This window comes from Leucopleurus acutus (genome assembly GCF_964270905.1).
Source record: "Leucopleurus acutus genome assembly, chromosome: Y".
Taxonomy (NCBI): Eukaryota; Metazoa; Chordata; class Mammalia; order Artiodactyla; family Delphinidae; genus Leucopleurus; species Leucopleurus acutus.
In genome coordinates this window covers 884,687-1,173,044 of record NC_139164.1, presented here as the reverse complement: position 1 = coordinate 1,173,044, position 288,358 = coordinate 884,687, and the positions used below count along the sequence as shown (strand labels likewise).

Below are 288,358 nucleotides of genomic sequence, written 5' to 3'. Positions count from 1 at the left end.
AAGGTAAAAGTAACCCTTAGAGCATCAGAAAGGTAACAAGCAGAATGGAGAAGAATAAATCCGCAACGAGGATGGGAGGGAGACTACAGATGGCCGTGAACGTGGTCAGAATCAGTCTGCCTGTGAAGGTGACTTTTGGCAAATTTGAAGGAGGTTAGAGGGGAAGCCATGGGGATGTCTAGGGGGAAAATTCCAGGAGGAGGGGACCACAAGGGTGTAGACCCTGAGGATGAACATACATGGTTAACTGGCAGAGCAGGAAGGACACTGGAATGGAGTGAGCCAGGGAGAGAGGGTGGGGCGGGGGGAGGAAGAGACCAGCCAGTGCACTGTCTATAGGTCAGGGAAGAATAGTGGCGTTTTTTGTTTCTTTTCCAGTATAGTTTATTACAGTATATCGAGTAGAGTTTTCTGTGCTGTACAGTAGGACCTTGTTGTGTGTGGATCCTATATAAACTAGTTTGCATCTGCTAATCCCACACTCCCAATTCTTCCCTCCCTCACCCCGCTCCCTCTAGGCTGATCTCTATGTCTGTGAGTCTGTTTCTGTTTTGTACATAAGTTCATTTGTATCTTTTTATTTTTGATTCCACATATAAGCGATATCATATGGTATTTGTCTTTCTCTGTCTTACTTCACTCAGTATGATCATCTCTGGGTCCACCCATGTTGCTGCCAGTGGCACGATTTCATTCTTTTTCATGGCTGAGTAATATTCCACTGTGTGTATAGGTACCACATCTTCTTTATCCGTTCCTCTGTCGATGGGCACTTAAGTTGCTTCCACGTCTCAGCTGTTGTAAACAGTCTGTAACGGGGTCTCCAGAAGGACTCCCTGGGAACATGGCATGGGGTAAAAGTCAAGTCAGCTCTCAGCCAGGCACAACCACACAGCTGGGGGCACTCAGGTGAGTCCACGATTTAAAACTAAAGCTGTGGAAGGTAGTTTTCAGGGCGGTGGGAGGGTCCTCTGCGGGTCCGGCTGTGCTACCCTCTCTACTTGGGACTCACAGGGGATTCCGTTTGGATGTCTGTCCTCACCTGTGGTTCAGTTGTACAGGTTTTCCTTTAGAAACTCTGCCTGCACATTCCAGATGTGGTGACGGGCATGCTGCTTCTCAGGCACCTGTGGAATGCGGACACTGCTGGCATCCCCCTCGGTCTGCCCCCCTGCCCTTCCCACAGGGGTGCCCCACTTGTCACGACCATCAGCTGTACCCCAGTGGCCGTGCTGAGCGTGGGGAGAGTGCTTACGGCTGGTGGGCAGGCCTCTGGTTTACATCACCCACCACCTGCCTCTGCTGGACGCCTGCCCGATGGGGGGAACACGTTGCTAGTGGTGCAATTCCATACTTTAACGCTTTCTTTTTTTCATTTTATCTAAGGGTCTTTTTAATAGGCAGTGAGGCCAAAACAGATGATGAAAGATAAAGGGTGTGTTTTTACCCATTTTTCGTGTACAGCAGTATCATCAGGAGCAGGGCCACAGGTAGGATGACAAAGGATCCCACCCCCAGATACCGTCTCAAAAGAAAGCATAAATGCAAACAAAATCCTCAAGGAAAGTTGTTCATTTGGACAGTGCCTTAAACACACTTTTTTTACATGAAAATTACAATTAAAAATATATATATTTTAGGGGCTTCCCTGGTGGCGCAGTGGTTGAGAGTCCGCCTGCTGATGCAGGGGACATGGGTTCGTGCCCCGGTCCGGGAAGATCCCACATGCTGCAGAGCGGCTGGGCCCGTGAGCCATGGCCGCTGAGCCTGCGCGTCCGGAGCCTGTGCTCCGCAACGGGAGAGGCCGCAACAGTGAGAGGCCTGCGTACTGCGAAAAAATATATATATATGTGTGTGTGTATATATATATATATTTTATACTGTAGTATAGTTGATTTACAGTGGTGTTATTTTCAGGTGTACAGCAAAGTGATTCAGTTATACATATTCATGTATCGCTTTTTTTTTTAAGATTTTATTTATTTTTGGCTGTGTTGGGTCCTTGTTGCTACGCACGAGCTTTCTCTAGTTGCCATGAGTGGGACTATTCATTGCAGTGCACGGGCTCTATGTGCGTGGGCTTCAGTAGTTGCAGCACGTGGGCTTCAGTAGTTGTGGCATGTGGGCTCAGTAGTTGTGGCTCGCAGGCTCTAGAGTGCAGGCTCAGTAGTTGTGGCGCACGGGCTTAGTTGCTCCGAGGCATGTGGGATCTTCCTGGACCAGGGCTCGAACCCGTGTCCCCTGCATTGGCAGGCAGATTCTTATCCACTGTGCCACCAGGGAAGTAAGTCCCTCATGTATCTATCCTTTTTCAAATTCTTTTCCCATATAGGTTGTTACAGAGTGCTGAGTAGAGTTCCCTGTGCTATACAGTAGGATCTTGTTGTTTATCTATTTTATGTATAGTACTGTGTATATGTCAATCCAAACTCCTAATTTATCCCTCCCCCCTTTCCCCTTTGGTAACCATAAGTGTGTTTTCTATGTCTGTGAGTCTGTTTCTGTTTTGTACCTAGATTCACTTGTATTATTTTTTAGATTCCACGTATAAGTGACATCACATGGTATTTGTCTTTCTCTGTCTGACTTCACTCAGTATGATCATCTCTAGGTCCATCCATGTTGCTGCCAATGGCACGATTTCATTCTTTTTCATGGCCGAGCCACATCTTCTTTATCCGTTCCCCTCTCGGTGGTGGTTTAGTTTGCTTCCACGTCTCGGCTGTTGTAAACAGCAACAGCACAGATTTTTTACGTGAAAGTGAAAGAATTGCTCGTGCGTATCTTCACCCATCTGACTTGCTGGACTTAGTGCTGCTCATGCAGGAAAGGAATGAAAACGATTAGGCTCCTTTGGTTTTCTATTCACGTTTACTGAGACGTAATTGTTTTCAGCAAAAGCAGCCCTTTCAGGTGGACAGGTGGGTGAGTGTTGAGCCCTGTGCACGGTTGTGGAATCAGCACCACCACTGAGTTGTGTACATTTCCACGCTCTCTCGTCATTTTGTTGCCGACATGGTTCCTCCATGGCCAGCCCCTGGCAACCATTGTTCTGCTTCCTGCTTTAATAGCCCTCTTTCTGAAAAACAAATTTTCCTTTTTCATTAGATGTTCCTATTTCTCTTCACACATCGCTAGCTTTCGAGTATTTATGTGAATTATTTGATTATTTATTGTCCTTTTCCTAAGCACACTGGGGAAAAGGAGAACAATTTATGCAGGAAATTGGAGTTCCCTGAAGATCTGGGTAACCCCATGGAAGTGTACCCCATTTGTGTTGGGGTGAGACAAAGGTGAGACCCACTTCCTCACCCACAGAAATCAATTCCCAACGTCTAGATTTCAGGTAGCTTAGCAGCTGTGGTGTTTGATGGGGGAGGGAACGTCGTTAGTGACAGGCCAAGTTCAGGAAGGAAGAGGTTTATAGTTATTACGAAATAGTGGCTCTGTTTGCTGTGCTGTACAATATATCCATGTAGCTTATTTTTTACCTAGTACTTTGTACTTCTTACTCTGCTTCCCCTATAATGCCCCCCTCCCCCTCCCCTCTCCCCACTAGGAACCACTCGTTTCTTCTCTAGATCTGGGAGTCTGTTTCTTTTTTGTTATATTCACTACTTGGTTATATTTTTTAGATTCCACATATAAGGGAGACCCTACAGTGTTTGTTTTTCTCCACCTGACATTTCACTTTGGAGGGAGGGATTGGAGCTTCCATAACGGTGAGAGATTGCTGATCAGGGAGAGAACGCCAGGGTCAGACCTCAGGGACCATCTTCATGCAGGGTCAGGGGAGGACGGGGGTCCAGAGGCAGGAGAAAGGAAGGAGCAGCTGATAGTTTCTTTTTTTTTGGCAGTATGCGGGCCTCACTGCTGCAGCCTGACCCGTTGCGGAGCACAGGCTCTGGACGTGCAGGCGCAGCGGCCATGGCTCACGGGCCCAGCCGCTCCACGGCATGTGGGATCTTCCTGGACTGGGGCACGAACCCACGTCTCCTGCATCGGCAGGCGGACTCCCAACCACTGCGCCACCAGGGAAGCCCGACTGATAGGCGAGTGAAGAGGTTCCTGTGGATACGGAAATCCAGGGCGAGGCTGGCGGTTGAAGGAGGAGCTCCGCTGTTGCAGAGGCTGGCATGGAGCAGCACAGGTGGGACTTGGGGGATGTCCTGCCTGGTGAGGTGACGGGCAGAGGTGACAGAGGGGAACCGGGTGGCACCCAGGGAGGGGTTCTGTGCCCAAAGCGGGGGCCACAGTGGGCAGCCTCGGGGACATGGAGGAGGTGGGGACTGCACTTCCCCAGGGAAGGGAGTCGGTGTGTGCATCCAGGCGCAACGGAAAGTTTAAAGACAATGGAAACAAGCTAGGTAGCCAACAACAGGGCGTCCGTTAAATTGTGTATAATATATATTGTACAGTTATTATACTGCTATATTATATATAACATACACATAATATAGATTATTAATATAGATTATGTACAATGAACACAATACACAATATAGATTATGTATAAGGTATACTGTAGTATAGTAATATATGCTAGTATATACTATATACTAGTATTAATATATACCAGTAATGGTAATATATACTACTATATAACAGTATATATTATATACTAATTTTATGTTACATATCGTATACAATTACGTCAGTCATTTGTTAGAATGTATATTATATATTCTGTTATATGTCTATACATTATATTCATATATACACATAATATATTAATATATACCAATATATAAAATACATGTTTATACATTATATATACACCTATTGTGTATTAAGATATACTCATATAATGTAAAATATATGCAATTACACCGATTATATTTATACTATGTATTACAACTTAAAAATTATACCTTGGGCTTCCCTGGTGGCGCAGTGGTTGAGAGTCCGCCTGCCGATGCAGGGGACACAGGTTCGTGCCCCAGTCCAGGAAGATTCCACATGCCGCGGAGTGGCTGGGCCCGTGAGCCATGGCTGCTGAGCCTGTGCTCTGCAACGGGAGAGGCCGCAAAGTACTCGTGTGCCTCAAAAAAAAAAAAAAAATGATACCTTAACTGTCGCGCTGTCAAATGTTATACGTTCTATATGCGTGCTGTATAAATCATATTGTATGTGTATCATAGATATTGCCATATTTATAATACTTACAATGTTTATATTTGTTAGATACACACACACATAATAAAGGGTAGTGCAGACGTGAATATTACTTTCTTCGAGGCTGCTTCCCTTCAGACTCAAGACGTTGAAGACCACGTATCACTTTCCTTAAGACTCCTCCTCGGGACCCTGTCCCTGGAGACCGTCCTGATGGACCGGCTGGACGCTCTGTGTCACAGTGAGTTAGATCACACCCACCTTCAAGGGGAGGGGGCCCAAGAATCAGACAACATCACAGCCTGATTTCAGATGCTCATCCACCCTAAGGATAGGAGGAAATGAGAAACGGGAGATGCTCAGTGGACAGTCTGTCACTCATGTCCATTCCCGGGGATCCGTCCACGCAGCTTTTCATGCTTCCTGAAGCCCTTCACTGATGACCCTATGCCTCCCTACAGTGCTTGGTGTGGTGGACATCCATCCTCGTGGACCCTGAGCCAGCCTGCAGGCCTGAACTCTCCACACCCGTGGATGAGCTGAGCCTCCTCGTGAAAAGGAGAAGAAAAGGAAGGGACAATTCTGGGCACCAACTTCCCCCAAATCCTGGAGCTCCAGGTCTGCAACCTCAGCAAGTACCCTCTGAACTACCCTGACTCCCATGGGCTGAATTGACACATGGCCCCAGGGAGGGAGGAGCCAGTTGCGAAGTAGACCATCCTGTGGGGACAGCGTCTGCGCTTCTGTTCATTCCAAATCCACCCTCCCTTGTTTGGTTGGACTGGTAGAGCCATCATAACCCCACTTAACTGTTTTCCCCTAGGGTCCATTTTTAGGTCATCCCCCTCCTGTGATCTCGATCAGTATTTTCTACAATCTCGGGTTCTCCAAGGAATGACTTGTAAGCAGCATCTTGGGAAACCCACCCCCAATCATGCCCTCCCAGGAACCGTTACCGTGGGTCCAAAGAGCTGGTTTCTCCTGGGGTCCATAGTTATGTCGGGATAACACAGGCATCTCCTCTGTTCTGCGGTTATGAGATGTTGTCAGGAAGGGTCGACCACGTACGCTGAGCTGTGACACACTGTTTCATTGGTGGTGGTGTTTCTTCTAGTTATGATTTCACGTCCCTAGTGACTCCACGTCCCTAGTGACGGCATCAGGATCCCATAAATCTCAGGCAATCAGAGAAGGAAAGGTTTGTGATGGACACTGCATCCTTGACTTATTAAGGGTGTCAGCGCTGCCCTGACGTCCTCGAGTGGCACTGCCTTACTGCGTTCGAGGCCCTTGGTTCTTTCAAGAAAATATCAGAGAATCCGTATCAGACAGTGTCATTGCTGGATCTTTCTACCCCCAAACAGCTGAGACCGTGATTATAGGCATTAGAATATAAGATGGGCACTTACCAGGTAGGTCATGACACGAATCCTCTAATTATTTTGCCTTATTAACTCATGTCCTTGATTATTAGCACCTGACCAGGCTGGGCTGAGTTGCCTTATAAGTGATGGCTGTTTTCAGTGATACCGGGAGACAGATGGTCTGTTCTAAGAAGGTAATGGCTTTACAGTCGCAGCATTTACTTAGCTGACTCAGATTCCCCTGGGAAGTGGTCTGCTCCTCCTCTCCTGGAGAGATACAGGAACCGGCAGATGCTCACCTTGTCCGTGACAGTTACGCAAATATGGAGGTGGAAAGCACCTTTCTCTTGGGCTGGAAAGGCTTGAGGGTGGGCTGCCTCTTCTGCAACCCGAGATCTGAAGGTTGGACGTGGCAATTGCATTCCTGTGATTCAGCCTCAGCCGCCTTGACCTCGGGGCAAGGCTCCTGGCCGTGCATTCTTTCTCAGGCGTTATTCGTGGAGAGCCTGGCTGGGTGGCTGAAGAAGACCCAGAAGTGATGAGAAGAGGCCGTTCAGGAGCCCACGCTGTGTCTACTGAGATGAAGTAAAACCACGTTGTCTACGCAGGTACACAAACCATTTGAGCTCGAGCATCTGCTTCGGAGGGAAGGGGTGCAGCGCTGGAGCCATCAGCATTAGACGGTAATTGATTAACTATCTCCTTACCGTGTCCCCGGAACGTAAGCCATGGTGCATTGCACCCCTGCACCGTGTTCCACATGCCAGATCTTGGCAACGAGAGGGGAACCCTGCAGAGGCGTGGGGTCGCACCTGACACGGCAACCCTCCTCCCTCTGCTTCTCAGGGATCGAGCTGGATGGGGCAGCAGGTAGAGATACTGCTCCCCTTTGGAAGGTGAGCCAGAGACACTTGAGCCCTTCTTTCCCGGAGTTTGCAGTCTCTTAGGGAGATGCTCAAACAGTCCTGAAAATCAATAGGTTGAAAACCAGATCTTTCTCTCTACGTTACTTCTCATCTGTCCTAGTCATCTAATCTTCATAAGTCGTTGTTTCCCTGCAAGTGTCAGCTATCCCCCTGCTTAACATCCTTGGATTCTGTCTGGGTTTCTTGTGGCTACTCTAAGAACCGAGGACTTGGTAGCTTAAAAGAACAAAATGTGCCGTCTTACCGTTTTAAAGCCCAAAGCTCTAAACTCAAGGGATCCCGCAGGCTGGTTTCTTCTGGAGGCTCCAGGGGAGAATCTGTTTCCTTCCTTTTCCACCTTCTGGAGGCGTCTGCCATCCTGAGCTTCTGGCCCCTTCCTTGATCATCAAAACGAGCAGCTCAGCATCTTGTAATCAAATACTCCTCTGACGTCCTCTTTACAGGGACCCATGTGATGACACTGGACCACCTGTAAAACCCAGGTCACCTGTGCATCTCAAGGTGCTTAGCGGGACCACGTCTGCCAACTCCCTTTTGCTACGTAAGTTCACATATTCACAACGTTCGGGTATTAGAACATGGACATCTTTGGGGACGTTACTCAGCTGACCACAGCAGGCGTCTCATGCCTTATGCTTCTGTGCTCTCAGCTCTGGACTTGTTGGTGGATTCCCCCAATCTTCCTCAGTTCTTATACTGTTTTAATGTATCTTTAAATAACAGAGGCCAGAAATAAACCCACACACCTATGGTCAATTAATATTTGACAAAGGACACAGGAATACACAATGGGAAAAAGTCTCTTCAGCAAGTGGTGCTGGGAAAGTTGGAGACATGCATGTAAATCAATGAAGTTAGAACACACGCGCTCACACCACACACAAAAATAAAACTCAAAATGGATTAAGACTTAAAACTCCCAGAAGAGAAAGAACATAGGCAAATCATACCAATACTTAAGTCAGTCTCCCAGGGCAATAGAAACATAAACAAACGGGACCTAATCAAACTTACAAGCTTTTGCACAGCAAAAGAAACCATGAACAGACTATAGAATGGGAGAAAATATTTGCAAGCAGTGATGAAGGCTTAACTTCCAAAATCTACAAATAAACAACCCAATCGAAAAATGGGCAGAGAGCTAAATAGACATTTCTTCAAAGACATACAGATGGCATACAGACACATGAAAGGGTGCTCAACATCTCTAATTATTAGAGAAATGCACATCAAAAGTACAGTGAGGTATCACCTCACACAGGTCAGAATGCCCATCATCAAAAAGTCTACAAATAATATATGCTGGGGAGGGGGTGAAGGAAAGGGAGCCTCCTGCACTGTGGGTGGGAATGTAAGAACAGGATGGAGGTTCCTCCAAAAAACTACAAATAGAGCTACCGTACGACCCAGCAATCCCATTACTGGGCATATACCGAGAAAACCATATTCAAAAAGACACATGCACGCCAGTGTTTATAGCAGCACTGTTTACAATAGCCAGGTCATGGTAGCAACCTAACTGTCCATCAGCAGATGAATGGATAAGATGTGGTACATACATTACTAATGCCATTGGCAGCAACATGGATGGACCTAGAGATTATCATACTAAAGGAAGTAAGTCAGACAAATACCACCTGATATCAGAAGCAGAAACAGACTCACAGACATAGAGAACAAATGCATGGTTACCAAAGGGGAAGGGTGGGGGAAGGATAAATTAGGAGTTTGGGATTAACATACACACACTACTATACATAAAATAGAGGAACACACTATATATAAAATAGAGGAAAACAAGGACCTACTGTGTAACACAGAGAACTCTACTCAGTATTTTGTAATAACCTAAATGGGAAAAGAATAATATGTACATGGATAACTGAATCACTATGCTGTATACCTGAAACTAACAATGTTGTAGATGAACTATACTCCAATAAAAATTTAAAAAGTAAAAGTGGATTGCAGAGTAACCTACATCAGCAGATGCTCATTTCTCTGATCAGGGAAGCAACAGATGATCCATTAAATGGGTGAGGAGAGGGGGAGAGTATGGTGGGTGTTCTGATCGCATGCACTCCATCCCTGTCCACCCCTGCTCCTTGCCCCACAGAGCTCACCATGGGTCTCCCTGTTGGATGGGGGCAGAAGAGAAGTGAGGGGCACAGGTCAGCTGAGACCCTCCACCAAAACCCACTTCTCCCAGGGGACTTCCCTGCTGGTCCACTGGTTAAGACTTCACCTTTCAGCATAGGGGTGTGTGGGTTCAACACCTGGTCAGGGAGCTGAGATGCCACATGCCTCACAGCCAAAAAACCGAAACATAAATAGTTAATCAAATCCAGGAAGCACAGAGGTTCCCGTTCAGGATAGCTCCAAGGAGAAACACACCAGGACACATATTAATCAAACTATCAAAAATTAAATACAAAGAAAAAATATTAAAAGCAAGGGGAAAACAACAAAGGGAATCCCTATAAGGTTAACAGCTGGTTTCTCAGTAGAAACTCTACAAGTCAGAAGGGAGTGGCATGATATATTTAAAATGATGAAAGGGAAATTGCTCTACCCAGCAAGGATCTCCTTCAGATTGGATGTTAAGAAAATGGTAATAGGAACATACATATATGGATTAAATGCTCCAACCAAAAGACACAGGCTCACTGAATGGACCCAAAACCAAAACCCATATACATGCTGTCTACAAGAGACCCACTTCAGACCTAGGGACACATACAGACTGAAAGTGAGGGGATGGAAAAAGATATCCCATGCAAATGGAAACCCAAAGAAAGCTGGAGTAGCAATTCTCAGAGCACCTCAATACATAACACACCTGCTAACAGCTATAAAAGAGGAAATGGACAGTAACACAATAATAGTGGGGGACTTAACACCTCACTTACACCAATGGACAGATCTATTGGGGGACTTAACACCTCACACCAATGGACACATCATCCAAACAGAAAATAAGGAAACAAAAGCTTTAAATGACACAATAGAGCAGATAGATGTAACTGGTATTTATAGGACATTCCATCCAAAGACAGCAGATTACACTTTCTTCTCAAGTGCACATGGAACATTCTCCAGGACAGATCACATCTTGGGTCACAAATCAAGCCTCAGAAAATTTAAGCAAATTGAAATCATATCAAACATCTTTTCTGACCACAACACTCTAAAAATACATAGAAACAACTGACAATGAAAACACGATGATCCAGATGATGCAGAAAAAGCAGTTCTAAGAGGGAAATTTATACCAGATGATGCAGAAAAAGCAGTTCTAAGAGGGAAATTTATACCTATACAAGCCTACCTCAAGAAACAAGAAACATCTCAAATAAACAATCTAACCTCACACCTAAAGGAACCAGAGAAAGAAGAACAAACAAAACCCAAAGTTAGTAGAAGGAAAGAAATCATAAAGATCAGAGCAGAAATAAATGAAAAGGAAATGAAGGACACATTAGCAAAGATCAATAAAACTAAAACCTGGTTCTTGGAGAAGATAAACAAAATTGATAAACCATTAGCCAGACTCATCAAGAAAAAGAGGGAGAGGACTCAAATCAATAGAATTAGACTCCACAGAAATACAAAGCATCCTGAGACTACTACAGGCAACTCTATGCCACTAAAATGGACAACCTGGAAGAAACGGACAAATTCTTAAAAGGTATATAACCTTCCAAGACTGGACCAGGAAGAAACAGAAAATATGAACAGATCAATCACAAGTACTGAAATTGAAACTGTGATTAAAAATCTTCCAACAAACAAAAGTCCAGGACCACATGGCTTCACAGGTGAGTTCTATCAAACATTTAGAGAAGAGATAACACCCATCCTTCTCAAACTCTTCCAAAACTCTTCCGAGAAAGGAAGACTCCCAAAATCGTTCTATGAGGCCACCATCACCTTGTTACCAAAACCAGACAAAAATACTAAAAAAAAAGGAAATTATAGACCAATATCACTGATGGATATAGATGAAAAAATCTTCAACAAAATACTAGCAAACAGAATCCAACAACACATTAAAAGGATCATACACCATGATCACAGTGGGATTTATCCCAGGGGTGCAAATATTCAATATACACAAATCTATCAGTGTGATACACCATATTAACAAATTGAAGAATAAAAACCATGATCTTCTCAATAGATGCAGAAAAAGCTTTTGACAAAATTTAACACCCATTTATGATAAAAAAAACTCTCCAGAAAGTGGGCACAGACGGAACCTACCTCAACATAATAAAGGCCATATATGACAAACCCACAGCAAACATCATTCTCAATGGAGAAAAACTGAAAGCATTTCCTCTTAGATCGGGAACAAGACAAGGATGTCCACTCTTGCCACTATTATTCACCATAGTTTTGGAAGTCCTAGCCATGGCAATCGGAGAAGAAAAAGAAAAGGAACACAAATTGGAAAAGAAGTAAAACTGTCACTGTCACTGTCACTGTCTGCAGATGACATTGGAAAAGAAGTAAAACTGTCACTGTCACTGTCTGCAGATGACATGATACTATACATAGAAAATCCTAAAGATGCCACCAGAAAACTACTAGAGCTAATCAATGAATTTGGTAAAGTTGCAGGATATAAAATTAATGCACAGAAATCTCCTGCATTCCTATACACTAAGGAAGAAAAATCTGAAAGAGAAATTAAGGAAACACTCCCATTTAACACTGCAACAAAAAGAATAAACTACCTAGGAATAAACCTACCTAGGGAGACAAAAGACCTGTATGCAGAAAACTATAAGACACTGATGAAAGGAATTAAAGATGATACCAACAGATGGAGAGATATACCATGTTTTGGACTCGAAGAATCAATACTGTGAACATGACTATACTACCCAAAGCAATCTACAGATCCAATGCAATCCCTATCAAATTACCAATGGCATTTTTTACAGAACTAGAACAAAAAATCTTAAAATTTGTATGGAGACACAAAAGACCCCGAATAGCCAAAGCAGTCTTGAGGGAAAAAAACGGAGCTGGAGGAATCAGACTCCCTGACTTCAGACTATACTACAAAGCTACAGTCATCAAGACAATACAGTACTGGCACAGAAACAGAAATATAGATCAGTGGAACAGGATAGAAAGCCCAGAGATAAACGCACACACCTATGGTCACCTTATCTTTGATAAGGAGGCAAGAACATACAAAGGAGAAAAGACAGCCTCTTCAATAAGTGTTGCTGGGAAAACTGGACAGCTACATGTAAAAGAATGAAATTAGAACACTCCCTAAAACCATACACAAAAATAAACTCAATATGGATTAGAGACCTAAATGTAAGACAGGACACTATAAAACTCTTACGGGAAAACATAGGAAGAACACACTGACATAAGTCACAGCAAGATCTTTTTTTGATCCACCTCCTAGAGTAATGGAAATAAAAACAAAAATAAACAAATGGGACCTAATGAAACTTAAAAACTTTTGCAAAGCAAAGGAAAAGACAACCCTCAGAATGGGAGAACGTATTTGCAAATGAATCAACAAAGGATTAATCTCCAAAATATATAAACAGCTCATGCAGCTCAATATCAAAGAAACAAACAACCCAATCCAAAAATGGACGACCTAAATAGACATTTCTTCAAAGAAGACATACAGACGGCCAAGAGGCACACGAAAAGCTGCTCAACATCACTAATTATTAGAGAAATGCAAATCAAAACTACAATGAGGCATCACCTCACACCGGTTAGAATGGGCATCATCAGAAAATCTACAAACAACAAATGCTGGAGAGGGTGTGGAGAAAAGGGAACCCTGCTGCACTGTTGGTGGGAATGTAAACTGATACAGCCACTATGGAGAACAGTATTGGATGTTCCTTTAAAAACTAAAAATAGAATTACCCTATGACCCAGCAATCCCACTACTGGGCATATACCCTGAGCAAACCATAATTCAGAAAGAGTCATGCACCACAATGTTCATTGCAGCTCTATTTACAATAGCCAGGAGATGGAAGCAACCTAAGTGTCCATCATTGGATGAATGGATAAAGAAGATGTGGCACTTTATACAATGGAATATTACTTAGTCATAAAAAGAAACGAAACTGTGCTTCCCTGGTGGCGCAGTGGTTGAGAGTCTGCCTGCCGATGCAGGGGACACGGGTTCGTGCCCCAGTCCAGGAGAATCCCACGTGCCGCAGAGCAGCTGGGCCCGTGAGCCATGGCTGCTGAGCCTGCACGTCCAGAGCCTGTGCTCCGCAATGGGAGAGGCCACAGCAGTGAGAGGCCCACGTACCGCAAAAAAAAAAAACAAAACGAAATTGAGTTATTTGTAGTGAGGTGGATGGACCTAGAGTCTGTCACACAGACTGAAGTAAGTCAGAGAAAAACAAACACCATGTGCTAACACATATATATGGAATCTAAAAAAAAAAAAGGTCATGCAGAACCTAGGGGCAAGATGGGAATAAAGACACAGAACTACTAGAGAATGGACTTGAGGACACGGGTAGGGGGAAGGGTAAGCTGGGACAAAGTGAGACAGTGGCATGGACATATATACACTACCAAATGTAAAACCGATAGCTAGTGGGAAGCAGCCGCATAGCACAGGGAGATCAGCTGGGTGCTTTGTGACCAACTAGAGGGGTGGGATAGGGAGGGTGATGCAAGAGGGAAGAGCTATGGGAACATATGTGTATGTATAACTGATTCACTTTGTTATTAAGCAGAAACTAACACACCATTGTAAAGCAATTATACTCCAATAAAGATGTTAAAAAAAAACAAACCTAAAAATAGAATTACCATACGACCCAGCAATCCCACTCCTGGGCATGTACCCAGAGAAAACCATAATTCAAAAAGACACATGCACCCCAATGTTCATTGCAGCACTATTTACAATAGCCAGGTCATGGAAGCACCCTAAATGCCCACTGACAGACGAATGGATAAAGAATATGTGGTACATATATACAATGGAATATTACCTAAAAAAGGAACAAAATTGGGTCATTTGTAGAGACATGGATGGATCTAGAGACTGTCATAGAGTGAGGTAAGTCAGAAAGAGAAAAACAAATATCGTATATTAACGCAATATGTGGAACCTAGAATAACGGTACAGATGAACCGTTTGCAGGGCAGAAATAGACACAGATGTAGAGAACAAACGTATGGACATCGAGGGGGGAAAGCAGGGGTGGGGGGTGGTGGTGGGATGAATTGGCAGATTGGGAGTGACATATCTACACTAGTACGTATAAAATAGGTAACTAATAAGAACCTGCTCTATAAAAAAATACACAGAATTCAAAAATTCAAAAAAAAAAATAAAGCTGACTTTTCTCATAGGTGTTGAATGGATGGCGTTTGATGTACCAAAGGTGTTTGCTTTTTTTTCTCCTCTTGGGTAACTATCCAGGGTGGGTTTTATTTTTCCAGGATCTCTGCTGATTGTCGTGGCTGGGGTCCCACAGCATGCAGACTTGGGAGTATCTGGGGTGAGGGAAAGGGATGGGGGACCAGGGCTGTGAACCAGGCCAGGCAGCACTGTGGGGCATTTGGACTTAGTTGCTCTGGAAGCCCCAGTGCCCTGGACAGCACCTGTGAGCGAGCTGCCCGAGGGGGCTGGGGGATTCCTATTCCACCTCCCCTTGGGGGTTGGAGGCTGTGTATTCCCTGCACTGAGCTGATTCCAGGGCGGCCAGTGGCCTTCTGGGACCAGAGGGAGACTCAGTCACTGAAGCCCAGATCTGGCGGCTGGGATGTGGGCAGGAATTCTGAGGGGCAGGGCTGAGGGACCCAGCAGGGGCACCCTGACCTCAGGGAACTGAAGGGCTCTACAAATGTGGGGAGCAGTGGGGGGTGATTGGGAAATGTTCCCATTCAGAAACGGAAGGAGGTAGGGAGCTGAGGTGCCCCCGCTGGGCTGTGACAAGCCTGCCTGCCTATCTCAAGCCATGTTGCTACCCCCAAAATTCGTATGTTGGAGCCCTAACCCCCCAGAGTAACTGTATTTGGGGTAAACAATGAATAAGGTGAAATGAGGTTATAATATGGTATGGGGTCTGTCTCTCCACCACACGAGGACATGCAGATAAGGTGGCATCTGTAAGCCAACAAGAGAGCCTCGCCGGGAACTGAGTCTGTCCACGCCGTGATCTCAAACTCCCAGCCTCCAGACGGTGAGAAAAAATTTCCATTGTTTAAGCTGCCCAGGCTGGGGTGTTCTGTTACAGCAGCCTCAGCTGACTAATACCCACATCTGCATGTTTCAAGATGATAAAGCCCGATGGTAAAATCAGCAGTACTCGGAGAGGAAGAATCATGCTGACTGACGAACGAACACAGAGTGGTATTAATACTGCAATCATACAGGATTTTTTTGTTTGGTTTTTTTTTTGGCCATGCTGCACCACAGAGTCTTAGCCCCTGAACCACCAGGGAAGTCCTATACTGAAGATATTCTATGAGTTGTATATATTTCTCTTAGAGCATCTATTAAATTCCCCCTGAGCACACCCCACCGAGTCCCATGATTTCTCTGCATCTGTCTCACTCTAGTCACACAATAAACCTCTTGCGTGTACACACACACACACCCATCTCATTACACTCCTGTAAAACTCTTTTACAACGATTGTGCTACGCCTTCTGGCATAGTTTCCAGGAGCATTTTACAAAATGCTCTTCCCTTAATCCAATTTTCTTTGGACTGGATTAAATCCTTGCTTTTTTGCAAGACTAATTTAAATTGTTGGCACGAAAGACCCAGATGTCTCTCTCTGGTAAATACTGAGCCGGCTTTGCTCACAGCACTGTTAGGAGGCAGCCCACGGCCAGCACTCCATGCTTTCCTGATGTGCCCTCCTGGCCACTGGAACGTCAAGGGCAGGATTACCTTCACGTATTTCCCAGATGTCCGTTGAATAGACATCCTACCACAGAGGCTGTTCTGTGCCCAATAACATCAGCACTCCCCTTTCTACCAATTTCCAGGGATGTGTTCCGGGCCCCCAAGCAGCCTGCAGCGCAGCTCTGTGGTGATCAAGAAGGACCCCTCCTGGGTGTGGAGGAAAGGGGACCCTCCTGCACTGTCGATGGGAATGTAAACTGATGCAGCCACTGGATGGAGGTTCCTCAGAAAACTAAATACAGAGCTCCCATAGGACCCAGCAATCCCACTCCTGGGCATATATCCAGAGAAAACTATAATTTGAAAAGATACATGCACCCCTACACGCACTATTTACAACAGCCAAGACTTGGAAGCAACCTACATGTGCGTCAACAGAGGAATGGACAAAGAAGTTGTGGTACATGTATACAATGGAGTACTACTCAGCCATGAAAAAGAAGGAAATCATGCCATTGGCAGCAACATGGATGGACCTAGAGATTATCATACTAAGTGAAGTACTGATAAGTCCGACAGAGAAAGACAAACATCACTTATATGTGGAATCTAAAAAAGAATGATACAAATGAACTTATTTACAAAACAGAAATACACTCACAGACACAGAAAACAAACTTATGGTTACAAAAGGAGAAAGGGAGGGCGAGGGATAAATTAGGAGGTTGGGATTAGCAGATACACACTATATATAAAATAGCTCATCAACAAGGACCTACTATATAACAGGGAACTATACTCAATATTCTGTAATAATAAGGAAAAGTAACCTGCAAAAAAACCAAAACTGACTCACTTTGCTGGACAGTTGAAACTAATGCATTATTGTACATCGACTAGAGTTCAATAAGAAAACAAGAACTTCCCCCTCTGACGTGAGCCGTCATCCAGCCTCAAGGCTCACTGCCTCTGATAACTGGCATCTCACTGTGTCGGAAAAATCCTCTGAGAGGCTGGACTTCTTCCTAGGATGTGTGGTCCATGCAGTCACAACAGGGCAAGGCTGAGACACAATGATGCCCTCGTGGGCACTGGGCCACCCACTCCCATGTCCAGCTGGATTCCAATGACGGCTTAACATTCCCTTTCCCAGGGGCCTTTACGGGCTGATGGGCTGGAAGCTTTGATCTCATTTACCGGTGATGATCAATTTGGGATGAGGAATAAAAGAAGCCACAAGCCAAAGCCTGTCTTTCTTTGCTGGCTGGACCTGAGCCAGAGATGGAAAATATGCACTTTAGAATAAACTGGATTTTTAAAATACTGCTTAATGGCTCTCCTAGACATCCCTCGCGATAAGCCAGCGCTTTCCAAACAAACACTTATCCGCAGCGTTTTTACCTGGTGCAGCTGCGTGGTTTTGGTCCAGGTCTGCCCTCGAAGGCCATTGCTTTTATCCTTTCCAACACAGATTAAAAGCAAATCAGATTATGGAAATGGCTGAGCCGCCTTCAGAGTAGTTAGGATGGGGGGTTTGGCATGTGCGTACGATATGGGAGGAGGGGGGTGGTTTGCAGGATCTGTGGAGCTTGAAGACTGCATCAGGATTAGGGCTGGCAGGAACAGAAACCCTAAAACAACAGGGCTCAAAAATGATGGAAACGTGATTCCCTCTCACGTAAAGGTGACCCTGAGGAATGGGGTCAGGGCTGGTGTCAGTCCTCCGAAAGCAGGGTCCTTGCATCTCCCCACTCCTCCACCCCTACTCACGGCCCCTGTCCTCACGGTGCAGGAGGCTGGCTCCCCATTTCAGGGGGCAAGTACGAAGGAGAGGAGAGGAGGAGAGGAAAGGGCAAGCCGTATCTGTCTGTGAAGGAAGGTTCCTGGCGTGTGGTAGGGGGAGTGGGCAGAGAGAGCTCTGCTTTGGCAAGGTCTGCGTATGAGTGATGGTGTCATTAGTTATTAGCTCTGTGACCTTGGGTGAGGCTCAACTTCTGTAACATGGGGATGACGGTGAGGATGGTGATGATGAAAATGATGAGGATGATGGTGGTGGTGATGATGGTGGTGATGATAGTGATACTGGTGATGGTGATGATGGTGGTGGTGATGATGTTGATAATTATGGAGATGGTGGTGGTGGTGATGATGACTATGGTGGTGATAAAGGTGCTAATTACGATAGTGGTGATGGTGATGATGGTGGTGGTGACGATGGTAGTGGTGATGATGGTAATTGTGATGGTGGTAATGATGATGGTGATGATAGTGATACTGTTGATGGTGGTGGTGATGCTGATAATTATGGAGATGATGGTGATGGTGGTGATGATGGTGATGGTGGTGGTGGTGGTGATGACAGTGGTGAAGATGATCTTGATGAAATGACATAGCCTCATCACAGATGAGGCTAAATGAGACAAATGAGCTAAATTATACAGTCCCTTGGAAATGCTAATGTGTTATACACATGACAGTTGTACAGGTGATCCATTTCTGACGAACATCTTTATTTTCTTGAAGGCTCACACTGCAAGACTACCTACTTCAGTTAATTAGAAGGCAACGATAATTTGTGTTTGTGTTTGTGTATCAAGAGATAATTATAAATATATACCCATTGCATTTTATATAAAGACAGACATTCAAAAACACTAGTCAGCATGCAACTCAATGAAGTTAGAACACACCCATACCCCATATACAAAAATCAACTCAAAATGCCTTAAAGACTTAAATATAAGACATGACACCATAAAACTCCTATAAGAGGGCTTCCCTGGTGGCGCAGTGATTAAGAACCTGCCTGCCAATGCAGGGGACACGGGTTCAAGCCCTTGTCTGGGAAGATCCCACATGCCACGGAGTAGCTAAGCCCATGTGCCACAACTCCTGAGCCTGTGCTCTAGAGCCCGCGAGCCACAACTACTGAAGCCCATGCGCCTAGAGCCTGTGCTCCACAACAAGAGAAGCCACTGCAATGAGAAGCCCATGCACTGCAACAAAGACCCAACACAGCCAAAAATAAATAAATAAAAGTAAATTTTAAAAAACTCCTAGAAGAGAGTGTACGCGAAACATTCTCTGACATTAGGTCCGTCTCCCAAGGCAATAGAAATAAAAGCAAAAATAAACAAATGGGACCTAATCTAACTTATAAGCTTTTACACAGCAAAGGAAACCATTAACAAAAGGAAAAGTCAACCTATGGACTGGGAGAAAATATTTGCAAACGATAGGACCGACAAGGGCTTAATTTCCAAAATATACAAACAGTGTATACAATTCAACAACAACAAAAAACAACACAATCGAAAAATGGGCAGAAGACTTAAATAGACATTTCTCCAAAGAAGACATCCAGGTGGCCAACAGGCACATGAAAAGATGCCCAATGTTGCTAATTATTAGAGAAATGCAAATCAAAACTACAATGAGGTATCACCTCACACCAGTCAGACTGGCCATCATCAAAAAGTCTACAAACAATAAATGCTGGAGAGGGTGTGGAGAAAAGGGAACCCTCCTACACTGTAAATTGATACAGCCACTATGGAGAACAGTATGGAGGTTCCTTAAAAACCTAAAAACAACTACCATGTGACCCAGCAATCCCACTCCTGGGCATATATCCAGAGAAAACTAATTCAAAAAGATACATGCACCCCTATGTTCACAGCAGCACTATTTACAATGTCCAAGACACGGAAACAATCCAATCAACAGATGAGTGGATTAAGAAGATGTGGTACATATATACAATGGAATATTACTCAGCCATAAAAAAGAATGAAATAATGCCATTTGCAGCAACATGGATGGACCTAGAGATGATCATACTGAGTGAAGTACGTCATAGAAAGGCAAATATCATATGATATCACTTATATGTGGAATCTAAAAAATGACACAAATGAACTTATTTATAAAACAGAAACAGACCCACAGACGTAGAAAACAAACTTATGGTTACCAATGGGGAAAGGGGAGGGAGGGATAAATTACGAGTTTGGGATTATCACATACATACTATTATATATAAATAGATAAGCAACAAGGACCTACTATATAGCACAGGGAACTATATTCAATATCTTGTAATAACCTATAATGGAAAAGAATCTGAAAAATGTATACATATGTATAACTGATTCACTTTGCTGTACACCTGAAACTAACACGATATTGTAAATCAACTCTACTCCAATTAAAAAAAACACTACTCAGGAAAGACAAGTTTTATTTGCCCAAACTTGTCTTCACATCAGACAGACGTGGTGCAGTTTTACACTGTATCCCGATGATTTGCTGCATCTGTTCATCACACCTTGGATGGGAAGTACGAATTTCTGTCTCCCTGGTACCTGGGTGGGTGTCTAACGCCTACACCATGCTCCACAAAAGCCTTGCGTTGAATTAAATTCTGCAGTACTGTTAATGATCAAGGTGGTGGGTATGGGGGAGGGCTGGAGAAGGCAAGGCGAGAGAGCGAGAAGGCACAGAACCGTCAAGAACAGGGCAGCCTCCGCAAGGAAGAGAGAAGCCCAGATCACCACGCAGATTCCCTGCATCTGTTTATGCCGTTCATCAGCAAGTCCCCAGTGAGTCTGCTTCTCATCACCCCCCCTCCATCTCCTGCCTGGTCCAAGGCGCTGGACATCTGTCCCTGGACAACTCCAACATCCAGGACCTGCCACCAATCCCTCCTGCATCACTGCTGTCCACACAGCAGTCAGACTGATCCTGTTGGTACCCAGGTCAGGTTTCGCAACTGACCTTCCCCCAGAAGCAGAGCCTGGGTTGAGGGTTGAACGCAGGGAGGGGCAGGGAGCTCCAGGAGTGGGATGGGGAGGTCACGCAAGGAAGAAAAGTAGCCAAGGAGGGGGGAATTATCAGGCCAGCCACACCCAGGTGACTGGAGCGTAATACCATGGTGATGCTCTGAGAAGCACCTTAAAGCACTTTCCTCGGGTGATCCGGGCTGAGAGGTGTGTGAGCTGCGGTATTTATACCCTGTGCTCAGTAGTTACCAGCGGGGCTATGTGCCTTTCGCAGATTTGCAGCTTGTCTCTCCCACGGGCCCCCTGTGTTCCAGCAAGCAGGGTAGGTATCCAACAAGAGTCAGGGCTTGCATTGGAAGAGAGGTCGCTGTTCATGGAAATGGCAAGGAATTCCCAGCAGTTGTGGGTCGACCACCACCACCATCGGCTCCATCCGAGAAAAGCTTCCAGTGGCTCCCATCTCACTCATGATAGACTCCAAAATCCAAGTAAGCTAACAAGACCTGCCCCGTCCCTCTGGCCTCAGCCTCCTGCACACACATCTGCTCGAGCTGCATCCCTCTGTGCCGGACCATCGCTGTTCTACTGTCCACACAGTCTGCTCCTGGCTGGGGCACAGCTGTCCTTTCCCTTCCTCACCTCAGCCAGGTCTCCAGACAAACGTCACCCCGCATAGAAGCCCTCTCCGGCCACAGTGCTGCAAGGGCTCCTCTGGTCAGTCTGTCCTCTCCCTGCTCAACCTCGGAACACTCAACGACCACGTAAAAAAGCACATCGTGCGTTTCATCTACTTGCATCTCCACTCACTGTCTGCTGCTTCCCCCCGGGATGGACATTAAGCAGGGACTTCACCTGGCTTGTTCACTGGAGCCAGAACGGTGGCCAGCACACAGAACCCCTTGACAGATAAATACGTGTTGAAATAATACATGAAAGAGGATGAACCATGGAAGGAGGAAGAGAAGGTCTGTGGGACCTCAGGACTCATGAGGTTGATTCTGCCATGCACCGTCTTTGATTTGGAGGCAGGTGGGTTTACACCCTTTGTTCCTGGAACCGTGGTCACCAGGTGAGCACAGAAGAGGATTTGGGGGTCTTCCAGGTAAACAGGAGAAGCTCTGCCTCTGATCAGTGGAGGGACCTTGATTACTTAATCTCTCTAAACCTAAGTTCCTTAACCTGTTAAATGGGAGATACCTCATCCCTTTGTCATCAGAGCACTGTGAGCATTTAATGGAGCCACTGGTACTCCGTGGGCGTGCAATCCACACTGCTTTTTCACTCTGTTATCGCCCTCCATTAGCTGCTCATCTCTGCGACTTAGGAGGGGCTGGGGGAGTAGTTTTCTCATGTTGCTTTTGCCAACTACAGATTGGCCCTTGCCGTCACCTCTACAAGGATTAAATCAAGAGCCGCTGCAGCTGCTGACCTTCCACACCCCCGGAAAGGAGCTCAGGGTGGAGACCAGGAATGAGGAACTCTGTGCTCTGGGGAAAACTGGCGGGACAGGTCTTCAGAGAGTTAGAGATTTTCAGGAGACGGTTTTATGAGCCCAAGGCTCGCACCTCCTCGTAACCACGAAAGCACTAAAATCCTTCCTGGTGACGTCTGTTCCGTGTGGCTAGCAGTAACCTGCAGGAGACTAGCAGAAACCTGCAAAAATATGTGCTTGACTGCATGCACTCCCCCTTCACCGAAATCCCGCATATACACTGACTGATTGCATGCACTCCCCCCTCACCGAAATCCCGCATATATACTGACTGATTGCATGCACTCCCCCTTCACCGAAATCCCGCATATACACTGACTGATTGCATGCACTCCCCCCCTCACCGAAATCCCGCATATATACTGACTGATTGCATGCACTCCCCCTTCACCGAAATCCCGCATATATACTGACTGATTGCATGCACTCCCCCCTCACCGAAATCCCGCATATATACTGACTGACTGCATGCACTCCCCCCTCACCGAAATCCCGCATATACACTGACCTCCCCCCTCCCCTGCTACCTCTGTGGAGCGGCTGCTCAGAGCTGTCTGAAATGCTGTCTCCCAGGCTGTAGTCCTCATTTTGCCCCCAATAAAACTTAGCTCGCAGCTCTCACGTTGTGCTTTTTTTTTCCCCAAGTCGACACTTTCTAAGAGGAATGTTGGCGATCGGGGGTGGAGCGCACAGACCAAGCAGGGTTTGTGCCCGCTGCAGGGGACGAGGGCTTCTTTCCTTGCTCTGTGCGCTGAATATCACACAGCCAACGTCTGGGCGTGGGTCCAGCCGGATCCAGGCAAGGACCCCTCCCTTCCCTTAGCTTCTTAGTGGTTAACACATAAGGCAGCTCTGGAGCCCTCGGAAATCACAGCACAGTTTCCCACCAACTGCGAGGTCCCGGCATGGCTTTCATGAGTGGCGGCTTGCAAACCACACAAGAAACTCTTCCAAAGCGAACCTGTCCGAACACACCCCGAAGCCTCCTGCTAGAAGTACTTCCCAGTAAACACGGAGAAATCTGTATCCTGACTTTTCTTCTATTTCTCATCACAAGCTTTTTTTTTTTTTTTTTTTTTTTTGCGGTACGCGGGCCCCTCACTGTCGTGGTCTCTCCCCTTGCGGAGCACAGGCTCCGGACGCGTAGGCTCAGCGGCCATGGCTCACGGGCCCAGCCGCTCCGCGGCATGTGGGATCTTCCTGGACCGGGGCATGAACCCGCGTCCCCTGCATCGGCAGGCGGACTCTCAACCACTGCGCCACCAGGGAGGCCGGACATACATTTTTTTTTTTTTTTTTTTTTTTTTGGTGGTACGCGGGCCTCTCACCATTGTGGCCTCTCCCGTTGTGGAGCACAGGCTCTGGACGCGCAGGCTCAGCGGCCATGGCTCACGGGCCCAGCCGCTCAGCGGCATGTGGGATCTCCCTGGACAGGGGCACGAACCCGTGTCCCCTGCATCGGCAGGTGGACTCTCAACCACTGTGCCACCAGGGAAGCCCTTTCCTTATTCTTAATGTCTGAGCTGTGGCACTTTTCCAGGGTTGGAAGACCCGTGAGGGATAATTTCGTGTTTCAGCTTGACTAGTCATGGGGCACCAGATATTTGGTTAAACATCCTTCTGGGTGTGTGATACCAAAAGGCGCATTTCTCCCATCCCAGGGGTCAGTGGGCAGGGCTCCAGGGTAAAGAAAAAGACATTACCTTGGAAATGGTTCCAAAGGCAAGAATCTGGCCCTTTTGGGGACATGTCATAATTATTCACCGTCCTCTTAATGTCCTGCTTTTGCTACATTGGAACGAAAAGGAATAAGCTTTCTGACCTCACCTGTCTGGGGAAAGTTGTGTATGATAAATATTTCAAAGTACACTGAGACAGGTTGTCCAATGAGTAGATGTAAAACATACTTTTACTAAACGTACTTTGTTATGCTTTTAATAACGTATAACAAAGTATATTAGTGCGTGTGTGTATGTCTGTATAAGTCTGTGTGTGGGTGGTGAAGGCACTGGATGTTTATATACGTATGTGTGTGTTATACACACAGAAACGCACCTACAACTAACGATTCCACACGTCATGTAAGTGCATAAATCCAAGCCCAATAGTCATTGAGATGTTCTTGGCATTAAACGGTCTCAGACACGGTCATGTTACCGACTATATCATGGAGCTGGTACGGACTTTTGTTTTTCCATCTGAAAATGGAGGTCCCCAAAGTCCCTTCACGATCAGACCACCTGTCATCCTGGTGGAAACCAGAGAGGGGATCTAAGTCATAAGCGACCTGTATCAGGAAGAGGCAAACTCCCTCAGGAGCCGGCCCTGCAGGACTCATAGCGCCGGGTAGAGCAAACGAGACGAGACCAGGCTCACCTTGTAGAGAGCACACAGGGGAGGGGGTGGGAGGTCTGCGAGCGGGCTGCTTGCAAACACCGGGTACTGAATTGTGATGCAGACGGGTCTCCCATGAGGTTAGAAAACGAGCTCAGCTCCCACGGATGCTGTAACATCCTCAGGCTGCAAAGCTGCTCTGAGCGCACATCTGGATGACAGCCCACCCCTAATGCGGAACGGCTTTCCCGTGGGCTCTCCCTGCCTCCCGAGGAGGAGGAATGCATCTGGTGGCATCGGTTTAACCAGTTTCTCAATGGTTTCTCACAATCCTTGGACTCAAACATCTCTTTCATAGCAAACAAAAACTGTAGACTTTTCTCCTGGACACGTGTGTGTCATCCGTAATCTTGAAGGTGCGCGTCTTTGGAGGTGATTTCTTGCCCCATTTCTCCCCGGGCGTGATGGCCCTCAGCGGTGGAGAATTCTTTGAAGACAGAAAGCATGCCTCCTTTTGTGTAGTTTTGGGTTTTTATTTTTATTTTTTAGAAAGTGTGTTTTAATTCCTTATCTCTCCTAAGCAGGGCCAAGCACAGAAGATGCAGGGGTGAGACTGTGCCTGGTACCAGCTGTGCGAGCTTGGGCAGGTCACTCCGCCTCTCAGAGGCCGGGACGGGTCACATAAAGGCACGGCGAGGGTCCACTGAGTTCAGCCGGTGAGAACTCCCACGGCTGCACCCGACCCCCAGCACAGCTTACACGTGGGACCGTTGTTAGTGATGACGGCGTGCAGACTACTGCAGGACCACAATGAGTACCGCGACTAGTGCTAGTGTAACTGCTACTCCAACTATCGCATTTACCACTACAACTGTAGCATTTATCACTACGACAACGACTACTACCATTACTGCTGCTACGATTGTGACTGCTGCTACGATGACTGCAGCCATTAGTACTGTAACTACTTCCACAACCATGAGGCTTACTACTACAGCCGTACTATTTACTGCTACAACTGCTACTGCTGCTGCTACAAGTTCCTACCACTATAATGACTACAGCAATGTGTACTACAACTGCTACTGTTATTATCCTTACAAGTACAGCAATTCCAGTGACTCCAACAACGACTGCCACTACTGTAGTAGCTACTACTGTCACGGCTACTATCATTTTTGCTACTGCTACACCCACCGCTATTACAATTAGTACTGCTACAACTCTTACGGTCACAACTCTTATTACTACAACTACAACAGTTGCTACCGCTATAAAAGGTAGCCCTCCTACAACCACCACTACAACTATTACATTTACTGCTGCAGTTACAACAATTACCACAACTACTATGATTACAAACACTACTATAATTATTACCAGTGCTATAACTATTACAGCAATCAGTACTGGTATAATTACTACTACAACTCTTAGGGTTACTCTCACAACTGTAACACTTACTACTACTACCACGACTGCTACCACTGCTGCTACGATTGTGACTACCGCCACAATGACTACAGCAATTAGTGCCACGACAACTGCTACTATTATTATTACAAGCACAGCAATTCTGACGACGACGACTAGTACCATTATTGCTGTGGCTACAGCTACTGCTGTGACAGCAAATGGTACTACTAGGACTACGACAGCTACTGCTGTTCCTATCACAACTACGACAATTATTGCTACAGCTACAATGACTGCTACAACTATTAGTATCACAACTCCTATTACTACCACAACTACAACAGTTGCTCGTGCTACAGAAACTACTATTATTACAACCACTGCTACAATTATTCCTACTGGTCCAACTACAGTGATTACACTTAGTGCTACTACAACCATCACTACAGCTATTATGGCTATGACTACAATTTTAACAATTACTACAATGCTACTATGACAAACACTACTGTAATTATTACTAGTGCTACAATGACAATTATTACAACAATGAGTGGTACTACAATGACTACTACAACGATTACATTTACTACTACAATTATAACAATTACCAGTACCACTGTTACTAGTGTTACAATTGTTCCTGTGGCTACAACTACAAATACTACAACATCTAGCTCTAGGACAATGATTACTACTGGACCTAGTGCTGTTACTACTGCTAAACTGCTTCTGTAATTATTTCTCCTCCTCTTCCTGCAACTATAGGTACTACTTCAAATACTACTACAACTATTTGCACAAGTATCGCAACTACAACTTCTGTAACAACTATCGATACTACTATAACTAGCATTGCTACTACAATGACTACAATTATTGCTACTACAACAATTATTGCCCCTATTGTTACTACGGCTACTACAATTTGCTACTACAACTATTGCCACTCTTGTTACTACTGCTAGGATAACAACTACTACAAGTATTGTTACTACTAATACAACAACTATTGCCACGATTGTTACTAATGCTACTATGACTGCTACTCCTACTCCAATCATTGCTACAACAACAACTACTACTGCTATTATTACTATTACTGTTAAAGAAAAGCCAGAGCAGGACAGAAAAAGTGGTAAACACAGACTTGATTCAGGACTATTGCAATAGAGCAAAGAGAGCTCAGTATAGAGCCAGACTCAACTGCAAAGGCAGCACGGGCAAGTGGGGATTTACAGCCACGGAGCAGGGGAGGGTCAGTGGATGGAAAACTACTAACAGGAAAATTAGGGGTGAGGGCATTCTGGCTAAACTAACCCCACAGGATTCCTGCTGAAGACAGGGAAGGGTGACTAGATGTCACCTGGGGGGTGGGGCGTGCAGGATGAAGAACCTAATCAGATATTGAGATGAGCAGATACGAAGTTGACCAGACATGGTGATGACCAGATATGAAGGGGGTGGGTTCTGGTTAAACCGACTAAGCATGGCTCTTGCTAAAATTGGACAATGCAGAAATGTACACAAAAGTCCAAAAATCAGACCTCACTGAAGAATTTAGGGGAGCCGGATAGAGTCTGGTTGAGGAGACAATTTTTGTCACTACGACGACTACTGACATAGCTTCTGCTATTAAGAGGAGCTCCTAACTGCTTCCCGGTGGAAGACCCTCAAGTCAGATACCAGGGAGGTGAGAACCTTGGCTGCTGCTACACGGCGTTCTGTGACCACTTCCCTGGGCACTTCCCAGCAGAACCCAGATGACTCTCCACCAGGGGGTCTGGGTATTTCTTCCCTAGAAGGAATTTCTGCCCTCCATCTCTCAAATGCTAGACCTTAGGGGTTTTCCAATAGATGGTGACCACGTTTGGAAATTAACCATCGGCCCCAACACTTAGATACAAGTCATTTCCTTTTCCTGCGCCTGATACTGTCTGAATTAGCATCCAGACTCTTCCACGTTTACAAACTGTGTGACCTTGACGCTGACTCAAGCGTGTGCCTCAACTTTCTCATTTATAAACATCGGCCAGAGGCTGTCTTCCTTCAAGGGCCGTAGTGAAGGTGCTGCAAGTCAAGACGTGCCCTGTGCCCTGAGCAGGGCTTAAATCCTAGATATCGTGGTCGAGTATTTGACTGCATTCTGTTCTCATTTCGTGCCTGACTCTCACATATAATTCATGTGCAGCAAAGACTCCACGGACTGGCTGAATTGCTCTTGACCCAGCTATGACTCAGACCCAAATGGGCCTCAGGGGGCCCTGCCATATGGTACCCCCCCTCCTGGTTCTGAGTCCCAGTTGGACCCAAGAAAGTATGTCACAGGGAAATTCTAAGTTGAATCTCTGTCTCGGAAGACCCACTGAAGAGGATGGTCACCAGGATTAATACGGCAGGGGATTACCTACCTCATCCCCTCAACACCTGTAGGTCAAGGTCAGGGTTAAGAATCATATTTTGCACTAAGACCGTTTGCTGACACGCACAAGGGCACTCACCAGGGACGGAGTCAACAATTCCACAGATGGCACGGGAGTGCGTCTCTGTGGATTTGGACCATCCCACTTCCATTTTCTGCGTATCCAATAGGGTCTTCCAGAAAGTCGAGCGACCCTCCTGAGTGTCTGAAATGATGAAAAGGAAAAAAACGTTTCAGCAGATTCATGGATGCCCGGTTCTTAGACTATCCCGTCTTAGATAGATCTCCTTCCCACACAATTTTAACTTTTTCTTTGGAGCACATACCAGTTGAGGATTTTAGCCAATACTTTAGTTCTTAGAAAGGTTTTCAATTCCACATTTTCATGTGGGAAGACGTGTCCCCCTCTTTAAGGAGCACCAATCTACAGAGGAAAGGATCAAACACATTACAGTCAACTCATGTTGATTTTGTCCCTCAGAGGAGACTATACAAATTATTTAGTCATCATCAGAAAATCCTATTAAAGATGTTTTATCCCTGTTCCACGGCTTGATAGATTGGAAGACAAGGATGACTTGGCTATGACCTGATTTTTGAAAAACTTTTGAAAATCCTCATCTGTTTTGCTTTCTGGTTTTTGATGTCTTTTTGAAGTGTGGATCAAGAATCATCCCCTCTTTACACTTTCTAACTGCTCTGGAGGCAAATAATTTGCATAACACAAAAAATGTTCGATTTAGGGGGTAAATCTATCTGGCTGCAGGATTCATTCATTTACTTAGAAAGTGGTTTCCTCTCCACCACCTGAGTCTGCAGCACTGCACGGTTACCGAGTAGAATATAGTTAATTGTATTAACGGTATTGAAAATTAACACTACTTTGGGAGCAATAGATAATTCTATAATGGTTTCACTGTGGAATTTTTTTTTTTTTTTTTTTTTTTTTTTTTTTTTTTTGCGGTACGTGGGCCTCTCACTGTTGTGGCCTCTCCCGCTGCGGAGCACAGGCTCCAGACGCAGGCTCAGCAGCCATGGCTCACGGGCCCAGCTGCTCCGCGGCATGTAGGATCTTCCCGGACCGGGGCACGAACCCGTGTCCCCTGCATCGGCAGGCGGACTCTCAACCACTGCACCACCAGGGAAGCCCTGGAATTTTTCATAATGACATTTTTCCCCTCATCAGTGCTTGAAGGTCCAATAACATTGTGTCATTTCTTGTGGCTGAGATGAAATGAAGCCAAACCAGTACTGGCTCTTCTGTTATTTTTATCTTTCCATGAGCACTTATAGAGTATTCTTTATCTTGTTTGACAATGCTACCAGAGCATGTCTAGAATTGGTTTTCTTTCAATTTTTCACTGAGAAGTCAGTATGTAGTCATTTTTCTATTTCTTGCGCTTAAGACATTTACCTTCTATCATTTCTATAACTAGTGCTTCTGGTCCGTCTATGCCATATTCCTTTGTAGGAAACCCTTTTTCACAGATTGGCTTTGGCGATTCTTCTTCATGTCTCAAAATTGATCTTTTTCCCTTGAGCATTTTAAACTTTCCTCTGCATGCTGGGAAGATTTTTTCCTCGCCAGTTTTCTACTTCGCCCACATTTGATTCCTCACAGTGCAAAGTGCCTGCATTAGTGCTTTAAACTCAGCAAATCATGTTTATCTATTGCATGCGCACCAGTTTACCTCAGTTTATTTCTTAGAATCAAATATGCCAGTTTCCTCTGAATCTCATAAATCTTTTGAATCTCATTTTTTTTTTGGGAACGCGGGCCTCTCACTGCTGCGGGCTCTCCCGTTGCGGAGCACAGGCTCCGGACGCGCAGGCTCAGCGGCCATGGCTCACGGGCCCAGCCGCTCCGCGGCATGTGGGATCTTCCCAGACCGGGGCACGAACCCGTGTCCCCTGCATCGGCAGGCGGACTCCCTGCGCCACCAGGGAAGCCCTAGCTCCTGTTTTTTTAGACATGACATTGATTTCTCCCTCTCTGAACCCCTATTAGTCATTTTAATTGGAGTTTGGACATGTAGGAGTAAGTCACAGTCTTGATAAGATTCTGCTCTGTGGGTCAGCCTTGGGGGATGGGCAGCTCCTCAGGGGAGGAGAAGGTGGAAGACATCCTGGGGGGAGGAGATTCTGCTTGTAGGGATGGGAGGCAGGTGAGAACGGTCATCCCCTCTCTCATCCACCTAACACATTTCGCTTCTTTGTGAGGCAGGTCCTGGGAGGTGTGGACAGTCTCCCATTGGAAATTCTCCCTGCTCCCAGGGAACATCCATTGTACTAGGAGGGATAAACGGTGACCAGAAAAAAGAAATGAAGAACTAAAGAATCTGATATGGGGACTTCCCTGGTGGCGCCATGGTTAAGAATCCACCTGCCAATGCAGGGGACACAGGTTCGAGCCCTGGTCCAAGAAGATCCCATACGCCACGGAGAAACTAAGCCCGTGTGTCACAACTACTGAGCCTGCGCTCTAGAGCCCATGAGCTACAACTACTGAGCCCACGTGCCACAACTACTGAAGCCCGCATGCCTAGAACCTGTGCTCCGCAACAAGAGAAACCACCGCAATGAGAAGCCCGCGCACCGCAACGAAGAAACGAAGAGTAGCCCCCTCTCGACACAACTAGAGAAAGCCCGTGCACCGCAACGAAGACCCAACGCAACCAAAATAAATAAATAAAATTAAATTTAAAAAATTAAAAAAAAAGAATCTGATATGTGTCTTGCGGAAGTATACAGATGGTGGGAGAGGTCCCTGTGAATGGAAAAATCAGAGCACGTCTCTCTGAGGGGGTGACATTCCTCTTGAAGCCCGAGAAGGAATGAACAGCCAGGAAAGTAGCACAGGAGACCACTGAGGACCCGTGGGTTAAAGAAGAGAAAGGAGCTTGGTGGGCCTGAAAGGAGGAGGGCAGGTGAGAGAGCGGGCTGGGATGGGGAGACTGACGCCCCAGAAGATCACCCTGGGTCTTGTAGGATACGGTGGGGAGATGGAGAGTTTAGAGTCTGTGGCTTGGAGGTAAGGCTGTGCAGGTGGAGGTGAGGCTGAGGAGCTGGAGACGCAGCTGCCTGGAGTGTGCGTGGGAGAACGGTGACCAAAGGTAGGATGCTTAGGAAACTAAGGCTGTGGTCCAGGTTCATGAATGTGTCTGGGTCTGGGCTGGTGGCTGCCATGATGGGGATACCTGGACATGTCTGTCATGGATAGAATGAGCAAAGCCTGAGAGTGGATGAAATATGGGGAAGGAGGAAGAACCAAGCTTCCCTTTTGGTTTGAGCAACGGAACGATGCTATGTACCAGGATGGGTTGTAGGGACTAAATTGTGTCCCTCACCCAAAATTCCTGTGTGGAAGCCCTGCCCCCAGCAGGATGGTGTTAGGAGGTGGTGTTTGGGAGGTGATTGGAGGTAGATGAGATCTTGAGGGTGGAGCCCCCGTGATGGGATTACTGACCTTGCAAGAAGAGAAAGAGACCAGATCTCTCTCTCTACCATGTGAGGACACAGCAAGAAGGATGCCATGTGTAAGCCAGGAAGAGAGCCTCACCAGGAACTGAATCTGCCCACACCACGACCTTGGACATCTAGCTTCCAGAACTGTGAGAACATCAATTACTTTTGTTTAAGCTACCCACCCTCTGGCATCTTGTTACGGCATCTTGAGCTAAGACACTGAGGTGTGGTGGGCTTTTGTGGGTTTTGCCTTATCCAAAGGCAGTGCCGCTGCCTTTCTTTTGGTGAGCGACCCTAGTTCTCTCTGTGAAGGGTTCTCCCACCATTAATGATATTAGTCATGGATGATTTATAGTTGATGACTCAAGTCTTCTGAGCATCTTTTGGTCAGAAAATGGGATTGGGACCATTCGTCCCACTTGAGTTTGTCTAAATCTATTAAAATAATCACACTGATGTGTTGGTGACCACTGATGTTTCTTTTATATCCAGAAAACAGGAAGGGACAAGGGCCAATCACAGACGTGATCGGACAGGGAGATGATCTGTCACCAGAAGACCCCACCAGATGGGAAGGTGGGAGACTTGTTGAAGGTGTCTATTTGCCATCTGGGTTCATCTTGGGAGCCACCTGCGTCTGAAGAATTGTCCTATTTGACTGTCAAAGAGTCAACTACCAGGATCCACCTGGGAGGTCATCATCCCTTACCCAAAAGAGTGATGCTTGCTTTGTGGACAGAATGTGTTGTAAAATTTCCCCAATATTCCTCTACTGTGAAATATTCCTGCCCCGAGACAGACTAATGATCTCAGTGGGGCTTAACCCTGAATCATTTTCTCCAGCCCTGTGAGATCGAGACACTATACTGTGCAGGTGAAATAATTATCCTTCCGCACTCACATGCCATCTTGTCATATCGACTACGCACACTCATACGTGCTGCGTGATTCAGAGAGATTCACATGATGAGCATATTAGATGTTTCACCTACTGGCTATTGGGTTGAAATCCCCCTGAGTGGAGTAGATCATACTTCATATTTTCACTGGTTGTTAAGGTCTGTATTTTCACTGGAAGGTAGAGCTGTTTTTACAACTTCGTTCTTGTGGGCAGAATTCGCCTTCTTTTTAGATGTGGTACATATATACAATGGAACATTACTCAGCCATAAAAAGAATGAAATAATGCCATTTCCAGCAACATGGATGGACCCAGAGATTATCATACTAAGCGAAGTAAGTCAAAGACAAAGACAAATATCATATGATATCACTTACATGTGGAATCTAATAAAAATGATACAAATGAACTTATTTAGAAAACAGAAACAGATTCACAGAACTCGAAATCAAACTTATGGTTACCAAAGGGAACTCGGGGAGCAGGGGAGTGATAAATTAGGAGTTTGGGACTGACGTATACACACTACTATTATGAAATAGATAACAAGGACCTACTGTATAGCACAGGGAACTCTCTCAATATTCTGTAATAACTTATATGGGAAAGAAATCTGAAAAAGAATGGATACATATATGTATAACTGATTCACTTTGCTGTACCCCTGAAACTAACACACCATTGTAAATCAACTTTACTCCAATATAAAATTAAAAAAAAAAAACAAACTCTGGATTGGTGGGAAAAAAGTGCCATTTCAGCCATTTAAAAACATATGGTTCAGTGGCATTAAGTACAGTCACACGGTTTTGCAACCATCACCATCACCCATCTCCAGAACTCATCCTTCTTGGAAAACGGAAGGTGTCGCCATTGAACACTCAAACCGCATCCCCCTCCCCCAGCCCCTACTTTCTGTCACTGTGAACTTGACTCCTCCAAGGACCTCATAGGAGTGGAATCAAACAGTATTTGTCCTTCTGTGTCTGGCTTATTTCACTCAGTATCATGTCCTCAAGGTTCACCCATGCTGTAGCCTGTGACAGAACGTCCTTCCTTTTTAAAGACTGAATCATATTCCCTTGCACGGAGGGACCACATTTTACTTATCCATTCACCCCTCCATGGACGCTGGGGTTGTTTGCACATTTTAGCTGCTGTGAATTCTGCTGCTATGAACATGGGTGTGCAAATCTCTCTTCATGACTCTACTTTCAATTCTTTCAGGTGTACACCCAGAATTAGAATTGCTGGATCCTATGGTAATTCTATTTTTAATTTTTGAGGCGCTGCCACACTGTTTCCCGCAGCAGCTGCACCATTTATATACCCACCGACAGTGCACAGGGACCCCCGCTTCCCTACATCCTCGCCAACACTTGCCATTTTCTATTTTTATAAACAGTGGCCATCTTAATGGCCATGCCCAGTTCCTCTTTACGCTCATCTTGGTTTTTTTGTGGTACGCGGGCCTCTCACTGCTGTGGCCTCTCCCGCTGCGGAGCACAGGCTCTGGACGCGCAGGCTCAGCGGCCATGGCTCACGGGCGCAGCCGCTCCACGGCACGTGGGATCTTCCCGGGCCGGGGCACGAACCTGTGTCCCCTGCATCGGCAGGCGGACTCTCAACCACTGCGCCACCAGGGAAGCCCAGAAGATTCATTCTCGCTCATGCTCTTCAGAAAGCAGAATAAATTAGAATGCATTTGAAAATCAAGGGGGTTGGTGCTCCTTGGAAGTTTCCATGTGGGTGGCAGTTGGTGGAATTCAAGTCCTGTCCCACTCCTGGTTTATGCTGATCTTTTCCCTGTATTTGTGGGTTTTTTTTTCTAATTCTACCTAAAAGTGAGTATCTTACAGGCATTAATATTGGGTTGGTGTAGATACAGCAGAGAACAGCGAGTGACCCAGGATGGGATGACCGGAAACTAGAAAACATGTCGACTGCTTCCTGCCGGATCCTCCACTATCCCACGACAGGATAATATACGTCAACCCACAGCTGAGATATCCTGAATGGACGCACATTTGGAATTATCACAGGAAAACACAGTTCATGACAGGTGGAGGTTTTCATACTGACTTATAAAAATATGGTTGGGGACTAACCACAAAAGATCTCATAAAACTAATCCTAGTTACATCCAATCTTTCATAAAATCTGCCTGCTTCCCATGCTGGAAACGGATTCTTTCATTTACCTTTGCTGATACTTTGAAAATCTATAAATTGACTAACTCTTACTCACATTTCCCTATTTGTCTTGGGCTACATTTTCCAAGTTCAAAACCAGAGTCAAAGAAAAAGGACAGTTGGAGGAAATTCTGACATCCTGACATCCATCTCTCTTACCCAAAGGCAGAAGCATTGCTAGCCTGATTTTCCATTTGCAAATCAGAAATTGGAATATTTCTAAGAAAACTGGAACAGATTAGCTTGGCTCCAGGGGTGACAATCATAAAATGTCCAAGCATTTATCAAAGCGGGAAGACCTAGTCATAATTTTCCAAGCATGCCTCCTGTGATTTAAAATGCAGAATTCTATTGCAGGGGGCGGGGTGAAGATGGCAGAGTAGGAGGATGTGGAGTTTGCGTCTCCTCGTAACCAGGGCACCTACTAGGCGCTGCTGGGGGACCTCAGACCCCTAAGGAGATGGGAGGAATCCCCGCATGACTGGGAAGGATGTGGAGGGGAAGGAGTGGGGGTATGAAACGTGGAGGCGGGATGGGACTGGTGTCCCTGAGGGATGGCTGGGAGAGGGGAGGGGTTCCCACCCTCAGAAAGGCCCACTCACGGTGAGGGGATCAGCGGGGACGGGGAGAGACCGTCAGGGGACTGGAGGATCAGAGGGGAACAAGGCCAGCATCTCCCCTGCCTGCTCGGCCCTGGCGAGCCAGCTGGGATCCCGGGCCTGAAGCCCTGCCCCCTGGAGCCCCTCTGGCCATGTGCGTCCTGGGTCCAAGCCCCCTCTCTCTCCCCCAGGGCCTCCTCCGGCCTTTTTGGTTTTTTTTCCGCTGTTGTGGTTCTGTTTTGCTTTGTTGTTGCTGTTTCATTTTCACTTTTACTTTTTCTAATATATTTTTTATGTTTCTAATTTTATTTTATTTCTTATTCTTTGTTATCGTTCTGCCCTTTTTCGTTTGTCCCTTTTTTTCTTTCTTTTGCCACGCCACGTGGCTTGCGGGATCTTGGTTCCCAGGCTGGGGGTAGGGCCTGAGCCCCTGTGGTGGGAGTGCCATGTACAAACTGCTGGACTAACAGAGAACCTCAAACCCCAGGGAATATTAAGCAAAGTGAGGTCTCCCGGAGGTCCTCATCTCGGCACCAAGACCCGGCTCCATCCAACTGCCTGCAAACTCCAGTGCTGGAGGCCTCAGGCCAAACAACCAATAAGAGAGGAATACAGCCTGACCCATCCAAAAAAATGAGACGACAAAAAAAATGTTATAGATGAAGGAGCAAGGTAAAAACCTACAAGACCAAATAGAGGAAGAAGAAATAGGCAACCTACCTGAAAAAGAATTCAGAGAAATGATAGTAAAGATGATGCAAAATCTCGGAAAGAGAATGGAGGCACGGATCGAGAAAATACAAGAAATATTTAACAAGGACCTAGAAGAACTAAAGAACAAACAAACAGAGATGAACAACACAATAACTTAAATGAAAAATACTCTAGAAGGAATCAAGAGGCAGAAGAACGGATAAGTGAGCTGGAAGATTAAAATGGTGGAAGTAACTGCCACAGAGCAGAATAAAAAAAGGATGAAAAGAACTGAGGACAGTCTCAGAGACCTCTGGGACAACACAAAACACACCAACATTCAAATGATAGGGGTCCCAGAAGAAGAAGGGGAAAAGAAAGGGTCTGAGAAAATATTTGAAGAGATTATAGTGGAAAACTTCCCTAGCATGGGAAAGGAAATAGTTAATCAAGTCCAGGAAGTGCAGAGAGTCCCATACAGGATAAACCCAAGGAGAAACACGCCAAGACACATATTAATCAAACTAACAAAAATTAAATTCAAAGAAAAAATATTAAAAGCAGCAAGGGAAAAGCAACAAATAACATACAAGGGAATCCCCATAAGGTTAACAGCTGATCTTTCAGCAGAAACTCTGCAAGCCAGAGGGAGTGGCAGGACATATTTAAAGTGATGGAAGGGAAGAACCTACAACCAATATTACTCTACCCGGCAAGGATCTCATTCAGATCCGATGGAGAAATCAAAGCTTTTCAGACAAGCAAAAGCGAAGAGAATTCAGCACCACCAAACCAGCTCTACAACAAATGCTAAAGGAACTTCTCTAGGCAGGAAACACAAGAGAAGCCCCACAAAAACAAGCCAAAAACAATTAAGAAAATGGTAATAGGAACATACATATCAATTAAGTACCTTGAATGTAAATGGGTTAAATGCTCCAACCAAAAGACCTAGACTGGCTGAATGGATACAAAAAAACAAGACCCGTATGTATATATGCTATCTATAAGAGACCCACTTCAGACCTAGGGACACATACAGACTGAAAGTGAGGGGATGGAAAAAGATATTCCATGCAAATAGAAATCAAAAGAAAGCTGGAGTAGCAATACTTTTATCCGATAAAATAGACGTTAAAATAAAAACTGTTACAAGAGGCAAGGAAGGACACTACATAATGATCAAGGGATCAATCCGAGAAGATATGACAATTGTAAATATTTATGCACCCAACATAGGAGCACCTCAATACATAAGACAAATGCTAACATCCATACAAGGGGAAATTGACAGTAACATAATAGTAGTAGGGGACTTTAACACCTCACTTACACCAATGGAAAGATTATCCAAACAGAAAATAAATAAGGAAACACAAGCTTTAAATGACACAATAGACCAGATAGATTCAATTCATATTTATAGGACATTCCACCTGAAAGAATGGAATTTCTTCTCAAGTGCACATGGAACATTCTCCAGGACAGATCACATCTTGGGTCACAAATCAAGCCTTGGAAAATTTAAGAAATTTGAAATCATATCAAGCATCTTTTCTGACCACAGTGCTATGACATTAGAAGTCAATTACAAGAAGAAAACTGTAAAAAACACAAACACAGGGAGACTAAACAATACACTAATAAATAACCAATAAATCACTGAAGAAATCAAAGAGGAAATTTAAAAATTCATAGAAACAAATGACAATGAAAACATGATGACCCAAAACCTATGGGATGCAGCAAAAGCAGCTCTAAGAGGGAAGTTTATAGCAATTCAACCTCACCTCAAGAAACAAGAAAAATCTCAAATAAACAATCTAACCCTACACCTAAAGCAACTAGAGAAAGAACAACAACAACAAAAAACCCCACAAATGACACAGAAATGAAGAAAATAACAGCAAAGGTCAATAAAATTGCTCCTTGAAGAAGATTATCAAAATCGAAAACCTTTAGCCAGACTCATCAAGAAAAAAAAGGGAGAAGATGCAAATCAATAAAATTAGAAATGAAAAAGGAGACATTATAACTGATACGACAGAAATACACAGGATCAGACGAGACTACTACAAGCAGCTCTATGCCAATAAAAATGGACAACCTGGAAGAAATGGACAAATTCTTAGAAAGGTAAAACCTTCAAAACTGAACCAGGAAGAAATAGAAAATATAAACAGACCTATCACAAGCAGTGAAATTAAAACTGTCATTAAAAATCTTCCAACAAGCAAAAGTCCAGGAGCAGATGGCTTCACAGGTGAATTCTATCAAACATTTCGAGACGAGCTAACACCCATCCTTCTCAAACTCCTCCAAAAAATTGCAGAAGGAACACTCACAAACTCATTCTACGAGGCCACCATCACCCTGATATCAAAACCAGACAGAAATACTACAAAAAAAGAAAATTACAGACCAATATAACTGATGAACATAGATGCAGAAATCCTCAACAAAATACTAGCAAACAGGATCTAACAAAACATTAAAAGGATCATACACCATGATCAAGTGGGATTTATCCCAGGGATGCAAACGATTCTTCAATATACACAAATCAATCAATGTGATACACCATATTAACAAATTAAGGAATAAAAACCATATGATCATCTCAATAGATGCAGAAAAAGCTTTTGACAAAATTCAACACCAATTTATGATTAAAACTCTCCAGAAAGTGGGCACAGAAGGAACTACCTCAACATAATAAAGCCCATGTATGACAAACCCACAGCTAACATCTTCCTCAAGAGAGAAAAGCTGAAAGCATTTCCTCTAAGATCAGGAACAAGACAAAGACGTCCACTCTTGTCACTATTATTCAAAATAGTTTTGGAAGTCCTAGCCACAGTAATCAGAGAAGAAAAAGAAATAAAAGGAATACAAATTGGAAAAGAAGAAAATTGTCACTGTTCGCAGATGACATGATACTATACATAAAAAATCCTAAATGTGCCACCAGAAAACGACCAGAACTAATCAATGAATTTGGTAAAGCTGCAGGATACAAAATTAATGCACACAAATCTCTTGCATTCCTATACTCTAACAAAACAAAAGATCAGAAAGAGAAATTAAAAAAACAATCCCATTTACCATTGCAACAAAAAGAACAAAATACCTAGGAATAAGCCTACCTACACAGGCAAAAGAACTGTACTCAGAAAACTATAAAACACTGATGGAAGAACTCACAGATGACACAAACAGATGGAGAGATATTCCATGTTCTTGGATTGGAAGAATCAATATTGTGAAAATGACTATACTACCCAAAGCAATCTACAGATTCAATGCAATTCCTATCAAATTATCAATGGCACTGTTCACAGAAGTAGAACAAAAAATGTTACAATTTGTATGGAAACACAAAAGACCCTGAATAGCCAATCTTGAGAAAGAAAAACAAAGTTGGAGGAATCAGGCTCCCTGACTTCAGACTATACTACAAAGCTACAGTAATCAAGACAGTATGGTACTGGCACAAACACAGAAATATAGATCAACGGAACAGGATAGAAAGCCCAGAGATAAACCCAGGCACATATGGTCACCTAATCTATGACAAAGAAGGCAAGAATATACAATGGAGAAAAGACAGTCTCTTCAATAAGTGGTGCTGGGAAAACTGGACAGCCACATGTAAAAGAATGAAATTAGAACAGTCCCTAAGACCATACACAAAAATAAACTCAAAATGGATTAAAGACCTAAATGTAAGACCAGACACTATAAAACTCTTAGAGGAAAATATAGGAAAAACACTCTGACATAAATCACAGCAAGATCTTTTTTGATCCACCTCCTGAAGTAATGAAAATAAAAATAAACAAATGGGACCTAATTAACTTAAAAGCTTCTGCACAGCAAAGGAAATAAACAAGATGTAAAGACAACCCTCAGAATAGGAGAAAATATTTGCAAATGAAGCAACTGACAAAGGATTAATCTCCAAAATGTACAAACAGCTCATGAAGCTCAATATTTAAAAAAAAAAAAAAAAAACAATCCATAAATGAGCAGAAGACCTAAATAGACATTTCTCCAAAGAAGACATAGAGATGGCGAAAAGGCACATGAAAAGACACTCAACATCACTAATTATTAGAGAAATGCAAATCGAAACTACAGTGAGGTATCCCCTCATGCCGGTCAGAACGGGCATCATCAGAAATCTACAACCAACAAATGCCGGGAAGGGTGTGGAGAAAAGGGAACCCTCCCACACTGTTGGTGGGAATGTAAGTTGGTGCAGCCAGTATGGAAAACAGTATGAAGGTTCCTCAAAACCTAAAAATAGAGCCACCATATGACCCAGCAATCCCACTCCTGGGCATATACCCAGAGAAAACCACAATTCAAAAAGACACATGCACCCCAATATTCACTGTAGCACTATTTACAATAGCCAGGTCATGGAAGCAACCTAAATGTCCATCAACAGTTGAATGGTTAAAGAAGATGTGGTACATATATACAATAGAATATTACTCAGCCATAAAAAGAATGAAATTGGGTCATTTATAGACATGTGGATGGACCTAGAGTCTGTCATACAGAGTGAAGAAAGAAAAAAATTATCATATATTAATGCATATATTTGGAATCTAGAAAAATGGTACAGATGAACCTATTGGCAGGGCAAGAATAGAGATGCAGATGTAGAGAATGAATGTGTTGACATGGGGGGAAAACAGGAGGGTGGGATGAATTGGGAGATTAGGATTGACATATATACACTACCATGTGTAAAACAGATAGCTAGTGGGCACCTGCAGTATAGCACAGGGAGCTCAGCTCAGGGCTCTGTGATGACCCAACTGGGTGGGATGGGATGTGGGAGGTCCAAGAGGGAGGGGATATAGGTGTACATATAGCTGATTCACTTCATTGTACAGCAGAAACTAACATAACATTGTAAAGCAACTATATTCCAACTTAAAAAATACATGTAATGTTTGATTAGAAAAGAAATAAAATGCAGAATTCTAGATCTTTACGCTAAAATTTTTGGTTTGAAAAGATACATGCACCCCAATGTTCATAGCAGCATTATTTATACAATAGCCAAGATGTGGAAGCAACCTAAGTGTCCATCAACAGATGAATGGATAAAGAAGATGTGGTGCATATATACAATGGAGTACTACTCAGCCATAAAAAAGAATGAAAATTTGCCATTTGCAGCAACATGAATGGACTTGGAGGACATTATGTTAGTGAAATAAGTCAGACAGAGAAAGACAAATACTATATGATATCACTTATATGGGGAATCTAAGAAAATACAACAAACTAGTGAATATAACTAAAAAGAAGCAGACTCACAGATATAGAGAACAAACCAGTGGTTCCCAGTGTGGAGAGGGAAGGGGGAGGGGCAAGATGGGGGAGGGGAGTAAGAGGTACAAACTACTATGTGTGAAATCAGTAAGCTACAAGAATATTTTCTACAGCACACACAGGGAATACAGCCAGTATTTTATAACTACAAATTGAGTATAACCTTTAAAAATTGTGAATCACTATATTATACACCTGTAACTTATATAATATGGTACAGCAACTATACTTCAACTAAAAAAATAAAAATTTTGAAAGAGTGACCTTTTCCTTTCTAAATAACTGAGAGAACATTTTGGGAGTATGCCTCCATACGCAACGTTGACAGGAAATGCCAGGGTGGATTGATTACAAATAACAACCAAAACAGAGTTTACAGCCTCAATTAGGTTTTGGAGTTTTCTGCACAGATTTAATTACCTGGAAAGGTGCCCACCTCCTTGTTTTTCTACTGTGCTCAGACTAATGTTGGCTCTCAGCAGGGACCGTCTTCTCTCTGTGAAAGCAGGAGGATGGGGGCTTCTGTCCATGACTCTCCAGTGCTGTGATGGGTGCCTGCAAACGCAGGGCCATAAGCTGCACAGCTCTGGGGAAATGAACCTGCTGTCTGCCAAACTCATTTACAAAAAAAACAACGCACCAAGTCGCCTATTAGAAGCTCCCTGAGTGTGACTTTGGTGCAGGCATAAGCCTGTTCAGAGAATTTTAAAGGAAAGTAGATGAAAGATGAAAAAACCCTTTAGAGCTCCAGACGGTTCTCCAAAACAGAATCTGATTTGCAAAACTTGGGCAGTGGCTCAGGGGAGCTGGGAGGTTTGCCTCAAGAGTGCTGAGTACCGTGTAGACAACAAAAAATATTTGAATTTTCCAGATAGGAGCACAGATGGGAAGGGTTCTCCAGAGAATAAACGAAATCCCACCAACCGTCTGAAAAATCAACCAATTTCCTAGAGCCGTAGTTACACCCCTAGGGGACTAGAAATCACATAATAATAAAGCTTGCATCTTTCAGTAAGAGGTAACATTGAGCTAATTTACTTGCATAATTAAGACAAATTGCTCGAGACGGAAAAACCAGCAATCCGGAACATCTGTTACAAGGCAGAACCTCCCAACCCACTTTGCAGTCACTGAAGCTTTTAAAGGGCATCTCGTCTGTCCAAACGCTCTATAGTATCAGATGTGCAGATTGCAAATATTGTCTCCCATTCTGCAGAGACACTGTCTCTTTGCTGTATGCTTTGTTTCCCTTGCTATGCAGAAGTGTTTTTAGTTTGTTGCAATCCCATTTGTCTATTTTTTGCTTTTGTTGCCTGTGCTTTTGGGGTCAGATCTATGAAATCACTGCTGCCAAGAAACTCTTCCTGTATGTTTTCTTTTAGGTGTTTTAGGCTTTTCAGATGGGACGCTGAAGTCTTACTACATTTTGAGTTAATTTTTGTGTATGGCATGCGATAAGGGTCCAGTTTCATTCTTTGGCATGCGGATATCCAGTTTTCCCAACACCGTTTGTTGACAAGACTGTCCTTTCCCCATTGTGTCCTTGGCCCCCTTGTGGAAGGTCACTTGATGGTCTATGCATGGAACCCAAGACTGAGTAATGGGTAGACCATTCTCCTGTGGCCAGACAACAAATAGGCAACGGGATGCCAGAAATTTCCACATAGTCCTTGAATCCATGTCTATAATTGAATTCACTAAGTCCCACCCCCAGATCCTCCCCAATCCCTCCATCCCTGTCTTTCCTGTCTGGCCCCAGGAATCCCAGGCTAACAGTTGAATGTGGCTTTTCTCCACCCCTTCAGCATCTACACTCACCCAGAGTCTTGGCTGTATCTCTCCAACTCCCTCTGTCCCTCCATCACCCAAATCCAGGTTTTCCCAAAGTTTATGCAGTTCTCCCCACTCTGTACTTGCCCCCAGGGGCAAATCCATTCTCTGTAGCCATACCAGAGTGGTTTTCCCATAATGCTCACCAGCTGCGCCTAAGAGAACCGGGTCCCCTCAAAAAACAAACAAACAACAACAAAAATAAAAACCCCATATTTTTTAAAAGAAAAGAACAGCTCCTAAAAACTGTCTACTTAATGCAACTTTTTAAAATGTTTTCACAACTGCATCCCCTATAGATTCTGAAAGAACCAGCTTTTACTTTTTATTTTTTAAAGAAAAATTTTAACATCTTTATTGGAGTATAACTGCTTTACAATGGTGTGTTCATTTCTGCTGTATAACAAAGTGAATCAGCTCTATGTATACATATATCCCCATATCCCCTCCCTCTTGCGTCTCCCTCCCACCCTCCCTATCCCACCCCTCTAGGTGGTCACAAAGCACCGAGCTGATCTCCCTGTGCTATGCGGCTGCTTCCCACCAGCTATCGGTTTTACGTTTGGTAGTGTATATATGTCCATGCCACTCTCTCACTTTGTCCCAGCTTACCCTTCCCCCTCCCCGTGTCCTCAAGTCCATTTTCTAGTAGGTCTGCATCTTTATTCCCATCCTGCCCCTAGGTTCTTCATGACCGTTTTTTCCTTTCGATTCCATATATATGTGTTAGCATACAGTATTTGTCTTTCTCTTTCTGACTTACTTCACTCTGTATGACAGACTCTAGGTCCATCCACCTCACTACAAATAACTCAATTGCATTTCTTTTTATGGCTGAGTAATATTCCATCGTATATATGTGCCACATCTTCTTTATCCATTCATCTTAGGTTGCTTCCATGTCCTAATTATTGTAAATAGAGCTGCTATGAACATTGTGGTACATGACTCTTCTTGAATTATGGTTTTCTCAGGGTATATATGCAGTAGTGGGATTGCTGGGTCATATGGTAGTTCTATTTGTAGTTTTTTAAGGAACCTCCATACTGTTCTCCATAGTGGTTTTATCAATTTACATTCCTACCAACAGTGCAAGAGGGTTCCCTTCTCTCCACACCCTCTCCAGTATTTATTGTTTGTAGATTTTTTGATGATGGCCATCCTGACTGGTGTGAGGTGATACCTCATTGTAGTTGTTTTTTTTTTTAAGAAGATGTTGGGGGTAGGAGGTTTTTTTTTTAATTAATTTTTTATTTTTGCTGTGTTGGGTCTTCGTTTCTGTGCGAGGGCTTTCTCTAGTTGTGGCGAGCGGGGGCCACTCTTCATCGCGGTGCGCGGGCCTCTCACTATCGTGGCCTCTCCTGTTGCGGAGCACAGGCTCCAGACACACAAGCTCAGTAGTTGTGGCTCACGGGCCCAGTTGCTCCGTGGCATGTGGGATCCGCCCAGACCAGGGCTCCAACCCATGTCCCCTGCATTAGCAGGCAGCTTCTCAACCACTGCGCCACTAAGAAAGCCCCCTCACTGTAGTTCTGATTTGCATTTCTCTAATGATTAGTGATGTTGAGCATCCTTTCATGTGTTTGTTGGCAGTCTGTATATCTTCTTTGGAGAAATGTCTATTTAGGTCTTCTGCCCATTTTTGGATTGGGTTGTTTTTTTGTTATTGAGCTGCATGAGCTGCTTGTAAATTTTGGAGATTAATCCTTTGTCAGTTGCTTCATTTGCAAATATTTTCTCCCATTCTGAGGGTTGTCTTTTCATCTTGTTTATGGTTTCCTTTCCTGTGCAAAAGCTTTGACGTTTCATTAGGTCCCATTTGTTTTTATTTCCATTTCTCTAGGAGGTGGGTCAAAAAGGATCTTGTGGTGATTTATGTCAGAGTGTTCTGCCTATGTTTTCCTCTAAGAGTTTGATAGTGTCTGGCCTTACATTTAAGTCTTTAATCCATTTTGAGTCTATTTTTGTGTATGGTGTTAGGGAGTGCTCTAATTTCATTCTTTTACATGTAGCTGTCCAGTTTTCCCAGAACCACTTATTGAAGAGGCTGTCTTTTCTCCATTGTATGCTCTTGCCTCCTTTATCAAAGATAAGGTGACCATATGCGTGTGGGTTTATCTCTGGGCTTTCTATCCTGTTTCATTGATCTATATAAGAACCAGCTTTTAAATGGTGCGGGAGGAGTGGTGGTTTTCCTTAAACCCTTTGTGAAATAAGATGGGGAGTCAGGAGAGAGAGAGAGAGAGAGAGAGAGAGAGGGAGAGAGAGGGAGAGAGAGGGAGAGAGAGGGAGAGAGAGGGAGAGAGAGGGAGAGAGAGGGAGAGAGAGGGAGAGAGGGAGAGAGAGAGGGAGAGAGAGAGAGAGAGAGGGAGAGAGAGGGAGAGAGGGAGAGAGAGAGGGAGAGAGAGAGAGAGAGAGGGAGAGAGAGGGAGAGAGGGAGAGAGGGAGAGAGGGAGAGAGGGAGAGAGGGAGAGAGGGAGAGAGAGAGGGAGAGAGAGAGAGAGGGAGAGAGAGGGAGAGAGGGAGAGAGAGAGAGAGGGAGAGAGAGGGAGAGAGGGAGAGAGGGAGAGAGGGAGAGAGGGAGAGAGGGAGAGAGAGAGAGAGAGAGAGAGAGAGGGAGAGAGAGGGAGAGAGAGGGAGAGAGAGGGAGAGAGAGGGAGGGAGGGAGGGAGGGAGACCCCACGTCAGAAGGTCAGACCCAGAAATCTAAATAATTCATCCCTGCACATTGCTGCTAACAAGAGAAAGGACCCAAACAGGCAGAGCTGCAAACACTGGAGAGCCTGTGACCAGGACAGCGAATGACATGGGTGCCAGAACCCGGCTGTGTTCACATCACCCGAAGTTTAACATCCTTGGAACAAACCCACGGGCTCAGACCTGAGCGAATACTTCTTTCTCATCCCCCCAAAACTCTTGGGGGTTTCCTTCCCCACCCGCTCAGTGTCTCCTCCATTAACCCTGCCCTTAAACCACCCCAGCTTTTAGGGGTCCTCCTCCCTGAATACCGGGCAGGCATCTGCGCTTGTGTCAGGGGACCATTATCTCCTGGATCGTGTCAGCCTGGGGCTCCTCCCCGGGATGTTCCCAAGGTCTATTTGGGAGCATCACACTCCTTTGCAGACGTGGAGAACCTGCAAGGACACCGGCACCAGGTCTGCAGCCCCGGACACCACCCGGGAGTCAGTCTCCCATGTATCCTGCATGCGCTCTTGCGGCTCCTGTCCGCGCGTGGAAGCCGTGACGGACGCTGTAGGCAAGCACAGCTACAGGAGGCGCATCCCCCGTGCACGAGGGTGGGCAAGGGGCGAACCCTGCCGCCCATGCAGACAAGATGCCCGGGATGCAGAATTTCACTCAGCTTGGGCTCCGATCGCAGGCTGGTGTGAAAAGGCTAATAAAATCAGCTCGGCTCTGGTGGCCTGAAGCCAGGGCACCCTCGCTGGGGGCATTTGTTTTGCACAGAAAAGTAGGAACTTAACCTGTGGGCTGCTGAACGCATCTGGGGGTGAAGCCTCTGCCCACTTCTTTGTTTCTCAATGTGTGTAATTAAGACAAAGAAAAGGCAGAGAGTTTAGCAGAGGTGATGCCCAAAGGGAATCTTGACAATGACCAGGTGCACTGATGAGGTGACAAATCCTCCAGGCTCCCGGCTCCCAGGCTTCCGCCTTTCATCAATAGCATATTGTTGACTGGGGAGAGGCAGTAATTAAGAAAACAGTGGGGGACCCTTCAGCAAGCCCCAGGCCACCGCCGGCTTCTCAATCAGCTGTTGTTTCTTGGGGCTGTCAGATTCTTCCTTGTAACTTACACTAATGCGTGAATCTTTGTCTCTGTTTCCTCTCTTTCTTCCTCTCTCTTCTCTCACTGACACACCCCCACAGACAGACAGATAGACACACACGCAGCGATGCACACGTATTTGTCGGAAACTGGGTTCCGTCAGTGGCCCCAACATTCTGCACCGAGGAGGACCCAGAGGTGGAGAACTCAGGGCAATCACTGTCATCTATGGCATCCACCCTCCCCTCCAGGGCTCTGGCGATCATTGTTTCTAACGTCTGCGACCCTGAGGTGAGGAAGCAATGAATTCTGTCCACCCGCCAAGACTGTGGAAGCCAGCTCCCACCGCTGGGTTCCTTTGTCCACGCCGTGGTGACTTTTTGGACGTGCCCAGCTACGTGGGCATTGGGGACCGGACAGGAGGGCTGAGAAGAGGACGTAGAGGCAGACGCTGACCTGCTGGTACCTGGGGCCATATGCACAGCTCCACAGGGGGCACTGCCTACGTGGGAAGATGTACACGGACAGCGGATGCATGTGGGGATGGGAAGCACGGCTCCAAGGAACGTGGGGCAGAGATTCAGGTGGACAAGCTGGCGGCCACCCCCAAGAGCACGTGGCCAGTGAGTGCCCCAAGGTTGCCGAGGGGGCACTCTGTCCCCTCGGAGAATGGGGGACGTTGATGGTTCCGGGGAAGGCGGGGCCGTGGACACCAGAATGAGCTCGGAGAGCTGGACGTGGCAATCACAGCAAGGGCTTGGGTGGCCGCAGGGGCAACAGGGCTGGCTTTCGGGCTCAGGCCCGCTAACGTGACCTCGGGACCGCGGCTCACCGGGGCGGGATCACCTCCACGTACGGAGCGGGGGGAGGGGCGCTGTGCGTTTTTTGGGTTCTTGGCTTCTTCTCTGTTCCTTTTGACTTGTTATCCGTATGGTTCTTTCTTTGCCAAATGAGCCTCTTGTTCTCTTTCTCGACGCCATTGTGGGATTCTTCCCAGTGGAATAAACCAGGCTTCTTAGGCGTGAGTGGAGGCGTGTTGTTCACGGCTGCTTGGCCATTTAGAGACCACCCATCACGTCAGGCGTGGCTTTCTTTGGTGGCCGGCGTGGTGGCGGAAGTGGTGACATTTCTCGTTCACTTTAAAACATGTTTTTACTGAAATATAGTTGATTTACAATACGGTGCTAGTTTCAGGTGTACAGCAAAGTGATTCAGTTATACGTATACATGTATATATTCGCTTTTAGATTCTTTTCCATTCAAGGTTATGACAAGCTTCTCCTTCACTTTTAAACTTGGTCCTTGGGGGTTCTAGTCCTATTTGGGGAGGGTCTCCTGTGAGCTTCCCAATCAAGCCTTGGGACTGGGGGTAATGGATGCCCACCGTGGTTTTCCAACACCCTCAGAGCAAAATGCAGAGACCACTGTCTCATGACCGAGCTGGGCTCTGCCTTTAGAATCCTCCCTGATTTCCTGCTAGCTCAGTGCTTTCAGAAGATGTCTTGACATAGCAAGACCCGGCCAAGGGTAGCCACGAGTAAGGGACCCTGCCCTCAGGACCGGAACGTTTCCGCACCAACATGACACACTTAAGTTAGCTGGTGAAGGATCCCACTTTTGCAGCGTGGCGATGGACCCCACTCCTAGGATTTATCCCAAAGAGCCGGAAATGTGCATCCACAGATGTTTACAGCCACCTTATTCACTGCGTCCAAACCCCCGTGCACAAAAAGCCCACCCACCCGTGGCTGGCTCCAGGTGCCAGGCTGGAATCAGACCCCCAGAAGTTATTCATCTTATAACCAAAGGTTTGTACCTTTTGACCACCGTCTCCCCACTTGTCCACCCCCAGCCCCTGGCAACCACCGTTCTACTCTCTGTTCTGCAAACTGGAGAATTTTCAGTCCCTCACATAAACGGTAGCCTGCAGTATTTGTCTTTCCGTGTCTGGCTTATTTCACTACGCAGAATGCCTTCCAGATCTATCCATGTTGTTGCAAACGGCAGGATTTCCTTCTTCTTTTTTTTAAAGGTTGAATGATATTCCATTATATGTACATACAGATCGGGGTGTTTTAAGGCACGCTCCAGAGCTGGGAAGCCCTCACAAGCCCAGTGGACGTCTGAGCTATGATCAAATGAGTATAAATCCTGTTTCTCCAGCACATTCTTTCTGCAAGTGTGTCTCATCCTCCACTTTATTTCAATTGTCTGCTCTCACCTGCCTCTTGCTTCCTGTTCAGAATTCAAACTACATACTTAATATGAGTGAAAGAATGCACAGATCTATAGTCAGGACATAATGGAAAAAAAAAAAACCTGTTGAAACTCTGTGCTCTGGACAAAGCTGCCACTTTCCCTGTCCTCCCGGGTGAAGAGAAAACAGCGGCATAAAATACAGCTGATTCGAATCCCACACAAAGCCAGGTGGCGGCCACTTCCACACCACGGCCTCAGCGTGGGATTCTGCATCCGAGGACCTGGAGAGACCTGGATGTGGCACCGGGTACACTGGCACTTGTGTCTGTCGGCAAATGACAGTGACATCTGGGTGAGATGGGGCGGGGCAGGAGAGGGAAGTGTTTAAACGTCAGTGGGTGTTTAAAAGGACATGTGTGTGCCAGGAGTGACGGTGGGCATCTCTTCCTGCGGGCCAGCAAATGCAGACGTGGATTGACTCAGTTATTATCGCAGGGGGAGGTGAGATCTGCTGGGGGAGTAGGAAAGGCCGGGGCGGGGCACAGCGGGGGCAGCGTCCATCACCATGAGAGCCCCTGCCGTTACGATGACAGGCTTGCCGTGCCAGCCAGGTCCTATTCCTGAAGTCAGCTGTCATTTCTCTAATATCGATCATTTCCGCTAAGTTGTGTATATTGTGTGGCTGTTTGGAGGAGTCATTAAAAACAAGCAGCAGCTTCTGCCCTTGACAAGTTGAAGGTTTTGGAAGATGTCAAAAGGAAGGGGAGATCGTGGAAATGTGTATTTTACTCCAAGGAATACAAAATTAAAAATTCAGAGCAAAGAGAACTACAAAGAGAGAGCTTTCGTCCGTATCCCAGATCCCTTTATAAAATTGAACTTTGCTGAATGAATGAATGAATGAATCTGGCTAGATAAAGCATACGTTTAAATTAAAAAATGGTTTGCTAACATCTGGGAAGAAAATGATAGAAGAGCTCTGCCATTGCCAAAACAGGATAAAGTTTAGCCACGGTGCCTGTGAGAGGTCAAAATGGAAACACAGATCAGAAATCTGTGTTCTAACCGTGGAAAAGAGAAAACACGCAGACAGTATTTTGAATGTTCATGTCAAAGTCGGGAGTAAAGCAGGGAGCGGAGTGGGTCCTGATGCCTGAAGATAAATTTTGTGTTGCTGTTTAAACTCAACCAGCACAAGTGCATCCACCCACAATGCTCTCTGTGCACTGCTTTGATATTCGGTGTCCCTTGGATCTATATAAACAGAAGGCTGGCCCCCGCTTGTAAACACTTCCTGAATGCCCGTCACATACTGTGTGCCATTCTAGGGTCTAGAGGCAGAAATATGATCCCAGGAGTCATCTCGCTGGGCAGGCCAAGGTGTAAACAGAGAATCAGAGTGCAGCTCAGACACAACCACACAAAATCTATGGGATGCAGCAAAAGCAGTTCTTAGAGGGATGTTCATAGCAATACAGGCCTTCCTCGAGAAACAAGAGAAATCTCAAATCAACAGCTTAACTTACCACCTAAAAGAATTAGAAAAAGACAGAATGCAGCTCAGTGTATGAAGTGATGGATGGAAGCATAGGCCACAGAAGTAATGAATGAATCTGATCTGGGGGTTCAGGGAAGACTTTGGGCAGGAGGTGACACCTCGGGCAGGTTTTAAAACATGAGGAGGACTTCTCCAGAAAGACACCTAGGAGGAGGCTCCTTGGGGTCCTTGCAAGTTTTGGGGTGTAGATTGGATGATAGGGAGGTAGGTTACGAATGAGTGTGGAGGTGTCGGGGAGGGACTGAATTCTGGAATGCCTCTCTTATCAGCATGGTGGTTTTCCATGCCTTCAAACTGTGTTTTTAGAAAGATACTGTTGAGTGGGTTCTACATTGGAGGCTTGGAGGAGATGGGAAGCCATTAAGGGAGGTACTGGAATGGTCCAAGACATAAGTGGTGTAGACGGCAAATGCAGACACGAACGTAGCCAGCCTGAGAGACTGGGATAAAAGTACATGGGATGCAGAATCAATCATTCTTGGAGGATGACTGGTTATGCAGATCAAGGAGACTTCCAAATCACTAAATGAGGTATTTAAGGGACAGAGAAAGAGGAATACTGGATGATATCACATATGTGTGGAATCTAAAAAATGCCACAAACTAGTGAATATAAGAAAAAGAAGCAGACTCCCAGATACAGAGAACAAACTAGTGGTGACCAGTGGGGAGAGGGAAGGAGGGTGGAGCAAGATGGGGGAGGGGAGTAAGGGGGGCAAACTATTACGTATAAAATAAGCTACAAGGATATACCGCACAACATGGGGAATACAGCCAATATTTTATAATAACTATTAACTGGAGTATAACCTTTAAAAATTGTGACTCACTATATTGTACCCCTAAAATTTATATAATATTGTACAGCAACTCTACCTCAAAAAATTTTAAAAAGAAAATCTGGACAGTTGACAACAGGAGGAAAGACGGTTCTGGGCCAGGAAACAGCAGGGAGCAAAGTCTGTGCCTTGTGCCGGGGAAGAGGCTCAGAAAAGGAGGTAAACGGAATGACACCAGCACCGGATGGTAGAGGCAGTGGGGTAGGAGGACGAAGCTTGTGCAGGACAGACAGCACTGGGCCAGTGGGATGCAGACCCTGGGCTGCCTTCCTGTTTCCTGGTGCATGAAGAGTCCCTCCCACGGGGTAGAAGCACAGTGTCCTCATGACTCCGTGGCTCACGTGGCTTTATTGTGGTTTTTAGCTGGCTTGCTTCACTGTCTCCGACCGTCTGGTAGTAATCGAAACACAGGAATGGAGTCATTATTAAAACTGTCGAGACCATTAACTGTGGCGTCATCTTTCAAGGTCTGAATGGTTTCTGGGTACGGGGCTCGGAAAAGTTCTAGCCAGCACTCCAGAAGCCTGGGGAACTGCGAAGTCATGCAGAGGGGGCAGGAAGCAAACAAAGGGAGAATAACGGACCAGGTAGCAAAGTGGAGGAGGCGAAGCTCACTTCTGTTTCTCCAAACCCTCCCCAAGGATGCGCGTGGTCTTCCTTCTTTCCCTTCCAGGTCCCCTAGATCTACGTCACAGGGAGAAGATCAAAACCCAATGGTGGCGCAGTGGTTAAGAATCCACCTGCCAATGCAGGGGACACGGGTTCAATTCCTGGTCCGGGAAGATCCCACATGCCACAGAGCAACTAAGCCCATGCGCCACAACTACTGAGCCTGTGCTGTAGAGCCCAAGAGCCACAACTACTGAAGCCCACCTGCCACAACTACTGAGCCTGCATTCTAGAGCCCGCAAGACACAACTACTGAGCTCAAACACCACAATTACTGAGCCTGGGCTGTAGAGCCCGTGAGCCACAACTACTGAGCCAGCGAGCCACATCTACTGAGCCTGCGTGCCACAACTGCTAAAGCCGGCAAGCCGAGAGCCCGTGCTTCGCAACAAGAGAAGCCACCGCAATGAGAAGCCTGTGCACTGCAATGAAGAGTAGCCCCCACTTGCTGCAACTAGAGAAAGCCCATGTGCAGCAACAAAGACACAACACAGCCAAAATAAGTAAATAAACAACAACCCAATGGATGGAATCTGGGGCAAATACCAACCTCTGTACTTTTTATAGTTTATTCATCTGGAGATTCTCATTTGCTGAGTTACACTGTAGCAGTTATCACCGAATGGAAATACACATACGTACTCACACCCACACACACGCACATATGCACATGTACATATGCACACGGAGTCTTTGTATTTTTGCAGGATGCTCCTGTTACATTTGTTCCTTTGTTAAATGCACTCCTAAGTTGTAGCCAGTTCGGAATGTCTACGGAAAGTCAGTGGTGTGGAAACCTGATGGTGTGCAACAACCGTGCCCCATGGGGCAAGACTCAAATGCCGATCTCTTTTCCTTCTTCATTTTCTTGTTTTCGTATTCTTATTTTTCAAACAAATAGTGGGAGTTACCCAAAACGTGCCCTCTGGCCACAGAACCTGTAGGTTTATTTTAATATCATAACAGATCTGGGGGAAAAATGGTTAAGTTTCAGTAACAGTTCTGAATACACTGAAAATGTTGGATCATGGGCGGTATTTACAGCGGGTTTCTAATCAAATCCATAAAATGTGTTTTGGCCATCGGTCAGCAAAGTACACGTGATGTTTCTTCAGCATGGGGTGGTGTTTTGAGGCTGTACCTGGGGATCTGTGTATTCCTCAAGGACGTGTGAATTTTACTTGATCACACGTCACACTCACCCCAGCTTAAAGGCAGCACTAGACCAGAATCCGCACACCGATCTCTGCTTGCCCAGCCAGGTAAACTGATAATCGATTTCCATGCTTTCATCTACCATTCTGTTATCCACAAAATGCAGAGACTGGGCACACCCATGTGTCTCGCTCTTCTCAGGTCTAACATTCTATTCTGCCTTCCCTTCCTCCTCTTACATTCCTCCTTTTTGCTCCTTTATTCCTGATAAACAACACTGCATTCCTACTAAGTAGGTGCTGTTTATCAGGACAACTCAACCATAACTATGCATATGCATGTCCTGGAGATATTGCAAAAAGGTGGATTCTGACGGAGTAATTCGGGGTGGGTGGATCCTCTGTTCTGCGGGAATGCTGTTAACCTGGGCTTCGTGCTTCCAGTAGCAAGGTGACGGATGACATGATGCTAGATTAACTTTTTCTTTGTGAATAAATATAACACGTAAAAATGAAAACACATTCGGGTGTCGGCAACTCTGAGTAGGGTAACAATGCAAGGATATTGCAATTGTGTAAAAGGAAATGCTGCTAACGTTACAGATTTTTTTCATTTAAAAAAATCCTAGGTAGTACAAATATTCTAGAAGATGAATAAAAGATGAATGGTGTCTCACCTCAACAAACTCCAAGCATGAGTCAGATTCTCTTTGTTATTATGAAATAGTCCAAGGTGGTTAAGACTCAGAATTCTTTGTGATAAATATTTTGTAGGGATGGCACGTGGTCTCCGCTAGAAATACCTTCCTTTTTACATCGGACTTTTACACAGAGATTAAAATTTGCCTATTCACTGGAATCCCCTGGGGAACCGAAAACTCTACTCTGCCTGGATTTCACCTCAAGAGATTGTTATTTAATGGCCAGGGAAGCAGATCTGGGCATCGGGATTTTTGCAAGTTCTCTCAGTGATTCTAAAGTGTACAGCCGGGACTTTCCTGGTGGCGTAGTGCTTAAGAATCCGCCTGCCAATGCAGGGAACATGGGTTCTATCCCTGGTCCGGGAAGATCCCACATGCCGCGGAGCAACTAATCCCGTGTGCCACAACTACTGAGCCTGCGCTCTAGAGCCCGCGAGCCACAACTACTGAAGCCCTCGGGCCACAACTACTGAGCCCGTCTGCCACAACTACTGAAGCCTGCATGCTCTAAGGCCCACATGCCGCCACTACTGAGCCCGGGAGCCACAACTACTGAAGCCCGCACACCTAGAGCCCGTGCTCTGCAACAAGTGAAGCCATTGCAATGAGAAGCCCATGCGCCGCAACGAAGAGTAGCCCCCGCTCGCCGCAACTAGAGAAAGCCTGTGTGCAGCAACAAAGACCCAGCACAGCCATAAACAAACAAACAAACAAATAAATAAAGTGTACAGGCAAGTTTCAGAACGACTGCTCCATGGGGTCAAGTGAAATCATGAAATTCTCCCTGGGGTCATCCCATAAAAACCAGAGCCCAGGGCTTCCCTGGTGGCGCGGTGGTTGAGAGTCCGCCTGCCGATGCAGGGGACGTGGGTTCGTGCCCCGGTCCGGGAAGATCCCACGTGCCGCGGAGCGGCTGGGCCCGTGAGCCATGGCCGCTGAGCCTGTGCGTCCGGAGCCTGTGCTCCGCAACGGGAGAGGCCACAGCAGTGAGAGGCCCGCGTACCACAAACAAAACAAAACAAAACAAAACAAAAAAACCAGAGCCCAGACTTCTTCCTCTCCAGAAGCAAGAATGAACATATTCAAACGGCTTTGTCCACAGTGAATGGCTACATGGAAGGAAGTGCATTCATTCAGCTGATTTTTTTTTTTTGGCGGTACCTCTCACCGTTGTGGCCTCTCCCGTTGTGGCGGAGCACAGGCTCCGGACGCGCAGGCTCAGCGGCCATGGCTCACGGGCCCAGCCGCTCCGCGGCATGTGGGATCTCCCTGGACCGGGGCACGAACCCGCGTCCCCTGCATCGGCAGGCGGACTCTCAACCACTGCGCCACCGGGGAAGCCCTATGTACAAGTTTTGAGAGTGCAGGGTTGAAAGTCACAGAGCTTGTTCTCAAGAAACTCACCTCTCAGGGAGGGATGGGGGATGGTAAGAAGACAGTCAACAAAGCCCACCCCTATGACCAAGTGCCAGGAGCTAGGGATTCAGAGCCATCGAGAGGAAAATTTATCAGAGTTGCATCAGGGTGTCCGGGCCTGGGAGTGGGCGGTGTTTCTCATGGGGAAGCAAAGAGTCTGCAAAGGGGCTACTTCTTAAAGGATGCTGAGCCGGTCCAGGCAGATGGAGTGAGGCTGAGAGGGGAGGGAAAGAAGACAGAAACCAGCCCACCGTGTTTGGCAGTGGTCCAAATGCACACAGAATGGGAGCATGCAGGACATCTCAACTATTTTGTTTTGGAAAAAGGGATGAGGATGGAGGAAACATGAGGCTAAAAGAAGACTTCAGCTCCTGGGGAGTCACAGGGAAACACAAGTATATGTTTAGGGACAGCAAACGTTCCAGTTCTATTTGAGTTCTCATAAATACAAGGTGCACTGCTACCAACATGACCTACCATTGATGAGGACCTTGATCACCTGGCTGAGGTCGCATGGGTCGGGTGTCTCTACTGTCAAGTGACTCTTCCCCCACTGCCCCTTCTAGTCTGTCCTCTTTGGAATGAAGTTCACTATGGACAGCCCATGCTTAGGGCATGGGAGTTTATGCTTCATATCCTTGAGGGCCAACTATCTACGTAAATCATCTACCTGTTCTTCTCCTGTAAGGGAGATTTATTTATTCTCCCCATTATATCCTTATTCAATCATTTATTTATGTCTGTAGAGATTAATGGATATTTAGTTTATACTTTGGGTTATAATCCAACCCTACTCTATTTATTTTGCTACTCAAAAAGTACACTATCAATTATATCTTGCAAAACCCGTAAGACCGTCTATATTTTTACAGGGCAGGAGTGTGATGGAAAAAAAAAAAGCCCACAGTTTGGCCTCTATTCAGTGCTCAGTATTTAAAATATGATGTGACATGTTCAGTCAATTATCCCACATTCAATAGAAGGAAAAAATAAAACATGATGTGACAAACGCAGTAGCTGGGAGCCCATCTGATAAAAATTATTACCATGGAAGGCTTCCAAGGCTCAAGGTTAAGATCAGACTCTAAGAATGTTGGTCATAAAACACAAGACTATAATCGAAACGTCTCCAAGACATTTAAAACGTAGCTATTGACATATCAGCCAACCAAGAGGGAAAATAAATGATTTTTTTTTTTAAATAAAAGGTTTTCTAAGCCTTCTGGGTAGACCACAAGTCAGTGTCCTGACCTTTCTCTGAGGATTGAATTTCCATTACTGTGGAAGGAGATGGTGGCCTCAGGAGGCCACCCAGCTGCAAATTTACCTCCTAGTGAGTTATTTTCTAAGTAATCTTTCAGCCAGCTGGGAAAAACAAATCAGTCTCAGAATAAGATAGGAATTTATCATTTATGCAAATAGGAATTTATGGGTTTGGGAGAACTTTTAAATATTTATTTTAATTGATGTATAGTTGATTTACAATGTGTGTCAATTTATGCTCTCCAGCAAAGTGACTCACTTCTACATATCTAGACATTCTTTTTCATATTCTTTTCCATGAGGGTTTAGCCCAGGAGACTGGATATAGTTCCCTGGGCTCTACAGTAGGGCCTTGCTGTTTATCCAGTCTATATGCAATAAAACTCTTTGGCTTAAAGAAAAACAAAGTCTCCTTTCTATAAAAGGGATTGAAAATGACTTTCACAGACAAAAGGTCGACTCCTGTTCGTTGTATTTTGTTATCTGTCAGAACACAGAGCTGCAAAGGGTGTACCCCAACATGGGGAGGGGGCAGCGTAGGAGGTGGCTATGCAGGGCTGCGGCAGTGGGTCGGCACGTTGACCGGGCACTAGGCACTTCTGTTCCTTATCTGGAACGCAGAGGGTTCTGGAAACGGTCTAAACAGCCTCTCCAGCTCTCGTGTTTCAGGTTTTTATGAGTTGATTCCTCTGCCGGAAGCCTGCAGTGTCCTCCTGGCCACCAGAGGGCTGAGTGTACTCCCCGTGTTCCTTGTAATTCTCTTCTTTGTAGTGTTTTGTTTTGCTTTGTTTTGTTTGGCTGTGCCACACACCTTGCGGGATCTTTGTTCCCCGACCAGGACCAGGATGGAACCTGAGCCCTCAGCAGTGGAAGTACAGAGTCCTAACCACTGGACCGCCAGGGAATTCCCGTAATTCTCTACTAGCCCAAATTCATCTTCATCTTTAAGCTTTCAATCACCAGTTCTGTGCTCCTGCAACACTTTGGACGTTTTTCTTTCTTCCTTCTTACCTTCTGCCCTCTAGGAAGCCCCTCCACTCTCAAAGACATCCACTTTCACGGGGTACAGTGTGTTCCCAAACATCTCCTGCACTGATTTCTCGTCTCTAATGGTTCTAGGATATTTCTGTGAGTGTCTTTTCTTTCTCAAAATGTCATCATTCCTCAAATCAGGGATGACGTCCGTATGAGTTTCCTGGGGTCGCCCTAAAAAATGACCGTAAACCATGAAGCTTGAAACACCACAAACTCATCCTCCCCCTGTCCTGGAGGCCAGAGGTCTGCCATCAAGGTGTCTCAGGCCCAAGCTCCCTCCAGAGGCTCCAGCGGAGGGTCCTTCCCGCCTCTTCCAGCTCCTGGGGACTCCAGGCGTCCCTGGGCTTGTGGCCGCCTCCCTCCTGTCTCTTCCTCCGTCTTCACGTGGCTTCTCCTGTGTGTCTGTGTCTCTCCTCTTCTGTGTCTCGGAAGGACATTTTCATTGGATGTAGGGCCACCCTCCTCCAGGAGGACCTCATCTCAGACCCTTCACTTCATCTCATCTGCAGAGACCCTGTTTCTAACTAAGGTCCCGTTCACAGCTTCCTGTCACTGGAGTTAGGGCCAGCCTCATCCAGATGTGGTCTCATCTCGAGACCCTTCACTTAATCACATCTTCAGAGTCCCTATCTCCAAATAAGGTCGCCTTCAGAGGTTCTGAGGATTAGAACATGGAACTATCTTCTGAGGGGCCACCACTCAACCCACTACAACATCCCACATATTTCGCCACCTCTTTGAATGGTACTGGGCACTCAGCATGGATTCCAGCCGTATTGTCAGAGATTTCCTGGTGGCCTCTTACCCTACCAGGGTTTCCTAGAGGGTCCAGGAAGCATGGTGGTGACACCTAACGGGGAAGTGGGCTTGGGGCCGTGACTCTCTCCCAACTGATAAAGAATGTGTTGCATATTTGAACAAACAGAAGAAAGGTACTGGAATCTTCCAGCTAAAGAATAGCCCTGCTAAAATTTCTTCTTTCTCCCCTAATCGAACCCCCTCCCCAGCTAACTGTGCTTTTAACGATGCAATTATTTTTTCAGCGTCTCTGGCAAAAGACTTCCAAGGTGGTCTCCTGGCTGTTCTGTTTCCATCTTTCCCTCCATCACAATTATCCTGTCCTCCTTTCTACCTGCTCACCTACCCTGGTCTTTGCTGCCTAATGTCAAAGCCCTGCCTCAGTTTCCCAACTGCCCTATGGGACTTGTAAGGCCGTCTTCTCTGAGGCTCTCATTCTACTTGACCAACTGGGTTTCCCACTGTTTTCTAAGATTTCTGTTTTTGTCAACTAAGTCGTTTTTGATACACATGCCTTGATAAATTGTAAGATGCCACTATCCCCTGTTTTCTACAGGATTCCAAGTCTTGGTCAATATACATACATATGAACATCATATGGGAAAAAAGAGAAGTTCTTTACATCTGGGTCTCAAAAGCCTGTGGTGATATTCTGTTCATCAAAGGCCACTGTGCTGATCAGCCCAGGGACGGCAGGTGAATTTATTTTCATTTTATGAGGCATCAAGACGAAAGCACTGTCTGAGAAGATAAAGGTCAATCACGCGAGCCAAAAATGTGCTTGGCCAGTGCCTCAGAGGTCACTGAAAACGTAACCAAAAAGCCAAAAACACCACCTGCGTTCTCTCTCTTCAGATATCCTGGTTCTATCGGGTCTAATTCTAAAATTTTAACATGGACCAAATGAGAAAACTATGTAGAAAGCTGGTATTTTTCAAACCCTTCATTTGAGTCACAGAATTAGAAGACAACACCAAGGTATATTCATCAACTTGGGGGACAAGTCGATTCTCTAACAAAGGTGTACTCATCCCCTGTCGCTTGACTGTTATTATGATACAAGGACAAGCAAGAAGTTCAATCCCTGGGTTGAAGTTCACGGTGTGGACAGGATCTTGTAGTTCATCCCTCAGTTTCCAATCAATGTGGTTTAGGTGATTTCAGATGGTTGGTTCCTAGACCTGTTTCTATTCCGAGGATTTTGTCAACTGTGAACGCTTACACTTTTGTTTCCTAGTATTGGCAGTGACTGAACACAAATATGAAGCAAATATCCTTAAGTGATTCGATTGTTTGGAAATGGAATACAATAATAATTAAAAATGGAGTGGGAATGTCAAATTGTGCAACCACTATGGAGAACAGTATGGAGGTTCCTTAAAAAACTACAACTAGAACTACCATATGACCCAGCAATCCCACTACTAGGCATATACCCTGAGAAAACTCTAATTTGGAAAGATACCTGCACCCCAAAGTTCACTGCAGTGCTGTTTACAGCCACGACATGGAAGCAACCTAAATGTCCATCAACAGAGGAATGGATAAACAAGATGTAGTACATATATACAATGGAATATTACTCGGCCATAAAAAAAGAATGAAATAATGCCATTTGCGGCAACACGGATGGACCTAGAGATTATCGTACTAAGTGAAGTAAGACAAAGACAAATATCACATGATATCACTCATATGTGGAATCTGAAAAAAATGATACAAATGAACTTATTTACAAAACAGAAACAGACTCACAGACATAGAAAACAAACTTATGGCTACCAAAGGGGAAAGGGAGGGGGGGATAAATTAGGAGCATGGGATTAACACACACACACTACTATATATAAGATAGATAACCAACAAGGACCTACTGTATAGCACAGGGAACTCTACTCGATACTCTATAATAACCTATATGAGAAAAGAATGTGAAAAAGAATGAATATATGTATAACTGAATCACTTTGGTGTACATCTGAAACTAACACAACCTTGTAAATCAACTATACTCCATCTCCAGTAAAATAAAGAAATTAATATAAAATTGGAGAGTGACCTGAGCTTTTTTTTTCCTGGTAATTACATATTTAGTGATGAGTGACATATTAAAGGGATAATGCAGCATCATGAGAAATATCCTATGTTATGCTGAAGATTCCATGATTGATAACATCCTCCACCCTGAAGAAGTAACACCACAAGCTCAGAATGGGGATTCCCTCTTTACTTCTCTTGGGAAGAGTATTTGTTTGATGGGCTGCGATCTCCAATCTTAACTATAGATGTTCTTTTCAGAATTCCTGGATGAAGGACTTCCAATACACAGGAGTCCATCCATGTTAGCCAATAGGCTTATTTTCCAGAGAAGGTTTCCTGTGGGGAGAGAGGATGAGTTGCCCTTCCACCTTTGTGTGTGTCCTTATTATTTAAAGTTCCTGATGCCCATATTCTCATTTGACGACGCACAGGAAGAAGAAAGAGCCACGTTAGCATGATGCTGTGTTATTCCCCACAAGCATCTCTGCTGTATCTCCTCTACGCATGTTCTCCTAAGGTTCTTTTCTCCCTAGAAAATACCCATGCATCTTTGTTCCCCAGAAGGGAATTCAGAAGCTGGCGTCACCAAAGGTCTTCTCTCTTTAAAAAAGTGAGACTCGGTTCCCATCGATCTTCACGGCATCTTCATTTCCATCCAAAGGAAGTGACGTGGAAAATGGTTTCCTGTCTGCACAGTTCACTGGACACACGTCAAGACCTGCAGCTGACAGTTCCAGCTTTACTCAAGTTTGTGAGGAAAGGAGGAAATGGACACAGAATTCTTTGCAAGGATGGCCAGCGATGAATTTGGGATCTGAAACCCTGAGACAGAGCCAGTGGGCGTTGGGTGACATCAGCAACATCTATCTTGAGCAAATCCAATCCTCCTCGGAAAAAAATCGCCAAGGAAACAGTAGCGACTAAAATAAGCAAAGTATTATCTTTAGGAGACAAACCACATTTTTACACGATCAACGCAGAGAAAGAGAGTTTGTAAAACTCGGGTTACCCTTCTTCAGAGACATGACTTGGGTACCACCTCTGGGAAATGAACATCACCGGCGACGGACATCACGACCCCTGCGTGCACATGTGTCGCCGGGGATGCAGGACAAGCTCACAACCAAATGTTTTGTCTTCTGTCTCCGAACTTGTGTGGAGGATAAGATTCAACTTGCAAATGCTTTTTCTCACTGTGGGGAGGCATCCACCGACAGCTAAAATGATAGGTTTCTGCAGCCCCGGTGTCGTGCTGTATTTTTGCTTCTGGGAAGCAAGGAATAGGCGTGCATACATTAACCCAAGGACACATCACGGCCGATAATTAGCCACGCGCGCACGGCGGAAGTACGGGCTTGGTGGCGCGTGTCACAGAATGTACGATTTTCTCTTGATCTGGCGCAGAAGATGCCTTGATTCAGACTGCTTCTCCATTACTGTGTCAGTTATACGATGAGAAGCAAAATCCACCGAAAAAGAAGAAACCCCAAAAGACGAGAGGAGCTGCGTATGGATTAGAAATCCACACGTGGACATGTTTGCAAGGCCACGTCTCCTTATTTGCGTGGCGCTGGGGATTGCGTTCCCCAGGTAAAGTGGTGACGGGGAGGTGGAACCTCTTACGTCCAACCTCTCTTTTAATACAAGAAACCTGAAAAGCATGTGTGAACGTGATTTCATCCGTGTAGGCTGAGCCGTTCTCGTACATGCCGATCAGCCTGATCAGGGGTTTCACTTGAGATTAAGAAAACGTGTCCATTACAAAAATTAGAGACGTGCAAAGCGGGAGAACGCGGATTCTACTTTTGAGATGTTTTAAGGAGACGCGATATCAAGATCACACGCACGCACCGCCAGTCGGGGACAAGAGTGAACCTGAGAAATGGTTCAGTGTGGCTGGGCTCTAGCCTGACTTTACAGGCCTAGGGCCTGTGGCTCTCCGCTGGCCACGGGCCCCGATGCCCACTTCCAAAGAAGGCGATGCCCTATCAGGGGACTCAAGGTGGGCTGGGAAGAGTCTCGTCAATGCCCCTGGTCCTTACACAGACAAGCCAGGTATGTAAGTCAGGATTCTCAAGGAAACAGGACCAATAGGCTACGGGTATGGATGGGTTGAGAGAGAGATTTATTTTAAGGGATGGGTTCAAGCAATTGTCGGGCTGACAAGTCTGAAATCTGCAAGGCAGGCTGGCGAACAGCATTTCTATGCTTCAGTCCTTAGGCAGAAGCCCCTCTGCAGGAATCCTCAGATTCTGCTCCTAACACCTTAAAGTGATTGGACGAGGCCCACCCACATTCCCAAGGGTGAGCTGCTTTGCCTAAAGTCTACGGACTGTAGATGTCAGTCATGTCGACATAGCTCCATGGCAACCCCTAGAGGAGTGTTTGATTGATGGACAGGGCACCACTGCGCATCCAAGTCGACACACTGAATTTAAGCATCACACGAGGCCTGTGGTGCTTCTGTCCATGTCGGAAGTGTAGGCCAGGAGGGGCCTCTGTGGAGGGGTCATTCTGCAGGGGTCAGCTGGGGACAGCAGAAGGGAATGGAAGTGGGAGGCCCACCCACCAAGATGGCAGGACATTGCCCATGGGTCCTGGTCCGCTTCCTGGGAATGTTCTCTAGAATCCACAGGCAAACCAGAGAAGGTGATGCCATGAGGCTGAGGGTCCCGCCCCAAGATGGGCATTAGAACCTCAGAACCAGGGATGACCTTGGAGGTCGCCCTGTCCAATCCTCCTCACTTTGAGGACATCATCCTGAAATGCAGAGACACCAAGATGCTACTTGAGGTCACCCCTCATGGTGGGCTTGGCCCCTCGGAAGGTGCTGGGACTATGTCTACCTAATTTAAAGAGGACCCCCAGTTTCCTGGGAAAGCATCATTTTTAAAAAGACTTTCAAGTTCGTTAATGTAAGGGTGCATTGCATGCGTCAACGTGATTGGGCCATGGGGTCCAGATATTTGGTGAAGCATTATTTCTGGGTGTGTCTGGGAGTGTGTTTCAGGATGAGATGAGCGTTTGCATCAGTGGACTGAAGAAAGCAGATTGCCCTCCCCAGGGTGGGTGGGCCTCATCTAATCAGGTGAAGGCCTGAACAGAACAAAAAGGTGGAGGAAGGGAGAATTCACTTTCTGCCTAGTTGCTGAGCTGGGACATCCATCTTTGCCTGCCCTCCACCCTCTGGCTCCCAGGCCTTCAAGCTACACCACCTGCTCCCTTGGGTGTTCAACTTACAGATGGCAGATGGTGAGACCTCTAGCCTCCATAATCTCATGAAACTTACAATAACATTTGAATAAGTATCAATCTATCTATCTACCTGCCTATCTATCTATATCTATCAACTATATCTATCTACCTATCTATCCATCTATCTGTATCTATCTAACTACCTGGCTATCTATCTATATCTATCATCTCTATCTATCTATCTGTCTATCATCTATGTCTATCTATATGTTTATCTATCTATACGTCTATCTATTTATCATCCCTCTCTATCTACCTGCCTATTTATCTATATGTAGCTATCATCTATGTCCATCTGTATGTCTGCCTATCTATCTAACCACCTATTGTCTATCTATCTATCCACCTATCTGTCATCTCCTCTCTCTCTCTCTCTCTCTCTGCCACCCCCCATCATTTCTGCTTCTCTGGAGAACTCTAATACAATTAGCATCGCGCTTTACAAGTTCAACCGGCTTTTAGGAAGTTTTCATTTAGCTTTTCAAGTTCACATGCCTTTTGGCTCACAATTTTACCCGGGTTAAACAGTTGTAAATACAACTCATGCCTGTAATAAAAAATGAAAAAATGTAGAAGAAGAGGGAGTGCATGGGGTGCAGCGCAAATAGAACCCCCCTACCCCCACCCCTGCCTCAACACCACTTTTCCTCCTGAAAAGTCATCACTGTTATGTAACCGTCTGTATCCGTCCAGAAGTTCCGATGCACAGACACGTACATTACAGTACATTCATATATGTAACTCAAAATGCAATTGAAATCATCTTTACAAACTAGCTTCAAACTCAACTGGTTTCACTTAGAATGCATTTTGGACACTTTACATTTGCAGACCTATGGGATCGATCGATCCCATTTGAGAAGATGTCAGGGTTTTTTCCTATCTCTATTTGGACATCCACTGACTTAAACATTTCCTATTGATAAACATTTAGGTTGTTTCCAATGTGCCGTAGCTTAAGCTCCGTCTTCCCACATGGAGCTTTGCACAGACATTCAATAAATCAGGTAGATCTTTAGGATAAATCCTCAGGGACGTGCACATTATAATTTGGTGGACATTGTCAACTGACCCTCCTAAAACGTTTCAATAATCTACAGTTCCTGGTTTCCCACACATGCATCAAGGCTGGAGAGCATCAGACATTTTCATTTTTGCCAAAATGATAACTATAAATGGCATTTCACTTTATATTCATTTGCCTTTAAAAAAAATAAATGAGCCTGTGAAGGTGATCACTGGGTATATCTTTCTTTCCTTCTCTGAACTGCCTCTTTGTATAGTTGGCCCAGTTTTTTTTAAAGCGTTTTTTCATTTGCTATGTTGATTATTATTAGGTCCATTATTTTATTTTATTTTTTAAAATTTATTTATTTATTCATTCATTCATTCATTCATGGCTGGGTTGGGTCTCCGTTGCTGTGCACGTGCTTTCTCTAGTTGTGATGAGCGGCGGCTACTCTTTTGTTGCGGTACGCAGGCTTCTCATTGCGGTGGCTTCTCTTATTGTGGAGCACAGGCTCTAGGTGCACGGGTTTTCAATAGTTGTGGCACGTGGGCTCAGTAGTTGTGGCTCACGGGCTCTACAGCGCAGGCTTGGTAGTTGTGGCGCATGGGCTTAGTTGCTCCGCGGCCTGTGGGATCTTCCTGGACCAGGGCTCAAACCCGTGTCCCCTGCACTGGCAGGGGGATTCTTAACCACTGCGCCATCAGGGAAGCCCTAGGTCCATCATTATAAATCTTTGAAGACGTATCCCCTACAAATACTTGCACACCCACTCCCAATAGCTGTACACCTTACAACAGCTCACTGAGGATCTTAGAAATGCTAAGACCTTAGGGCTCTTAACGTCACACTTCCTGAGACCCAAGGTCTGCACTTAATAAACGATGGGCAAGTTATTTGACCTCCTTCTGCATGTATTTTCTTGTCTGTGAAATGGGTTAATGACAGTACCTCCTTTCTCAATTCTGTCTGAGGTTTCAATGACGTCAGGAAGATAAAGTGCTTAGAACATGGACAGACCTAGAGATGATCATAATAAGTGAAGTCAGAAAGAGAAAGACAAATATCATATGATATCACTTACATGTGGAATCTAAAAAAATGACACAAATGAACTTATTTACAGAACAGAAACAGACCCACAGACTTAGAGAACAGACGTGTGGTTACCAAAGGCGATGGGGGGAAGAATAGGAGGTTTGGATTAACATACACACACTACTATATATAAAATAGATAATCAACAAAGACCTACTGGATAGCACAGGGAACTATATTCAATGTCTTGTAATAACCTATAATGGAAAAGAATATGAAAAAGAATAGATACATATATGTATCGCTGAATCACTTTGCTGTACACCTGGAACTAACACAACATGGTAAATCAACTCTACTTCCATAAAAAATTAGAAAAAAGAAATATAAAGGGCAGGCACGTATTAACTGGTCAACCTACGTCAGATGTCACGACAGCTGTTTTTCCTTTCTCTGTGTAGATACAAGGTACCTACAACACTATTGAAACACAAAGGTGACAGGATAAAACATGCTTGTCTTGTCTGTGGTTTTCACAGCTTGTTTTCTGGTGAATCCTCATTTAGCACACTACTGGTGTTTGCAAACATACACATATGTGTACGTAAATATACACCATGGGAACAACATGTTACCTTTCTTTTTTTTTAATTTATTTTTTTATTGAAGTATACTTGGTTCATTTCGGCTGTACAGCAAAGTGACTCAGGTACACACATATATACATTCTTTTTCATATTCTTTTCCATGATGGCTTATCCCGGGGTAGTGAATAGAGTTTCCTGTGCTCTACAGTAGGACCTTGTTGTGTATCCATCCTACAGATAATAGTTTACATCTGCTAATCCCAACCCCACAGTCCATCCCTCCCCCAGCCCCTCCCCCTTGGCTACCACAAGTCTGTTCTCTGTGGAACAACATTTTTCTACTCCTGTTTTGTTAAAGAGTTCTTCTCAGGAAGAAGGGTGCAATTTTATCAAATACCCGTTAGACCTGTATTAGTTGTTTCCTTTTATTTTGACCTATTTATAGGGTGCATTGCATGAATCATATCTTAATTAACCCATCCTTCAATTGCTAAAATTAACCTCACCTTGTCCTGGGTCTTATTCTTTTGATGTAGTGAATGACGCTATTTGCTGAATCAATTTTCATGTTATTTGCAATAATATTCCTATCACTTTGGAGTCTCTTTTTCTTAGGCTTTTTAAATCAAATTTTAGAATGATTCTGAGGAAGCTGTCCCAAATTATTTAGAAGCTTTCCTTCTTAACCCCATCTCTGAGTAATATAAATACCTTGAGAATTCCTGGCAGGTTTCAGAGAACTTAGTTAAGAATTCTATGACCTTGAACATTTTTATGCAGAGAGAGCTCTTACTCAATTTCTTTGTTAAAGCTGATTTACTGGTATTTGCTTTGTTTTTCTAAATTCTGGTCATGCATATTTTCCCCAGAAGCATCCCTTTTATTCTACTTTTCAAAAGTATTTACAGAAGCCACTGACAATCACACTGATGATTTTTGTGATGAATATACTGTCTTGGGGTCGATTGGGGGTAGGCACACTTTATCATTCTTTTCATATTGCTTTCTAGTGGTTTATCTGAACATTTTTTCAGAAGACTAGGTCTCTGCTTTATTGTATCCTCTTATTAAATATATTTACGAAGCATTCGTTTCAGACTCTGCAATATTCTAGAAGGTGGATATAAGGCTGTGAACACAACAGTTAAATCCCCTACTTCGTAGCGATTGCCATCTGGGCATTGAAAATTCTAGCAAGGAGAACCGACGGGGTAAAGGCCCTAAGGTGGGACTGCAATGCCAGAAAAGCAAGGAGGTCCATGTGTCATCAATGAAGGGAGAAAAATACATAGTGGTGGAATTGGAGATCACAGAGGTAGCTTGTCTCCGAATCATGTAGATCCCTGAAGGCTTTGGGAACAAGGGGGGATTTTATATTATGCATATTGACCTATGTTCTTACTTATTCAATTACTCCCCTATTAGCTGAAGAATTTCATTTTCCTGCTTTCTTGAGATTGATGTTTCTCTTTATCAACTTCTTAGTCTAACATTTGATTCGTTATTTAAAAAATAAACTCATTTAAAAAAAGTCAACCCCCTTTTCCCTACCACCCGAGAGTAATTTTAGCCATATCCCCGATGTTCTGAAAGTGATTGCTTTAACTTCCTTTCTTCTTCCCGAAAGACATTTAAAAGAGAGTTTTAAAATTCCAGTTGGAAACTGTAACTCAAAAAGACACATGCACCCCTAGCTGCAGCACTGTTTACAACAGCCAAGACATGGAAGCAACCTAAACGTCCATCAACAGAGGAATGGATAAAGAAGATGTGGTACATGTATGCAATGGAATATTACTCAGCCATAAAAAAGAATGAAATAATACCATTTGCAGCAACATGGATGGACCTAGAGATGATCATACTAAGTGAAATAAGTCAAACAGAGAAAGACAAGTATCATATGATATCACTTATATGTAGAATCTAAAATATGACACAAACGAACTTATCTACAAAACAGAAATAGACTCACAGACACAGAAAAGAGACTTATGGTTGCCAAGGGGCAGGGGGGCAGGGGGGAGGTAGAGGGATGGATTAGGAGTTTGGAATTAGTAGATGCGAACTATTACATATAGAGAATGGATAAACAACAAGGTCCTACTGTAGAGCACAGGGAACTATATCCAATCTCCTGGGATAAACCATAATGGAAAAGAATATAAAAAAGAATCTATATAGGTGCTTAACTGAGTCACTCTACAGAGACTGGCACAACGTGGTAAATCAACTCTACTTCAATAAAACACAAATTCCAGTTGGATGATAGCACTTGTGAATATTCTGTTATCAGATTTTAACATCACGACATTATGGCCCCAAATACGGTTGATCCTATTTATACGATTTGAAATTAATGTTTCTTTTTGAGCTAGTAGTTAACAGTGTCATTTATATTTTACGGGTACGGATTTTCTTATACATCCATTAAACTTTCCTTCTGTTATATAACTTAAATCCTTAATATTCCTATTTTCTTCTCATCATCTTAATCTGTCATGCTTAAGTCTTTTAATATGAGAGCTATTTCTGGTAACATGGAAGATTAGCTTATTTGAGCCAACATTCCAGCTGAAACAGAATGAAGAATGCTGGCTGACTATATTTGTAAAGCACCTTTTTTTTTTTTTTTTTTTCTGGCTGCACAGCTTGTGGGATCTTAGTTCCCTGACCAGGGATTGAAACCGGGCCCTCTGCAGTGAAAGCACGGAGCCCTAACCACCGGACTGCCAGGGAATTCCCATAAAGCATCTTATTAGAAGCATCTCAAGACAGATGGGATAACAGAACCGTCAGAATCTTGAGGGAGACAGACAGGCAGAGCCCTGAAGTCACCTCTTCCCAGAGAACAGTCACTGAACTGGTCCAACACAGACCACGTTTTTGATGTCCTCTCACGTCTCTACAAACAGAAGACAATGCTTTTTATGTCCTTGTCAAGGTCGGGAGTCTAATGAGACATTTTCCTCCACAAAGTTGTGACTCCAAAGTGCTACACGAGTTGTTCTCAAAGTGTGGTACAGGGAACCTTGGGGATGGGTACCCTGAGTCAAAACTCTTTTCCTAATGATACTGAGACCATATTTGTCTTTTTCACCCTCGCTCTCTTGTAAGAGTCCAGGGGACTTTTCTGGAGGCTATGTGATGGGTGATAACACAACGGATTGAATACAGAAGCAGATATGAGAATCTGGTTGTTTTCTAGAATGCCAGACATTAAAGTGATTTGCAAAAATGTAAAACAATGCCATTCTTATCACTCATATTCTCCCATTAGTGAGAATATATTACATATAACATATATATATAGTTTATAAGAAGAATATAATATACTCATAAGACTATATTCTTTATATAATAAGAATATAAGATATTCTTCATACAATAAGAATATATTATTTGTGTTAACATGTAATGGATTTATTATCATTATTTTTAAATGTGTCCATCAATAGATGTGTAACAATCTTCTTAGTTTTCGTTGCTAATATGGTAAATATCAATTTATATAAGTCACCCAGACAGAAGCTGTGTGGGGTCCTTAATCATTATTTAGAATGTAAAGAAGACGTGAATTTATGGGTTTGAGAACCAGCAATGACATTCTCAGTATAAGAGTCCACAAGATGCAAACACAGCTTCCACCCTCTAGAAGTCATGCATTGGCACTTAGTTAATAAGGCAAAGGGAATTTCTTGAAAATCTGTAACCAAGAACCTGCCCTCATGCAGATTAGCAGGATAAATTCACATCACGTAGGTGGTATTCCCTCCAGTAAAATTCTAAACTCTGAATTTGGTTTAAAATGGTCCTAATTGACAGTGTTTCTAGGCACTGTGATGACATCTGAAGTGTAACAGCAAGGATACAGCAAGGATTCCAACTATCAGAATGAACAGCATGATTACATCATACTTTTGGCCCACAGAGACCCCCAGCAGATGCAAACACACATCTCTGGAGGAATGCGCTCTCATTCAGGGACAAGGGAGAAGAGTGTCTGAAATGTAAAGATTACAAAGTCCATAGGACTTAAGTCTCCCTGAGCAATTCTCAACAGGCATGAGACACAGAACAAACAGAGCAACAAAGATTTCAGGTTTAGATGATCAGACACAGATGGCAGCGCAACCTACACAAAGAAATAACAGCGAGCTTGATTTGAAAAAGACCCAACAGAACTTCTAGAAATGCAAGATACAAACACTGAAATTTAAAACTCAGTGGATGGAGTTAAAAGTAGATAAGAAAGAACTGAAGAGAGAATCAGTGAATTGGAAGCCTACACTTTCCAGAAGCCAGCACAGAGAGACACAGAAATGAAAAATGTGAAAGAGATGTTAGAAAAATAGTGAAGACACAAGAAGAAGAGCTAACAAACGTTAAGAGTTCCAGAAAGACAGGGGACAGGAATACATGAAGAGATGATGATTGAAAATCAACCAGAAAGACAGTAACCCACACGTAGGGGAAATCAAAGTAATCCCAAAAAGAATAAAATTAAATACATGGACACACATACATCACAAGGCATTCCAGAGTATACCAAAGACAAAGAGATAAGCTTGAAGGCAGCCAGACGACAAAAGGTGGCATATTTTCAAAGGCTTGATGGTGGGACTTACACCTGACTCTTATCAAGCAGTGGAAGCCAGTCTACCAGGAGAGAGTGGAATAAAAGAATGAAAGCACTGAAAGGAAATAGACCCCAGAGAAAGTATCTTTCCAAAATGGGGCTGAAATAAATAGAGCTGCAAAAACAACAGCCTCTGAACATTTCCACGAGTAGACCGCCACTGAAGGAGATGTTAAAGCCTGTGCATTAAGGTGCACTCTCTCACCACTCCTATTCAACACAGTACTGGAAGTCCTGGCTAGAGCAACTAGGCAAGACAAAAAAATAAAAAGCATCCAAATTGACAAGGAAGAAGTAAACTGTTGTTATTTACAGATGATATAATCTGACATATAGAAAATCCTAAAGAGTCAATCATGAAACTGTTGGAATTAATGAATTCAGTACAGTTTCAATATATAAAATTACCATACAGAAATCATGTGTTTCTATACACTAACAATGAAAAATCTGAAAAGAAATTACAAAGCTCATCCCATTCACAACAGCATAGAAATAATAGAATACTTAGAAATATATTTACTTAAGGAATTAAAAATCTGTACAATGAAGAAAAATCTCTGATGAAAGAAACTGAGGAAGAAAGACAAATGTAAACATAGCATGTATTCATGGATCAAAAGAAATATTATTGTTAAAATGTCCATACTGGGCTTCCCTGGTGGCGCAGTGGTTGAGACTCCACCTGCCGATGCAGGGGACACGGGTTCGTGCCCCGGTCCAGGAACATCCCACATGTCACAGAGCGGCTGGGCCCGTGAGCCATGGACGCTGAGCCTGCACGTCCGGAGCCTGTGCTCCGCAACGGGAGAGGCCACAACAGTGAGAGGCCTGCGTACCGGGGGAAAAAAAAAAAAAAAGTCCATACTACCCAAAGCAATCTATAGATGCAAAGCCATCCTCATCAAAATCCCAAAGGCATTTTTCACATAAATAGAACAAGTAGTCCTAAAACTTGTATGGCATCACAAAAGACCCCTCATAGCCAAAGCAATCATGAGGAAGAAGAACAAAGCCAGAAGTATCACACTTCCTGATTTCAAACTATACTACAAAGCTATGATGATCAAAACAATATGGCAGTGGCATAAAAATAAACACAAAGACCAATGGAATGAAAACCGAGCCCAGAAATAACTCCCCACATTTATGGTCAACTAATATTTGACAAGGGACCCAATAACACTCAATGGGGAAAGGAGAGTCTCTTCAACAAATTGTGACGGGAAAATGGGATGACCACATATAGAAAAATGAAATTGGATCCCTATTTTACACCACCCTCAAAAATTAACTTGAAATGAATCAAAGACTTAAACGTAAGACCTAATACCATAAAACTCCTAAAGAAAACTTAGGAAAGAAGCTCCTTGGCATAGGTCTTGGCAATAATTTTTTTAAGATATAACATTAAAAGCAAACAACAAAAGCAAAAATAAACAAATTATACTATATCAAAGTAAAAAGCTTATACATAGCAAAAGAATCCAAAAAATGAAAAGGTAACCTATAGACTGGGAGAAAATGTTTGCAAACCATGTATGGAGCAAGGAATTAATATCCAAAAAATATAATAAACTTGTACCACTCAACACCCCCCCCCCCCAAATCCAATTAAAAATGGGAAGAGGAACTGAATAGACACATTTTCAAAGAAGACATCAAATGGCCAACAGGTACATGAAAAGGTGCTCAACATCAGTAATCATCAGGGAAATGCAAAATTTTTTTTTATTGAAAAGACATTTATTATTGAAAATAATATGATTATACACAAGCTATCAGTTTCTGACTTAGTTAACCAAAGATATAGAAGTTAAGAGAAAGGATATGTATATATTGAGAGCAGGAGTAGAGGCAGCATCTACTTCCAGATTTTTCTTTTCTTTTTTTTAAAGTAATTTTTATTGGAGTATGGTTGCTTTACAATGTTGTGTTAGCCTCCACTGCACAACCCAATGAATCAGCCATACACATACAGATATCCCCTCCCTTTTGGACTTCCCTCCCATTTAGGTTATCACATGCATTAGTTCCCTGTGCTATACAGTATGTTCCCATCAGCTGTCCATTTTATACATAGTATCAACAATGTATATATGTCAATCCCAATCTCCCAATTCCTCCCACCCCACCCCTTTCCCCCTTGGTATCCATACATCTGTTCTCTACGCCTGTGTCTCTATTTCTGCTTTGCAAATAAGATCATCTATACCATTTTCTAGATTCCACATATATGCGTTATTATATGATATTTACTAGGGAAATGCAAATTTAAACTACAATAATATAACACCTCACCCCTGTTAGAATGGCTATCATCAAGAAGACAAGAGATGACAAATGTTGGTGAAGATGTGGAGAAAAAGGAGCCCTGTGCACAGTTGGTAAGAGTGTAAACTTGTTCAGCCACTATGAAAAACAGTATGGAGGTTCTCCCCAAAATTAAAACTAGAATTACTGGAACTTCCCTGGTGGCACAGTGGTTAAGAATCCGCCTGCCAATGCAGGGGACATGGGTTCAAGCCCTAGTCCAGGAAGATCCCACATACCGCGGAGCCACTAAGCCCCTGTGCCACAACTACTGAGCCTGTGCTCTAGAGATCACGATCCACAACTACGGAGCCCATGCACCACAACTACTGAAGCCCATGTGCCTAGAGCCCGTGCTCCACAACAAGAGGAGCCACTGCCATGAGAAGCCCGCGCACCACAACAAAGAGTAGACCCCGCTGGCTGGTACTAGAGAAAGCCCGTGCGCAACAATGAAGACCCACTGCAGCCAAACATAAATAAATAAAATAAATAAATTTATTTTAAAAAATAGAACTACCATATGATCCACAAATTCCATTCCTTGGTATATTCCAAGGGAATAAAAATAGGATATCAAAGAGATAACTACACTCCCATGTTTACTGCAGAATTATTCACAATAGCCAAGATATTGAAAGAACCTAAATGTCTTCAACAGATAAATCAAAGTAACGGATAAAAATATCACTCGTGCACGCACGCGCGCACACACACACAGGAATATTATTCAGCCATGAGGAAGAAGGAAGTCCTACCATTTGCAACAACGTGGATGGACCTTGAGGACATTATGCTAAATGAGATGTCAGGTTACACAAAGACCAATACTGTATGGTATAGCTTATATGTGGAATCTAAAAACCTCAGACTTGTAAAAGCAGAGAGTGGAATGGTGGTGATCAGGGGCTTGGGAGTAGGGGATTGGGAGATGTTGTTTAAGGGTACAAGCTTGCAACCAGTAGATAAATAAGTCCTGGAGATTTAACGCACAGCACAGTGATTACAGACATCAATCTTGTAAACTACAAAGTTGCTAACAGATTAGATCTTAATTGTTCCCACAACAAAAAAGACATAATTATATGACAGAGGTGTTAGTACAGTGGCAGTCACATTGCAACACATCAATGTATCAAAGCCACATGTTGCATATCTTAAACTTATACAATGTTTTATGTCAATTGTATCTCAATAAAAGTTTTTTAAAATTAAAAAAGAAAGCCAGCACTAACCCATGTTGGAAGGTGCAAGAATGTCAAAAGAAATAAAGACATCAAAAAATGGTAAATGGGAAGGCAAATCTATACAAATATTGAATGTATAAAACGATATTACTCATGTTTTGTATAAGGTCTGGGATAACATGAGGAACCACATCTGAAATCAGTGCTTGCCAAGGGAAACTGACCACGGGAAAAAAGTAAAGGTAACTTTTTAAATGGATACATTTTATACAAGTAATGTCATATTTAATAATACGAACGTGTTAGGCGTTGATAAATTGATACTCTCACAGGTCAGATAAATGATGATTCTTTATGACCACATGGGTTCATCTTGGTGCAGGCTCTGCTGGGATGTTTGGGAATGAAATCTGGAGGATGTCTTAAGTGATATAGTGGACACTGCAAGTGAAATGCCAGCAGGAATCTGCAGCAGGTGGCATCCCCCAGAACCCTGCGCAGGCACCCCAGTCACCAGCCATCTGATGTATCTGGTGTGTGCGTGCATATATACACACACATGCGCGCGCACACGCACGCGCGAACTCCTGGAAACCGCGGGGGACATTTCCCACCCATCGTTGACTTAACGATTGACTTGTGAAACCCAGCACACTTTATTTCCTTTCAGATTGGCAGCAGGCTGCCAATCAATGCTAGAAGTCACTCAGTGGAAGGGTGACAAGGCACAATGGACACACCGCTGCCTATGATAAAGAGGAAATTGTGGTTGCAAAGGACGGGACCTCAAAAATGAATGCTGAGATTCTACTGTTCAGATCAGACAACTCTGCGTGATAGGTTCTCTCTCCACAGACTTTCTTCTTGTGATGAAATGTTCTCTTCGGAGTATTTCCTCTGCTGCCTCACTCTCAGGCTAGTTATTTAAAGGATGAAGAGCAATGAGAGATCAACATCACTGTTCTACTTTCATACGTGGCATGACCGTGGCTCAACTATTCTTATTATTTTAAAATCTACAATGCCTTTTTTTTTTTTTTAACTCAGGAGATACAATCTGAAGGTCCAACCTCCCTTCACAATGTGTGCTTTACACAGCTCACACTCCTATGCGTCCAGGGAACACAAGAGCCTCCACAGCAATGTTCAGACAAATGAACGCCCACCTGCGCGTCTCAACACCTGTCAGGGTGAAATTCATGAGAGCCATTTTGCACATTCCTCGAATCGCTTTTAATCACCCAGGGCAGTCATGACCGGGCAGGTGAAAAATGTCCAACTTCCTTCTTGGAAAACTTAATTTTAAAGGACATTCAACACCTCTGTTGAATAAATCATTTGTTAGCAGAAGTATCTTCTTAGGTGGGGAGGAATTTCTGTTCCTACAGTGATTTTCACATCAATTTACCTGATCATGTAGACTGACATCTTCCCAGTTAAAGCTTTGGAAAATAACAGGAAGTGATGGCGAAAATGGGTAAAAGTGGATGAGTCTGGAGTTTCATTTCCCGTCTTCTTTGGAAAAGATTGTGTTGGCCAAAAGCTCGTATGTTTTTTTCTGTAAGACGTTCAAATGAACTTTTTGGCCAACCCAATAATTGTAAAGTTGTCACTGCTTTACTAATTCAACTGATATTTACAGGACGCTAAGGCCATGTTAAGAAAGAAGGTACAGACTGAGCAAAGTGGAGAGGCAAGTGATTCCTGGTCCTTTTTCTGAAGGAGCTTACAGTCTACAGACAAAAATAAGATTTCTATGGCAATAGTGCCGCCCTTCAAGGGTTTCAGTGAGACAAGAAACGTGCGGGTTGGGTTTATGGTCTGAGATAGGGATCTTTCATTGTATTTCTCATCTCTGGTGGATCTGCAGCAAGACTGAGCAAAATTAAGGCAAGCAAGCACCCAGGATGCAACACTGGAGGATGTGCTCTCTGTCAGACTCCCGCAAATGCAGAGTCTGCACCTGACAGTGTCTTCCTTAAATATGCCCGGAAACCTTGCTTCCACTGTCCTAGTCTGGGGGTGATTAGCAGAACCTACCATAGAAAACTAGGTTTGCGCTACACGAACCTAGTGGTTAGACCACAAATACCTAACACAGTGCTCAACAAACCTATATACTTCTTTTTTGAAGCTAAGCAATCTTGGTTGGTTCTTTCCTACCTTGATACCCGCCCACACTCAATAAATGTTGCCCAGTTATTGGTCTATGGTTCTCCAATGGTTTCCAGTGGTGCTCAAAAAATGTTAGCACTTGAGACACAATTTCACTCACTTCAGTGGTCTCATCAGAAGTCAGATTGTAAAATATTGAAAATAAGGAGTATTCTGACTCTAAAGGCTTCATCAATCTGGCTCTAAGTCCTAGACAAATGTTTCAAACAGGGTTGCTGGCTTTAGCAAATCAACACACAGGACACATAGTTAAATTTGAGTTTCAGATAAACAACAAATATCTGTTCTTTAGTATAAGTGTGTCCCAACTACAGCATGGGACATACAAATACTAAATAAAAGATTTGTCTAAAATATTGTATGGGACATACTTGTACTAAATAAACTACTTGTCTCAAATACTGCATGGGATATACATATACTAAACTACTATGTATTGTTTATCGTGCAATATTTGGTATATATTTACACTGAAAAATGTTATTTATAAAAAAGTCAAGTTTAACTGGTGTCTTGTAATTTGATCGGGCAACACCACTTCCAAAGGCTGATTCTTAGGGGCAGAAAAGAAAGAGACAAAGAGAGTTGGGTATCAAAAACATGCAAAACGTCCATACAGTGTGACCAAGAAGTCCTGTTAATCAGGGTTTATTCTAAGTAAATAATACAAATGTGGGGAGGAGGGAAGCACAAAGATGGTTACCTCAGAACCATTTTATAAAAGGTCAGATAAAGTGCACTTTTTCATTTGATAAAACACCGGGCTGCCATCAAAACTAATGGGGAAAGCAATACATAAAATTTTCATGAATGAATATTAAATTAAATATTAGAACACTGTAATTACAAACACATTTGCACATCAACATTGTGAAAATGACTCTACTACCCAAATAAATCTACAGATTCAATGCAATCCCTATCAAACTACCAATGGCATTTTTCACAGAACTAGAACAAAAAATTTCACAATTTGTATGGAAACACAAAAGACCCCGAATAGCCAAAGCAATCTTGAGAAAGAAAAACGGAGCTGGAGAAATCAGGCTCCCTGACTTCAGACTATACTACAAAGCTACAGTCATCAAGACAGCATGGTACTGGCACAAAAACAGAAATATAGATCATTGGAACAGGATAGAAAGCCCAGAGATAAACCCACGCACATATGGTCATCTTATCTTTGATAAAGGAGGCAAGAATATACAGTGGAGAAAAGACAGCCTCTTCAATAAGTGGTGCTGGGAAAACTGGACAGCTACATGTAAAAGAATGAAATTAGAACAGTCGTTAAGACCATACACAAAAATAAACTCAAAATGGATTAAAGACATAAATGTAAGGCAGACACTATCAAACTCTTAGAGGAAAACATAGGCAGCACACTCTATGACATAAATCACAACAAGATCCTTTTTGACCCACCTCCTAGAGTAAGGGAAATAAAAACAAAAATAAACAAATGGAACCTAATGAAACTTAAAAGCTTTTGCACAGCAAAGGAAACCATAAACAAGATGAAAAGACAACCCTCAGAATGGGAGAAAATATTTGCTAATGAAGAAACTGACAAAGGAAAAATCTCCAAAATATACAAACAGCTCATGCATGCAGCTCAATAACAAAAAAACAAACAACCCAATCCAAAAACGGGCAGAAGACCTAAATAGACATTTCTCCAAAGAAGATATACAGACTGCCAACAAACACATGAAAGAATGCTCAACATCATTAATCATTAGAGAAATGCAAATCAAAACTACAATGAGATATCATCTCACACCAGTCAGAATGGCCATTATCAAAAAATCTAGAAACAATAAATGCTGGAGAGGGTGTGGAGAAAAGGGAACCCTCTTGCACTGTTTGTGGGAATGTAAATTGATACAGCCACTATGGAGAACAGTATGGAGGTTCCTTAAAAAACTAAAAATAGAACTACCATATCACCCAGCCATCCCACTACTGGACATATACCCTGAGGAAACCATAATTCAAAAAGAGTCATGTACCAAAATGTTCACTGCAGCTCTGTTTACAATAACCAGGACATGGAAGCAACCTAAGCGTCCATCAACAGATGAATGGATAAAGAAGATGTGGCACGTATATACAATGGAATATTACTCAGCCATAAAAGGAAACGTAATTGAGTTATTTGCAGTGAGGTGCATGGACCTAGAGTCTGTCATACAGAGTGAAGTAATGCAGAAAGAGAAAAACAAATACTGTATCCTAACACATATATATGGAATCTAAAAAAAAATATGGTCATGAAGAATCTAGGGGCAAGACGGGAATAAAGATGCAGACCTAACAGAGAATGGACTTGAAGATATGGGGAGGGGGAAGGGTAAGCTGAGACAAAGTGAGAGAGTGGCATGGACATATATACACTTCCAAACGTAAAATAGCTAGGTAGTGGGAAGCAGCCACATAGCACAGGAAGATCAGCTCGGTGCTTTGTGACCACCTAGAGGGGTGGGATAGGGAGGGTGGGAGGGAGGGAGATGCAAGAGGGAAGAGATATGGGGATATATGTATATGTAAAACTGATTCACTTTGTTATAAAGCAGAAACTAACACAGCATCGTAAAGCAATTATACCCCAATAAAGATGTTAAAAAAACCTGTCACCATAAGCATCATTATCAATAAACGTTGAAGCTACACATTAAAAAAGACTCAGCATGACAGAGCAATTAGATTGTGTGAGATATTTTATTCTAATATTCATGCTGAAATTATTGTAGTAAGGTTCTCCAGAGAAACAGAACCAATAGGGTGTGTGTGTGTGTGTGAGAGTGTGTGTGTGTGTGTGTGTGTGTGTGTGTGTGTGTGTCTGTGTGTGTATGGAGAGAGAGGGAGAAAGAAAGGGAGATTTTTATTTTAAGGAATTGATTCATGCCATTACATGCAACTATAAAGGCTGGCAAGTCCAAAATCTGCAGGGTAGACCAGCAAGCTGGAGACCCGGGAAAGAGATGATGTTGCAGTGCAAGTCCAGAGGACCTCTGCTGCAAAATGCCATCTTTCTCTGGGGAGGTCAGTCTTTTGTTCTATTCGCACCTTCCACTGATTTGACGAGGCCCACCCACACTATGGAGCACAATCTGCTTTACTCAAAGTCCAACAATTTAAATGTTAATTTCATCCATAAACACCCCCACGGAAACCCCCAGAATAATGTCTGACCACATATCTGGGCACCATGGCCAAGTCAAGTCGACATATAAAATTAACGCAAGCACTATTACTAAGATGAAATAGTTGGGGAAAAAAGGAAGACTGAAGGTGAAGCAGGGAACTGGGAGCTGACAGAATGCACTATTTTTAAAAGCAACCAGACAAACAAAGGGCTGATATAAATGGGGACGCATGTGTAGGTAACACAAGGTTAGAAGAAGCTCACGTAAGACAAGGGAGTCTGCTGTGCTTGTGGGTCAGGAACAAGAGACTAAGGAAAGCCTTCCAAATGAGGACCCCTCTTGTCAACCCCAAGCCAGGACCTTCTGTGATTTGACAGCAGAAGGAGAAATCCCTCACAGATAGCTGCCAGTCCTCCACTGTGCCAAGTGTTGCCTTCAGTTTGGGACACAGCGTCAGGAGAACAGAGTTTGCCCTGACACTCTGGTTCAAACATGGATGATATCTGATCCAAGCTCTTCTGAGATATGTGTGTGTGTTACCAGGAAAGAGCCCCGTACCTATGAAAGAAGCACAATCATATCGTAGGTTAAAAGGTAGACCTCACAGGTGTTAGCCAGGCCAACTTTTTCCAAGAGCTCATGGGCATCATTTATTCATTCAACAAACACTACTGCATGATCTCCATCATCTTGCTAGCTCCTATATTTTTCTATCCCTGGTTTCTCATGCAGTACTGATATCCCGAATGTTTGCACTACTCATAGGTCAAAGCAATGAATGGATAAATGACTAATTCCTTTGCTCCATCCTCCCTTACAAAATACTGAGCAGAAACTCTGGGATGAGCCTTGGTCATTTCACATAGTACGTAAAATGGATTTCTGAGATTTGCCTTAATCCATGTTTAATAAGATCAAAAAAAGAAGATCTTGCATGATAACCCAAAACTAAAGTGGGCATGATCTTATTTTCTAAGTGATATAAGCCTCATAGCTTATTAGCAAAAAGCATCCTCATCACCAACATCATCACCATCATTGCCATTATCATCATCAACACCATCATCTTCATTCCATTATCCCTATCATCATCATCATCACTATCACCATCAGCAGCACCACCGCCATCACCCATGAATCTGAATCCCCTGTGGTGAGTCATCAGAGCCTCCACTTAGGCTTCTGAGAAAACAATCTGACCCCAAATGACTGTTTCCCTCTCTTCTTTATCCCTGAAAGATAGTCTTCTGACTGATGTTTTCATTTGGGCAGTGGCGCATTCTCGGTGGCCTAAAAACTAGGAAAAGTGATGATCGAACCTCCTTGTGGGACAGCCTCTAAGTGGCCTCATAACAAATTGGTCTGGTTTGAGCCTCCTAAGTGATGTTCAGGGCAGTTCCATCCCCCTGAACTCATTTGTTGTGTGTCAATGCCATGGTTCCTTGGGAATCAATTAACGGAAACTGAACAGAATAAGGTCTCTTTCTCTCCTTTAACTTTCCTTCAACAAGTATTGGTTTTTCTCCAGAGGAACTTATTGTCCTGAACAAGTATAGGCACAGAGATATTCATGTCTGTTACTTTGCCCTTCCGGGAAAAATGACAGGAGTAATAAGCATGAGGCATCTCTGGCGTGGCCATCTGGAAACTAAAACACTTAGGTGGCCCCATCCGCTCATTTTGAAATAGCTTTAGACGTGTGGTGTGCAACTGTGCAACTGAACTCAGATATAAGTCAGAGAAAGGATCCACCAAAGCTGTGCTAGAAGAACTCACTGGGGAAAGAGTTGGATGAAGAAATTTAAAACAGTGTTTTTTGTTTAGATCAGACATGGTTGCATGTGAATGGAGCAAACCAGAAGTCTTCCCATGGCCTCGGGTCCCACGGAGGAGCAACAGAAAGTCAAGGGCACCACATATGTCAATGAATTCTGAGCTGCTGTGGCTGACGGCTGCACCTTGGCTCCATTAACTATGGTTGGCAGAGTATTGTTAGCAAAGTTAGAGCCTGAGACCCACACTTCAGGGAAAGAAAAGAGAAACGGCAGGAAGACAGATATCGAGAGAACATGAAGCAGAGGGGAAGAAGGTGGTCCCAAGATGGAGCAGAAGCATGGCAGCCCAGACTGGGAGCTGCGAGAGGTTGGGGCAGCCAGTGGATTGGACGCCAAAGACGACGGAGGACACAATGGCAGCAAACACATCATAAACAGGTTCATACGTCCATCCTCGTGACTAGAAGTCATCACAAGCAAGTAGCAAGGGGTTATGTTGGGACTGGATGGCAAAGAAACGCAGCTATGAATCTGGTGAAGAAAAGGGTGCTGTTTTCATTGAATAGCTGCACTTGTACATATGTTTTTTTAAAAAATACACTTAATTATTTGTTTATTTATTTATTTTTGGCTGCGTTGGGTCTTCGTTGCGGTGCGCGGGCTTCTCATTGCGGTGGCTTCTCTTGTTGCGGAGCACGGGCTCTAGGCACACGGGCTTCAGTAGTTGTGGCACGCGGGCTCAGTAGTTGTGGCTCACAGGCTCCAGAGCGCAGGCTCAGTAGCTGTGGCGCACGGGCTTAGTTGCTCCGCGGCATGTGGGATCTTCCCGTACCAGGGCTCGAACCCGTGTCCCCTGCATTGGCAGGCGGACTCTTAATCACTGCACCACCACAGAAGTCCCTGTACATGTGGTTTTAGTTTAGAGATGAAGAAGAAATTCTGGCCCATTAAAATTATTAGGTCATATAGAGATGGCTGTAAAGATGCTCAACATCACTAATTATTAGAGAAATGCAAATCAAAACTACAATGAGGTATCACCAGACACCCGTCAGAATGGCCATCATCAAAAGATCTACGAACAATAAACGCTGGAGAGGGTGTGGAGAAAAGGGAACCCTCCTACACTGTCAGTAGGAATGTAAATTGGTGCAGCCACTGTGGAAAACAGTACGGAGGTTCCTTAAAAAACTAAAAATACCATATGACCCAGCAATCCCACTCTTGGGCATGTATCCGGAGAAAACCATAATTCAAAAAGACACATGCACCCCAATATTCACAGAAGTACTATTTACAATAGCCAAGACATGGAAGCAACCTAAGTGTCCATCAAGTGAAGAATGGATAAAGAAGATGTGGTGCATATATACAACAGACTATTACTCAGCCATAAAAAAGAATGAAATAATGCCATTTGCAGCAACATGGATGCAACTAGAGATGACCACACTGAGTGAAGTAAGTCAGACAGAGAAAGACAAATCATATGGTATCACTTGTATGTGGAATCTAAAAAAAAAATGATACAACTGAATTTATTTACAAAACAGAACTAGAATCACAGATGTAGAAAACAAACTTATGGTTACCAGGGGGTAAGAGGGGGGAGGGATAAATTGGGAGATTGGGATTGACATATACCTACTAGTATATATAAACTAGATAACTAATAAGGACCTACTGTATAACACAGGGAACTCTACTCAATACTCTGTAATGGCCTATATGGGAAAAGAACCTAAAAAGGAGTGGATCTATGTGTATGTATAACTGATTCACTTTGCTGTACAGCAGAAACTAACACAACATTGTAAAGCAACTACACTCCAATATAAATTAATAAAAAAATTTATTAGGTTGTGGTGTGAATTTCCAAGGAAGGTCTTAAGTTTTACGCTCTGGGTGTGGTATTATTTTTAAAGAGTAAGACACTCTGTTCCAGCCGTGTCCTGAGTCCCGTCCTACGACAAAGCCACAGTCTGTGACGGGAGTACGCACACACAGGAGCTCCTTACACAGAAGCGCGTGGTAGAGGACGAGCTTGCTTGGAGCTGCCGCAGATCTGACAAAGAGCCCCCCGTCCCTCAGTCCTCACGGGTTTCTCCTCAGTCTCCTCAGTCTTCTTTTAGCTTTTGGGGAAATCTGCTGATCGCACAATAAGCGGCGGCAGTGGGTTGCAGGAGGAGAAACGGAAGGACGTGGTTGGATGCAAAACTGCATGAGAATAAGGCTTAGCGGGCGGGGTGTGGATCAGCCTGTGGCATCACTTTAGAAAATACCAAAGGAGCTAAGATACCAGGGCCTTTCGCGATGAAGAACAAAGAGCACGCGACACCCTTGTGCTGGTAGCATCTGCAAAAGGGGATAGGATTCCCAAACTGTGGCAGACACAGAATGAGAGGTTCCTTCTTGGGTTTTCGGAATCATGCTGCGATCACACCATGGACGCTCAGGTTTGTCTAATGCGGACAACAGAGAGCTGAGTGCAAATACATATATATGAGGTATCCACTCTCAGGTCTTTTTTTAGTTATTTTATTAAATGGTAGACTCCAGCCAGCAGGAGATGAAATCAGTGAGGTGAAGGTCTCTTACCGTGGAATCATTCGAACTTCTGTCCTAGTTTGAGATGTTTAAGCTCTGGACATAAACACTAAGATGACACCATCGATTGTTGATATGTCATGAGGTTCTGTCCCAGCTAGAAATCCAGATTTTCTGTCAGCCATGCCTCTAGCCATACAGCTTTAAATGATTTTGGAAAAATATTTCAAACTTTATAGTCTGATTCCCAAACTGGGAGACGGCCCAAGAGTCAAGTAGGGACCCAATTTATATGACAACTCTTCCTCCAATCCCATAGCTGTCTACACTGTCAGGACGCTCCCTTGGGTAGACAGTCCTTTCTTCCCCGAGCACGTGACAACTGCACATGATAACTGTTCCAAGTCCCAAGTCCCCACGTAAACATGTCCATCCTTCTTTGTTCCAATTAGCATAACCTCTGAGTCTCATGGACGCCTCCCTAGAGGTTTGCATCACTCCATCTTAACCAGTATGTTTCTCATCATTGTGGGAATTGCATGATGATCCATCTGCTGGGGTCATGAGTCATCTGGGGACACAGGAATCCTTTAACCTAGGCAGACAGTCTCCAAAAGTCAGCCTGGTTCGTCCGTTCTACTCCATGGATTACGGTCGATGGATTTTGATGGCCCATTCCAAGTCCAGGAAAGCAAGGACGCATGGGTGAGTCGACTCTGTGTTCTATTTTCTAGCTTTCTGACCACAGGAAAACTGCAGAATGTTCCTGTGGATACGTGGTTGCCTCCTCTTTCCCCAACACCCAAGGCGTTTCTCAAGGAACACAGAGAATTTAGAATACTCTTCGGTCTTCTCAATGGACACCCGAACCTGAGACAGTCTTACAGTAATCTCTCCGTCTAAATAGAAACGGAGAGTTTTATGACCCACCTCTCAACTGCTTTCCTACGTGCGTGTCTGGGTGTCTCTTGTCTTCTGCCATCAGCATGGGGCGCAGTAGAGCCTTCCAAGCTCCAGGGCAACCACAAAATGTCGGCTTCACTCAGCATCCTCGGATCCCCCCAGGGAAAGGGGATCAATACCTGTCAACCACACAGTTCCGCTGCCGGGGAGAGTTAACGGGCTGAGGATGCCAGGCTCCACGTAGCCAAGCCCTGCCAGGAGCCAGAGGGCAGGGCCTGACGGAGGGAAACGTATCCCATCTTGCAAGAGACCACTGAGGATGTGAAAAGCAACCTTGGGCCGCTCACAGGAAGAATGAATTGCTTGTGACTACTATATTCCGGTCCGAGGCAGAGACTTCCAACCAAGCGGGATACGTCGTGGCCTGAGCACCTGCCGGATCATCCCCTCTACGGACACGGGTGCCCATCTTTCCATGCGTAAGAAAAATTAAGTGAGAAGTACTGAGAGCTCCCCTTCCTTCTCACCGTTGTGAAGGAACAGTGAAGCATCTGTGCACACACAACACATGCATGACATCCGTAACAGAAGCATCAGAAAAGGAGACGGCCTTGCACCTAGGGCAGTGATTGCTGCGGGATCAGCAGAGTCCTTTAAGGGGAAAAAAACAACTCGTGTTGGAGCTTCTGTTAGTTTCCTGAAGATGCTATCACAAAATTTACAAAAACGGGGTGCTCTCAAACAAGAGAAATGTATTGTGTCTCAGACTGAAGGACGGGAGTCCAAGACGCAGGTGTTGGCAGGGTTCCCTCTGAGGGCCGTGAGGGACGACTTGCTCCACACCTCTCTCCTGGCTTCTGGGGGCTGCTGGCAGCCTCGGCATTGCAATCCCTGCCTGTCTTCACATGACCTTCTCTACATGTGTGTTCTCTTTCGTCTGTTTTAAGGACATGAGCCATTGGATTTCTAGAGTCTACCCTCATCCGAGATGACCTCATCTTGAGATTCTGAACATCACTGCATCTGCAAAGACCTTTTCTGAAATAAGGCTACAATTCCCAGGAACCAGGGCTTAGGATGTAGACATAGCTCTGGGAGGAACCACAATCCAACCCACTACAGACCTTGAGCAGAGCAGGAATGGAAGGGGAAAGGAAAAGAAACATGGAAACCCATAAAGTCAGGACCCTTTTCTTCCCCCTTGAAGGAATTTGAGAGAAGTAAGGCATCTTGGGCACCCATGAGCTGTCTAGAAGGCTGGTCTAGCAACGAGTCTAAGATTCTCACGGCTTGACGTATGTCCAAGACTTTTGAGTATGTTCCTTATTGGAGTAGGACCGACATTTTAAAACCTGGACCCATCAGCGTGGACAACATCCCCATGTCAACCTGAATCATTAGAAAGGCCAAGAGTGTGGTTATTTTTTTAAGACCATGGAAGAAAATCTATCTAGAAAGTGTCATCAAGATGCCAAACGGACGGAAGACTTAAACAGACATGTCTCCAAAGAAGACAGACAGACGGCCAAGAGGCACAAGATGCGCATCGCTAATTATCAGAGAAGTGCAAATCAACACTGCAGTGAGGTTATCACCTCACACCGTTCAGAATGGCCATCATCAAACAAGTCTACAAGTAATAAACGCTGGAGAGGGTGTGGAGAAAAGGGAACCCTCCTGCACTGTTGGTGGGAATGCAAATTGCTGCAGCCACTATGGAGGACAGGATGGAGGGTCCTCAGGAAACTAAAAATAGAGCTACCGTATGATCCAGCAATCCCACTCCTGGGCATGTATCTGGAGACAACCATAATTTGAAAAGATACATGTACCTCAATGCTCACAGCAGCACTATTCCCAATAGCCAAGACATGGAAACAACCTAAATGCCCATCAACAGATGAATGGATAAAGAAGATGTGGTACACAGACACAATGGAATATTACTCAGCCATAAAAAGAATGAAATAATGCCATTTGCAACAACTTGGATGGACCTAGAGATTATTATTACTAAGTGAAGTCAGAGAAAGAAATACCATATGATATCACTTATATGTGGAATCTAAGAAAATGACACAAATGAACTTATGTACAAAACAGAAACGGACTCACAGACTTAGAAAACAAACTTACGGTTACCAAAGGGGAAAGGGAGGGGGGAGGGATAAATTAGGAGTTTGTGGTTAACATATTACACACGACTACATATAAAATGGATAACCAACAAGGACCTACTGTAGAGCACAGGGAACTCTACGCAACATCTTGTAATAACCTGTAATGGGAAACGAATTTGAAAAAGAAGAGATACATGTCTATGCAGAACTGAGTCACTTTGTTGTACACCTGACACCAGCACAACACTGTTCGTCAACTCTACTCTAATACAAAATAAAAATTGTGTAGAAAGATACCAAATGAAGCGTTGGCATGTTTTTCGTATTTCTTTCAAGCGTTATTTCTGACTAGTTTACGTCTGTCTCCTCGCCGCTCATCAGGGGAAAACTCCCGCGGGTCCTTCCCCTCCCGCTCACCTTCTGGTGCTACACCAGTCACGAGAGTTGCCAAACCGCTTTGGGATTCTCAACCCACTTTGCCCCTTCGGTGCTGAGATTCCTGCGTGTCTCATGCAATGGCCTCACACAGACTGTTTGTTGCTCCCCAGCTCGGAGCAGGTAAAGGTGAAAGGACCTTCCCGTCCACACCTGGACGGGAACCCAGCCGTCTTCTAGATGAACCCCACTCTCTGCAGAGATAGAGAAATCCCTGCCACGGAGGCAGCTCCGCTGTGAGGAAACAATGCTGACCTTGAACATTAAAGTCCTGTTGAAGAGTCTTGGGTGTGAGAATGAGACAGAAGGTGTGACTGAGCAAAGCTGGGTAGCCACCTGGGTGGCAGACAAGGGGGAGCTCAGGAGTGCCCACCTCAGAGGTGATGAGTTGCTCCAGTCACCCCGTGGCGTTTCTGAGTTCCCAAACCCAGTCACCAGCATGGGGGAAAATCCCTCTCTCTCCTCTGCCTCTGTCCCCAAGCATGAGCGATGCAGGGTGTGCTGGGTCCTATTCTTCCTCTCTGGGTTCTGAGTATTTGTCTGTTTCAACTGGCAGCTGTACACCTTTCTCCTGATGCCTCCACAACATGGCGTTTTGTGACGAGATGGTAGACGCAAGGCGGTCCCTACCAACAAAGTGATGGTGTCAGTCCTTAGGGTTCCACCAACACCTAGAGCATGAAGCCCGTCACTTTCCTTGCCATCGGACAGGCTCATTGCTTTATGTCCTGGTCCCAGTCAACGGTACTCATGACCGTGAAGCCTCGGGGTAGGTGAGACATGGCTGTAGCATCAGCACAAAGAGACGACACTTGTTAAATTGGTTCCTCCACCTCCTTGTAATGGAGATTAGATTCGAATGGGGATTCGTACCCATCCATCTAAGCCAGACAAGATGCACCTCTGCATGGGGTCCACATCCTACCCGGGGTTCCCACCGATGAGTCACCAGTCTGGCAAAGTAAAGCTGCTGAACGATGTTTCATTAGGTGGTCCTACAGCTCAAGGCCAACAACGAAAGAGATGCTGGCTCATGGCATGGTATGTCTACAATGCCTGGAGAAGAGGTGTCCCCAGGAAGCAGCAGAGCTGCTCTTCCAAAGCACAAGTCCAGGTGTTTCTGGAAAGTGTCGTTTTCCCACAGCCTGGTAACGCCCCTCCTCCCCCTGTTCCCCAAAGCCAAGCATCTCCTTTAAAGGAAAAAGAAAGAAAAAGGGATCCTGTCAGTGTCCTTTAACAGAAGAAGGGTCCTATAATAATGTACTTCCTACTTTCTGTGTTTCTGATGCTTTGATATCTTGGGGTCCTCCTGACCTTCCAGGGGACGGCCAATTCCTAGAGATAGCAAACAACCCCCTTCCAAATGCGAACTGACCCATCCAGACCCCACGCCCCACCCCCTTCTCTGAGGGGGGCTCTCATACGCCTCCTTGTTTCATAGAAATATTAGCCGTTTTATTGCTTCAAGATCTTCTTTGATTCTACTATGTTACATTTTTTTGAGAAGCTGAGAGCACAGATGAGGAAAATGTGAAAACAGCTCCCCCATGTTAAAAAAAAAAGATGAAAGAGTAGTACATGTCTGGGATCTGACAGTTTACAATGTTGATGACACTGGCCCCTTTTGGAAGTGAAGCCCCTCGAGGACCCACATTTGACGGAGGAAGCAGAATTCAGGTTTTAAGTCTACTAAGGATGTGATGCTGGGTGTGAACGCCAGCAGGGAGCTACCTGTGTTGCTGTTTTTATCTGCATTCTCAAGGGCCACCATCCACCTGCCCTCATCCCTCCCAGAGCAGGTAGCAGACAGCTAGGATAGCAACTGCACCCAGGACCTGCTGGAATCATTCACACCAGCACATCCTAACCCTGCTCACCTGTTCCTTCCTGTGGAAACCATAATAAAGGCTGTTGCCTAGTCCCCAACCCCCATCCTCCTGACCGACCCTGGTGCCTCCCCATGTGGCCCTGCGTGGTGTGGTGTGCCTCCTCCTCTTGGGAACTGTGAGTCACCAACTATCTATTTCCCCCCCCATCTTTATCAACATAAAATTGATGAATAAAAAGTGTATTACTTAAGGTGTACCACTTGATGCTTTGATATATGTATATAGTGTGAAAGAGTGGCCACCAATGAACTCATGAATATATACGCATCATCTCACATAGTTTCCAGTTTCGTTTTTGTTCGCTTCTCTGTGATGAGAGCAGTTAAGATCACCCCTCTTAGCACACTTCAAGTGTACAAGACGGTATTGCTAAGGAAAGGACGGTATTGCTAAGGAACGACACAGGGCCATAGATCTACAAACTAGCTTCTCCATGGCCGTCATCTCCCGATTTGTTGCATCTACTATACCCGAATAATAATAAACCCTGTTTTTTAACTATTTTATTTTTTTGGCCACACTGTGCGGCATGTGGGATCTTAGTTCCCTGAGCAGGGATTGCACCTGCGCCCCCTGCATTGGAAGCACAGAGTTTTTTCACCACTGGACCGCCAGGGAATTCTCTAAACCCTATATTTTAAAACAGCTCCCCACCTTGACCTGTCTGGTCAGCGTATCACGAAGTCCTGTCTGAAGCAGACGTTATTCAGCTGATCACATCTCATGCCATCGGCCACCAAGATTCATCTCAGGAACCACCTGTTCTCAGCAGCTACAGATGTTAGTCATCTTCAACTGTATCGGGCTTCTTGGATATCAAAAAATTCACATATTCCCACGTGACTGCCATGCATACTGGTGTTCTTCAAAAGAGGAGATGAAGGGCTAAAATAGCTACTACTCATGTAGCCATCATCTATGACGTATTTGTGGTTTCTTTGGAAAAAAAATTGACTCTGTGTTCATAGCAGACACAGTGTTAACTGTCGTACGGGCAGTTCTTGGTGTGGAGACGGGTGTACAGCCCCTGGCAGCGATTCCTCACACTCTGCCCCACTCAGGGCTCCCCACCATGGACAGGCAACCCCCCCCCCGCCCCCCTAGAGGACCCCTCCTCTGCATGAAGTCCCCCCCACCTCACCTCCTCTGACCACACACAGTGCTAGAGATGCTCTTTGCAGGTACAGGTTTTAAAAAACCAACATCCTCAGCTCTGAACGTTGGAACCAGACAACTCAGGAGACCCTGCGGTGGAGTGTCGGTCTAGGAAAGCTGCCCTCTGTTACTGAAGGGGGTTGTCCATCCAAGCAGCTCATGAGCATCTAACCGTGCCTGTTAGTTACTGCCTGGCCGAGGCATCCTGTGTGGGGCTGTGGTCCCAGCCTCGTGCTTGTACCCGGGCGGGTGTTGAAATGTCTCACCAACTGCAATGCATCCAGCAACAAGGCATGTGTAAGAGCTGCCCACGAAATGCAGGATGCTGAAGGTAAGCCAGAGGCATGGGACCCGCCTTGCAAAGCTCGGTCTCCTTGGACACAGAGTCGCCAAGTGTTACGGGTTACGTGCGTCCCCCTACACTTAACTCATACGTTGAAATCCTAACCCACAATGTGACGGTGCTTGGGGTATTTGGAGACAGGACCTTTAAAGAGGGGATGAGGGTACAATGAGGTCACGAGGGTGGGTCCTGATCCCATAGGACTGGTGTCCTTATAGGAAGAGGAGATTAGGACACAGACGCACAGAGAGGGATGACCCTGTGAGGACACAGGGAGGAGACGGCCGTCTACATGCCCAGGAGAGAGGTCTCGGGAGGAACCAGCCCTGCCCACATCCTGATCTCAGATTCCAGCCTCCAGCACCGGGGGAAATAAGTGTGAGTTGTTTAAGCCCCCCGATCTGGGGTGCTCTGTTATGGGAGCGCTACCAAACTCATACAGCAACCGGAAGCTGCAAAGCAAGAAGAATCGACTATCGTGACCAAGCAGAGGTGGGAGGAGGTGTCAGGCCCTGCATTTGCACCATGATTAGAGAGTTTCATGGCATGCAAGCCTTAAGCCGTCCTTTCCTTGTGCAAGAATGGGGTTTCGACCAGGAGCCCCCGACCAGCTCCTCTGTATCTTCACAGACCCCTCCTGAGGACGAGCCCACAGCGTATCTCGTTGCTGAGGATGAACTCTATGTCGTTGATGGTGGGGCACGTGCAGACGGGTCAGGGCCCCTCATCCGTCTCCCTCTTGTCTGATCTGCTTCCATGGACCTCGGACTTGGAGGGACCTCGGAGCTCCAGCGTGGGCAGTGGAGGCACACGTGTCCTGGTGGGTCCCCGGCTCAGAAAGGTGGCAGAAGGAGGCCCCCCACTTTGGCCCCAGTTGCCAGCCAGGCCAGGTTCCCCTGTGATGATCACAGAAGCCACCTTCAGACATTCCAACACAGAGGACAAAAGTCCTCAGCAGGTTGGGGGCAGAGGAGGTGGGGAGTGAGCATCTCACGGGGACAGAATTGCAGTTTGGGAAGACGAACAAGCTCTGGAGACGCATGGGGGGGTGGCTGCACACAGTATGAACGTGCTTCAGGCCAGACAACCGTACACTTAAAGACGGTTCAGGTGGCAAATGTGACGTGTTATTCTACCACAACTGAAAACATAATGAGAAAACGATCACCAAGAAAAATCCATCCACAGGTTGTAAGTCAGAAGGACCAGAGGAAGGCGTGGACGGCGGAGGCTCCTGGCCAGCTGGGGAAATAGCTGCTTTCATCTCAGACCTGGGATTGCTTCCTGAATCCACTGTGTATCTGTCCAGAATTCCCAAAGCTAAGCCAGCGCCTTGACACACACAGGGCAGCTTGTCAAACAAAAGCATCTCATGCAAATGTACCCTATGGGTTTCCACTGGGCGTCATATTGCAGGACGACCTTCCAAGGATGCATCGCATCCTTGAAGCTGCTGGGGGACTGAGAAAATTCTGGCTTCTGTGTTTCCCCGGGTGGCAGGCAGAGTCCGTGCATACGGAATGTTGAAGATGCCTTCGTTTCATAAATATAAATGGACAAAAGAAGGACCGCGTCAGAGTGCTGGGCCGAGCATGGCGCGTCTCGTTGACCCTCATGGCAGCACGACGGGGTGGGCGTCAACATCTCTGTTTTAGGGACGGTGGGCTTGTACCTAAATGTCTGTGCTGCGCTGCTCAGCAGAACTATATTCTGGGCTACGGGGAGAACTGAACTGTCATGTGAGTCCCACACAATGAATAATGAGAGGTTCGTTTCCGCTCCCACTTTCCTCACAGTGCCTCTGGTACCCCAGCGCTGCGCGGTGGCCTTAGGAAATGAGGTCTGGATGCCCCCATCAGGACCACTGTCCAGGTCCTGTCCTTACGAAGGCGGGTGTTGGAGCTCAGAAGCCCCAGGCAAGGGGATCAAACAGCCCCACATCTGAGGCACTGCTGACTCCCGGACCCCTGATCTTCCAGCCACTGCCCCGGATCAAAGGCAGCACTGTCGGCGGCGTGAGTGTTGAATATAGAACAGGATGAAAGGGTTTCACCCGACGCTTTCCAGCTCACAGAGACCGTAGCCGCTTCCTACTGGGATTCCTCACCGGGTTTCTTCTCCGAGATGCTGAACGTCTGAGCTAGTCGCTGGCAGCTTAAGTCTCATCCGCTGACTGAAACGGTGGCAATCATGATGGTGTTGTTGGCGGCGGTGATGAAGAGTGATGATCACAATGAGATTTGGACCCTTGACTGTACGTGTGACGCTCACAGCCCCAAGAGTTCTGCTTCCTTTATTTCATATAACTGTATCTTTTCAGTAAGACCAAGCTTGACCATTCGTATTCTGCAAATGGTACCCCACTCCTAGCATGCATGATTCCTCAACTGCCTTCTACTTGTTCTTTTTCCTATAGTCTGCCACTTTCTCTACGTGTCATTATTATTATTACTGTTATGTAATTATTGAGCTTGGTTATTGATAACCATCCCTTTTAAGCCATAAGCAAAAGGAGGGCAAGCGGGGAGGGGTTGTTTATTTTGTTCACGGCTATTACCCAAGCAACACATCTCAGAGGCTCCATAAACCCTGGATGAGCTGAATCTTCCAGAAACTCCTATAAGGTCGTAAACTTGTATTTCCTGTTTACCAGATAAGAAAAGGGAACGATAAAGAAAGTTGTGATGCTAAAAACGTAATACAAGCATTGGAACCCAAACCCTCAGTTACCTGTGTGCTCTTGACATCTGTCTCTGAATTTTGAGTCCTGTGAGATTCACTAGTTATGATGGTTTGGGCCTTAAGACACTGTCTGGTCACATTTTAGGGTTACCTACACGTCAGAGGTCCAGAGATGAAGTAGCATTCTCCAGACTCTCTTAAAACAGGAACGCTAGCACTTCTTACAGTAGCCAAGACACAGAAGCAACCTAAGTGTCCACCGACGGATGACGAGATAAAGAAGACGTGGTAGAAACAGACAATGGAATATTACCCAGCCATAGAAAAAGAACACAATAATGCCATCTGCAGCACCACGGATGGACCTGGAGATGATCACACTGAGTGACTTAAGTCAGAGAAAGACAAATATCGTATGATATCACTTATATGCGGAATCTAGAAAAATGGTAGAGATGAACTTATTTGCAAAGCAGAAACAGAGTCGCAGACGTAGAGGACAAACATGGTTACCATGGGGGGTGGGGTAGGGATAAACTAGGAGTTTGGGATTAACATATACACACTACTATATATAAAACAGATAAAAAAGAACCTACTGTAGAGCACAGGAACTATATTCGATATCCTGTAACAACCTATAATGGAAAAGAATGTGAAAAGGAACACACACACACACACACACACACACACACACACACACACATACATATATAGTATATAACTGAATCACTTTGCTGTACACCTGAAACTAACATGATAATTGTAAATCAACTATACTTCAATTACAAAAATTAAAAAAAAAAACAAAAACAAATTCTGGAATTTACCAAGACAAATCATAATTAAAAAACAAAAAGAACCCCACAAAAAACAGCAATGCTAGAGAGGACTTAGGTCAGCTCATCAGATGTGCTCCCATGAGATCTGGACAAGGGTCAAGGCAGAAGCCACGCCTCCAGGGCAACCATAGAGGTGTTTCCCCTTCTATGCAAAAAACCCAAAACTCCAAGAAGCATTTGAAAAGATGCTGGACATCATTAGTCACTGGGGAAATGCAAATAAAACCCGCAAGGAGACAGCATCTCACACACACACACCCAGGATGGCCTCGATATAAAGGACAGACAGTCACATGGGTTGGGGAGAGTTTGGAGAAAATGACCGTCTTCGTATGTGGCTGGTACTAATGTGAGATGGTGCAGCCACCTTGGAAAACACTTTGGTGGGTCCTTAAAAAGGGAAACGAAGAATTACCCTATGACTCGGCAATTCCACGCCTAGGCATCTACCCCAGAGAACTGAGCACGGGTGTGCAAACAAAACCCTCTCCACGCGTGCCACAGCAGCATTAATCACGACAGCCAAGAAGGAGGAAAGAGCCCGAGGACGGCGGATGGACAGAATGGGGTCCACCCATGCAACGGAATATTATTCAGCCATGAAACAGAACAAAGTACAGCTACGTGCTTCAGTGTGGATATACCTTGAAAACACTAAGCTGAGTGAAAGGAACCAGTCACAAAGAGCCACAAGGGTAGGGTTCCATCCACATGAAATGTCTAGAATGGGCAACCCATGCAGACAGAAGGCAGATTAGTAATGCCAGGGCCTAGGAGAAAAGGGGTGACGGGGGGGGCTGATGGGAACAGGGTTTCTTTAGGTGGTGACAACGTTGTGAAATTAAACAAAATTAACGGTTTCACAACTTTGTGAATATACTAAAACCCACTGAATTGTATATTTTATTTTATTTCTTCTTAAAAAATTTTATTTTATTATTATTTTGGTGCAGGGGCATCTGGGACCTTATTCCCCGACCAGGGATTAAACCTGCATCCCCTGCAATGGGAGTGCAGAGCCCTAACCACCAGACCACCAGGGAAGTCCCTGAATTGTACATTATAAAAGAGTGAATTTTACGACATGGGAATTACATCTTTATTAAAATATACATATATCCTGCAGTAAATCTTTTCCAACTTACAGTGCCTCAAATAGACTCTGTTCTCTACAACTGAGCACTGGGCTATACACTTTTCCTTTCTTTCTCTGTAAAGTGCAGGAAAAAAAGCCCATTGATTGGACAGAATAGTCTCCTGTCTGAGAAGGTGTCCAGCCCTAAAAGCCAATTTCCCCCAGGAAGCCCACACGGTAAAGGGCACAGAACTAAGTTCTCAGGTAAATATCCTAGAATGTCACCGGGCTGCTGATTTCATCTCTGAAATGTAAACCTAGGAGCCATGACTTAGGCTGTGTTACACACAAAATTACAGTTTTCCCAGAAGAATATAAAATTCATTTCTCTAAGGGAATCACACAAGGAGATAAATGATTTCAGGACATTTCGACCCTTCAAATACACGGGAGCAGAATAGGTTTCTGTTCAGAGATATCGGGCTATGTCGTTTCATTGCAGAAACGAAACCCCTTTCTTTGGAAACAGGCTGGTGGAAAACTGCTGGGTGGAGCCCATGGCTGTCAGCATATTTTTGAGACCTCTGCTGTTTCCCCAGGAGCAGGGCTGTTCAGTGAGTTTTCAAAAGTTCCTAAGAGTCCGTGGGAACAACTAGATGCCATCCATCTTCTTTATTATATTTTAATTAAAAACATTTTTTTCTTTAATTTTTATTTTATACTGGACCAAAGTTGATTTACAATGTTGTGTTAGTTTCAGGTGTAAAGCAAAGTGATTCTACTGTACATATACCTATATTTATTCTTTTTCATATTCTTTTCCCATTTAGGTTATTATAAAATATTGCATACAGTTCCCTGTGCTATACAGCAGGTCCTTGTTGTTTATCTTTTTTATGTATAGTAGCGTGTATCTGTTAATCCCAAACACCTAATTTATCCCTCTCCCCTTTCCCCTTTGGTAACCATGAGTTTATTTTCTATGTCTGAGAGTCTGTTTCTGTTTTGTCATGATTTCCCTGTAATGTCATCTGATGTAATGTAATGTCCCTGTAACGTACAATGTCATCTGATTTCCCTGTAAACAGATAACACTGGGTAATGATGAACAATTTGGAACATTTTCAGAAAGAAAAACAAGGCATGAGAAAGCCTTTATTCAAAGTCAGGGATTGTTTCAGAAATTCTCCTTTTTAAATTATTTTTTTTTAATTTTATTGTAGTAAGGTTGTTTTACAATGGTGTGCTAATTTCTGCTGTACAGCAAAGTGATTCAGTTATACATACATATAACTATTCTTTTTCATATTCTTTTCCGTTATGGTTTATCACAGGATATTGAATATAGTTCCTGTGTTACGCAGTAGGACCTTGTTGTGTATCCTTGCTATATATACTAGGTTGCATTAAATTATTTTTTTAAATTGGAGTTCACTTGCAATATAGAAATTCTCCTTTTAATCACTTCTCAAACAACCACAGTATGCAGAGTGATTTTAGACAAATATCACATGATATCGCTTATATGCTGAATCTAAAAAAAATGATTCAAATGAACTTATTTACAAAACAGAAACAGACCCACAGACTTAGAAAACAAACTTATGGTTACCAGAGGGGGAAGGGGTGGGAGGGATAAATTAGGAGTTTGGGATTAACAGATACACACTACTGTATATAAAACAGATAAACAGAGATTGGTTCAAGATGGCGGAGTAGAAGGACGTGCTCTCACTCCCTCTTGTGAGAACACCAGAATCACAACTAGCTGCTGAACAATCATCGACAGGAAGTCACTGGAACTCACCAGAAAAGATACCCCACATCCAAAGACAAAGGAGAAGCCACACTGAGACGGTAGGAGGGGCGCAATCACAATAAAACCAAATCCCATAACTGCTGGTGGGTGACTCACAGACTGGAGAACAAACACTTACACCACAGAAGTCCACCCACTGGAGTGAAGGTCCTGAGCCCCACGTCAGGCTTCCCAACCTGGGGGTCCGGCAATGGGAGGAGGAATTCCTAGAGAATCAGACTTTGAAGGCTAGTGGAAATTGACTGCAGGACTTTGACAGGACTGGGGGAAACAGAGACTCCATTCTTGGAGGGCACACACAAAGTAGTGTGTGCATCGGGACCCAGGGGAAGGAGCAGTGACTCCAGGGGAAACTGAGCCAGACCGACCTGCTAGTGTTGGAGGGTCTCCTGCAGAGGCGGGGGGTGGCTGTGGTTCACCATGGGGACAAGGACACTGGCAGCAGAAGTTCTGGCAAGTACTCCTTGGTGTGAGCCCTCCCAGAGTCTGCCATTAGCCCAAACAAAGAGTGGGGCAGGCTCCAGTGTTGGGTCACCTCAGGACACACAACCAATAGGGATGGAACTCAACCCCACCCATCAGCAGACAAGCGGATTAAAGTTTTCCTGAGCTCTGCCCACCAGAGCAACAGCCAGCTCTACCCACCACCAGTCCCTCCCATCAAGCCTCTTAGATAACTTCATCCACCAGAAGGCAGACAGCAGAAGCAAGAAGAACTAAAATCCTGCAGCCTGTGGAACAAAAACCACATTCACAGAAAGACAGGCAAGATGAAAAGGCAGAGGGCTATGTACCAGATGAAGGAACAAGATAAAACCCCAGAAAAACAAGTAAATGAAGTGGAGATAGGCAACCATCCAGAAAAAGAATTCAGAATAATGATAGTAAAGATGATCCAGGACCCTGGAAAAAGTATGGAGGCAAAGATCGAGAAGGTGAAAGAAATGTTTAACAAAGGCCTAGAAGAATTAAAGAACAAACAGAGATGAACAATACAATAACTGAAATGAAAAATACACTAGAAGGAATCAAGAGCAGAATAACTGAGGCAGAAGAACGGATAAGTGACCTGGAAGACAGAATGGTGGAATTCACTGCCGCAGAACAGAATAAAGACAAAAGAATGAAAAGAAATGAAGACAGCCTAAGAGACCTCTGGGACAACATTAAAAGCAACAACATTCGCATTATAGGGGTCCCAGAAGGAGAAGAGAGAGAGAAAGGACCAGAGAAAATATCTGAAGAGATTAGAGTTAAAAACTTCCCTAACATGGGAAAGGAAATAGCCACCCAAGTCCAGGAAGTGCAGCGAGTCCCATACAGGATAAACCCAAGGAGAAACATGCCGAGACACATAGTAATCAAATTGGCAAAAATTAAAGACAAAGAAAAATTATTGAAAGCAGCAAGGGAAAAACAACAAATAACATACAAGGGAACTCCCATAAGGTTAACAGCTGATTTCTCAGCAGAAACTCTACAAGCCGGAAAGGAGTGGCATGATACACTTAAAGTGATGAAAGGGAAACACCTACAACCAACATTACTCTACCCGGCAAGGATCTCATTCAGATTCGATGGAGAAATCAAAAGCTTTACAGACAAGCAAAAGCTAAGAGAATTCAGCACCACCAAACCAGCTCTACAACAAATGCTAAAGGAACTTCTCTAAGTGGGAAACACAAGAGAAGAAAAGGACCTACACAAACAAACCCAAAACGATTAAGAAAATGATCATAGGAACGTACATATCGATAATTACCTTAAATGTGAAAGCTCCAACCAAAAGACACAGGCTCACTGAATGGATACAAAAACAAGACCCATATATATGCTGTCTACAAGAGACCCACTTCAGACCTAGGGACACATACAGACTGAAAGTGAGGGGATGGAAAAAGATATTCCATGCAAATGGAAATCAAAAGAAAGCTGGAGTAGCAACACTCATATCAGATAAAATAGACTTTCAAATAAGTAATATTACAAGAGACAAGGAAGGACACTACATAATGATCAAGGGATCAATCCAAGAAGATATAACAATTATAAATATATATGCACCCAACATAGGAGCACCTCAATACATAAGGCAACTGCTAAGAGCTATAAAAGAGGAAATCGACAGGAACACAATAGTGGGGAACTTTAACACCTCACTTACACCAATGGACAGATCATCCAAACAGAAAATTAGTAAGGAAACACAAGCTTTGAATGACACAATAGACCAGATAGATTTAATTGATATTTATAGGACATTCCATTGAAAAACAACAGATTACACTTTATTCTCAAGTGCACACAGAACATTCTCCAGGATAGATCACATCTTGGGTCACAAATCAAGCCTTGGTAAATTTAAGAAAATTGAAATCCTACCAAGCATCTTTTCTGACCACAATGCTGTGAGATTAGAAATCAATTACAGGGGCAAAAAACGTAAAAAACACAAACACATGGAGGCTAAACAATACGTTACTAAATAACCAAGAGATCACTGAAGAAATCAAAGAGGAAATCAAAAAATACCTAGAGACAAATGACAATGAACACACGATGATCCAAAACCTATGGGATGCAGCAAAAGCAGTTCTAACAGGGAGGTTTATAGCTATACAAGCCTACCTCAAGAAACAAGAAAAATCTCAAATAAACAATCTAATGTTACACCTAAAGGAACTAGAGAAAGAAGAACAAACAAAACCTAAAATTAGCAGAAGGAAAGAAATCATAACGATCAGAGCAGAAATAAATGAAATAGAAACAAAGAAAACAATAGCAAAGATCAATAAAACTAAAACCTGGTTCTTGGAGAAGATAAACAAAATTGATAAACCATTAGCCAGACTCATCAAGAACAAGAGGGAGAGGACTCAAATCAATAAAATTAGAAATGAAAAAGGAAAAGTTACAACAGACACCAAAGAAATACAAAGCATCCTAAGAGACTACTACAAGCAACTCTATGCCAATAAAATGGACAACCTGGAAGAAATGGACAAATTCTTAGAAAGGTATAAGCTTCCAAGACTAAACCAGGAAGAAACAGAAAATATGAATAGACAAATCACAAGTAATGAAATTGAAACTGCAATGAAAAATGTTCCAAGAAACAGAAGTCCAGAACCAGACAGCTTCACAGGCGAATTCTATCAAACATTTAGAGAAGAGCTAACACCCATCCTTCTCAAACTCTTCCAAAAAATTTCAGAGGAAGGAAAACTCCCAAACTTATTCTATGAGGCCACCATCACCCTGATACGAAAACCAGACAAATATACTACAAAAAAAGACAATTACAGACCAATATCACTGATGAATATAGATGCAAAAATCCTCAACAAAATACTAGCAAACAGAATCCAACAACACATTAAAAGCATCATACACCATGATCAAATGGGATTTGTCCCAGAGATGCAAGGATTCTTCAATATATGCAAATCAATCAATGTGATACACCATATTAACAAATTGAAGAATAAAAACCATATGACCATCTCAGTAGATGCAGATAAAACTTTTGACAAAATTCAACACCCATTTATGATAAAAACTCTCCAGAAAGTGGGCATAGAGGGAACTTACTTCAACATAATAAAGGCCATATATGACAAACCCACAGCAAACATCATTCTCAACGGTTTAGGCTCAAAAACTGAAAGCACTTCCTCTAAGATCAGTAACAAGACAAAGATGTCCACTCTCACCACTATTATTCAACATAGTTTTGGAAGTCCTAGCCACGGGAATCAGAAAAGAAAAAGAAATAGAAAGAATACAAATTGGAAAAGAAGAAGTAAAACTGTCACTGTTTGCAGATGACATGATACTATACATAGAATCCTAAAGATGCCACCAGAAAACTACTAGAGCTAATCAATGAATCTGGTAAAGTTGCAGAATACAAAATTAATGCACAGAAATCTCTTGCATTCCTATACACTAATGAAGAAAAATCTGAGAGAGAAATTAAGGAAACACTCCCATTTACCATTGCAAAAAAAAAGAATAAAATACCTAGGAATAAACCTACCTAGGGAGACAAAAGACCTGTATTCAGAAAACAATAAGACAATGATGAAAGAAATTAAAGATGATACCAACAGATGGAGAGATATACCATGTTCTTGGCTGGAAGGCTCAATACTGTGAAAATGACTATACTACCCAAAGCAATCTACAGATTCAATGCAATCCCTATCAAATTACCAATGGCATTTTTTACAGAACTAGAACAAAAAATCTTAAAATTTGCATGGAGACACAAAAGACCCCAAATAGCCAAAGCAGTCTTGAGGGAGAAAAACGGAGCTGGAGGAATCAGACTCCCTGACTTCAGACTATACTACAAAGCCACAGTAATCAAGACAATATGGTACTGGCACAAAAACAGAAACATAGATCAATGGAACAAGATAGAAAGCCCAGAGATAAACCCACGCACCTATGGTCAACTAATCTATGACAAAGGAAGCAAGGATATACAATGGACAAAAGACAGTCTCTTCAGTAAGTGGTGCTGGGAAAACTGGACAGCTACATGTAAAAGACTGAAATTAGAACACTCCTTAACACCATACACAAAAATAAACTCAAAATGGATTAGAAACCTAAATTTAAGACTGGACTCTATAAAACGCTTAGAGGAAAACATAGGAAGAACACTCTTTGACATAAATCACAGCAAGATCTTTTTTGATCCACCTCCTAGAGTAATGGAAATAAAAATAAACAAGTGGGACCTAATGAAACTTAAAAGCTTTTGCTACCCTGAGAAAACCAAAATTCAAAAAGAGTCATGTACCAAAATGTTCATTGCAGCTCTATTTACAATAGCCCGGAGATGGAAGCAACCTAAGTGCCCATCATCGGATGAATGGATAAAGAAGATGTGGCACATATATACAATGGAATATTACTCAGCGATAAAAAGAAACGAAATTGAGCTATTTGTAATGAGGTGGATAGACCTAGAGTCTGTCATACAGAGTGAAGTAAGTCAGAAAGAAAAAGACAAATACCGTATGCTAACACATATATACGGAATTTAAGAAAAAAAATGTCATGAAGAACCTAGGGGTAAAGCAGGAATAAAGACGCAGACCTCCTAGAGAACGGACTTGAGGTTATGGGGAGGGGGAAGGGTGAGCTGTGACAGGGCGAGAGAGAGTCATGGGCATATACACACTAACAAACGTAGTAAGGTAGATAGCTAGTGGGAAGCAGCCTCATGGCACAGGGATATTGGCTCGGTGCTTTGTGACAGCCTGGAGGGGTGTGATAGGGAGGGTGGGAGGGAGGGAGACGCAAGAGGGAAGACATGTGGGAACATGTGTTTATGTATGACTGATTCACTTTGTTATGGAGCAGAAACTAACACAGCATTGTAAAGCAATTATACCCCAATAAAGATGTTAAAAAAAAAAAAAAAGCTTCTGCACAGCAAAGGAAACCACAAACAAGATGAAAAGACAACCCTCAGAATGGGAGAAAATATTTGCAAACAAATCAACGGACCAAGGATTAATCTCCAAAATATATAAACAGCTCATGCAGCTCAATATTAAAAAAACAAACAACCCAATCCAAAAATGGGCAGATGACCTTGGACCTATGGACAAATGTCCATAAATGGACATTTCTCCAAAGGAGACATACAGATGGCCAAGAAGCACATGAAAAGCTGCTCAAGATCACTAATTATTAGAGAAATGCAAATCAAAACTACAACAAGGCATCACCTCACACCAGTTGGAATGGGCATCATCAGAAAATCTACAAACAACAAATGCTGGAGAGGGTGTGGGGAAAAGGGAACATTCCTGCACTGTTGGTGGGAATGTAATTATGGAGAACAGTATGGAGTTTCCTTAAAAAACTAAAAATAGAACTACCATATGACCCAGCAATCCCACTCCTGGGCATATACCCAGAGAAAACCATAATTCAAAAAGACACATGCACCCCTATGTTCATTGCAGCATTATTTATAATAGCCAGGTCATGGAAGCAACCTAAATGCCCATTGACAGACAAATGGATAAAGAAGATGTGGTACATATATACAATGGAATATTACTCAGCCATAAAAAGGAACAAAATTGGGTCATTTGTAGAGACGTGGATGCATGTAGAGACTATCATTCAGAGCGAAGTCAGAAAGAGGAAAACAAATATCGTATATTAACGCATATATGTGGAACCTAGAATAATGGTACAGATGAACTGGTTTGCAGGGCAGAAATTGAGACACAGACGTAGAGAACAAACGTATGGACACCAAGGGGGGAAAGTGGGGATTGCTGGGGATGGTGGTGTGATGAATTGGGAGATTGGGATTGACATGTATACACTGATGTGCATAAAATGGATGACTAATAAGAACCTGCTGTATAAAAAAATAAAATTCAAAAATAAATAAAATAGATAAACAACAAGGACCTACTGTATAGTACAGGGAACTATACTCAATATTTTGTAATAACCTATAAGGGGAAAGAATCTGAAAAAGAATGTATATGTACATAAAACAGAATCACTTTCCTGTACACCTGAAACTAACCCAACATTCTAAATCAACTATAGTCCAATATAAAATAAAATTTTTTAAAAAAGAACATATTGGTTCACAGTGAAAACAAACAAAAAAAAAGCAAACAAAATACTCAGGGACAGTAAATCCTAATTCCCCAGGAGGTCACAGGTGTCTGGTATCTGGCTGCAGAACATTCTTCAGTCCTGGGAGCTGACAGGAGAAAAGTGTGACCAAGGTACTGCTCTAGGTTGGGATCAACTACTATTTAGGAAAATGGTGACCACGGAGCACAAGGGAATATTAACCAAAGGTAGATTGGAGGCACGGACCCACCAAGTAGGGAGGGTGGGTCCCCACTCGAGGCTGGAGGACCCCAGCCTCGGGGCATAGAACTCTCATAAGAAACCTGCAGAATCACAAGTGCACAAAGCATTGGGTGTGTGTGTCTCACACGCAAACACTGCTTCCCGTGCCTGTGAAAATTCTGTTGAAATGAATAATGACATAAATACTTCAGAACCTCATAGCTTTGGTCGTTAGTCATCAGCTTAAGGAAGGTAACAGGTTTGAGCCGTGATTCCTGAAAATAGTGGAAGGCATGAGGAACAGGTCCACGTGAATTTGCCGTTTGAGAACAGTATCACCTATCACCTGACTACCACTGAGCTGCTCCCCGTCCCACATGATGCAGAAATGGGGCACGCAGGGAAAAAAACAGTTTTCTGAAACACCAGTTTGATTTTGTCATTTGCTTATTCAAAACCACATCGTTTCCCCTCCAGTTTCTGCAGGACGATTTCAACATCTTGCTCCAAAACCTGACACCGGTTTACGCCTTCAAAGCGGACTTCGTGGGCTCCGAGAAAGGAATCATTACTTCATTCGACCCGATCAAGACCACGGGCGTAGGTGGTGTCCACTTTCCCAACTGGCATTGCCCTCAAGTCCACCGGGCTGGTGAACGGCAGAGCCGGGACTGAAATCCAGGTCTAGACTCCTAACCTGGGCTTCTTCCTGCAGGAACCCTGCCTGCAGCAGAAGTCTCTCTTCTTCCCATTAGACTTTTCTCTGACAGGTCCCACACTGCACTACTTAAAATATATAAAAATACTATCTCATCCAATAGTATTCACAGACTTATATACATGGATGTAAACTACTAGGTATCGACTTCCAAGGGCAGCCGTAACAAATGACCATAAACTGGGAGGCTAAAAACCACAAACATTCACCCTCCCCCATCCTGGAGACCAGACGCCTGAGGTCAAGGTGGCCCAGGGCCGCGCCCCCTCCAGAGGCTCCAGGGGAGGGTCCTTCCCGCCTCTTCCAGCTCCTGGGGGCTCCAGGCATCCCTGGGCTTGTGGCCGCATCCCTCCCGTCTCTGCCTCTGTCTTCTCAGGGCTTCTCCTCTGTGTCTGTGTCTCTCCCCTTCTGTCTCTTGTAAGGACATAAGGCCACCCTGACCCACGATAATCTTGAAATCCTAAAATAATCACATCTGCAAAGACCCTATTTCCAAATAAGGTCCCATTCATATGTACCAGCAGTTAGAATAGGGATACACTTCAATTGACTACTATACATATATGTTATATATAACATATACACCTATATTGAATCTGCATATGTTTACACAATATGTATATAGGATAAGTAAATAAATATATATATATATTTCATACATATTTTTTGCTGAAAGCATTTCTGGGGACATTTTAGATAAATTACTTTCGATAAGAATTAACTGTGTCTAGATCTTTACATTTGAACTCTATGTGTGCCAATGTCTGTGAATGTTATAAATAAAATGATAAACTACTAGTTTAGTTGCAGTGAACATAATTCTACCCTTTTTTTTTTTTTCGGTATGCGGGCCTCTCACTGCTGTGGCCTCTCCCGCTGCGGAGCACAGGCTCCGGACGCACAGGCTCAGCGGCCATGGCTCATGGGCCCAGCTGCTCCGCGGCACGTGGGATCCTCCCGGACCGGGGCACGAACCCGTGTCCCCTGCATCGGCAGGTGGACTCTCAACCACTGCGCCACCAGGGAAGCCCATAATTCTACCTTTTATAGAAACTGAATGAAACCCTTGCTAATTATAGTTTTGCTCCTTTATTTTCACATTTTGGAGGAAATAGGACCTTTTCAGGTCTCAAGCATCCATCACCAACCCCACACCCTGCAATGCAACCTGATAGTTTTTACCCCAGGGTACACTTAGAGAAGTATGACGGTTAACTTTATGTGTCAAACTGGCCAGGCTGTAGCACCGAGTTTTTGGTCTACCCTTAGTCTAGATGTTGCTGTAAAGATGTTTTTTTTTGTTTGTTTGTTTTTTAAAGATGAGATGAACGTTTAAATCAGGAGAGGTTAAGTAAAGCAGATTGCCCTCCTACTGCGGGTGGGCCACATCTAATCAGTTGAAGGACCTCAGAGAAAAGTACGGAGGGTCCCTTGAGAAGGAGGAATTCTGACTTCGGATGGTTTTCAGACTCAGAGTACAGCATTAACTCTTCCCTGCTGATCTAAGCTAAAGACTTTGGACTTGCCAGCCCCTACAATCATGGGAGTCACATCCTTAAATATCTACCTGTCTGTAATCTAATTCATTTACCTACCTATCAATCTATTTATCATTTACCTATCATCGATCAATCTTTCTATCCACCTATCTATCATCTATTTATTCATCTATTCTTTTATCTATGTCTAATCTACCATTCATCTATCATCAATATTTCTGTCTCATCTATCATCCACCTATCATCTATGTGTTCATTTATATCTAATCTATCATCAATCTATTTATGTATCACCTATCATCTATCAATCTTTCTATCTATGTGTCTATCATCTATCTATCCATCCATCATATCTATTCTATTATCCACCATCTTCTTATGTATCTATTTATCTATCACCTGTCTCTATCATCTATCTATCTTCCTATATTCCTATCTATCTATCTATCTATCTATCTATCTACCTACCTACCCACCCACCCAATCTCCTGTTGGTTCTGTTTCCCTGGAGAACCCTGACTGACACAGAAAATGATAGTGAGACTCACTGGGGTGGATGGACAAGGCTGCATCCAGCCAGAGGCCATGAGTTCTAGACTCTGCCTCAATGACCAGGTTCCCCACAGTCCTTGGGAACCACGGTGGGGCCTTTGTTGCGTGGTATGAGCTGTGGTCCCTATGCTTCCCTGCAGGCCACTGTGGAACAGAGATGGTGCCCGCATTGGTCTGTAAATTAAGGTTCTGCTTCTCCTATTCTCTCCATTTATTCTTCCCCGTAATCGACAGCCCTCACTGCCTTTCTCTCCCTTGCCTGGGGGTGGGGGTGGGGGCTGAGAAGGGGCCAGCAAGGCTCTGAAGCTGTGGAGGAAAGCAGACCTGGCAGCGGGGAATGAGCTAATAGATTAGCATAAGTATCTCAGGACTGGCCGCTGGATGTCGCTCCAGGGACGAGACCTCCTTCTACCAAAGATCAATGGAGCAAAATCCACCTCCATTGACCCCAAATGAGCTCATCTCCCCAGGGACGTGGGGGGAGGGGGTACCACACGTGACCACCTGTCCCCAAATTGCTCCCTCCCTGCCTCTCACGGGCCTCCGAGCTTCCTGGGATGACGTATTATCGCTTAAACACTTTAACCTCGCGAAAAATAAAAATGACAAAGTACCGATTTCGAGCTCTTGTATGAGGACAAAAGTAAGTAAAATTCCCAAAGGTGAATGCATTTTTCTGTCTGATAGGACTTCCCTCTGCACAGGGCAGCACCACACCCACAAAAGTGCATGTCTGCAAACTGTGACACGTGGGCCAAATCCGGCCCTCGCTTCCTTGTGTAAATAAAGTTTTACTGGTACACAGCCAGGCCTGTGCATTGACACACTGTTCATGGCCACATTCCTACAACACCTGAGGAGCTGTAAGAGGGACTTCTGGCCTTGGAGCCCAAGATACTGACAATCTGCCCCTTTACAGAAAGAGCTTTCAAACCTCTGACCTTCAGCGTCTAAAATCATCCCAAAGTTGCCTTTTAAGGTATAGCTAAGGCCCTTAGGTTCCATCAGGTCTCATCTACACTCGGTGGGGTTTTTAAAGACTAATTAGGAACAAAACAACATTTTTTTTTAATGATAATTAAATCATTGCATCCAAATGGCAGGCAGATATAGAAAACTAACTTATGGTCACCAAGGAGGAAATGGCGGGGGTCAGGGGAGAGGGATAAATTAGGAATTTGGGATTAGCAGATGCACACTACTATATATATAAAATAGACAACTAACAAGGACCTACTGTATAGCACAGGGAACTCTATTCACTATCTTGTAATATAACCTACAAGGGAAAAGAATCTGAAATATAAACATACACATGTATAAATGAATCACTTTGCTGTATACTTGAAACATTATAAATCAACTATATTTCAATTTTTAAAAAAGTAAGGCATTTTTGTGGTCATTTTGGAAAAAGATCCTGAGAAGTTCAACCACATCCTATGCTATGGTGTAATTTTTATAACTGCCACCACGGGCATCACAAATGGTTACTGTTTTCTTTTTTTCAATCAAGTGATGTGAGCCCTGTCGAAAGTGGTTGTACAGCATCGTGTGCAAAAACCCCTGCTCACCGAGGTTCTGTTTTCTCATCTGTAAAATGGGTAAAATGAAGTGTTTCTCCTAAGATGCTTGTGTGTATCAGGTAAGAACACAGGTGAAAAGGTCGACCAGAATTTCAGGCACAGATGGGGCAGACGGTTGACGGAGGCTGTTTTTTGGAGTTTCATCGCAAAATGTTAACTTTGTTTGCAGATAGTGGGGCTCAGGCTTCTCCAAATTTACAAAGGCATTATAAAATGCCATGGAAGCAATACCACCGTCCGGGAAAAACACGTGCCGTAAGGACCGAGGGGATAATGAAAACAATCACGCCGGTCGTTTCTGAACACGTACAAACAGGACAACACGCACTCCCAGGGACAGAAAATGGGATTCGGGGCCACCGCAGAATTTTATGTTGCTCTCCTCTCCCTTCCCTTGAATCTCTCCCTTCAGTTTTTTAGCAAGATTCCTCCCGTTCCTTCAATGCCAAGGTTTGGGCCATCGCTGGGAGGCGGGGAAAACAAAACGGTTCTCTTGTGAGTAGACCAACTTCGGGACGAGAATGTACACAGTGAGTTTCCCTAAATGGCATTCGGGGTCAGAAAGCCAGGACACCAGGGCTTGGGACTCGGTGCCGTCTCGCCTGCAGGAAACAGACACACACGTGTGTTTTCTGGGACACGTGTGACAGCCGCTGATGCCACAGCAGGGCTGACACGGGCGCGGGGGCAGATGCGGACACGCAGTAGAAAACAAGGCGCCCGAAGACACCAGGCCGGCTTCATCACCCTGCACCGTGAATGAGCCTGCTGGCGTTCAATCCCCAGCTTCCCTACAGACTGTTTTCATGGAAACTGGGCTGTTTTCGGGTTCCTCTGCCCCATGCCCACGGGCCTCTATAGTGACTTCCCTACCTCCGCACGCCCCTGCTCCGTCCTCCGTCCACACCTTCTCCTGCCAAGACCCCTTGCCTTGGAGATTGCGGGAAACGCTCCTTGGAGAACGTCTTCAGCGCCGATCCCAACCTCAGCCGAACTCCCGCGCCGTGTTTGCAGCTGGAAGGCTGGAATGCGTTGGTTGGGTCCAAACGCCACTTCTTCGATCACCGTCAGCCGTGCTTCCCTCTTTCGGTGCGTGCAGCGCGCCGCGCGGATTTCAAAGCGGCCTTCGCCGCACGTGGGTGCCGATCCTGCCCTGTGCACCCACTCTGCCCCTCCATCTGGGCTCACGATCGGCTCTTCCTCCAAGGGGCGGCTCCGGGGGTCAGGGTCTGAGGGCTTGTAGTTCTGTTTTCCCACATCCACTCACGCCCCAGCACACAGGCACACACACACAAGGGCATCGATGCACACGTGCATGCACCACAAGGGCATCAGCGCACACGTGCACGCACACACGTACCTGAGGCATCCACACACCCATGCACACTCATTCACACGTGCATGAAAACGAGTGCATGTATGAACTGCACATATGCACGGCATGTATGCACACACACCCACACAGGCATGCAAACATACATGCACACGTACTCAGGCACACCCACACACGCACACACACACATATGCATAAGTGCATGCATGCACCGTACACCTGCACACATATATTTATTCATGCACACACATTCATGCATGCACACATGTGCACATAAATGCACATGTGCATTGCTCACATGAACATACATTTGCACGAGCAGACATCCACACTCAGGAGCACACGCGCACACAGGCATGCATGCACGTGAACATAAATTCATCCACGCATGTATGGATGAAAAGAGCTACCTTCTTTTCTCCAAATCAGCCGCACCCTTCCCACTTTTGCCGTCTGGGTTTTCAGGCTGTGGGTGGAGGCCAAGAATCTTCTTTCTTTTCTTTTCTTTTTTTTTTTGGCCGAGCCATGCGGTGTGCAGGATCTCAGTTTCCGGACCAGGGATCGAACCAGTGCCCCGAACCAGTGCCCCCTGCAGTGGAAGCGCCGAGTCCTAACAACTGGACTGCCCAGGAAGTCCCCAGGGTCTTCTTTCAACTTCACAAGGAGCCTTGGGATATGTTGATTTATAATCAATCTCCGTGGGAGGCCGTGACCTCTGACCAGCTCCACAAAAGCCAAGAGGATGCGCTGCCGTTTAGCCCCAGGCTGTCAATCTTCTCTCTACCCTGAGGGTTCCTGCTCCACCATCCAGTGCACTGGCTCCTCCCCTGGCTTTTGCTTCCCACTTAGGACCACGAGCCATCTCTTCCCGGGTAGGGTTCACTTTCTGGCCCTTCTGTCCCTCTGGCCGTAACCCTGCGGTGGCCTCCTGCCTGGGAGCCTCTCAGCCCCCGTGACCTGCCCACTTCCCCACCTGCTGCTATTTCCTGGGCGCTGGAAAATCACGCTACGTCCTTGCTGAGAAGCGCTGTGGTCCTTGGGCGGGGTGGGGTGGGGGGGGTGGGGTGGGGGTGGGGGTGGGGGTGGGGGCGGCGCAGAATGAAAATCCAATGATGCCAGACGGGGATCTTCGTGCATCCGGACCCTTGCTGGCGTCCTCCACGAGCCTGAGGCCAGCACGGCTGGGTGCGCGGTGCTCCCAGCAGCTTGAAGGAGGCCGGAAGGTGCCCACACAGGGTCCCAGGTGACCCACCATCACCCAGTGCCCACAGGCTCCAGCCGTGGGTGGTGCCCTGGGTGACCAGGAGGTGGGTTCTGCGTGATTCACCGATGGCTGTGTTTCCCCCTAAGACCTGCCTTCCATCCCACACGGTCTCTTTAGGCTCAGCCCTTCCTCTGGTCCCCCGTTCTTCCCTCCCCCGGTGAATACCCCCCGTTACCCTCAATTCTCAGACGCTGGGGCCGACGGAGGGACAGAGCTTTTCAACTCAAGTGAGGTCATCCTCCTGGACTTTGTCTCAAGACACACCTACTCCAGCGACACAGTCTCCTCGCTGCTGGAATCACCAAGCCAAGCCCTGCCCCAGGGGCTTCACACATCCTGCCCGCCCCGTGCACGGAGCGCCCTGCACCCCAGGTAGATGCAGGGCCCACCCCCTCCCATCAGGGAGGTCTGCTTGAATGTCACCCCTTCTCTGACCCTCTGTCAATTCTCTCCACCTGCTCTGTTCCTCACAGACTTCATGTCTCTCCTTGGTTGTCCTCAGTCTCTGTGTTCATGTCTGTGTAGACATTCAGATCCATGTCTACGTGTATTTACATCTATCATCTATTATCTACCTGTTATCTAGCTTCTATCTACTACTATCTGTCATCTATTATCTAGCATCTATCTAACAATATCTATCTAATCTATCATCTATCCATCTCTATCTTATCTTTATTATCTAATAAAATCTTCTATCAATCATCTATCGATCTATCATCTACCTATCATCTATATCTATCTAATTATTTATCTCTTTAATCCATCCATCCGTCCACCTATCTAAATAAAGTCTGCCATCTGTATCTATTTATCTATGATAATGGTTAGAAACTGGGGAAGACTCTACCCCCAGGAGACAGTTGACAATGTCTGGGGACACTTCCCACTGTCACAACTCGGGGGAGGGGTGCTCCTGGCATGTGGTGGGTGGAGACCAGGAATGCAGCTCCACACCCCGCAGTGCACAGGACACCCCACATCCGAGGGTCATCCAGCCCCAAACGTCAGTGGGCTGAGGCTGAGAAACCAGGTCTGGAAGACGCAGTCATCTAAAAGGACAGAATTCTTGATGCAGAAACACTGCTGGGGAACAGCCCCCCAGAGCTCCAGGCTCCCACACAGAACTCGCGGAAACAGCCTCTGGGTCTCAAAAGCTGACCTTAGCATCACCCAGGCCTCCAGGGAAGGTGTGTTCCTGGGTACCTGAAGCTCATGGTCACGTCCCACGCAGCAGGGTCCTTGTAGGACCCTGACCTTTTACAAAAAGCCACCATTTAAAAATTCATCTCACTGATGACTTCAGAATGTAAGAAGCCTCTGCTCCCGGTGCTGAGAGGGGAAGATCAGAGAGAGACGCCTTGAGGGTCTCTCCCCATCCCACCCAGGCTGCCCTTATCCAAGAGCTCCCAATGTAGAAAATCAGGTAATGCAGACAGAGTAAGGGGATGTACCTACACAGGTGCACACTTCTTTCTAGAGCTGTCACACCTACACGCTGCCCTTCTATCTTATCTCAAGGAAGGCATTTCTTTTTTTTCTTTCTTTTCTTTCTTTGTCCTCCGATTCAACCTTCACACTGACAAACGCACAGACTCAGAACGACTTGAAGAATGGTCCAAAGGACGGAGCTCGCATCTCCGCCCGGGAAGCCAGCTCAGAGCATCAATTACTAATGTGGTCTGCAGCACAGCCCCGGGGCTGGAGGGAGCTCTCATTGCTCGGCATCTGTGCCCTTGGCTGGGGGCTAACTCCCTCCCCCTTCTTGCCCCGGCGTCTGGTACTTTAAAGTCAGAAGCGGTCATTCCCTGTGAAGGTAACTAAATTAATTTCCAAGGGACCGGCGGAGATCACGGTGTAGCTGTTATTCAATGGGTAGGAATAGAAATGAACAGCTAAGGAGAGAGGAGATATGATGGTGGGGAGAGAGAGACCAGGTCGGCAAGGGAGAAACAGAGAAGGAAAAAAAAAGCCCAGTTTGCAATGACAGCCCACTTTGCTGTCTCCAAGTGAAGGAAGGACAGGGTTGCCTTTCTGCGTTTGGATCGATTTCAACGCTGGGCTCTATGAAGGGACAGCAAAAGCTCCGTAAGTCGTAGGAAATCTCGGGCTCAGAAGAGATGGGCAGCTGCTTCTCCGTCCTCAGCAAACATGGGCGTGACACGGGGTCAGTGAGCGCTGGGGGCTTACATCAGCTTCCTGGGCTGCTGGACCCAATGACCCCAAAACAACACACGTTTACTGCCTTCCGGTTCTGGAGGTGAGAAGTCTGACACGGGTCTCACAGGGCTGAAATCGGGGTGTCGGCAGGACTTGGGGGAATCCATGTCACTGCCTCTTCCAGCTTCCGGAGTTGCATCCTTGGTTCCTGGCTTCTTCCTCCAAAGAGCAGGGTTCCATCTTGATATCTGTCTTTTGTCGCCTTCTTGCCTTCTATCTATCTGACGCCCCCGCCTCCCTCTGATCAAGACCGTTATGATTATACTGGTTCCGCCTGGATAACCCAGGACCCTCACCCTTTCTCAGCATCCTTCAGTTACTCAACCTGCAAAGTCCCTTTGGCCACATCCAGGAACCGATTCAGGTATTCTGGGATTTAGGATGGGGATGTTTTAGGGAGACCATTATTCAGGAAACCACAGGAAGGGAAAAAATACGCTGACAGAGAGAGTGGTGTTTGGTGGATTTTGGAATGATGTGGGAAAGACCCTCCCAGGGCAAACCCGGTGGCTGGACGTCTCGTCCCTGTATGGTTGACGGTGTCCAACTACGAGGTCAGAAAACATAAAACCACGACTGTTCTACAGATGCACCGCGAGCCCGTATCAAGGGCTTTTTGAACCTCATTCACGAGGGAGTGTGTGCAGTGTTAAGCCTGGTCCCACAGCAGCTGCAGGGGTTGGTAAATATATACGGGATTCTGGACTAAAATGGAAAAGTCAGATACAAAGCAGGCGGGTGTCCTACAAGGCAGTAAACCTGCCACATCGGGGTTATCTGTTCTCTGAGGTGTAGATCACTGACTACTTCGCCATCTTCTACAAGCTACCAGGTGACCTGACACAGCTGGGTCCTTAATCCATACCCAAGAGTAATTCACGGAAGGTTACAATTGCAGAGGGTCAAATGCAGCCCCCCCCAGACGGTTTGGTTCCATAACATTCAGACGTGGCGCTGAAGGGGCACTGGATTGCTTTTGTCTCATTTCTCTGGTTTGTACAATTCTTACGAACAATGTTGTAACTGAGCAGGACCCTGTGAGTCCTTCCGGGGACAGGAACCCCTCCCCCCACGTCCTCTGCTTTCCTGTTGTTTGTAGAAAAGCTTTCACCTCTTAGTCCTTCCCCGAGTTCCAAAGAGCAAATTCAATCACAGAAGTGGGAAAACGAGAAGCAAAGGGAAACAGTCCAGCACGACAAAATAATCATAATGTAGCCACTAAACAAAGTCAAGGACCTTAGTTCCTCCTCAAGGGCTATAGATCATATTCTGAGCCATGTCCTGTGAGCTGTTTTGCAGATACTGAAACCCCAGCAGGTGGGAGAAGTCACCTGCATGCTGCCCACCAGCATGGAGACGCCAGACCAGTCGGAACCAGAAGGTTGACGATGTGGACTGCCGATGACCTCCCTGCCAGCCAGTCAGAAGAATGTCCACCAGCTGATCACACACTCACCACGCCCCTCTCTCACCCTGTCTTTAAAAGCCCTCCCCTGAAAGCCATCGAGGAGTTCAGGCCTTGTAAGCACCAGCTGCCTGGACTCCTTGTTTGGCGCCTGCAATAAACGCTGTATATTCCTTCACCACAACCCAGGGTCAGCAGATTGGCTTTGTTGCACGTGGGTGACCGGACCCAAGTTTGTTTGATAACAGTGTGTCTGACCATCTCGTTTCCCATCTGGTTACAGAAAAGAGGTATCAGAAGGTATCAACAAGTGATAGAGTGGCTGCCCCGAGATGCCGTGAACGACCTTTCTGGGACTTGGCTAAGAGGGGACGACCCTCTCTGGGAGCTGCCGGGTCTGTGATGTAGGCTGCGACGCATCTCCTTGTCTGCACCTCAGAATCAGGTCCACCCACTACTGAACTGTCTTAGAAGAAAAGGTGATGGGCAGCTTGGAGAATGCCCAGGATACTGCCGGACCAGAGAAAAGGCAGGGCCCAAGCAACATCACGCCCCAGGTCCTGGGTCCAGCTCGGCTGCCCCAGCCAGCACTGGCCTCACACAGGAGATGCCTGGATGCTGCCCTGAACCCATCCTCCCGCTGCCTGGAAGGACCACACCATTGCCATGTTGAGAGCCGATTCAGGACCACCTACCCTAACCCTGCCTCACCAGGTTTGCGTGATTCTCCCCTCTCCCGGCAACTGTGTGACTGATGGAGCAGGTTCACCTGGCCTGTCCCAGGGGCAGGAGAAGGACAAAGAAGGGAAGATTCTGCCTTTGCCACGTGCCTGGTAGGAGACAGACTCTGCCCATGAGACAGAAAATGTTCCCCAAACATGAGGGACATCCAGATGCTGGGTGACCTCTGATGGTGACACCAGCTCATCCTCCTCTGATGGTCCAGATGGGACCATATTCACCTCTGCAGAATTTCACAATGCACACAGATGAAAAGATTCTAGGAACAGTCTCCAGGTAATGTTTCATTAACAATGGGCTTCTTTTTTTTCCTTTGCATTAGGTTAAAGTCGTTAAAAAAATTACTGCTAGTGATTTTTGTAACGGACGTGAAATTCGTATTATATAAAAGTAACCATTTTAAAGTGAAAGATTTGGCGGCATGTAGTACGTTTATAATGTTGTGTAACCATCACCTCCGTCTAGTTTCAGAACACGCTCATCCCACCAAAGGAGACCCCGTCCCCATGAGCAGTCCCTTCCCATCCCCCTCCCCCAGCCCCCGACACCATGAACCCATTCTCTGTCTGTGAATTTGCCTGTTCTGGACGTTTCCTACCAATGGAATCACACACTGTGTGTCCTTCCGTGTCTGGTTTCTCTCACTGAGCACCGTGTTGACTTAGAATCTATATGAAAAAAAAAATCACTGAAAAACTATTCATCATAAACCTCTACATTCTGTAAAAAGATTCACACTCAGACCCACAATGTGACGTCACGATACACCTATTCAAATTGCTAACCTAAACATACTGATAATGCCAAACGCTGCTGAGGATGTGGGGCGGCTAGAATTCCCACAGGATGCTGGCAGGGACGCAAGATGGTACCGCCTCTCTGGAAACCAGTTTGGCTGTTTCTGATAGGTTAGCATCCTCTTAGCGCACGACCCAGCAATCCTACTCACAGATGTTTATCCAAGAGAAACAAAAACTTGCATTCACACAAAGACCTGTACAGGAATGTTGGTAGCAGCATTCTGCACAGATCACCCCCAAATGGAAACCCACTTGGCCGTCCTTCAGTGGGGAAAGGATGAACTAAAGGATGAACTACATACAATGCGTGCATACAATGGAGTATCACTCGGTGATTAAAAGGAATGGGCCATCGTTCCTTGCGACGACTCAGCAAAATGCATATTGCTGAGTGAAGGAAGCCAATTTCAGAGGGCTAAGTACTGCAGGATGTTACCTATATGACTTTCTGGCAAAGTCAAATATAGGGACAGTGGTCGCCAGGGATGAGGGCTGGAGAGAGGGTCTGACTGTGAATAAAGAACCAGGACGAGCGAATACTCTGAGGTGACGGAAATGTTCTGAATCCCATCGGGGGTGGTGGTTCCACGAATCTGTACATGAGTTAAAACTCACATGACTGTCCTGCAAAAACGAGTGAATGTCTTATTGCATGTAAAGTGTTTAAAAGAGCTCTATGTGTTGAAAAACTTGAAAATGGAATTACCCTATGATCCCACAATTCCACATGTGGGTATTTACCCAAAAGCAGTAAAAGCAGGGACCCAAAGGGATATTTGCGAGCCCATGTTCACAGCAGTGTTATTCACAATAGCTAAGAGGTGGAAACAATCCGAGTGTCCATGGACGGTGGATGGATGGATACACAGCATTGGGTGCATCCACACAGGGGAAAATGACTCGGCCATGAAAACGTGTGAAGCTCTGACACAGGCTACAGCGTGGATGGCCCTTGAGGACGTGATGCTCAGGGAGAGAAGCCAGATATAAAAGGACAAATCCCGTAGGGCTCCAGTCATATGAGGTCCCTAGAGGAGTCCGATTCCATAGCGACAGAAAGTAGGATGGTGGGGGCCGGGGGCTGGGGAGGGGGCTGGGGAGTGAGTGTTTAATGAGGACAGAGTCTCAGTTTGGGAAGATGAAATGTTTCTGGAGACGGATGGTGGGGATGGTACATTAAGTACATTGTGAATGTACTTAATGCCACTGAACTGTGCGCTTAAAAATGGTTAAGATGGTACATGAAACACTCAGTCTGTCTCTCTCTCTCTCCCCCCGACAAGGGTCCAGAGCTGAGCTGCAAATGGTACCGAGAAATCGCGATTCCAGAAAGGCCAAGCGTGTCATAGCCACTTGGAGCTGCCGGGATCCTTGCCGGATCCGCTTACATCCCTGATCACCATCCGCGGGGGTGGGCAGGATATCAGCTCCAGATGTGGAAGCTGCATCTCAGGGCGGCGCACCTGGTCGGAGCGTCCGGGCTGTCAGGTGGGGATGGGAGGGGTGGGGTGGGAGGCACGCCCACCAGCTTCTCCCCAGCATCCCAGACCCTTAAGCGCTGAGAGGCGGAGCCTGGGACACCTCCCCTCGGAAAAGAAAACAGCAGTGTTCACCAGCTGGGGGGGGGGGGGGGGAATCTCAGCGGCTTTTTCGTTGTTGTTTTTAATTTGGTCTGAAACAAACTGATAAGTCACTTGGAATTTTAATGTGCATTCCAGCTCTGCAATTCTAAAATCTAGTGCACATAGCTTTGAAGGGTTTAGTCTTTGGAGTGACCCAGGGGTTCCCCAAAGGGAGTAATCCCGACCCCCAGGGGACACTAGCAATGTCTACGGACATTGTGGGGTGTGACGACTGTGGAGGGGCTCCTGGAATGTGGTGGGTGGAGACCAGGGATGCTGTTCCACAGCCCCCAGTGCCCAGGACGCCCACATCAGAGTCGTCCAGCCTCAAATGTCCACGCTGCCCAGGTGGAGAATACCTGGGTGGCCAATAACATCACCCCTTATAAATTATGCATATATATATATACATACACGTATATGTATGTACACACTCATATCCATGAATCGAATTGTGAGAAAACCCAAGGTGTAGGCGTCTGGCCACTTGGTCCAGTTTCCTGGCTGTGTCCTGACCTCCCTCCCTTACAAACTTCTAAGACACGTGCGTTCTCTGGTTTCGCCCATCGGGGTTCCATCCATCGTTTTCCAAGCAGAGAGTTGCCACTTGCACTGCCTGGAAATGCTTTCGGTTATTTTCCTCGGGATATAATTTTGCGTCTCTAACTTAACCAGGTGCGATTTTTTCCTAATACCCAAGACACATCCCGACAGCAAATCCTGTGCCTTCGGAGGTCCCTGAATCACCTTGGACGGTTTTATAACTCCCTCCAGCCCCGGGAAGGGTGCGTCATCATTCATGCATGGCCTCTGAGGTCCTTCCAATCCCAGGAAATCGACTGTCATATTTCATTCCGCTTTGGTACTTATAAAACCTTCCACGGAGAGAATTTCAAAGACGGGCAGAAAATGATGGAACCCAGTGGGGTCTATTTTTTTCTATTTTGAAGGTTACTGAAACTCTTGTTTTTCCGCCTCCTTGCCCTTCAGACATAGGGAGACAGAGTTTTTAAAGGAAGCGGGGCTCCTGCTACAAGTGAGCATTAAAGGCTGCTTGCCTTTGCCAAGGACGCCTGAAGGTCAAATAACTAAAATACAAAGTGAAGTTGCCAACAGCCACTGATATGCAGATCTATGGCCCCGGTGGCTGGGAGGCTGGTCCAGTGGCTAAGGAGGGAAGGTCTGCTTTGGACCGGAAGTTGCACATTCTCAATGTGAAAGGATGACCTTCAGCGTCCTTCAAAGGCAGGCTATGACCTTGAAGACAGAGGAGAGCTGTGTTTTGCTTCCTAGAGGCTTGATTCTACCTGGAAGTGAAGGGTTCGACCTGCTACACTACAGGACCTCATGGACAAGACATGGCTGCCCGGAGCGTGTGCTGAAAGCTTCATTCGAAACATCAAGTGTCGAAACGTCTGAGGCATGGACATATCGTCCATACGGTCCAGTGGATGGGGGCCTGGGGGCCTGGGAGCCCAAGACGGGGACGCCTTCTTTGCAGGATGCATAGACGGTTAAATAAGATGATATTGGAAATTTTTTTTTTTTTTGGAGTAGAGTTGCTTTACAATGTTGTGTTAGTTTCTGCTGTACAATGAAGTGAATCAGCTCTATGTAAACCTATATCCCCTCCCTCTCGGACCTTCCTTCCATTCCCCCCACATCCCACCCACCTAGGTCATCACAGAGCTTCGAGCTGAGGTCCCTGTGCTGTACCGCAGGTTCCCACTGGCTACCTATTTTACACATGGTAATGTATTTATGTCAAACCTAATCTCCCCATTTTGGAAATATCCTGGCATAAAGTAGGAACTTCCTAAATGGAAGCCCCACATCTCCTGTCTTATTTCCCAATCTTTTTGAAAAGGAAACGAGCACCCGTATTAGTTATTTTTGATCTGATTGAAGCAAGAAACAACTTGAGGGCTGTCCACTATCTATGACAGGATATAATACCCAAGGAGCCCACCATGGGGGTGTTCCCGCACCGGCACCAAGCAGTTAGCTTAGATGGACAGGAGTTGGGCGTAACCCCTGCTCGTGGAAACCGAGGACGATGTTCGAGGTCTGTCAGAACCCACAGCATCACACTATGTCAACCCTACCATCGCCGGGGTTGACATCCCTGGAAAAATGCTCTTCTGGCCCTCTTGGGAATCCCGGCTCAGGAAAGCTATCCCAAGGGGAGAATGTCTTATGCAATCCTGGTGCAAAGGAAAAATGGAAGTGGACGGTCAGGCCAGACCGCTTCTGCTCCATTGATCAGTTTGGTCCGGTTCAGAGCACCGCCCGCGAATGCCCAGTGTGTGGGGCTGAGAAGAAAACACAGCCTTGCTGGGAGGTGCTTTGTATCTGCTTCGTAGCAAGTATTTAATTGTATGGAGGCGAGATTCACATAACATCCAATGAGTCATTGAAACTGGACAAATCAGGGACGCTGAGCACATTCACCATGTTGTACAACCACCACCTCTATCTGGTTCCAGAACCTTCTCATCTCCCCAGAAGGAGACCTGTCCCCGTGAGCGGTCACTACTCCCGGCCCCTGGCAAACACTAAGCCACTTTGTGTCTCTCTGGAGTTTACTACTGTGGGTATTTTGTAGAAGTGGAATCATATACGATGTAGCCTTTTGTGCCTGGAGTCTTTCACTTAGGATGTTTCCAGTGTCCACCCACGATATACCATGTATCAATACTTCATTCCTTTTTCATGGCCAAATAATATTCCACCCGGGGGATGTAGCTTAACCCATTTTTAACGTCCCTTTACTTTCCTAAAACAAAATCACAGATACCTACAGACAAATGACCATAAAGTGATACCCATTTGAACATAGCAGTGCTTGGACCTCCCCCCCGCCCCGCCCGGAGAGGGTGAAGCAGTAAGGGGATGTCTTCGTATGTTGGATCCCCAAGATGGTGCCGGCTGCCCCAGGCCTAGAGAACTGGTAACTCAAATGCCACGAGCTGCCGCCTGCCCTACGGTTTCCCCAAATGCTGAACATTCAAGCCAAGGATAATCTTCTATGAATGCAATGGTTGCTCGCCTGGAAATTCAATCTCTTGCACTGATGTGTAAACAGCCGTGAGTTCTAGGCTGGGGTTAACCATAAACAGGGTTTCCCCTATGTGAACGTCTAGCCAGATGTGAAGAAGTCATGTGAGGTGTGAGAACATCTGACACTGGGTACCCTGTCCTGTGCCTTGTAAGAAATCTAACACGCTGGCCTCCTCCTGCCAAATGCTAGTGCGAGGTCCACTCAGGGTGCCCCTCCCCACCTTTCCCTGCACCCCGGAGAAAACAGCCACTGCTTAGAAGCACCAGGATATCAGGAAAGGAGTCCAGATCACTAGGTCCCCGTGATTTGCACCAAACCCACAACGGCGACATGACTCGTATAGGAAACGTATTTGCAGCCTTAAAACGCGTTTAGATCCATCCTCTTATTTGAGTCTTATAACCGTAAAAGACCCATTGAACAGAATGGGACACCGGGATCCTGGAGGGTAAACTGTTTGACCAAATTATGCAGTTGACAATAGACATTTCACATTGTTGCTGCAAATCAGAACATGTTGTCCACCTTAAAGAGATACAATTCCTATTTGTCACTGATACCTCAATAAAGCCAGAAAACTAAATATTCCTCCCTTAAAAAAGTGTTCCTCTTCGTTCCCATGCTATTTTTTTCCTTTCCAGGATATTTTAAATGAAAACGTTTTATTGTATCTACACATCTGGTACCACGGTAGAGCAGAAGTCCCGCAGGGTCTTTTAAGGACAAAACAAGTAGGCTCTGGGTGAATTAGAACAGATGTACTTTTTAATGCATTCCTGGACCCATGACAGTAAAAGGATTATTTTTAATTCTATATACTTGGGGATTTTTAAATACCCATTGAAGTAACCCATGGGGTAAAGAGGAACCATGAAAATAAGGACTGAACTATGTATCTATGAGATGCAGCCCAAGGGACAGAGAGAAATGAGGACCCTGCGACCAGAAATATGAAAAGTAAAAAATAAAGGGCAGGCATTAACTCAGGAAGCCCGACATGACATCCCAGAATGAAGGCAAAGAATGAAGGGAAAAAAAGGGAAGGAACAGATGTAGGCAATATCACCAGAAGTTCTAAGCTAGCAATAAACGCAAAGATCGCTAAGAGACTGTGAACTTCAGAAAATGCTTCACTGAAGAGAGCCCCAGAGACTGAAAAATTCTCAAGCTTTTTACTACGTACAGATGCTCCCCCATCACACATGCAGAAACCCAGGATGTCCTCATGTCTGGGATCGTGTTTGTGTTTTTGTGGCCGTCGGTAAACAAGCTACGGATTTAGATCCAACACCTAGGACACTGGTACCCAGACGACAGAAAATACAACTCCAACTCATTTCTCTGGTTAAACGACAAATTCAGTGACTACGGAGCTTGGATGGAGAACCATGCCTGGCGGGGATTTACCCCTAAGCATCCTTCAAACAGAACGCATACCGTCTTGCTGTCCACTCGGCAAACCCGGTTGGAGACAGGGCACATGTTAGGAGCATTATTTGATGGATGAAGAGTCGGAAACACAGAGACCAAAAGACTTAACGAGGGTGCTTAACAAATGCGAGACTTGACACTTCCCAAGGAAGAGCTCACATGGGAAATGGGCAGGGTGCTACCTCCCGGACCCATGGGTCACCTGAGGAGCTCCTAATCAGCCTCCCAACCTGTCCAGCCTTGGAGGGAGCCCGGTGCACCTTCTATGGTTGTATTTCCTAATAGCCAAGATGAGAGGTATTTTCGATACAGGCACCCTCAAAATCCAGTGGGAGCCGAGACGGAGGAAGCTTCAACTGGGTCATATCGGACACAGACCCGCCTTTGCAGAGCCCACTCTTTCCCGTCAAAAGTGCCTCTTATCACGTCTGGTACCACCCCCAGTTTCTAGGCATTAAGACCTGATATCTTTGAGTCCTAATCCCACCCTAGACAGCAAGCTCCTTTAGAACAAGAGCTCTGTGCCACTCAACTTTGAGCTCCATCCAGTGTTTGCTCAGAGCTTGGCTGGGTAACCCTACTCAACACATCATTGCCGAACGAACGAATGGATGGATGGATGGATGGAAGGACAAAAGGATGGATGAATGGATGAGGTGGTTGTCCCCACTGTCGAACAAAACTCATTGATGCTACGTGGAGGGAACTGAGAAATACATGCACCATGGGTCCAATTACTGAATCAAGACTTGCCCAGGGATGGAAGGCCATCCATCCCGGTGTGTATGCACACAGCCCCCTTCCCAGGCTCCCTGAACGACAGCGACAGGTGTAAACCCAGGACCCCCAGTGCCCACCATGCCACGGACGTGGCCTTACTCACCCAGTGGTCCATGAGACTTCTCCAGCTGCTGGGAAGTGTCTCTGAGCTCTGAGGAATGTTCCATCATCAGGTGTCGAGGGAACATGGTAACTTCTCCAGAACTGTGTCCTCTCTCTCCCCTGGTGGACGAGCGACATAAGGCCGGTCATGCAAAGAGGAGGAGTCCTGTGAGGCCAGGGTCCTACACAGTCCAAATTGCTCTCAGAGCCTATCTTCGCCCAGGGACTGCAGCATCTTTCAGGGGCCAGCAAGCTTGTTCTCAAAGTGACAGAGGATGTCGGACTGGCCAGGACTCATCCTGCATCCTCATCCTGAGTCTGTACTTGGGAACCAACTTTGTGATGCCGCTAAGAGTAGCTGGCACTTGTGTACTATGACCTCAAGCCGTAAAGGGCTCTCTAGTGATGTGCCAATGCTCCAAGGTTGGCATCTTCCTGGAAGTCAAGATCCTGCTTTGCCATCCTGGCTGTCCGGAAATATTAGACAAGGCATGTCTCCATCTTGGTTTGAACATACAAAGTAATTCTAGTTCTGAAACACATCAGTCGGGGCTGTAGGGCTTAGCAGAACATCTGAGCAGTTCTGGGAGGGGCTGGCGCCCAGGGCTGGAAGCTTCAATCTGCATTTGCCTGGCCCAGAGGGTCTCCACCTTGCCTGAACAAGAGGATGGCTTGAGGAGGTCTAATAAATGCCGGTGCCCAGAGGAACGAACTTGGGGATTCTGTTGACGGTGGAGCTGAGCATTAGTGGTTTTCAGAGGCCCCCCCAGTGTGCAGCCAAAACCCACTAGCCTTACTGGATCTTGGGGAGAGGTCTTCACCACCCATGAAAGGTAGGTTTGAGCACATCAGTGGCTGGATGGAGGGCGTGCTGGGGGGGGGTGTCCTTACTGGGTGCAGCCTTGCTCCTCTTTCTTGAGGGTGGAAGGAACGTGAGCAAAGAGGGCTATCGCATTTGCAGTTCCAGGACAAAATGAAAATGTGGGTCCTTGTTCACGCTTCGTTAAGCATTTCAAGATGGTGGTCATAGGGCATTAAGCCAATAGGCGTCCTTATGAGCCCAGGGTCCCGTGTAGTGACATGGGTCACTCGCCCAGGAAAGCGGCCTTGGGTACATATAGAAGAAGCCGTGACCTCCGTGGTTTTCCAGTTCACCAGAAAAGGAATGGATGTTTCCTGAGTTTCCAAGTATCCAGTTCACGTACCATGCAGTGGATTGAATATTTTCTACCAAAAAGATATGACCAGGTCCTAAACCCTGTTACCTGTGGATATGACTTTGTCTGCAAAAGGCTCTTGACAGATGTAACTAATGAAGGATCTTGAGATGAAGAGATCATTCTTGATTATCCGGATGGAAGTGAAGGGTCTGAGATGAGGTCCTCCTGGAGGACGGTGGCCCTACATCCAATGACAGTGTCCTTATAAGACACAGAAGAGGAGAGACACAGACACAGAGGAGAAGCCACATGAAGACACAGGCAGCGATGGGAGGGATGCGGCCAGAAGCCCAGGGACGCCTGGAGCCCCCAGAAGCTGGAAGAGGCAGGAAGGATCCTCCCCTGGAGCCTCTGGAGGGAGCACAGCTCTGGGACACCTTGACCTCAGACATCTGGTCTCCAGGACCGGGGGCTGGATGAATGTCTGTTCTTTTCAGACTCCCAGTTTGTGGTCCTGTGTTACAGCCGCCCAGGACACTCTTATACATGACATAATAGTAGGCTGTTTGAATAAGCAGGGTTTTCCACTGGGACCACGCGCCCCCATCTTCACACAGTGATCTGAGCCACGGGCCACCAGGACCCACAAATCGTCTTGTGGCTTCACACCGTAATCATCACCTCCCCTGCAACTGTGATGAAGGGGGACAGGAATCTCTGACCCTCTGGCAGCTCTCTTCCTCGTGCTGGTCCATGGTCCCCGGGAGCCTCCTTGTCACCCTATGGTTCTCCCGGGAGGGGTGTCAGGATGTTTCTTATCTGAGCGGACGTCCTGCAGAGTCTGCGCACCTGCAGAAGGGGCCCTGGTTTGTTCCTCTCAGGCCACCATGTGAACAGTCCCAGACGCTGCAGTCTCAGCTCTGCCAACCACAGCAGGATGCAGGCGAGGAGGTGAGGACTCAAACATACACGTCCTGGTCTCCTGTCCTTTTACACCAACGTCTCCTGGTTGCACGACACAGAATTCATAACATCTTGTTCATCTGTAAGGAAAACATGGTCTCTGGGGTTAGACACCCCTGAGGTTCCCACCTAAGGGCCAGCAGGAACTTGAAACCGGGCGAGACACCGAGTCTTTCTGAGGCTAAATGCCCACCCATACGACAGGACTTACAATGCTCCACGTGGCATGCAGGGGTCAAAACCCAAGGTCAACAAAGTATGGGCCTCGGATAAATCTGACCTCCCCCCTTTTTGTAAATAAAGGTTTATTAGAACACAGCCACACGTTAGCGTAGTGTGTGTAGATGCTTGTGTGTCATATGGAAGAGTTGAGTAGCTGTAATAGATCATAAAGCCCTAAAATATGAAGATATTTATTAACTGGTCCTATGTATAAAAAGTTTGCTGACCCGGAAACCCTTTCTATCTATCTACCTACCTATCTATCTACCTACCTACCTACCTACCTACCTACCTACCTACCTATCTATCTATCTGGTGTAGTGTGAACCCCACTCTGGAAGAGCTGCTGGTTGTTTTTCCAACGCATGAATGTGCTGGGGGCTGACATCAGGTTTGGGGCCTCAGTGGGATTTTGCCAATTGAGGGAATGCATGGTTAGCTGACCAGTGGTCCCTGGTCTTGAAATTCAGGGTGCAGTCTGGCAGGAAACACACAGAGTCCTTTCGCTAGCATTCTAAATGTCTGATCTCTCCATGTTGGAATTTGAGAACCCAAGAGCCATTCTCAGAGAGAGGATTGAGCCTTCCTTGCCTGACTGGTGGGTGAAGCAGGGCGGGCCCGGATGCCCAGGCAAAGGTCCACTAAGCTGCTAGAGATGTTCACATGTGTCAACAACTGTATGAGTTTCTTGTAACAAATTACCATCAAGGTGCTGGTATCTTAAAGCAACTGAAATTTATTCTCTCTCAGTTCTGAAGATGCGGGGCTGAGCTCCCTGAAGAGGCTCCAGGGGAGGGTCCTTCCTGCCTCTTCCAGCTTCTGGGGGCTCCAGGCGTCCCTGGGCTTGTGGCCGCATCCCTCCCATCTCTGACTCTGTGGTCACATGACCCCCTCCCTCTTCTGTAATCAGTTCTCCCTCTCCCTGTTTCCAATCAGCAACCTTGTGAGTACACTCGCCCTACCTGGATAAGCTAGAATGGTGTCCTCATCTTAAGACCTTAATGACATCTGCAATGATTCTTTTCCCAATAGGAACACATGTGCAGGTTTCAGGGGTTAGGATGTGGACATGTATCTTGAGAAGCCACCATTCAAGCCACTAGAGGGAACTGGATGAAACCAGGATGGTCCCACCACTGACCTGTTTCCAAGGCATAGAGGGCGGCCGTCACGCTGCTGAAAGATGAGGTGTCTGCAGACCCTGGAAGGTCCATGATGAAACTAGTTCAGGAAGAGCCTGACAGACTGCGATGGGCACCCAAATCCAGGGAAGCACGGGGCATTCGACATGATTGTTGTTATTACATTAGTATCGTGGTCTGAAGTAGAATCCAAGCCCTGCACACATCTCCAGGAGAGGAACATGCCTGTGTTAACAGACGATGAAATGAAGAAGCAGATACCAGGAGAGAGGCTTCATGTGACCACTGAAGGGCAAGTGGGCAGCAAAGCTGCCATTCTTAGACTAAGGCCCTAAAAAATGGTGAGGGAATGTGCAGACCAGCAAACTCTGTGCAGCTGAATCCCATGATTGGTTTAGTCCAGGCCCCGTGCCCGTCCCTGTCCTACAGACCCCACGGTGACAGGTGTCCAGGCCCCGTCCTACAGACCCCACAGTGACAGGTGTCCAGGCCCCGTCCCTGTGCCACAGACCCCATGGTGACAGGTGTCCAGGCCCCGTCCTACAGACCCCACGGTGACAGGTGTCCAGGCCCCGTCCTACAGACCCCACAGTGACAGGTGTCCAGGCCCCGTCCCTGTGCCACAGACCCCATGGTGACAGGTGTCCAGGCCCCGTCCTACAGACCCCATGGTGACAGGTGTCCAGGCCCCGTCCCTGTGCCACAGACCCCATGGTGACAGGCGTCCAGGCCCTATCCCTGTGCCACAGACCCCATGGTGACAGGTGTCCAGGCCCTGTCCTACAGACCCCATGGTGACAGGTGTCCAGGCTCCATCCTACAGATGCCCATGGTGACAGGTGTCCAGTACCCATCCTACAGACCCCATGGTGAAAGGTGTCCAGGCCCCATCCCACAGACCCCATGGTGACAGGTGTCCAGGCCCCGTCCCTGTGCCACAGACCCCATGGTGACAAGTGTCCAGGCCCCATCCCACAGACCCCACGGTGACAGGTGCCCAGTCCCCATCCTACAAATGCCCATGGTGACAGGTGTCCAGGCCCCATCCTACAGACCCCACGGTGACAGGTGTCCAGGCTCCATCCTACAGATGTCCATGGTGACAGGTGTCCAGGCCCCATCCCACAGACCCCACGGTGACAGGTGCCAGTCCCCATCCTACAAATGCCCATGGTGACAGGTGTCCAGGCCCCATCCCACAGACCCCATGGTGACAAGTGTCCAGGTTCCATCCTACAGATGCCCATGGTGACAGGTGTCCAGGCCCCATCCCACAGACCCCATGGTGACAGGTGTCCAGGCTCCATCCTACAGATGCCCATGGTGATAGGTGTCCAGGCCTCATCCCACAGACCCCATGGTGACAGGTGTCCAGGCCCCATCCCTGTCCTACAGACCCCATAGTGACAGGTGTCCAGGCCCCGTCCCACAGACCCCATGGTGACAGGTGTCCAGGCCCCCTCCTACAGACCCCATGGTGACAGGGTCCAGGCCCCAACCCTGTCCCACAGACCCCACGGTGACAGGTGTCCAGGCCCCCTTTCTTACCCCGTGTCCTAGAGAATTCCCTACCCCTCTGTTGAGGGTCTTTCCATGAGTCACAGGGTGAGAGCCCTGATAGATGCCCTAATGGCGGCAGGAAGCCCCTAGGACCTGGTCCCACTAAAGATGGTGGGGCAGAGGGTTAGGGTGGTCACATGACCCTTGATCAACAGACTAAGGAAGGCTCACGTCTCTCCCTTTCCAGGACCCACAAATCAGAACCGCACCTCTGGCACAAATTGCGAGTGAGAGAACAGGGGACACAGGACACTCTCAAAGCCACCAGCGCCCAAGAGTCCCAGGCCCCCTTGAAAGTGTTCGTTTCACCCGGATGTTTCTACCCAGGGTCCTCGGCGCCTCTGTGCTAAGCAAGAACACCGCCTGCGTGGCTGGCAGGGTTTAATGACTCAGGGCACCCGGTACAACTGGACACATTGGGGATCACGAGATTCATGGCTGAGGGCCAGCTGCTTGGGGTCGCACTCAGCATTCCTCTTCTCCTCAAGTTCCAGCCCAGGGCAAGGAAGCCGACGGGAGACGCTGGGGAGACAGAGCCCCAAGGGCGGGGGATGTGAACGACGCAGACACGTGGTCCAGCACAGACACACCTGCGCGCGCCTGGCAGATCACGGTCTCCCCGGCGGGTGGCTAACCCTAGAAGACCTCCTGGGTCACATCGGCGATGCCCGTCATCTGGCAACTTCTGGCCCACAGCTGTCGCTGAAGCTCCAGGTCGTACGTGACCCCCAGAGACTTGGTCTCTTTCTCGTTGTAAAGATAGCAGCCCCCACGGCCTTCCAGCGCTGGGGTGACCGCCGCATAGACGGAGGTCCGGGCTCCCTCATCCGGGGTCTGCAGGGAGAAGGGAAGAAGAACAGAAGTCAATTTTCAGAGCAGAGACACGGGGGTCGCCACGCTCACAGACACTGTGGGTGAGACAGCACCTCTGACCTTCTTCCATGGACTCAGGCACAAAGCCGGGCCGGACAGGCTGGGGCAGCCCAGCCTCCATGGGTGCAGGGAAGTGCACCCAAGTGGGCTGTACTTCCACATCGGGTTAATCCATTTCGACAGATGCATACGAAGACCCCAGTGTAAATACTCAGGTCTCCAACTCTTTTCTAAAAAGTTTATTTTTATTGAAGTACAGTTGTTTACAACGTGGTGTTCGTTTCTGCTGTCTGGCCAACGCCTGATGAAACCGAAATGCTTCCTCGTTGGCTCAGAGCAGATGACTGTTCCGCCTGTGTGTTGAACGGACGACATTTAGCAATTTGAGGTGGAAACGTCGAGACGGCAGAAAGGTTCTTGGTTTCCATGCAGTGAGGAGAGTTACAGCAGGAGAACTGTAAGTTCAAGAAAAAGCTTGAAAGGCTGAGAAGAGATTGAGAAAAGTGGACCTCGGGCAGTAGGAGGGAAGGAGGAAGGTTTGAACGCCAGACACCCTGTGTTTTGGGTTGGGAGCTGGTCCCTGGGCACGGTCAGTGGATTAGAAGAAGACGTGGGGTGGTGGGGTGTATATATATAACTGTGTGTGTGTGTGTGTGTGTGTGTGTGTGTGTGTGTGTGTGTGTGTGTGTGTGTGTGTGTGTGTGTGTGTGTGTGTGTGTGTGTGTGTGTGTGTGTGATGGAGTATTACTCAGCCATGGAAAAGAATGACATAATGCCATTTGCAGCAACATGGATGGACCATACTAAGTGAGGTCAGACAAAGACAAATACCATATGACATCACTTATATGCAGAGTCTAAAAAATAATACAAATGAACTTATTTATGAAACACAAACAGATTCACAAACAGAAAACAGAGCTACAGATACCAAAGGGGAAACGGGGGCAGGGATAAATTAGGAGTTTGGGACTAACAGACACACACTATTATATGTAAAGGTCCTACTGTACAGCACAGGGAACTACATTCAAAATCTTGTAAGAACCTGTAATGGAAAAGAATCAGAAAAAGAATATACATATATATATAAAACTGAATCACTTTTCTGTACACCTGAAACACTGTAAATCAACTATAATTTTTTTAAAACTGCAAAAAAAAAAAAAAAAAAGAACCAGTGGATTAAAAGAACCAGGCAGAGAAGGTCAAGGGATTAGACCTTGTGGTAAGTGAGGGGCTTTGGGGCTACGATTCAATATCCAGAAACCTACATAATTCCCTCATCTTACTGTCATGACAATGACTTTTCAGGAGCTCATCGCATGTAACACACTTTTGGAAATCCGCTCAACGCGCCTAGCCCTGGTCCTTCTCGTGTGCCTCTAAGAGGGTACCATTGTGGGACCCTCAGGTACACACGCAGGCCAGGAAACAACCCCACGGTCACATTTTTCTGGATTCAGACGTGCTCAAAAGGGCTATCTCGGAAGTCGTGATGACAAATGTCCCCCGGCACTTATAGTCGGGCTGGAGAAGGTTAAAAAAAGAAGTGCAGGGCAAAGCTTCCTTTACTCCACGGAGCCACCTGACAGGCAGAGAAGCCGCGACTTTGAAGGTATTGTCTGGAAGACCAACACCTCCCCGTGTGATCTCCCAAGAGGGCTGTGTACCCACCTGCCAAAACACTGGACATGACAAAGATGGGAAACTGCTGAGGGCAGCCAGGTTAACTGTTCCTTTGATGTTACCGGGTCCCATACTCAAGGAAGCAAGATCCTGGGACGCTACGGTCAAGACATGAGTTGACGAAGACAATCTGAAACATATGGGCGTCTCCCAGGAGGAGCCTGAAGGTTTGCAAGGAAGTCCGCAGAGGGGAACACGCGTTACTGGAAAGCCTGTGTTCTCATGTGCTGGGACGGGGTGGGAAGGGGTGGCCATGGGGTCAGGAGGGGTCAGGGGTCACGTCTCTTCAGGAAAAAACATTCATTTCACTGTAGCAACGAGCTCCTTTAGACAGGATTCTACTACTTTTTTATGGAGATAAAGTTATACAATGTTATATGTCAGTTATAAAGTATAAAGCATATTGATCTGACACGCAGCCTTATGAAGACTCCGAAGTGTTTTGGGGTTTTTTCCCCAAGTGCTGATAGGGGTTTTTTCATCTTATTTTAGTTGCAGCTTCCAACTTCTAGAAACGTGTAGGTCACCTATGCCACCAGCCCCAAGTCTCATCCTTGTCAATGCGTCAGTGTGGCTCCAATGCTTTCTCATATCCGGTTTTCTGTATATGCCATTCTTTTCAGATGTATTAAACAAAAAATCCTCCAAGAAAAAAGGATTTACTCATTTTCAACAGCAGACACTGCCTGCACGTCGCATGTGCCCTGAGTCTGCTTTCTGGGAACGGATGTTGGATTTACCTGTCTTCCCGGGGCAGTGGCTAGGACCAGGGTTCTGTTTCCACCTCAACTGGGCGTCCTGGGATTCGCTCCTGGCACTGTCCACCCAGAGGTGGCGAAGCCTCTGCGTGCTTATGGCCTCGGTTCTCCTTAACGGCACTCACCACACGTCTCTGGGGTCCTCCTGCACTCCGGACCCATTGACTGTAGGTACTGGGGTACCCAGGACCCCCGCAGGGCTGAGGATTTCCAAGAACGACTCACAGAATCCAAGACGGCATCTCCTTGGGATTCCACTTTTGTGATAAAACCCAGACCGGGCACAGCCACGTGCAGAGCGTGGGCCACAGGGTGAGAGCTGGGAGGGTCCCACGCGTACATTTTCCAGGTGATTTTCCGTTATACGTTATCACAAGACAGAGGAACTGCTCTTCCCTTCAGGGGTGTCTGAGATGTTCCTGTTAGGATGGATTTGCACCTCCTTGGCAAACAGATCCTTCAATCGGCTCCTGGGACGAGCTTGCTTCGTAAGTCAACCGTTCTCCAGGCCGAGGATTCAGGGGTCCATGCCCAGAAACCCCCTGCCGTGCTTCACCCCCAGAGTGAGTCACCTCCATCAGAAAGACCTGCTTTGTTGCAGCCGCAGACTCCCCCGCTCCGGGGATTTCCCTGGGACGTGTCCAGCCCTCTCTAGAGGCTGCTTCTTTTGGGTCCTCCAGCGGGCCGTATCTGGGGGTCCATTTCCCCCACAGGTTGAAAGGCCTCTTGTCTGGCTAACAGTGCTTGTGGTCCGCATGTCCAACTAAGACAAAAGGATGGCAGTTTCAGAAGGTACTGCCTGTGGTGTGCCGGGCATGAGCGTGGGATGCCCAAAGGACAGCACTGGGCCCAAAATTCAGCTACTGTCAGGAGCGGGATTGCAATGGAAATCTGTTGATCATCCTGTTTCTGAAGGAAAGGGACTTCGAACCACAGACATATACCCCGTGCACACACAGTCACACGCACTCACACATTTACACCCATACACACACACATTCACTTGTACACACATATACCCCCATGCACACACACACATTCACACACATATACCCCCATGCACACACACATATACACCCATTCACACATACATTCACATGCACACATGCATTTACATGCACACATTCACATGCACACAAATATACCCCCATGCATACAGTCACATGCATACACACATATACCCCCATGCACACACATATACACCCATCCACACACACATTCACATGCACACACACATATACCCCATGCATACAGTCACATGCACACACATATACACCCATACACACACATTCACATGCACACACACACATTTACAGGCACACGTTCACATGCAAAAACACATACCTCCATGCACACATTCACATGCACACACATATACCCCCATGCACACACACATATACACCCATTCACACATTCACATGCACACACACGCATTTACATGCACACATTCACATGCACACACATATACCCCATGCATACACACATATACCCCCATGCACACACACGTATACACCCATCCACACACACATTCACATGCACACACACATATACCCCATGCATACACAGTCACATGCACACACATATACACACATCCACACACACTCACATGCACACACACACATACACCCATCCACACATTCACACGCACACATTTACATGCACACATTCACATGCAAACACACATACCCCCATGCACACACACATACCCATGCACACATGCATTCACATGCACACACACCCATGCACACAGTCACATGCACAATCACATGCACACACATATACCCCCATGCACAGTCACATGCACACAGTCACATGCACACACATATACTGCCATGCACACACATTCATAGGCACACACACATACCCTCATGCACACATTCACACACACATGCATTCACATGCACACACATATACACCCAGGCACACAAATACACTTACATGCATGTACACACACTCACCCAGGGTGGCCCTGCCCAGCCAGGTAGTTCTCTGACATAGAAAAGGACAGAAAAAAAAAAGAGCTGTTCTTCATGCTCATGCATCTCACGGAGAATTAATCTCATCCACTTATCCCACTTAAACACATGATAGATGCTGGGCTAAAAACAGCCACCCCCGAGCATCTGCAGAACATTTCCAAGCCCTGGGCAGATGATAAAGATAGAAGAAATGAGATTTCCTTTGTACTTTTTAATTCCTAAATGTTTTGACAGCTCACGAAATGGACGGTTTTATGCATTTCTTCTTCCCGACATCCGATGTCACTGTCCTAACCCTCACCCATCAGGGTGATGACACATCATGCCTGCGTGAAAGGAAGGAAGTCTGGTAGACGCTGAGATGCACACATGTGTGTATAAGCAGGCACACACACACACTCGGTCACATGCACAACACACACTCCCTCCCACGCCCAACTTTAACTTTGGGACATTTAGCTACATCCTCTGGAGGAGGGAGTGGCACCAAAGAATTGCGGGTCCCAGGACCAAGGTTCAATTTCTGCATCACCTCTCGTGACCCAGGAGACCTTGCTAAAGCCACCCACTCTCCGTTAGCCTCAGCTTCCTCACCCAGATGCCAGGTGTTTGTGTGGGTGTCCGGCCCCCGATGCTCAGGTTCTGCCACATAGACCTGAGACCAGCAACGTCCATGGCGGGTGGGAGATGCTTCTGAAACAGGTGTCCAGTGAATGCATACGTCCTGCTATGGATGGAATGTGTGCAACCCCCAAGTTCATACACTGAAGCTCTTATCCCCGACGGGGTGCTATTAGGAGATGGAGCCTTTGGGAGGGGATTAGGGTTAGATGAGGTCATGAGGGTGGGGCCCCCAGGATGGGATTAGTGTCCTTAAAAGAAGATGCCCCAGAGCTCCCTCTCCACCACGTGAGGACACGGCAAGAAGGCGGCATCTGTAAGCCAGGAAGACAGCCTCGCCAGGGACTAATCTGCCCACACTGTAATCTCAGACTCCCAGCCTCCGAAACCTGGAGAAACAAATGTCTGTTGTTTAAGCTGCCCAGTCTGCAGTGTTCTACTGGGGCAGCCTGAGCTGATGACTACATGTCCCAACTCTATATTTAAACGAGGATGTCTTCAGGTTATCCAAAAAGCATGAAGAGGAAATAACCAGCACACCTTCCCCCAAATCCTTTTGAGCTAGAACCCAACAGACAAAAGAGGTCATGGTACTGGTCCAAGCAGCTTCGGTGGGAGCAGCAGAAACTCCTGCAGCACTTACGTGTGCCAGGCGCTGCCCTGAACACCACGAGGGAATCCTTCTGAAGCATCCCCCACCCCCATTCCTAATGATGCCTTCGAAACACGTCTCGGAAACATCCCCATGGCACCCAGGCTGTGGTTATTGGAAAACACTTCGTACATGTTGGCACATTGAATCTGTATTCCAACACCACGACGTGCACACAAATACAGCCTCTAATTTACAGAGGAGGACATGCAGGGATTTTTTAACATATTAAAACCGATTCAGTTTTATGAATGAACACATATTAAATTCACAGTTCATCGTCTAAATAATGCATTTCAAAAATCCGCTGTAGGATCCTTGATCAAAATAAAGATGACAAGCGTTCAGGAAACATCCTTGTTCTGATGACACCGTGGGTCTGAGGACGGTACCTCCTACGATTTTTAAAATGAAGGCTGTACCTCCCAGGTACACCTGCTGCAGCTCCCAGTACAACTGGATTATCTGTCCCTGTTCACTTGTCATTGATAGGAGCTCTTCCAAGCACGATGAAGTGTGTTTCCTGGGTGCCATGGGCTGGGAAATGAGAGTCGGATTCTGAAGAGATAACAAGATGCTCTAAACAGTGGTCCCTCTGGGATAAATAACATCTCCCATTTTACCTGCAGCTTAAAATAAAAAAACTAAGACCCTCTTGGAGACTTGTAAGAAAGCAGAGATGTCTCAAATGGGAAGCCAAACCCCGGTAGGAAACATGGTGGCTTTTATCAGAGGCTTCGGAATCCCTGAAGGACAGACGCACGCCGAGGGCCCGGGGTGCAGAGCTGGGGAGAGCACTGTGTATTTACAGCTGAAGTTTTTCTCTGCATGAAGCCAAAAAGCCAACAGAGATCATTTAGATAAGAGCCGCCGCGCCCCTGGAGCGGAAAACCAGCAGAGGTGATGGGTCGAGGGCTGGGTACAAGCGCACAAAAACTAAATAAATAAAATAAAATGAAGCGAAGGAAAGAGAGCAGAGGGTGGGGTTCACACTGTGCATAACAGAGCCGCGAGCTGTGTGCGGTGAGAGGGGAACACGAATGCCTTATAACTACGTAACTATCCAGGGCTTTACAGTGTTGCAAATGCTTTCCCATGTATTATGTCAGCAATGCTCACAACAGTCTTAGGAGATGGTATTATCCAGAATTAACAAATTACGAAAATGAGGGGCAGAGAGGACGGAGGGGAGGTGCTGCACGGAACGGCCAGGTCTTGCTTCTTCCAGAGACTCCAACCCTCCCCATCTTCCTCATCAGTCATGATGGGTGCGTCACCCACACCCACGGCCTCGTGGGTCACCTCCCTTCCTGCCTGCATGTGTGCAGCCACAAATTCCATCTGCACCTCTGAGCTGCACAGACGCTCAGAGCAGCCCAGCTGGCAACCAGAGGTAGAGACCCTACGGACACACCTCAGGGTCAATCATCCTTCCATCCCCACCTGCCAGTTCCCCTGTTTCCTGGACAGCTACCACCATGCGCCCCGACTCCCCTGAGTCAGAAACCCCCAATGACCCGAGTCTTTCTTGGTTCACTTTCCACGGGCAAGCAGTCAAGACGGCGTGACTTGGTCTCTAGAATCATTTTCAAAACGAACTCCTTCTGCCCCTCTGCACCCCTGCACCAGCCTCTAACCAGACCCCAGGTCCACCCCACCATACCCTCCAGTCCACGGGCTGCTCTGTAGGCTGGGTGCATCTGATCCTACAACATCGCTGTTTTGGGGGGTTTTTTTTTTTGAAGTACAGTTGATTTACAATGCTGTGCTAATTTCTGCTGCACAGCAAAGTGACTCAGTTATACACATAGAGACACTTTCTTTTTTCATATTCTTTTCCATGATGGTTTATCACAGGATAGAGAAGAGTTCCCTGTGCTCTACAGTAGGACCTTGTTGTTTATCCATCCTATATATATAATAGTTTGCATCTGCTAATCCCAAACTCCCACCCATCCCTCCCCCATCTCCCCTCCCCCTTGGCAACCACAACTGTGTTCTCTGTGTCTGTGAGCGTGTTTCTGTTTGGTAGATAAGTTCATTTGTGCCATATTTTAGATTCCACATGTAAGTGAGATCACATGGCATTTGTCTTTCTCTGTGTGACTTACTTCACTCAGTAGGATCATCTCCAGGTCCATCCATGTTGCTGCAAGTGGCATTATTCTGTTCATTTTTATGGCTGAGTAATATTCCATTGTACACATGTACCACACCTTCTTTACCCATTCCTCTGTTGATGTTCACTTAGGTTGTTTCCATGTCTTGGCTATTGTAAACAGTGCTGCTAGGAACACTGGGGTGCACGTATCTTTCTGAATTAGAGTTTTGTCTGGATATATGTCCAGGAGTGGGATTGCTAGATCATATGGTAGTTCTATTTTTAGTTTTCTGAGGAATCTCCATACTGTTTTCCATAGTGGCTGCACCAACTTACATTCCCCCCAACAGTGTAGGAGGGTTCCCTTCTTCTCCACACCCTCTCCAGCATTTGTTATTTGTAGACTTTTTAACGATGGTCATTCTGACCAGTGTGAGGTGATACCTCACTGTAGTATCGATTTGCATTTCTCTAATAATTAGTGATGTTGAGCATCTTTTCGTGTGCCTACTGGCCATCTGTAATAACACCACTATTGACATCCGTTATCGTGCGTCCTGGGAGGAGGTCCAGACCCAACATCTAAGACACTCATTGGGGCTGGGACCAGTTGTCCTGGGGAGAATGGAGATGGGGGTAGCTCACACCATTTGTGGGGATCTGGGGTTCTGATGAGGGATCCAGCAGACAAGGGAGAAATGACAGTATGGCCACCCTCATCTTGAGCTATTTCTGCATCACTGATGGTCCCAGCCTGGTTCAGGCTCCTTGGACCTTAGCCCAGCCTTCAACCCCCTCCAAGGGCTGCACCTTTTGTGTCCTGCATTCACTGCAAGGGCAGATCATTGACACCGTCCTCCTCCTTTCAGCACTCATGAAGATTGCTGAGGAAGCAGGAGTACCCGCTGCCTGGTACGATGTTGGGACATACCTCCCGATGCCCTATTAACTGTCTTCACAGCTCTGCGCAGAGAGATGTCACGAGTCTGAAGGACATCACACCCTAACTCCCTGCTCCCTGCCTCCTAGGGAATCCCATGAGGTGATGTGATCTTTTTTTTTTTTTCCTAAGGTGTATAGAAAATGGGAGATATTATTTATCCCAGAGGGAGCACTGTTTAGAGCATCTTGCTGTCTATTCAGAATCCGATATGCATTTGCCAGCACAGGGCACCCAGGAAACACACTCCATCATGCCTGGTGCGTGACGTGCACCATCCTCAGATCACGGTATCGGAAGGAGAAGGATGTTTCTTGAATCCTTGTCATCTTTGCTTCGATCGAGGACCCTACAGTGGATTTTTGAAAGACTTTATTTAGACTATACTATAAACTGTGAATTTTAATATATGTTCATTCATAAAACCGAATCGTTTCTAATGTTAAAAAAAAAAATCCCTCCACGTTCCCCTCGGTAAACTGGGGGCAGGATTCGTGCCCGCCCCGTGGTCTTGGAATACAGACTAAACACGCCGATGTTTACAAAGTGCTGTGCGGCATCCAGCACGTCGTGGGCGTCATCTGGGCGTTTCTAAGACCTGCGTCAAAGCCATCATCAGGATGGGAGGGGCTGATGCTTCAAGAAGGATTCCCTCGTGGCGTCCGGGGCAGCGCCCGGCACAGGTAGGTGACGCAGGCGCCACCTGAGAGGTGAGTCTTATCAGCGTGCCCCAGAAAGGCAGGATCTGAAGGCAAGGACCCTAAAAAGCCACAAGACGATGGTCTGGACGCTTGAGCTCTAAGGGGAGAGGAGAGTGGCTGAATTTCCTCTGGGGGCCCTTGGGAATCATCACAAAATCGCGGCTCAAAACAGCACAAAGGTATCATCTTCTTCAAATCCTAAGAGGTCGGGAGCATACAGTGGAGCTGGGCGAAAATCCAGGTGCGGGCAGCGCTGTGTTCCTTCTGGAGGTGTCGTGGGGAGAGCGTTTCCTTGCCTCTTGCAGCTCTGAGAGGCCACTGCATCCCCTGGCCCGTGGTCCTCTGTTCCACCTTCAAAGCCGGGAAGCCGTGACCTCTGCTTCTGCCGTCACTTCTCCCTCTCTGACCCTCAGCCCCCCAGCCTCTCTTATGAGGACCCCTGTGATGACCTTGGGCTTCCCCTGGGTCACCCAGCATCTCCGGCGAGAGGCTGACCTCCAAGGAGCCTGGAGTCACGGATGGCGGGTCCCTATGACATGATGGAATGTCAACTGGGGGTGTCACATGTCTTAAGCTGCCGGGACAGCGTGCTTGCACTTGGACGTTTGGTCCCCGACAACGGAGCAGCTCAGGACGCAGAGGTGAGACAGAAGGTTCCCTGGACGTGTGTCCTTGAGGTGCTTAACCAGGCCTCTCAGCCGCTGAGCGCATCCACCCGAGAACCAGACTTTCCGATCCGTCTTCACTGGACAGATTTAGATGCGTGGTGAAGGGAACCAACCACGGCCAGCCACATATGTTATTCTGACAAGGGCACACTCCACAGGGGAGACGTGATGGTTTGTAATTGGAGACCTGCTAAAGGGAATTTCAAAGGGCTTATTGGACAGGAGCCCCGACCAGGGGACCAGAGGTAGTCAGCATTGAAAATCGTGGTACGATGTTTTCGTGGTACACGTTGACCTTGACGGGGTGGGGGGAGGCAGCCAGGATGACACCCCCAAATGCAAGGGCCCGACGGCCTCTGGGAGATGCAGGTTTTCTGTATCGGAGCTAGATTTGATTTATGACGCTACTAACTGCTTCCTAGATGCCTGAAGGGCACTCCCTCCCTCTGAAGACCTTCCCTGACCCTACGGCACAGACAAATGGAATGGTCTTGACTTGCTTGTAGAAAGAACCAATTAAGCCTCTTATCTTTATGAATGTATCAACCTGCTGGGTTGTTTCAAGGTGCTAACTGTTTTACCCAGGGGACCGGGCTCTGAATTTGGAATCAAGTCCACAGCTTTTGATAACGTGTAGAATAGAGGTTTCGGAGTGATAGAAAAGAATGCCATTAAATGACATAAAGGGACATAAAGACACATAAATCCTCTAGACCCCCTCCCCCGGCCCCCCAGGGACCGAGGGCACACCCTTGAAGACTTCACACAAAGCATGCACACACACGTACGTGTAACGAAATAATATGTATAATGATGACATACAATCATCATTACAAAGGTGACATCAGAGCCTGCCACTGTCCTACAATTTTTTCTTTTTACAACTCACATCACTTTTGCTTTATTACCATGGTAACAAATAGGCTTCCACTATGGAATGCTACAGTTTCCATAATTTCCTCTCTTATGTATGAAAGCACCATTACTCAGTGCCCCGTGGTTGCACATTTTAAACCCAAATGTGCATGTGATGTTCAAAAGATTTTTAACAAATGATTCGCAGGTGCAAGCTTCACCTCCATGTTGGACCACAAAGAAAGAACACCACGTACACTCTCGGGATGTACAGGGATTCCTGGAGGAATAGGGAGTGTGTCGAAGCGTGGATGTTTGCTAGCGAAAGAACGTAAATTTTGAAAAATTTTAACATCCTTTGCTCGAGAATTGAGAGACTAAAAGGTGAGCTGAGAAAAAGCAAACTGAAAAGAGTTAACGAAGGTCTAAACGGAGCCCAGGGGAGTAGCTGACTTCATTCAACTGGAATCAGGAGCATTCCCGAGCTGGAGGAAAGAGGTTTAGTAAAAACACATCAAGTCTAACACTGGAAACAGACGACTCTATCGATAGGAGGATGCTGCCAGAACCAACCACAGAAGAGGAAGAAACCCTCAAGCAAGCAACAAGCATGAAGGCGTTTTGAAAGCGGACTTAGAATTCCTTTTCTGAAAACTCCCAAACCCTGAGAGTTTTCAAAGGGAATCGTTCCACTTTTCAAAAGCTTCTCGTGACAATTAGACTATTCCGAAGCAAAAGGGCAGGAAATAGAAAGCTTCTTAATTCTCTCTCTTTTCTTTCTTCCTTTTTTTTTTTTTAAACAAATCATCAAAACTTTACCATCCACACTTGTCAAAAAACAGCACAGAAAGGGGATCTCCAGCTTCAGGATAAATATCACTAAGCAAGTGCTCAGTGAAGTCGCTGGGGAACAGAATCCCACAGAATAAGGCTCCACGACGGTCAGGATCTTTCGAGAAATAAAGACCACCCCTTCTAGGGAATGTACTGACCCACACTACCCACATAAGGGAGGAAAGGAAACTAAATTGCAGTCCCCTCTCTAGGTCAGAGCCAGCCAGCTTTGTCTGCAAACGGCCAGACAAGAAATACTTTTGACTTCTGTGGGCTTTTCGGTTTCTGTTGTAACTACTCAACTCTGCCTTTGTAACATGAAAGCAGCCACGTGTGCCAATAAAACTTTATTCTCAAAACCATGCAACCAACCCATAGTTGTCTAACCCTGTGCCCCGTAGGTCAGGTGTTTATAAAATTAAACTGATACTTTATTTTTTAAAAAGTAAGATAGGAAGACTTCCCTGGTGGCACAGTGGTTATGAATCTGCCTGCCAATGCAGGGGACACAGGTTCGAGCCCTGGTCTGGGAAGATCCCACCTGCCGTGGAGCAACTAAGCCCGTGAGCCACAACTACTGAGCCCGTGCGCCACAACTACTGAAGCCCGTGTGCCTAGAGCCCGAGCTCTGCCACAAGAGAAACCACCACAATGAGCAGCCCGCGCACCACAACGAAGAGCAGCCCCCGCTCGCCGCCACTAAGAGAAAGCCCGCGCGCAGCAACGAAGACCCAACGCAGCCCAAAATAAATATATAAATTTCTCAAAAAAAAAAAGTAAGCTAGGAATGATATACAACATAGCATACGATAAAGTATAATATACAAAGGATAATAGGTGTAAGTATTCTTCAGAGAGAAACATTAGATGTTTTCCCTTCAAAATAACAAATTAGCTACCAGGACAAATGATACATGAGCTACTATTTAATTGCCTAGAGAGTAGATGGGGACATTTCCAAAAGCAGCACACAAAGGAGACAGTCTGATCCCTATATGCAGATTAAATAAGCATATGGCTAAAAAGAAAATCGAGACTGCAAATCTATTAGGAAGTAGAAGATGTCAGGGATGGAACTGGTAAAATCTTGTTTCTGTCTTTTTTGTTGTTTTTTTAAAATGAAATAGACTTTATTTTCTTTAACATTGTTTTCCTATATTTTGCAATTATATTTCCACGTTCCCACATACCATGAATCACAAAGCCATCACCACAGGCAGTACAGGCTCAGAGTACACTGAACATTGTCATCAGGGAGGCCGTTATAATGTGATTCTTCTGATAATGGGATAGAAATTTTGGAATCTCAATATTTCTTTTTTTATAAATTTATTCATTCATTTATTTTTGGTTGCGTTGTGTCTTTGTTGCTGCGCGCGGGCTATCTCTAGTTGCCACGAGTGGGGGCTACTCTTCTTTGTGGTGCGCGGGCTTCTCATTGCAGTGGCTTCTCTTGTTGTGGAGCACGGGCTCTAGGCGCACGGGCTTCAGGAGCTGTGGCACGCGGGCTCAGTAGTTGTGGCTCACGGGCTCTAGAGCACAGGCTCAGTAGTTGTGGTGCACGGGCTACGTTGCTCCGCGGCATGTGGGAACTTCCCGGACCAGGACTCGAACCCGTGTCCCCTGCATTGCCAGGTGGATTCTGAACCACTGGGCCACCAGGGAAGCCCCGTATTTAATATATCAAAATTACTTGAGAAGGAATCATGTCCCTTGAATAAATAATCTTCCATATAACTATGTGCATCTAGGAAGTTATAAATCAATGTGCATTCCACAAATGATATATGCCACATACTCCATCTATATGTATGCATGTATATGTACGTGTGTGCAGATATACACACAGATATACATGTATCTATTTTTTTGTTTCTCCATTTTCAAAATATTTTTCTCCTATGTTCCAATATCTTTGGTTATAACCATACAATATTACTTTCTTGTATGTTCTTGAAGCAGAAAATACAAAGGAAAAAGTACTGGCAACATACATAACCGATACAAATCTACAGCCAGAAAAAAGAACAGAGACGAATCCAAAACACAAAGGCTAAACACCCCCTAGAAACACGGGGAAGAGGCATTTCCCAGAAGCCAGCGTCCAGATGCCAAAGAATCCCACGGACACCGTTCCACCACAAGGATACTGCGGAAAATGCAAATGCAAATTAAAACACAGCAAATGCCATTTCCTGCTCCAGGACTGAAGAGCTCGGCAGTGGACCCAAGCTGGCAAAGACTGAAAAGTCCAACACTTAACGCATATGATGAAGATGTAAACCACTGGGAATTCTCAGTACCTGGACTGTGCACTGGGAAAACCAAATGGAATTCCCAGGAAACGTGAACACGTGAGAACCTTCTCGCCTTAAAATGTCACTGCCTGTGATATTCCCTAGAGAAAGTGAGATGTGGAGATCCGTGGAGGACCCTTCACGGCAAAGCTGCGGTAACAGGAAAGAACCCAAGTGTCCTTGACCCTGAGAATGAATCTGAACCATGATGTATGTGCAGGTGGACGACTTCACAGGGATGCAAAGCAATAACCTACTTCTACATGCATCACCATCGGCAGATCGCCGACATTTAATACTAAGTGCTTTGGGGTAAACTGTGACCCCTCAAAAGACATGTTGAAGCCCTAGTCCCTGAACAGGACTGTATTTGGAAATGCGGTCTTTGCAGCCATGAAGGTTCTGAGATGTGGTCCTCCTGGATGAGGTGGCCCTACATCCAAGGGTCCTTCTAAGAGACAGAACAGGGGAGACCCAGACACAGAGGAGAAGCCACGTGAAGACAAGAGGCAGAGACGGGAGGGACGCGGCCACGAGCCCAGGGACGCGCCTGGAGCCCCCAGAAGCTGGAAGAGGCGGCAAGGACCCTCCCCTGGAGCCTCTGGAGGGAGCGCGGCCCTCGGACACCTTGACCTCAGACGTCTGGTCTCCAGGATGGGGGAGGATGAATGCCTGTGGTTTTAACCCACCTGATTTGTGGTCATTTATTACAACGACCCCAGGAAACAAATTTATGGTGCAAAGAAAGTAAATCACAGACATTACTTATGTCAGGATGAAAAAATGCAAAATTAAGTTTCAGAGACACACCCACGTAATGAGAAACAGGAGAATGGGTAACACCACACCTGGGATAGGGGTTACGTCTCGGGGGAGGAAGGAATGTGCCTCTGGAGGAAAGCAGGGCGTGGCAGATGCTGTGATGACGTGTGCTCATTTATTATTGACTTTTAAATATTTTATTCTGATGTGTTCAGAGTTTGTAATATTTTTAATAAACCATATTCAGAACCGAAACAAACATCAGCATTTCAGGAAATAATTAGGAATAAATGCAATAAATATATGGGCATTTATGGAGAATTAATACGGCACCTCTGAAAAGCTCTAAGATTTTGATCACCAGTTCCCAAGTGTGGCTTTTCCAAGACCAACAAGCAATTCTGCGACTCCAGCTGGGTGTCCTACCATTCAACTCCATTCTGACACATCTACCTGGAGGTAGCCTCAGACCCCACAGGTGAAGGGCTCAGTCCCCCAGGACTACCCCGCCCTCTACCACAATTCCGACGCCAGGTGGTCACCTGTGCCTCGGACCAACCGGCTATAGATGGAAGGTTGCCATGACCCCTCCTGGGGTTCAGTTACTTTGCTAGAATGGCTCGCAGAAGTCAGGAGATATTTTACTCACTAGATCACTGGTTTATTATAACAGCAGATAACTCAGGAAAAGCCAGATGGGACAGATGCAGAGGGTGAGATCTGGGGAGGGGGCAGGGGACCCCAAACCCTCTCCAGGTTGTCACTTTCCTGGTACCTCCACGTGTTCCACGAACTAGGAAACTATTTGAACCCTGACCTTTGGGGGTTTTATGGAGGCTTCATGACACAGGCACCATTGATTAAATTATTGGCCATCGGTGATGGACTCAACCCCCAGCCCCTCTCCCCGTCCCGAGAGGTCAGGGGGTGGGAATGAAAATTCCAACCCTTTAGCTGCTGGTTGGTTTCCCTGGCAACCAGCTACCATCCTTGAGTGAGTTCCAAAGGGCACACCTCATGAACATAACAAGAGACACCTTTCAGGCTCTCAACACTTGGGAAACTCCAAGGGTTTTAGGAGCTCTGTGCCAGAAATGGGGACAAGGACCAAACACATATATTTCTTATTATAAAACACAGTATCGCAAGCATCAAGAAAGAAGTGGTCAAACCCAGAAATGACCTATATTCAGACAGAGAGCAGCTCTGTCTGAAATCCTGAATTAAATAAAAAATCCTCCCACCAAGGCGATCAATGTACACATACAGCTGGTTCAGTTTACTGTATAGTATAAACTAACCCAATCCTGGAAAGCAACTATACACCAATTAAAAAAAACATTCCCCCTCCCAAATGAAGTTTTCTTACGATGATTATATCGGCTGTGAAAAGAGGAACACCACCAAAATGTACAAAACATGTGAGCAAATGATTGCACAGGAGACCCCCTCCTCCTACATGCTGCTTTTCTCGATTTGCAGAATCATCTAAAAGGTGGTCTGGAAAGATAATCCGTTCAGAGTCAGGAAAGGCAGGACAAGAGGGTGATAGTGTAGGTAAGAGTAAATTCAGAACAGACGGAAGCAAGGGCAGGTTTCTAGGAAACCCCTTCAGTAAGCATCACGGTTGGCGGTTTTAGTAATCGCCATGGTGTGCGGTCAGCAGAGAAGGATGGACCCTTGGACACAGGGCTCCCAGTTTGAACAGGAATGAGCACCTGGGGTCTTCCTACATCACCCCCTGCGGACATCACCTAGGCTAAGGATTCAGTTGTTGCCACAGGTAAAAATACTGGAGGGGAATTTCTCATCACGTCAGCCCAGAAACCATGAAAGTTCAACAACAGAACAATTTACAACAAGAAAAAAAAAAATGTTAACCCCTTGACTCATTCTGGCAAAAAAGTACTTTCTCTAAGACCGAAGGCACAAGAATTCTGGGGACCAATCGTGGAAGAGGAAACAAGTGATTATGTCCCTAATATACAGAGAAGCTTTTTCTGCATCATCACCTCCCCTCCGCAACGCGTGCGCACACGCATGCACGCACGCACACACACACAGATAAGTGTCCCCACGGGACAAGAACCAACAATTCGCACAAGTTGTCACATGCACAAAGGGAAATTCGATTTTGAATGGAACCACAAAGGGGAACTGGGTGATTCAGGAGAGGTGGGTTTTGATGGCCTGCTGACGAAGATGTAATTACAGCTGGTGCTGGCTGCATGCTGGGGCCCGGTTGTAACTGTTAATTCATACTTGTCAGAATCTGAGTTCCACGGGTGGCCCCAAAAGGCTGCCCTGAGGAGAGCCCAGTGGTGGAGAACTCAGGGCGACCACTGTCATTTATGGTTTCCACCCTCCCCTCCAGGGCTCTGGCGATCACCATTTCTAATCTCTGCGACCCCGTGGTGAGGAAGAAATGAATATGGTCCACCCGCCAAGACTGTGAAAGCCGATCAGCATCTCCCACTGAAAGGTGGTGGTCAGAGGAAAGAAAGACGTAACCCTAGTAAGGAGCCAGAACTGTCCTGTAAACACACCATCTCACTGCTAACGGGGAAAAAAACGCAGGGTTAAGTGGGACCACATATGGTCTGGGGGCAAAACACTAGAAAATTATCAGCAGAAATGTGCTGTGGGAATTTGGGTACCACATTGTACATGTGCACAGCCTCCAGATAAACAAACTCGCTTTTAAAAATTTATCCTAAAAGAATAATCACTCCAAAGACCTAAACAGACATGTCTCCAAAGAAGACAGACAGATGGCCAACAGGCACCTGAAAAGATGCTCAACATCAGTAATTATTAGAGAAACGCAAATCAAAACTACAATGAGGTGTCACCTCACACCAGTCAGGATGGCCATCATTAAAAAGTCTACCAACAATAAATGCTGGAGAGGGTGTGGAGAAGACGGAACCCTCCCGCACTGTTGGTGGGAATGCAAATTGGTGCAGCCACTATGGAGAACAGTATGCAGGTTCCTTAACAAACTAAAAATAGAGCTACCATATGATCCAGCAATCCCAAATATCTGGAGAAAACTCTAATTCAAAAAGACACATGCACCCCAATGTTCACTGCAGCACTACACCCAACAGCCAAGACATGGAAGCAACCTAAGTGTCCATCGACAGACGAGTGGATAACAAAGATGTGGTACATATATACAATGGAATATTACTCAGCCATGAAAAAGAATGAAATAATGCCACTGGCAGCAACATGGATGCAACTAGAGATTATCATACTAAGTGAAGTAAGGCAGACAAAGACACATACCATATGATATCATTTATATGTGGAATCTAATTTTTTTTAAATGATACAAATGAACTTATTTATGAAACAGACTCAGACATACAAAACAAACTCATGGTTACCAAGGTGGAAAGGGGGAGAGGGACAAATTAGGATTTGGGAATTAACAGATACACACTCCTATCTATAAAATAGATAATCAACAAGGACCTACTGTAGCGCACAGGGAACTATATTCACTACCTTGTACTAACCTATAGTGGAAAAGAATCTGAAAAAGAATATCTCTCTCTCTCTATATAAAATATATACATATAACTGAATCATTTTGCTGTACACCTGAAACTAACACAACGTTGTAAATCAACTACACTTCAATAAAAAGCAAAAAAAAAAAAATACAAAAATAAAAAACAATGTTTATAAAGAAAAGCAAGAAATAACCACAGAAACACCAATGTGTCTAGGGGCACGGGGCCTCCTTGGGCAGGTAGGTAATTTCATCCCTGTGCTTCCAGTGGGAACGGTAAAGTAACGACAACCATGGCCTCTATGGGCCTCACTGGGTTACTTGGGGATTAACTGTATGTAAAGGAATTATTTTTAGCTTGTAGCTCATACAGAGGGCAACAGACTGGATGTTAATTTTTCTTATGATTATTGCACGTATCAGGGTAAAACCGATCACAACCTAACTGCACCAGAAAGGAAGTTTGATTAAGAAAGAGATACCCGGGCTTCCCTGGTGGCACAGTGGTTGAGAGTCCGCCTGCCGATGCAGGGGACGCAGGTTCGTGCCCTGGTCCGCGAAGATCCCACATGCCGCGGAGCGGCTGGGCCCGTGAGCCATGGCCGCTGGGCCTGCGCGTCCGGAACCTGTGCTCCGCAATGGGAGAGGCCGCAGCAGTGAGAGGCCCGCGTACCGCAAAAAAAAAAAAAAAAAAAAAAAAAAAAGAAAGAGATACCCCAAACGGCAATGTAGGGGGAGAGGATTAAGAGGTCCAGACGATTAGGCACAAAGTAAGCTCCAAGGATACCGTGTACAACACCAGGAATAGAGATGATAGTTTCTAATAACTATAAATGGCGTCAAACGTTAAAAAAACAACCCAGAGACCCGTGCATACTAGACTGTCAGGGCTCACTCTACGTGGGCTAAATGGAGCAGGAGGGACACCGAAACAGAAACACGGGGAACCTTTAATCGGAGGGATTTGAGGGGCCTGGCGTTCAGCATTTCTCACTTTGGTATCATGTGAGCCATGGCCGTGGCGGCAGGCACGTGTCACCAAGCCTTCTGTGTGTCCCCAGCTCCTACCTCCTGGCCTCACCCCCTGTGGTCTGGTTCACGTGTACTGTGAGAGCCCGCCCTTCGCCCCGGCATCCGGCCATGGCTGTGCTGTGCCCTGGGTGTCCGATGCCCCGTGGAGAGGGGTCTGCTGAGGTCCAGCGGGACTCAGATGAGTCCTCCAAGCGGCCTTTGGTGGGACCGAGACTGACATGTCCACACGGCTGGATATAAAATAGAGAACCAACAAGGCCCTACTGTAGAGCACAGGGAACTCTCCTCACTATCTTACAATAACCTATAATGTCATGGATGGATCAAGAGATTCTCATACGGAGTGAAGTAACTCAGACAGAGACAAATACCGTGTGGTATCACTTATACGTGCCATCCAAAAAAAGATGACAAATGCAGGGGACACGGGTTCGAGCCCTGGTCTGGGAAGATCCCACATGCCGCGGAGCGCCTGGGCCCGTGAGCCACAACTACTGAGCCTGCGCATCTGGAGCCTGTGCTCCGCAACAAGAGAGGCCGCGATAGCGAGAGGCCCGCGCACCGCGATGAAGAGTGGCCCCCGCTCGCCAGAACTAGAGAAAGCCCTCGCACAGAAACGAAGACCCAACACAGCCAAGAATAAATTAATTAATTAATTTAAAAAAAAATAGAGAAACATGGGTCTTAATGAGATGCTAAATATGAAAATGGTGTATATGTTTTATATTCTGCAACTTTTTTTGGGTTAGGAACCAGTAACAATTGCTTACCTAATCTAGGTATTTGCAATTAAACCAGGAGTTGCACGTCAGACACCTATTCATTTCCTTCTGCATTAAAAGTTATCAGTAAATCGGGGATACTTAGAAGGTTTTAATAAGTCATCTTCCTTTATTTCAAAAGCTTGGACTTTGTAATGTTAGAGAACAAACTTATGGTTATGGGGGGAAGGGTCAGAAGGAGGGATAGATTGGGAGTTTGCGTTAAGCAGATGCAAACTCTCACAGGTAGAATGGATAACCAACAAGGACCTGCCGGAGAGCACAGGGAACTCTACTCAATATTCTGTAACAACCGAAATGGGAACAGATCTGAGAGAGTGGACACGTGTATATGCGTAACTGAATCGCTGTGCTGTACCCCTGAAGCTTACACCGCACGGTTCATCAACTGTACGCCAACAGGAAATAAAAAGAGAAGCAAAGCGCTGTCCAAGGAGACACCGCGCGCAGGGCGGCACAAACACAAGCAGGAAGCACACGCGATTAATCCCGAACCGGAGGGAGGCTGGAGGGGAAGACACACGGCTTTCACTTCTCGAGGCAGACGGGTGTGCTTCCAATGCCCTTCAAGAGTGTGCAAACCAGGGCTTCCCTGGTGGCGCAGTGGTTGAGAGTCCGCCTGCCGATGCAGGGGACGCGGGTTCGTGCCCCGGTCCGGGAGGATCCCACATGCCGCGGAGCGGCTGGGCCCCTGAGCCATGGCCGCTGAGCCTGCGTGTCCGGAGCCTGTGCTCCACAACGGGAGAGGCCACAACAGTGAGAGGCCCGTGTACCGCAAAAAAAAAAAAAAAAAAAGTGTGCAAACCAGGGCCAGGGAGAGCCCAGAAGGACAACCCCAGATGCCACCTGCTCTTTCAAGACATAACCCTCTGAGATCCATCAGCCCCGAGTCAGACACGCTCGCTAATGACCAGGGTCCTTGGGAGCAAATGCAAGCCCGCCGCCGGCCTCTGACCGAAATCGATTTTTCTCCTTTCCAGCAACAACAAGAACAAAAAAATGCCGCGTGGATACACAGGGGAGGGTTCTGCCTCGGTGCTTATCTCGGCAATGGGACCACGGGCTCCCAGGCCACGAGGATTCTCATCGTCCTGAGGACCGCCCCCCCCGGCCCCGGGCACGAGTACAGAAAGCCCAGCCCCTTCGGGAAACCAAACTCTGCCCACGTGGGCTCGGAGCACACAAGCCACCGCGACACACCCGACCACCGCAGCCTTACCTTGAATAGGCACCAGCCGAACAGCTTCTTAATGAGCCGTGTGCCCCAGAAGACGTGTCGATACAGGTCGGTGTCCACCACGCCGGGGTCGGCCACGTTGGCGGTCACGGCGCTGCCCGTGGCCTCCAGCAGCGCCTGCAGGCGGTAGGTGAACAGCACGAGGGCCAGCTTGCTCTGGGCGTACGCCGCGTGCGCCGAGTAGCTGCTGCTGCAGAAGCAAAGCGGGAGAGGGTGTGAAACGCAGGCGTCTGGCCCCGCTTCTCCCCTCGCCCGGCCGGGGAGGCAACCTCCAGCTACAGGCTGAGGGCAGCTACACACGCACCTGAGTTCAAGTGTGTTACGAGAATCGTTTCCATCACTGAGAACTGACTGCGTTTTGCTCTCCTCCGAACGCTCAGCGCTCGGGAAACAGGCCCTGACGCGTGTCCCACTCGGACGCAGCCTGTCCATTTTAGCCTCCTATCGTTGCAGATCATGTTATGGGGGGCACAACGTGTTGACAACCCGGGACGCCTCTCTGGCAAAACACATCGTTTCTCATTCCTTAGGGCTTAGTCACTTTCTTCAGGCCCGCAGCTCCTTTTCCTGAGTTTTATGGGATATGAATACAGCCCACCTGAGTTCCTTCTTCCGGTGGGATGTGCCCCATATTCTATGTTACTTTCACTCTTTCAACCTCAGAGGTGTCTCCTAAGTTGGGAGAAAAATCCATCCGTGGAATTCACCCTCGTGGGAGTTTCACACAAAGATGAAAAGAAGGAAGTCAGAGTCGTCGCGTGAAACGCGGAGAAAACACGCTTTGGAATTCAACGGACAAAGGCTCTTCCTAAACAGGAATTAAAACCTGCAATAAATGGGGACTTCCCTGGTGGCGCAGTGGTTAAGAATCCACCTGCCAATGCAGGGGACACGGCTTTGAGCTCTGGTCCGGGAAGATCCCATGTCGCGGAGCAACTAAGCCCGTGCGCCACAACTACTGAGCCTGCGAGCCACAACTACTGAGCCTGCATGCCACAACTACTGAAGCCCTAGAGCCTGTGCTTCTCAACAAGAGAAGCCACTGCAATGAGAAGCCCGTGCACCGCAACAAAAAGTAGCCCCTGCTCGCTGCAACTAGAGAAAGCCCGCGGGCAGCAACGAGGACCCAACGCAGCCAAAAAAAAAGATTGCAATAAACGAACTAAATTGACTAAATGATTCAGAAAAGTGAACTGAGAAAATGTGACCAAGGAAAGCACAGAAGGGGAAAAAAATAATAAAAGGAAAAGGGAAATATTAGAACGCAGAAAACAGGACAAGAAAGGGCATCAGAAATCGAGCCTCGTAGGCTTAGTTGCCACGTGAGACTTTCTGAAAAACCTCAACTCTATAAATCGCACCCATGGGCGCTTGTCTGTTCCTATGTGACAACCACATCAACCCCTTTTCGGACTGAGTCCTGCCTCCTGCTGTTTCCTGGGTAGCATCTTTCTTCCTCATCAGCACGTCCCCACCGTGTGCCCATCACACAGCCCCTCGTCACAAGAGGCCACAGGCAAACTCGGAGGTTTGGCCTCGGGTCCATGCAGTTTAAGCTGAAAAGAAGCCCCGAGTCTTTTGTCTGAAAGATGACTCGGAACAAGTCAGCCAAGGGTGACACTGGACAAGCTGGCCGCAGGGCGTCGGCCAAAGGAATTCCAAACAGGTCTTTTGTTGGAGGGAGGAATTAAGACAAAAATATAGCACAGTTCTGAGCACAGACGCCCTCCTCTGATCCACGACAACCTCCCAATTATCGTCAAGATACTTGTTTTGGGCAGTTTCCTCCTGTCTCGTCCCCCCAGAAGAGGAGAGAGCTCCAAGAAAGAGGGAGTTATTAAGTGGGGGGAGAGAAAGGCTGAACTTTCACCTTGGAATTGGGCCATTTTGACCTCACGTGCACGTGTTTGCTCCTGAATTACCAGGGCTGTTTGGGAGGCAACAGGAACCCCGAATTTAGAAAGAAGAGAGGGAACCATAAATGTGCACATTCCTCAAGGGTAAACTGACAAGTGATATAACTGTAGCTTTCTACGGTAGCATGGAGAAGAGAGAACAGAAATTCTCTAAATATACTATGTGAGTGGGAAAGTCAAGACATTTCTCTACAGCACGAAAAAAAAATCAAGAGTACAACTCATTTCAGGAGAGGTTCCCTGGTGGATTTAAAGATAAATAAACATCCACAGTAGAACTGGAAAAGAATCAAAGCAGATACACAAGAGGACATGATTCCCCACAAAAGTTTATAAATAAAGCCCGGAGGAACGGCAGAGACACTTGGTGTTTGAAACAATGAAGAGACTGTTGCAATTTTAACAGACAGAAGGCAGCTGAAAGGGAGAATCAATCCACAAACTTAAGCAGAGGTAGAAGAAATTCAGGAAATGTCTGCATGGCTTGATTCGAAACACGAGATTTTTAATACGTTGCTTTTGTAATGAATGGTGTCAAAAGGTAGAACTGAAACCATAAAAATGTATCTTTGTTTTCAATAGATAATAATCTGTTGATGTAACTACTTCATAACGAATTTGAAAGTCGATCTGAAACAAAAGTAGAGGCAGTCTTGTGGTAGGCTTTTTGTCGGGGAGGAAACATTTTTCTCCTGTACTTTTGTGTTCCGTACCTGAGGTCTGCAAATTAAACCACCAAGTGTCAGATTCAAGAGAGAAGGATACCAATGTTACTTCTCACTTTACACGTATGGGGAACTTCATAGAAAAGAAGAGAAAACCCCAAAGAGTTGGGAAGTCCTCATTTCGCACAAGTTTCTGCTTTTAGTCAGATAAGGGAGGCTCCCGAAAGGCACCCTTCTGCATCTGTTGCTTCCCCAGAAGCTCAAAATAACCTGTATGTCAAAGTGGCATATTTTGAGTTGGCATACTCAGACCCCCATCACTTTCTCTACCTTACAGACAAGAGAAGGAAAGGTGAAAAATGATATTTTGAACACAACATATGCAAACCTGTGTATTGAATCAAAGACTCGATAATCCTCAAAGGGGTTCTTGATTAAAAACTAGGAAAACATTACTTAGAGATGGGAAATCCTATTCCTAAATTGAAGCAGCATGGCTTTCTGGTTGGGAAGAGGACACTGGATTTTTGGATACCTGTGTTTCATGTAAGCAGTAGGTGACATTTACAAGATTGAGGACTGTACTTGGTCTCCATCTGGTGTTGACCTGACAGCCGACCTACACCCACTGAAGAAGTTACACTGAGCCACCTGAGACCAGGTGCTAAGCGCACAGGGTCCGCTAGTGCCCCCGTGCTCAGCAACATGCCAGGAATGTAGCAGGTCATACGTTGCCGCTAAGCAAATGAGGTTTTCAAGTTCTCATCAAAGACAAAATTACTATCGCCTATGACAATAAATGCACACCCACATATTTCTACTTTTTAAAATATACACACGTAAAATCTACATTTTAATAAAGTATTGTAGCGGGGGAAATCTTTTCCCTCTATCCTCTTAGGTTCTGTCCTGGGGCCTGCAAGTCAAACTGTTAAAGGACAGTTTAACAAGAGAAAACAGTTTTAATTACATACATACATATAGGAATTCCCAAAATGATGTGATTCAAGGAGGTGGCCAGATGATAGAGGCTTATCTACCATCTTAGGGTAAACAAAGGAAAAGGGGTTTTGGGATTCTGGGTGGAGGAGGCAGGTTGTGGGAAGGGAAGAAATGTGTGTATATAAATAAGGACCGTCTTGTTATGCAAATAAGAGCCTCTGGGGTGAAAAGAGTCATCTCCAGGAGTAGCTCTCTCCCTGGAATGGAGACATTACTACAAATGGAAAATCCCTGGATAAATGTAAATTTCCTTTACAAAACAGTAAATTGATACTTTATTTTTTAGACAGTTGGGGGCGGTGGCGGAGGGAAGTAAAGAGCATTTCCTGGGTCTGCTTGTTCTCAATTGCCTTTAGCTCAAAAGATCGCATGTATCAAAGAGGTACATGTGGGGCTAGCGTGTCCTGGTCCCCTTCAGTAGGACCAAAGGTATACCTTGGGAGAACTTTTTAAGGATAATTTTTCATTATTATAAAAGAAATATATATTGGTTGTAAAAAAATGACAAAGCTCAAAGAAGAATGGAAAATCAATTCCATAGTGATGTCAGTGTTCCCCTCCACCAAGAAATGGCCATTGATCACACTGCCTGAGTGTGTATATTTGTATAGACACATATATGCATATGAATGTGTGTATACATGTGTGTAGTCGCACATATGCATATGCACTCATATATACATATATGTGTCTATATACTCATATATACATAGATGTATCTGTGTCTACATATATACTCATATATATACATGTCTATATATATACTCATACATATGTGTATGTGTGTCTATATGTGTCTATATATATACTCATATATACATGTGTCTCTATATGTGTGTATACATATTCATATATACATGTTTGTGTCTATATGTGTCTATATATATATACATATATATACCCATATACATATATGTGTGTGTATATATATATGTTTGTGTGTGTGTGCATGTATTCCATCCTATCTTAAAGATGGCTTTCCTCACTGGCTTTCCACCATCTTTGACCTACACCGTATTAATCCTATGCTTTGATGTTTCAACTACTTCCACACGAGTGGTCAAGGTTACTTCTGCACACTGCTCTCTACTGCCCACAAGTAAACTACCGCCCACCTGTCCTAGAAAACCATTTCGCATTAAGTGTCTCACGAGGAGTCCGTTTCCTGAACTCCCTCAATCCCATGAGAAATCATGCCTATGACTATGGGATTGCTAAGACAATATCTTGAAAACCATTAATTCCCTGAGCTTTCCTGTTGAAGGAAAACCCCAGGGAAACACACATGACCCTGAATGTGGATATGATTAAGGGTATCTGAGGTCTGTGTTTTCAGCGTGTTATAGAAAACATTATTCTCCTCTTGCCGTTGGAGATCAGAAAAAACCAACCGGCCTGGACAGCTTATTATAAGGAAGGAGCTCTTCATTGATTACCTTGCTGGGCACCGTGCCATGTGTGTGCACGTGCGTGTGTGTGTGTGTGTGTGCGCGCGCGTGTGTGTGTGATGGCTCAGTCCCACTCCAGTAAGACAACTGACTGTGTGGTGCTCACTTCATATGAGTAAGTCCCATTTGCTTCCCTTAAAAGTTCAATTCTGAGACAGTAACATGTGAGCACATGGCAAACACAATTATGGAAACTCCACGTACTACCCATAACCTAGTTTCCAGTTGGCGCGTTTTGGACGCTGGCCGAGCCCGGTAACGATCAGTCTGCAAGCAGGACCCGTAGCCAGCACGTCGGCAAGTCAATAATCCCTCAGCTCCAAACGGAAGTTCTCCCTTGACAAGACGAACAACTGCCTTGCATTCTGCCTTGGTGTCCTAGGTTTAACACGACGGAGAAAGGTGGAAAGAGAGGCCACTCACCAGGACCTCTGAAAGTATCGTGCGCTAAGAGGAGTCTCTGTCCTTCCACGAAGGGAAGTCGGCAGAGACAGCCCGGGATGCGGCAGGGCCACCTGTGAATTCCAGCCTCATCCAAACACCTGCTAGAATTGGTCACAGAAGCACGGCAAGGGTGCCGGCTGCCTGTAAGGGGTCCCAGGACACACACTGAACATGCTAAATGTTTAGTGAAAACCACATCAATGCAGGACAGCATATTTATAACATGACATCTCACCACAGAGGTGCCACAACCAACGATATACGAGGATGTGAAGACGCACTTATGTATAAAATAGTGAAAAACTGCCCCAAAGTTAAGTTTGGGAAACTCAAACCAAGACAGCTATTTTCACAAGACAGGGCCGTGCCCATAATGTGTCAACGATTACTGTGTCGCCAAAGCAAGGTCAGGCTGAAATAACGTGAGCCTTAAAAGGTTAAGGATGGGGCTTCCCTGGTGGCGCAGTGGTTGGGAGTCCACCTGCCGATGCAGGGGACGTGGGTTCGTGCCCCGGTCCGGGAGGATCCCACATGCCGTGGAGTGGCTGGGCCCGTAAGCCATGGCCGCTGAGCCTGCACGTCTGGAGCCTGTGCTCCGCAACGGGAGAGGCCACAACAGAGAGAGGCCCGCGTACCGCAAAAAAAAAAAAAAAAAAAAAAAAAAAGGTTAAGGATCTATCCATTGGAGAGGGACAAATGGTGTTTGCTGTGGGCTGAATTGTTTTCCCCCTCTTCCCATAACAGAAGAGGTTATGCTGTGGAGTCCTAACCCCCAGAACCTCAGGATGCAACCTTCCTTGGAAATAGGGTCTTTACAGAGGTGATCAAGTTAAAATGAGGTTGTTTGGGTGGGCTACAATCCAATATGACTCGTGCCATAAAGCAAACTCCAGAAGCTGGAGAGAAGCCTGGAAGAGACGGAGCCTGGGTGGGTTCCTCCCAGAGCCTGCACGAGGGACCCACCCTGCCTAACCAGCCAACCTTGATCGTGGACTTCCAGTCTCCAGGACTGTGAGACAATAACTTTCCGTTGTTCTAAGGTACCCAAATTTCTGGTCCTTTGTCATGGCCGCCCCAGGAAACTCATACAGTAACCACTGTTTTACAAAAGCAAAAGTTACTTGGGAACTGGCGGTCCAGTGGTTAGCACTTCGCACTTTCATTGCCGTGGTCTGAGTATGATCCCTGGTCAGGGAGCTAAGATCCCACAAGCCACATGGCGTGGCCAAGAAAGAAAAAAGAAAAAGTAACTTGGTACAAACCATAAAAATGTGGACTTTGCTGATTTACTCCACTGAAGAATAGAGAAGAGAGAAAGCCAAGAAAAAGAAGGAGACTTTTCTACGTTCAGAGGAAGTAAGCCCATAAGATGTAAGTTTCTTGTGGGGAGAGGAAGCCATGAGAAGAGTGTGCTTGTGAGGAACCCTATGAAAGTCCCCTCTGAGCTCTGGTCTGTAGCTGCACCTCTGTGGACGGAGCCACAAGACCCAGGGACATGCAACACTTGTACCCAAAGAAACACCTTGGCTGGTGACACAGCACGTAGCCTAATCCTGCATCCCGAGGGTTCTGTTAACTTTGCCACTAAGAGCAAATCTTAATCTCTTGATCTCTTCCGAGGTCAAGAATCAAGACGGGGGACTCGCTTTGGTTTGGGTGCAAGGAGAGGAGGTAGCAGGGTACCATTTTCCTAGCCGAGAGCAGCCCAGGAAACAGCTGCCTGCATTAAGAGGGGAGGGTCCAAGGACAAGCAGGACGAGCTGTCCCCGGGAGAGGTGCAGAGGGGTCTTCCCGTGCGGTCACCCTCAGGGCTGGCAGGAAGCTGGGGCACCTCTGACACGACCCCCGCAGAGGGTCCCTTGGGTCCCGAGGTGCCCATGGGTGCAGGAGGCTGAGCGTGGAGACAAGTCAGGGTGCAGGGTGGGTAGTAGACCGACACCACGGCGCATCACCTACAGAATGCCTTGCCCACATCTGTGCCCCTGACGGTTCATTTCACGTGTCCACGCTCAAGTGTTTGGTCCAGTGCCAGTCTAGATGGTGCCAGGAAGTTATTTGTCAGAGGAGATGAACCATGAAACCAGTAGCCTGCGTGTAAAGCAGGTGAGCCTTGGCCATGTGGGTGGGCCTCGTCCTATCAGGTGAAGGCATTCAGGGGACAAGAATGAGGTTCCCCCAAAAGAAGAAGGGATTTGGCCTCAAACACCGCGGCACAGAAATTCTACCTAAGTCACCTAGCCTTTAGGTTCAAGACTATAAACGTCACCGCTTCCCTGAATCTCTGGCCTGCTGGTCAACCTTGTCAGCTCCTCCAAGCATGGCAGGTAGTTTCTGAAAACAAGTCCAACACTAGTGGGGAGCGGGAAGGGGGAGGGGCAATATAGGGGGAGGAGCAATATAGGGGGAGGGAAGTAAGAGATATGAACTATTATGTATAAAATAAGCTCCAAGGGGACTTCCCTGGCAGTCCAGTGGTTAAGACTCTGTGCTTCAGCTGCAGGGGGTGTGGGTTCAATTCCTGGTCAGAGAAGCAGGATCCCACAAGCCACACGGTGTGGCCAAAAAAAAAAGAATTTAAAAAATAAAAAAATAAAATAAGCTACAAGGATATACTGTACAGCACAGGGAATATAGCCAATATTTTACAATAACTGTAAATGGAATAGAACCTTAAATTGTGACTCACTCTGTTGTACACCTACAACTTATACAAATTATATAACATCTGTGGCAATTTTTAAAAAAAGATGCAACAGAGCTTTGTGCACAGTTGATACCTTTAAAGAAAAGTCAGTCTCTCCCTCTCACATATACGTAAATTATAACTATACACATAATTATAATTGCATAATTACATAAATATTGCAGATATATTTTTTATCTATTATATATAATTAAATATTATAGATATACAAGTATTAAATAAATATAATTTTTTTACTTAAATAGTATATAGCTTTTTCACCCTCTTCCCACTAACTTTTTTTTTTTTTTTTAAACCAAGCTGTCCACTACATCACGAGTCTTGTTCACTGACTACAATTTTCCCGAGATTCTGCCCACCTCTTCCACTGGAATTTCTTCTGTGGGAGGAGGGACTGAGTGCAGCCGGGCAGAGGTGACAAGCCCTCTCGTGTGTAACAACCCACCTGGGTTTGGAACACTTCATGCTTTTACAAGTGATTTATGCTTGACAAGAACGCTCCTTACACAAGCCAGCAAATCAATCTTGGCAATTAACTGTCATCACCAGCAGTGTCTACATCAGGTGCAAGCCAAGAATTTACTTTTTTTTTTTTTTTTTACCCGGAAAGGCAGCATGTTTTTAACCCAAGTGGTTCTCAAATGTCAGCATGCATTAAGAGCCCCTCAGAGGGCGTGTTAAACTTCCCAATGCCTGGCCGCACACCCTGAGTTTGGTTTGTTTTGAACACGGTTTTAACATTTTAACAGTCTATTGTCAAGCCTTTAAAATAGAACAAGAGTGAGTTGGGCTCTTTTGGTTTTTTTAAAGGTAATTTTCTGTATGTTTATTATAGAATGAAAAGGCTGTATGTGGCATGGTCTCAAGTGAAATATACACTATAAGGTATATATAAGATTTACCTGGAGGGGGCAGGTTGCTAGGAAATACCCTTTTATTGTCTTTTTAAGCAATTTTGATGGCAGTAGAGTTGCTTTACAATGTTGTGTTAGTTTCTGCTGTACAGCAAAGTGAATCAGCTGTACGTATACCTATGTCCCCTCTTTTTTGGATGTCCTTCCCATTCAGGTCACCTCAGAGCAGTGAGGAGAGTTCCCTGTGCTATACGGCAGGTTCTCCTTAGTTATCTATTTTATACATAGTAAGATTTACAGTATTGTGGTAGTTTCAGGTGTACTACAAAGCGATTCAGTTATATATATGTGTATATATGTGTGTGTGTGTATACGTACATATATTTTGTCAGATTGTTTTCCCACCCCTAGAGTTTTGATTTCACAAGTGGTGGCTGTGTGGTTTGAGCATCTACCTGTATCATCCATCACTTCTCAGGTGATACAGATGCTGTTGCTCTGGGGACCCCACCTTGAAAACCACGGTCCTAAACGGTCTCATCCCCTTTGGATAACCATTTAGGGAAAAAAATGATAACAACAAGATGCCTTTGATGTGATTCGACATAGGAAAACGTAAACAAATACAGGAGGGCAGTTATCACCGCTTCCTGACACACTCACTCCTGCGGGCCATGAGATTACTTCTCTGCAAATGTCAGAGTTTTGTGCGATGCCATATAAAGCTTCATTTTAGAAAAAGGAAGCTACGGGTGCACACATCTGCGTCCTCTCTTGCATATTTCTACACCTGTATTCAAAGGAGAAAACGACAAGAATATTCGTGAAAGAAGCGCCCCATCCTGTACACGGGTCCCCTTGTCACGATGCTGGGTTTTTTTTTTTTTTTTTTTTTGCGGTACGCGGGCCTCTCACTGTTGTGGCCTCTCCCGTTACGGAGCACAGGCTCCGGATGCGCAGGCTCACGGGCCCAGCCGCTCCGCGGCATGTGGGATCCTCCCGGACCGGGGCACGAACCCGTGTCCCCTGCATCGGCAGGCGGACTCCCAACCACTGCGCCGCCAGGGAAGCCCACGATGCTGTTTTTCACGAGCCAGCATCATGCCCCCATCAGATGCAGGAAACACTTGGCGATCCTATACCCTCTGCAGACCCTGAGCCTGGACCTATGCGGATGAGAGAACCACCCTGTCCAAAGACGCCCCTTTGAGGGACGACTGGACCCCAGGAGTTAAAACACAGGGTGTTGAGTCCAGGGCGAGAAGCAGCCGCATTGCTGTGTGAGTGCTTGAGGCGACATTAGAATCTCTAGAGGCTCGGGGGCCTTTTCATTTTCTTCCTTGCTATGCACGCCCTGTGCGGAAAGCACCGCGTTGGCTCAAGGGCTACGCACACCTACGTGCTGAGAAATAAACGGGACAACTCAGAAACGGCAGCGAACGAAGCAGCCCGTTAACTCCATGAGGACCCCAGAGCGTCCGCGACACCCATCCTGGCCCGGCTCAGAGGCCACGGGGCTGGCCCTCCACGAGACCCACACACCCTGAAGGCCTCCTACAGCCCAGCACAGGTGACCCACAAACTGGGGGCTGAAAGCGACAGGACTTCATCCTCCCCCAGTCCTGGAGACCAGACGTCTGAGACAAATAGCATAGGATAGCACTTATATGTGGAATCTAAAATATGACACACAAGAACTTATCTACCAAACAGAAACAGACTCACAAACACAGAGAACAGACCTGTGGTCGCCAATGGGGGGGGGAGGGGGAGGGGAGGGGGAGGGGAGGGGAGGGGGAGGGGAGGGGAGGGGAGGGGAGGGGGAGGGGAGGGGAGGGGAGGGGAGGGGAGGGGAGGGGAGGGGAGGGGAGGGGAGGGGGGAGGGGGAGGGGAGGGGAGGCGGAGGGGGGAGGGGAGGCGGAGGGGGGAGGGGAGGCGGAGGGGGGAGGGGAGGCGGAGGGATGGACTGAGACTCTGGGATTAGCAGGTGCAAACTGTTACATTTAGGATGCATAAACAACAAAGTCCTACTGTAGAGCACAGGGAACTCTACTCAATATCCTGGGATAAACCATCATGGAAGAGAATGCGGAAAAAAACGTATATATGTGTATAACGGAATCACTCTGCTGTACACCAGAAATGAACACAACACTGTAAGTCAACTATACTTCAATTAAATAAATTTTTTTAAATATATGCTTCTCAGTTTCCTCAAGTGTAAAATGACGATAATAATAGGATTTACCTCAAAGCATAAATATAAATAGACTGATATGGATGTGTGAGTGCCAGTTAGCAAACAATTATTAATACGGGCAGACCTCACTTTACTGCGCTTCACCGATACTGCATTTTTTTTACACACTGAAGGTCTGGGGCTGCCCCGCGTTAAGTAAGTCTACTGACACCATTTTTCCAACATCATTTGCTCGCTTTGTGTCTCTGTGTCACATTTTGGTCATTCTCGCAGTATTTTAAACTTTTCCATTATTACTCTATTTGTTACAGTGTCTCTGATCAGGGAGCTTGGATGTTACTACTGCAAAAAGATCATGACTACCTGTAGGTTCAGAGGATGGTTAGCATTTTTTAGCAATGAGGTATTTTTTAATGAAGGTGTGTACACTGTTTTTATAGACATGATGCTATTGCATACTTACTAGACTACAGTGTAGTGTAAGCATCAGTTTTAGATGAACTCGGAGCAAAAAAATTCGTGTGACTCGCTTTATTGCAATATTTGCTCCACTGCTGTGGTCTGGAAGCAAACCCGCAGCACCTCCCAGGTCTGCCTGTGTTAGTCAACACAGCTTTCACCTCGAGACAGGTTGATTTACAAACATTTGGGGGTGTGAACCGCCATCACCTGGGACGAGCACCCTGCCCAGTGCGTCGTGGTGACGGGTCACCCTGACCGTCCTGGCAGCACCCGAGACCCCTGGCGACTGGCACCCACCTGCTCTGAAGGTCGTCCAAGTTCAGTTCCCCGACGTAGTGTGTGGCCGAGGACACGGTCACCACCCTCGCGCTGCAGCCGGGGGCACCCGACTCCCGCAGGGTGTCCAGGAGGAGGTTGGTCAGCAGGAAGTGCCCCAGGTAGTTCACACCAAAGTGCTCCTCAAAGCCGTCCTCGGTGGTCCCCTGCGGCACCATCATTACACCAGCTGCAGACACAGGAGGGTTCAGGGACAGTGAGATGGGAGGAAATGGGATGAGGATGGCAGGAGATGGGAGGAGGCGGGATGGGAGGAGGCGGGATGGGAGGAGGCGGGATGGGAGGAGGCGGGATGGGAGGAGGCGGGATGGGAGGAGGTGGGATGGGAAGAGATGGGATAGGATGAGGTGGGATGGGATGAAGTAGGATGGGATGAGATGGGATGGAATGAGGTGGGATGGGAGATGACATGGCTTGGATAACATGGGATGAGATGGGATGGAATGAGGTGGGATGGGAGATGAGATGGTTTGGATAACATGGGATGAGATGGGATGGGAGGAGATGAGGTGAGATGGGATGAGGATGAAAGGAGATGAGATGAGGCTGGATGGGATGGGGTGGGATGAGGTGGGACGAGGATGGGATGGGATGGGATGGGAGGAGATGAGGTGGGATGAGGTGAGATGGGATGAGGATGGAAGGAGATGAGATGAGGCTGGATGGGATGGGGTGGGATGGGAGGAGGTAGGACAGGATGGCGGCGCTGCCCCCCAGGTGGATGAAGTACCTGCCCAGCGACAGGAGGGTAGCTCTGGTCCTGGCTGCTGCCCCACCTTCCTGCCTCAGTTTCCTGCTCTGTACACAGTGGGGAAGATGCCAAAAGACCAACAAGACCCCTTCCTGCTCTCAAACTCTGCCCTTCAATGGCCCGAGCTTGTAAATGATGAGAAAACAGTAGGACCCCCAGAAAGTGAGACAGTCCTGAGTCACCCAACAGCGGCCCCCGGGCAGATCACTGTTCTGGATGGGAACAGCCATCCGCAGATGCCAGGGGCCTGGTCTGAGGCGGGGGCAGCACGGCTGGGACACCAGGGGGTGACGCTATCCTATGGTCCACAAGCAGGTGGACAGACCCCTGACCCCCAAACTCACGTTGCCATGGCAGCCTCTCACTCAGGTGAACCCCAGAAGTGAATTCATCCCTCAGGCGCCCTTTGGGGAACATCCCCACTGCAGGCCCCAGCCGGGCCGCCGGTCACTGGTCCATAAACACATTTGTGAAGCATGTCCTGAAGCTCTGTGCGTTCTACCCGACAGTTTGGGACACCCAAGCCTGCCCTCCGGTGGGGGGCAAAGGTCATCTAAATCCCTGTCCCTAAGTCCCTCCCACAGAGGCCAGGACACAGGTGATGGGCAGAACACATGCCCGGCCCATATGGTTCCATCTCCTAGAGCGGCCAGCAGGCTTGCACATGTGTTTGTCTATGTGTGTGTCTAGACGTGTGTGCGTGCTGCCTGCCTGTGTGTGTGTGTGTGTGCATTTTATTTGTGCATGTAATTCTGCGTGTATTCGTATGCTTATTCTAGATGCATTTGTATATATCCATGTATACATGTGTATCGTGTATATGTTCATATGTATTTGCATACATGTGCACGTGCACACATACACATACATGTTTATGCGTTTGTATATTTGCATGCACATGTGTTTATAAATGCCTATCAACTTATACATGCGCTTTCTTTTGCATATATGGTATATGCATGCCTATGAATTCGCATTGCAGATGCATGTATATGTACTTGCATGAATGTCTGCATTTGCATAACATGCATATGCATGTACATGTGTGTACATATTTGTAAGTATATGAGCAGTTATTTGCCTATGTGTAAGTGTTCACAGTCAACTATGCATTTGCACATGTGTTTATGTGTAATGCATGCATACGTGTATTCCAGTTGTATATTCATCCCCATAGGCTTTTGTATTTACATATGTTTGCATTTCCAAGTTGTTTTGCATATATGCATAATTTATGCACATACGCATATATATTTGCATGTGTACATACATGTGTTTTACTTGCATGTGTATGCACTTCTCTGGGTATATGCATTTACATATGTGTATATGTTTGTATTGATATGTTTGTTTACATGGATGTATACACATATATTTGTATCTGCATATGTATATGTACATTTGTATGTGGCTGTATATACGTTTCTATATGTAATTCTCTGTATATGCGTTTGTTGATGTGTGGGGGTTTTTTTTGTTTTGGGGTTGTTTTTTTTTTGCAGTATGCAGGCCTCCCACTGTTGCGGCCCCTCCCGTTGCGGAGCACAAGCTCCGGACGCACATGCTCAGCGGCCATGGCTCACGGGCCCAGCCGCTCCGCGGCATGTGGGATCCTCCCGGACTGGGGCACGAACCCATGTCCCCTGCATCGGCAGGCGGACTCTAAACCACTGTGCCACCAGGGAAGCCCGATGTGTGTGTATTTTATATGGATGTATTCGTATATGTATACATATATATTTTTATGTGCTTGTGTATGCATTTCTACATGTAATTCTCCATGTATGCATTTGTATGTTTGTTGATGTGTATTTTATATGGATGTGTATTTCTATATGTATGTAGTTGTATATGTGTGTATATATTTGTATACGCCTGTGTATGCAATTTTATATGTAATTCTCTGTATATGCATTTGTATGTGCTTGTTGATGTGTATTTTATATGGATGTGTATTTCTATATGTAGTTGTATATATGTGTATATATATACATTTGTATGTGCCTGTGTATGCAATTTTATATGTAGTTCTCTATATTCATTTGTATATGTGTTTGTTGATGTGTATTTTATATCAATGTGTATTTGTTTGTATTTTGTATATGTGTGTATATAAATATATATATTTCTATGTGCCTGTGTATGCATTTCTACATATAATTCTCCACATATGCATTTGTATATGTGTGTTTGATGATGTGTGTGTATTTTATATGGATGTGTATTTCTACGTGTATATATTCTGTATTTGTATAATGTACGTATATTTGCATTTGCAGGTATATGCAATTCTGTATGTAATTCTCTGAATATGCATTTGTGTATGTTGATGTTGATGTGTATTTTATATGGATGTATATTTCTATATGTATATTTTTGTATTTGTATATGTGTGTGTATATATATATTTGTATGTGCCTGTGTATGCATTTCTACATGTCATTCTCCAAATACGCATTCATGTCTGAGTAACTGTACGTGTGGACAGTTTTCCCAGCTGCACTGCAAGGCCCCTCCCGGGCCACACAGGCCACACTGCACGTCCCTCCACACTCAGGTCCCGGGTAGGTTTCACGACCCCGTACATCCCCACTGCAAGTTCTGAGGTTCCTGAGGCAAGAAAACATCTGATTCAGGCTCTGGCTTTCACAGAGCCAGCCAAGTGCTCTCGGTGTTGCAAGGTGGTAATATTAAAAAAACAAAGCTGTAGGGGGGCTGCAGGCTGACGGCAGCTTCCACAGACAAGGACGGAAGAGGAACCGTGACGGAAGATGGGGCTCCAGACGCAGAAACGAGAAGACGGGGAGTTCAGGTGTGTGCTGTCTCACCTCACACGCACCCTGGCCACACCTGCCTCTTCCCTCCACACCCAGCTCTCCCCAGAAACCTCCGGGCTGTGGAAAGTTTATCCCCTGCGCTGATGACGGTCAAACATCATGACTGTGGCACAGCATGGACGGAGGCCACAGACACGAGAAAAATGAGCTATATGTGTCTTAGGCACTCAGCAGAGTGTGTGTTCAAATATACCTACAGCCACTAAAATTCGATGAACAAAACAGATTGGGAGTTTGGGACTGACAGGTTCACACAGCTGTATTTAAAATAAAATGCCTTTCCATTAAAACAACATAAAGAAGAAGTCAAGTGTCTTGGCAAAGTTCACACAGCCAGGAAATTATAGAATTAGGTCAAAGGATGATTTTATTTTTAACTTTTATATTGGGGTACAGTTGATTAACAATGTTGTGTTGGTTTCAGGTGTACAGCAAAGTGATTCAGCGATACATATATGTGTATCTATTCTTTTTCAAATTCTTTTCCCATTTAGGTTACTACAGAACTAAAACCCATTATTTTAACTCTAAACCCTACGATTCTTTTTTCCCCCAGGACCACTATGTAACCAAAAATAGGTTTTCTCAGCTACAGACCTATATGCTCCAGCATGTCTGGTCTCTAAACTTGTGTCGTTCTGAGATGAGACACTTTGTTATGATTTTCAGTCAAATGAATTTGTTGAGATTATATGATATTAGGCTCAAAAATATTCTAAAATGTTGTCTTGTAGTCAATAAAAAGTAAGGTATAAAAAAAAAATGTTTCTGGACTTCCCTGGAGATCCAGCAGTAAAGAATCCACCTTCCGGGCTTCCCTGGTGGCGCAGTGGTTGAGAGTCCGCCTGCCGGTGCAGGGGACGCGGGGTCGTGCCCCGGTCCGGGAAGATCCCACATGCCACGGAGCGGCTGCGCCCATGAGCCATGGCTGCTGAGCCTGCGCGTCCAGAGCCTGTGCTCTGCAACGGGAGAGGCCACAGCAGTGAGAGGCCCACGTACCGCAAAAAAAAAAAAAAAAAAAAAAGAATCCACCTTCCGACGCAGGGGACGTGGGTTCGTCCCTGGTTGGGCAACTAAGATCCCACATGCCACGTGGCACGGCCAAAATAAATGAAAACTTTTTTTTTAATTTGAAAAACGTTTCTGAAGAGCATGCCAGGGTGCCGTTCAGAAGTCATCCAGAAGAAACACAGGCTTTTTGGTTGTCACGTGGACATAAGGTCTGGCATTTAGAGAAAACGCACGCACTTCCCTGGTGATGTGTTTCCTTGATCGCCTAAGTTAGTGGGACGAAGCTGGACCAGTGAGCTCTGCCAGTGCCTGCAGCGCAGGCAGCCCTCAGCGCAGGACAGACCCGTGCATCCAGGGCACTTGGCCAATGTGAGGCTGGTTGAAAGGGACAGCAGCCTCCAAGCAGCCGGACAGCCAGCCTGCACATTCATTTGACACCCGTTTCCTCAGGAGACGGAGTCTGTGTCGCATTCCTCAAATCCTGGCAGCCTCATGAACTTTGCTGTCATGAGTCGAATGCAGTGGCAGTGACAATGTCGTACAACGTCCAAGGGCATATGCTCAGAAAGACCCCAGAGCTTCTGGTTTTCAGAATTCTGTCTCTCTAGGCACAGCCAGCTTCACTAGAGAAGGCTGGCAGTTCTAAGATCGCTATTTTGGTGAGGAGACCGCACGTGGGGATCTGGTCGACCAGCTCAGCTGAGGCCAGGCGACGGGCAGGACCCGTTTCCCGCCACAGGAGAAAGCCACCCTGGACGTCTGGCCCTGGCTGACCCGTCAGACAATGGCGACCCAGGTGCAACCCCATGGGAGGACCAGAGTGATGACTGCCCAAAATGCAAGCACAATGGTTATTTTGATAGCAGCACTGTTGACGATAGCCAAGACTTGGGAGTCACCTAAGTGTCCAAAGACAGAGGAATGGATAAAGATGTGGTGCCTATATACAATGGAATATTACTCAGCCAGAAAAAAGAATGAGATAATGCCGTCTGCAGCAACGTGGATGGACCTAGAGATCATTATACTCCGTGAAATAAGCCAGACAAATACTATAGGATATCACTTATATGTGGAATCTGAAAAATACAACCAACTAGTGAATATAACAAAAAAGAAGCCGACTCACAGGTATAGAGAACAAACCAGCGGTTCCCAGTGAGGAGAGGGAAGGGGGGAGGGGCAGGATAGGGGGAGGGGAGTAAAGAGGAACAAGCTATTATGCATAAAATAAATAAGCTAGAAGGACATATGTACAGCACGGGGAACACAGCCAATATTTTATAACACCTACAAATGGAGTATAATGTTTAAAAGTTGTGAATCGCTATATTGTATACCTGTACCTTATATAATATTGCACATCCACTGTACTTCAATAAATATAAATAAAAAATAAAAAAGGAGACGGTTATTTTGAGCCACTAGGATGGGGGAGTGGTCTGTGCACGCTGAAACGGTCAAGTCCAGGCTAGAGAGCTCCACCTCCTGGGACAAATTGGCAGCCACTAGACACGCCCTTCCAAGTGTCACAATCCATTGGAAAATGCCCCACATCACGGAGCAGGGGCATTTGAAGGGGATATGGGGTCAGCAGGAATTATGGCCTGAATCTGGGGGTGTTAACCCGCGGCGACTTCCTGGCTTCCACCTGGTGAGTCGAGGGTAACATTATATAATAAAAGGAAGCTGGTGGTGCTTGTTACTTCCTTACTATAGTCTGATTCCTTGGACGTTGACAGCAGAGAAAACAGCCAGGAGGCTCGGGTCAGCCAGACATTGGAACAGCTGCACCAACTCTGGATGTCACCCCGCTGGGGCAGAACAGCCGGACTCATCCGTGTTCATGTTCGCTGGGGCACCCGTGGTCCGGTTCGTGGTGACCTGAGCTGAAAGGCAACCCCTCCCCGGTCTCCTTGAGGCTGTACCTATTCCATCCGCCCCACTCCGTGTTACGTATTTCCTAACGAGAATGTACAAGACAGGACATGTGCAGCAATGACGCAGCCCTGGGGACATGCCAACACGGATCGTCATTGCGTACAAGCTCTGCTGACAGATTCTAGCAGAAACTCACTGACCCCGAGCAACAGTGAGGATGCCCCGGGCACAGCACGAGTTCAAGGTGAGCTGGGAAATCATCACAGTCATCTGAGCAAGGTCTGGGCGGAAATAGCATCGTTGGGGAAAACATATTTTTAAAGCAACAGCAAGGACATCGCTGCCATGCACACAGCTGCCCACCCACCGTGTTCCAGAAGCGTCTAGCCCATCCTGGGGTTCATCCACCGGGGAAGCTGTGTGAGGGCTACAGCCCCACGGAGGCTGGACCCCCAAAAAACTCCCGGGGTCCCTGCCCACGACTAAGCCCACAATAAAGTGAGATGCTGAGAATAATCACGCCGGTTTCTTTTTTTTTTTTTTTTAAGGTGGACCATTTTCTTAAAATTTCTTTTATTGAATCTGTAACGATATGACTCCTGTTTTATGTTTTGGCTTTTTGGCCACAAGGCCTGTGGGATCTTCGTTCCCCGACCAGGGATGGAACCCACATCCCCTGGATTGGAAGGCGGAGTCTTAACCACTGGACCACCTGGGAAGTCCCTGGTTTCCATTTTTAAAGCCAAATGTCCTAGACAGCTCCCTGGGTAGCAGATCTAACTGCAACAATATTGACTGAACGTCTGGAGGATGCTGAGGGAGAGATTTGAAAGGTTCGCCCACGTCGCTGCACTTGTATTTTTTAAATGGATAAAGGGACGATGTCATGTCAGGGCTTCACATGGTCGTCCTTGTTAGTGACCCTCCGTGAAAACAGCAGCCTCTGCGAACTGACACACAGGAAAAGAAGCCGTAAAAAATATCTGCTAGGGACTTCCCTGGAGGTCTAGTGGTTGGGACTCCACGCTTCCACTGCAGGGGGCACGGGTTCGATCCCTGGTCTGGGCACTAAAATCCCGCAAAGCTGCACAGTGCACCCCCAAAAAATCTGCTCGTTGATGGATGGATTTGACTGGTGAGTGGACACACGTCTGCGGCCTGGAATACCTCATCATCACAGGTGGCTTCTACACTTTGTACTTGTGTGTTTTTTTAATTTTTCGGCTGTGCCACACAGCTTATGGGATCTTAGCTCCCCGACCAGGTATCGAACCCAAGCCCTGGCAGTGAAAGCACGGAGTTTTAACCAGTGCACTGCCAGGAAATTCCCCCACTGTTTTTACTTCTATAGATAATTTTTGCCTTGCACAGAAAAGCCAAGCCACTCGTCTGGAGGATGTTTCCAATCCAAAGAAAACGTATACGTTTTGTATCCAAGAAACTATAACGTGTACTGTTTGCACTTGCCTGCTGGGATGTGGGCAGACTCTCTGCATGGTTTTCGTGCTTTTCTAATGGATACTGGCCTATGATGCTTGTTCACGGAGATGTATCAAATGTCTTCTTTGCCTGTATATTTCCATGCTTAGGTATTTCTAACGTTTATTTTTTTCCCTGTCTACTTCCATACACAGCGACGCACCGTGAAAAGTAAATGGCGTGAATGATATGTATATTATTATTCAAAATAAAGTCTTTCACTTAAAAATAAACCATGTGTTATTCCTTATAGAGAGGGAAAAAAAATAGATGTGTCCCAATCAGGAGAGGATGAGAGAGAGTTATTTACCTTACGGGGGAAAAGAGAGGGGCAGGGAATGAGAGAGAGAAAGAGAGAAAGAGAGAAAGACAGACAAAGAGAGAGAGAGAGAGGGGGGGGAGAGGGGGAGGGGGGAGAGGGGGAGAGGGGGAGGGGGGAGAGGGGGAGGGGGAGAGGGGGAGAGGGGGAGAGGGGGAGAGGGGGAGGGGGAGGGGGGAGGGGGAGAGGGGGAGAGGGGGAGAGGGGGAGAGGGGGGGAGAGGGGGAGAGGGGGAGGGGGGAGGGGGAGAGGGGGAGAGGGGAGAGGGGGAGGGGGAGGGGGGAGGGGGAGGGGGGAGGGGGAGGGGAGGGGGAGGGGGAGGGGAGGGGGAGAGAGAAGGGTATATTCTAGCTGGTGCCCAATGGCTACATGAAGGTTTAAGTCCAGAACACGAGGAACATCTTAGAAAACTCTCGCAGACAATCCACCATCAGTCCAGGGCTGACCACGAAACCCACCTCCAGAGCTGGGGTCTGCCGCAACTTTGGAATCCAGAGACTTTACCATCAGTGGAACTAAAAACGCAAAAGTAAAGACGTCTGGAAGCAGGCAACCAAGGCAGTCAACAGAGGAATGCAAAAATGTTCGGAAAGAAGGATAGAAGATTCTGGAAAGGGATGAGGGTTCTGAATCCACCTATAGAACGCGACCAGGAAAGGAGGTGTCCATGTGTCTCGGGGAAAATCTATAGATGCAGGGAAGCCTGTGATCTGAGGCAGGACCGGGAGTGGCCATGAACCCAGGTGTTTGTCAGCCCAGCAGGACCCGGGTGCTGGGGCTCAGTGCTTAGGGGTACTGAACACAGTCACATCCTGGGCCAGTGAAAATGTCGAGCTTCAAGGAGCACGAGTGTGTCCCAAATCATGCTTAAGTCAATGGAGAAAACACTGGCTAGAGCATCATGTGGACAGGTCCACAGGTCACCCTCGTACTGTGTTTCCAATACTGTCATCTCCCTGTCACCAAAGAGGACAGAGCACCCCACGCCCCATGGCCACGGCAGAGAATCCACCGCTTACTGAGGATGTTTCCCCAACGAGCAACTATTCGCACTAGAAATACCCCCTGGGGACCCGCTATAAGCACAGCCAGGACACCTGGGGCCAGGGGATCGGAAACACCCAACTCTGTTAAGAGCCTGTGTTGCACTGTTTCCAAAAAGACATCAAAGTAAGGCAGCAGGAGCGTGCATCCTCTCGGCGAGGGTGCATCAAAAACAGAATCTCCCTCCCACCCAGAAAACCCTTCTGAAAAGCAGACAATTTTATCATTGACTCACTGTGAAAGCAGAGGACAATCAAAGAAATTGCAAAGACGGGAGGACATGTCACCCTCTTATACAGCAAAGTGGCTGAAACCCATCCCATTCACAGTCTGAGGATAAAACTGCTCCACCATCAAAAAGTCTATATATAATAGATGCTGGAGAGGGCATGGAGAAAAGTCTATATATAATAGACGCTGGAGAGGGCGTGGAGAAAAGGGAGCCTCCTACACTGTCGGTGGGAATGTAAGTTGCTGCAGCCACTATGGAGGACAGGATGGAGGTTCCTCAGAAAACTAAAAATAGAGCTACCAGAGCTACCAGCTCCAGCAATCACACTCCTGGGCACGTTATCTGGACAAAACTCTGGTTCGAAAAGACACACGCACCCCAATGTTCACAGCAGTGCTGTTTACAATAGCTAAGACATGGAAGCAACCTAAGTGTCCCTCAAGAGAGGAACAGATAAACAAGATGTGGTACATAGATACAATGGAATATTACTGAGCCATAAAAAAAAAGAATGACATGACACCATCTGCAGCAAGATGGTTGGACCTAGAGATGATCATACTGAGTGAAGTAAGTCAGACGGAGAAAGACAAATACCATATGATATGACGTCTATGTGGAATCTAGAAAAACAGTAGAGATGAACTTATGTGCAAAGCAGATACAGACACACAGATGTAGAGAAGAAACTTATAGTTACCAAGGGGGGAAGGTGGGGGAGGAATTGAGAGATTGGGATTGACACGTACACACTGCTACATTTAAAACGCATAACCAACGAGGACCTACTGGAGAGCACAGGGAACTCTACTTAATACTCTATAATGGCCTATACGGGAAAAGAATCTAAAAAGGGTGCATACGTGTATCACTGATGCACTTTGCTGGACACATGAAACTAACACAACATTGTAAATCAACTGTACTCCAATAAAAATTAAAAAAAAAAAAGAGCTCCTGAATTAAGTGACGCTGGAGCACTTGGGTAATTAGAAAACCACTGCATCTTTGGACCCACTTCCTGGATGCTCAGCAAGGGCTTTGGAAGAAGGAGGCCCGTGAACAGGGACACGGGATGGGCAGCCTCCTGTACTCCCGTGGCACTTATGGAATCCGGGTCCATCACGCCCAACAGCCCTGCGAGCTCCACCACCAGCAGAGGAGCGTCCAAGTGTCTTCTGCTCCCAAAGGCAGGAGGAGCGCCCGGAAAGCACGACACAGCAGGAAATGGTTCCCTCGGGGAGACACACACCCCGGGAGAGAAACAGAAGGCGCTGACGGTGGTCCACACATATTCACATCCAACCCTCCAAGGATAAAGGCACGCACGGTGCGTCACCAGTCTCCCAAGAGACACATCCGTCGCCTATTTCTCGGAGGAAACGCCGCGCACATAAATGGAAAGTATTCGGGCATCTGCGCCCCTCCCCCGAGAACTGGGCCCCGACTCCCTGCTTTCTTGACTCCCCTGTCGGTGCCAAGGCCATGGCGGCCACTGCTGGGAAGACTGCCTCTAAGTGTACCTGGTCCCTGGTTCTCCATGCTGACTCAGGATACGAATTCATGAACGAATGAAGAACTATACTGAAAACTGGGCTGCTACGTACCTGGCCGGGCAAGCATCTTTGTGATTTCTCAGGGTTACCACGGACATTGATTTGGAGGGAAAAACATAATTTTTAGTAATTCTTGATCTTGAGAAATATATCCACGTGTGTTACGGGGACAACTCCTACAAGGCTAAAACTGAAGTCCTGAGGGCTGGTTACAAATCTACCCGACTTCTGGCACAGGGATGGGAAACGAGATAAATCCGTACGGATGTGAATAAATGATAAATATTGACCAGCTCGGCAGGACGCAGATCATTCTTGGGTTGGATAAATCCTCAGCTTCTCTCCTGAGTTCCCCACAGCCAGAGAGAGGCGGTCTGGTTCTATTTATGTCACGCTAGCGAGTGCAGAAATATTCCGCGTCTGAAACACCAACGTTTGCAAAATCCTGATCGCTCTCTTTAGGAATAAAATTTAGAAATGCAAAGCACAGAGTCTAGCTAGACGTGGCCCTTGGACGTCTTCTCTGTGGGACGCAGCTGGGGCTGTTTTCCATGAGAGTTGATGGGTGAACAGGAGTTTGTCCTATTAACCCAACTCCTCTGAACCCATCACCTTGGGGCGGAGGGGTGGGGGGGGTCGGTAGTTAATATCCCAGAGGAGGGTCCCAGGCATATCGTTTTCAGAAACTCTGCAGACCCTCCTGGACACCAACAGTACCATCGACAGGGCTCCCCTCTGAGAAGTCCTGTAGTTGGGAAGCCCATTGGCATCTGCTGACTCAGAATCTCCCCAATATCAGTCCCTTCAGAACTGTCGTTTGAACACAGCAAAGACAGACCCTCGTGTACAAACCAAGCCACGAGATGAATGAGAAAATCCTTCGCTTCCCCCAAATCAGGTAAGTCTGCCCCAAGCCCCGGGCACACTGGGCTGGTAATGAATCCATTCTCAGTCTGGACTGGACCCTCCTGGCTAACCCCTGGCCCGAGAGGCATTTATCCCTGGAGCCATCCACCCATCCTGGGTACCAGAGGGGGATGCCCCTTCCTAAGTCCAGGGGGTGCCAACACCTCTGTGGTCCCGTGGCATCTCCAAGAGACACAGAGGCTCTGCAAAGGAGGGATCCTCTTTTTGAGGGACCCGACAGCCTTCCTGCCCAGCACCGTGGGGAGCGGGCATCCATTATGGGCACCAGTAGAACCTCCGCCCCAGGGCACATCGTTCCTGGAAGTTGCTGTCTGAACCCACAGAAGCTGTTACTTCCAAGTCCTACAGAACCAGGCTCCTCCCTACAGGGACCCAGGTGGGGGGGGGGGGGTTCCGAGAAGCACCGTCCTAAGTCTTCAGAAGAAACCACCCCAGAGGCAAGAATGTGCCCAACCCGGCCAACATTTTGAAAGATAAAGGGCACCACACGACAGGAGCAAACACCACGTGTGCTTTCAGCCAATCGTCCGGTAGTAACTGGACTCCCATTTCCGACTCTGGGAAATGGCGGTTCAGAGGAGTCCGGGCTGGGAAATTCCATGCGTGGCGTTTAATTTAATCACACCTAATGACGCCGTCTTCTCTTCACACGACCCTGTGTCACACTGTAAGAGGCATTTTCTAGGGTCAGGCATTTCACAGAATAGGTCTTTGTTTAACGTTTGTCTCCTTGGCTAGAGAATGATTTGCATGAGGTCAAGGGCTCGTTTATGGCTGTATGGTTCCTGCGTGTGAATCACCGAGACGATGGGTGTGGTGGGCAGAATAATGTTCCCCAAAATGTTGTTTTAATCTGTGGAACCTGTGACTATGCCACCTGACCTGGCAAAAGGGAGTCTGCAGATATGATTACATTAATGACCTTGACCTGGGGCACTGACCCTGGGTGAGCCCAGTGTAATTTCACAGTCCTTTATAGCAGGGAGGCAGGGGGTCAGACTCAGAGAAGGAGGTGTGAGGACAGAAGCAGAGGTTGGAGGGAGAGGGCGATGTGAAGGTGCTGTGGTGCTCGCTTCGAAGATGCAGGAAGGGGCCATGAGCTAAGGAATCTGGACAACAAAGCTGGGAACAGTAAGGAAATGCATTTTCCCAAGAGCCAGTGTCCTTTAGGGGCTCAGGAATCCCACACCGGTTCTGTCGCCTTGAGGTGCCTCTGGGGCACTGACCAAAAACAAGAGGTGCTGAGCTCAGCGGAAAGATCTGCATGAAGGAGTTAAATCTGGGCTGAAGGTCAGCCAACGTGCAGATCAGATTCTCTGCAGAAAGAAGAGAGAGGGTGTGAAAAGAGGGTCCAGCGACAAGCCTCCCAGGTCCAAATGCAACTCTGTCCTGGTTTCCAGAGAAACGTTATCTGCCTGAGAGCCATGCATGCGGGGTTTAAAATCTGCAGAGAAAAGGAACACGGGACCATCGTAGGATGACTGGAGTCATCTCAAAACTCAAGGGTGCTACAGATAAATGCTGGAGACGGTGTGGAGAGAAGGGAACACTCCTACACTGTTGGTGAGAACGGAAGCTGGTGCAGCCACTATGGAGAACAGTACGGAGGGTCCTTAAAAAATTAAAATTGAGCTACCATATGATCCAACAATCCCACTCCTGGGCATATATCCAGAGAAAACCATAATGTGAAAATATCCATTCACCCCAATGTTCATAGCAGCACTATTTACAGTAGCCAAGACATGGAAGCAACCTAAGTGTCCATGGACAGATGAATGGATAAAGAAGATGTGGTATATATATATATATATATATATATATATATATATATAGGAATATTACTCAGCCATAAAAAAGAATGAAATAATGCCATTTGCAGCAACATGGATAGACCTGGAGATTATCACACTAAGTGAACTAAGTCAGACAGAGAAAGACAAATATCATATGATAGCGCTTATATGTGGGATCTAAAAAATTATACAAATGAAGTTATTTATAAAACAGAAACAGACTCACAGACATAGAGAACAAACTTATGGCTACCAAAGGAAAAAGGGTCGGGGGGAGGGATAAATTAGGAGTTTGGGATTAACAGATAAACACTACTATATATAAAATAAATAAACAACAAGGACCTACTGTAGAGCACAGGGAACTATATTCACCATCTTGTAATAACCTATAATGGAAAAGAATCTGAAATAGCACATATATATGTGTATGTGTGTGTGTGTGTGTGTGTGTGTGTGTGTGTGTGTGTATCACTGAGTCACTTTGCTGTACACCTGAAACACAACATTGTAAATTAACTACACTTCAAGTAAAAAAAAAAAAGAGCAAAACAGTCAACAGAGCATTGTATATAAACTAAATAAAATTACTTAAAGTGCTTTCCCTTTAAAAAACAACAACAAATTGGGCTTCCCTGGTGGCGCAGTGGTTGGGAGTCCACCTGCCAATGCAGGGGACACGGGTTCGAGCCCTGGTCCAGGAAGATCCCACATGTCGCGGAGCAACTAAGCCCGTGCACCACAACTACTGAGCCTGTGCTCCAGAGCCCGTGAACCACAACTACTGAAGCCTGCACACCTAGAGCCCGTGCTCCGCAGCAAGAGAAGCCACAATGAGAAGCCTGTGCACCGCAATGAAGACCCGACACAGCCAAAAATAAACAAATGAAATGAATAAATTTATTTTTTAAAAAACCCCAGCAACTTAAGGGCGAGGGTGAATTATGGAGAACACATTGATGTCTTGCCTACGGTATTCTCCCCAGAGAGCTCTCTCCACTGCAGCAAATATTTCTCACTAAAATTCTGTTGACCCAAAGTGGAGATCTGTTGGAGAAAGGCATCAGATTTGGGATACATTATTTTCCCTACTTCCTGGCAGAGGGAAGGCTGTACTGAAACTGCAGAAAAGACCCTCAGCGGATATTCAGTTCTGTTGTGCCTGTGTCTATAAAATCTCAGGAATCCTGCACGATGGCAGCATACGGGGCACGCGCTGCTGTTACCGATTCCTGAGGGGGTTAAATGTAATGTGGAAAGAAGATGTGTGGCTCCACACGTCTCCACGGCCCCTCCCTGTAACTCACCTGGACACGTGGCAATCTATAATGTTTTCTTTCTAATCAAGGAGGACACAGACAAACGCCCACGAAAGGAACCCCACCCCAGGGCTGAGGATCCCAGGTGGCCATGGCCTTGGAAAGCATTTATCTCTGCAAAGAGGTCTAAGGCATAATCATTTTGGCGAACTTGAAAGATATCAACCAAGCGTACATTAAATTCATTCTGAACCTTCCCAGAAGAACTGCCAGCAATAACGACACGCAGAGTACTTTCCCGGGCTAAGTAGAGGGAAATGGTATTAGTTGTAGGTGTTTCATAGGTACCCACACATCAGGAATAAAGACACAGACCTACTAGAGAATGGACTTGAGGATACAGGGAGGGGGAAGGGTGAGCTGTGACAAAGCGAGAGAGAGGCATGGACATATATACACTACCAAACGTAAGGTAGATAGCTAGTGGGAAGCAGCCGCATAGCACAGGGAGATCAGCTCGGTGCTTTGTGACCGCCTGGAGGGGTGGGATAGGGAGGGAGATGCAAGAGGGAAGATATATGGGAACATATGTATGTGTATAACTGATTCACTTTGTTATAAAGCAAAAACTAACACACCATTGTAAAGCAATTATACTCCAATAAAGATGTAAAAAAAAAAAAGCCACAAATGCATACGTGTAGCTTTGGAGACACAGTTTATATCCCATGCATTTCCCTTAAGTGGGAATTTCTAATTAAACAAGTGGATTGAACACGGTATCTCTATCTGACCTTGACCCTGACCGCCAACCCCATTAGTATTACGGGAGAAAGATAGAATACGCAAGACAAAGAGAAAGGTGAGGAAATGACAACAAGCAGATCTCGGGAGCCAGAATCAGATGGACAGTGTCACAGCCTCAGGAGGAGGAACGACGCTCCCTCGCCTTGAGATGTGTCCCCGGCATTACGCGTAGGGTCCCTCAGAAAGAGGGGCACCAGCAAGAGGGAGTTCGGAGACGGGATTAGCTTAAGGATGTTTAGATGCGAAAATGACCCTGGATTATCCATGGGAGGCTCCGTATAACCACAAGCGTCCTAGTTTTCTCTGCCATCCAAAATACGAATAATTTGGGACTTCCCTGGCAGTCCAGCGGTTAGGACTCAGCGCTTTCACTGCCGTGGCCCCGGGTTCAATCCCTGGTTGGAGAGCTAAGATCCCACAAGCCACGGGGCGCGACCAAAATAAATAAATGAACCCATAAAATTGCTTAAAAACACTGGAAAAGAGAAAATCTTAGAAACAGAATAAAAGACATTAAAAAAACCCAAAATACAAATAATTTGACAAATGTTCTATCTATCTGGGAAAAAAGTATAGTGGCTGTAACTCACTGTTTACGTCTATTCCTTTTACTGTATTAATTAATTAATTTAATTATCTTTGGCCACGCTGTGTGGCATGCGGGATCTTAGTTCCCCAACCAGGGATTGAACCCGTGCCCCCTGCATTGGGAGCACAGAGCGTTCATCGCTGGACCGCCAGGGAAGTCTCTACTGTATCAATTTAACTATTTACCTCCTTTATATACTGGATTCTCCAAGTCTGAAAGCAACGTGTTAAATTCTACCAGCACAAGCGTTTTCCAGGAGGCTCACAATACTTTTCGTTCTCTACATTTATTGTTTGGAGATGTTAAACACTGTGTTTCTCTGTGGAGAGTTTGGACGAACTTGTATGAAACAAGTTGACTGTAGCAGCGGGAGAGAGAAAGAGGCGGGGAAAAGGGCAGGAGAGAGAGAAAGCAGACGTGTTTCCAACGCTCTTAAGAGCTCAGCGCGGCTGACAACAGGGCTCTGGGTGGGCTGTGGTCAGGGGGCGGGTGGAAGGCAGGGGGAGGGGAGATGTGGACTCCACATGTACGTTTGAAGAGTGCTGGCTGTAAGGATGACGTCAAGAGACAGTTGGGCGTGACGGTCTGGAGCCCAGATAATGACTGTCATGGAAACACGCTGAGGCTTTAACCACATAGCCCTTGTGACGACACCCAGCCCTTTGCATGTCCCTCATACATCTTAGCCCAAGTGGACCTGTCCAAGTTATCAACTCCACGGGACACATGATCACACTTTACATCGTTTCAAAGCAACATCCTAAAATTGATTATTCTGAGGACGAAAGCCAAACACATCAGTGGAACCAAACAGTGGCAATAATTGCAACATATATGTCCTTGGGAATCCCGCTTTCCCAAGGGACCGCTAGAGCGCGTGTCTGTGTCTGAATTAACCTCTGGACTTCACCAGAACTCACCGTTATTGACCAGTACGTGGAGTGGGATTTTCTTCATCTTGAACCTCTGGACGAACTGCTGAATGGACCTCATGGACGCCAGGTCACAATACAGAAATTCCACTGGAGAAAGACAAAAATGCGTGTTACCCTCCAATTCACCACAGATGCTAAGACGATTTCTAAAGAGGTTAACTTCTATCCCTCCTGGGAAGTAACACCGGATTAGAGAAAAGAGGAAGGTCCACTGTGGGCAACATACGCTAAGACGACCCTCTGTGAGTTACGTCCTTGATAATGCCCTCTTTTTGAGTGCGGGTGGGACTGTGTCCTCTTATACGGCAAAGATCCTGGGATGTCACCCCTATGACTGTATTTCATTACATAATATTCCCTCTTGCAAGCAGACTAGAGGAAGAGAGATTCTCCTGCTGTTCTGGAAGAAACAAGTTGCCTCATTGGGAGAGGGCCATGGGGCAAGACCCTCAGGGCAGCTCCTGGGAGCTGAGAACAGCTCCCACTCAAGAGCCAGCAGGACAGTCAGAACCTCAGACCTACAACCTTAAGGGACTGAGTTCATCCAACAACCACGTGAGCTCAGAAGACGATCCTGCGGTCCAGAGGGGAACTTAGGCCAGACAACCCTTCTGAGTGGAAGGCAGTTTTCTGGGTCATTCTGCAGCACTGTTGTCCTTGCACTGTCGCAGCTGGCTCTGCTGAAGGATCGCTTTGGGTCTCCCCAGGCCCAGCTCTTGGTAAGAGGCTCACAGGGATATCCGTGGTCCCAGGACCCAGGAACAGAGGGGAGTACGGTTTCCATATCCTAAGGACCAGCAACTACTGTGCCACACATCTCAGGGGGAAGACATGCCTGCAGGATTTTGCTGGTTTGTGGTTTGTGTAGGAAGTTTTAAATATAATTACACCTGAGAGCCAGCAAAAGTACTAGCTTGGGAAGGTACATATTTTGCAACACATGTTAGCGTTCACTCAGAAGAGACATTTTAAGATCATCTTGAGCACGGAGAATGGAACCTATGTGGGCCAAGTCACACTGCCACTGAGGACAAGCGAGTGTATGTATTTATTAAAGTATTTTCCCTAAAAATTTATAGTGGGAGTCGGGGTGGGCATGCTCCTGGATCAGGGTTACTCAGCGTGGCCTACGGACGGGCACCATCCTGTGACCTGTTGGTTACTAGGCTGCCAGAGGACACATTCAGAAATCGAGGATGCGTTTAGAAATTAAAAAAAAAAAAAAAATCAACATTTTATGTTTGCTGAATCCAGTAATTAAAAAAAAAAAAGCAACACTGGGCACTACCGTTTTGCATGTGTCTTACATGTATTTTTTCTTGTAATTCCTTTCTATTCTGTCTCCAATGGCATCAGGCTGTGACAGACTGGGGACAAGGGAGCTTTGTCACAGGGCGTTTGAAAGTTCTGCTCTAGAACACGGTGCCACCTGGACAGGCATTCCTGACACACTGTTCTAACGTTTGCCTGAAACACTCCCAGGAATGTGGGGAAAAAAAAAAAAAAGAGGAAAACTCACACTACTGCTAGTAACGCGAACCTACGGTAAAAGGATGGGTGGACCCACACACTCAGCTTCCAGAAACAGAGCACTGTAACTGGATCTTTGAAACGTCCGAAGATGAAGTTTCCCTGCTCCTTGGGGGAAAAGGGTCAGAAATGACCAGAAACATGAGGACTGACGTTCCAGGCTGAGAGCGCTGCCTCATGAAGGAGCTACTGGGCTTTGCTTCTTTTCTGCCCATTCTTGTCATGAGCGCCCACTTTCTACATCCTCTGAGGAGCTGCCCCCCACCCCTCACCTCTCCAACAGCATCACTGGCAGGATGATGGGGTGACACTGCACAGGGAACGTGAGCCCTCCAGTCAAGCCCTACCGCTGAGAGGACCAGACTGTCCCCTGCAGACCAGGAGGCTTTAAGCGCTCCATCCCTGAGAAAAGAAACGCCCAAGACAAGCTGCAAACTGTGAGCTCTGCCCCCCGTCGAGCCGAAGCACCAGGATTGATCACTGACAGGATATGGGGACTCATGCACGCTAGGGGCTCACCTAAAACCCAGGTAGGGGCTGCATCCCCCCAACAGCGCACACGGTGAGAGGGGACGGGGTAACTGACACGGCAGGGCTCCTGGCAGGGAGAAGGAGACACAAGTGACATTTTTCATTGTACCTGGGATGCCATCACGAACACCTTCACTTCTATCTGGATAATGAGAGAAATGAAGGTTGCGATGTTTTGAGAAGGGTCAAGATACCCGTAGGAAATAAGAAACAGAACGTCTGCCATGCAGAGGACTGGCACATAGGAGGTATACCAGTTGTCCGGGTAGCAAAACAGGAAACCCAGGAAGCAGGTAGGGGTGCAGTTGGAAAGAGTAAGCGTGAACCCCAAGGGGGCTGGTCAGGATGCAAAACCAACATGGTAGCCTCGTATGGGAAGACCACACTCAGCGTTCTCCTGGATATTTCATTATAGAGTTTTTTAAAGCAGGGATTGAAAATTAAAAGGCTGAAAAGTATCAGGCAAACAAGGAGAAATCGAGCAGGGCTGGCCCTACTGACATAAGGCGGGGAGGATTCAGGACTAAAATACCAATGGGGCAACGCGCATCATTATCTGTGGGTCCAACGCCCAGTCAATGTGAAGTCACGATAGTCACGTGCCATGTTCTCAGAATAACACAATATCGCAGTCTGTGTCTCAGGAACCCTTGGGAATGCGGGGAGAAGTGCACAGAACCAAAATGGTTATGGGAGAAATGAGTGTACGTCTTTGAGCATCTGACAGATCGACAGACCAAAAGAAAAAGAAAGAAAGACAGAAACAAAGACCCAGAGAAGACTGTGGATAATATATTTGACAAGGTTGAAAATGCAAGTTTACAAATAGGGACGAGTCTACCGTAGGAAGAAGATTTTAAAACGATAGGTGTGTGCTTCCAACGATATTAATAATATGCTAGATTTACAAGTCAAATATGAACATCTCAAGGAAATGAATGCTTTTCTGAGAAAAATGCTGATTGTTACGACCTAATCAAGGAAATTAGGACTGATCAGAGCAGCGAATATGGGAGAAAGAGAGAAATTAATGAAAGAATGACACCCAGAAAAGGCGGGGACGGTGTCCACGGTATTTTAGCAAATTTTTTCCGACTTTCAAGAAATAGATAATCCCACCTCTATTGACTGATTTAGAACACGTGGGCGGGGGGAAAAGCCTGAGTTGATTCTTTTTATGAAGTGTGCCTTGTTCTGATACAAAAATCTGCAAAGAAATAACACCAGAAGGAGAGGGGAGTTCACATCAATACTCAGAGAAGGAAAAAATCACGAACAAAAATGTAAATTAAAACATTTCCACTGGGATAAACATAAGCACGTACGAGAAAAACACAAGATGGTTTTTAGAGAGGCTGCCTGTTCAGAGATGATTTCTGCCGTGAAAGGGCTCCTAGAATTGGTTCTGTGCCTCTCACCATAACCAGTACCCGCCTTGGAACCTAACAGGGGTAATTTTAAGGCCACCAAGACCCTGAAAGGCTGAGAGGCACCGTTTATGATGAAGGGGGTTCAGGTGAACATGAGGGCAGCTTTCAAATATCCGGACACCAAGCACAGCCCCTGTACACGGGGCCAGCGGGTCCCGGAGAATCTGCCCCCCCCTCCCCAACGGGGAACAGCAGACACTGTCTGGGTCCATCACAGATGAATTCGGGGAGCTGCCAGCTGCTACATCCATGCCAGGCAGGGATGCAGCTTCCGGAGTCCTGGCCCTGTCTTCACTGCTGACAGAGGAACAGGGGCCCCCAAAGGACCAGGATGCACCCAGGAGAACAGCTTGGTTATCCCAGCCTGCCTCCCACCTTTCCCTGTATTTCTCTATGTAAAAGACAGAGGGGAAAGAGCACCCATAAAGCGATATGAAAAGGACAAACAACCTTATGAAAAAATGGACAGGAGACACGAGCAGGCACGCCCCAAGAGAAGAAAACTGAATGCCAAATACACACCCTAAAAGACACGCCATCTCAACAGCACGTGGGAAATGCAGATTAAACCCAGCAGACGTCCCTTCACATCCACCAAGGTGGCAAAAACGCCAGACCTCGCATCATCAAGGTTGCTGAGGACACAGAATACAGCAGTACGTGTATACGTTGCTCTTTGGAATACAAACTGGTCCAGATCTTTGGAAAAGAATGTAATATTACACAATCATTTTGAATATGCGTGTAGCACTGGACTGAGCAATGCCACGCCTAGGCGTATATACCCTAGAAAACGTCTCACCCCTGTCCACCAGGTGATGTGTGTAAGAACATTTGTATGCGCATCGTTTCTATGGGCAGAAACAAATTCACCAGAAATAAATCAAATGCCTGTCAACCAGAAAATAATAATTCATTCCTTAAAAATAAACGTGACGTATACACACCTCTTGGCTGTTCTAGACAGACAGACAGACTCAAGTCTGCTGAGATGTGAGACGCTATTTTCTAGGTAGGAAGCAGAACCAAGCTGCCCCTAAAACCAGATACGGAAAACGGACGGAGGGAGATTATCCTGTGTGTGTGTGCGAGAGGGAGAGAGGGAGAGAGGGAGAGAGGGAGAGAGGGAGAGAGGGAGAGAGGGAGGGAGGGAGGGAGGGAGGGAGGGAGGGAGGGAAAGAGAGAGAAAGAGAGGGAGAGAGGGAGAGAAGGAGAGAGGGACGGAGAGAGGGAGGGAGAGAGGGAGGGAGGGAGGGAGAGAAAGAGAGAAAGAGGGAGAGAGGGAGAGAGGGAGAGAGGGAGAGAGAGAGAGAGAGAGAGAGGGAGGGAGGGAGGGAGGGAGGGGGAGAGAGAGAGGGGGAGGGAGGGAGGGAGGGGAGAGGGAGGGAGGGAGAGTGGGAGGGAGGGAGAGAGAGGGGGAGGGAGGGAGAGAGAGGGGGAGGGAGGGAGGGAGAGAGGAGGAGGGAGGGAGGGAGAGAGGAGGAGGGAGGGAGGGAGAGAGAGAGAGGGAGGGAGGGAGAGAGAGAGAGACAGGGAGGGAGGGAGAGAGAGGGAGGGAGGGAGGGAGAGAGAGGGAGGGAGGGAGAGAGGGAGGGGGAGAGAGAGGGGGAGGGAGGTAGGGAGGGGGAGAGGGAAGGGGGAGGGAGAGAGGGGGAGAGGGAGGGGGAGAGAGGGGGGAGGGAGGGAGGGGGGAGAGAGAGAGACACAGAGAGAGAGAGAGAGAGAGGGAAGGAGGGAGGGATCCCAGGCACACAGTGAGAAAAGTGAATAAACCAATGGGCAATTTTCTCTCTGGTCCTGCTGGTGACGAGCACCCTTCCATGGCTCCTAAACAGGGGGATGTCTCCCCAGGACATGTCCTGAGAGGGGTGCGTCTTCCCGGAATAGGAGGCTGTACCCAGAAAGCATCCTGAGGACAGCTCTGCATCAGGACCAGGACACGCATGCGGAATGAACTCCTCGCAGCCTCTCTTCCGGAAGCCCCCCCAACCCCGCAAGGGCGGTCTTCCCGGAGCAACTCGGCATCACTGACAGCATCTCAGGAAACATCTCAGGGAGCAGCCGCGTTCGGAACCACGGGGCCTGGCTGACGCTTTCTCGGGGGCTGTGACCCCACACCACCACAAGGTGGATTTGCTTTTTCTCTTTGACCAGTGCGGGCAGACCTCGTGGTAGGGCATGTCAATGGACTGTGCTTTGCAGATGCTGCGGGTATTTTGGGTTTTTGTCTTTGTTGGTTTGTTTTTACAAATGGAAGGTTTGGGGCAGCCCCGTGTCCGGCAAGTCTGTCGGGGCCATTTTTCCAAAAGCAATTGCTCAGTTTGTGTCTCTGGGTCACATTTTGGTCCATCTCGCCGCATTTCAAACATTTTCGCTAGGATTCTGTTTGCGATGCTGACCTGTGATCAGGGATCCTTCCCGTTACTACTGCAACAGGATATGGCTCGGGGAAGGCTCACAAGGGAAGGGAAGCAACTTTTAGCAGTAAAGTCATTTTTAAATAAAGGTATGTGCGTTGTTTTTTTAGACACAGTAAGGACCTACTGTATAGCACAGAAAACTACTCAATATTCTGTAATGGCCTGTATGGAAAAAAAAAAAAACTAAAAAAGAGTGGATACCTGTATATGTGTAACTGAATCACTTTGCTGTACACCTGAAACTAACACAACATTATAAATCAACTAGACTCCAATAAAAATTGTAAAAAAAGAAAGACTTTTTAAAAGTTACACGTGAATTACTTTTAATCCACGTGCAGCTTTTTTTAATTTGAAAAAAATTTTTTAAATTTTAATTCAATTTTAATTTTTAGTTTTGGCCATGCCACGCAGATTGTGGGATCTTAGTTCCCTGACCAGGGATTGAACCCAGGGCCCCAGCAGTGAAAGCTACGAATCCTAACCACTGGACCGCCAGGGAATTCCCAAGACATAAAAAGACTTAACAAACCATGGTCTAGTGTGAACGTAACTTTCAGATGCACCGCGGAACCAAACAATTCGTGACTTGCCGTATTATTGTGATATTCGATTTATCGTGTGGTCTGGAAGCAAACCCACGGTACCTCCCAGGTGTGTTTGTACTCCTAAAAGGATCAGACCGTAGACAGCCAGCCTGTACGGCCAGCATCCGAGGGAAGCCGTGAGGCCCCAGCCACTTGGTTGCTCTGTGTGACAGGTGCCTGTCCCTGCATGTGAGGTCAGTGGGCACAGCCAGGTAGGTGCACCTGAGCGATCTCATCCACCTGCCTTGGTCCCTTGATGCCTGTCTGTGCACATCCGCTGCCCCAGCGTCACCTGTTCTCATGGTTCATAGTTCAAAATCCCCTTTTTCTTAAGCCTAATGCTCTCCTAATTGCAGTATTTCTGCTCCGTCCATGTTCCCTTTTTCTAAACTGTCAACTGAAAAAAAAATGCACAACCTGAAAGTTGAGAATTATGTTTTATTTGGTGGACTTGCTGACGACTTAAGCCCGGGATACAGCCTCTCGGGTAGCTCGAGGGGACTGTTCCAAAGAGGTCAGGACGCAGCCAGGGTACATAGGGGTTTGTGCAACAAAGACCAGGTAGTTCAAACATCAAGAGATTATTAAAGAAACCAGACATATCAAGTTAATGAATTTGGCACTTTTCTATATATGGGAAGATGCAGGAGTCTGAGCTCATTGAAATCATTCCTCTGATATGCACCTTAACTCTCTGGGCCCAGGATCCTGTTTCACGCCATCCTGAATCCCCTCAGGGCAAAGCACTGGGGCAGCTGCAGTGGCTGAGGGCTTAACGGCTGCAATATCCTTTGTTTAATGAAAGGCTGGTGACATTTTTTTGTCCACATCACAAAGATATCTTGGAGATCCAATGCTGTCTTACAATAACCAGCTGCAATTTTTTGTTCCCCCTGTGCCCACCTGGGCCTCAAACTCACCCTTCTCAAGCAAAGCCCTGGTCCTCAGATGACAGGGATTCCTCCCTACAGACAGACATTTTTAGGACACACACATCCACCTCCAGGGAAGTTCATTTCTTTAAGTCTCCCCACTCACTTTTCTCTCTCTCCTTGGGAGACAGCAAACCACCACCACTGAACCATCACAGGAAGACATTACATTCAACCCCAGAGTCTCAAGTATAAAACCACTGCCACCACCAAAAAAGAGTCAACACTGGTAAAAAGCTTTGGTAAAAGGTGTTGAAATCTGTGAAATTTTCAGGTTACAGATTATTCAAATGTTTATGGTTGCCAAGTATATTTGGAAAATGCAATTAAAGTGAGAACAGTCTCCATCGACCCCAAGACAAGTAACAGATACCCCAAAGCTCTTTACACTTAAAGACAAAACAATGACCTCCAACTGACTGGTAAGCCAGGTGGTTAGAAGGCCATCAGCGTCTTGCTTGGAAACAGGAGCTTCTGAAGAGTTTTAAAAGCAATTCGTACTCCCAGGAGGTAAACGGTCCTTCTGGGGATCTTATTTAGTTTATCTACCCACAGAGCTGGACTAAAAGTAACTTCCACCCAGCCCACATGATCACAGGCCCCTAACTAGTGGAGGTTTAGTATGAGCATGTTACCCACTGTTTAGGGGTTATAACACCAAGATGACGTGAGCATGCCTCGCAGCCAACTGAAGCGCTTCGTAACTCATCACAGGGTAAATGCACATTTAACTGCAATGAGATGTCACCTCATCACCTGCTGGAATGGCTACTATCAAAAAGATAACAAACAACAAACTCTGGAGAAGGTGTGGAACCCTCCCACACTGTTGGTGGGAGTGTAAATTGGTGCGGCCACTATGGAGATCAGTATGGAGGTTCCTTAAAAAACTAAAAATAGAGCTACCCTATGACCCAGCAATCCCACTCCTGGGCATATACCCGGAGAAAACCGTAATTCAAAAGATACATGCACCCCTATGTTCACAGCAGCACTATGCACGATAGCTAAGACATGGAAGCAACCTAAGTGTCCATCAACAGATGGATGAAGAAGATGTGGTCCATATATACACTGGAATACTACTCAGCCATAAAAAAGAATGCAATCATGCCATCTGCAGCAACATGGATGGACCTAGAGGTTACGTCACACTAAGTGATGTCAGCCAGACAGAGGAAGATAAACACCATATGATATCACTTATGTGTGGAACCTACTTTACAAAAAAGATACAAATGAACTTATTTACACAACAGAAGCAGACTTATAGACATCGAAAACAAACTTATAGTTACCAAAGGGGAATCATAGCGGGCAGGGGGAGGGGGGTAACATAGTAGCTTGGGATGAACACACACACACAGTACTATATATAAAATAGATAACCAACAAGGACCTGCTGCGTAGCACGGGGAACACTACCCAATAGCCTGTGATAACCTTTATGAGAAACGAATCTAAAACAAGAATGAATATATGCGCATGTATAACTGAATCACTTTGCTGTACACCTGAAACTAACATGACATTTTAAATCAACTATATTCCGATAAAATTAAATTTTTTTGAAAAAGCAGAGTAGGATGGTGGTTACCAGAGGTTGGGATTTGGGGAAAATAGGAAGATACTGCTCAAAGGGTACAAATTTCCAGTTATAGGAAGAAAAAGTTCTGGGGTCTAACGTACATCATGGTGACTATGGTTAACCATACCATATTATATACTCAAAATTTGCTAAGACAGTAGATCTTAAATGTTCTCGTCACACACACACAACAAAATGGTAAGCATGTATGGTGATGGGTATGCTGTGTGTGTGATGGGAACGCTAAGGCTCTCCTGACCTCCTAAAATTACAAGTATATAATACAGCACTGGTGCTGGTCATCATTTCAAAATGTACATGCACATTCAATTTTCACACGGGACATCTTCATAAAAAAACAAAACACCGCGGTGTACAACCTAAGATCAAGTAATCGGTCAATCCATCAGTGAATGACGTCAGTCACAGAAAAAGAAAAAGGAAATTCAAATCCTCCAAGAGCAACGTCTGGCGGCCAGAAATGGAAAAAAGCAGAAAACTCCAACTCCAATATACGCCCTCTTCCCGCCCACGCGACCAGCACTCTGACTTGTGAAATTTTCTGTCCACTAGGAGGCAGGACAACACCAGTCATGTGGGGTTCAGGGTGGAAAAAGTTCTTCATAAGCAGCTTTTATTGAGATGAAAAGACTTCCTACCAGGAGAACACAAACAAATGTACCAAGATGTCCAACTTCCTTTGTTGCTCTCAGGATCCCCTTTCTTAGTCCCTGGTGAGAAGGTTGTGTGGTTACTTTACTTGGGTGTAGACACCAGCTTGAACAAGTTGAATCCAGGGAGTAAAGGCGCCCATCTGCCTGCAGGGCTCTCCTCACTCTGCCCTGGATTGAGGGCTTGAAGAGGGAGCCATGGGTATCAGCTAGCTACACTGTGTAACAAATTGTCCCAAACGCCCTGGACGGAAACAACACCCATTTGCCATCTCCCAGCTCTTTATGTCAGAAGTCTGAGTCGGGGTGAGCAGGGTCCTCTGCTCCGGGTCTCACAAAGCTGAAACCATGGTGTCAACAGGGCTGGGGTCATCCTCTGTGGCTGGGGATCCTATTCCAGCCTCACTCAGGTTGTAGGTGAAATTCAGTTCCATGCAGTTGTAGGGCTGAGGTCCCGTTTTCTTTCTGGCTGTCGGGCAGAGGGGGCTCTCAGCTTCAAGGGGTCACTCAGCTCCTTGCTGTGTGGCCCTCCCAAAACACGGCTGTCAGCATTTTCTAAGCCAGCATAAAAATTTCTGCTTCTGTTTCAAGTCTCTCTCACAGGGTCACCTGTTTAGGCCAGGCCCACCCAATGGTCTCCCTTTTGATTAACTCAATGCCAACTGATTTTGGACCTTAATTATATCTCCAAAGTCCCTTTGCTTCTGTCATATAGCATAATCTAATCGTGGGAGTGACACTCCCATCATCCCTGGGCCCCGCCCACAGAGAAGGGGAGGGGATTACATAAGGCATGCGCACCTTGTAGGGGGGCAGGAATCTTGAGGCCGCCTTCGCATAATGCAAAGCGGTGCTCCTTTATTTGCGGTCCCCTCTACCCAGTTCCATCAGTACATCTCCATCGGGAGGACCTCCCTGTCACGTTTGCTCTTTGCTCCGGGGGAAGTCAGTGCAAAGAGAAAGTTACATGAACAACGACCTAAAGGAGGTGTGTACCCACAGGGAGTAAGAGGTACCAATTATTAGGTATAAAGTAAGCTCCAAGGATACAGTGTATAATACGGGGAATACAGCCAACATTTTATAACAACTTTCAAAGATAATAACATAGGTATCAAAATCAACATGCACTACAGTCGCCATTGTGTGGTCACCATTTATTACCATCAAGTCACACATGCAACATACACGTTCCCTAATGCTGAACGGCCAGAGTAGAAACTCTCTTGTTGAAATAAGATTGAATCATGAAATCTCCAAACTACTTAAAATGTGAATTATTGGTTGCATTGGAAGTTATGACCACAGGCGTAAGAGCATTCCCTGAACTCTCCCTGTGGGCTGTTTGTTTCCTCGTCCTCCCACTCACCTAATTTTGTTATAAATAGGAATGAGAAGACCCTAAAAGGTCCACCTTCACCTCCCCGCTATGAATGTGTGCCAGGACCCATACTACCCAAGCCTGCTCAATGCATACGACGGCTCCATCCCATTCCCCTTCAATGACTGGGCAGTGCTCAATGCGTATGGCGGCCCCACTCCATCCCCAAGCAATGAGCTGGCAGTGCTCAATGCGTATGGAAGCTCCATCCCGTTCCCAAGCAATGACCTGACTACTCAATGCCATTCCACCCCCCGTCCCCTACAGAACACCGTCTGGACCACAGACCTAGCTTCCCATGAACACAACCTCACATTTCATCTTGCCGTTCTGCCCACCTCCTTTTCCTTCAATAAGCTCCTCTGAAAAAACTCCAGGCTCCGGGAACCCCTTCCATGACCTGACGTGCCCTATGATGCTCAGGTTTTCACAGACGGGGCGGATAATGAGACACTCTAACTCCCTCAGCATCTGTAAAATCCTTTGGGCACCAGGGAAGCTACAGAATTCACTGCATCAGCAGGACGTCCGGGTCACTACAGTCGCACGTGTAGAAAGTTCTCGGGCTTATCTCGTGAAAACTGGAGTAGGGAATCATTTCAGTAATAGGTTTTCATGTCTCTACATTATCTAAGAACAGGGAGTTTTTGTTTAGTTTTCGTTTTGGCTACACCCCGTCTCCACGGACACGCAGGCAACCCCAGTATGTGGTACCCACTGTTCCATTCCATTTTATTTTATTTTATTGGGGTACAGTTGATTTACAATGTTGTTGTTCCATTCTATTTTAAAGAATATTTCTTTTCAGACAAAAAAAGGAAGCAAGGAAGCGAAGGATGGAGGGAGGAAAGAAGAAAAGGAGAGAGCAGAGGGACAGGTGTCATTATTGTCTTTCTACTGGGAACAGAAAAACCCCGGGTTTAGATTCTTTTTAATATAGAAGAATTCTTTTTATTTGCTCACATTTTAGTGATGGTAATTGGTGCCAGTGTTTTTTCACTCATTCTCTGTTTTATCAAATAAACTAGTAAAAAAAAAAAAAAGAATATTTCTTTTGAGAGGATGTGGTTTTTGTCTCTTCTTTCGTTGATGTGGTGTATCACACGGATTGATTTGCATATGTTGAACCATCCTCGTGACCCTGGGATGAATCCAGCATGGCCGTGGCGCCTGATCTTTTTGATGTACGGCTGGATTCAGTTTGCTAGGTTTTGTTGACAATTGTTGCATCTACATTCATCAAAGATACTGGCCCGTCATCTTTTTTGGTCATGTCTCAAGACTATTCCTTGAAGGAGGTGCCCTGGGATTGGTATTCGCTCGCCACAGTTACTGTCTCTTCAGCTGGTATGCATGTCATGGAGGGACAGACGGAAACGTCGCAGTTTTATCCGTCCCACTCGGAAATCACCGCACTCCCGGTCCGGAGCACACGCCTCGCCCCACCTCCGTCAGCCGAGCCTGAAACTCCGATCACGACGGAAGTCTCAGCACGTGCACAATAATGACGATCATTTCCCTGAGGATGCCACAGCGATTTTCTGCATCGTTTCCCTTCCAAGGGCGTGAAGGACACATTAACGTCTGGGAGAACCTGTTCATCGAGGCTGTTAAACCTTCCCGAAGAAGCAACATCAAGAGACAAAAACGTGCTTTGTTTTCCTCCAGATGTCTGACAGTGGATTTTTTTTTTGTTTACGCACACGCTCGTCTTCTGCAAGTCTTTCATTTCTTTCCCTTTGCTCTTCAAGAAACAGTTTTGTTTTGGACTACAAAGTATGTAACAGGGACTTCCCTGGCAGTCCAGTGGTTAAGAATCCGCCTGCCAATGCTGGGGATACGGGTTCGAGCCCTGGTCCGGGAAGACACCACATGCCATGGGGCCACTAAGCCCGTGCGCCACAACTACTGAGCCTGCGCCCTAGAGCCCGCGAGCCACAACTACTGAGCCCACACGCCAACACTGAGACCCGAGGCAGCCAAATTAAATTAAAAAAAAAAAAAAAAACAAAGAAAGGACATAAGAGTGGGTGGCCTCTCTTGTTTTTCTCCCCCTCATACCTTGCAAAACTACATTCTCTGGAAAACACTGAGGATTTCTCCAGGCAGCTTTACAGATTAGTAATACCTGCACTGTTTCACATTCCTAGCTGGAAAAATCTCGTTTTTCTGACTATAGATAAATTTGAAGTCAATTGCCTTATTTTTATATAGTAACTACACAGTACTACACAGTTCTAATCCTGCCCTATGTTGGCACGATGTTCGATTATGTCCTGTCGACTAAAAGTCCAGCTGGAGAGCCAATAATGGGCAGAGTGTAAACTACAATCTTTCTAAAATCTGGAAAAATATTCATTGTGAAACACGTCTGGCTCCAAGGAGTACTTTTCAGGACTTTTCCTGCCAGTCGTTCCATTTTCCAGTATTGATCAGCACTGAAAGTAAACTAGATTGTGCTACCCAAACTTTAGCTTAATTTACTATGTGGTTTGTGTGCAGGAATGAAACGCAGAAAACCCTACCATGTGTGATGATATATTCTAATCCAACATCCATTACAGCTGGGCTTTCTTGACCAAGCCACTTGTCTTAATAAAACAGAACAGTAATGAATCTCCAGAGATACTTTTAAAGGGAAATCCAGACTGATTATAAATCACTGAGGTGTGATTCTAGGGTGTTTTTTGGATACAGTGATCCAGGGTGCGACGTGAATTTCAAAAGCTTGTATTTATTTTTACCAGTATGTAATTACCTACATCTGATTTTTCTTTTGTGAAATGCAAACTTAATGTCCTAATCTTGTATTTCTGCTTAGGTCCTTTTTGTAAATGAACTTCAAGAGTTAGTTCCACTTACTGATATCTGGAACAAATATTATAGGATGGTATGGATTTAAATTCCTAAAAGCTGTATAGTAGTTTTTTTTTTAAATACTATCCACAACTAGCCCTCGTAATTGTATCTTGCAGTGTTTCCTTAGTAGCTCCTTTGTTGTTTATATGTAATGGCCGTTTTTACTTCCCCTTCACTCCCCATGACAAGCCCTCGGTACTGAAATAAGTGCTGGATTTTGGAAATAATTTTCCTTACATGTAGTTAGAAATAGAGAGTATTATCCATGCAGAAAAAGATAGAATTTCCATCTGAATTTGAAGCTACGTATTAAAAGAGAGAGAGAGAGAGAGAAAGAGAGAGAGAGAGAGAGTGAGAGTATTATCCATGCAGAAAAAGATACAGATAGAATTCCCATTTGAATCTGAAGCTACGTATTAAAAGAGAGAGAGAGAGAGAGAGAATTATCCATGCAGAAAAAGATACAGATAGAACTCCCATCTGAATCTGAAGCTACATATTAAAAGAGAGAGAGAAAGAGAGAGAGAGAGAGAGAGAGAGAGAGTATTATCCATGCAGAAAAAGATACAGATAGAATTCCCATCTGAATCTGAAGCTACGTATTAAAAGAGAGAGAGAGAGAGAGAGAGAGAGAATTATCCATGCAGAAAAAGATACAGATAGAATTCCCATCTGAATCTGAAGCTACGTATTAAAAGAGAGAGAGAGAGAGAGAGAGAGAGAGAGAGAGAGAGTATTATCCATGCAGAAAAAGATACAGATAGAATTCCCATCTGAATCTGAAGCTACATATTAAAAGAGAGAGAGAAAGAGAGAGAGAGAATTATCCATGCAGAAAAAGATACAGATAGAATTCCCATCTGAATCTGAAGCTACGTATTAAAAGAGAGAAAGAGAGAGAGTTTCCTCTTGCCTAACTTGACAGAGACATGCCCACAGGTGACAGCAAAGTCCAGCCAAAGCAGTGGTACTAACGCAGATTCTGCCGTAACCGATGCATCGTGCATCCCACACCGTGCCACACAGAACACGGAACCCCGGGCTGAGATGTGTGCTTCTGTGCGATGCTGAGAGTGGAGTCCTGTCCTCGAGGCATCCTGACTAATACTCGCCCTGCTTTAGCTTCCTGGGAGATGAATGCAGCCATGAGACAACACGTCAGTGAGATCGTGAGCTCACCTGAACCTTTTTAGTGCTGTCACAGACACCTGAAAAAACATAGGATACAGACGATTTTTTTTTTTTTTTTTTTTTGGCCACGCAGCAGGCAGGATCTTAGTTCCCCGACCAGGGATCGAACCCAGGCCCCCTGCATTGGGAGCACGGAGTCTTAACCACTGGACTGCCAGGGAAGGCCCAGATTTATAAATATTTGAAATAGCAAAAAAATATAAATCAGGACATTCAAATAACTCCATGGCCTGCCTAGAAGCAAGCTTTACCTTGAGACCCCAGAATAACTGAGAACGCCAACACAATGATCTTCCGGCGTCTACCCGTCAGCCATGAACGATGGGCCCTCACAAGGTCATAAAATCAAGGGGAGGTCTGCACTCCACAGGGGCTGGGGGAGGTAAATTGACATCTTTGACTGAGAAACTAAGCAGCTAGGACCATGCATGCTCAAGACAGCAGCACAGCGCAGACAGACACACACACCATCCTCAGTGAGGCTGGCTGAGCAAATGCGCAGATTCCTTGCGCTGGGACAAAATTCCACCAGGATCTCTCACGTTTCTGCGTTTCTTGCCTGTGAGGCACTGATCGCCCTCTGTCCTGAATTACCTTTTCAAGTATTCATACAGCAAAACACCTAGAAGATGAAGACGGCATCTCGCTCCAGACCAACAAGTGGGCCAAAAGTTTAAAAAAAAAAAAAAAGTGGGATTGCCTTACCCCTTCCTTGTTCTCCGATCCAAACAGTCAACACCCTGCAGTGCACTTAAAAAGTGTTCTCTCATTTAAGAAAACAGAAAAAGTCCTAGTTATCTTTTCAGAAATTAATTTCAAAGTCGTCCTTCTTTGACAAGGATCTACCAGGTTCTCTTTAAGGGGCACGATGAAAATGTTCCCATTTGTCATAATATTTGCTTCGAGGAACAATGTGCTTCAGACACAGATGTTGTTGTGGAGATCCTGGTGCATTAGTTTGCTAGGGTGCCATAACAAAATTCTGCAAACAGGGTGGATTAACAACAGACATTTATTTTCTCCCAGTCCTGGAGGCTGGAGTCTGAGATCCAGGTGTGGGCAGGGCTGGTTCCTCCCGAGGCCTCTCTGCTGGGCGTGTAGACGGCTGTCTTCTCCCTGCGTCCTCACAGGATCGTCCTTCCATGTGTATCTGTGCCCTGATCTCCTCTTCTTATAAGGACCCCCATCCTATGGGATCAGGACCCACTCTAGTGACCTCATTTTACCTTCATTCCCTGTTTAAAGACCCCATCTCCAAATACAGCCCCATTCCGAGGTTCTGGGGGTCAGGGCTTCAACATGTGAATTCTGGGGGCCATCATGTGGACAACCCATGATGCCTGTGGACTGTGAGACCCAGATCACCTGCGCTGAAGATGTTCTGTACTTGGGCTCCTCCAACCAGATTGGCTTGGTCCTCCTCGGGACCAGTGATGCATGCTGTGGGGATGTCTGTGCAGAGCGACCAGGGAAGTCGTTGGTCTTAGAACAAGGCAAAGCCACCTGGACCACACGGGCCACCAATGGGGCTTGGCTAGCACCTTGACGGAACCGTGAAGCCAACGCCATCACCCACCCCCCCACGCAAAGTATTCTTCAAATTCAAGAAGGATGGAGGGAGCTGGAATTGAGTATTTCCCTGCCCCCAGGTCAGGGAGGCACTGGTGAAGTAATTTCCCTTGAGGGCAGGCAGAGAAAGAAACCCTCTGAGCTTGTTCCAGAATGGAATTCCTGCAGAAGGGGACATTGCTCCAGTCTTCACCATTAGAACCTGGTGGGGTTCCTGGAGGTTCTGCATGAGAGGGCTGCCTCCTCCCGTCCTGATAAAAGACTGGGTCCCGGGGAGTTTAACTTCTCAGGCTTGTCCACGATCCCCAGCAAGGCTGAACAGCATCCCACGGAGGTTCTCAAACGCACCAATTCAAATCCAGGCGCATCTTCCCCTGAAAGACGTGGTTCATCTCGACGGGGCAGGACAGCTCCATTGTTCAGTGGCTTTGCAGCCTAACTGCCTGAGTCCCCATCCCACCTCCAAGGCTGGGTAACTCTGGGCAGGTCCCTCAACCTCTTTGAGCTCTGGGGTCGTATCAGTCAGCCTAGACCACCATAACCAGAGGATTAGGGGGCTTAGACATTAGAAATTCATTTTCTCACAGTTCTGGGGGCTGGAAGTCTGAGATCAGGGTGCCGACATGATTGGTTCTGGGGAGGTCTCTGTTCCTGGCTTGCAGACAGCCACCTTCTGGGGGAGAGACGGACAGAGACAACAAGATCTCTGTGTCTCTTTCTATGAGGATAGTAATCCCATCATGGGGTCCCACTCTCATGACCTCATCGAACCCTAATCACCTCCCAAAGGATCTCCTGATACCATCCCGTCGGGGGTGAGGGCTTCCACATATGAATTTTGGATGGACACACATTCATTCCATAGCAGAAAAAGAAAACCTTCCCCTTTGGGGGCTGGCATGAGCTGTAAATGTGCCCAGAACTCAGCGCAGCACCTACAATTCAGCAAGGGGTCCAGAAACAGTAGTTGTGACGCTAAATGTGATCTGTCCTCACCCATAGAGCTCTTTGGCGGTCCCAGCAGGGCAGTGCTGGCCTCACGTCTCACTTCTTTTTAGCAGTGCTGCTATCAGTGTGACATGAGGATAGACCTCAGCCCCACCAGTTTGCAGCCACGCTGCACACACAAGGCCGTGAGTAAGTCGGGTCTTGAGGCTGTGCTGGTGTGTTCGGCTGACACGACACAGAAGCCATCCACACTGCTTTTAAATCTCCGGTCCAGCCGCAGGGTTACGTAACCGTGTATGTGCCAAACCCTATAGAGCTGCCTGCCCTTCCAGGGTGCGTCCTGCCTCTCTCCTTCCACTCACCCTATTTATCGTCAGAACCTGCTTCTGCACCTGTTTCTAATTTCAACGTAATGACGATCTGTGAAGGGCCTGGTGGGGGGCTGTCTCTGACGGTGTAAGGAGATGTCGCGGCATCCGTCCACGCCGGCAACGTTCGGGTACGTGCTTGGAAAAAAAACCGAACGTCAGAATAAACATCGCCTCCTGTCTCCCACGGTCAGGACCCCAGGAAACCACGTCTGGCAGGGCTTCGGGGTGAACGAATCCCATCAAGATGGATTTTCCGAGTCAGAATGTTTAGGGGGTGTCTCGAGGGACCCTGACCGCGGCCACACGCCTGGAGGAGAGTTCTCTTTTCGTGACCTTCGTGTGGTTACTGCAAAGCATCAGAATTTCTGTGTGAGTGATGGTAGTTTTTCTGGGATGCAGGGTGAGGGCCACTCCAGGTGACCAAGGGAGACACACTGTCCCCTGCCCATCCCTTGCTCGCTGATGAGAAAGAAAGCAAGGGACACACGGTGTTCCTGTGACACAGCTTCTGCATCCTTGCAGCTCGTAGTTATGGGCCCATATTTATGGCAGGGAATGTGCAAGGCACTAGGGCTCCACGTAACACGCGGGGGTCACTCAGAGGCACCTACGGCGTCCTCTGATAACGCGGGACAACAGGCTACGCCAAGGGCCACGGGCTCACGGTGAAGGCTCTGGTTGAGGAACCCACGTGACGATTCACTGCACAGGCACCGACGGACCGCAGGTCCCGTGATGTCCTTGGTCTCGCGGCCCAAGCGCCACACCGGTTTCCTTCTAGCTCCCTCGTACCGAAGCACCTAGGCAGACCTGAGACCCCCAGATGGGCCCATGGCCAACAGGACAGCAGTGGGGACAGCTGTGCTCGTGCAGTCCAGCTCCAGGGGTACCAGCTGGGGATTAAGGACGTGGATGCCTTACTCAGCTCACCAGGGTCACCATCTATTACCAGGATGGGCAGGTGGGTACATACAGGCACTCGCCACCTTTGGAAAGCTACTTAGGGACGGAGAACCTACTGAAAACTGGAATCCGCCTGGCCGGCTCTGTCTCTCCCGGCGACTGTTTGGATCATTTGGAAATAAAACTGTTAAGTGCCCATCATATGATGTCATCATTCTTTTGCTACATAAAGAGCACACGGACCCCAGGGCTTGACATTTAACCCTCTTAGTGACCTTAAAGTCACCTTCACATTCTAGATTCCCAAGCAAGTTTCCTTTAGTTCTTTGTGTTCCTGGGGTGTCATTCTTATAATCCACTAAGCAAAGGCTTCACAGGGACCTTGTAAAAAAAAAATGTCCTCGGTCAGACGAGTGGATAAAGACGATGTGGTACATATATACAACGAATACTACTCAGCCATGAAAAAGAATGAAATCATGCCATTTGCAGCAACATGGATGCAACTAGAGATTATCATACTAAGTAAGTCAGAGAAAGACAGATACCCTATGACATCACTTCTATGTGGAATCTAAAATATGACACAAGTGAACACTATCTATGAAACAGAAACACACTCACAGACATAGAGAACAGACTTGTGGTTGCCAAGGGGGTTGGGGGATAGGGGAGGGATGGAGTGGGAGTTTGGTGTTAGTAGATGCAAACTATTATATATAGGATGGAAAAAAGACAAGGTCCTCCTGTAGAGCACAGGGAACTCTATTCAATATCCCGTGATAAACCACCATGGAAAAGAACATGAAAAAGGAATGTATACATACGTATGACAATCACGCTGCCGTACAGGGGAAATTGACACAACACTGTAAAGTCAACTATATTTCAATAAAAATAATAATAACGTGTTTGGTAATCTATGGAGCACACAGCAACTAGCTCACAGCTTGCCCGCACCGAGAAAACACACTTATTGATACCAACAACCCACCCAATTGCAAGGGATACAAAAGGCTGGGCAAACCCAAGGGCAAGAGGCAGCTTCCATACAACCAGCTAAGAGGGCGCCATTTTGATTCCAGAAGTGTAGACCTGGAAGTCCACCAGAAAGGAAATATGGAAACCTTAGATGTGACCCAGAGGCAGGAGCAAAGAGCGCAGACAAGGGCATTCTAAATGTCTCTAAAATGTCAAAGGCTTATGGACGAGGAGGAAAAATTCCCACCAAAGGACCCCAAGGTGATGGCTGAGGGGACAACGGGGCAAACAAGACGGAAAGGGAGGCTTGGGAGGTGTCCGGCAGTGGCACGTAGTCCAGCCTTACACACTAGGTAGCTCTACCCCTTCGAGACCTGGGAAAGCCTTGCTTTTCTCATCTGCGCAATGGAGCTGAGAATCACATCTACCGTTGGGGTGTTGCATGGATAAGCCATGAGATGTTCTTTGCATCACACCCAGCATACACTGAATACCCCACGACCACTTCGTTCACTCCACGAGGCCTGTTTTTATTACTTAGGAGGGCCGACAGGACAGCCAAGAAAGATGTTGCAGAAAGAGAGGAAAAGAACAGATTGCTGGACTGAACAGTTAGCACGAGGCCCCAGGGAATAAGTCATGAGAAAGCCAAGATGCTGAGTAAAAACTACCCCGGAGAAATGTGTCAGGAAGGCCAAAGCGTGTGCAGTGGTATTTTCATAGTGCTTTTAAAATTAGATTGCTAACTGGCCAAATTAGACCTTGGCTGGGTGACAGCGTGGGCAGCGTAACTGCCCTGTGTCAGCCACGATTCCAGGTCAAGAGACCCCGCCAGACACCTGGAGCTTCACACGTGAGCAGAGACAAAATGGCTACACCGTGAATATGAAACACAACCTGTGTCAGCTCTCCAGCCGTATGACCACCAGCCGGTAACAGCCCACCCTGCTGCAGCCCCCAAAGACGGGATTCCCAATTTTGTACACTGGCAAAGTATACCTGGATTTTCTTCCTTTGAATTCTAGCAAGACTATTCAATCCCGAGCTCCCTTTCAGATCACCAGAATCACAGAGGCACATGAAGCCTTTCAGTTTCCATTTGACGTGGCCACAAAGGCAATCAGTTAAAAATGCAAGAAGACACTTTTCTATACCGCTGTCTTTGCTACTACCATGGGCTGTGGACAGTGCTTAATTCTTCCAGAGACCATGCAGGACACAACACAGATGGAGTACTGCCAACCCAGGAGGCTCACCCGAGCTTTGGCGTCCAGGGTTTTTTTGAGGAGCAGTCATGTAGGCATGGCTGACCGCCTGCATGGCAGACATCAGTCCACATTCCCCCCAAGGTCAAGCTGACACTACATGCCCCAAAATATTCCATTGTGTGTGTGTGTGTGTGTGTGTGTGTGTGTGTGTGTGTGTGTGAGAGAGAGAGAGAGAGAGAGAGAGAGAGAGAGAGAGAGAGAGAGAGAGAGAGAGAGAGAGAGAGAGATCTTTACCCATTCGCCTGTCGTACCATTCTACTTCTTGTTTCTATGAGTATGACCTTTGGAGACTCCACATATAAGTGATATCATATATTTGTCTTTCTCTGGCTTACTTCACTTAGTGTGATCATCTCTAGGCCCATCCATATTGCTGCAAATGGCATTATTTCATCCTTTTCATGGCTGAGTAATATCCCATTGTATATATGCACCACATCTTCTTTATCCACTCATCTGTCGATGGACACTTAGGTTGCTTCCATATCTTGGCTATTGTGAATAGAGCTGCTATGGACACTGGGGTCCGTGTATCTTTTCAAATCAGTGTTTTTGTTTTCTTCAGGGATATATTCAAAAATGGAATTGCTGGATCGTACGGTAGTTTTATTTGTAAATTTTTGAGGAACCTCCATCCTATTCTCCATAGTGGGTATACCAGTTTACATTCCCTCCAACAGTGTAGGAGGGTTCCCTTTTCTCCACGTCCTTGTCAACATCTATTATTAATATTTAGTTTTACAGTCATATTTGTTTGTGCTCATCCCCAAACCTTCCTGAATTATCTATTATTATGCTTCCGTTTTTATTTACTTAGGCGGCATCGTAAAGGAGTCATTTGTAGCTTTCTTGCAGTAGCTCTGCGTCACACGAAACACAGCGTTTGTAACATATGCTGAGTTCTTTTTTGCACCAAACCTCCTATGCTAGCTTTGCTGTCACCGTTCTCTGCCTTAGATGCTCGTTCTGCCACTCAGTAGGCACCAGGCTTAGTCACTCTCTCCCTTCCCTGCAGACCCCTGTGCATTTTCTTTATCAAAAGCATTTTGCTACGGCTAATGTACCCTTATGATATCAGACAGCTGCGGAGACATTTACCCGGCAACAAGGTTAATTGCCTCTGAGTAATAAACAAAAAGAGGTTTTGCTGCCGGAGGAGCAGAACAAGGGGGGAATCGTGCCCATTTTGTCACAAATGTCTAAGGGTGCAGATCAGCATTTCTGCTGTTGGTGGAGGATTAATTTATACGGTTCCATATATGCACAGCCTCAGGGTGGATCCCCTACCAACTACAGTCAACAGACACTCTCTTCTTCCTGGAGGAACACATGATTCAAGAGCAGACAGGTGGTTCTCAAACCGTACAATGTACTGGGGCACCTGGAGGGCTTGTGGAAGTGCGGGTTGGGGGCACCACCTCTAGAGTCTGTCACTCCACAAGTGTGTGTTGGTGGGGGAGCCTGGGAAGGAGCATTTGGAAGAAGGTCCCAGACGATGTTGATACTGCTGGTCTGGGAATCACGCAGTGAGAGTCACCACACACCCCATGACACGCAGCTATCTGTCTATCTATCTAATCTATCATCTGTCTCTCTATATACCTATCTATCTACCAAATCTATCATCTACCTATATCTAATCACTAAGTATGAGAGAAACGCAAATCAAAACTACTGTGAGATATCATCTCACACCTGTCAGGATGGCCATCATCAAAATATCTAGAAACAATAAATGCTGGAGAGGGTGTGGAGAAAAGGGAACACTCTTGCACTGCTGGTGGGAACGTGAATTGGTACAGCCACTATGGAGAACAGTATGGAGGTTCCTCAAAAAACTACAAATAGAACTACCATATGACCCAGCAATCCCAGTACTGGGCATATACCCTGAGAAAACCATAATTCAAAAAGAGTCATGTACCAAAATGTTCATTGCAACTCTATTTACAATAGCCAGGACATGGAAGCAACCTAAGTGTCCATCAACAGATGAATGGATAAAGAAGATGTGGCACATATATACAATGGAATATTACTCAGCCATAAAAAGAAACGAAACTGAGTTATTTGTAGTGAGGTGGATGGACCTAGAGTCTGTCATACAGAGTGAAGTAAGTCAGAAAGAGAAAAACAAGTACCGTATGCTAACACATATATATGGAATCTAAGAAAAAATGTCATGAAGAACCTAGGGGCAAGACAGGAATAAAGACACAGACCTACTAGAGAATGGACTTGAGGACACGGGGAGGGGGAAGGGTAAGCTGGGACAAAGTGAGAGAGTGGCATGGACATACATACACTACCACACGTAAAACAGGTAGCTAGTAGGAAGCAGCCGCATAGCACAGGGAGATCAGCTCGGTGCTTTGTGACCACCTGGAGGGGTGGGATAGGGAGGGTGGGAGGGAGGGAGACGCAAGAGGGAGGAGATATGGGAACATATGTATATGTATAACTGATTCACTTTGTTGTAAAGCAGAAACTAACACACCATTGTAAAGCAATTATACTCCAATAAAGATGTAAAAGGAAAAAAAAGGTCAATTTCATCAACGCTCTCAGAGGAGCAAAATGGGACTGACGAGCATTTATGAAAATCAGATGAACATTCATGCTCCCAAACCACCCAAATGCTGCATTCATCAACGTCCCCGCCCCCCACCAACCCAGTATGTTTTATTGTTCGACCCTGATAGTGGGTTGAATTCTGTCCCCCAAAAAGGTATGACCAACTTATAACCCCTGGTGCCTGTGAATGTAAAGATATTGAGAAATAGATTCTTGGAAGGTCATTAGAATGTCAGGATGACATCATCTTGGATTTAGCATAGGGTCTAAGTCTAGTAACTGGTGTCCTTGTAAGAGAAAAAAGAGACCCAGACACGGAGAAGAAGTCCCGTGAAGACAGAGGCAGAGACGGGAGGGACGCGGCCACAAGCCCAGGGACGCCTGGAGCCCCCAGAAGCTGGAAGAGGCGGGAAGGACCCTCCCCTGACCACACTTGACCTTAGACTTCTGGTCTCCAGAACTGAGGGAGGATGAAGTTCGCTAGTTTTAAGCCCCTCAGTTTGGGGTCACTTGTGATGACAGCCCTAAGAAAGTAACACAGCCTTAACTGAAAACATGAACCTCCATTCACGTTGGGTCTCACTAATCTTCTGCGATATAGTTCCACAAACACTCTCTGGACCTTTCCTTCCTCAGCCACGCCCACCATTTCAGTAAGTATCACCTAGAAGCTTCTTAGAACAAAGCCTTGGCATCACGACAGACCCCTTCATTTCTCTCATGCTCCACATTCAATTGGGAAATTCAAAATATATCCCGCTTCCATTAACTTCTCATCAACAGCCCCGCCTTTGTATGAACAGTGTCTTTTAATTTTCTGCATTTCTGATACACTGACATCCAGCATCTGGGGTCTTGCTGACCATGGAGGGACTGCCCCTCCCAGGACTAGATAATTCCTCCAGAGAGTAAATAACTAGCCCCTAAGCATGCTTCTCAAATGCAAACCAACCCATGAAGAGTCCACACCCACCCCCTTCTCTAAGGGGCTCTCACAATCTGGGCCACCGTCCACCTGCCCTCATCCCCCCCAGGGCAGGTGCCAGACAGTGAGGACAGTCCCTGCACCCAGGACCTGCTGGAATTATTCACACCAGCCCATCCTAACCCTGCTCAGCCTGCCTCACCTCTTCCTTCCTGCGAAAATCACAACAAAGGCTCTTGTCTAAGTGTTCCCCTCTCCCTAAAGCAACCCTGATGCTTCCCCCATGTAACCCTGCATGGCGTGGTGTGCTCCCTCCTTTTAGGGACTGTAAGAAACCCACTCTTTTCAATATCAGTTGCTCCTAATCTGTTGGCCTCACCATACCTGAATGATACAAATCCTCTATTTCAGAACAACCTTCCCCCAGCCGCCATCTTTCCTGTGATGGCCATGGGCTCTGGTAGAAATGGGGCAGAGGGTGTGAGAGCCCCAGATTCCATAACCCATAGACGATACTCCTCTGTGGTTTCCCAGCCCTGGGAGTTTGTCTTCGCAGTGTCTAGCCATCACTTGTATTGTCACAGAACTGTTATTTTTTTCTTAAGTTGCAAACTTCTGTTCAATAAGCTACACTGTGAAATTCACACCCATAAGTAATAACTGGGTTTCCTTAGTGCTCCCCAATTTACCACGTTTTTGAAAAAGATTTAATAAATTCCTTGAAATACAGAAGAAAACAGAACACATCCTTGCAGTATGCAGGACGACTTTTCAGGTAAACATAGTTTAAAGTCCCGATATAAGCACTTCTTTGTATTTTAACCTAGCTTAAAGATGGAGGAATTGAAAAACGGAATTTTTTAATAAATTAAAAAAATATTGATATTGATCACTACTGCAGACCAACACACCTGAAATCTCACCTTCTCCAAACGGGTAAAAACGTTCCTCAAAATAGTGGGGGGGGACGGATTCCTCTCACTGGTAAGAGAATATTCACCCTACTTGTGTCCACAACTAAACACAACTTCATAAAGCCTTCGAAACCCAATTCTGACAAAACCTTTCCTCCTTTCTCCAAAATTCAGAAATCTACCTAGATCAACTGTACAAGCCATCGTGAGATCAGGTCTCGTTTCTTTTTGGGTTTTTTTTTGAACCCACACATCAGTATTTTTATTAAAGCAAGTTGAGTGATCGTGATGAGCAGACAAGATTGAAAATCACTGGCCCCCAAAACTGACTGTAGAACAGAACATATATTATTTCCAAATTATAATATTCTAGAGTAATTAAAATACAATACGTAGAGTTTTCTATTCATTCACATTGTCACAGAAGTGTTATTATGTGGAAGTCTGCCACACATAAAGGCAAGTGTTTCCAATCGTATCTACTGACGTCATAACTCTTCTGTGTTTGGTATTAACAGGGTTACTTAAATTGAACTGCATTAGATTAATATGCTATCGCGTAATTAGGGTCCCATTTCCGTCCATGGCCACCAGAATCGACATCCCCTTCACATGAAGACCTCATGGCTCCTTCTATGTAAACCCACCAAAGCAAAGCATAGCTGCGCACTTAAATGAAACCCTCATTAGACACGCACATAACTCACACACAAGCAGTATCGTCCAGTTCCAAGAGACGATGGAGGATTTTATTTCTAGGTAATTTGATATAATTATCTTCAATTCACTGAGTGCATAAGAAGCAGTGTAATAAATGGGTTAGTAACACAAAATCTACTTTAAAAAATATTTTTTTAGAAACAATTCTTTCTTTTAAAAATTTTTTTCAGGTGGTATTCTTTTCCTTTTTTTTTCTTTTTTTTTTTTTTTGCGGTACGCGGGCCTCTCACTGCTGTGGCCTCTCCCGTTGCAGAGCACAGGCTCCGGACACGCGGGCTCAGCGGCCATGGCTCACGGGCCCAGCCGCTCCGCGGCATGTGGGATCTTCCCGGACCGGGGCACGAACCCGTGTCCCCTGCATCGGCAGGCGGACTCTCAACCGCTGCGCCACCAGGGAAGCCCAAGGGGGTATTCTTTTTGAGATGAGTTTTATTTTATTTATTTATTTTGGCCAGGCTGCATGGTATGTGGGATCTTAGTTCCCCAACCAGGGATCAACATGCACCCCTGCAATGGACCGCCAGAGAAGTCCTATTTTTATTTTTCTTTTAAATTGTTATATATATATATATATATATATTTTTTTTTTTTTTAATTAGGGTAGAGTTGTTTTACAATGTTGTATTAGTTTCTGCTGTGCGGCGAAGTGGAGTAGAGTTCCCTGTGCTATACAGCAGGCTTTTATTAGGTATCTATTTTACACATATTAGAGCATATATATGTCAATCCCAATCTCCCAATTCCTATGACCCTCCCCCCACTTTTAATCCCTTTTAAATGTTTTTTGCAAACCTAAGAGGAGAGCCGAGTGTCCCAGGCAGCTCACTGGTTTCTCGGCAAGGGAGATGCACTGTTCTAAAAGAATTTAAAATAAACTCTGAGACACCCAAGCATTGGCGTCTGAAGTATGTGTGCCTCACAGGTGGGTCTTCAACTGGAGCTGATGACATCGAATGAGCTAGAAATAAAAACGTAAGTGTCGGGCTTCCCTGGTGGCGCAGTGGTTGGGAGTCCGCCTGCTGATGCAGGGGACACGGGTTCGTGCCCCGGTCCGGGAAGATCCCACATGCCGCGAAGCAGTTGGGCCCGCGAGCCATGGCCGCTGAGCCTGCGCGTCCGGGGCATGTGCTCCGCGATGAGAGAGGCCACAGCGGTGAGAGGCCCGCGTACCGCAAAAAAAAAAAAAAAAAAAAAAAAAAAAAAAAAAAAAAACGTAAGTGTCTGGGCTTCCCTGGTGGCGAAGTGGTTAAGAATCCGCCTGCCAGTGCAGGGGACACAGGTTCGAGCCCTGGTCCGGGAAGATCCCACACGCTGCGGAGCAACTAAGCCCATGTGCCACAACTACTGAGCCTGTGTTCTAGAGCCTGCAAGCCACAACTACTGAGCCTGCGAGCCACAACTACTGAGCCTGCGCTCCAGAGCCCGCAAGACACAACTACTGAGCCTGTGCACCATAACTACTGAGCCTGTGCTCTAGAGCCCACGAGCTACAACTACTGAGCCCGTGTGCCACAACTACTGAAGCCCGCAAGCCACAACTACTGAGCCTGTGTGCCACAACTACTGAAGCCCGTGCGCCAGAACTACTGAGCCTGCATGCTGCAACTACTGAAGCCCACATGCCTAGAGCCCATGCTCCGCAACAAGAGAAGCCACCGCAATGAGAAGCCCGTGCACCTCAATGAAGAGCAGCCCCTGCTCGCCGCAACTAGAGAAAGCCCGTGCACAGCAACAAAGACCCGACGCAGCCAAAACTAAATAATAATTTTTTTTTAAGAAAGCTAATCACTTAAAAAAATTTTAAAAAAAAACAACGTAAGTATCACTCGGAAGTTGCATCGTTACTTCTATGCATGAATGTGCAATGAAGGTTTGGAGCATGGCTGTCCTTTTACTGATGAACCTTTCCCAAGTACGTGATGTTTCCTTGCTCAGGGAAGTTTTCTCCTCAGCAGGGAGGCGATGGTCAGCGAAGATTTTCTAGGCGTGAAGCTCCAGCTTCCAGGACTGACCAATAGGGATCTGTGCAATGACGCTGGGGATCGACGGTGGTTTTCCTTGTCCTTGGTGGACCCAAGTGGCAAGTGGATGATGATAGCCACGGCTTCCATAGAGGAGATGAGGTGCCAGGAGGAACCTGCGGCCGTTCTAAAGGAACCATCACTACCCCTCTACGGGCATGCGGACGGCATGGTGATGTAGATCACCATAGATCCCCAGATGGTCTGCGCTTCGCTACAGCACCCGCAGCTCCATCTAAAACGGTGTACTCATTTAGCTACTGACAAACAATCCAATCAGGGTTCAGCCCCACAGCTTCCGGGAGACCTACTGCTCTCCATCCCCCGCCTGAGCTCAGAACCCCAGGGAAGATGGTGCACCCCCAAAACGGCCTCCCGTATCATTCCCACAGTGGGATGCGATTTTGCACGGCAGCTCCTCACAGGATACTGTACAGTCTGGATGGGCAAGCTACCTGCAGGTTCCAGGGGATGACCAAGCACAGAGTGTGACCAACACATACAACACTCCACTGTAGGGAGACACCACACCTTCCTTATCCATTCATCCAGTGATGGCCACCTGAGGCTGGTTTAGAAGCTTGTATCTGCGGGCATGGAGGTCTGGAGGGCGTTGTATCTGCGGGCTCAGAGTATGACCAACACATAGAATGTTCCACTGTAGGTAGACACCACATCTTCCTTATCCGTTTGTCCACTGATGGAGGAACGCCCTTTGACCAACATCTCCCCAATTTCCCCAACCCCCAGCCCCTGGGTAAACACCACTGTACTCTGTTTCTACAAGTTCAAGATTTTTCAGACATAAGTGAGATCATATAACTATCCTTCTCAAACGATCCCCAAAAGTTGAAGCTATGTTTGAAGTTTCTTCAGATATAAGCGAGATGCTACACTATTTGTGAGACTATACAGTATTTGTCTTTCCCTGTCTGATACATTTCCTGGTACAACACCCTCAAGGTTCAACCACGTTGCTGCGAATGGCAAGATTTCCTTCTTTCTAATGGCTGGATAAGGGTCTACTGTAGGTAGAGACCACATTTCTTTGTTGTTGCTGTTGCTTTGGTTTTCTTTACTTTTTATTACTTTTTACTGGAGTATACTTGCTTTACACTCTTGCATCAGTTTCTGCTGTACAGCAGAATGAATCAGCTCTATGTATACATCTAGCCCCTCTTTTTTGGATTTCCTTCCCATGTAGGTCGCCACAGAGCACTGAGTAGAGCTCCCTGTGCTCTACAGTAGGTTCTCATTAGTTATCTATTTTACACATGGTAGTGTGTATCTGTCCATCCCAATCTCCCAATTCATCGCAGTCCCCTTTCCCCCCTTGGTGCCCATACATTTGTTCTCTGCTCCCGTGAGAGATCACGTTTCTTTGTCCAACCATCCGTGGATGGACACTTGGGGTCATTTCGAAGCTCATGCCTGTGGGCCCGGAGGTCTGAGATTCCTCCAGCCCTTGTCACCTGCAAAGTGATGGTGGCATGGGTGGAGATGGCCGTCTGCGGCCACAGACCCAGACCACTCATGCTGAGGAGAGCATCCTCACCCTGTAAATACAAGTCCCGTGTCCCCGTGGGGTCTCTGATCTGGGTCTTCTCTCACGTGCGTCCCTGCCGTACTGGGCTGCACACCCTCTGATCCTCCACTGGCTGCCCGAGGACGGATTCTATTTTGAGCTCCCGGGCAGGCGGGTGACCGAGCGGCAGTGCCCATCTGGCTGGCCCCTATTTGCCTTTGGAGACGGCCTGGCCTTTCTCCCAAATCCCCAAACATAAAAATAGTCACCAGATCAACTCACCAGGTGACAAGCACATGAGCCGTGTGTTCCTCCTAAAGACGCGTGGTCACCTGGGCTGGCCCGAGACACAGCCCTGGCCCCTGGCAGAGACTCACGCCCATTCACTCCGTTCACGTAACTGCCACAGTCAAGGCGCCGAGGGGGCACCACTGAAGGAAGACCCCACCCACTGCTCCAGGCCCCTCCCTGCAGCCTCCCATGGAGCCACAGGGCTCTGCTCTGACTTGTCCCCTGGAAGGCGGACATGGCTTCTCCCACCGTCCCTTTATGCCAACATTCTGTGATTCTCAGTTAAACACGCACCGCGGATAGAAAAACATAATAAGGCTCTCAGAGAAGGTGGGTGCCAACATGCCCACTGGTGGGGACCCACGGGGAAGCCAACCATTCAGGTTCCAAAGGGAGGAGCCTCGCGCCAAGCCTGGCAACTTAGTGGACGGCACGGACGAGCCAGAGGACGTTCCCAGCTGCATCGTGGAGAACCAAGAGAGACGGCCCTGAGACCCTCTGCTGGCCCTTCCTCCCAGTGAACTGGTGTCTTTTGGAAGGCTCCTCTTTCTGAGATGTCAGTGGGACCCTGTCACCTAGCAACCGCCTTCTCCCCATTGAGAATCTGTGTATCTCTGTCTGCATCCGTATGTACATCTACATCTATCTATTCTATCCATGTGTATCTATTTACATCTACATCTATATGTACATCTGTATTATACCTGTATGTGCATCTATATTTACATCTATACCTGCATCTATTATACCTATATGTATATCTATAATCTATTTACATCTACAAGTACATCTGCATCTACACACACACACACACACACACACCCTGTTCGTCCCGTTTCTCTGGCGAACCGTCACCACTACACCCAGGACCTGTGTTCCCTTCTTTCCTAGGACATAAATAAGGTTGGGGCGAACACCCAGGACACACTCTCGGCCGGGAAAGCCCTCTGCCCTTGTGCCAACCCAGAGAACTCCCCGCCCACCCTCTAAACTCTGCCTCAAACACATCTGATTCATGATGGTGTGTTCAGGCCCCCAGGCAACGCCCGACATCCCGGCCACAGCATCTGTGCACGCATCCGCTCAAGCCACCTGCCATGGCTTTAAGACCCTGGGAATGGAAATCTCCCCAACCCACTGGCCAATCCTGTAGGCTCAGCATTTGTAAGGACGTCACGGAAGCACAGCAGAGGTCATCGGAGACGGTTCCTCTCCACTCACACAGCCCAGTCGGGCAGCACTTTCCGTGCCAGTCACTGCATTTTCCACCCACCTGGTTATCCTCCCTCTGGCTTCCCCTCCTGCCAGCGGTCATGAAGCTGCTGTCCAGCTTCATCTCCCAAAATAGCTCCTGTCCCACCCACGGCCTTTGGGAAACGTCCTCCAGCTTCATGCAACAATGACTTGACTCCCAAGAACCCCACCCCTGCCGCCCATGGCTCATTCCCAAAGGTAGGGATACACCACGCTGAGAATGTCCCCCCGCATTAAACAACACTCTCCCTTCCAGCCGCCCCACTGTATGTTCCAGCACCGTGAGGCCCGTGTGCATGTGTCGTGTACAAAACAGCGGCATCTGTCCCCAAGTGGACCACAAGCTGATCCCCACCGCCGATGGGCACTCAGTGTTCCGCCCACCCAAGGGACGTCCCCTCCACTTCAGCTGCGCCCGGTAGGCGGCGTCCCCTGACTCACGCCGTCTGCAGTGCATCAGAATCCCCACGGCGGCCAATCCAAACCCAGGGTCCCGCATGGAACCCAAACGGAACCAAGCAGAACCCTACCCTGGGATTCTCCAAGAGCAAAGAAGAAAGACAGTTGGTCAGCACTGGAGGTAAAGCCAGGAAAGGGAAGCTGTCCTGGGGGAATACGTCTTCTCTTTAGTGACCGGAGACCTCAGAGGGAGGGAATGTGCCTCGCGCGGGGGCCCGGGCTCCCCTCCCGGCTGCTGAGAGGGACGGGAGGACGAGTGTGGCTGCAGACGGGACGTGCGGGCAACGGCTTCAGAGAGATCACACTGTGGTCAGTCCCTTGCAGGCGGACTTTTGACATGGGCGTTGATTCACCCCGGATGTGAGTCTGCGTTGATGCCGTCGAAAAATGAAACAGAGGCTCAACCGTGTGACGGGTGTGAAATGGACGCCCCCCCTCCACCGAAGGTAAGAAAGAGGTACATGCAGATACTAAGCGAAATGAAAATCAGAAGGCATAATGGAAAAAATGCCATGGCCATCTGGCTTTGCAAAGACAGGACGAGAGGGGAAGGTATGTTTACACACAGCAGGTGCCGGGAGAGGCCAGCAGACGTGCATCTGAGTTCCCGGCCAGCTGCTGCGGCAGAAATCTGTTCACCTGGGAGATGGCAGGGAAGAGCCTCAGAAAATGAAAAGTAGAGCCTACACCATCATCAAAAAGTCTACAAATAACAAACGCTGGAGAGCGTGTGGAGAAAAGGGAACCTCCTGCACTGCTGGCGGGAATGTGAATTGATACAGCCACTGTGGAGAAGAGTATGGAGGGTCCTCAGAAAAGTAAAAACAGAACTACCGTATGACCCAGCCATCCCACTCCTGGGCATTTATCCAGAGAAAACTAATTAGAAAAGATCCATGCACCGCAGTGTTCACTGCAGCACGATTCACAGTAGCCAAAACATAGAAACAACCTCAATGTCCATCGACAGACGAATGGATGAAGAAGATGTGGTACATGTACACAATGGAATATTACGCAGCCATAAAAAAGAATGAAGTAATGTCACTTGCAGCAACATGGATGGACCTGGAGATGATCACACTAAGTGAAGTCAGACAGAGAAAGACAAATACCATACGATGTCGCTTATATGCAGGATCTAAAATACGACACAAATGCACTTATCTACAAAACAGAAACAGACTCACAGACACAGAGAACAGACTTGTGGTTGCCTAGGGGGAGGGGGTGGGGGAGGGATGGAGTGGGAGTTTGGGGTTAGTAGATGCAAACTAGTATATATAGGATGGATACACAACAAGGTCCTACTGTAGAGCACAGGGAACTATACTCAGTATCCTGTGATAAACCATAACAGGAACGAATATGAAAAAGAATGTATGTATACATATAACTGAGCCACTTTGCTGTACAGCAGACATTAACACAACATTGTAAATCAACTATGCCTCAATAAAAGTTTAAAAATACATATATAAATACATACTTACATTAAAAACAAGAAGGAGAACCTATGATCCAGCAACCCCATGTCTGGGAATTTACCCAAATAATTGAAAAAAGCATTTAAAATAGATAACTGCACCCCCATGTTCACAATAGCCAAGATGTGGAAACAGCCCAAACGTCCATTGACAGACGCACGGATACAGGAAATGTGGTGGATGTATAATAATGGAAGATCATACAGACTTTACAGAAGGAGATTCCGCCATACGCAGCAACATGGATGAACCTGGAGGGTATTACGTTCAGTGAAACAAGCCAGTTACTCAAGGACAAATACTGCAGGATTCCACTTACATGGTGCAGCTAAAATAGTCAAATTCATAGCATCAGAGAGCAGAATGGGGGTCGCCAGAGGCAAGGGCAGGGGAATGAGGAAGATGAAGGTCAGTGGGTGTAGTTTCTGTTTCGCTGGATGAATAAACTCCAGACATCTACGGTATGTACTGTGCCCGTAATTCACAATATGGTATCATACACTCAACACTTTCTCAAGGGGGCAGATCTCCTGTTAGGGGTTCTCATCACAATAAAATTTTCGAAAAAGAAAATCAAACAAGTTTTCCGGTTCAAATCCATAATGGAATTCAAAGTGAGAGCTATCCACGGGCTTCCCTGGTGGCGCAGTGGTTAAGAATCTGCCTGCCAACGCAGGGGACACGGGTTCGAGCCCTGGTCCGGGAAGATCCCACATGCCGCGGAGCAACTAAGCCCGGGCAACACAACTACTGAGCCTGCGCTCTAGAGCCCGCGAGCGAGAACTACTGAAGCCCACGCGCCTAGAGCCCGTGCTCCGCAGCAAGAGAAGACACCGCAATGAGAAGCCCGCGCACCGCAATGAAGAGGAGCCCCCGCTCGCTGCAACTAGAGAAAGCCCGCGCGCAGCAACAAAGACCCAACGCGGCCAAAAATAAACAAATAAATAAATTTTTAAAAAGTGAGAGGGACCCTAAATCTAACCTTAGCCCTAACGCTAACCTTAACCCTAACTGTCCACATCTGCTTTGATGAGTAGATAGAAATACCTGTACTTTGTGTATTAAGGACTTGAATATAAATTACTGCTTATAAAAAATATAACAAGAAATGCATTAATTGCCGTGCCCCCGGCATTTACCAAGTAACCTCAGAGAGGTCACAGCCCAGCCAACGATGCGGTGTTCTGCTCTGACCCAGAGAACTTCCGCCTGAAGCAGCAGCGCAGGCCACCACACCTGGTGGCAGAAGCCGGAGCACCACCATCCAACGGACAGCAGTGTCCTGGACGAGGGCCATGGCGTGTGTGTCTGGTCTTTGGATGAAGCTGAGGGAGCAGTCCTGACTCCCGGCCCCACTAAGGAGGCAGCCAAGGCTGCAGGACAGGGGTCCCTGGCTTCCGAGGCTGGAGGTCCTGTCCATGTGGGTGAGGCGAGGCCAGCAGCCTGTCCTGCTTGGCATAAGGGCAGGGCTCAGAGAGGGAGCCCCAGGTGTCCGCCCCTGTGCCCCAGGTGTCCGCCCCTGTGCCCCAGGTGTCCGCCCTGGCCTGCTACCATCCCTGGATGGCTGTCCACTCTGTCCTGCTACCATCCTGGATGGCTGTCCACCCTGTCCTGCTACCATCCTGGATGGCTGTCCGCCCTGTCCTGCTACCATCCTGGATGGCTGTCCACCCTGTCCTGCTACCATCCTGGATGGCTGTCCACCCTGTCCTGCTACCATCCTGGATGGCTGTCCACCCTGTCCTGCTACCATCCCCGGATGGCTGTCCGCCCTGTCCTGCTACCATCCTGGATGGCTGTCCACCCTGTCCTGCTACCATCCCCGGATGGCTGTCCGCCCTGTCCTGCTACCATCCTGGATGGCTGTCCGCCCTGTCCTGCTACCATCCTGGATGGCTGTCCGCCCTGTCCTGCTACCATCCTGGATGGCTGTCCACCCTGTCCTGCTACCATCCCTGGATGGCTGTCCACTCTGTCCTGCTACCATCCCGGATGGCTGTCCGCCCTGTCCTGCTACCATCCCTGGATGGCTGTCCGCCCTGTCCTGCTACCATCCCTGGATGGCTGTCCACTCTGTCCTGCTACCATCCCGGATGGCTGTCCGCCCTGTCCTGCTACCATCCCGGATGGCTGTCCGCCCTGTCCTGCCACCATCCCTGGATGGCTGTCCACTCTGTCCTGTAACTTGTACCTGGCTCACAGCAGCAGGGACCATGCCACAGCTGGCCCCCATCTGGGGACTCCCCAACCTTGGAGAGCAAAGTGCCCACAGAGTTCATGGGCGGCTGTGACCTCTCACAGGTCCTGCCCCCCGTCCTCCCACCTCGGGCAGCGGAAGGACTGAATAGTTAATATGAAAGTCTTAAAAATCACAGAAAAGTGTGGCCACAGCTGAGGTCTACAGGGCAAGAAGCCAAGGGAATCAGCCCAGCTCCTTCAGGGTCAAAGAGCAGAGGCGTTCAAAGAACTACCGAATCGCGGGACTCATGAGGAAAGACACGCAAACACCAGAGGAGGAAGTAATACGCGATACGTAGATACGTAATAACCTGCAGGATGCGAATAATAACAGTACGTAAGACAGGTGAGAAGCACGAGTTCAAAGGAAGATTTACCCAAAGCAAAGGAGCGCGAGCGCCAGGCAGCATCCGTCCGCCTCCTAGAGACAGTGCGAGATTACAGGGCAACATCCTGAGACTGTGTGGGGCTGGCAGCCCCAGTGGAAGACGCTGTAACGTCAAGCTCTGGAGACCCTGGCACAAGAGCAGACAGAGGAAAGATCGGAATGGACACTGCAGAGAACCACCTCAGTGATGTGCAAAACTACGGGATGCAGGAGAAAACGATGAGGAGAGAAAATGAACACAGCGGGGAGAATGAAACAGAGCAGACAGTTGAGACCTGGCATGAAGATAAGGGGTGTCTCCTTATGTACAGAACAGAGACAGACCCACAGACACAGAAAACAAACTTATGGTTAACAAAGGGGGGGTAATTAATTAGGAGTTTGGGATTAACATACACACACTACTGTATATAAAACAGATAACCAACCAGGACCTACAGTATAGCCCAGGGAACGATATTATCTTGTAATAACCTATAATGGAAAAGAACCTGAAAAAGAATATATGTGTAACTGAGTCACTTTGCTGTACACCTGAAATTAACACAGCACTATAAATTAACTATGCTTCCATTTAAAACTGGTCTGAAAAAAAAGATAACGGGTACCTCTGAAGAAATGAACTGTGGAAAAGAAAAATGGAAAAATGTGGGAAGGTTCGGGATCAAGAAAAAAGCCCTGTGATACAGACTCAAACCTGCAATAAAAAGAGTTATTACAGAACATACACATGATTTGTAAATGCCCGTAAGCCCACGAACCACATCCTGGTAAAGCTGTTGTGCTTTAAAGATGGAGAGAAAATCCTAAAAGCTTCCAGGGAGGAAAAGCATGACGTCTGACAAGGGGAAAATCAAATAACGTCAAGACGCCTCTTCCCCCACTGTTAGATTTCAGTAAACACGGAAGAAACATCTACAGGACCTTGCATTACAAGGGTTTCAACAAATACTTGTAGACCCAAGAGGCTAATCATTGAGGGAGGAAAGCAAGATACTGTCTAATACCTTAGGAATCAAGAAATAAAAACAGGTCATTGTTCGTCTCCCACAAAACGTACTGAGACACACACTCCAGCTCATTGGCACCCCCAGGCCAACCAAGAACTCACCCTCGTTAGGGGATGAGGAAGCACAAACTACTATGTATAAAGTAAATAAGCTACAAGGATATACTGTACAGCGTGGGGAATAGAGCCAACATTTTATAGTAACTATAAGCGGAGTATAACCTTGAAAAACTCTGAATCACTATGTTGTATACCTGAAAGTTCGGTAATACTGTAAATCAGCCCTACCTCAATAAAAAAGAAAAGGAAGGGAACTCAGCCTTGGGCAAAGAAGGGCGGTGAACCTCAAATGAGAGATTCAGAACTGGGGTTATTGGAACCACGTCTACATAACTGGGGTGAAGTTAACATCATAAAAACAAAACAACTCTTGAGAAAAAAACATCATTTCTAAAATTTATTTTTTAAAAGTATTAGAGAGTAATATGAAAAGATTTTTCTCTCAAAACACCCATCATCACACTACTATATATAAAATAGATAAGTAATAAGGACCTACCGTATAGCACAGGGAACTCTACTCAGTACTCTATAATGACCTATACGGGAAAAGAATCAAAAAAGAGTGGATACATGTCTATGTATAACTAATTCACTTTGCTGTACAGCTGAAACTAGCACAACATTGTACATCAACTCTACTCCAATAAAAAAATTTTAAAAAATAAAAATAAGAAACACCCTTCATCTGCAAGAGATGGAGTTTGGTGGAGTTGTACGGTTATAGAACATCCTTTACCTTCAAAGGGCGAAGCCCATGGTCAGGGTTTCATTTCTGACAATCAACTGAGAAATGCACTTTGTTTCATGTTATGTGAGTTTCGACCAATAAAACCAAAATTACCAGAGTGCTGGGGAGATGAGACATGTGGGTTCCATGGACACAAAACATGCACCAGAGCACAGAACTCTGAAAACAGGAAAACGACAAAGAAGCACAAAAAAGATACAGTTTCAAATAAGAAGACAAAGGGAGGCACAAACATATGTACATTTTTTTAAGCTGATGGAATAAACATACCTATTCAAGGAAAGATGAACCCCATCACCGAAAGGCTGCAGGCAAAAACTAAATATACTGCCTCTGGAAAGAATGCATAAAAGAGTGGTCTGGGTTGAACAGAAAAGAGAGTTACAGGTAAACATAAACCAAGAGCAACCCAGGGTCAAAATATTATCATCAGAAAAGAAATAGATTCAAGGCAAAATATTCAACATTTAACTGTGATGCAGGGCAGACTGTTGCCATGAAGCTCTAACGACCATGACATCACCATCTACCTCGCTGGCCACTTAAGAGTGTATCATCCAGGGAACTGAGACAGCCAGGCTCTCCCCAAGATATGTCGGAAGGTCCTTCTGCTTGGCTATTGTGATCTATCAAATGATTCGGTACCTAAAATCCACTAGAAACTATGGGCAAATCCCTACTGTTCTTTGGATGCCCAAAACTTAATATTCTGCCCCCCTCACCACCAAAGGTAGACATTTCCTGGTTGAATGACTAAATATCAAATAAATATCTATAGTCAGGAATACCAGGTCCCTTGGCACGTTCAAGGCAAAGATGGAGCTGGAATTTGGACAGACTGAGTGACTAGAAAGGCAACACCAGCCCCCTCCCACCCAGTTCCACATGCTGGATGGAAATCTGTCTTCAGTTGGAGAAAATGCACCACTTAGAGGAGATCGTTTTCATACACGTTTTAAGAGAACTTTTCAAAAGACCGCTAGTGAGGCCAACAATGGTGATTATAACAGCTGAAGATATGTACGCATTACAGAATCGACTACCGTTGACAAAAGTCTAACAAAGACCCTAATCTGTGGTTTCTTGAGGTCTTTAAAAACCTTTCCATTTTCTTTGAATTAGATTAAATTTTTAATGAGGGAGAAAAGCTGCCCAAGTATCAACATGGATTAGGAGACAGAGAGCTTAAGTCCGGTCAATTTACCCTGCAGAAGGAGGTACCCTCACGGGTACACACGAAACTACCCTGTCTTCTTAGTATGGTCCCAGCTCACTCCTGAGCAGATTGGAGCATGATTCCAGAACTACAAACAGGAGCTAGAATCCTGCTTTTGATTGGCAGGATGACGAGAAGCATTTTTAGTCATGTCGCCTGAACATGCAAATGCTGGACGTGTTCGCCAGTGGCAAAGCACTTAATTTTCTTCCCTTCAAAGATTAATTACAGGGTGTGACGGCATTTCCATGAATTCAGCGCTTCTAATTCTTTCTTCAATTAGCGCCTAATTTCCTTCCGTGGGAGACATCTCGGCTCCATAGTACGTGCTCCAGTTCACGATGCTTCCTGGAACCCCATATCCAAGAGGATGGGATGACAGGAGTAGAGACGCCAGACTGTTCCAGCATATCCTTGACACTGTCGGCACATAGCTTAAAACAAACAGTGTGGTGTTTTGATACCACCAGAAGAAATGTGAAAATCCACCCCCAAATTCAAAGAAGGGAAGTCTGGGGGTGGACAGGGGAAGAGTGTGCAGAAGTAAGAACTTCAAAAACACCCAGGACATTTAACTGCTATTAGAGGCTAAGCATGTTGACATCACTGTTTTGATTTCCCTCAAAAACACTCACTTTCGAGGTCCGTATTTCAGGGGTTTAGTAGGTGCTACGCATCTCCCTCTCTTTACAGCAATATCCCTCCATGGAAGGCTCCCAGGGAAGAGTCCATCAGTTTATGCTCTGGATGCTGTGCTCTTCCTTCCAGGATACAGGACAGGAAGTAGGACCAAGGACACCACCCAGCCATGGGTGGTACAATTTCAGGATCTCTAATCAAATGCGGGTATCACCTGCCACTTTTAATCACTGGTCTATGAATCAGAGCAAATCGGCACAGAAGGACCAGAGGGCAAAGTGGAAGCTGGTCCTCAGCCACCCACATCCTCACTCATCCAATCAGAGCCCCTGATGTGGGGACATTCCCGGCGGGGATGGGGCTGTGCGGGAAGAGTCCTCCCCACATAACTGGCCCAGGGTATAGGACAGATGCAGGGGGGCGTCCACACAGTGGGGCTGAAGGGAAGGGTGAGTGCTGGGTGGGATGGAGACATGCAGGATGAGTGTCCTCAAGTCACACCCACCTGTGACGGGAAGTAAACTGTTGTAACGTGACATGATACCCAGAGGTCTAAATGCTCCCCAGGATGCTGGCCTGGGGGTCCCCCCTTCCCAGAGGCTCGGAGTGCAGTCAGGTCTTGGGTCCAGGTCATTTTGTAGTTCTGGGGCAGTCACGCTCCAAAGCAATAGGCCCTGCATCATTGGTTCTCCACTGGGGCCATTTTGCTTCCTCTCCCCCCCACCCCCCCCCCCCGAGGGTGGACAATCTACAAGTCTGGCGACATTTTTAGTTGTCACAACTGGGAAGTGGGGATGTGCTTCTGGGGGTGTAGAGGGAGGGACGCTGCTCAAGAACATAAAGGCACAGGATGCCCACGTGACTGGGATTGATCCACCCCAAATCTCAACAGAGGCAAGACTGAGAAAGTCTGCCTTAGCATAAGAGACGATCTACATGCTATACGATATCTATTTAATCTATCACCTATCTATCAAGCATCCATTCATCTGTCAATTATCAATCTCTCCATCTTTGAATTATCTATCTCTCATCTATCTCTCAATCTATCATTTATCAATCTATCAAGCATCTATCCATCTAACAATTATCGATCTCTCTATCCATCTATCAGTTATCTGTCTCATCTATCCATCAATCTATTTATCTATCATTTGTCTATCCATGTATCACTTATCCGTCCATCTATCTCACGATGGTTCTCAAGTGTGCGCAATTTTGCCCTCTACCTGTCAATATGTGGAGACATTTTGATTGTCACAACTGGGAGATGGGCCTGGCACGTGGTGGGTGGAGACCAGGGAGGCTGCTCCACAGCCCACAGGGCCCAGGACGCCCCGCATCAGAGTCATCCAACCCCAAATATCAGTAGTGCTGAGGCTGAGACACCCTGGTTTACGTATAAAATATTCATATTTTCCAAACATATATTCTGTGGATATCACAGAATCCAGAAACATGTTTTGACAAGCAAAGCATTATTTGCCCTGTCTTTGGATCCAATTTTCAGTCAGAAGCAGAAATGTGTATTACCAATCCCCCAAAATTCCCCACGAACAGATGCAATATACTCTGATCATGAGGCTGGCAGCTCTGGAAAAGGGAATCGGAAGCAACAAAAAGAATCTTCCGGGTCAATGCTCCCCTCCAACCCTGAGGGCTGACAGACTGGGAAACCGAGGCATGCGGCAGAGAGTGACTTGGCCCTGGTCCCAAAGCGAGTCAGTGGAAACGAGGTTCATATATGTCTCCCCAAACCTGCAGCAGATGTTAGGTCTAAGAAGCCAGGGGGACATCTGCTCCTGAAATCAAAGTGTGGAGGTGTCCAGGATTCTGGGACATCTGTCCTTTCCAGGAAGCCACAGAGGAATGAGTAAGGCAACAGAACACAAGTGACAGAGAAGATGCTCCCAGAAAACCTCCTCCACCTGGGATGCCGCACCCTCGACACATCCCACTGAAAACAGGTGTTGCTCATGACCTTCTGGAAGCTTCTCCACCACGAGTGACCAAGAGCCGCCATGGGGAGCACCCAACTCTTCCTGTGCCACCTCTCACAATATCCCCCAAATGCGCCCTAATCCCTCATCCTTCAACAAGGTTCTGGCTCATCCTTCACTCTGGAACATTCCACCACCGGAACTGCCCGTCCACTCGTGGTCTGGCCATTGGGGACCCATGTTTCCCTCTTTGGAGGAACCCAGCTCCGTTCTTGAGGTCACGACGACAGTAATACAGTATCTGTGTTTTATGAAACAGTTCTCAGCCCTGGTGCCTCCTGTTTCTGGGGGAACTGGGGCGTCCACTGGGGAGACTGAAGGTGCCTGGTTCTCCTTCGAGCCCCACCACTGACTACCTGGGGGTTCCTGAGCTCCTGAGTATCTCAATACCTTCATTTCCTCATCCATGAAATAGTGATCATGAAAGGGCCTGCCTCAAAGGATACTTGTGGGGTGCAACAGGTCACATCATAAAACACCACCAGGCTCTGGTAGTGCCTGGGATATAGAAAGCCGTCAGGACTTACTAGCTTTGTGGGTGTGTGTGGTAGAATGCACATAATATAGAATTTAAATGTTAAATATTTAAAATTCTTTAAAGTGGAAACCACTCAGATGTCTATCAACTGATGATGGATAAACCAATGTGGTCCCTCCACAGAGCGGAATATGACTCAGCCGTGAAGGGACTGCAGCTCTGACACAGGCTACAGCGTGGACGGACCTTCAACACACGATGCTCAGCGAGAGAAGCAGACCCAGAAGGACACACAGTGTGTGATTCCACTGACATGAAATGTCTGGAACTGGCAAATCCACAGAGACAGAAAGTGGATTCAAGGCTGCCAGAGTTGACCAGGTTAATGGAGAATGAGTGTCGCTGGGCACAGAATTTTCATTCTGCTGCCATGAACATATTCTGAAATTAAATAACGGTGATGGTTACACAACACGAACATACTAAAAATGACTGAATTGTAGGGTTTAAGGGTGACTTTTATGGTACAGGATGATATCTCAATAAAGCTGTATCAAAAAGAAAGTTAACTGTCATGTTTTAAATCGCTAAATTTTTAATAATTCGTTGACATTTACTACAATCGCAATGCTGTGCAACCATCACTTCGATGTAATTCCAGAACATTTTCCTCACCTCAAAAAGAAACCTTCTGGGGCTTCCCTGGTGGCGCAGTGGTTGAGAGTCCACCTGCCGATGCAGGGGACGCGGGTTCGTGCCCCGGTCCGGGAAGATCCCACATGCCGCGGAGCGGCTAGGCCCGTGAGCCATGGCCGCTGAGCCTGCGCGTCCGGAGCCTGTGCTCCGCAACGGGAGAGGCCACAGCAGTGGGAGGCCCGCGTACCGCAAAAAAAAAAACAAAATAAAATATGATAAAAAAGAAACCTTCTACCGTATAGCTATTACCCCCTATTCCTTCCTCTCCGCAGCCCCTGCTAATCTACAATTTGCCTCCATGGATTTGCCCGTTCTGGACGTTTCCTCCCAATGGAATCACACACTGTGTGTCCTTCTGCACCCGCGTCTCTCACTGAGCATCGTGTGTTCAAGGTCCGTCCACGCTGTAGCCTGTGTCAGAGCTTCCCTCCTTTTCATGGCTCAGTCATATTCTACTGTGTGCATGGACCCCGTGCTGTGTATCCATCCATCCCCTGATGGAGGCTTGGGTTGTTTCCATCTTTTAGCAATCGTGAGTAGTGCTTCTATGAACATTCAGGCACAAGTTTTCATGTGGACACCTGTTTTCAGTTCTCTTGTATAAATACCGAGAGATGTACAAATGGTAACATATGTTCAACGCATATGCTGATATGTTAGCTCACTTGTTTAACTTGTAGAGGAGCCCGCTTCTACAATAGCTTTAACAATCTCATGTAGTTCTGACTCCTTCAGCTTGGGGACTCCTGGAATCCCTCGTCTCTCCATTTACACCCCAATCCACGTGCACACAGAATGTTTAGTCCCTTTGCTGGGATATCTCTGGACTTAAACACCTCACCCTGGACGCTCAAACACCACCCTGTCCAGAACGCCATGGGGCGATCTTTCCTCATCCCGTTTCCCCCAATCTGTGTCCTTATATTAAACCCCAGAAGTTATGAAGACCCAGGAAAACCTTGGTCTGCAGGAAAATGTCTTTATTTTTCCAAAAGGTTCACAGCTTCTCTCTGGGAAGCTGACAATCCCAACTGTGTCCCTCTGTCAAGGTTCAGTATATTTCAGTGATAAATACATTCTAGAAAGAGAGGAGATGCTCCCTAAAGCAACCCAAGCACAGTGCCAACGCTGCAGGAAATGAGAGGTAGGGGACAGAGGTTCACTGCCACCAACGTCATTCGCACAAACACGAGGAGGAAACGCATCCCATTTTCCATCTCCCTCCTGATTTCAGTTATTCTTGGTGAGAACACTGAGAATCGGAGCAAATAACATCCTACACGTGGCGATGCCACAGACTACACACGCGTGGTCCTGTCTGGATGGGACGTCTGTCTGGTGGGGCGCACGTGTCTGGTGGGGTACACGTGTCTGGTGGGGCGCATGTGTCTAGTGCGGCACAGCAAGCCAAGCAGTTATCAGCACCCAGCCCACACAGGCGCTCTGAACTTCCTCTCTTCCGTGGCCACCAATGGTGCCCAAACTCAGCCCAACCTTCTTCTCAAAGCAAAATCCGGCGACAGGACTTGGAACCAGGGCGCAGGCACGAATCCCACAGGGAAATGCTGTGTACGGACAAATGTCTGCATCACCTTCCGCATAAGCCACGGCAGCAGCCCTCGCGAAAGCAGCCCCTCTATTTCCAGGAAGGAAAAGGACACGTAGGACGTCCGTGAGGTTTTCGGGTTCAAGGTCATGTGACACCTTGCCACGATGTGTGTGAGTGTATTTCTTTTTTTAGTTTAGAATTCAAGTGTAAAGGATTGAATTCATCCAGTCCTAGGTTCACACAACTTCACCAACACTGGTCTTTGCAAAAGCCCTCTCTGCTTTTCAATCTTTCCTTCCTTCCCTCCCTCCCTCCCTATTTCCCATTCCACCCCTAATCCCCATGCCACGCTGTCCCCTGACCACATCCACCGTTCTTATCTTTGATGCCCAAACTTTTCTTTCCGGGTCCTTATCCCTGTGCTGTGAACACTCAATCTTAATTCCTATTAATGGCCCAGGACCACAGCCTGGCTTCTGTTCCTCTTCCTGCCTGCCTTCTACCTGCTGGAGACCCCTCCCCAATTTACATTTTGACCCCTACCCCCTCCCCCGGACTTGTCAATAGCACCAAGGTTGAGAAACCCTCTTCTTGAAAAATCAGAATCTCAGTTGGACCATCCATGGAAACCAGTGAAATTACGTTTGCCTCTGTGAAGACGTCTACCATTGTAACCCATGCTCCCTGTCATTATGGGCAAAGGGGCTTTCAGTGGGCACCCAAGCTGCAAAGTCCCAGCTCTCGCCCACCACCAAGCACCACTCACCTTTCATGTCAACAGTAAGTCTCCCTGTTGTTTTAAAAACTCACAGCCACCTTCCAAGCTGCAGGCGGCTTCAACTGACCACCTTGCTTGGTTTGTTGTCTGACAGAGAGGCAGAGCCTACAGTCTGTCGGCCACCAAAGTGACCTTGTTACGCGTCCGGAACGCCATGACGGATTGCAATTCCACAGTTTCCGCAACAGTCAGCAGCATCTTAAAATACGCCCAGGGCATCGCGGGAGCTCTGCAGTGAATTTCGGGCACTGATACAGCAAAATCACAGTCGGCTTGGACCCCTGCCTTCTCATTGAGATGCGTGACCATCCTCCATCGGATTTCGAGGACCCTGTAGGACTCGCGGAACCTCTGGACTGGTTCCCCGTAGGCATTTCCAGCTTGAGAGGACAGCCTACCCTCTCCAAGTCCTGCAGGACGCTTGATGGGTTTTCCGGACCCAGAACCTCATCAGCGACTTTCGTGACAGGGGCGACTCTCAGACTTGTCTCTGAGTCGTCAGGTTGACATTTTCTCCTACTCCATCCAAAGTCCAGACCATGATTTGCAAAAGCTCCAGCGAACATGGGGTTGGCTGGCTGAGCACAGGCACAGAGGTGGCAGCAAAGCTGAGAACACGACAGGCATTCTGGAGCCCGAGTGCCCAGGGGCGCTTCAAGCAAGGTAGGAGATGCCCGAGCCCTCCTAGCCAAACTCCTCCTTTAATTAAACTCACTCAAGATTACCGTGTGGTCTTCAGGGATTTATGTTTTTGGTTTTTTTTTAAGAATTAGATATTCAACTCAAATTTGAGACACTGATGATGATTCTACCTAACCACCTAAAGGAGGTTAGCCAGACAAAACGCACGCGGGGAAGGAGAAAAGAAAGAAGAGCGTACTTCCCTGCAATATGGGAGCAAAGACGTGGGTGAAAACGTCAAGCATGTGGTCAAACAGCAATGCATCTACTCTGGATGAGACCCTGAATCAGCATCACCCAGCTGATAACACGCCCTATGGAAGGTGCGGGAGAGGACAGACAAGGAATCTCAGCACGTCCTGTCACAGGACAGTGAGAGAGGAAGCGTCACAGGACCCGCTCCATGGAAGCAAATCCCCAAACTGGCCAGACTGGCTCTGATAAGAGAGGTCGGGCAAGAAGAAGGGCAAACGAGGTCTTTTCCCCACATGATGTAAAGCCCAGACCTACAATGACGGTGCAGATGAAACCCACAGGCAAATACGTGGACACACGCCACAGACCTCAGGAAAGTAAGATAAAAGAAGACCTGAATAGACATTTTCCAAAGAAGACACACAGGCAGCCAGTAGGCACATGAAAGATGCTCAACATCGTTAATCAGGGAAACGGAAATCAAAACTACAGTGAGGTATCACCTCGCACCAGTCAGCACGGCCATCATCAAAAAGGCAAGTAATAACAAGTACTGCCGACCATGTAAAGAAAAGGGAACCTTTGTGCACTGTTGGTGGGAATGTAAATTGCTGCAGCCGCTATGGAGAACAGTATGGAGGCCCCTCAAAAAATTAAGCATAAAACTACCATAGGATCCAGCAATTCCACTCTTGGGTATATACCCAAAGAAAACAAAAACACTCATTTGAAAAGACACAGGCATTCCCATGTTCATAGCAACACTACTTACAGTAGTCAAGACGTGGAAGCAACGTAAGTGTCCATCAACAGATGAATGGCTAAAGAAAATGTGACATATATATACAGTGGAATATTACGCAGCCATAAAAAAGGAAAAGTTGCCATTTGTAGCAACATGAATGGACTTGAAGGGTATTAAGCTAAATGAAATAAATGAGACAGAGAAAGACAAATACTGTATGATATCACTTATATGTGGAAACTAAAAAATATAACAAACTAGTGAATATAACAAAAAAGAAGCAGATTCACAGATATAGAGAACAAACTAGTGGTTCCCAGTGGGGAGACGGAAGGGGAGAGGGGATTAAGAGGTACAAACTGCTACGTACAAAATAAATAAACTAAGAGGATATATTGTACAGCACAGGGAATATAGCTAACATTTCATAATAACTTTTTCTTTTTTTTGGCCGTGTTGGGTCTTTGTTGCTGCGCACAGGCTTTCTCTAGTTGTGGTGAGCGGGGGCTACTCTTTGTTGACGTGCACAGGCTTCTCATTGCGGTGGCTTCTCTTGTTGCGGAGCACGGGCTCTAGGCGCACGGGCTACAGTAGTTGTGGCGCACGGGCTCAGTACTTGTGGCTCGTGGGCTCTAGAGCGCAGGCTCAGTAGTTGAGGCACATGGGCTTAGTTGCTCGGTGGCATGTGGGATCTTCCCGGACCAGGTTTGAACCCGTGTCCCCTGCACTGGCAGGCAGATTCCTAACCACTGTGCAACCAGGGAAGCCCTACATAATAACTTTGAATGGAGTGTAATCTATAAAAGTATTGAATCACTATGTTGTACACCTGAAACAAATATAACATTGTAAATCAACTATACTTTTTTTTTTTTTAAAACTCCATCAGCACTGTAACTGAAGCCTGCCATAGAGGTCCCTGGAGAAAACCCCAAAATAAAACACATCACCAAATTCACGGATGCACCCAGTGCCTTGCGCTGCAGGCAAATTAAAAAGGTGACAAGATCAGCCTGAAGTACACACTGCTTTGCTGAAAGGACTGCTGGGTATTTTTCTGTGGTCTGAAAAAGCAAAAACCCAATGCAAAGAGCAAAACGCATGGAACCCAAGGACAGAACGATGGTCAGAAGCTGACATAACCAGTCTCCAAGAGGATGGCCTTCCAGGGAGGGTCTCTTTCTGGTACATGTGGAGGGGGACTGTGGGTTTTACGCTTGTCTGCCATGATGAGTACTGGAAATCACTGTTCATCACATCAGCGCTCTCCAGGTGGGACCACACAGCCTGGGGTGGGGGTGGGGTAGGATCCATGACGTCCAAACTATTTTCATAATCGTACAGAAATGCTTCTTCCCTCTTCGCTGTGTTGATGTTTACACTGATGGTGCAGACGTTACCCTGGGGCAAACTGCTTCTCAGCCCGAATCAAGGTCGTGGCCCCAACTGTACTGGTCTCCACCGTATCCTTCACCGCCAGCACTACTACAGCAAAAACAGTGCCAGTTTCACTTAAAAATGTCCTTTATGGAGCAGTAAAGATGACTAATTTTGTTGTTTTTGACTTTGGGGTATATTTTTTTTTCCCCATACAAGGTGGAAAAAACTTTTTTTCACTGAACTAGAGTTGATTTACAATGTTGTGTTAGTTTCAGGTGTACAGCAAAGCGATTCTGTTAGATATACTGTTTCAGATTCTTTTCCCTTATGGTTATCACAAAATATTGAGTAGAATTCCCTGTGCTCTACAGTAGATCCTTGTTGTTTATCTATTTTATATATAGTAGTGTGTATCTGCTCATCTCAAACTCCTAATTTACCCCTCCCCACCGCCTTTCCCCTCTGGTAACCGTTAAGCTTGTTTTCTATGTCTGTGGGTCTCTTTCTGTCTTGTATTTAAGTTCATTTGTATCATTTTTTTAATTTTCCACATACAACGGATGTCATGATATTTATCTTTCTCTATCTAGCTTACTTCACGTAGTCTGATCATCTCAAGGTCCACCCATGTTGCCGCAAATGCCGTGATTTCATTCTTCTTTACGGCTGAGTTGTATCGATTGTATGGAGTATATATATTTTTAACATCCTATGTGACAAGATGGGAAGTACACACAAAGCACGTCTACCCTGCGCTGAAGCGTGGTGGCTGGCTGGCATGGCAAGTGAGATGAGCTGCCTCTCTGAACACCAGTTTTGCTTGAAAGAACAAGTGATAGAGTAACTACGGCTATTCCACGTGGGGGATTTAGCAGACAGTTTCTTGAAAATGAACAAAGTGAGGGCATCACTTTAAGGAAAACAAATGACAGTATTTATTGCCAAGGACAAAATCTGAGCTTTAACAAGAAAATTGGAATTGTGGAAAACTTTTATCTGCTATCGTGAGCTTGAAAGTTTCCCAACACGTAAAGCCTTCTCTGATGAGATGAGCGGTTATACTAACAAATGTGATTTGGGGGGATACCGTATAATTTAACGTGTCCACGTTGAGAAGACCGCCATAATTCCGTGAATGCACATTTTTCCAAAGGACCAATGAGCAAATGGTCCACTTCAAATCCTAACCTAGAACAGCTGAGTTTAATTTAACAGAGTAAGAAAATTTTGTTGATAATGACCCCAGATGCCATACTGTGATTCGCCATGATGAAATGACCCCTTGTTGGTTTGGGGGAATAATATCAAAGAAAGTCCACAGTTGTCTGGAAAAGCTATTAAAACAGTTCTCCGTTTTCCAGAGACATGTCTGCGTGAGGCTGGATTTCCCTCGAGGAAAACAACGTATTGCAACAGACTGAATGCAGGGGTCGATAGGAGAACCCAGCTGTCTTCCTCTGAAGCACACACATTTGCAAAAACATAAGACACTTGCAAAAATGTAAGACAATGCCACCTTTCTTCCTGAGTTTGTTTTCCTTTCACAGAAAACATGTCATTTATGCTAACATGGTGTGTGTGTGTGCTGTGATATGAGACCACGTGCACCAGCTCCAAAGACTGTACCCTCCTAGGAGACCCACCCAGACGCACGTTTTTCTTCCACACTGTCACTTACATCCCTTCAAAATAAAAGATCTGGGCTCTGGGCTTCCCTGGTGGCGCAGTGGTTGAGAGTCCGCCTGCCGATGCAGGGGACACGGGTTCGTGCCCCGGTCCGGGAAGATCCCACGTGCCGCGGAGCGGCTGGGCCCGTGAGCCATGGCCGCTGAGCCTGCGCCTCCGGAGCCTGTGCTCCGCAACGGGAGAGGCCACAGAAGTGAGAGGCCCGCGTACCGCAAAAAAAAAAAGAAAAGACCTGGGCTCTGTTGCAGGGTGAACCGGCAAGCTAACCCTCTGGACAAACTCCTTTTGAACCCAGGAGCAAGGACCCTGCTGTAGCCAAAGGGAGGGTGACGAGTCACAGCAGAAGGGGTTCGCGACAGAAGAGAGAATAAAACATCGACTTCACGCCCCCCGTGTACACGGCATTATCTGCCCCAGATGCCTCCTGCCTGTGAATGGGACACGGGCGGTATGAACCCCTTTCTCCACTACACATCACAGCCACCTCCAATGATGCACATGCCACACACATGCGTGACTGTCGCATGGATCCCCACTGTTATTTCTTGACACAGAGTCAAGGATTCCGGACCAGTAACACAGAATCTGGTGTTTCCCCCTACCTGGCCATCTCCCTCTTCCAGGGGTCTTCTAGTTCTTCCAGAATATTCTGAGGCCCTCCAGGGAGCCCTATGTGTGTAGACCACCATCCCCAACCACAACAGAAGCCCTCTGTCTGCGGAGAAGGCCACACAAAATAACCCAATGCGCTACAAATAAACCGTGTGCGCAGGCTGGCTCATGGACGCAGCAGCCCCGGGAGGCAGAGGACCTTCCTGGTGCACAGACTAGAGCACCTTCTGGGCGCCTCCCGCCCGGGGCTGCAGGCTCTCTGTGGACTCCCCCCTGAACACACAGAGGGGTGCTGCACGTCGGGCCGGGGGCTCTTCTGCAGAGTCGAGGGCTCCGGGGTGCAGATAAGGGAGGGACCATGCTGGGCTGGGGGCTCTTTTCTGGACGTGAGAGGCTCAGGGGTGCAGATGCTGGGCCCGTGTCTGTCTGGAAGGGACACACTAAGTCCATGCTTCCTCCCGATGCCCAGGTGTCTCTGCCCACTCCTCCTGCCCTCCCCCACCCCACGGGTCACAGGGAGGGGCCCCCGGCCCATCACCTCGGCCAGGAGCTCCACAAAAGCAGGGACCACGTGGCTGCCCTGCACAGGGCAGGTGTAGTTTGAGGGCTGAGAAAGGCTTTCCTCTCCATGGAGGACACAGATCCACCAGATGGGCGCTACGACCTTCTCCTTCACTCCCAGCGCATTTCTCACGAATGAAAGGTGCTCGGACCCGCCCCAGTGAGCACAGCCAATGGCAGGCCTCATGGCTGAACACGCCGAACCCGTCCATCTACCTGGCATCGCTAAAGATCCCAGACTCCATGGGGCAACTCCCCTTTCCAAAGCCACTGCTTGTTGGGTTTGGAAGAGCGTCAAAGATTTTCCACAACTATGAAAGAGCTATGAAAATACTCCTCCCTTTTTCCAACTACGTGCTTGGGTGACGCTGAACTTTCTGAAACAGAAAGAAATATTGTAAGAGGAGGAACGCAGAAGCAGCTGGGGAGAAGCCCAGCTGGAAAGCCACACACTGGAGACTCTGGCTTCTATGTCTACACAGAAGGTTCTAAAGGTCTAACGTTTTTGCCAACGTCTTACAGTTTTGCCAACGTCTTACAGTTTTGCCAACGTCTTAGTTTTGCCAACGTCTTACAGTTCTGCAAACGTCTTAGTTTTGCAAACGTCTTACAGTTCTGCCAAGGTATGGTTTAAGAGGAAGACAGCCCAATTCTCCTATCGACTTCTACGTTCCATCTGTTGCCATGTTTCTTCTGTTGAAGAAAATCCAACCTCACGCAGACATGTCATTGGAAAACAGAGGAGTGTTTTGATAACTTTTCAGCCAGTTGTGGATTCTCTTTGATAGTATCCCCCCCACCAACAAGGGGTCTTGTCATAATGGCTATTTGCAATATGGCACCTGGAATCATCGATAGAATGACTCTTCTTCTCTCAAATCTGGATTGACGGGTACAGTTAGTGCGCATGTATGAAAAAAGAAACAGGAACGGCGTTCCAGAGGGAAAAGCTGTAGACCTTCCGGGAGGCCACACACGGCCAGTATGCCAGGCTCTGTCTTATTCTGTTTGGGATGCCATATTCCTTGGACATTTACATCGTTCATCCTAAGAGCTGGTCCCCATGACACATCCGGGAGAGGCAACCTTCCATCCTCCACACTTTAGGGAACCCTGAGGGCTACGAAGCTCTGAGGATGGACCCAGGATTTCCCCAAACTGGGTGAAAATGGACAAAACCCAACCTGCATGACCCTTAACCCAATGTGGTTCAAGGAATCCTGAGCGCCCAGGACTGTGGACCATTCCAAGGGGTCAAGCCCGAGGTGGGAAGCAGGTGGACCCTGGTGCTCTGCGAATAGCTGTTACCCTACCGCCCACACCTGAGATGAAGCCTGGGGTCCCATGAGAGCCCTCCTCTCCCCCAGCATACACCCTGCACCGGTATCTCTTCCCCCACCGCCAGCCTTGTTATCACAGACCATATTCTACCCCCTCAGAACCCGCAGGGGCATCCATTGCTCTTGCTGACCATAGAGCAGAAAGTATCAGTTCTGAGACATGGTTAAGACGATGCTCTACAATTGCACTTCTGTATCCCATGAGACTACCATTACTATCAACATAGGACGGGGATGTGGGGTTTAATCAAGAGACCCCAGGGCTCTCCGCCTGCATCCTGGGTCGTTTTTACATCTGATGTTCTCCATCCTTTATACCACTTGGCAAAGTGCAAAGTAAAACTCAGCCCCCAAAGAGCTGACTCTGGAGGTTTGGTGAAGAGGCCCATGACCCACTTCTGGTCCAAATGGGGCCGTTTCACAAACACCCAGACTCTGCCCGAGCTTTGGAGAAAGGCAACCCAGGAGGGAATGGCGGGGCTCACCTCAGAGATAACCAGAAACTGCTAACACGAAGATCCCAGTTTTCACAGCACAACTTTCTTCAGCAGAGAAAGAGATGCTATCTCCTTAGATAATTAGTGTTAAATTGAAGCATCATCTGGGAATTGAAAATAAGAACAGTAAAGAGACATCTTTCTCTTCTAGAATGTGAACAGAAGATGAAGACCCGTTAAGCCATGCAGAACAATGTTTGAAATTTCTCCTACTGACCTACAGTACCTAGTGATTTTTTCCATGTAATAACAAAATAAGTGGAGAGAGATGTGCAGGGGCACAATGGTATCTGAAACGTTTTATTTCATACACACACACACACAGGATCTAAAACTAACTTAGCAAAATGCGGACATTTGATAAAACTGCATGTCAGGTACACAGCTATGCTTTATAGTCTATCTTTCTTATGCATGAAGTATTTTATAAGAAAAAAATTAAAGGCACATTGAAATTCAAATCGCTGCTACAAAAAGATGATGCTAATTTGTGTCGATCAAACGCTGACATGAATTTACAGGCAGACCTTGTTTTATCGTGCTTCGAAGATGCTGTATTTCTTACAAATTGAAGGTTTGGGGCAACCCTGCATCGAGCACGACATCCATCAGCACTAATTTTCCTAAAGCATTTGCTCACTTCGTGTCTCTGTGTCACATTCTGGTCATTCTTGCAATATTTCAAACTTCTTCATTATGATTCAATTTGTGATGGTGTCTGTGATCTCTGACGTTACTACTATGACTTGCTGAAGGCTCAGAGGGTGGTGACCATGTTTTGTTAGCAATAAAGTATTTTTAATTAATGAACATTGTTGTGACATAATGCCATTACACACTTAATAGACTACAGTCTAGTGTAAACATAACTCTTACGTGCACTGGGAAACCCAAAAATTTGTGTGACGTGATATCCGCTTTATTATGGGGGTCTGGAACCAAACCCGCATCATTACCAAGGTCTGCCTTCACTCTTTAAGAATAATTTGAGAAGTCACACAGAGAGAGACAAATACAATATGATCTCACTCATATGTGGAATCTAAAATATGACACAAATGAACTTGTCTATGAAACAGAAACAGACATAGAGAACAGACTTGTTGTAGCCAATGCGGAAGGGGGTGGGGGAGGGATGAACCGGAAGTCTGGGATTAGCAGATGCGTCCTTTTATATACAGGATGGATAAGCAACAAGGTCCTACTGTAGAGCACAGGGAACTCTACTCGATATCCCGGGATAAACCATCATGGAAAAGAATATAAAGAAGAATGTATGGGTAACTGAATCACTTTGCTGTACAGCAGAAATTAACACTGCAAATCAACTCTACTTCAATAAAATAAAGTTTTAAAAAAGAGTAACTTGAAATGCATGTTGCTTTCTGTGTAAACTAAAGTCCCATGAAAGCGCTCTCCCCTTTTTTCACTGGGTCTAATCTCCTTCCGTTGAGAGAAACCCACTACCCTCTTCGAGAGACTTCATGAATCTCCTGAGTGGGAAATGGTTCCTTTTCCAATGAATTTATCAGAATCTGTGCCAGCTGGTCACACACTCGCCAACATTCTACCTGAAGATACCGAGGTGAAACTGGTGTAGAACGAATAAAATGAATTTTGTGTGAGGGTGAGAGATGTCTCTATCAGAACTGCAGGCAGAGGATGGTGGGTTCATGTCAAAAACTTATACAAAAGTGGCGAAGAAAAAAAAAAACAAGAAATGAGCAAATGAACTGCCCTTTTGAAGAATTTAATCTGGTTTCATTTCATTTTTATAAAAATTTCCATTTTCATTTCAATTTTCATTAAAACATTTAATTAAAACTTTTTTTTATAAACCTTCAATTTTAAAAAAACCAGTATCTGAGAACTGCAATACATCAAGGTCTGCCTGGAATTTCACGTGAGCATTTGAGTAACACACATGATGTTCATTTTGCAGCAATGATTTGAATTTCCGATCTCAGGCAGCTGAGTCCTCTGGTTCAATGATTCTCAACCTGCCTACGACACGATTACATCCTGAAGGACATCTGAAGACGACAAGAGGGCAGCCAACAGGGAATGTTGTTCTCCACGGTCCCAATGAGTTGGAAGAAGATGACAGACGGCCCCTCTGCCTCGGGCTTCTCCCAGTCCCAGAACTACAACTTCTAAGACCTTCCACGTGGGACCATGATCCACCGACATCTTTAATCTTGCCTTGAGTCTTGTTCTAGTCAGCGTGGGCGGCTATAATAGATCACCCCAGACTGTACGCTTGAAAAACAGACATTTGTCTTTTCAAGGTTCTGGAGGCTGGGAGTCTGAGATCGTGGCGTGGGCAGATTAGTCCCTGGCGAGGCTCTCCTCCTGACTTGCAAACGGTCACCTTCTCACTGTGTCTTCATGTGGTGGGGAGAGAGCCCTGGTCTCTTCCTCTTCTGAAAAGGACACTAATCCCATCACGGGGACCCTAACCTCGTGACCTCATCTAACCCTAATCCCCTCCAAGGCCCCATCTCCAGCAGTGTCCCATCGGGGGCCACAGCTTCTACCTATGTATGCTGGAGAGACACACATTCAGTCTATAGCACCTGCTCCTGGAAAACTAAAGGTAAATCCCCCCATTCCTTCCGTGTTCCAGGAAACGCTGTACTTTGAAAAACCTCTGTCCCCCGTATCACTTAGCCAAGACTCACAGGGGCCCCCTGTTTACCCAGAACAAGGCCACACCCAGACCCTACAGGTCCCAGCCTCAGGCTCCCCAGCGATGAGCTGAAGCATGTGCATGTGCTGACCCATCTGGACAAAACGCCGGCTGTCCGGACTAGCTCCCACATTCATTCAGCTTCTGTCCTTATCCCCAAGGCCTCTGGACTTCTGACCCGGCGTCAGAGGCAGAACCACCCCTCCAGAAATCAGCTACCTATAAGGAAACGCGTCTGTGGCTCAAACATTTCAATGACGGCACCTGAATCTTCCCACGCCTGACTCTTTCTAGGTTCATATATAAAGGGAAGTCCTTCCTGCTGACCTTCACATGCACGGACATCTCATGGCTGGGCCGCACTCCCTAAGACAACAGCCCTCCTCCCTCCTATTGCAGTAGGCGGTCTCCAATGCCCTTCAAGCTCTCACATCCTCACCTTACAAGCAGGAAACGCTCATATCCAAAGCACAGCTGCTTTGAAGGACAACTGTCCAATCAGGCAGTGGCTGGACTGCATCTCCATAGAGTTATAAACTATCGGGGCAGCAAGAAGGGGATGAGGCTGGATCTCAAAATGAGGGCTTGAGTGCCGGCTGGCCATCGCGACGTGATGCCTTGAGGGGCTCGTGGGCGCCTGGCACAGTGGGGACGGTGCACCTGAGCAGAGCCCTCGGGCCACGGGAGGACACAGGCTGCAGGACCGCTGAGAAGGCACAGCGCTCCTGCGGGAAAGTGCTATAGAGGCAGCAGGAACAGGAAGCCACGCCCAGTGATGGACAGAAACGGCCAGCGGCACCTGGAGCCCAGGAGGTCTCCATCTGGTACATCATTAGGCAGAACAACTCAGAGAGAGAGGCGGGCGGTGAGTGAGGAACAGAAAGACCTTCCTGCGTCTGCACACCTGCCCTGCCCACACACCTGTCCAGCCCAGGGGACGACCCAGGTGATGCATGTTCTCCAGACAATCGGCTCTCACAGACCCACATCTGGCTGCCTCTGAAAATAAACAGCGCGTTCCAAAAACAGACCACGCCACCTGCATTCTCCGAAGATGCCGACCCCAAGGAGGCTGGCTGACTGTGTGGTCACGGCACGTTCGGGCCAGTTTCAGAGGAGCAACCTCCACACCCTCAGGGAGCCCTCAAATCCCCAGCAGGGGGTAAGCCACACACCACAGAGATACGCCTAAAAGCAGGAGGTTAAGGTGCCGTGGGCACGTGATGGTTCTAAAATGCATTCCTTTACTTCCAGTCTGGGGGGCAGTGTGGAGAAAATAAGGAAAGCGATTTCGACTGCAGAGAGGCTGGCATTTTCCATAATCATCTCCTGCTTCTACCTATTTGTATTTGTCTGGAAAATCCCACATGTGTCCCTACTTTCTTTTCCCCACAGGGACAGTCCTTAGCCATTGTATGATCTTGGTTTGTCTGTTTGTCTGATTTTTGGTTTGTTATTTCGTCTCTGTCTGGGAAGCACACAGCTCAGTGGGTTTTCAAAGAATCCACGGGATTCCCCAGGCAAATATGTTGCCTCACTGATTTTTTTTTTTCACTAAGTTGCCCGTGGCCACCATCGTTGTCACAATGCTTTCACCCAAACACAAATAAAAAGGGCAATTTTCCTGGGGTCGTTTTTCTTGTAGAAGAAAGAGTCCCCCCTCCTTCCATGCAGGTGCCTCTAATTCAGATGGAAAGATGGAATCAGGCAACTATGCGACTCTTCTCTTACTAAAGTCTAGATTCTATCTAACTACAGGGGCTGAAGGTAGCAGGTATTGGAGGCATTAGAACTTGTAGGGTAAGAGTGTGTGAGTGAAAGTGTGAGTGTGTGTGTGTGCGTGTGTGTGTGTGTGTGTGCGTGTCCGTACTTCTGCCATAAACCAAAGTAAAAAAGGGAATTGTCCGCAGGAAGAATGCCAGCCAGCATCCCCTGCAAGGCTGGTGTCTCATCTAAACAGGATGATGTGTTTGTTACAAATATGGCGGCCACGGACCAAGGTCTCCAGACTCTTATCTGGAAATGTGGGGTGAGAGCCTAACATCCACCCAGATTCTTGCCCGGGCATTTGGGGGTAGTGGGTTGAACGTTGGCCCCTTCGAAAGGATGAGTCCACTCAGGACAAGTGCACGAGACCTTATTTGGAAATAGGGTCTTTGCAGAGGTAATGAGGTAAGATGCGGTTCTATGGGATTAGGGTGGACCTGAAATCCAATGACAGGTGTCCTTATGAGAAGAAGTAAATCTGGACACAGAGACATGGCGACAAGGCATAGTAAAAAGGAGGCAGAGACTGGAGGGATATGTCTGCAAGATAAGAAACGCCAAGCATTGCTGGAGTGCCCAGAGGCGGAAGAGGCAGGAAGGGCCCTCCTCTAGAGCATCCTATAACGCCAGGCACCGGGACTTCAGACTTTTGGGCTCTAGAACTGAGAAAGAACAACTTGTGTTGTCTTAAGCCACCTAGTTGGAGAAATTCTGTTGCAGCCGCTCCAGAAAACCAGTTCATGGGGCCCACCTGTGACACGCAGGAGCCGGATGGCATCACATCTCAGACCTCACAGGAGTGGAATCAGCCCCGTTGTAAAGACGACGATGGGGCTTCCCTGGTGGCGCAGTGGTTGAGAATCTGCCTGCTGATGCAGGGGACACGGGTTCGAGCCCTGGTCTGGGAGGAGCCCACATGCCGCAGAGCAACTGGGCCTGCGCGTCTGGAGCCTGTGCTCTGCAATAAGGGAGGCCGCGATGAAGAGTGGCCCCCGCTTGCCACAACTAGAGAAAGCCCACGTGCAGAAACGAAGACCCAACACAGCCAAAATAAATAAATAAATAAATAACAAGAATTAAGAGGATCATTGGAAATGTTTATTTGACAAGAGAATTGGCTAAGAGATATAAATCACTGAGCTTTAAGTTTCCTAATTTCCCCTTGTTCTCAGATTTGGCTGTATCGTTCTTTAAAAAAAAAAAAAAAAAAAAGACAATCATGGTGTCGCTGACAGGTGTTGAACCACCTGCCCACCCAATGCCTTCCTGTTACTAAAAGGCAGGACCAGGAGTTGAACCTGACAAGCCCATGCCCATCACAGCCTGCCGTCCTTTGGCTCACGTCAACATCATGTACCATAGAGTCATGGAACCTTTCGTAGAAACCTCAATTTAGAATACTAAAACATACAACCTTAATGGAACACGAGTGAACAGTGATGCACGTGTCTTTACAAATTACTGCACCCCGATGTTCATAGCAGCACTATTTACAGTAGCCAAGACGGGGAAGCAACCTAGGTGTCCATCGACAGAGGAATGGATAAAGAAGGCGTGGTCCATACATACAACGGAATATTACTCAGCCATAAGAAGGAATGAAATCATGCCATTGGCAGCAACACGGATGAACTTGGAGAATATTATGCTAAGTGATATAAGTCAGAGAAACACAAATACTGTATGATCTAAAAACAATGTGGAATCTAAAAAAATACAACTAAGTAGTGAATATAACAAAAAAGCAGCAGACTCCCAGAGAACAAATTAGTGGTTACCAGTTGAGGGAAGGAAGGGGCAAGGGGGAGATAGGGGCAGGGGATTAAGGGGTCCAAACTACTATGTGTAAGATAAATAAGATACGAGGATATATTGTACAACATGGGGAACATAGTCTATATTTTATAATAACCATAAACGGAGTATAACCTTTAAAAATTATGAATCACTATATTGCACACCTGAAACTTATGTAATATTGTACATCAACTATACCTCAATAAAAATAAAAAAAGACCTAACAGCGACTTCTACAAATGGAACCCAACAATGTTTTCTTAAGAGTGTGGGCAAGTTCAGCAAGGTGGTTACTTGACCACAGCTGGATGGAGTTTTCTGGGGTCAAAGCCCCCGCTGTCTGTGGCCGGCGTCTGGCAAGACCCCGTGTGTCCCTGTGAACCCCCGATTCCTCCCCACCCCACCTGAGTCCTAGAGCTTGCTGCGGCTGCAAAGAGCAACCCTGACTGTCCCCAGACACACGGTGGACGTGTCACATTCTGAGCAGGGGACTTCCCTATTGGCTCTTCATGAACTTGGGGTGATGTTGGATTCCAGATACACGGCAGTCTCCATCATTCGAAAAAGCTTTAAATTCCTCCCCCAAGAATGGACGCTCTTCTGGGTGACTCATGGATGACCCTTCAGAACCTCATCTCATAAGGAAATGGCGAGTCCTTTATGGAGCCCAGGCTTCCACCAGTTCTGACTTGTTTGTGGTTATAGAAAGTGACACCCAAGACCTTTGGGGCATGTGTCCGTGGTCTTAGCTACTTTCCAGAGAGTGTGTGTGTGTGTGTGTGTGTGTGTGTGTGTGTGTGTGTGTGTGTGTGTGTGTGTGTGTGTGAGAGAGAGAGAGAGAGAGAGAGAGAGAGAGAGAAAGACAGAGAGGGAAAGAGAGAGAGAGAGGGAGGGAGGGAGGGGGAGAGAGAGAGAGAGAGAGAGGGAGGGAGAGGGAGGGAGGGAGAGAGAGAGGGAGGGAGGGAGGGAGGGAGGGGGAGAGAGAGAGAGAGAGAAGAGAGAGAGGGAGAGAGAGAGAGAGAGAGAGAGGGAGAGAGAGAGAGAGAGAGGGAGAGAGAGAGAGAGGAAGAGAGAGAGAGAGAGGGAGAGAGAGTTTTTTCAAGCAAGAAGCATACAGAAAACACAACTTTGTTATTCAATTGACTGTGTGCCTTCAAGTCCGGGGGACTCAGGAATTCTCAGATCCTTGCCCGCGAGCTGTGTGTTCTTTGAAGGAACGACCTTCCCGTTGAAGCCTTCTGTGGCCAACAACTCCTACTGCGGGCTGTGAGGTCCCCTTTGCGTTCCCTATGGGTTTCCCAAGAGCTCCCTCCCAAGCAAGGCTCCTGGCTCACAGAAGCTGCATCAAAGAAAGGTATCTGGCAGCTGCAGCCGACAACTGCATCCTCTTTTCGGATGTTGGAGGCGGCGGCACCCCCAGTCCTCCAGACCCACGCGGGCTCGGGGCATACGAATATTCCCAGTCCTGTTTGCAAGACATCCATGGAGGGAAGGAAGACGAGTGTTTTTTACGCTGCAAGAATGTGGACGAACTTAAGAAAGGACACCCACTGACAGGTCACCAAGGACAGGCGGCTGAAATTCCCCTACGATAAATACAGTTAAACAAGCAGCCACCCCAGGCAGGAAGGGTTTCCCGTGCATTGCTGACGTTCTTACAAAGCAATTCAAGGTCACGAATGGCGGGTGGGGTGGGAGAGGGATGGGCTGGGAGTTTGGGGTTAGCAGATGCAAACCGGTGTGTATAGGACGGATCCACAAGGTATTGTAGAACACAGGGAATTACATTCAATACCCTGTGATAAACCATACTGGGAAATATGAAAAAGTAGGTACACATATGTATAACTGAATCACTTTGCTGTACAGCAGAAATTAACACTTTAGCAATCAACTCTACTTCAATTGAAAAAGATAAAAAGATCACGAATGAAGGTGCCCTTTTTCCCAGCCCTCAGCCTCCCAAACACGTCCGTCCCGGTCCCTTTGCCTATTGCTTTTAAGCGGGAGTGGACCCCGTCCACAGGCCCCGACAACCTCTCCACCAGTCCCGTATGCCTCCACCCTGTTTAAACCTCTTCACCGAGGATGCAGAACCCCAGCCCTGTCTGCGAGGGAGGTCCTGCAATTTACCCCTGTCCTAACCCTTTGGGGGAGCTGTCTGAGGCCTCTCACATGCAGACAACGGGGTCTGATGATTCACACGCTGCAAAAACCCATCAAATCACTCCCCTGACCGCCTGAGGACCTGGAAGGCACGGCACCGTCTACTGCGCTGCAAATACAGCGGCGAGCAAAGCAGCTGCCCGTGCCCACCTGCTCACACGCCAGCAATGAACGCAGGGCGGCCCGAAGTGAGATCAGTGAACAGAAGCCTTATTTGGAAACAGGGTCATCGCAGATGTGAGTCATGAAGTGTGGTCCTACGAAGAGAACAGGGGACGGAGATGAGGGGGTACCAACCTCCAGGTTCAAAATGAATGAGTCCCAGGGGATGAAGCATACATTAATTATTGACTATATTCCCCACGCCGTAACATCTTTGTATGGTTACAGACTAACTAAATCATCGTGGTGATCCTTTTGAAACGTAGAGAAAGGTCGAATCGCTAGGTTGTGTTAATAGGAACTTAATAGTGTCTGTAGGGCAGTGATACTTCAAAACAAACTCAGAAAATGACGTCAGATTGGTGGTCACCAGAGGGGAGGGGTGGGGGGAGGGGAATTGGATGAACGTGGTCAACAGGTACAAACTCCTAGTCATAAGATAAATAAGTACAAGGAATGTAATTACAACATGATACACATAATTAACACCGCTGTACGTTAAACGTGAGAGTTGCTGAGACAGTAACTCCGAAGCGTTCTCATCACAAGGGGAAAAACATTTGTTTCTATTCCTTTTATGTTGCGTCTGTATGAGAGATGAATGTTGATAAATTTATTGCGGTCGTTTCATGATGTATGTAAGTGAAATCGTTATGCTGCACACCTTCAACGTATCTAGTGTTGGAGGCTGATTATATCTCAGTAAAACTGGAAGAGCAAAAAAGGTGAGGGTCTCCTGGAGTAGGGCGGGTCTTAAATATGACGTGATGGAGGGGGGCAGGGCGGTCTTCATAAGAAGAGAAGAAAAAAGAGACACAAAGACACACAGAGAAAAGGTCATGTGAAGATAGAGGCAGGGATGCAGGTGACGCTCCTACAAGCCCAGACGGAGCGAGGACTGTCTGCAGCCCCCAGGAGCTGGGAGGGGACGGGACAGCTTGTCCCCTGGAGCCTCCAGAAGGAAGCAGCCCTGCCCACACCTTGATCTTGGACGTCTGGTCTCCAGAATGGACGAATGACACATCTCTGTTGTCTAAGCCCCCCGGCTGGTGGCACTGGGTGATGGCCGCCCCAGGACTGTCACCCAAAGAGAAAGGGGACCTGGTTTTCGGAAGCCCCCTGCTTTGTCCTCACTGCACCAGGAGCCTCATGGATTCACCGCTGTGTGGCTCTCCTGACGTGTGGACGTGTCACGGCAACTCCGACCTGTAGCACCGCCTGCCTCGCCCCCGAGCTTCACGACCAGCTCGCCAGGGAAAGAAAGAACGGAAGAGGGGAAGGCATATTTCACCCCAGAGCAAGCTTCCCAGAGGCCATCAGCCCTTCCTTCCCTCGTCACAAGTCTACAGACGCCCTTGACCTTCATAATCACTCCCGAGACACGTGGATTTTTGGAGACTCCTGACAGCTAATTAGTCCAACACGGCAAAGAAACGCAGGGGGGATTAATCTGAGCCTGCCTGACGCACAGAGATAGAAAACAAACTGCTGGTTACCAAAGGGTAAGGGGAGGGTGATAAACTAGGAGTCTGGGGCTAACAGATACACACTGCTATATAGAAAATAGAGGGACTTCCCTGGTGGTCCAGTGGTTAAGACTCCGCCTTCCAATGCACGAGATGCGTGTTCGATCCCTGGTCGGGGAACTAAGATCCCACATGCCCCGGGGCAGCTAAGCCCACGCGCCACAATGAGAGAGACGTCCGTGAGCCACAACGAAAGATCCCGCATGCTGCAACCAACACCCGACACGGCCAAATAAATAAAGATTAAAAGTTTTAAAAAGTAAAACAGATAATCGACAAAGACCTGCTGTGTAGCACAGGGAACTCTACTCAAAAGAACCTAGAAGGGAAAAGAATCTGAAAAAGACTGTGTGTGTGTATATATCTGAATCACTCTGCTATACACCTGAAACGAACACAACATCGTACATCAACTATACATCACAAAAAATCTGTCATACGTCAATCCCAAACTCCCAATTTATCCCCCCCTCCCAGCTTTCCCTTTCGGTAACCATAAGTTTGTTTTCTATGACTGAGTGTGTGTTTTGTAAATAAGTTCATTTGTATCTCTTTTTTTTTTAGATTCCGCATATACACACCACTATATTTAACATACATAACCAACTAGGACCTACTGTAGAGCACAGGGAACGCTGCTCAATATTCTGTAAAAACCTAAATGGGAAAAGAACGTGAAAAAGAATAGATACGTGTGTATGTATAACTGAATCACTTTGCTGTACACCTGAAACTAACACAACATTGTAAATCAACTTATACGTCAATATAAAATAAAAACTAAAAAATAATAATAATTCACACAGGGGAAACACTTAGAACAGTACCTGACACCTGGTAAAGAATAAATAAAAGTTGCTGATATTAATTTTCTCTTTGGGAGAACTGGAAACAGGATACATTTCAGAAGTAGGCAGAGTTTACAGGAAATTTTACAAGCAACTATTCAGACATCTGTTTGGGATTTTCCCATTCACTATTCATTTACTCGGCAAAGCATGTACTGAGTGCCTAGTCATTGTATATAACTATTCCGATTATTTGAGGTTAGTTGTCATGTAATCAATATAACTTAATTCCATAAACATATGAGCCATACATTTCTATTGTTGCATCTAATTTAATTTCTTTAACCAGTCTTAACCGAATCAAACAAACCATAGAGTAAAAAGTTACGAAGAAAAGAAAAAATATCTGAGCCTGCCCAAATGACCCGGGAACAGTCCCAAGCTGCTTGGAAAATCAACAGGACAACGACTGACCCAGGACAATGTGAAACTGCACCGCGGAAAACATTTTCCTTCAGTGGGAATTTATTTCCACGCATAACAATGAGCGATGCATGGGGCTGGCGCTGGTGAGGTGCTAGCATGTGCTGTTTATTAGAACGAACTCTGACCTTTCCTGTTACGCTGTCAAGGGCAGCCCCTGAAATCACCCCCATCAGTGGGCAGAAAACTCCAACACAGACTCCAGCAAGAGCAAGAGAGAAAGCCCTCTTGGGCTGAATAAAAAGGATGTCTGGCCGCCCCCGCGCACTTCCTTAAATCAACTTCAGCGAAGCCTTGATTACAATGCTAATGAACCCGGAGGAATATTTGCAGAATAAAAGCAATTAGACAATTATGAGGGTAATTTACTAACAAAGCACCGTGTGATCCCATCCAGCAGACAGGCCAGAACCCAAGGCAAAGGGCTGTCTTTTCTCCCGGTTTTGAAATCACGCGTAGATTTCCCTCTCAAGCATGGCACTGCCCGACTGGGGGCTCTCAGAACAGTGGCCAGAGTGTCGAATGGAGCCCCAGGACGTGGGAGAATTAGCCATAAATTCGGCGGACACACACACACACACACACAGAGGGTGGAGCCCGTGCACCCTGTGCAGAATCTAAAACTGATGGTTCTGAAAACATAACTAGATGTTATGTGCAGGTTTCCTACAACCACTGGGACAAATGACCACCAACCAGGAGCCTGACCTGAGTCTCACGGGGCTGAGACCAAGGTGTGGGCAGGGCTGGTTCCTTCTGAGGAATCCAGGGAACAATCCGTTCCTCCTGTCCTCCAGCATCCAGATACGCCCACATTCCCTGGCTGGCGGGCCCCTCCTTAACAGCAAATTCAGCCACAGGGAATTTGTAACCTGGATGGTTACAATGTATCACAATGTTTTCCTCTAGCTTAAAACATCCACTTCAAAAAGCTCCATGTTTAAAAGTATTTACTCAACGAGGTTCTTGTCATCCCTTTTTCTTTTCCTTTTTTTATTTGTATATATTTTTTGCCCACGCCCTGCAGATTGTGGGATTTTAGTTCCCCAGCCAGGGGTTGAATCCCGACCCACTGCAGTGAGAGCGCTAAGTCCTGGCCACTGGACCACCAGGGAATTCCCCCTTTTTCGTTTTAATACATCCATAAAATATGGTGGGATTTCTTTAGGCACCAAACCCCCTCAACATGTGAAATGATTCTTTTAAACATAATTGTTGTGAGTAATTTCTAACAATTATTTAACACGTATACTGGTGTGTTTCTATGATGCTTTGTCACTTGGAAATTTTTTGAAAGGTGTTCCATTTATTTTTTTAATCAAACAATAAAACACTTTATGAATTAAATGTCTTAGTCTCTTCGGCCCCTGAAACAAATTCGTACAAATTGGGAGGATTATAAAGAACAGGCATTTATTTCTCATAGTCCGGAGGCGAGTGTCTCTTCCTTATCTTCTAAGGGCGCTAATGCCATCATGGGGGTCCCACCCTCTTGACCTCATCCAAACCTGCCCAAGGGCCCATCTCCTAACATATCCCACTGGGGGTCAGGTCTTCAGCATATGAATTGGCGGGGGCGGGAGAATGGCAGGAAACACATTCAGTCCATAACAGGTGTGTCCTTATCTTGACCCAACTCCTAATCCAATGAGAGTCTACGAAAGGTAGGCTCTTAACGAAGTGAACAGGCAGGAAAATTCAAACAGCCCAATTCACAAAGCCAACTCCCCGAGTTAAAATAACAGTATCAACAGGATGGAGGTTCTTTAAAAAACTAAAAATAAAGCTACGCTGTGATCCAGCAATCCCACTCCTGGCCATACCTGCAGAAAACTCTAAGTCAAAAAGACACATGCACCCCGATGTTCACTGCAGCACTATTTACAATCGCCAGGACACGGAAGCAACCCAAGTGTCCACCAACAGATGAATGGATAAGGAAGATGTGGTACATGTATACAATGGAATATTAGCCCTAAAAGAAGAATGAAATAATACCATTTGCAACCATACTAAGTGAAATAAGTCAGAGAAAAATAAATACCATATGATATCACTTGTATGTGGAATCTAAAAAAAAATGGTACAGATGAACTTGTTTACAAAACAGAAACAGACTCAGACATAGAAAACAAACACGTGGTTACCAAAGGGGAAAAGGGGGTGGGGAATAAATTGGGAGTTGGGGATTAACAGATACACACTACTATACATAAAATAGATAAACAACAAGGACCTACCGTAGGGCACAGGGAACTCTACTCAATACTCTGTAATGACCTATATGGAAAAGATTCTGAAAAACAATATATACATATGTATAACTATCACTTTGCTGTACACCTGAAACTAACGTTGTAAATCAGATATTCTTCAATTAAAAAAAGGAAATAAAATAAGGATCTCATAGCGAGAACACAGAGAAGTCTCGCAGGCATGAATGACCAAACCTCCCACCAGGTTCATCCTGAAATTACCTTGCGTGGTTTTGTGCCCAAGCAGCTGTAACCTACTGGGGTAAGTGAGATGCTAGAAGGGAATTCAACACAGATTAACCATTCTTGTTTTGGAAATTCATCAAGATACAGAGGCCACCCAGCTGGCAGGACAGCTGGACGGACGTAGGCGGATTTCTGTGTCATGGGGAAACATGAGTGAAAACCTAGCTTTCAAAACCACCTGCCACTGAGGAACCAAGATGGGCTGCAGGTAAAAGTAGTCACCCCTGGCTGCCAAGGATGGGACGTCAAGAGTGTTGACATCCAGGGACTTCCCTGGCAGTCCAGTGGTTGAGACTTCGCCTTCTAACGCAGGGGGTGCAGGTTCGATCCCTGGTCGGGGAGCTAAGATCCCACACGCCTCACGGCCAAAAAACCGAAACATGGAACAGAAGCAATGTTGTAAGGAATTCAATAGAGACTTTAAAATGGGTCCACATCAAAAAACCCTTAAAAAAAAAAAAGTGTTGAAATCTCGGGCTCTCCTTCCGAGGCTCTGTCAGCACTTCAGATCTTAACAAAGCCCACTGTTTATCTAAGGAACAGACCCACTTCACGCCAACATCCTCAATACTAGTATTTATTTTGAAACCCACTGGCATCAGATGCCAAGTACGTAGCTAGAAGCATGCCCTTGTACGGGATTTTCTCAGTATTTTAAATAATAAAAGTCAGGTGGTTACCCACCAAATGTAGGGGGAAATGATCAATGAAAAGTCCTAGGAAAATGCACAGGGTTTGGAGAGCACAGTCTGACCCCGAGAGGCTTCCCAGTTACCTGGAAGACTTTTTGGTAAATCAGTGAATTGTGATAAACGTCGTCGACTTCCTCTTGCTTGGGTGCTTTCATTTAATGACATAACTGGAGGTGATGATCTTGAACGTTCACAGCTGTGGGGGACAGAGGGACGCACCTGGATGTTCTACCTGCGCCCAGCCTGATTCAAGGCATCCACTTGTGGACGGTTCCGAAAGTAATATTGGGTGATGATGCTATCCAGTCGGGTGAGCGGCACCCAACACCATGAAAAGGACCTGAAATTAGTACACTAGCTCATGGCTGTTCCCACTCACAGGATGTCAGCCCACGTCCTCACTTTCAGACATTTAGAACATAAAGTGGTTCAGTAATGCACCCTGTAATCACCCAATCACCCTGTGTCTTAACCATTCTCGGCCTCAAATGTCTACTCAGGAAGCTTCACCTGAACCACCATCCTCTTCCTTCAACTTCTCTTTACAAACCTGGGAAAGCTAAGTACCTGAAGTTCTCGAACAAAGCAACCTAAGTGCCCATCAACAGATGAATGGATAAAGAGGATGTGGTACATATATACAATGGAATATTACTCGGCCATAAAAAAGAACGAAATTATGCCATCTGCAGCAACATGGATGGACCTAGAGATTATCATACTAAGTGAAGTCAGACAGAGAAAGACAAATATCATATATCACTTATGTGCAGAATCTGAAGGAAATAATACAAATGAACTTATTTACAAAACAGACTCACAGACACAGAAAACTTCTGGTTACCAAAGGGGAAAGGTCTGTGGGGAGGGATGAATTGGGAGTTTGGGATTGACACATACACACTATGACATTTAAAACAGATAAACAACAAGGACATACTGTATAGCACAGAGAACTCTGCTAAATGTTCTGTAATAACCTAAATGGGAAAAGAATTTGAAAAATAGATACATGTATATGTATAACTGAATCACTTTGCTGTACACCTGAAACAACATTGTAAACCAAGTCTACTCCAATATGAAATTTTTAAAAACATGTTACAATAAAAGATATGCAGAATAACCTCTTTGTCTCCATATTTGTATCTATAAATAGATATCTACTTATACTATGTGTAGGTATATTTTATATACCTCTTTATATTTGATACCTATTTATTTTTAATAGATATCTATTATCTATAAAATAGATAAAAGTAAAAGGATAAATACACAGATACATACACACAGAGACTCACACACACACACTTTTATTAAAGTGAACTTCCAGGGACTTCTCTGGTGGTCCAATGGTTAAGACTTCGCCTTCCAATGCAGGGAGTGTGGGTCCAATCCCTGGTCAGGGAACTAAGATCCCACACGCCTCATGGCCAAAAAACCAAAAACCATAAAACAGAAGCAATTTTTTTTTTTTTTTCAGTACGCGGGCGTCTCACTGCTGTGGCCTCTCCCATTGCGGAGCACAGGCTCCGGACACGCAGGCTCAGCGGCCATGGCTCACGGGCCCAGCCACTCTGCAGCATGTGGGATCTTCCCGGACCGGGGCACGAACGCGTGTCCCCTGCATCGGCAGGTGGACTCTCAACCACTGCGCCACCAGAGAAGCCCCAGAAGCAATACTGTAACAAATTCAATAAAGACTTAAAAAAAAAAAAAAGGTCCACATCAAAAAAATCTTAATAAAGTGAATTTCCAAATTTATCCTTTAGAACATCTAAAAGGAAAATGAATTCACCAGTAATTCAAATTAAGTAATTTAAAAATATATACCATCTGAATGATCTGAATATCTCAGATCACTGGCTGAGGTAGGGGGGAGGGAAGTGAGTGAGTTTATTATTTGCCTCTTCCTCTTATAAGTGCACTAATGCCATCATGGGGGCCCCACCTCCTGGACCTCTTTTAAGCTTCTTAGGAAAACCTAAAAAAATGGTTTTCCTGGGCTTCCCTGGTCTATAAGTCAATTGTTTCAGCCTCTGGAAACTCATACACCCTGTAAGGAATGAAGTATGACCACATCAGGCATTCCTCCCTATGTTTCTAAGAACATCTGCTGATTTCCACAAAATGGGAATAAACACACTACCAGAAACACACGCATCTGGCTTTTACATGTATTGTTTGTTTCAGCCCCCCCAAACTGAGGTGTTATGCACAAGAAGGACTAAACTAGAGTCAAGGGAAGCGTGATTAGGGCTTGGGATGCCAGCCACGAGACGCTACGGCCAGCTCGGGCATGAATTCTCGTATTCGTGAGACCATGACGGGCACCAGTCGTCAACTAGGTCAGAGCGAGCATTCGAGAGACAATTTGATGTATGTGTCTGCTTCAGCGCCTTCGGTTCTGTATCCTCCCATGGCCCGAAATCAGCACCGACCCCAGACGGAGATGACCATGACGGAGAGAGCAGTAAATGAAGCCCCCAGCCCGGGATGAAGCCACAGAGGGAGGGGAAGCGGGTACTGGTGGCTACTGCCTTCCAGCGGGAGGGCGGTCGGACACGAAGCCACAGCACAAACACCCAAGCCGGGGAAAGGGTCTCGCCAAAGGATGAGGACTGATCCCAGGAGGCAGCCTGCTCCGGCTTCCTCTGGCACTTCTGGGCCGGCTTAACGGCCCTGCCAACTCGGGGTGGAACCGAGCAGGACCCTATGGTGCCTCACGGGGTAGACAGGCCCCCGCCGCATGTTCTCCACCTGCCTCTTATTGGTAGAAAACCTGTAGCCTCACCGGACTTCCCCGAGCTCCGAAAAACAAATTTAATCAGAGAAGTGAGAAAATGCAGAGACAAACGAAAACAGTCACGCAAGACAAGAATAAGAATAGTTTAGCCATTAAACAGCGTCAAGGGCTTTCAGTTCCTCCCTAAGGGCTACGGATCAGATTCTGAGCCACGTCCTTTGCGTTGCTTTGCAGAGACCGAAAGCCCCGCCAGGTGGGAGAAGTTACCTGCGTGCCGCCCACCAGCACGGAGACCCCAGGTGGCTGCAATCAGAAGGTTGACGACGCCGACTACTGGTCCCCGAAACACTCTCCCTCGCCCTGGTTTAAAAGCCTTTCCCTGAAGGCCCTCGGGGAGTTCGCGTCGTCAGCGCGAGCCGCCCTTCTCTAGACTTGGCCGCACGTCGGGCGTCTTGCAGATAAACGCTGCTCTTCCCTTCACCACAACCCGGGGTCAAGAGCTGGGCTTTGCTGAGCACGGGACTCGGGTTCGCTTTGGTAACAATTATCTGCAAGCACTGCCCTCGACGCGGCTAGCGAACAGGCTTGGGTAGCTGGGCATCCTCTGAATTTCCCCGTGTACCCCAGGGGGCGCAGACCCTGCCCTCAGGGGACTTACACAGGAGAAGCCACGTGGACATAAAACATGAAACGCGGTAGAGTCTTCTCCGTGTTAAATGCATCTGCAGAGAAGGTCTGGGGTGACCAGATTTGGACTCGGAGAAACTGAGTCATGGAGAATCATCTATTAGTTACTTGCTAGGTAACACAGCCGGTGGGCTGAGGGTCTGATGGGGAATTGGAAGCATGGAAGAGAAGGGCAGTGCCTTGCTTCAAAGCCAGATTTTCACCAGATACTCAACCAGATGGCTTTTCGGCGGGGGGAGGGTCAGGAAGGGCAGATGGGACCCATCTTTGGGAAATGTTTAACACACGCAGCCAAAGGCCCCATATAAGATTATGATACAGGCAACAGGAAAGTGTTAAGTCCAGCTACTCTGCTGGGATTATACACTCACTGTCTTAGGAAAGTTTCAGGTCTTAATCAGTTACCTTTAGGTTTTAAAAGCTACAGGGTTTTCTAATTGAACTATAGTTGCTGTATAGTCTATTAGCTTCAGGTGAACTTGATTCAGTATTTTTACAGATTTCCACAAACAGCACAAATGGCAAAGTGAGCTAAAAACATCACGATTTCCCCTCAAACTGATACATCGAAAGACATACGATTCCAATAATGGGAAAACTGCATCTTCATTTCCAGATGGTATTTAGCCTGGATTCCCCACCTTGCTTTGACAATGGTCCAACTCATTAAGAATTCAGCCCATTTCTCTCCCACGGCTGTCTGACCAAGTCCATGGGTGACCACAGCCTGGGCTGGATGGAAAAGATGGGGCACAAAACAAAGATGGGCAGGTGGGTGCAGGAGGCTCTGGGGCGTCATATTCCATCCAGCTCCACCAGATTCAAGCTTGGCAACAATTCGGGGAGACTGCTGTTGGAGTCTTAATCGTTCTTTCTTTTCCCCCGAGTGACCCTATTTGAACTAGGGAGAGTGTAAGCCTCCCTTCCCTCCGTGAGGCTGAACGGGATTGTACGTGCCTCTGTAGAAAAGCACGTGGAAATCCAGCCCAGGCTGCACACTGAAAGGCACCCACACTCTTACCTTTGCATCCCACTGACGGTACAGGATCCTACTCAACAGCGTCATGAAAAACGGCACCAGCGCCTCGTCATCCCTCCTGCACACACATCTCAGACCTCTCATCCGGCCGGTGGGGCTGGTGGTGGGCACACTGACCGAGATGCAGTATCTTTAGGTGACTCAGCATGTGATGAGCACCCCAAGACTTGTCACCGAGCAAAGGCTCACCGCCCGACGTGCATAGAAGCCAATGCAATGACACAAGCTTTCCCAGAAGACGAAGAGATTTACCGTCAGCTCAACCACCAGCAGCCCAAACTCGCAAATGCGTCTCCAGGATTCCGCGTCCGCAGTGAACTTTAAGGGGTCAGGGAGTTTCAAGCTTGGAAGCTGATTGGCTAGTCTCCAATCAGGCCATATGAGCTACTCCTGCAGCTGGAGGCCAGATTTTCCTCATTGAAAGGGTTCTCGCTTCGTAAAGGGCTCCAGTGGTAACATTTCTAGTCCTTAGTTTTGGGGACTGAAGATTCTTGGCTCCGAGATCACCCTAGAAATATGGGTTCCCGTCTTGAGCATGTGCAGTGCTGTCTCTGTAAAATAACTCGGGTATTGATGAATCAACGACCTATTAAATGAGGCGAAACCAGGTGAAGCTGGTGCTGTTTCAGTTTGATTAATCAACAACCTATTTAAGGAGGCAAAGCCAGTTTAAGCTGGTCCATGATTTCCGTGCTGTTGCAAACTGATTCCTGAAACCATGTCTGATGTGTCACGGGACATGCAAATAAAGTCATCTTACTTTTTGCAACACTGTGCTTGAATATCGGGCATAATGCACGTGCAAAGAAAACGGTTCTTGAATTCTTTCCTTCTTCCAGAAATGAGACCAAGGCTCTTGTTAACCCAGAGAGGTGATGACGAAATTGCAAATAATCTCAGTGTTTTCTCTGAACGCCCCTCTGCGGGGCCAGCGATAGAATCATTGGAGGAACTTCTTAAAAATACTGTCGACCTGATACCTACCCAGGTCACTCTCAGAGGACGGGGCCCAAGAATGTGTGTTTTTATGCACAGCCAGGTTGAGGAAGCACTTGTTGATTAGGGAGGGCAGAAGATCTGGGTATAAAAGCCCACTCCCTTATTCATCATCACAGGAGCCCCAGAGTTCCCACGGTGGATAAAGTGGGATATTAACAGGGCCTTTCTCTCAACATCTGCAGAGAATTGAGTGAGAAGACAGACCTGAAAGCCCCTGATAAGCTGCATCCCGCTAACGAACCAGAGCCTGCTCTGTAGATGGAAGGTCGTCGGAGGACGATGGAGGGTAAGCATTTCAGCCCAGTGAGTCTAACAGCCAACATCAAATACCATACACGGTGTGTCTGGGAGAGCAACGCAGTGGATTCCCCCCGAGAACACAGAGAAATGGCGAGCACTCACTGGATGTCCTTCACGTAACATTACTGCCCTGAACACCGACGGGGCCAAGCCATGCAGTTTGATGAGCCACTGAGTGCGTACACCTGTATTAGTCTCCCGGGGGTCGCCATCACACATGACCACACACCAGATGGCTGAAACCAACAGGAAAGTACCTTCTCTCGGTTCTGGAGACCAGACGTCTCAGATTAAGGTGTGGGCAGGGCTGGAACCTTCCGGAGACTCCAGGGGAGAAACTGACGTAGGTTTCTCTCCAGAATCTGGGGGCTGCTGGCCTTCCTTGCTGGTCCTTGGCTTGTAGACACATCTCTCCAATCTCTGTTCCATCGTCACATATCTTCCCTCTCAGTGTCTCTGTCTCCTCTTCTTATAATGACACCGGTTATACTGGATTAAAGACCCTCCCTCAGAAGCAACCTCAATGTCCATCAACAGAGGAATGGATGAAGAAGATGTGGTGCATTTATACAGTGGAATACTACTCAGCGCTTAAAAAGAATGAAATAATGCCATCTGCAGCCACATGGATGGACCTTGAGGGTGTTATGCTAAGTGAAATAAGTCAGAGAGAGAACGACAAATGCTGTATGATCTCACTTATATGTGGAATCTAAAGAATACAACCAAGTAGTGAATACTGTATAACAAAACAGAAGCAGGCTCACAGATACAGAGAACAAACGAGTGGTTTCCAGTGGGGGGGAGGGGCAAGATAGGGGGAGGGGAGTAAGAGGTCCAGACTGCTATGTATAAATAAGCTACAGGAACATATTGCCCCAAATGGCATTATTTCATTCTTTTTCATGGCTGAGCCGTATTCCATTGTATATATGAACCACTTCTTGTTTATCCATTCCTCTGTTGATGGACATTTAGGTGGCTTCCATGTCTTGGCTATTGTAAATAGTGCTGCTATGAACTTTGGGGTGCATGAATCTTTTCGAATTAATTTTGTCTGGATATGTGCCCAGGAGTGGGATTGCTGGATCATATGGTAGCTCTATTTTTAGTTTAAGGAACCTCCATACTGTTGTTCTCCATAGGGGCTGCATTCCCCAACTTACATTCCCACCGACAGTGCAGGAGGGTTCCCGTTTCTCCACACCCTCCCCAACATCTGTTATTTGTGTTCTTTTTAATGATGGCCTTCTGACCGGTGTGAGGTGATGTCTCACTGTGGTTTTGATCTGCATTTCCCTGATGATTAGCAACGTTGAACACCTTTTCGTGTACCTGTTAGCTGGCTTGGAGAACCAATTCTAAAGCTTTTTCCTAGGGCCGGTTTAGCAATAAGCCAGGATACTCTGCTCCACGTGGCATCTTCTAACCAAGAAGCCAAAAATGGTGTTCCACGAAAAGAGCAGCTGGTTCAGCTCACAACTCAGTATCTGCACAAGCACTCTGCTTCACAATAAATATCATTTTGTTAATGTAGCAGAAGTGCTTTATTTCAAAAAATTATTTAATTCTATAGCTTTTTAAAAATTATTTAATCCATTGGCTTTTAAAATTTGTTTTAATTTTTAAATTTAGATTTTTTGCTATCCTTTCTGGTTTATTTCTTGAGATATAATTCACATATGGTAAATTCACCTTCTAAACATGCAATTCAGTAGTTTTGGGTGTATTTATGAGTAGCCCCCGCTCGCTGCAACTAGAGAAAGCCCACATGCAGCAACGAAGGCCCCATGCACCTAAACATAATTTAAAAAAAAAAAAGCTGGATAGAAACAGGGAAATGGAGCTTTATGACATATACTACATTTTTCCAAGAGGAACATATTCAGAAATGACTACCATACATAAAAGAATACTAAGGAGGATAAAAACCATAAACAATCCACCGACAATTAGTTTTGAATCATGAGATGTAGGGATTTCACAAGAAAGGATGACCCTAATAAAGGATGGAACGAGGTGAGTTTGGCTTTGCCGGTCCGGAGCACGGAATAATCTGATTCTCCTCTGTGATGGTCCTCTTTCCCCATAATCTATGCATAACCCATGAATGACCAGATCAGGGGAAGCCAGAAGCATAGACCCATGAAAAGCAAATCAAGTCAGATGAACAGAATGGCCTGTAATAGAAACGCCCAATTCGTAGACAAAACTAAGATTTCAGGAGTCATTTCATTGGGATTTTGGTGACGCCTTTGATGCCGGCTATAAAATTGAGGTGCATGATAAATTCAGGTTCACTGGGGAAAGCACATGAGGACCAGTGCACCCCAATGGAGAAGGGGACATAGTCACAGTGAAAAGAGGGGTCTACATACATACGCAGGGGTGCGGTTGTATCTGGTTGTGTGAAATTGTCCCTTTATGTGCTATAGGCTGAACTGTCCCCTCCAAATTCACGTGTTGAAGTCCTAGCCCCCAGGACCTCAGAATGTGACAGTATTTGGAGATGAGGTCTTCAAAGAGCGGATGAAGGTAAATGAGGTCATTAGGGTGGGTCCTGATCCCAAAGGACAGGTTTCCTTATAAGAAGAGATCAGGACACAGACGCGCAGAGAGGGACGACCCTGTGATGACACAGGGAGGAGAGGCCAGCTACAAGCCCAAGAGAGAGACCTCAGGAGGGACCAGCCCTGCTGACCCTTGGATCTCAGATTCCAGCCTCCAAGACTGGGAGAGAGACACATGCCTGATGTTTAAAAGCGCCCCCAGTCTGGGGCATTTTATGGCAGCCCAAGCAAACAGATACATCACGATTTTACAAACGCTTTTAAAAATTATAGCAATCAGCACACCTGCAGGTCCCATATAGCAATTTGTGGAATACACCAGCAAACTTCATTTTAGGGTCAATCAAAAACAAAGTGCGATTTAAGTGTGAAAAATTGAGTTATGGGATAAAGTGTTAAAGCCCCGTGAAGACATGATAGAGTACATTTGCACAGGTACACGCCCTGCAAGCAATCCCATGCTAAGGTCACATTTATGTGATTTGTATTTGAATCAGAAAGCATTCGTATCCTTTGGCCCCAAAATGTCCATACGAATGCTCACAGCTTGCAACATCACTAACCGACACCACATGGCAAACTCAGTGGGAAAGGACGACGCAAAACCAGCCGTGACCTATAACCAGGAGGTGAGAATAAGCACGGTGGCATCCACAACCGGCTGTAAACAATCACTGCACTGACATCCAGAACCGACTGTATACAATACCCATGATGCCCCTTCCTGAAATTGGGGGAACTGCAGTTGAGATGGGCTGGGAGCTGGGACCCTTTGCTGCAGGGCTTGCACCTGGACACACCTCTCCTCCAGCAGCAAGATACAAAGAAACTAGAAGGGACTAAAAATAACCGCACACAGCTGTGGGAAATTACAAACAATAAGATACAAAAAGACCAAACCCCAACTGCCATTTCTGAGGTGTTGGAGCAAAAGCAGGGTCCTGCGCGTGATTCCTGCGCACAGCACCACCGAGGGGTGGGCAGACCCCCTAAGCCATCCCTCCATCCCAACCCACCCAACTACTCCCACCCTCAGCCCATTAAGGAACCAGCTCAGGGAATGAGCGAAGCACCTGTTACTTGTTTTCACTCCCTCCCGCTGCAGGACAAGTCCCAAGACAGCCTCCCCTGAATTCCTCATGTGCCTCCTAATCAATTTCTACTGATTAGAGAGACCAAGGACCCAGGCGGGGAACACAGTGACCTGCTTGCCTGAGGGCACAGCTGAAGGTAGGACCCTTGCCAGCTACCTGTGCAGCCGAGTTCTCATAAAGCAAAGAATCACCATCTTTCGTGAAGACTCGGAAGATACTCATTTGGCTTGTGTACTGTATGTTACTAACACATGATGCGTAAACAACCGTTTACTCCTAAGCGGAAACCACCAATGCCTGGGCAGCTGGCATTGTATTTACTTGCAAGACACAAACTTATGCACATGATTTCAGATGACTCATAAGACTTCGGAGTCCCTGTCATGAGCCCATGATGGCAGAATGAAATCATCTTCTTTTAAACCTATTTCTTTTCTTTTTCTTTTTTTTGGCCGTGGCTTGCAGGATCTTAGCTCCCCGACCAGGGATCAAACCCCTGCCCCCTGCAGTGGAACCATGCAGTCCTAACCACGCGACCCCTGGGGAAGTCCCGCCTTAAACCTATTTCTTGAACAAGGAGCTCTCCATGTGGAGAGCAGATAACTGACCTTTCGCCAAGAGAAACCCACAACCCTTTTATACCCAGCGAAGAATAAAGAGTATCCTTATCGTGGACATGCAGAACTCTGCAGAATGTTTCCTATCGACCTCAGCCAGCATCCTTGCTAACTCTGAGGGACGCTCCAGTCCCAGAAACGGAGTGGCCTGGTGTCTGCAGAGGGAGCCCAACCCTGAAGAACGGTTTGTTACGTGGGGTCTACAAGCCCCGCCTGGTGGTTTTGATGTTTTTCCTTCCTAGTTCCTTCTGATCAATTATATCTCTTATAAAACAAAACGTAAGTGTGTTCCACTGTAACAAACCCTTCTGTGTCATATTATAGCTCCCTTAGCCTATGTCACATTAACTGTGTAACTTATTCCCGTCTTGATTTTAAAATCTCGCTAAATAAAACTATCGCTTTTGTTGTCATACCAGGCAAAAGAGGAGTGATGTTTTGGTTAATAATTGGGCAAATAGGGGGAGGATTCAGCTGGCCACTCTGGGGAACATTATAATGGTGATTAACGGTTTTCCTGTAGCAGGGAAATGTTGAACTCATGAGGCGTTTTTAAGCCAAATGCCATCTCGTCTCTGCTGACAAAGCGTACTAGACACAGGAGTGGCATTTACCTGAACGGAAATGAGGGGCAGCTAATCCACCCCTCCACGTTTCCACCCATGAAACACAAAAACAGAAGTCAGGGAAATCGAACACGCAGCCATGGAAGGAGGAAGACCCTGATGTGAGGCAGGGGATACAACTGCAAGAGGAAACAAATCAAGGATGAAACGGACGGACTCCAGGGGACAGATTAAAAAAAAAAATAAAAGATGGGGGGTGGTGGGAGCTGACAAAAAGGAACAGAGACCAGTCTCTACGAACAAGAGACGGGAAAAAAATTAAACTCTACTGGAAAAAAAAGTCCCCTTTTTCTTCATGGGATAAAAGATACCTTCTCTCTGGGAGCATTGGCTGGGGAAGCAGCTAATGTTTCCGGAGTATGAGAACATGAATATACAACTTATGGACGTTGTGACAGACCGGGGAATGGACCCCTCCCCCCATGGCCCCTGCGTCTTGTTTCTAATAAAAGCTTTACCCTCCTAGGCCTTCCGGGATCTCCAGAGAGCAATTTAATCAGAGAAGTGAGAAAATATACAAAGGAACACAGTCAGCAAGACAATAATAGTTTAGCCATTAAACAGCGTCAAGGGCTTTCAGTGCCTGTAGACTAAGGGCTACAGATCATATTCTGAGCCACGACCTTTGCGTTGCTTTGCAGAGACCGAAAGCCCCGCCAGGTGGGAGAAGTTACCTGCGTGCCGCCCACCAGCACGGAGACCCCAGGTGGCTGCAATCAGAAGGTTGACGACGCCGACTCCTGGTCCCCCACCAACCAAGCCGAAGAAGGACCACGAGCTGACCTCGCACGCGAAACCCTCTCCCTCGCCCTGGTTTAAAAGCCTTTCCCTGAAGGCCCTCGGGGAGTTCGCGTCTTCAGCGCGAGCCGCCCTTCTCTAGACTTGGACGCACGTGGGGCGTCTTGCAGACAAACGCTGCTCTTTCCTTCACCACAACCCAGGGTCAGGAGCTGGGCTTCGCTGAGCACGGGACTCGGGTTCGCTTTGGTAACAATTATCTGCAAGCACTGCCCTCGACGCGGCTAGCGAACAGGCTTGGGTAGCTGGGCATCCTCTGAATTTCCCCATGTACCCCAGGGGGCGCAGACCCTGCCCTCAGGGGACTTACACAGGAGAAGCCACGTGGACATAAAACATGAAACGTGGTAGAGTCTTCTCCGTGTTAAATGCATCTGCAGAGAAGGTCTGGGGTGACCAGATTTGGTCTCGGAGAAACTGAGTCATGGAGAATCATCTATTAGTTACTTGCTGGGGAACACAGCCGGTGGGCTGAGGCTCTGACGGGGAATTGGAAGCATGGAAAACAAGGGCAGTGCCTTGCTTCAAAGGCAGATTTTCACCAGATACTCAACCAGATGGCTTTTCGGCGGGGGAAGGGTCAGGAAGGGCAGATGGGACCCATCTTTGGGAAATGTTTAACACACGCAGCCAAAGGCCCCATATAAGATTATGATACAGGCAACAGGAAAGTGTTAAGTCCAGCTACTCTGCTGGGATTATACACTCACTGTCTTAGGAAAGTTTCAGGTCTTAATCAGTTACCTTTAGGTTTTAAAAGCTACAGGGTTTTCTAATTGAACTATAGTTGCTGTATAGTCTATTAGTTTCAGGTGAACTTGATTCAGTATTTTTACAGATTTCCACAAACAGCACAAATGGCAAAGTGAGCTAAAAACATCACGATTTCCCCTCAAACTGATACATTGAAAGACATACGATTCCAATAATGGGAAAAATGCATCTTCATTTCCAGATGGTATTTAGCCTGGATTCCCCACCTTGCTCTGACAATGGTCCAACTCATTAAGAATTCAGCCCATTTCTCTCCCACGGCTGTCTGACCAAGTCCATGGGTGACCACAGCCTGGGCTGGATGGAAAAGATGGGGCACAAAACAAAGATGGGCAGGTGGGTGCAGGAGGCTCTGGGGCGTCATATTCCATCCAGCTCCGCCATATGCAAGTTTGGCAACAATTTGGGGAGACTGCTGTTGGAGTCTTAATCGTTCTTTCTTTTCCCCGGGGTGACCCTATTTGAACTAGGGAGAGTGTAAGCCTCCCTTCCCTCCGTGAGGCTGAACGGGATTGAACGTGCCTCTGTGGAAAGCACGTGGAAATCCAGCCCAGGCTGCACACCTACAGGCACCCGCACTCTTACCTTTGCATCCCACTGACGGTACAGGATCCTACTCAACAGCGTCATGAAAAACGGCACCAGCATCTTGTCATCCCTCCTGCACACACGTCTCAGACCTCTCACCCGGCCGGTGGGGCTGGTGGTGGGCACACTGACCGAGATGCAGTATCTTTAGGTGACTCAGCATGTGATGAGCACCCCAAGGCTTGTCACCGAGCAAAGGCTCACCGCCCGACGTGCACAGAAGTCAATGCAATGGCACAAGCTTTCCCAGAAGACGAAGAGATTCACCGTCAGCTAAACCACCAGCAGCCCAAACTCGCAAATGCATCTCCACAACTCGGCGTCCGCAGTGAACTTTAAGGGGTCAGGGAGTTTCTAGCTTGGAAGCTGATTGGCTAGTCTCCAATCAGGCCATATGAGCTACTCCTGCAGCTGGAGGCCAGATTTTCCTCATTGAAGGGGTTCTCGCTTCGTAAAGGGCTCCAGTGGTAACATTTCTAGTCCTTAGTTTTGGGGACTGAAGATTCTTGGTTCCGAGGTCACCCTAGAAATATGGGTGTCCGTTCTGAGCATGTGCAGTGCTGTCTCTGTAAAATAACTCGGGTATTGATGAATCAACGACCTATTAAATGAGGCGAAACCAGGTGAAGCTGGTGCTGTTTCAGTTTGATTAATCAACAACCTATTTAAGGAGGCAAAGCCAGTTTAAGCTGGTCCATGATTTCCGTGCTGTTGCAAACTGATTCCTGAAACCATGTCTGATGTGTCACGGGACATGCAAATAAACACTCATCTTACTTTTTGTAACACTGTGCTTGAATATCCGGCATAATGCACGTGCAAAGAAAACGGTTCTTGAATTCTTTCCTTCTTCCAGAAATGAGACCAAGGCTCTTGTTAACCCAGAGAGATGATGACGAAATTGCAAACAATCTCAGTGTTTTCCCTGAGCGCCTCTCTGTGGGGCCAGCGATAGAATCATTGGAGGAACTTCTTAAAAATACTGTCAACCGGATATCTACCCAGGTCACTCTCAGAGGACGGGGCCCAGGAATGTGTGTTTTTATGGGCTGTCGGGACTGAACTGGATGCACAGCCAGGTTGAGGAAGCACTTGTTGATTAGGGAGGGCAGAAGATCTGGGTATAAAAGCCCACCCCCTTATTCATCATCACAGGAGCCCCAGAGTTCCCACGGTTGATAAAGTGGGATATTAACAGGGCCTTTCTCTCAACATCTGCAGAGAATTGAGTGAGAAGACAGACCTGAAACCCCCTGATACGCTGCATCCCGCTAACGAACCAGAGCCTGCTCTGTAGATGGAAGGTCGTCGGAGGATGATGGATGGTAAGCATTTCAGCCCAGTGAGTCTAACAGCCAACATCAAACATCACACATGGTGTGTCTGGGAGAGCAACGCAGTGGATTCCCCCCGAGAACACAGAGAAATGGCGAGCACTCACTGGATGTCCTTCACGTAACATTACTGCCCTGAACACCGACGGGGCCAAGCCATGCAGTTTGATGAGCCACTGAGTACGTACACCTGTATTAGTCTCCCAGGGGTCGCCATCACACGTGACCACACACCAGATGGCTGAAACCAACAGAAAAGTACCTTCTCTCAGTTCTGGAGACCAGACGTCTCAGATTAAGGTGTGGGCAGGGCTGGTTCCTTCCGGAGGCTCCAGGGGAGAATCTGTTGTAGGTTCCTCTCCAGAATCCGGGGGCTGTTGGCCATCCTTGCTGGTCCTTGGCTTGTAGACACATCTCTCCAATCTCTGCTGCATCGTCACATGGCTTCTCCTTTCAGTGTCTCTCTCTCTGTGTCTTCTGTTCTTATAATGACACCAGTTATACTGGATTACAGACCCACCCTCAGAACCTAAATGTCCATCGACAGAGGAATGGATAAAGAAGAGATGGGGTGTGTGTGTGCGTGTGTGTGTGCGTGTGTGTATAAAAAGTTTATTAATTGCGTTCCTTGCAATAAATAAAATAACAGGAAGACTCCTGCCCTGGATCCCTATTTTGCAGTCACAACGTATGAAAACACTGTCTGCTACAAGGACCGCAGCATCCTGTACTTGGCAGAAAAGACTCTGAGCAAACTGAACCCACAGCCCACAGAGTCAAGAGCCGTCACCTTCGGATTATTTGCTTGGGGCAAAGACTGTGCCTGACTCCCCGATTCCGGCATTACAAACCGAGGGGCAGTCATTTTCCTGTTGCATTTTGCATCTGACCTTTCCAGTCTCATTGTTATGTGTTCAGATGATGGGATGGATTTTCAGATAGCCTTGGGTCATCACCTTTCGTTCAACAGAAGTTTCCTGTGCCCTCACGCACTAAGACGTTTCTGAAGAACATTCAACTTGCCTTCCTCATTGGAAAATCCATCAAGCAGCCTGGCAGAAACTAATTAGGATAAACAGGGACGAGTGATTAACATGCTGATAAGAGGCGTGAGCTTCTAGACAATGGATTATATCAAGGACTTTTTTTTTTTTTTTCCTGCTGCGTTGGGTCTTCGTTGCTGTGCACGGGCTTTCTCTAGTTGCAGCGAGCAGGGCCACTCTTTGTTGCGGTGCGCGGGCTTCTCGTGGTGGCTTCTCTTCTTGCAGAACACGGGCTCTAGACACACGGGCTTCAGTAGTTGTGGCACACAGGCTCAGCAGTTGTGCACACGGGCTTAGTTGCTCCGCGGCATGTGGGATCTTCCCGGACCAGGGATTGAACCCATGTCCCCTGCATTGGCAGGAGGGTTCTTGACCACTGCACCACCAGGGAAGTCCAAGTACATCAAGAACGTTTGAGAAGAGCTGCCTGTTCTTCTCCTTGTTTGGGGCCTGCAGTAAATGCTACACTTTCCTTCACCACAACACCGTGTCAGGAGATTGGCTTTATGGCCCATGGGCGAGTGGACCAAAGTTTGGTTCAGTAACAGGAGAATCGGGGGTGCCCAATTCAGAGCATCTAAAAGCCACAAGAGTAGCAGACAAAGAATGGGTGTGAATGACGGAGGGGCATAACGGGTGAAAGCAAAATCGGCATCAGTGTCTTTCCCCCATGACACCATATGTTCCTTAGAAGTAGAGGACTGAGCCACGAAACATCTCTGTAATGCCCAGGTCAAGCCCCAGCTTTGCAGGTGCCCACAGGCAAAGGGAAGCAACCAAGATGCCAAGCATGACAGGGCTTCTGGAAAGTTCCAACCTGACGGGTGCATGATTAGGTTAAGAGCCTGGTTGTGCCAATTTGGAGGGGTGACAGGTGGCTGACACCTGCCCAGCTCCATGGGCAAGTCAGCCTGATGGAGAAGTGTCACCATGCTTCTGGGATGGCCAACGGCATCGCCTTTGAGGGCAGAACGTGGACCAGGGGATGCACGAAGAGGTCCTGTGGGCCCTCCCAGACTCAACGGGCTTAATTAAAATACTCAGAAACACAACCCCTGCTCCCTAGGGAAGCGTTCTTTGAGTTCCATCAACCACAGTCTCTGGCTGAGCAAGGAAGCTGAATGCAGGCAGGACCCGAGAGTCTGCAGGCGTGAGGGCCGCCATCAGCCGGGAAAGGCGGGTGCGGAGGAACACGTCGGATGTGGCCGGCTTCCCTAGGCTCCCGGGAGGGGCTGGCAGCAGGGGAAGAGACTCAGACGAAGGGGCCATGCAATAGTCTGTGGACCATTAAGTAGAGCAAGGATGTTTCCACGAAGAGTGGACCTCGTGAATTATCCCGAGAATGTGTCCGTCATTACCTTTGCATGGTGTCACGGCAGTCACATCCTGAATTAAAGCATCAGTGAGGAGATGCGCGGACTAGAAATGTGGCTAAACGGCAGTCACATCCCGAATTAAAGCATCAGTGAGGAGATGCGTGGACTAGAAATGTGGCTAACAGATGTGGGCAAAGTTTCTTTCCCTGTCAAACACTTTCCATGAGGGGTGGGAAGGGAGGTCTGACGGGAGGTATTTGCTTATCAGAATTCACGTAATTCAGATTTGGACAAAACAGGACTCAGAAAAAACAAAAGACAAGAGCAACCATCCCCCACCCCGCCCCCGCCGAATCCCTCTGCAACCTTCAGATTGTTCTTTTCCGAACAGAATAAGGAGAAAATTGATTTTCTCTGACTTACATTTCCTGGGCGGAAGTGTCCTGTCTCAGTGCCCATGTACCCAGTGCAAAAGTTATCTGGGATGCAATTGATTTCATTGAGAAAGGGCTTTCAAAGTAAGTATTTTATGTCATGAAAATTCCAGCCGTAGGAAGAATGGAGAGGTAAGGTTACAACTGCGGTTCTAATATAAGAAAATTAAGAAGTAGTGGGGGAGTTTCTTTTTTTATGTTGTCCTGAAAGATGTATTTTAATCAACGCAAAGCATAGCCAGCTACCATGGTGACCAGGAATATGTCTGATAAATGCTCTATGCAAAAGCAAGGCTGAAAAGTGACAAAAGCGATATGAGATAAAATTTCTTACCAGCAACGTCCTTATCGAGGGACAAAGGTATCGATGAAATGAAGACACACATGAATTAATTCATCTCTGGGGATATCAGAGGAAACGACTGTTCTCTCAGTTGAGCAAAAGCTGCAGCATTTCAGCTCAGCAGAGAAGAGGCAAAAATTGAGGAAATACCATGTCATAGGTCAAAGAGACAGCTCAAATGAGCTTCTCCTGACATCCCTTCTGACAATTAAATTAAATATGATACCATCACAGGACACGGTGAAGCCACAGAATTAATGAGTCTCTCCTGTAACACAGCGGAAAAAGCATATCGTAGAGGAGAGACACAAATGAGATAGTACCCAGCAGCTAGCTGGTCATCCCCAGGACGCCCGTTAATGCCTCTGGGCATCCCCTCCAAAATTCTGTGACTTCCTGTGCGAGTAACTACAGTGGACAAGAGAGCCGTAATCACCACCATCATCATCACCATCACCATCACCACCGTCATCATCAACATCATCATTCTATTATCACCACCATCCCCACCATCATCATCAACATCATCATTCTATTATCACCACCATCACCACCATCATCACCATCAACATCATCATTCTATTATCACCACCATCACCACCATCAACATCAACATCATCGTTCTATTATCACCACCATCACCACCATCATCACCATCACCACGATCATTATCAATGCTCATCACCACCATCACTGTCACCATCATTGTCATGACATCTGCCATTCACTGAGATCCCACAAAGTACAAGACGTTCTCCACCCTGCATTCTCCTGGCCAGCACATTTTTTGTGTGTCCACGATGCGCCAGGGACCATGCAGAGGACTAGGAAATTGGTGACACAGTTACACAAACCACAGTACAGTGTGTGAGGTGGGCGAGATGTAAGAGGGTCAGGGAGGAAGGAGTGGAGGCACCTGGGTTTAGGACACCTCCTTCAGGGTCTGCTGTGGAGGCTGAGAAGTGTAGGGTGAGTAGGTCAACAGCAGGAGGAGAGAGCTCATGTTCAAGTCTAGAGCTGGTGGGAGGAAGCATGGAGGGGCTCCACCCGTAGGGGTTTAAGCAGGTAAGGCAACTGCTTGGGCAGCCCAGAAATGGGAGGCCAGCCAGGAGGATGGGTTATGGACCAGGTAGCGAACAGGTGGAGTAGTGGCAGGAGCACAGAAAAAGAAATGAATGCTTTGGAGAGATGTTTAGGAGGAAGACACAGCGCTCAGCTACTGGCTGCAGAAAGAGGACTGATGAGGGGCAAAAGCCACCAGGGAAAGCCTGGCGCCCAGCCTCCAGCTGGGAGGTGGCGGCACCACTGACCAAATCAGGGACAAGGAAGACGCCACGTCCAGCCCTGAATGTGCTGCGTGGGCACAGAGGTCTAGCTGGCAGGAGTTTCAGAGAAAACTGCATCAGGGAGAATCAGCACCATGGGTGTGCATGCAATGCCCGGGAGAGGGGTGCTGTGTGAGATGCTAGGCTGACACACAAAGGGGTCCGGCATGAAGGGGGCAGTAAAGAAAGAGGAAACTGCACAGGAGGGTGGGAAACCAGACACAGCACCGTGCGAGGGGACGAAAGCGGATCTTTTAACGTAGCTGCTTTAAGGACGGTGCTTACAGCGTTTATCACAATTTTGCCAACTCAGACAAGTGCTCTGTTATTTGATTAACCTTCCTCTCCAGCTATAATATAAACTCCATGCAAGCAAGAACCAAACTTATCTGATTATCTTCGGAAATAATTCAGTTGTCAAGTGCCCGCTCAGCGCCAGCAGCGGCTAAGGCTTGGGAACGTCCCCCAAGAACCAGCCAAATGGCTCTGGTGCTGGCTGGTGGCTGCTTCCAATGCTTTCAGAGATTTACGGTTCATTGTGGTTATGAGACAATTATGAGGTCATAACGGTCTCATACCAATTATGAGGTGGAGGGAGGGATAAATTAGAAATTTGGGAGTAACATATACTATACATATAATAGATAAACAGCAAGGACCTACTGTAGAGCACAGGGAACTATACTCAGTATCTCATAATAACCCATAATGGAAAAGAATCTGAAAAAGAGAAAGAGAGAGAGAGAAAGAGAGAAAACGGAATCACTTTGCTGTACCCCTGAAACTAACACAACATTGTAAATCAACGATACTTCAATTTAAAAAAGTAACAAATAAATGTATAAGAGAAGAAGAAAAAAGACTGTAGCATATGGGCCACAGTCCTTTCCCCATGACCACAGCAGACATCACCAATCCATCACAGTCTCCCTTGCTGAAGCATCGTTCTCATCTCACAGTATCAGGCAGCCAGAACCAATCAACCAGCCTCAGGCCTGGAAACTCACTTGTTATCCATTCAATTCATGCTTCAGGTGTAGACAGACCACCTGCCACCCTTCCAGCTGCTGCTACAAAATTAATTTCTTCAGAAGTTTAGTAATGAATGGATAGTAAATGATCCTGAATGCTTTACTGTTATCTTCTGAGAGAAATATGATTTTTTCTGTAAGGATGTGAAGATGTAATTATGTCAGAGGGTATTTTTTAACCTGGGAGTCTATTCAATAGCTAGAGTTAAGCTAAACATTCTGTATCTAGGTTAGTAAGCAAGTTGAGCTATAACTTTGCTTTGGAAATTGCACAGTTAGGAAGAAAAGTATATGTAACACATAAAGTAAGCTTGGTGGCCATGACCCCTTTGAACGCTACAGATCAAGAGCTGGGAAACATTCTGCACAAAGGGCCAAGGAGTAAATACTTTTGGCTTTGTGGGCCATACAGTCTCTTCTCTGAGTCTTCACTCTGTTGACCTCGGGCAAACACAGCTACAGACAGTAAGTAAATGAATGGGTGTGGTGTTTCAATAAAACTTTATTTGCCAAAAAAAAGGCAGAGGGCCAGATTTAGCTCAGGGTCTGAAGCTTGCAGATCCTTGATCTCCATCATCCTTGGAGGTCTGGAAAGAGTACTTAGGAACTTTACTACAGGCAGCAGCCTTTTGGGGGAGAGTTGTGACTTCTGGTCTTTCAACGTGTCGCTGATCTGTACATGATCGCCAATACTATTTGCATCAATCTGGGAAAATCCCGTTTTGAGGAGTGAGACATTCTTTTGTAACAGATAATCAAACAGTACTGTCCAGAATCAAGAATAAATCCCCTTTTGTCCAAACGTAAATCATACTTTTATTGGGTGATATTTTCCCTTTCTCATTCCGAGGCAATGCCAATTTGCTCCTGCATCTTGTGAGATGAAAGATGAACAATTGTTTGCTGGGTGATTATCCATTCATTAGTTTTTGAAGGAAACTATTACTGATTTGGTTTGTGGCTTCTCTGCTCTTCCCACTTGGGGCTTTTCTGCGCACTATGAGTACGTTCATATTCGTGCTTCCTAATTTTTACTTCACGCCCTGGGTGCCCAGTCACAATTTTGTTTTTTCATTTCATACGAGTACGAGAGCCTAGAGCAACATAAATTCTGCATTGTGACGCCCTGCATTTCCATTTCAAATATAAAATGTTTTGTTACTGGCTATGAATCCCCTGTCGACATGCTTTACAAGGGGAGCTTTCGAAAATTAATGTGAGTTTGGGCCTTTGGAAATTCCACTTTGAATCAGAAGCATTACAGGTTAAAAGGGGGCTCCTGCCACCTGTCCGCTGAGGCACCAAGGTTACAGACAAACGGATGGGAAATGGGCGGCACCCCAAGTGTAGAAGCTCGCAGAGGAAATGCTGGGGGGTGAGAGGACGGGGCGCCCAACTCCGGGACCTCAGCCAGGCCCAGGACGTGCAAAGGGGCCGGCCTAGGGGTTGGGGTGAGTCACGGAGGAAACCTGTGTGGAGAAACCTGAATCTGAAACCTGAATCTTGTTACATGCAGGGGCAGCCACAGAGCAGGTGCTGACTCCCTCCCAAAGAAGTCCGTGGCCACGACCACAGGACAGGGGTGTCTCCACGGGGGCTGGTCGTCCTCCCAGGGCCGCTGGGGGTGACACGTCTTGTGGAGAACACCGGAGTTCGAGTCCTAGGGGGTCATTCTCGGTTCTACTCAAAGAGGTCACCAGGATGAGCCCAGGGACCCCAGAGGCAAGAGGCTGGTGGTTATAAAAACACATCCAGGTCCAGAAACTTTCCATCATCCCCAACTGAGACTCTGTCCCCATTCAAAACTCACTCCCCGTCTCCTGCCCACACCCCCCAGCCCCTGACACCCACCGTCCTACTTTCTGTCTTTATGAATCTCACTCCTCTAGGGACCTCACAGAAGTGGCACCTTCGGAATTTGTCCTTCGCGTCTGCCTTATTTCACTGAGAATCACAAGCTCAAGATTCACCCACGTGGTAGCAGGTGTCACAACTCACTTCCTCGGGGCTTCCCCGGTGGCGCAGGGGTTGAGAGTCCGCCTGCCGATGCAGGGGACACGGGTTCGAGCCCCGGTCCGGGAGGGTCCCAAGTGCCGCGGAGCAGCTAAGCCCTCCCTGAGAAACGGATGACGATGCTGCTTCTGCAAATCTCTAGTCGTGGGGAACGAGGCCAGTGTCGCGGTCGCAGGCCTCAGCTTGCCCTGAAAAAGCAGCGGCATCTTCCTGGGACTTTCCCTCCCACCTCCCGGCCAGGTCAGCTGGAAACCCTGTCTCCCCACCCAGCAGACGTCATCCCCGGCTTTGCCCAAAACATAACAATGGTCAACAGGCTCTCAAGGGCAGCTCCCAGGCCACGTCCCCTCTCTGGAGGCACAAGGGGGGTCCAGAGTGTGAGAAACAGAGCCAACAGACCCCCTCCACCGTGTTTCCGCCGGGCCATCACTGCTGAAGCTACGGCCATGTCCAGGGCAGTCGATCCATCACGGAACAGACGCAGGCGTGGGCCGAACACACCTGGCGCTGGACCGTGGCCAGGAGCTGTCGGGACGCATGTTTCTGCCCTGGGCTCGGATGCCCGTGGTGCCTCTGTCTTCGGGGCAGGAGCAGGTCCCCGCGGGACAGGCTTGGCGTGGCCTTTGGGGGCCCCTCACCGGCCGCCCGAACGCGGTTTCACAGACAGAACGTTTCCAGAAAGCAGCCAGGAGGTGGAGCTCTTTTTTTTTTTTTTGTCTTTGGACCACACTTGTTATCTCTTCTCTCGTTACATAGCCTACCCGAGGGATGCATGGCTAAAACCACACCATCATCTTCCGGGTAATTAACCTGTACAACAAGCCACGCCCCCGTTACGGGGGGCGGGGGGAATTGGGAAAGGGTCCCCCAACTGACATACTCGCAGAGCTGAGGATGCGCTATCAGTCATCCGGCCGCTCCCGGCTGTTCCAAACCCCGGCCCTAGGTGGTCCCGCTGGTCGGCGGGCAGGGGTCGCCTCCGTGAGGTCCCCCGACGGAAGACGAGAGAGAGGAAACAGCCTCAGAGAGCAGAAGACGCCTCCAGGTGGGAACACAGGTGGGTGCAGCGGCTGAATACCCGGCGACCGGGTACGGGCTCAGGAGGACTCTGCCCTCCAGCCCAGGCGGGGATGTACCAAGTCTTGGCCGTCCAATCGGACCACCGCCAACCTCTTCCCTCTAAGCCTCACCCTCACCCTGACCTTCCTTTGGGGGCAACCTAACAGCTGCCGTTTTCAAACACTGAACACGCGGGGCTTCCCTGGTGGCGCAGTGGTTGAGAGTCCGCCTGCCGATGCAGGGGACACGGGTTCGTGCCCCGGTCCGGGAGGATCCCACACGCCGCGGAGCGGCTGGGCCCCTGAGCCACAGTTACTGAGCCTGCGCGTCCGGAGCCTGTGCTCCGCAACAAGAGAGGCCGCGATAGTGAGAGGCCCGCGCACCGCGATGAAGAGTGGCCCCCGCTCGCCGCAACTAGAGAAAGCCCTCGCGCAGAAACGAAGACCCAACACAGCCAAAATAAATAAATAAATAAATAAATATAAAAATAAATAACTATTCCTGTTCTCTGTTTAAAAAAAATAAAATAAAAATAAAAAACTGAAGACACTGTACCCTGCAACTCCCTCTCCTCTGGGTACACCCACCTACCGCCCAGCGCTGTATGCGGTCGGGCTTGCCCATGAGCATTTAAAATCCTGTATAGGGGGAATTTTGTCCTTTATAAAAATAGGTATTCGGTGCTAAAAAGAAAGGAGCTCTGAAGCCATGAAGACAGGGAGGAACCTTAAATGCATATGACTGAGTAAAAGAAGCCCATCTGAAAGGGCTACAGACTGTGTGATTCCAACTCTATGACTTTCTGGAAAAGGCAAAACTGTGGAGACAGTCAAAGGATCGGTGCTAAAAAAAAAAAAAAAAATACATACAAAAATAAAAGGATCAGTGGTTGCCAGGGGTTGGAGGGATAAACAGGCAGAACATAGAGGGCTTTTAGGGCAGTGAAACTACCCTGTATGCTACTATAATGGTGGATACACGTCATTATACATTGGTCCAGACCCATAGAACGTATAACACCAAGCGTGACCCCTAATGTAAACTATGGACCTTAGTTAGTAATGTGTGCATACTGGTTCATCCGTTGTAACAGATGTGGTGTATTCCTGCAAGATGTTAATAACAGATGAAACTGTGGGGCAGGTATTGGGAATTCCCTGTATTTTGTCCTCAATTTTCTGTAAACTTTAAACTGTACTAAACACTGAAGTGTAGCAATTTAAAAAATAACAGTAACATATAGAGAGACAAAGGGGTTTAGACATACCTGCCAGGTGAGCAGATCCTGCATGGTGACCCCTCAAACCACCATTGGGTACAAAGAAAGAATGTGCCTTCCAGGAGACAGGGCTTTTTACGACTTTTTCCCTAAAGGAATCCTCACGTCTTCTCACGTTTAATTTTACAAGCAGGTGATCCATGGCATTCGCTCCAAATGGGAAGGGTCGCTGTATAGGGCGAGGTTCCCAGTGACAGGTCCACCCCTGGAAAACCTGCGCTGGGAAGCCAGCTCTACGGCAGGACATTTAGGAAACGCATGCCATCACGGCTTGCCCTGTGATTCCTTCAGCAGGTCTCCGATGTGGCTACGTGAAAAGGCGTCATCAATCAGGTACTCGAAACAGGAACACCCTGAGGACAAGTCAGGGCGGGCAGGCGTCTGACGGGCGGGCAGAAGCCCACGCCTGGGATGGTGATTACGCAAATGCCAAGGAAGGAGCGTACCAAGCCCTGAAAACTCCCTGAGCTGCACCCTCCCCGTCCACACCCGGGCTTATCTGCAGGCATTGGGAGGAGGAGTGATGCAAATGTGAGGCTGGAAAAAGACAAGGGCTGAATCAACTCCAAAGTGTAACCGGCCAAGTCCTGGAAGGGGAATTCCAGGTAAGGAGGTCAGCTCAGGACACACGGAGCTGGGCGGCCTGATTACCCAGACAGAGAGATGTCTCTACCTGGAGCTCCCAGACCTTGCAATACCTGCGTCCCTCGGCACACGGCATCCTTGCCAGTCCCCCGCAGGCCAAACGGCGTCACCCAGTGGCCAAACCATCACCCAGATGAATAGCTCTACATGGAAACACACAGTGGAGGACAAGGGCAAGTGGTCCACTCGTGGTGGCCGTGATCAGTGCCACATTCCTGGAGAGCTGTTCGGCAACCTGCATTCAACGCCTTTGGCTCCTCATACGACATATCAGAAGGCATCAGGGGAAGAGTAAGCATTTAAGATACAAAGACAAGGGCACCGAACACACGGGGTAACGAAACACAAGCCATCGATGAGAAATGAGGCAAACACCCTGGGATATCCTGACAACAGAAGCGAACGTAGCCATAAAAATAAGGACTTCTCTTTATTACAAAGGAAGACGCCCAACTAGACAGAACCTGGAAGAGTTTCTTCATGGATAGGTACCTATAACAGATAGATACACACAACCCGGGTGGCAGCTGGGTTTCTGCTTCCTCATGGGCTCATGTTCTGGGTTTGAAGGAGCCGTACCTTCCCATGGGCTGTGGAGGCCCTAGAGCCCTCCCCAGCCCTCGGTACTCTCAGGGGTCTTGGGGCACATGCGGTTCCCTCTGCTGCGTTCTTGTCGCTATGAAAATAACAGGAAGGGTTATAACCCCGCCATGTTTCTCCTGCCTCCACTGTGTCCCACTGATAGAGGCGTGACTACAATGTACAAGCCAGGGTCCCTGCGAGACCCTGGGCCAGCAACACCCACCCAACTCCCATCTGTTGAGATGCCTGAGCTGCTTCCTGTCTTTCTCCACCTGCCTCTCTCTTTCTGTTTCCCTGCCTTCTCCATCTCTGCCCATCTCCAAGGGTTGCTCTATTTCTGGGTTCCTTCCAGGACTCTGAGTTCAGACTCAAACTGTCCACTTATTAACGGCATGATGTTAAGGGGCTTCCCGAAACTCTTTGTGCCCTGGTTTCCTCACTTGTAAAAAGGGAATAGTGATAATAACTCCTTCCTAGGAGAGGACCACGTGAATCCAGACACGTAAAGCATTTAAAACAATACCCGCTACAGTGCAGGTATCCAACACGATGCAGCTGTGTACGCTAATGATCATCATTTCTAACAAAAGGCGCTTTGGTTATCTGTTTCGCTGAAGCTCGTTATTCTAACTTCAGTAGCTTATTAAAGAGGGGCTACCAAAAAAAAAAAAAGAGGGGCTACACGTTCTGGTTTGCCACAGACCATTCTCAGTTATCTTTTCTGGGGGGCGGGGGGAGGTACCCTGAGGGTACTTCTCAAATTTCAACATGCAGGGATGCAGACCTCAAAGAGAAAGTGACAACTGGTTGGGCTGAGGAGTCAAAGGTCAGAGTCTGGGGCGCCTAGGGCAGCTGGAATGGAGGCACACAATCCTCAATGAAAGGCCACAGGGGCGGGAGCTGAAAATCCTGAGTAGAAAATCCCATCGAAACCTCAGCAGACTAGTGAACTGCAGAAACACGGCAAGACACCAAGGAGTTCAGGGGCAAACTGCAGCTGGAAGGTTGAAAGATGTGAGCGGAGAAATTTCAGCCACTGCCTGGTGCTGGGGAGACAGGATGACACTTGCATCTTGCCAAGCTGCAGGGGCTCAGTGAACAGCTCAGGGTCTCCCCTGAATCCTGAGATGGGCTACGTCTTAGAACAAAGGATCGAGATTGAGAGCTCCGTATCTTAAGATTGAGAGCTCCATCCAAGGCCCAAGGGCAGAACTGAAATAGACTCATCATGACAAGACGTGAAGCCAAGGTAACCCACCAGTGATATCACTGTCCGCTACAAAGCTCAACATTCTTCAGAGGAAGATGACAGAACGCAAAATCTCTACAGTGGATCAATCACAATGTCCAGTACACACAAAAAAATGACTAGACATGCAGAGAAATGTCACCTGCTGTCAAGAAGGAGAAAAATCAATAGAAACAGACCCAGAGATGACGTAGCTGTTGGAATGAAGAGACAAGAACTTTCAGGTAACAATTATGAATTAAAGCATTTACAAGAAAAGATGGAGGTCAAGGGTGAAGAAAGGAAGAACGTCAGGAAAGACATGTAAACTAAAAATAACCAAATGGAAGTCCTAAAACTGAAAAATACAGGTAGTTTTGAGGACAACAATAGTCCAAGGATGGGATTACAAGTGGACTGCACACAAATGAAAAACAATTGGGTGAACGTGAGATAGTTCAATAGAAATCATTCAAGCTACAGCACGAAGGAAGAAAAGGAAGTTGGACAAAATGAACGGAGCTCGATGAAATGTCAGACGGTGTCACGTAACCTACCACATGCGTGATTGTGGACTGACAAGAAGGTGGAAAGAACAAAGCAGGAAACGCATGTGAAGAATAGTGGCTAAAAGTTGTTCAAATTTTATCAAAACTTCCTACCCCACGGCTACGGGGAGCCTTTTAAACCCAAGTAGGATAAACACGGGGAACCACACACAGGCGTGTTATCAAAATTCTGAAAACAAGTTAAAAAAAAAAAAAGGAAAGAAGGCACATTATATTCGGGAAATAATGATAATAATTATAGCTGATTATAGTTCCGCAACGGGAGAGGCCACAACAGTGAGAGGCCCGGTATCGCAAAAAAAATAAACACAAATAATTATAGCTGATTTCCTATCTGAAACAATGAAGGCCAGAAGGCCAGGTCACAACAACTTTAATATCCTGGGGGTAGGGCAGTGTTTTCAACCCAGAACTCTCCGTGCGTGGAAAACTGCTCTAAAGAATGAAGGCGGAATAATGCTACCTGCAAACACTTAGGACCATGTGACTCTCCCACCCTGCTCTGAGGAGACAGTGAAACTTTCCTCTTCAGGAAAAGGTTTTAAAACGAAACCTGCAATAAGTGAAAATAAATATTTACCTTCAAGGCACTACAGTACCTTACGGAGCCTCCAAATATCTGTTAGAAAGTGGATCGAAGCGATTTCTAACATGCTAACGTCACGGGCTCTGCACACCCCAAACCACGCATCACAGAGATAGTAACACGGAGAGGACCACAGATGTGTGCAGAGCTGGGCACGGGCTGTTCTCATCAGAATCTTGACAACAATTTCAGAGGCAACGTCCTTTTCACTGAAGGAGAAGCTCCTTCCCGGAAACATTAACCTCTGGGTCTCATTTAAGTGTTTCAAATATCATTACATAATCCTCCAAGTGTTATTTTTTAAAAAAACCTTTCTTACTATATGTTTATCTTCTATAACAACTAAGGATGACTTCATTTCCCCCAGAAGGAAACATATCATGGAAGTAACATTTCCAGAATAACTTTTAGAGACGGTCACGCGAGCAGGTTCTCTAATTACCAAGTTTAAAAGCACGGAGCGCCTTGAGGTGTGTTAGAAGGGAACGGTCAAAATGAATTTCCTCGGCGATGATTCCTCCCCACAAATGAAAAGAGGAGAAACACGGCACAGGATAACAGGACAATGCAGGAGGGAGTGAAAATATTGCATAAATTGTTGGTGGGGGAAATAGAACTTTGGATGCACGATGAGAATGAAAATTCTTCCCTGTGGGTTTTTTCTTCTATTATTATTCCTGTAAGTGTGTATAGACGAGCTAAGGAAACTAGGCAGACAATCGCCTCCCTCATGGAAGTCACCTTGACGGCGCTTCCAAAGGTTAACATTAATCATTCCCGAGCCTGAGAAATGAAGAGCCCTTCACAGGAAGAACACGGTGTGAGCAGTAATAACATTAAATGTTCACAAAGGGCTGTACTGCGCCTTCGTCCCTTCAGAAAAGACACGATGACCTTCTAAACTTCCTTTTTTTTTTCTTTGTTAATAGAATTGACTCGCCGAATGCCATTTTTTTTTAATTGCAGTAGAGTTGATTTACAATGTTGTGTTGGTTTCACAGCAAAGCAATTCAGTTACACGTACACATGCATCTATTCCTTTTCAAATTCTTTTCCCATGATAGGTTATTACGAGATATTCAGTAGAGTTCCCTGTGCTCTACAGTGGGTCCTTGTTGGTTATCTATTTTATATATAGTAGTGTGTATATGTTAATCCCCAACTCCTAATTTATCCTGCCCCCCTTTCCCCTTTGGTAACCATACGTTTGTTTTCTATGTCTGCGAGTCTGTTTCTGTTTTGTTAATAAGTTCTTTTACATCATATTTCAGATTCCACGTATAAGTGCTATCATATGTTATATGTCTGTCTCTGTCTGGCTTACTTCACTTTGTATGATCATCTCTAGGTCCCTCCAAGTTGCTGCCAATGGCATGATTTCTTTCTTTTTATGGCTGAGTAGTATTCCACTGTATATATGTGCCACATCTTCCTTATCCATTCATCTGTTGATGGACAGTTAGGTTGTTTCCATGTCTTGGCTATTGTATATAGACAGTGCTGCAATGAACATTGGGGCGCATGTATCTGTTCAACTTACGGTTTTCTCCAGGCATTGTTAAACCCTCTAATTGCCCACAGGAAATCATCTCTCTGTATGAACACCTGTCTGGTGTCTGTCTATCCAGGCATGTCTGCTCACTGTCTACCTCAGGACACCAAGTTAAAGATGAAAGGGGGACATTCCACAGGATTCCTGGCCAGCACTCTGCAAAACTGTCAAGGTCATCAAAAAAAACAAAAAACAAAAACCACGGAGAGTCTAGGGAATGATCACAGCCAAGAAGAGCCTAAAGAGATGGGACAACTAGGTATTACCGTAGCATCCTGTGTGGGATCCTGGGATGGAAGAAAGGCGTTAGGTAAAAACTAAGGAAATTCGGAAAAAACATAAGGTCTTTAGTCAGGGATCATAGACCAATAAGGTGCTTTCACTGTGAGACACGAACTTAACACAAGATATTAAGGATGGAGAGAACTATAGACATAGGGTATGGGGGGACTCGGGAACCTTCACAGCTCTTCTGTAATCTAGAACTGTTCCAAAATTAAAAGTCCATTTTTTTCAAAATCCACTTATTAAATCATTCACCATCACGTCACAACTGTCAGAGAGGCTGTCGTCAAAAAGGCCACGAATAACAAAAGCTGGGGGGGCGTGGAGAAGAGGGAGCCTCCTGCACTGTGGCTGGGGGCGCACGTTGGTGCAGCCACTCTGGAGAACAGGATGGAGGGCCCTTAAAAGCAAAAAGAGAGCTACCCTAGGACCCAGCCATCCCACTCCTGGGCACATACCCAGAGAAAACCATAATTCGAAAAGACACACGCACCCCAACGTTCATAACAGCACCGTTTACACCAGCCGAGACACGGAAGCCACCTGAGTGTCCACAGACAGATGAATGGAGAAAGAAGATGTGGTCCATATATACAATAGAATATTTCTCAGCCATAAAAGAGAATGAAATCATGCCATTGGCAGCAACACGGATGGACTTGGAGGGCGTGATGCTAAATGAAGGAACTCAGACAGAGACAAACAGTCTATGATCTCACTTATATGTGGAATCTAAAAAATACAGCAAGTGAGTGAATATAACAAAAAAGAAGCAGACTCACAGATACAGAGGACAAACGAGTGGTTACCAGTGGGGAGAGGGAAGGGGGGAGGGGCAGGATAGGGGGAGGGGATTAGGAGGCACAAACTACTAGGTATAAAATAAATAAGCGACAAGGTTATGTTGCAGAACACAGGGAATATAGCCAATATTTTTCCATAACTATAAACGGAGTATAACCTTTACAGTTGTGAATCACTATACTGTACACGTGAAATATATAACATTGTACATCAACTGTACTTCAATTAAAAAAATGAAAGGGGGAAAGAAAAGGATGCCTGTAGGAAACAGGAAACTGTCAATAAGGGCCATTTTAAGTTAAATCAAAAAGACAGGAAAAAACCATAATTTGAAAAGATACATGCACCCCAGTGTTCATAGCAGCACTATTTGCAATAGGCAGGACATGGAAGCAACCTAAGCGTCCATCAATAGATGAATGGATAAAGAAGATGTGGTACATGTATACAATGGAATACTACTCAGCCATAAAAAAGAAAGAAATAATGTTATTTGCAGTGGCATGGATGGGCCTGGAGATTATCATACTAAGTGAAGTAAGTCAGACAGAGAAAGACAAATATTATATGATATCGCTTGTATGTGGAATCTAAAAAATGGTACAAATGAACTTATTTACAAAACAGAAATAGAGTCACAGACATAGGAAACAAACTTATGGTTACCATGGGAGAGACGGGGGAAGGGATAAATTAGGAGATTGGGATTGACATATACACACTACTCTATATAATACAGACAACCAATGAGGACCCACTGAACAGCCCAGGGAACTCTACTCAGTATCTCGTAATACCCTATATGGGAAAAGAATCTGAAAAGGAATGTATGTATAAAACTGAATCACGGTGCTGTATACCTGAAACTAACATGATATTGTAAATCGACTATGCTTCAATAAAAAATGATACAGGGACTTCCGTGGTGGTCCAGTGGTAAAGAATCCACCTTACAACGCAGGGGACGCGGGTTCGATCCCTGGTCAGGGGACCTAAGACCCCATATGCTGCGGGGCAACTAAGCCAGCACGCCGCAACTACTGAGCTCGCACGCCTCAACTAGAGAGCCCGCGTGCCACAAACTACAGAGCCCACACGCCACAACTAGAGAGAAGCCCGCACGCCACAAGGAAGAGCCTGCGTGCTGCAACTCAGACCCGACGCAGCCAAAACTAAATAAATAAGTAATCAATAAATCTTTTTTAAAAATGATACAAATGAACGTATTAACAAAACAGAGTCACAGACATGGAAAACAAACTCACGGTTACCAAAGGGGAAAGGTGGGGGGGGGGATAAATTAGGAGTCTGGGGTTAACACAGACACACTACTGTATACAAAATACATAACTAATAAGGACCTACTGTAGAGACAGAGAACTCTGCTCGATATTCTGTCATAACCGAGGAAGGAGAACAATCTGGAAAGGAATCTATGTACGTGTATAACTGAATCACCGTGCTGTACACCTGAAACTAACACGATATACTTTAATTTAGAAGATTTTTTAAAAGAATGACGTTAGGAAAGGTGTAAAATTGTCCAGGAAGACACTGCTGACCGTGGAAAAGTGTGGAACAGTGACACAAAGCAAGGGATGCCTTTCTCCTTTTAAAAACAAAGAACAGACACCACATTTCCTAGGATTTGGGACTAGGGAATTCCCTCGTGGGTTGCGTGCGTCACTGTGAAATGGGCAAAGCAAAGTTTACCAGCCTGGAGTCCTTTTAGAAGTATTTAAATTATCTGTTTCCATTTGGGTTCATTTGAACGTTGTTATGCCATTTTGCTGTTTCCTTTTGTGGTGTTCGGGTTTTTATTGGTATTTGGGGGTGGGTTTTTTTTTTTTTTTTTTTTTGGTAAATTAGCAAGACTATTTGCTCCAAATAAGAGAGCTTGCATCAGCACAGAATTACTCAAGAACAATAAAGGTTTTGGTACCGTGGATACATGGTGATAAGGTATGAAAAGTCTCTTCCCTGGAAATCTCTAGGTTGAGAAATGATTGATTCCTGAGCCCATACTCACGAATATATCGTTCCGAAAGCCAAACTAGTTATACACTGATAGGCAGGTATCCTCCCATCCCAGCCCCAAACATGACCTCAACTGACTGTGATGTCAAAGGCAGATGGTACAGCACAGAAAGCATTCGACGAAGAACTAAGAAAAAAGGGTCAGTACAGAGATGAGGGGGGAGGTAGGCTACAGAGAAATTCGGCATTTAGAAATAATTGTGTTAGGGAACTCTACTCAATACTCTGTAATGACCTATATAGGAAAAGAACCTGAAAAAGAATAGATACATGTATTATGTATAACTGAGTCGCTTTGCTGTACAGAAGAAACTAACACAACACTGTAAAGCAACTATACCCCAATAAAAATTTCCAAAAGAAATAATTGTGTTCTTGACAGTCATCTGCTGGTCTCAGGCTATCTGCTGATTTGCTCCAAAAAAAAAAGAGAAGAATCCAGAGAATCACGGAAGAGCCATAAGCGAGGAACAGGTGGGGCTCCCCCTGGCCAAGTGGGAAGCCGGGGGATGTGGGGACAAGACCCTCAGAGGCTGCAGCAGGGCCGCTAGTCTGGACAGAAGCACCTCTGCAGGGCTGTGGGTTCCACTCCTGAGAGCATCCCGACCCAGACTGGGTCCAGCCGAGTCTGCAGGGAGCTAAACCAAGAGCAAGGGTGAGGGCCGACCGACGGCCACCGATGCACAGGGAGACCCAGTGTCCCCACCGGCGCTGCCCTTGCACAGCGGGTCCCCGGCACAGGGAGTGCCCCTCTTCCCCCGGGACTGGCTGGACCTTGGCTTGGGGGAATCCCGAGGCTGGATGCAAATTCAGCAACGACAGTTCGAGGACCACCACCAAACCATCCTCCTCTGGCCAGTCTCAGCATCTCCCACCTGTCCCGTGGACCCCTCCAGGCGTGCACGGGCTGCGGTGTCCACGGACCAACTTCCAAGTGCCAGGCTTCTGGTGTAAAATACAGACAGCGCTGCCTTCATGTCTGGTTCAACGCACAAGAGGAATTTTAAAAGGTGCGTGTGTGTGTGTGTGTGTGTGTGTGTGTGTGTGTGTGTGTAATCAAGGGTTCCCTCCCTCACTGGACCAGCCCCCATGGGAGTGGCCACGCTCACCCTGGCTCAGACCATATCCCTGCTGCACACCTCAGGGGTCACTCAGCTTGTGTCCAGACACCTCCCTGGCCCCCATGTCCCCTCCCAGGCCAGGGAGAACCTGAGCTTCCCTGAGCGCTGCCAGCTTCTGGGCAAGGGCAGCTCCAAGCAACACAAGGACCAGCGCAGGGCTGCTACCCACCAAGGACGCCCAGCCTCGCCCTTTCCATAAACACGGATGCCCGGGGTGGGGGGGCTGCCAGCAAGTGGGGTGCAGGCAGGCTGGGGTTTGGGGCTTGTGCAGACCCCTGGGCTCTCTCTGCTGTCGGTGTGCACCTGCCTGACTGTCCGCCCCGACGGCTACTTCTCCCAGATGCAAACTTCATGGATCTACCTGGTGTCACTTGCTAGAAATGAAGACACAGGAGCAGACACAGCTGACGCTCTGTCACCAGCCTTGACCAGAGGGACGCTGACATCACCGTCCTGGGTGATCAGGAATCACCGCCCTGCCCAGCGCAGGCCCTGGGGGCCTCCCCTCCAGCACAGGGCTGCTGCGGAGGCGCTTCCCCTTTAATCCGTGAGCTTTCTGCACAAACCGTGAGTCGCAGCGTACAAAGCTGATGCCACCAGGAAACTGTCTAAAGATGTTCTAGAACGTTCTTTCCTGCCATCAATCAGGGCTACGGATTACAGCTCTGTCAGAACACATGAAGCTCTTAAACGTTTTACGGAAGCTCACGTAGCCCCAGATGAACCTCGGCACCTTGACTGGTTAGGACTGTAACACAAGCGAGTTTGGGTGAATTATTTTTTCATCCTTTCCAGCGGTTTTTCAGGTCATGAAAAGAAGCCCACGCTTTGGCGGTTCCCACGAGGCTCCTCTTTTGGTCTGGAAATTATGGTTTCGTGCGGTCACGACAGCAGCGATTCTTAAACTTGAGGGGGACAGGGGGATTCCCGGGGAGGGCGTGGGAAAATGCAGGTTCCTGGCCCCGCCTGCAGAAGTTTCCGTGCTCAGGGCTGAAAATCAGCACTTCTAACCACCTGCCCCTGGTGACGCTACTGCTAGAGGCCCAGGAAATACACGCTGGGTGGAAACCAAGGCGTTGGAGAGAGAGGCCCCCTGAGCCACTGCAAACTAGGGACGGGGGCTCACGATCAGCTGTCACAACAGTGGACCACTTCTGCCCCGGGGCAGGCGAGGGAGAGAAGCAGCGCCTCTGTCTGCAGGAGCTGCCTGGTGTTGCAGGAGAGCTGCAGAAGCCCCTCTGTGTTCTGTCTCGAGATCAAAGGCATCCTAGTAGATACCTAATGAGAACCTGCCGTACAGCACAGGGAACTCCACTTCATGGTACAGTAGAAACTTACGCAACATTGTAAAACAACTCTACCCCCATTAAAAAAAAAAAAAGGGGGGGAGGAAAGGAAAAGGATGAAAGACATCCTGCCACGAGGGCAGGGGAGACATTGGGAATGTCAGCACGCCCCAGCCTTGGGCAGAGGGCCGGACGGTCAACCTGGAACACCCACAAGTGGGAGTCTTGACACAAAGGGACAGATACGGCCTTACCCGTCCGTCCCGGGTTTTCATGTGTCTCTCGGCAATCGCCCACAGATGGGAATCCTCAGCTTCTGGGTGATGCTTGAAACACCCTGGCTCTGACGGCCAAGAAAGTGACCTGCACGTGCTTTTTTTGAACATAAGGCACCAGGCTTGGGCTCAGAAAGCACCGGAGAGCGTTGGTGTCAGGAAAGATGTGAGGGCCGTGTGTGTATCCCCCGGGTTCAATAGGCAGAGAAGGCCCCAGGGGTGCACGACGGGGCAGCGCCGATCCCCGTGAGACCCGGCAGGGTCCTGCTTGGTACATCTTCCCTTCAAGAACCCGAGAAAAGTAGGTGTACCTGCCGGAGGGTGCCTCCAACGGTTCCTGAGTGAACACGGGCCTCAGAGGGCCCTGGAGATCGACAGGGAATGAAATCGGGCCCCAGTTTCACAAGGAACGCCCTCCCCAGCAGGTGCCGCGGTGGCAGCATGCTCGCTGCCACCTTCCACGCCCCAAGGAGGACAAAAGCCCCCCCAGAGAAAAGCCCAAGAATCAGAGACACCGCTGCCCAGAGCCACGTCCACCATCCGGGTCCCTGAGCCCACGCCAGGGTCTGCAGCCCCCAGACCAAGCAGTAGAGCCATCTGTCCACCGGGCAGTAGAGTACCTTTGTCATTGAGGGTTTCCTCTCTTATCTTTCTCACAGCTTCCTCCGCTTTGCCTTCGTTATTTCCACCTACAAGGAAAAGAAAAGATACAATTCAGGGTGAGGAAACTACCCCACGTGAAACAATGTTTTCTTGAGACAGTAAACACAGCCCTACAACACGCTAAGTGTCTCCTTCCGTCCTGGCATTGAATCTGGCCATCGGAGCAACTGTAGTGGGTTCAGCGTATCCATTGAAGATGCATTTTCTTTAGGTGGATTGGTCAAAAGGATGCCTTTCTGGGACATCTTACTTTTCAGTAATTCCAGGGACACGAAGCACCTCGCGGCATCGGGACCACGGGGACACCAAGAGCATATGAGCGTGAAACTGTCAGCAGAAATGTCAGACTAGACATAGATCTTTCGAGAGACTTTTGGTCCAGGCGACCACTCTGTTCACAGTGGCTTGAGCTATAAAAACCATCACGGGGGACTTCCCGGGAGGTCCCGTGGTTAGGACTCTGCGCTTTCACTGCCGAGGGTCTGGGTTCCATCCCTGGTCGGGGAACTAAGATCCCGCAAGCCGCGTGGCACGGCCAAAAAAAAAAAAAATTAAAAAAGAAAAAACACCATCGCGGGACATTCCCACCATGAGCTCGAGATGTCTCCTCCCGTTACCCGTGACTCCGTAAAATCAGCGGGTGCGATGCTGGGAACGTTCGCTTAGAAGGGTGGCAATGGGTCTTTTGTGAAGGATGAGGGTGTCCCAGTTGAAATTTGGGGCGAAAGAAAGTGAATGAGGTTTCTTTAATGCCTGAGTAGGTGAAACTGTGTTGACCGCGAGGGTAGAGCCTGGAGGGCAGGGGGGCTGTTCTTCCCTACGTCTGTGCGCAGACATTCCTCACTTTAAGGGGGTCCTGATGTATCTGCTGCTCGGGGTGGGGAGAGGCCAGGCCAGCCTGCTTCCCAGGCAGCATCCCTGGTTAAGGAGCCGGCCTCAAGCAGCGCCTCTGACCTTGTGCAGAAGCCACACCTGAAACTCCCTGGGGGCTGCATCACAGGAGACCTTCAACAGGGAGGCCAGAGCTGGCACCTGTGAACACGGGGATGGGCATGGAGCCCTGATGCCCAGAGAACCAACAGGGGGCAAGAAGACACCGCTGAGGGGCCTGGGAGGGGCAGGTCCCGCCCACATCACCCTCCCACCTGCAGCCACAGCCCCTCCTGGGAAGATGCTGGTTCTCTGGGGTCAAAGCCTGTTGAGGTCTCCGTGAAAGTACACGACCAAGCAATCCTTTTATCATGCATTTCTGCACGCTGTTTACGTACCTGTGGTCTCCCTTACACACTCTAAGAGTATTCCCTACTATTTTCCTCTGTGTTATGTGCTCTGTGTCACTGACAAGTGTCCCCAGATGAACCGAGGCAATGCCCTTTCCAAAACAAAACAACAAAAAAGATGTTTACAGCAATGGGTGTATTTGTAACAAACATATAAGAGAGGAGAAGTGGTGAACCCAGGGGGAATGAGAAATGCCCCCTGCTGAAGATAAACGTGGCAAAGACATCTCTGGGGGTGAACGAAAAGGAATATAGAAGCTGTCACCGCCTCAGAGAAGTTCAGAGCTGCAGACATCAAGAAGATGCAGCTACAGAAGTCCTCTGCACCTCCAGCTCCTCAAAGAAATAAACATTATGCGGTTATGACGTGGTTTTGCTGGGAGAACCTTCCTGCACTGAGGGAGTGCAGGGGCAGGGTGGCAAAGAAGCATGCCTTCCATCCCTAAATGTTCGGGGCATCAAAGACCGAAAAAAAAAAAAACAAGAATCCATGGGGTAAGTGAGGGCTGCAGACACGTATGAGCTTGTTTCTGAAACTTGTGCAATTTTTAAACATTAAAACACCATCTGCTGCTGGGCTACCCTCCAGCCTGAGACCATCTTGACATCAAGGGCTGGCATAGCAGAAGCTCAAATGAAGTCAGAAAGACATAAGTGTCCAGAGGAGGAAAGAAAGCTGAGGGTGGGCTGGGGAGAAGCGATGGAACTGCAGGACACACTGGCCACGGCCAGCAGCGTCCCCCGACGGGCAGCTCACTGACTGCTCAGGCCATCAGGATATGACATCGGCTCTAGGCGGGATCCAAACAAAACTGACACGTATGAACTTATTTACAAAACAGAATCAGACTCACAGACTTAGAGAACGGGGGGAGGGATATATTTGGAGTTTGGGATTGACTTATACACACTGCTAGATATAAAACAGATAACCAACAAGGACCTACTGTAGAGCACGGGGAACACTACTCAGTACTCTGTAATGACCTCTATGGGAAAAGAATCTGAAAAACAGTGGATATATGTACATGTATCACTGATTCACTCTGCCGTACACCTGAAACTAACACAACACTGTAAATCAACTATGCTCCGACAGAAAACAGAAATTTTAAAAATTAAAAAGAAATCAAAGAAAAAAATATTCAGGCAGTCAGGGCTGGACTGTATGGGAGGGATGGAGAGGCACTTTGGGGGCAAAGGTCATCTTCAGCAGCTGCCTCTCATGGGCTGGATATGGGATGCTTGACCCTACACAGCTGCCAGTGCTGCCTATATATCTCCGGAGTGCTGGCTGCGTACCCGGAAACACTCCGCCACGACAGCAGCAGGGCTCAGACGCGGTGGGTCCGCCTTCCATTCAGCCTTCGTGCAGCAGGGGTTAGGTTTTATACGCGCTGCAGTGCAAGGCTTCAGGGGCACCAAGTCGAGTGGGAAGGACAACCTCTCACATCCAGGTCCGCTCCCTGAAGACAGCACCCTAGCCACCAGATCGTAAAGATCTGCGAGAAGCAACAGAACTGCCACCTGTTTAAAAAAAAAAAAAAAAAAAAAAGATACTGGACCCAAATTAGGGCCAGCACACTACGGACCTGGGGCCAGATGTGGCCCATCGCTTAGACAGCCGTGTCCTTTAAGTATTGGCCGTGCTGATTTCCTGCTGTAAGGGCAGAGCTGATGAGCATGAGAGAACTATGATAATATTTACCATCCAGCCTATAGCAGAAAAAAACGTTCCAACCCCTGGTCTAGACCTTAGATGACCGCTTATTAAGAATTATGAATAAAGAGGGCTCTTCCACCAAAACGGTATATTGAAACAGTAGGCACTAAGATACTGTGAACAGATGGGAACCTGAATAATTCATGCATTCTTAGCAAGACTAATGGGCTGGACTCGGACCCAGACTATCACTTCAATTCTTCAGCAAGTAATTGATTATTCTGTAAATATTCATGGCCTCGGGACTGAGAGTGTGGAACTGATGAAACCCATCTCTTAGTCTGTGTTTAATAGAAAAATGCATTCTGCCCAATGATAATGTTTCATTAAGTGACCTTGTCTCCAGCTGTCACGTGAGAAGAAAAACTGTCCCTCTCAGGATATGTTCAACTATCCCCTCAAAGACACACAGAGGCGGTAAGACTCCCTGTGTGACCGGATTGACAGGGAGGGTCAGAACTGTGTCCCTCGGGGAGAGTTCAATCAGGGACATCAGAACGTTAGTGGGAAAGGAGACATGAGTGGGCGAGGATGTGCTGTCTACTGTCTGTTTAACGCGAGAAGAGTAGAAATTTGGTGCTGACGGATACCATACCTGATGCTCAGGAAACATCCCCTAAAGGAGGTGACACCAGTCAGGGCTCCAGTCCTCACACGCCTGGGTGCCCAGGTTTGCTCACATGTGCTCGGTGCCCGTGTCTGCAGTGCATACCCACCGCCCAGCTAGACCTCATCCTGACCTTCCCTCTAGATCTCCTCGGGACCTGACCCTCTAGACTTCCTCAGGAGCTAAAACCACCACACTGAGGCCAAAAGCACAGAAATGGGGCTCTTTTTACTTCTCTGTCTTCCAACATCACCTAGTTTCACTAGGAATGAAGAAGATGAAGGTGCCTGCAGTGGAGGGATCACAGGGGCAGAGACACCCAGCACTGGATGCCAGCCTCCCGTCTTTGCTCAGACTAGAAAGCTCCTCCTGGATCTTTCCACCAGCATCTTCCCACCACTAGCCCAGGCCCAGCCGGTCCTCAGAGGGGATGCATGGCTCTTCCTTTACAAGAGCTGAGATCACTTTGACCGAGTCTTCCGAATATCGGCAGAAATCCAAGACATGGAAGGCTTGTCATATCTCTAATGAGACGACAGAGGCTGCCCCTCCACGGAAAGTCAACAAATCAGGGGGCTAGAGCCCATCACCATCCCACAGTCGCCCTGCAGGCTTGAGATCTGCTCCCACCCTCTGCTCCCACATCCTACCTCCTTGATATTCTCAGGCCCCAGAGAGACATAAACAGTTCACAGAGGTGCTCAAGTTGATAAAGGAGCCTCAGATATACATTCTCAGATGCATCCCCTCTCCCACAAGACCTCCTGGCCTGCAAGCAACCCATCTTCAGCT

At 46.7% G+C, this 288,358-nt stretch overlaps 1 protein-coding gene across 2 annotated transcripts; it reads right to left on the bottom strand.

The window, feature by feature from the left end:
- Positions 1 to 129,517: 129,517 nt before the first annotated feature.
- On the bottom strand, positions 129,518 to 284,611 carry LOC309978906 (polyprenol dehydrogenase-like). Of its 2 annotated transcripts, none has more exons than XM_082865572.1 (5): positions 283,914 to 284,611; positions 180,894 to 180,995; positions 163,447 to 163,654; positions 151,437 to 151,644; positions 129,518 to 129,987 (listed from the first exon to the last, which is right to left on the bottom strand). In XM_082865572.1, the coding sequence occupies exons 2-5, from the start codon at positions 180,964 to 180,966 to the stop codon at positions 129,790 to 129,792; spliced, it is 687 nt and encodes a 228-aa protein (XP_082721698.1). In that variant the 5' UTR covers positions 180,967 to 180,995; positions 283,914 to 284,611; the 3' UTR covers positions 129,518 to 129,789. The 2 variants fall into 2 exon arrangements, with proteins under 2 accessions (XP_082721698.1, XP_082721699.1); XM_082865573.1 differs by having other exon boundaries at positions 151,437 to 151,641.
- Between the last annotated feature and the right edge of the window lie 3,747 nt (positions 284,612 to 288,358).

Excerpts from the sequence above, each read along its gene's own strand:
- LOC309978906 (XM_082865572.1), bottom strand. The coding sequence starts at position 180,966 with ATGAGGTCCATTCAGCAGTTCGTCCAGAGGTTCAAGATGAAGAAAATC. Across the intron at positions 163,655-180,893 it reads CCACGTACTGGTCAATAACG|CTGGTGTAATGATGGTGCCG; the intron begins GTGAGTTCTGGT and ends CTGTGTCTGCAG. Across the intron at positions 129,988-151,436 it reads TCGGCTGGTGCCTATTCAAG|ACCCCGGATGAGGGAGCCCG; the intron begins GTAAGGCTGCGG and ends TTCTCCCTGCAG.